General features: G+C 41.0%; 2 protein-coding genes across 13 annotated transcripts; both read right to left on the bottom strand.

The window, feature by feature from the left end:
* Nucleotides 1-7,179: 7,179 nt before the first annotated feature.
* LOC121944201 lies at nt 7,180-11,094 on the bottom strand. Its single transcript, XM_042487926.1, has 2 exons — nt 10,308-11,094; nt 7,180-7,313 (listed from the first exon to the last, which is right to left on the bottom strand). Exons 1-2 carry the CDS (start codon nt 11,092-11,094, stop codon nt 7,180-7,182), a joined length of 921 nt encoding a protein of 306 aa, XP_042343860.1.
* A 59,341-nt stretch (nt 11,095-70,435) lies between these two features.
* On the bottom strand, nt 70,436-222,363 carry celf6 (CUGBP Elav-like family member 6). Of its 12 annotated transcripts, none has more exons than XM_042486098.1 (13): nt 222,114-222,363; nt 210,910-210,992; nt 120,257-120,305; nt 107,449-107,577; nt 103,463-103,542; nt 93,715-93,888; nt 92,644-92,791; nt 91,166-91,315; nt 89,201-89,263; nt 88,540-88,620; nt 84,014-84,157; nt 78,199-78,348; nt 70,436-70,501 (listed from the first exon to the last, which is right to left on the bottom strand). In XM_042486098.1, exons 1-12 carry the CDS (start codon nt 222,361-222,363, stop codon nt 78,221-78,223), a joined length of 1,479 nt encoding a protein of 492 aa, XP_042342032.1. In that variant the 3' UTR covers nt 70,436-70,501; nt 78,199-78,220. The 12 variants fall into 12 exon arrangements, with proteins under 12 accessions (XP_042342032.1, XP_042342025.1, XP_042342038.1 ...); XM_042486091.1 differs by lacking the exon at nt 70,436-70,501 and adding an exon at nt 73,851-73,919; XM_042486104.1 differs by lacking the exon at nt 70,436-70,501 and adding an exon at nt 73,851-73,919 and having other exon boundaries at nt 93,745-93,888.
* Between the last annotated feature and the right edge of the window lie 40,420 nt (nt 222,364-262,783).

Below are 262,783 nucleotides of genomic sequence, written 5' to 3'. Positions count from 1 at the left end.
TTTTTTAAGCGATTTATTTATATGCGTTGCCTTTCTGGGAGTCAGGAAGTTACGAGGAGCACCTGAAAGCACCATAGAGAGCCGTGGATTTGGTGCTGCCATCTGCTGGACGAATGAACGTACAGCACGGAGGCCTGCAGGCCCAAACCTGGCTCCAACAGCTGCGTGCATCACTGCGTTCACGCCAGCTACAAGTGATCCTCGCAACCAGCGACTTTCTGTCTAACACGTGTGCGCATTCGAGTCATTGAGCCACCATGTTTATGTTTTGTAAGCTTATTTAGTAAAACAAAACACTGACGGCACTTCAGCTTTCAATCCCACTCTTCAAATTCGCTGTCCAGATATTTTGACCACTTGCGCCCAAAAAATGGCAGACGGCAGTCCTTGCACGGCCTTGGAAAGAGTCAAAAGTAAGTCGGAAGATAATTCTGATCACGTATATGAAAATGCAACTGGGACACCGCTAGTTTGAGCCCCGGCCTTGTTTGGCTTACGCTAGCACGTTTGGTAACAAGTTTATTGTCTTCAACTTTTTTTTCTGAATATTTATGTTACAGTTGAAGTTAAGAAGTTTCGAGCTAGCGGGAAGTCCTAAAACCAAGGGTAAGTGTTGTTTGTTTGCGTCATATACAGTCAGTGATTTGCCTTGCAGTTAAAAACAAACAAACAAACAAACAAACAAACAAACAAACCCCACCTTTTGTTAGTTACGTTAATTGTGGATGCTTAACCTGTAAATTTTTTACGTAAAATCAAATTCCTCTGCTTAAATTTGGCTGTCATGTACCACTGCCTTCTCAAAAACAGGTGAAATTGACATTACCAGTGGTTCCATAAAGTGTGCCAGTAATCTGTTCTAGTTAGCCAGCATGCAAAATTCAAACTGCCAGACCCTCGCTTAAATGGAATGCAGTTATCACTGGTGTTATTAAATTCATCTGTGCTTTTCCAACTATGATGTCTGAAAAGGTCATTTGTGAGATCCTCCAGCCCAAAGTTGATGTGCTAGCCCAATAGTGATGTTTCTTGGTGTGTGTGATAAAAAAGGCAATAAAGCTGAGAAATATCCAAAAATGAAGGCATTCCTACACAGCAAAAAGATGCAAAGCAATTTAATTAATGATATGTTTTTTTCATATAAACTTTTCCAGAAAGTAATACAATTGGATTTAACCCTTGCATCTACTTTTCCTGCTTTGACATAAGAAGCACCACCAGGTGCAGCCTGTGATGGGCACTTGTCTAAAGAGTGTTGCATTTAGTTACCAAAAGAGAAAAAGTACCCCTTTTTCTGTAGAGAAGTCATGTGCTGAGTTGTAGTGTATGAGTGGTTAGATAAAAATAAACTCAGTTTTCAGTTACTGTCATTTTGAAGAGAATGCAGACAATGCTGTGTATTTCCTTTATGATCATTTTGCTTAGGAGGCCATTCAACTTACAGATTGTGTGTCACCCTGGTAGCCAGACTGCAGTATTCATAACAGAGGCAGAGGATATACAGTAGCAGTGAATTCTGTTGCATCTCTAAAGCATTAGGGCGTTTATTGGTCTTCAGTTTGCTTGAATTGTTTGGAATTAACTGCACAGTCTTAGGACTATCATCAGACGGCCATGACAATATTTTGATTCTTACTGATGTGTCCTCAGTTGCACTTGCAGATGCAGTACCTACCTGTGGGCAGTAACAGTTTCTAAAGCCGTGGTAAAATATTGCATTTAGCCATACTCCCTCCTGCATGGTCACACTCTAACAAGGGTAAATGTTTTATGGCTGATGGTACTAAAATGCCTTAAGGAACATCAGAGGACTGTTGACTTGTCATAATGAAGGGTCCAATTTGTTAAAGTGTTTGAGTAAGCTGCGGCATAAGCAAGCCACCACAATAGGACCCTTACACTGAAACAGCTAAACTGAATTCAAACCTCCACTGATTTTTATTGTTAACACCTGTGCTTTTCCTACTGTAACATGTCAAAGCACTTTCTGAAAAAATGCTCAAATCTCACATGTAAAAATGATGATTAGCTATAGAACAAAGCTGACAGCCTAAAGAACAAAGTCAGATTTTGATAATTGGATATCCAAACAACATAATTCTTCAACCCATAAAGTCTTATTTTTTTTCCATTTCTCTTAAATCCTTAGACCTTAAGGTCTGTTTCAACCCAGTTTCTGCTTTCATACGTATGGTCCACTGAAGCATTAGCTTTAAGTAGTCAAGGTCAAGAAAGCTGCGATTACTTGTGTAAAATGAGCATAAGCTCAGCCTACTAACTTAACTATTTAAAACCAGGCAAAATGGCTTTTTGTCTTTCAAAAATATGGCAAGAAGCTAATGAGCCAATTAAGATGAAAGGCCCCTGAAATTAGCAAAAAATTAGTAAAATGTACGAGAAAATTACCTGGAAAAAAACCCAACAACAACAACAACAACAACAACAGGGAAATACCTGAAAAAAACTCCATAAAAAATTGATTTTTTAAAATATGAAATTCTGTAAAATAATTCAAAAATTTATAACTGCTTTAAGCTTTAAAGAAAATAATTTTATAAATCTAATTTCTTTTTGCAATTTGTAGGACTTTCTTGCCAAGTCAACCATTCCCTTTCCCCCCGTGTTTTTGGTATTAAAGGTTTAAATACTTGTAAAAGGCATCTGAATACTGCACAAGAAAAGTGATGTTTATCCATGTATCAAAGGGTTAAAGTATGCAGTAAAGTAACTAAGAATTGTGCTTCTAGGTAGCTGGCGGCCTGTACCTGTTCAGAAACCAAGGAGTGGTGGCGTGTATCTACCTCATGCAAAGTCTGGCATTTGAAGCACACAACCAAACAAGATCTCAAGGTAAGATTGCATTTATCTTTATCTCATGTTGATTCTTTTGACATCCCGAGCATGATGTCTGTAGTTTGAGCTGTTAATATGAATTGCCCAATTAACAACAGCCACAGATCTACAAATACCAACACATTTGCATCATGGCACAGAATTTCCATGATTCTGGTTCTTTATTTTCAGCGGCAGAGGAGGTCTTAATAGTTTCTAAGGGTAGTGGTGGGAATAGTGAATGCATTAGCTGTTAATCTGTTTGTGATAATTGGTTTTTTTTTTTTTTTTGCTTGAGAAGTACTTTGTTTTGGAGAGAGGAAAGCTTTTGCCTGTGGCGTGTAAATGGTGCATGTTCTGTGAGTTTAAAGTGTTTGTGGACTTTTGAGACTGCATGTGGAGTAAAACAAGGATGGCAGCCATTTGGCATGTGGCATTAGTTTCTCATGCAAGAATAAAGGCATGCTAGTCATCACATCTGGTGCTGTAGTATTCTTAGCATGCAGTATTAACTGTCTGCATACATTAATTCCTACCATGGTTACCCATCCCTGGTCTGTGGGGGAGTCAGGAGGCTAACTTTGGCCACATAATGCATCCTTTCTGATGTAAATGTAGTTTGATAGGGTTGCAGTCTATGTGCAGGACATGCTAGTTTGACTGATTTCTTTACCATCTGATATCCACAAAAGCATTAGTCCAAATACATGAAGAGTATATGGTATGAATCTTTGAAATGTGGTAGTCCTTTAGTGTCTGCGCAAGAGTAAACACATTCAGGCCCCACTCCACTGGAGCAATACATGTACCTGGTCAGATTACTTTGCCTTGCCTTAACAAGAATCATTGCCCGGAAAGATGCATCCGACACAGTGAACTGCAGCTTACCACCTGGCCTGAATGCCAAAGTCCAGACCACAGAGCACAACCTCTGCTTTTAAACTTCCAATGTGCTTGTGCTTAATGAATCCAGGGTGGATTGTACAGACGTGAATGAGTCTCGTGTTGATGGGGAGCATCAGGGTACCACAAATGAATTTCAGTTAATTTCAGTGGGAAGATGCAAAGCCCGATTCTGTGGTCCACCCACTGAGATCTGGCCTTGTAGTCTGTAATGAGGAGAGTGATTCGGCTCTGACTGGAGCACCCTACCGCTTCAATGGAGTAATCACAACTGTGTTGATATTACTCTACCAACCCTCCCACTGCGCGGAGTGGACCCCCAGCTGACACTGTTTGAATTCAGATTACCCAAATCATTTAGTCATATTGTCGACCTTGATGTGGAATGTGACTGGCGATCCAAGAGATAAAAATCCCTCACGTTTAACTGAGTTTTCACAGTTTGATAAGGGCTTAAGCAAAGTTCTTGCCATGAGTGTAGCTGGCTGGTGTATATGTTTTGAATAATGTGGTGGGAAGTGTGGGTACAGGGGCTAGATCATTATCAGGTAAACCACTACAGAAAATAGATTTTTGAAAAAATGATGTTTTTCTTTTAAAACCAATGAAACAGCGCAGAAATAGAATCACAGGGAAGCACTCTGGGCAGAAAAAGGATGACATTTTTACTAGTAATATAAACCATGGAGCTGTAATTGTGCTGTTTTTTAATTGTAGTTTCCAAAAAGGGCATTTTGATTACTGCACAAAAACTAATAAAAAACAACCTGAATACCAGTCCCTTCTTGGTTGCTATACAGTTTATGGTAACTATATGTAGGTACAAATACTGTGTTGAAAAAAAAAACATCAGTCAGTCACCTTTAACAACAAAAAAGTACAATAGTTGTAGTTGTAGAGAAGACAGTAGAGAGATCTTTAGTCTTTTGCTGTTCTAAAGGTAAGATGCTTAAGAAAACCACTGTGCCTTCTTTTCAGTGATTATATTGATCGCACAGGAAAGGCGGAATCCAATTACACCGATAACACAGAAAGGCAGCAGCTGTTCATCACTCTATCAGTACTGAGCAGAAAACCAAAGAATGTTGATATGCAACCCAAGAGGCCTGCACCCTTTACTTGATTGGCTTTCACCTCTCAACACAGCCTGTATATTAGTGCAGATCAGTCATCATATTAATCACAGCAGAGGTGCATTTTCCCCACACTGCACATGTGCACATTTTTACTTTACAGATCAGTGGGCAAAAGCTCGACAAGCCAGATGGCTCCTCTTTTCGGGCTCATCATTACTGTGTGTACAAAGGCTGGGCAATACATCAATATATATTGATGTCATGATATGAGAGTAGATAACGTCTTCAGTTTTGGATATTGTATTGGTGTTGTCTCTTTTTGGTTTTGAAGACTGCATTACAGTAAAGTAATGGCATTTGAACTTATATTGCTCTATTATTTGCCTTTACTATCAATTAGTTGTCAACTATTAAATTAATCCCCAACTAATTTGACAGTTTGTCAATTAGTTTGAGTGATTTTTTTTAAAGAATTAAAGGAAAAATCTCTGATACCAGCTTCTTAAATTTGTATATTTTCTGTTTTTTTTTTACTCCTCATCTAAGTCAGTGAAATAAATCTCTTTGGGTTGTGGACAAAAGAAAACATTTGAGGATGTCATCTTGCACTTTGGACATTTTGTTACCAAACAGCTAATTGATTTATCGATAAAATAATCATCAGATTAATGGACAGAGAATTCTCATTTTGAAAAAATATTTGTGAAAACGTTCATCATTGTGGCAATATCGATACTGAGATATTTGGCAAAAATTTCTGATAATTGATTTTCTCCATGTCGCCCAGCCCAAGTGTGTAACTTGCTTTTTTCCTCAAGTCTGAACAGTCCAGCTGTTTCAGCAGTGTGTGTTTGTGTATGGGTGTCTTTTCAGTCCATAAATATCTGTCCATAAGCATACCCTTTAGAAGAAACTCTACAGTGTCTATTATTATGAGTGCTTTTCATAACATGAGACCTCCTTTATACTTTGAGTTTTAAGTTAATTGCATCTGAACTGAGTTCTCTCCCTCTTTCAGGAGAGAGCAAATGATGATGAAAGGGTAGAATGTGGACATAACACCTGCAGAATTTAAAGTGGGAGAAAAAACATTTCAATGGGCTAGCACTGAGACTGCCATTAGGGATTTAAAAAAATAACACTGCTCAAAGCTTTTATTTGCTTTTTGTAGATGCTGTGTCACATGTTGACTTATGATTACAGATAATAATATACTTGGCAACTATTTAGCTTTGTTTTTTTAAAAACAAGGCCACAGGTGGCTGTCAAATATACCAAAAATATTGTTGCATCCTTAAGCAAAGAGGTGCTTCTTTTCTGCATTTGACTTTGAGCCTATATTTCTCCACCAGAGGGCAGCAACAGTCAGAACAAGCCCTTGCTGGTTTACTGCACTTCTGAAAGCCCATCCCTCATGTTAAGAAAATTACCTATATAATACATAGAACTGGCTGATGAATGTGTGTTACTAAATACATAAAAATATTTAAAATAAAGTTATAAAAAATAATTGTAAGTGGCTTAAGAAAAACCTTAAAGTGGATGTAGTTTTACCTTAGTTTCCGTCTAAATTTTGACAGCACAGTGAAGCTGTCACAAGCTTTTCAAATTCCATGTGAGTAACCATCAAGTCATAGGTGAAAGATTTTTTCGGGGTGGGGGGTTGTTCTTTATTGTGTGTAAATACATTTTGCATCAGGGCTTTTGAGAGAATACTGAAGACATGTTGGTCTCTGAACTTCTCATTGCTCCTGCCCTGGATTCTGGCAGCCCTGTAGTCAGTGTTCATTATCTGCTCTTACAGCTTTGACTTCGGCACAGCAATTACATCCTCAGCTGCGCTGATTAATCCAACATGGAGGCATTTCACAAAATGGTTTTGAAAAGACATTTCCAGACACTTACTAGGGAGTAGCTGTGGCACGGCTTGTTTATGCAGATAGACTGAAGCCAGTCATATTGCAATAAGATGTTTTCAGTGGCTGCTTAAGTGTTCTCTTAACCTCTAGAGTATACCATGCTGGAAACAATAGGCTATTGGTAAAGTGATTAATTCCATCTGTTTTACCCCTGACATAAAATGGAGGTCTGCCTGATGTCATGTTTGGGTAATGTACGTTTCTCTATTGTTGAACATATTCCCTCTATGGCCATCCGTTAATACGTCTCCACTGCTCTCTGCTTAACTGCTTAACCTTCCATTCTCTCCTGACAATCACATAATCAATCACTGTCCCATTACTTGACAAGGCAGACAAAGAGAGTGTATGAGTGAGAAAAACCTTTTGGCCTGTCTCGACAAGCAAGAGGAATGTCGACTTCAGAGGGCTAACACAGGCAGAAAACAGAGGCCCAGTAAATATTCAATTTAAAGGATCCCCAGATAAGGCGAGTTGAAAAATTGAGGCAGCACCCATTCTTCTAGATAAGAGAAGACGGAGCCATCTGGAGGCTGGGAGATAGCGAACTCCCACACCATCCCAGAGACCTCACTCTCATCTGCTGCAGCGGCAGAGAAGGGAAAAATAGAGTGCCGACACTTTCATTATGTTAACTTCAAAATGAATTTATTCACATTCAGTGCATGTAGTTACTGGCTTTGGTAAACAGAACGCAACTGTTGTGCCCGCCATTATAGATAACTGTGGTCAGTCTAAACATAATGCTTTTCTTTATTAATGATTTAACACCTTAATAACTATTTAAGATATTATAAAGTAAAGACAGTTTTCTCCGTGTTACCACTGTAAAGTAAACATTTTAAAAAATCATGTTGTTCTTAAAGAGTGTCGTCATTCTACATTGGATGTATCTCTTAATAACCGGCTTTCATCAATGGTTACCGCAAGATAAACACTTGTATTCTTTTACAAAAATTGTTCAACATATATACTCAGTAGGGGAAAAGAGCCATCAATAGTCTCGACAGTTGCACCCACTTTTGAAAAATCCATTTCTGACTCAGATAATCTTTACCTTTATGATTGAGGGTATTAGTCATTTGATTAAGATTCAACCAGGTTTCCTTCAGCTAGTCTGTTTTATATAAAAAGCAGGTGTTGGAAACATTTTGCACACTCAGTGTGAAGATACTGAATATATATATAGTACAAAGTATACCAAACACAAGTGATGCATTTTAGGCCCACGCCTGTATCTCCTCTAAACCCACCTTGACTACATCTTTGAAAACAAACAATAGTGGCAAAAATGGACTCTCCGCTCGTGGATAACCTTGTCCACATTCTTCTAATGTACTTTGTTGACTCCTTCACCATGCTATTTCGTGCCAGCCACATTGGATTTAGCTCCGGGATAATGCTTTTGTCAGTATGTTTTATCTGGTCTCTCACTCAGGTACGCTGTTCCGTTATCCCTAATTACCCCCACTGCATTTTACACTTGGCCCAGAATTCTTAATGCTTGATAACAGATGCAGGTCGATTTGAAATTTACTTATAGCCGCATTATCTTTTTGACCCGCATCGCAGACTGACTGTCCCACAGGCTCTTGGGTGAAAGCTGTTAACTCTGTGATAACAACGACCTGAAGTGATAACCTTCCAGCAGTCTCGAGGACACACAGTTTGCTACATATGTGCTGTATTGCAGTCGCAGCATTTCTTATTCAACCTTGGGTGCTCTGCTGTGCTCTGATTCATTTAATGGGATCGAGAGGGAGGTTAATCACTATGTCCGACCATAGACTGTTAAAATGCTGGCTGATCATTCTATGAAATATTACGATTTGTATTCCTTTGAAAGACGTATTTGAACTCTAATTCCGTACAAGTGAACTCTCCTTTTTTTCTCCTTTTTAAGCTGTAGCAGAATTGCCTCCCCAGTTAGGAGTCACTTTGATTAATTTACTTCAGGAGGACGACATCTGTGTTTGCAGATTTTCATTAAGATCAACAGTAAAAGCCTCAGACAAGGTTCCACTTGTCTAAGTTATTATCCCCAGAAGACATGGTTGATTAAGTGGAAAAAGCTCTTTAAGTATTCAGATAAAATAATTCTCAGGAAGGTTTATTTTGTTTGCCTCGTTTAGGACAACTTTTTAAGAAATATATGTAGAAATCTTTAATCCATAAAATTCAACGCATATGCTGCCAGCTGTTTTTTTTTTTTTCTACCACTGTGCATTCTGCTCGGGAGTTGAATTTTGATCCAATTGCCATAGATGTCTGCAGCATCCAGTTAAGCTTCAGCAATCACTCAGCAGTACCTTTTCTTGAAACTAAAATGGTATCTAAATGGTGTGAAAATGCAGAGAGGCAATGCATAAAAATTGTCAACTGGAGAAAGTCAGCAGCCATTTTATTTATAGTGTCAGTCAACCACAAGTGCATAATGTTACCGTATAAACTTGGCTCCTTTTTTTTTTTTTAGACCACATTGTTCAGCATATGATTTTGCTTAAGAAAAGGTAGAATAAGAAAAAGGTAGACGTTCTATACAATAGATGTGGTGGGTGGGTAGGCCTATTGACGAAAAGAGGAAGGAGTATAGCGTGTTGCCTTGGTTTCATATTTTACAGGAACAGTGTAGTGTGAAGCTCAGTCAAGCCCAGTTTTAATCCTTTTCTCCACTGTGTTGTGTGATGTTATGTTGTTATCTTAATGATAATCTGTGCCTGTATTTCCGCCCTAGGCATTTCTGTCAGGCTGGGTTGGTTTAGGAGCTGCGCCTTATCAACAGCTTTGTCATTAAATCAGCTTTTTCTACAGACAAATTTCACTGCCGTTATTCTTATCAAAAGATCAGCACACTGTGATTTTCTGTTCAATCAGAGCTTTGCAAATTCAATGATGTGTGAGTAAGAAAGATGAAATACCAAACAAAAATTCCACTGGGGAAAAAAACCCCCAATTTATTAAATTTTGTTTTCATGAGAGTTAATAATCAGACAAATAAAATTGGCATAGTTTGCATTGGTCATACCGTCAATGACTTATAACTTTTTTTTTATATTCTTGGGTCTACCTTGTGTATTTTTAAACACTTAAAGAGTATGGAGGAATAGAGATGATTGTAATATGAGGCTCATAAATGATTTTATCCACAGGCTGTAGATAGTTTACTGCAAGCAGGAATCTGGAACCTGTGCAATTCATGGCTTTTTCTTTTGTGCTGTGAAATGGGATGTGAATCTGTTAAAGATTTTATAGCACGGTAGCACACATCACAATTATGTGGATGTGAGAGACCATGTTGGACGTGCCGAGAAACACATCCCTTAAATGCTGTATGTACAGAGGCAAGCTTTCAGGTCCCAGCCAAACTGACCTCTGGAGGCTGGAATTGGTACTCAGTTCTTCTGAGAAAGCACTGTTCTGTCTGAGTGAGTGTTCTGATTGTCTCAGCATTGTGCTTGAGTGGAGGGCAGCGCCAAATGAACTCCTCTGATTCAATCCTCTCCACTGTTTGACACCGGTTCAGCCAGTCAGTGAGGAGGGTGCACTGAGACTCCTTCCCCCAAACATACTCTCTTACAGTGGGGGAAACTGCTGTATGGCAAAGGTCCAAGAGGTCTCTTGCATGCTGTCTGCGAGGCAGATTCGACACCCTCTTTCTCTTCCCACAATGCACTAAGAGTCTCTGGAGGCTGATAGCCCGGTTCCTGGGAATCCAGTTGGTCTTTGGAAAGAAGGATGCTGATGGAGGGCACCGTCCTGTGCACCGTCATCTCGGATGCCCCCCCTTCGCTACTCTCCCACACCTCTTTCACCACCTTGTACCGCAGTTTGGTCAGCTGGTGCAGAGAGCCCACTTTTCGTTTCATGATCTCAGCACAAGTAATGGTCTTTGTGACCGCACGGCCTGACCCGGTGAAGACCACCTGCCTGAGCCCACCGTCACTCACACCTCCCCCACTTACACCCTTCTCTCCCTGCATCCGTGCCATGGCAAATCCCATTAAGTTGCGGATCTTACTTCCCTCCTTCACGCGCATTTCCAGCACTCCAGAGGCCAGTCCTGGAAAGGGACAGGGGCTGTCCTCCTCAGTTCTGCAGACTTTCTTAAACCCTTCCTGCCCTAGTTTGAGTGCAGGGGGAGGGACAGGTAGTGGTGCTGGCTTCAGCGGGCTGGAAACACTATTGACCACTGCTGGCTGGCCAGCATTGCTGTAAGTTTGATCCTGATAAAACGAGCAGGTCCCTGGCGTAACCCCATTCTCCATTTGGATCACTCTGGTCACCTCCAGTCCGGGATGGGGCCTGATAGCGTCTCTGATCAGGTACTGGTTCTGGCCACTGACCACTCCACACCCTGTGAACATTTCTTCTGTCTTCAAAGCTCCGCCGCAGTATTAGTCCAGACACACACTTTCCCCACATGGAAAACAGCTCAACATCATTTTCTTATGTATATGGCACTTTTCTCTCCCTCCAGTCAACAGCTGTAAAGTTTCAAGACTTCACATAAGAAATATTACCCGCTCCCCAAGAGCACTATCAATGAAGTCTTTAATGCTCGCTCTCAGAAAGAGCTGGAGAAATAAGATAAACGCCAGGCTGTTAAATAAGAGCACTGTCGGGACCATTCAAGATGTTCTTTAAAGAACATCTCAATTTCATACCACAAATGACTGTTTGGGAAGTGCTCTGGAGATGGATTTAAAAAAAAAACAAACGACAAATTATCCTCTTTCCGTCATTTGTATATATTTTAAATGTTTCTTTTATCCTTAATAGCTGCAAAAGATATCGTGTACTTTGTTGATTTGCCTTTAACTAAACTTTTCTAAAGAGAAACTAAAAGCTCAAATTTAGACTCCACCTTTTTCTCAGCGATGCAGTCCAGCGCTGTTGATTTTCATCTGCTGATCATGCTGCCTTCAACTCAAAATTGACCTCTTGGGTTGTCCAGATGTTAAGTTCCAGCTCCTGTTTTGGACCTCTGGATGTTTTACTCCAGCTTGAGTAGGTATGCGTCTCCTCTCCCAGTGCTCATCTTGGCATCCACAGTAGTTAAGGCCAGGGTTGCATGGAGGTCTGCACCTGGGGTGTCCTCCCTTGAGCTTTGTCTTGTCTCCAGTGATGCTCTGGGAAGTCTGTTCTGTTCCCCACAAAGAGACATAAGGGACAGGAGCTGCCTCACAAATGCTCACAGGAGGAGTGTCTGTGTGGTTGAGGGGGAGCATGAGGGAAAGGGGAGACAGCCCTCTTAAAGGCGCAGGTCTTTTCATCTTTTAGATGAACACCCTCCCCTCCACAACTGAAGCCTGCCATCTGAGGAGAAAGAGAAGGGCAGGGCTACTGTGTCGCTTTAAAACCTACAACGCAGATCCCCGGCAACTTTGTCAATCTCTTTAGAGGACGTTCCAGTGTTCAATGTACATGACTGATTAAACCTGAGTTCTGAAATAGAGACTCAGTCAACCTTTAAAAATGCATTTTCAGCTACGAAACAATGAATTAAATTAGCTCTGTTATAATTGAAAACATCCTTCAAAGAGCCACTGAAAGTCAGCAGCATTAAATTGCACTGTACTTAGCCTTTATCCTATTAGATGTTTGTGACCATTACAATTTACATAATGCAGCATTAATAGCTTCATTGTTGAGGCAATCAAGTGGCGCGGTAAGAATGCCTGTCTCTTAACGCTTGAATTGTTATATTGTTACAAGGCTGGAGAGCCCTTGTGATCAAGGACACAAGGACCACAAAAAGCATAGAGGCATGACTTCCATGTTCGAGGTGCTGTATTAATAGTGACTGTCTTCATTAGCCTGCCGTATCTGGGCAGGTGAGGAGATGGGGCTGACAGGTGGGGTAATAAGCATCTTAATGGGCTTTCCATCACCAGTGGAGGGCGCTGGCTCGCTCCCTTCTGCAGGCCCAGACAGCTGTAGCGTCGCCCCGTTCAGCCCAGTCTCCCGGTCGACAGGTGGATTTGTTTTTGTGTGTGACTGACAGATGGGAGAATAGGTAAAGACAGCCCACTGAGGCTGAACCTATGAGGCCAGGAGAGAGAGGCAGACAGTCCTAACTACTCTCTGCTCAGTATATCCCATGGTGCACAGTAGTACATGGACAGTATAAACTCACTATGGTTCAGCCCGGTCCGTGCCGTGAGGCTAATTCACAGTGGCATGTGTATTATATTGGATCCCTATGGTAATCAAGGAAAAAATAAGGAAAAAACCCCACACCTCCAGCTCCGACCGGCAAGGTAGAAACCGGATTTCAGAGTCTTATTAGCAGTTTGAATCATCCTTGAAGAGTGGATGGATTGATTGGATCCATAGAATGATTAACTTTTTTCTTTTAATCCCTATGTATGGGTTGGGAGAGCTATTTATCTCCGGAGCCATTCCAGACACTGCAGGAGACGTAGTGACAAATATCTGTCTTTTTCTTGCCTTTTTTTGTGAGCTAAAAAGAAAAGGGGAGAGAAAGAAGACAGGGGGGAGGAGGGAAGGTCTGTAGCGCTCACCACCAAAGTGATCATTCTGTTGTTTGGGAGAAATTACCCTCATCAGTCATACAGAGATGCACAGCTGCCTAAGGGGATCTGGTAATGTTACTGCATAATAAACTGTGTTTGTGTGTGCGCATGGGTGTGTGTGTGTGTGTATGTGTTCGGCATTAGAGTGAGGGGAAGGCGAGAAAGAAATGCAAAAGGGCAGGGGGTTAAAGGAGTCTGATTTAACCACAGAGAGGTTAAAATTGATGATTAAAGCAGCTTTGTAATCATCCCTCCTTACATCATGGCATTGGGACATCATTTATCGCTTCTTTGTTTAACTTTAGGAACCTGTTGGCTTGCGAGAACGTGATTCAGCTTCTGAGTTAAAATTCAGGGTTCTGAGCGAAGTGTCTTCAGACAACTTTTTTGTCTCCATCAAAGACAAAACCATTCTCCAGATGGCTAAATAAAACCATCAGTGCTTTGCAGAAGTGCAGTGTATTGACCTTTTTGAGCAGAGCTTTTTTCCTTTAAGTGGCTTCATTTAATGATGGGTGGAGGCGGCGGCGCTCACGCTTGGTCACTCACTCCTTCACACCTCCTCCACAGAGCTGGCCTCTGCTCCTGTAGCTCTCTAAGCACTTACTCCTCACTTTATCTGACCTTGGCTGGCATCCGTGACAGTCTTGGCATTCTCTCCCTCGCGCTCACTTTCACTGTCTTCGCTCAACAACCACCTTCGGCGTTCACTTCTGCCCACCTGAATTCAAGTAAAGAAAAACCATTTATTCCCAAAGACTGTGACAAATAGTAGAGGTTGTGTCTTGCTCCTCTCCCTCTTTGCTATGTACTTCAGATGTCTGGAGTGGTTGTTGTTATGAATTGTAGGGCTGTACCTTTGTTGTTTGTTGCAGCACTGCAGAGTCTAGTCATGGAGGGGCTTGTTGTGCTGTTGTCAGGGCTGCACATAAGCGCGGTGCCTCACTGTGACAGCCGGTCGCTCACTTTACGTTAACCGCAAGTGTTTTCACGGTCATCAACCAATGGTGGCCTGGAGGCTGTCATTTCGCTCCGTGTGGAGCTCGCCCGCGGCTTGGTTCTGCCCCACAAACTCACAGCCGGCACTGGTGGGGGGACAGAGCAACACACACACATGCATATGCACACACTTAGAGACACGCGCACACGCCCACTGGATGGGCACACACACATACAGAAAAACTATATGCTCAGCATAAGGCAGGCTGTTGGAGCAATTACAGAAACATGGCAGAACACGATGAAGCAGGCCCCACTATCAGAAGGGAAATAGAGTGAGCAGAGGAAAAATGATGACGCCATTAATAACAGGGAGGCTCAGAGGCTCGGAGGGAGGTGGGGGTGGATGACCCTTTCTGTGATTTCCCTGTGACAGCACTCTGAGGTGCAAATGGTTGTGTTTGTATTAGATTTTTGGACATTTAAATGGGCATGCTTTTTTCTGTCAAAGGCAAAAAAATAAGTATAAAACAACGGTGCTGTAATATACCAAATGATGCATGAAGTGATGTTTCCCTGTCACTCATGCATCCATTATGTTGGTAAATGACAGGTCAGACTTCCTCATTCTCTCTTTTTGCATCTCTGTCTGAGGCTATTCACACACATTTCCTCTCCTCCAGCCACTGCTTTCCCCTCGGCACTGCAATGCAGATGTGTCTCACACAGTGGCAAGGAAACTTTCACTGAAGATGCTTGTGAAAAAGGAACATGAGAGAGAGGAGTGAAGGGCATGAAAGAGGAGTGGTGGGGATATAGGCAATACCACCAGAACTGATAAGAAGAGGAAAAAAAAGTTTCTCGCGCTTAGAAACCCAGCGCATACCATTTGAAAAAGTGAAAGCATATGGTAGGCAAAAATTCAGACATGGCAGCTCTTGATTTATGAGGCCTGTCAATGAAAGTGATGTCTTTAGCTTCATTGCCTAAACAGCTTTACAAAGGTATGCCACCACCTAACAAATGTTGATGTTTTCGAAGTCCCCCCATGATACAAAACACTGGCATTTTTTGGTTCCAAATATAATTGAACTGGGCGGAGCTGAACCCTGTTGATTCATGCTTTTAGATGTATTATTGCACACAGTTTGATTAACGGCAGTGTCTCTAATTTAAATTGGCAGCAGCAGTTGATAATCACATTTGTGTATAGTGCTTCTGTTTTGTAAGGCCTCCGGCTGAAAGTTAATGGACTTTATAGAACATTTTTGATCAATTATATCACGACTTAATTTGCCATGTTGAAGCGAATGCAAAAAATAAATGAATGCCTCTGAGCAAGTGTTTACTAATTTTGTACCTTTCAGTTTTGGAAGTTAATGCTACTTATATTCATAGACAAACTGACATTCGTGTATCACAGCAAGAACAGCATATCTAAAGAGTAAGCCTTACTATCCAAGATTACAAATAGACAGTACTACCGTTGATGTGGTGACATGTGATTGATGCTTTAAGGCAATATCGTTTGACTCCACTTTGAGTGAAATTCATGAAATCTAATGAAGAACTACAATTTCGATTTTAAGCCTATTCACTATAAACTACTTAATTTTTAAAAATATATTTGGCCAGTCTTCCACGCAGCTTTTGGCGTTGTGTTTGTCTTTCTTCTCCGTCTTGGAACTTTCTTCAAATATGTTGTCTTTTACATCATGCAGTATTTAGTGTTTTTTAATTAATTTATTTTTTTTTTGTTGTTAGAAACACTGAATTTGAGGTTTTGTGCTATTGTAAAAATTAGGCTGCATTCGTATGTTTTAGGCCTTAAAGAAGTATTTTGGAAAGATGGTCTTTTCAGCTCTTATTTTCACAATACCAGAAACAGTATGTCGCCCACCTATTCTTGAATTACAGGCAAACAATACACTAAAATATTTTGCTGAAGACATTTTAGGTGAGAATTAAGTAATACAGTGACAGAATCTTGATTCATATTTGGTCAGCACTTCCAAGTTTTACTGTTTGATCCAAGTTTGGTCTGAGTTTGAGAGAGAAAGTTGGTTGTGTCTCTCTCGAACCACTTCTATTTTCTTTGTGTTCATGGTGGCGGACATACGAAAATGCTGAAGTACAATTCGTAGTTTGAGCAACAGCCTAAAAACCAGTAAAAACCTGCTATATGATGCAGTTTTGAGCTGAGAGATGAGCAAGGAGATCTGGGCGCTGGTAAGGTGGAGGGAAGTTTACCACAGTTCGTTTCCATGTCACATTGTGATAATACAAAGCAGGTAGAAAATTGGCAAAATATCCCTTTAAGATTTTCGTCAAACAGCATTTGGTACTATTTGCAGTTAGGATTTTTTTTCAGCAGTAGTCATTCAGTGTGCATCTAGTAATCATCTTTTCATATACTGTAGTAGTTCATTCTGGCAGAGTCAGCTTTTCCTCTGTTATATTCAAATTGCCTACACACCCTCAAGGGATTCAAAGTAAACAATGCATGCATGCATGTACTCCAATATTACTGCTTACAATTTTATCTCACCACCAATGTTTTTAAATATCACAAAGAAGGAATGGTGCAAGAGAAAATGACATATTGTCAGGTTAAACAGTGCCTTTTACTATTCTGTCCTGTGCATGTAAAACCATCCCCACTGTGCACACAAGATGAGATCTGATCAGGTGCTCATGGCACAGCTCTGCATTGATATCCTAGATATATGACTCCCATCTGTATTGAAACTATGTGATACGGTGGATCTACTCAGTCTGTGGTTTGTTTGGCTTTGTTATTTGGTTGTTTATCATGATATAATAACCACATATCGTGGCATCCACGCCACCGAATTGAAATGGAGACTTAAGTTGATTCTGTCTGATATCAGGCAAGCTCTGCTTGTGTAAAAAAATGCCTAATAAATTTGTTAGCTTGCTATCAAATTGCTACAAATAGAAAAGATTAAAAAACAACTTTGACCCCCATGATGGCCAAATGAAGGACTGGATTGAGTAGTGCATACAGGTTGAGAAATAAATGACCTGGCTGAATTGGAGCTGCTGTATCCATTAATTGAATGTATGTTTATGAAACTACGGTCCTCTCTCCTACCAGCAAAGTAGTCTACAACTGGCGAGGTTCAGGTGATGGATTGTGGGGTGATAAATACAATAAGTTGATATGTTGCAAAGTAACTGCCATTCAATAGGGATGCACATTATTGGATTTTTTGCCAATATTCGATATTCTGATATATAACAACTCATATGGCTCATAACTAATACTGATAACAATTTATCCACTTTTTTCCCCCACTTAATATTAAGCGATCATCAGTCTCTTCTGTAGTGATATTAACATCATATTTTGCATGCTCTTGTTGTGATGGCAGACCAACACATTGAGACATAAAATACAATGCTTTCAGTGTATGTAATATTCGATTGTGCAAAAAAAAAAAACTTCAACTAAGGGTTGATGTTTTTTAAATGTTCACTTTGAAGATTAAAAAAAAAAAGTTTTGTGATACTAGCAGAAATAGCATGTTTGCTGATTTCGATATTTCATTTTAAAGCCAATATTTTCCAGAACTGATGACGTGTAGATGTTATCCTGCATCCCTACATTCACTATGTTCATTTTCTATAACCTAATCCAACAAAACATCCCATTATTTTAACTATTCACCTGCTTATCTTTATCATTTTTCTACAGGCTTCCCGTTTTAGCTTTGACATAATACCATTTACAGCTTTTGATATTCTCTTCGAACCACTTTATTGACCAATTTATATCTTCCTCCTTTGGGTCCCAAACCAGGCTTTTAACAACACTGCACTGGATCAGTGGCTTCTGTACAACAAAATGAGACAAAGTAGGTTGTGGCTCTTTGTTCCCCCCAGTCTCTCATAAACACCTTCCTGTCACTGAGTTTCCAGATGGCCACGCTCCTCTGTATCCCACAGTTCATAGCTCTAAACTTCCTAGCGCACACATTTGCATCGGGTCACTGCTCGCTCCGACACGCTAGAGGAAGAGGAGCACAAATCCTACCCAGCATGCCTCCCTGGAAATGCTCTCTATGCAAATGGTTGTTTTCTATTTTTTCGGGATCCACAGAGAGAGCGGTTTGGTTGCAAGCATGCACATCCAGTGGGGGTGCTGTGACAGACGCGGGACTATGGCTCAGTAGGTGTGGCTCCTTTGGCAACTGACCCCCCTTAACAGACCTGGTTCAGATTTCCTGGCTGGTTGTTAGAAAACACAGCAGTGAACTTTAAAAGATCCGTTCACAGGTCCACACCAGATTTATCCTGTATTTAATTGCATCGGAGAGCAATCACTCTCTGCCCTACAAATCCTTGGTAAAGCTGTGCTTTACAATAGAGCCATAATTGCAGGAGTTTAATTGCCTGCCAATGCTCTGCTCCCACTGCCTGCTTGCATTGAAGAGCCCAATAATTAGAAACAGGGAGAAATTAGGTGGCAATTTTGTCTTGGCAATTATCATAATGCAAAAGAAGTGCCATTAGTATTGTTAGCCCCACAGTACATAATCCTTTGACACTGTCAAGTCCCTCTCTTAGCTGCTGGGTACAACAACTCTTGATTTCCCTGTAGCCTTTGCACTCCCTCAGTCACTACTTTAGTCATCATCTATCCAGGCCAGCCAGCAAAATCGGAGTCAAACTAGCAGACTGAACACATCCATGCCCCGAGTGCTGGGGGGATTAGAAGCTACAGCATTAGCAGTCTGTGTTTCCTTTAAAGGTATATAAATGGGGTGTTAATCCTCTTCCACCATGTCAACCATGAAATTGTGTTTGATATAACAGAAAAATTAATACAGTTGACACATATTGTATTTCTACGCACTGACATTTCATTTTGTTTAACTTGATTCTCGACTCACAAGTTGAAAATGTTCCTGTTTTTGAAAGAATACTCGGTAGTTTTAGCATATGGGAAATGACAAGGAAATATTGCAGACAGTTCTCATCTCCTGACAAGTCATTGTAACTATGAAATTAGATAATAAGATACCTGCAATACTGTATGTTTGGTGTTGTCAGAAACATAAAACAAGGTTTTTACTATTCATCACGCCTCCAAACTTCGTGCCTAATCATTTCTCAACATTAGTTACTGGTTGTAACTCTGGTATTATTAGTACGATAACTGCAAGGAGAGGAAGATGGAGTGACATGGTGCCTGGATGTGGTGTGAGGTGTGACCCATGACCAGATGATCATAGTTGATAAAAATGCAGCGCAGTGGCACTACAGACATTTCATACACTAGACCTGCTGATGTGTGATTAACGTGCGTTTGACAACTTCATATGAGTCTGTTGCCCCGTTATTACTATTGCTATGTTATTTCCTTACTTTGTTACTAAAAATAGTTGAAAGGATTAACTTTTATCAGTATTGTGACAGCCATATTTTTAGATGTATTGTAATGACCTAATTCAATGATGTGCAGATGTCTGTTTGAAATGTTGTGATTGATAAAATGGGAAAAAAAATTAAATGCAAAAATAAAAAACTTACTTTATGTCGTCAAGTTAAACTCAGGTATACAGATGCACAACTGCATTCACCATACAGGATGATGATCAGGTACCTGGGGGCGCATAGAGTGTTTTTCAAGAATGCTGACTGCCATATGCAATGGCATTTATAAACATCAAATGGCAAGAAAAAGGAGACGAATAATGCCCTCTCTGGCTTCATACTTGTCATACTTTTTCATACTGTCATACAAAGTTTTGTTTGATGAAGTGCTTTATTTTGCTGTGGTGGTAAAAACTTTACCAGTGAAAACACTGTTGTGGTTATTCAATTTGAAAGAGTAATGGCCAGTTTGGAAACACTAACACTCTACCTGCCAATTAAGGCTGCACGATTCTTCCTAAAATGTGAATCGCAACCTTTCTCCTAAAGAGGTGAGATCACAATTCTCTCATCAGCAAAAATATGTATTGCACTATTGCGCTCAAGTGATAAAAACACATCTAAGATGCTTGATGTCTAGACAGGGCTTTATACAGATGACATCAGACATCAGAAATATCAAACAGCTTGACTTAAAAATATAACATAAACCAAAGTGCTAGACTTAAACTAAAGAGTCTCTAACAAAAAACAAAACATCAAGTCTCCCTGTTTCTTATTTTAGAACATAACAGTACGTCATAGTAAGAACGTAATAACCTTAAACCTAACTTAAATGATGCTAAATTTAAAAATTAGGATATACAGTTTTAGAATAAGATGTAATTGTCTTGAGTTTAAGGGGATTTATAGATGTGCATAAGCTCTGAAGTGCTGCAAAGTTTGACTTATTCAGAAGACCCCCGAAATACACATTAAACTTGGCTCATTAGCAACAATTTCAAACACAAGTACACAGTGGGCTTCATTATAACTCATAAGATTCCCAGGCAAAACACTTGTCCTTTGCTGGACATGGTTTTCCCGCAAATACAACATGCCAGTGTCATTAGCACAAACCTATGACGTTTTTATTGTATAAATTAGCCTAGCAGCTAGCTTAGGTATCATCTACTCATATAAGGCCAGACACAAAATCTGGCTCAGTTACAACTCACAAGGTGCACCAAAAAAATTGTCTTACACACTTTTTCCTCATTAAATTCAATTTGTATGCTAATGTTTTAAGCATAGGCCTATGGCATTGTATAAATTAGCCTAGTGGCTAGCAGAGATTAAAGTGGCTGTAAAACAGTTGATGTTTCATTTCCTGTACATTCTTCACAATTAAAGTCATGCATTGCTTTGTTATTTAATAGCTTTTATTGTGAAACATCCAACAAGGAATAATTTGTTTTTAATCTGCAGCGACCTAGCATGAATCTGTAGGAAAACAGGAGCGAGTGAAACCCAGCCAGTAACATGGGAAACGTTTTCACCTGGCCATTTTTTTTTTTTTTAAACGTGTTTTGATTTTAATTCACTGACTTGGTTGCACTGACTTTTACAACCAAGTGCAGCAAGGTTTCAGATGTTAAGCATTATACGGCAGATTGCCTCAAACAATAATGAGGGAGGGAAAAGGACTGGTCATTCTGCATAATCATTTTCACAGTTTTCTCTTATTATCTGGTAATGTCATTGCTGTCTAGAGAGTTTCCCACATTCCTTCAAACAAGGTTAGTTGCTCTAGGTTTTTTGGGGGGTTGGTTTTTTACAATTTTTTGTCATATTTTTTCATACCCGAGTACTCTATGCATAGATAGAACTGCAAAACGTGAAAGAAAACCAACAAATTACTTGAAAAAGTCAGGTTCTGTCCAGTACTTTTTGGGCATAAAAATGTAACCACAAACGGAATTATCTGTGTCTGATATCCACACCAGTCCTTTTTAATAGTGCAAAACTACAAACTCGGTAATGGTTATTTCTATTGTCTGAAGTCACTAACTTTAGTTTTTGGTATAATGATAAAATACAGCCCAGCATGAACATTTTGGCACAGAAATTGTGAAGTGTTTTTGCAAAGAGGAAGATTCTGATGCCTCTGTTCTGTGGAATTCTGGCCAGAAGTCTGTTTCTGAACACATAAACAAAGCCAGAAGGCATACACTGTTGCTACGAGGTACACCCAGCCAAAACTAATGGAGTCCAACACAACAGTGTCCACCCCATAATTACAACGAGGGTAGGCTAAATATCAGAAACCTCTTTCTGTATAATACTGTACTCTACAAGAGCAACACAGACTTCCTTTAAAATGATTACAGTTTCAAAAAAACTGAACATTAGAACCCTCACAAAGGTAGAATTTATTGCAGGACTGCTGTGTTAGACTGCATTATTTTTAGCGAGGTGCACTTAATAAACTGTCACCTGAGTGTAGCTGCTTGTCCATTGCTAATACAGGATTTGTCTGCCTAATCAAAATCACTAGGACTTCAAAGAATACTCTGGTTGTCTGTGGCACAATTTTCTAAAAAACATTATTTCATTTTATTATGTTTCATTCAGAAAACTCTGCTGGGTTAGTTCATGTTACACAGCCCATCAGAGAGCATCACTTCACACTGCTTCTCTTCTCTTTAGCCTTCAGCAGTTTGTAAAAAAAAAAACCAACTTCTGCCTCAATTCATACACAATCTGTTTGTGCAGTCCATTGCAAAATGGATTTTTACCATTTTAGCAATTTCCTTCATGTGAATGCATGATAGCAGACGCTGACTACTGTGTTTGCCACCCACAAGGGAAGAGACCCTGTAACTACTTGTACAGTGACAACATGTGCCTACCTTCTATTGCATAGCTTGCATTCTTTTTCTTTTTTTTTGTACTTTCAGCATATTGTATCTTTACACAGTTATGAAGGCAGACAGCTGTTGTGGCTATTGTTGATATATGCTGACATGTCACCACATCTCTTCACATCACGTGGCTAACACAACACTTCAAAGTGTTATGATAATATGTGTTGGATTTTAACTTTTATTTTAGCTTATATCTGACAGGATTTTTGGCTCTTAGAAAACTAGACTCTTACAGTAGTTGTGATAAAAAGCCGCAGAATACGAGGAATCTATAAATTAACAAAACATTTGATAATGATATTAGAAAGGCGTGACATAGTGAGGTAGTGACATAATGACTTAGGCATGGACATTTCCAGTTGACTCTCTTGTCAGCACTAAATTTGTGCTAAATTTAGGCTGAATTTAAGCTCTAATATTTTTTCTTACAAGTCTTGGTAGTGCAGCAGTGGCTGCAGAGTGGAGATGTGTTTGGGCGTAGCAACCATATGTCCATTTAAGTCCTGATATGTGGACAGTTAAATCATTCCACAACCAAAAACCACTGATACACAGAACCATCCGGAAACATGAACAATAATAATGCAGCAGCTAACAATGTAAGAGGAAGCAGAAAAGGACTCAATTACAGAGCTCAAGTTAAGGGAACTGATAGGATAACGTTTCACTGGAGTTGTAACGTTGGTAATTCCATGTGACAAATCATTGATTGTCGATTGATTAATAGCAAAGAAGTCAAATTTAATTAAATCCAAATGCATAAAGTGCCCATCTCAGATTTGAACCCAACACTGGGGACACAGTGATGCAGATACAAGGATGCACATGACCTGTCTCCTGAGCTAACTGTTGTACGAGGCAGTTTAGTCGGAGGGTGTTATCTCTGTGTGCAAAACAAGAGGTGCTAATACACGCCTGAATAATGAAGAGAAAATGACTTTGGGAATCAGGAAGTCCTTCACCATTAATGTTGAACAACTCTCAGTGGCTCTCAAGCAATCAAGCAATGGGATTTACAAAAGATTTTAATTTGGATGCATTATCCAAACTCCTCACAGACCAAAAGGCAGGCAATTGCTCTGACAAAAGATATGCACTGATAAGTTTGAAGGTCAACAAGCTGCTGCTGCGCAGATATCAGCAGCTGGTCCGTACCACATGCAGTCAGACGTAGTAAAACACAGGCTCACTTAATGTATACGTACAGATTGGAGGTTGACCAGGTGGCATAAACACTATCAAACACTGAAACTGTAGCGTACAATTAGTCTTTTTCTCTCTCCCATCGAAGTTTACGACCAGTGGAACGCTTCTGTTTCATCACACATTTGAAAGTCGCATGGAGCACAGCTTACAGTTTCCAAATGCCACAAAGGAGAACAGCTAATGAGGCCCTGTGTAGAGAATAAAAGGGGGATTAATGAACAACATGGTTTGAAGAGGCTCGGCAGCCCTCGCCCCAAACCCTTTACAGTGCATGCATATACTAGGTGAGAATATTCAGCCTTTCACATGTTGCCACAGTATTGAATGGTCTGTGCCGCGCTTGGAGGAGCATTCTGCTGATGGAATCAAAACCCCTTTCACAGATTCAAATGAGGTGCACTCAGCTGTGATTGGTATTGGAAAAGCATTTGTCGGAACAGAGGCTCACAGAAGGCTTCTTAAATACAAGGCAATCACAGTGTCTAACGCAGAGACGAGGCGAGAGGTGTGCCCGGACTGCAGAGTGGAAAACAGGACAAAGGATTATGATGGTAATAAGCAGTAAACCAAAACAAAGTCATCCCCTGATCCCTCATTCTCTCTCTCCCTCTGTCTCCTTCTCTTCCTATCTCTCTCGCCCCTAAATCCTCTAACACGCTCTCTCACTCCTTCCCCCCCTCGCTCTGCATCACACGCACCACATATTGACAGGGCCCATTTTTTCACAGTGCCTGAGCTACAATTTAAAACTCATTTCTCATTATTTGCGGTGAATCCTTACACACACAATTTCTAATCTGTCGAGGCCATGATGGCTGCTGGCAGAAGCGGAGGCTCTTTATGCAGATGCCCGGCTGTACACCTATATGCAATGTCAACTCTTGCACACCCGGCTGGCCTTATTTTATTACAGGCGTCAGCAAATCTGCATGCCGTCAACTGTGAACCTTTTGTGCTAATGTCTTTTTTTTCCCCCTTTAGCTGAGCTTGTGGTGTATAGACTGTAGGCATTTTTACACCCCAGTGATAATGTGCAAGTGCAGATCAGAAACTGTTTCTACCTCACAAGCTTCAAGAGATACCCTTCTCTGACAGACCTGAGATACAGAGTCTGCAGGCTAGGGCCATAAAGGATGAGGTGGATGTGGATGAGCTCGGGGTGTTGTTGTGGGAGGGGGTTTACAAACCTCTAATTTGGCCTGTTTAATGAAAGGTTGTCAGGACTTCACTGTATCCAAAAGTGGCTCCCCTCCTACCTTTCCCCACATCTTTGAAAGACACTAGAAGGTTTAGTGTGTATATGTGTGTGTGAGAGGACAGAAACAGCCATTATTATGCCTGCAAGAACAGGGGGTTGGCAGCAGAGTAAAAAGAAGAAAAGAGGGGAGAAGATTGTGTCTGGAATTGTCCAAGTGTGGCAGTAGTGGTCCTCAGTCACTTTATCAGTGCCACAGCAACGCTTTTTCCTTCCATCTATCTGCCCAGCGACTATTCTTTCCCTCTCTCAGAGCAGGAAAAACACTCGCTCTCTCACCATGGATGGCTCAACACAATCGCCAGGCCCCCACCACCACCACCACCACCACCACCACTACCACCCACCACCACCCACCACCACCTATCCTGCTCACGCTATCTCTTCACTCAGCATTGGTCTTTGTCTAAATGCTTTTCTTTGTTTGTTTTTTTTTTCTTTCCATGGCTCAATCCCATCATATTTGTAGAAGTGCAGCGCACTGAAAAATTGCCACACTTCACCTCCTCTGCACATGCTATTTCTATCTGTTCACTTAACATCAGGGTTGGGTGTAAATACCACACCATGTCTGGTTACCTACATGATTGCCTAGATGGGTTTTTGAGTGTGTACACACCAGACAAGGCAAAAGAAACTGAACAATTTGACACAGGACTTTCTTTCTATGAATTGGAGTCTCTTCCCACATAAGTTTCACATGATATTCAGTGAGATACAGATACACAGCATTTTCAGGGTGTATGACTATTCCCTCTGCCCTAAAATTTGTGTTATAGTTTGATTTGGCATGCGCACTGAGTAGCAGACAATGCTCAGTAAGTTTCATACAACACAGTCTTTTTCTGTTTTCATGTTCTTGCAACAGACTAGGCAATTTCAAGCCACCCACCTACTACAAGCTACTTTTTCTCAAATAGTACTAATTGATTAATCATTTTACTCTTTAATTAATGAGCACTTAAGTCCGCATTGGCAAGCTCCAACAGCAAGCTTCTCAACAACAACTCTGTAGAGCGAGACAGTTAATTCAGTTAAGAATGAATCACAAGGTACTGCAGTCTGAAAAAATGGCTTCACAAATAGGAAAGAAACTTAATGTTTATGAATGCACACCAGATTGTTAGGGGAAATGGCTTACTTTTAATCTCTGTGGTTAGTCTTGTGCCTCTCCTTTCGGTTCATCCTCTCTATCATCCTCACTTCGTCTCAATACTCTACTGCTAGATTAAGTGGAAATTGTTGAACACCATGACGGCTTTCTTCAGTATCTTTGATATATTCAGGCAAACACCTCTGTCACTTCAGTCTTTTATGCCAGACTGTAGCCTATATCTTTGTGGATTTGGGAAGCATTATAGAAAGCACTATATGGAATACTGTAGGGAATTCCCTCCTTCACAAAAACTCAAATAAAACACTCCAGAAATATGTTTCCTGTCACTTAATCTAAAAATGTCACTGACAGAAATATATACAATGCAGCATATACATTTGAGGGAAATACTGCAACATAGGAAATAATATATCAGAAAAATGTGTTTACATTGGTGCCCTCCCTTTCTTGCACTTTCCACAGCATGCATTCACCTCTCATCAACATGGAGTCGATCAATTGCTCAGTGAGTATCATTCAGTATAGACTGCCAACCCATTAAGACATCCAGTAATCAATATAAATAGGTTGAATTAACATCCCTGTTTATGGTCTGTAATTATGATGATGAGGCTGTTCAGTTGAATCTAATGTTGCACTTCACATTCTATAGATGCAATATGGATTTTGTATGTAAGGCCTATTACACATTACACACGGAAAATTATGTAAAATACCCCAGATGATATCATCAAATACTGTTTGTAGAGTTAATACTATTTCACCATGGTTCTCATCTACCTCTGTATGAATAGGTGTCTTTCTTTTCTCTTAATATCTTGAATATCTTTTCCACATCATATATAGGCTAGCTGCCCAGCTGGCACCAGAGGTCAATCTGATGTCAGAGAGACGTTGGACTTGTGCGTTGGACAGACGTTACATTTTTTGTTTGAGTGAAAATTGGTTGACAATGTTTTAAACATCTAACAACAAAATAATTTAGCATTGTGCGGACATTGATGTTATGACATTTTGCAGAAATTTGATTTTTTTCTCCATATTTCAGGATTAAATGTCATTGTTCCATTTCAAGATGATGTTGGCATGAGATGTTTGGAAGACTTTGATTTTGGTTACTTAACAACACAAATTATAATCATCAAAATACTGACGTCATTTGTCGTCAGTATTCAGAGTCAAATAGATGTTGGCATTTGACATCTTGATATTGAATTTTGTTTGTTTGATGCTGCAGCCTAAATTCAACCAAAAATCATCATCTAATAATGTTGGTGGCCAGCTGGGTGAGAGCTTCCTGCTATTTTGTAAAATTTTAAGTCTGAGGAGGACCTCTGGCAGAGATATTGTTTTACAAACACTGACCACCAAAAAATATACTTAGACACATTTTCAGAATTTAGAGACATTCTCATCATTCTTTACATAACTTTTTTATGATTAGCTTACAATTAATTTTGGCAAAATGATCATGGAAGCTTCTCCTGACTAATCAGAGAGCTATTTTGGTGAGGTATGAAAGAAACCTCCCAGTGGAAACAGAGCAGACATAGCTGCAGTGTTTTTTTTCAGATTTTTTTTGGGACTTATATTGCCTTTAATGGACAGTTTTAAGCGTGAAAGGGGGAGAGAGAGGGGGCGACATGCAGCAAAGGGTTGAGGCCGGAATCGAACTGCGGCTACTGCGGTGAGGATGCATCCTCTGTATATGGGGCGCTGCTCTATCCACTGAGCCACCAGGCGCCCCCATAGTTGCAGCGTTATCAGTACATTTATACCATCATGCTGTGCAGATGCTTGGTCAGACATAGATGAAATAAGCCAGTAATCTGTGGATCACAGATGAGGGGATGGGTGCCCTTTGTGTCTTGTGAAGACTGAAATAGCTGAGCTCCAAGAAAGTTCAGAGTCTGAAGAATGAATTTGTGGCTGTCATCATAAGAGCGAAGAGCTCAAAGTAAAAGATTGGTCAGCATACAGAGAGAGCAGGCAGACGTGCTCACTCAATGTGAGAGATTGCTGGACTGTGAACAAACAATGTTAAAGGATTTGTGTGTTTAGCATCGTAGTAGGCTTGGGCAGTACCTGCTTTTTCACTCCCTGATAACTTTCGGACATTTCAGTGGGGTTTATGATGGAATTTGTGTACAAATACAAAACAGAATGTAAAAGCTGAGCTACTGGTGATAGAAGTTATTGTAGCATGTATGACTTTGTTGAAATTAGGCTAATAATCTTCATTTGTAACTTGATTTCAAAATAATGTCATATGTGGCAAGACCCTCAAACAGGGGCTGAGGCATTTTTCTTTTTTATGAGTCTTATAATTTTATCCCCACCACTCGCAGTGGCCACCTTCCTCAGCTCAGCTGCCTTTTCTATAGAGGTTGACTGATATTGTTTTTTCAGGGCCAGTACCGATACAGGTTGTTAATATTTAATGGGACCCATAACCGATATTTGGAACCAATATGCATTTACAATGAAAATAAAAATCTTTGTCAATATTTAGAATCTGGAATATAACAAACTCCAACACAAAACTTTGTTTGAATGCCTTTAGCAAATGTTTGGCCCCAATAATCGGCCAGGCAGATAACCTTTTGACCCCTACTTTTCTACAGGTCGAGTGACTTCTGGTGGGGCATGTTGTGCACTACATTGCTTTAATTAAGCATCTCCATATTAGTTTAATAGAAAGAGAAGCAACATTCCTGGCCTATTCAGTTTTGCAGCCACATACATACAATCCTCAGTTTGAGCTCACACATCTAACACTGTTTCTAGTATTATAGTTATATTCTGAGGTACGTAACAGTTTTTAGAATGCATGTTGAACTGTAGACGGGTTTCCAGTACAGATTGCAAATTGACTGCATTTCCATTGAGTGATGTTATGCGTCTTCTCTCGTGATGTTATGCGACTTCTCTCGTGATGTTATGCGACTTCTCCTCTCGTGATAACATTCCAAGAAGCACAGTAATAGATGTTCAGAACACTAGCCATCATTATTTCCAATCGAAGGAAACATAGGTGTGTTATGTGAGCGGTAATGTAAAGGCAAGTGCCCCACATATGAGGGATTTCTGGGAGGTGATAGTCCACAATTTTACAGAGGAATTGTGGATTCAAAACTTCTGGATGATCCGCTCAACTTTTGAAGAGATTTGTGATGCAATAACACCTTGTAGCGCCTGCTGCATCATGCCCGAGGGAGCTGGTTCCTACCGACAAGCACATAGCTATAGCATCATGTGACCAATAAAAGTGAAAAAAGTGTTTCTATGCAGTTTTGTGAAATTTTTCAAATCGCCTGAAATACTATCTCACGTGAGTGTAAAAACTTTTTTTTTTTGCAATAAATGGGAGATTTTTTAAAAATGTATGTGTTTCCATTAGATATATTTTATATTTGCAATTTCACTTTGCATAGTTTGAGGGTTAATGGAAACCCGCCTTGTGACACCATCTCAATGTATCAAACAGAACTGTGATTTTTGTTCATCATTAATTGTCAGCCTAAGTACTTACAGTTTTAATGGAAGGGCAGGAAAGACTGGAGGTCCACAAAATTAGTTGTTAAATTTTCTGATTCATATTTTGTGCAAAATTAGATAAGTAGACCAATTTAGTGTGTGTGAAATGGCTTAATGGATCATTATCAGCCAAAAAAATATTTTCAGTAGTCTGTTAGAGGCTTTTGTCCACACAATTTCAATATTGGTTGCGGCAGGTAAAGTACTGCATAAATGTTTAAAAGTGAACTCTATTTCTTAACATGAAACCGAATCCTTTGTAAGTTGCAGTTTTAAACAACATACTGTAATACCACAGACTTTTAAAAGTGCATTGTAGTTTCACTATAAATCTACTCACCTACAGTAACTAGTTTGTCATTGTTACACACAGCAGCACATCAAAACAAGCTAAACAGAGAACCTGATGAGCTTGAGTGGATAATTGATCAGGCTGAAATTACCAATGGATTTCTGCAGAGCTTACGGCTGAAAATCCATTGTGCTTCAGGTCATCTATTGGGAATCATAGAGGTATGTAATACAGTGAAATGGGCACAGAACACAGTGTTAATAATCTGTTTACACTTCAACCCCTTTTCCATTGATTTCCATTCTCGCCTTGCACCACCTGACAGCCACCACCTCCCCCGAAGGACTTAAGCTAGTTTTAGGAGCACAGACATTTCAAATGAAACAATGAAAAATAACTTATCACACACTATATCATAAATATTTTTACATACTGTATATGTGTTTGTGGCAAGCTTTTATCAATATTTATTCAAATGCTTATTGATAAGTCATTGACTGTCAATATTTCACAGGGCATATCAATAAAATGTATTGAATTTTGTTTGCACATTTGTGAATATACATTAAACCAACACATTCTCACTCCCAACTCATCAAATACAGCAGCCTAGTCAGTGGCCATACACTTTGAACAATGACACTCTAGGTACTCAGTAGTGTCAGTTATATGTGTCAATTTCCAGTCGTTACATGCACGGTGTCTTTTCAGGAAAAAAAAATCCTGTTAGGTTTGGTTAGGTTCAGGAAAAAATCATGAGTTGGGTTAAAAAAAGTAACTTAACTTATGACAGTAATCAATGATGTAATTTAACTATGTCACATCATGTGACGTGACTTTTCTTTTTTCTTTAATGTGTCTTTAATATTCTTGCGGACAGATTTACATTGGTAGGCCTGTCACAGTAACAAATTTTGTTGGACAATATATTTTCCCAGAAAATATTGCAATAAACGATATTATTGTCGACATCATATAAAGACCATTTATGCTACTGATACAATGATAATATAGCATAATAATGCAAGTGCATCCTTTCAAAGAGAACCTCTAATTCTTAAGAATATTCAACATTGGAACTGAAATTTGAAAAAATACTAAAATATCCTAAATAAGTAAAACATAAATAAAATAACACACAACCAAAACATTAAATAAAGTAAAGACTCTCAGGTTCTGTTAGCCAAAAATTGCACTTAAATAGATATTAACATTTGGCACAGCGGTTAGTTGTATTGCCAGTTTTCGTTGCCACTTTTTTTAAACAAAGTTGACCTACTGGCTTGTTCACGTTACTAGCTTAAATCCAAAATATTCCTACACCAGAGCTGTGGAATTCGGTTTTGGAACCAATTACATTTATTCTTCCAAACTTTCTGGATGAAAATGTGCAGTTGACGGGAAAAACACCTATTAGCCTTGAGTAACACATTATCTCAACGTTTCAGCTGGCTGGTTCACTCCCTTGGTGGTCAGGGAATAGGGACTGTCCGTCACTTGTGAGGGGCGAAGGGGTGCTGCAAAATGGGTCAGGCATTAAAAAAGATGTAAGCACTGAAGAGGGACTTGTGTTTTTAATTTTGGCTTAGGTTAGGGACATATATCTGGAAAAGGTAGTATTTTATATTTATTTTGAATGAAAAAGTCACACCCCAGCCCCCTCCTCTGATAAATAAAGTACAGTCCCAGAACACTAGCACAGAAACGAAGAGATGTGCTGCTGTGGACTTGGCTTCAGAAAAACATACTTTAGCCACCTAAAAAGTCAAAACCAGCTCAAGTTTATACTGTGTTTGAATATTTGCTCCTCTTTACCTTACACAGAAGGCCTATCTGATCGAGTCAGCGGTAGACCAGAAAATCCGTCCAGTGGAGTAAAATGACTGTCTGGTGATAAAACGGCTTCAAATCCCCATTGATAGGGGCTGTCTTATGGCAAGGTAAAATGGTGCAAATATTCTAAATACAGGCTACACTTAAACTGATATATAGCATTTTAGGTAGCTCTAATCTAATCAATCAAGCAGAATTTGCTCAGCATTGTGTAATTACGCATGTTAATGCGGTGGTTTTCTACGCCCAGTTATTGTAAATAATTTGTAATTGCGATTGTGATTTGGTTGATATCAGAGACTGTATAAATAATATAGACATATTTTCTCCCCCAGTGCTTGTATAGGCTATTGGTACAAGGACAGTAGTCGAATTAAATGGCCTAATCAAGTTATAACCGTAGCTCTATTATTATATATGGTATGATAAGTCACTATAGTAATTATTGTGACAGGCTCATACATTGGAATTAATCGAATGCCCAGTGCATCTCATACAGACACTAAAGGGTGCCATGTGCGTCTGTATAAGACGCAGAGGGGCGTGACAAAGCTTCAACATTTGTGACCTTGAAACGAGAACAGGTTGCATTATGTTTGTGTCTGAATGTGTGCCAGTGTGTGTGTGTGGCTTTAATAAAAAAAGGTCAAAATTATAATGCCAGTATGAAAATAATCAGCAAATAGAAGTTCACTGTGTACACTGTGCATTTGTATGAATGTGTCTCATTTGTTTTTCTTTGCTTTATGCTGCCTCTTGGCCAGGTTGTCATTGTAAATGAGAATTGGTTCTCAATTGACTCACCTGGTAAAATAAAGGAAAAATAAATAAATAAATATGGTTATGTGATAATTTACTTTATCTGAAAAGCTGAATGATTTTAGGAAAATCACTGATTGGGGTTTTTATCTACTATATTGTAATTGGGATTTATTTCTGTTAAGTAAACCACAGGTCTGTATTTGTGGCTTACAATGTTATGAGAAAGATATATTTGTATGCCACTAAGCTTTGTCAAAAAAGTACCCTGTTTAAAAGTGAAAGAAATATGATAAAACAATGCTGTTGCTTGTTCTTAAATAGGGTTCTCTAAATCTTCATATATATATATATATATATATATCTATATATATATATATATATTTTAGTATTGTATAGTACAACAGCATAATTACAGCTGACATTTGATGTTGCGACAGCTCTGCAGTTCTTGAGCTAATGTCAGCTTTACAGACTGACAGGACAAATCATTTCTCAGCTTGAGCTACAAAAGTTACAATTTATAGCTATTAATGTGAAGAGTTGAAAACAATAATATGGTGTACTGTAAAAGCTCTGTTAATGAGTAGTCTGTCAATTTTGTCTGTCAATTTTGTTAATACCTGATACCTCCTGTCTGGAATTCACTCAAGGCAATTAGGTCAATAAGGTATAAGCAGTGTTTGGGACCTTTATGGGCTGCAAACTTTAGACAGTGGTGTGTAACCCCCAGCCAATAACAGGGTGCAGGTGAGGTTGGGACTTCATAAGAAAGGCAGCATGCATCCAAGAGGAAACTATGAGAATCACTGACAAAGCACAGAAAAAAGGAAAATATAGCAAGTTAAAATGCTTGAACGTGCTTTCTTCAAAATGAGAGTGAATATGGGGTTTGCTTTCACTTACGGTTGCAAATTCTGAAGGAAAGGAAAAACTATAAAGAGGTAGGTGCCAGCGGTTAGCTTAGTTAGCTTGTTAAAGTATCAGCCTTTCCATTACAACTAATGTAATGCTCCTACACTAGTATCTTGCAATGTACCTACAAGTGCAGTTTATGAATGAGGGGCCAAGTTTGAATGTTGTTTTTACCAACATTTTGCCGAACCTTAAACATGCAGCCCAGCCCCCCAGGAAGTGCAGGGATTTTAAACCCTTTTTTCATAGTGGCCATACAGTGTAATTATACCTGTATACCTGTACCTGTACTCTGTAGCCCCAAATTACTTTTTCCCATATACTTACAAGGGGATATAAAGTTAGTGGATACTAAGTCTAGAAGAGCTGTGGGATTGAATCATTTCAACCTGAAGTAATTGGATGTCTCTAGTGTGCTTGTTCTGTAGGCAACACAGGGCGGGAGCAGTGCCGATCATCAGGGTCATTTTAAATGGCAGTTGAATGTTTTTATGGACCACTGTATACCTCCGTGGTGCAGGTAATGTTATTAACCAGATAACAGCAAAGAGTTTATTTTCTGCTGTTAAGCCAACTCTCAAGATAGATATTAATAACTACAGCAAAATAAATCTAGTTATGATTTGATCACAGCTCATGTGATTTTAAAATTGCACTCCAAATTTTGATATGAAAATTATTAATTGTATTACTATTAATCATTAGGCCCTACTTTATTCATGTTATACATTGCTGCTAATATTTAATGCATTACTTTTGCATACATAGATATTCTCAAATCATCTAGTATCCACTCCATTCACGGCTGCTGCGGTATGTATGTGTATTTAACTTCCTCCATTCACCTGCACCTTCTTTCATCCATGCGCATTATCATGTTGGTGCTGGTGTGCGTGTGTGTTTGTGTGTGTGTCTCACTGCAGCTCTGTCTGTCTGCCTTTAAAGAGGCTGTGAATGATCTTATTTAGTGTGCGCTGATTGCTGCTTTAACCTGGCGGCCACGCTGGCTGCTGCTGCATTAATAATCGCAGGGAGGCAGGAGAGCTGGCGAGGCCCGCACCTTGTTCACCGCTCGCTTGCTTGCTATCTCCACGGCACCAAGGAAAGAGCCAGCAAACAGCAGGGGAAGTGTGGCGGAAAATTACAGTCTTCACATGCCAGCCAGGAAGGCTGCTGCTGCTGCTCGGTGGGGGCCAGTGCTGTGTGAAGAAGACAGAGGAATTGGGAGGACGTTTTAGTGTATTATGTCTGTGTGGAGGCAGAGGGGCGGTGTGTGTGTGTGCGTGTGTGTGTGTGCGCGTGCGTGTGTGTGTGTGTGTGTGTCTTCTTTTACTTGTGTCCATGTTTGAACCAGTATGTGCTGAAGATCCTACACTTTTGGCCTCTCCTCTTGAAGGGGCTAGTTACAGATCAGGCTTTGGTTTGAATCAGGATTCAGTTTAGTTAGCTAGTTTATGTTCAAGGTTACTTTAACAATTAAGACATGGACTGATTGAATGTAGCCAGTGTATGTGAGTGTGTTAATGTTGTGCCTTTCCTTACTTGTGCAAATTGATTTTGTATGATCCCGTTTCCTCCCACAGTCCAGAGACATGTTGGTAGGTAAATAGGAAACTCTAAATTGGCTGTAGGTGTGAATGTGAGTACGAAAGTGGTTGTCTACCAGTGCATATTGACCCTGCCATAGATAACCCTTCCGATGTGTGCTCTGCCTTTCGCCTTGCACCTGCTGGATTATACTCCAGCCCCCACGTCCCTGCACGGTGTAAGTGGGGTATAGGAAATCTATGTATGAATTATTTTTTATGTAAGTGAGTGGGTGTGCACATATTCATGTGTGGCATGAGAGGGAAAGAAACATGAAAAAGCAGAACATGGCGACAAAGCGGTCCACCAACAGACCTCCTTTGTGTCAATATTAACTAGACGGGTGGAAACCACTGCCCTTTTTAAGCATGGCCAACAATTCCCTCTTTCAGTCCAGTCCAGACGACATTTTGATTGGTTGTGTGAAGATTAAAGCTTTGCACTCTCTGCCAGGGAGAACAGTATAATTGATATTTCAGCTCTGGGCAAACTTGCTCTCGCAGGCCAGTGGCTGTTTCAGCAGAAAATTAATGTTAGCACAGCTTGGCGGCAGAACGGTCGGCATGTTTCAGGAAATATACTTTGAGTTGGGTTTCTTTGGTCCACTGGCTTCTGCTGCAACTCTCTGTGTGTGAAATGAACATCTTGTGTCAGGAAAATGCATGTACTTTTGTACCTTAGTCACACGCACACATGCACGCACGCATGCACACACACACACACACACACACACACACAAGTATTTTAACGCAAATTTAAAGACCTGCGTTAATGGCAACAAAGCTTAGGGAGATGTACTGCTATAATGAAACTGCAGAAATGCTCCTCTTATGGCTCTCACTTTGGCCCCCTGGTCTTATGATTGCAAAATGTTGCAATGAGATGTCAAGAACTCTTCAAAAAGGAACACAACAAGATTCTGAATATGGTTTGATCAGTCCCGGTGCTCCTCACTAATATCAAGTTGCTCAACAGTGAGAAGCATCTCTTGTCTACTTCATTAACACATGTATCATGCAGCCAGTCTGAAGAACATAAAAATCGACCTAGCATGAAACAACGTTGGAGTCCTTGTTCCGATAGTACCCTCATGGTGCACTTGTCCTGAATGGGCCATTTAAGTGGACACAGGGGATTAGGCAGCTGATGGCAGCCGAGGTCCTCGTATTGGTGCAGTGTGACTCGGACCACATTAACAGGACATTAGTCTCATTTCCATTCCGACCGCGTGCGCTTCCACACAACACTGGAGAGCGCGACCAAAATCATTGTGACCCTCACGCTCCAGCCTTTCATTTCCTGTCGCCATTCAAACCTTCCTTATCTCTCTCTCTCCGTGTTCTCCCGTTTTCCTTCTTGCCCTTTCTCTGCCGTCTGCCTTTTCTTTTTTTCTTTTCTTCCGTCCTTGCCCCTGCACACCCTATTCTCTCCCCTCCGTCTCCTCTTTTTCTTTCTTTCCTTCTTGTTCCACATCAGCGGCCGGGTGAAGCCTCTCCCCGTCACGCTTGGCCGCACTCCCCTTAATTACCATGTATTCTTCTTTAGCTAATAAAAAACGCTGATGAAACCGATTACATGGCAGCGGGGCTTTGTATGGAGTTGGATTTAGGCACGGATGGAGAGTGAGAGAAGAATAGAGAAAGAGAGGGACATTGAAAAAAGACTGATAAAAGGAGAAGGAGACAGTAGAGGAGTAGTGGCAGAAAAGCTGTAGACAAAGGGGTTGTGAGAGATGGAAAGAGGAGGAAAAGAGGAAGGGGAAGGAGAGGGAAACAAAGGCAGAAAGGAATAGAAACGATGGATGGAAAAGGGAAAAAAATCAGAGTGGTTTGGGCAGTAACCCGTTTGTTGTCTTTGTTGTTGTTTGGGTCAGAGATGCTTTAGGCCCTGAGGGAACTTCCTCATCTTATCACAGTGAGCAGACGGCTGGCACATCTTTCTCATTACTAGCCTCTCAGTTATAGATTACTCCTGCCTTACTCCTCTCCCCAGCCACAGGCAGTCTCTGTTACAGTCTACAGAGCTACGCTTGCACCAAACGCAGTTTGAACTCCTGAATATAGACTTTGCCTTTTTTCTTTCCCTTTCATGAGCATTAAGTCACTCTGTCTGTTGTGTTTTCAACTGCAACCAACTGTGGCTTGGAGGAGAAAATGAATTAGGGCGTCTTGCTCAATTGAAAAGACTGAGAGGAGCTGGTAGCTGCTTCATGATACACTCTTTCTCTTTGCATTATGTTGTGTCCCTGCTCAGCTGGATGAAGTAGTGCTTGTTCAGTTTCAAACTTGATGCAGTAGCGCTTGCGTGTCTTTTAGTTTCTCTCACTCTTTGCAGCAATTTGTCTGTTCTAGCAGTTGAGATAGAACTTAGTAAATGTGATTTAACATGAGCGTGAAGAGTCTTCCTCATTTTGCACTCTTGAAGGATTGCGTTCGAGCAATGAAAGATTGGCTGCTGCAACAAAGTGACCCCTAATGTTAGAAAGTGGTTACTGCTGAAATACAGATAGAAGATACACACTCTGAGAAGACAATTTTTGATAACAATTTGTACAATATGCATAATATATATATATAATTTGTGGGGGAGGAATCCCTATTGCTAATCAACCAGTTAAAACACAAACTAAAACCTTTGTACCCACTGTGGGTGCAATTTTCAGTATGCATATCTGGACCCATTAGCAGCAGAAAAGTGCTACACAACAACCGCTGATGCACACAAATGTTCGGAACAAACTGTGCCATTACTGGGTTGTTGTCCTATTTCATGACCCCTTTTCAGTGAATACGGAAGCCCTGTGAGGCATCCTCCACATTTACATTTTAATGTTTGCAATTTGTAAACATAAATTGAAAATGTCAGAAGCTCAATAGCTAAATGGAGATAAGTAAACACATTATTGAAACGCTGTGGCCACTTAAAGTCGGACACCCATTCCATACAAAAGCCGAAAATTATTAGGAGGAGAAGGATGAGGAGGAGGTAGAGGAGGAGGAAGAAGACAAAGAAGAATAAGAAAGAGAAAAAAGAGGGCAGGGGCGCTTTAATTCGCACAGCACGTACTTGCCGAGGGGGTGAGACGATTAGGTTTGTGATGAGAGGCAGCAGTGTGACGGAGAGGGCATGGGGGGTGTCAGGATGAGCGAGGATGAGGGAGATGAGAAAGAGAGAAGTATTATCTTGCTGTGCTTTCAGAATCCTACACATGCACGTGCAAAAGCACCCATTTATATCAGACATACATATGCACTTACATCACCTTGTGCATAGTTATCCATACATGCACTTAAAATCTACACATATGCACATGATGTTCACACTTTCTATCACTTTCTCTCTTCACACACACACACACACACACACACACACACACACACACACACAGGCATGCACACAGTCAGTGAAGAAGAGGAGTCAATGCAGTTGGCACCCGGTTCCCCTCTCTGCACACACATTCATCACTCAGTCGTGGGACTGACAGAACCCTCTGCCCCACAGGCCATGGGTCCACACATACACACAAACATACACACACCTTTACACACATGCACACGAGAGAGGTAGAATGAGGAGACATCAGCAGTACCATCAAGCAATAAAGCTGCCCACAGGCCAGAGAGCTGCACATAAACACACTTAGGCTGTTGCCTACTGTCAATAAAACATTTTCCAAGATGCTGTAGCATTTTTAGATCAATCATCTCATTGTAAGTATGAAATACTATTAAAACTATTAAAATAAAGCGTTTTCCAAGATGCTGTAGCATTTTTAGATTAGTCACCTCATTGTAAGCATGAAGTACTATTGAAACCACGGAATAGGGAGAACTGACTATTTTGAATACATGCTTATTCAATTTTTGCCAAGGGTTAGATTAGAAGATTGGTACCACTCTTTTTGTTATATTTGTGGTTACAGCCTGCAGACAGCTAGCTCAGTGTAGCTCAAAGACAGGAAACTAGACTGTCTTTGTCCAAAGGGAAAATCTGGCTACGAGCATCTCTCATACTCACTCGTGAAAGCATTTTATTTAGTTTGGCTTAGCCTCACATTTAGCATACGGACATGAGAAATGTGTTGGTGCATTTTGAATTGAGTAACTTAATAATTAGCTTTGCAAGACAAAGTCCTTTTTAGATAATCCCCCAGAGTTAAATGTAAATGAAGCAGTGTGGGAGGAAGTCAAGGGGGCTATGGAAAGGAATAGGGATTTTGTTGAGCAGTCTATAGAGCACTGTGAGGAACTCCTGAACCCAATAAGCTTGTCCCCTTTCAAAAAGGCAGAGTTTGAAAACTCAGGTTTCTGAGTTAGATAAAAAAAATCCACAGCAGGAAGGCAACAGCTATGTAAGAGATTTGCCCTGAGATGCTGATGCCGGACTTCGTTATATTAACAACGGGTGTTTTCCCTTGTCGATGATTCTGTTGGTGATCTTTATGGATAGAATCTCAAGGCGCAGTTGAAGGGAGGAGAGATTGGGTATGAGGGTTTGGGGACCATATAATTCTTTGCTTTTTGCAGATGATGTGATTCTGTTTGCTTCATCAGACTGTGACCTGAGGTGGTTTTTAGTTCAGTGTGAAGTGGGATAAAAGGCAGCACCTCTAAGTCTAAGGCCAGTGTTCTCTGCTGGAAAACGAAAGACTGCTTGCTCCGGGTCGAGAGTGAGTCACTGTCCGAAGGGAAGGAATTTAAGTATCATCAGGGTCTTGTTCAAGAGTCAGGGTAAAATCGAGACCCAGATCAATAGGTTGATTGGTGCGGCATTCGTATTAATGCAGGTGTTACAACTGATGATTGTGGTGAACAAGGAGCTAAGCTTAAAGGAAAGGCTTTCAATTTTCCTGTTGGTCTATGTTCGTATGGTAATGAGCTTTAGTTTGTGTCCAAAAAAACGAGATGGTGGACACAAGTGGCCGAAATGAGTTTCCTCTTTAGGGTGGCTGGGTTCATTTCTACAGCTGAATGTCAGGAGCTCAGAGTAGAGCAAATTTTCCTTTGCCTCAGCCAGTTTAGGTAGTTTGGGCATTTGATCAAGATGCCCCTTAGGCACTTTCCTTGGAAAGTTTTCCGGAAAGGTCCAAGTGGTAGCAGACCCAGACACACTGTAGAGATTATATATATCATATCAGTCTTGAAAATGCCTCAGGACAGCCAAGGAGGAGCTGAAATAAGTAGCTGTAGAAAAGAACATTTGGACTACCTTGCATAGTCTATTGCCGCTAAGACCGGCCTGAGATAAGTGCCAGAAAGGGATGGATGGTTAAATAATAATAAAAAAAAAACAACCTTTCAGACAAATATACAGACCTTAGGACATTTGCTGTTCATCTGAATGGGCCAACATTTGTTGTCCAATCCAAAATGTAATCTAAACTACGAGATGACTATACAGTTACTATGGATATTTACTCAGCAGGGTATGGTAAAATAATAATAATAATAATAATACAGGGTTGCTGGTTGATACACATTGCTTAGTCACCTACCCCCTTTGGAAGCTAGGTGATCAGATTTACTTGATTTTGCAGCCTTAATCCCTATTCCAACAGGACTAGAATTACCTGAGGACCTGTTGTTATTTAGAATGTACACCCCCCCCCCCCCCCCCCGGGAACCTGGATACCTGACTATTGTTTTAAGACACACACACACACCCACCCACACACACACACACACACACACTCACTCATCTGTGTTTTGTGCGGTGCATTCAGATATGATGTGCACAGTCATTTGCAGCTCCACTCTCCACACGACAGAAACGCTACACACAGCACTGCTAGTGGTTAGTTTAAATGTGGGTTAAACAAACAGAACCAATTCTGCCATACATTGTCATGCTATCCATCACAAACGACCTCAAAATCGTTACAAATTTCACTAGTTAACATTTGTTTCTTTGCAGATAGGGCTACAGCATTCAGAATGCAGTATATGGTATGATATACTGTTACATCCTTGTTCTCAAACATTCTCGCCTTCTCAGTCTAGATCCATTATTGAAGAGAGAGATTTTATCATGATTATTAACATGAAAATTACAAACCCATAAAATTCTGTCACTTTGCCTGCACCTCCATGTTTACCAGCCCTTAAAAAAATATATATCTATATGGTCGTCGTGTGTTGAACCACAGCAGCAAACCCAAGGTCACATGTGAATGCCAGTGACCACGGATTAACGACAGCAGGTTGAATGTGTCCATTACTCTGCACCAAACACATGGTTTATGTGTGAAAGTGGTTGCAAACGCTTGGCAGTCATCATGGGAGGCAAATGTCATCTCACAACAGAGGAAAGACAAGCTGTTATTTCTGTGAGGAATGAAAGAATGGAGGAAACTAAATATTGTCTTACAGAGAAATACTGTCAAAAACTTCCTGAGCTTTGAGCTGTGTGACTTACGCCTTCAAAAGAGAGAAAATGCCAAGAACTATACTTGAGAAAAATCAGGAGCTGTATGTTAAACATGTACACTGCTAGCATTAACAAAATACACAGTATGTTATAAATTAGCTTTAGATTAATTACACATTAAAGACAACCATTTCCAAGATTTATCAGTTTCTCATTCCATTAAGTAATTTCGTAAATTTACAATAAGTGCATTGCCCAAAGTTGAGGCTGAAAAGCTTTGATTTCACCAAACGTATTTGATGGTGTAAGCTAAACCTTAGGCAGTAAATAGGTACACTGACTCAGCCTCTCAGTCTCTTATACACACACAGGCACCCAATCGCAATTTGCTCAACACACAGCACATGTTTACTCCTGTCCTTCCATCTTACAGGGAGTTGAATTTAGCTAATAACACAAGCACACATCAATGAGTAATGGGCTGTCCTGTGTGAGCTATGGTTGTGTTACCTTTATAACTTGTTCCTTGCTGCTGTCTGCTTGAGAAAAAATGGCAAACAACAACAGGTACTGTGGTCTCTAGCACACACGCTAGTAAGTAACTCCATTTACAGTAACAAAGTGGATTTAGAGGGAATCATTTCTCACAACCTCCCACGTCCCTTCATAACCAGTTTTTTTTGGTTTTGTTTGCAAGCAGAAACAACTGGATTACAGGGCAGGGAACGAGTTCTAACTATTTTTTTCATCCTCGTTTACAAATTGAAACTGCTGAATTTGCAAATCGCTTCAGATTCATGTGAAGCACAGCCAAACCTCATTTTGTCTGGAATTTCCAAATTCAACACTTGATCACAGCAATACTTTCCACCTTCATTTTTCCATCTTCTGTTTTGGCTGGCCCTTCTTTTGTATAAATGATGGGTAAGGTACAGTTGCCGTATCAACTGAGCAAATTCAGCAGCTATTTCATGAGCTCTTTGCTGCTTGGACCACCAGAGATAAAAATAATAATAATGATAATAAAGCCACAGATGCACTAATGTTAGTCAACAGAATACACTGTGTTTTGATTTGCCTTAATGAATTCATGTAACCCACAAAATGATTATGATAAATATGGCAACAATAAAGACAATCAGAGGTCTTCAGGTAAATATAAATACAGTAATGCATTAAGTATTTGAACTACCCTTTTATAATTTTGCACCAGAAATACTGGAAAAAAATACTAAAGGTCCAGTGTTTCAGATTAAGTGGCATCTATTGGTGAGGTTGCAGAACTGAAACAGAAATTTCTCCTGTATGCAAAGAGTGCAGATGAATTAAGTTGGCAAATGTAAAATGAGAATAGCCCTATCTAGAGCTAATGTTATGTTTGTCAAATTTTGGCTACTGAAGAAGCAACATGGTGGACTCTGTTAAAGAGGACCTGCTTTGTATGCAGATTTAAACAACTCATTCTTAAGTAATGAAAACACAAGAATTATTATTTTCATGTGATTTTAAATGAAAACATTGTTATTAATATCATATGCAATTTCTGCTATTAGATGCCTCTAAATTCAACATACTGGACCTTGAAATGGTTAAGTCTGAAAGTATACAGTATTAAATGCTCTTAAAATGTCATTGGTGCTACCAGGCATTTCATTGTTAGTGTATTAACCTCTTTTGCAATAAGTGGAGCTGCACACCATATTTTTGACATTTCACTGCATTCAATCTCATCAGCTGACCTTTTACTCTTCTCACAGCATGTGAATCCAGTCAGTGTTACAGATATACATATTTTTTCTTAATAGCTGGCTAGATCATGATGTAAAATAACGCTATTTATATAAACAGTCATTAATAATAATGTGCAATTCTAATACTTCTAAGTAATTTGGAAATAAACCATTTATGAACAGTGATATGGAAATCAATATTTTAAAGTATATGCAAATTCCAATTCAAAGAAAACGATTAAACTACAGATATGTATTACATTACCCTGTATGTCAGCATTTTTTTATCAGCACTGACTAAAAAAATTGTTAAATTATAACTGGAAAACACATTAAAATTGTGTCTCACCCTCATGATGCAGTATAAGCACAAGGAAAATTTGACTGTTCTCCATGATACATTAGAGCCTTAATCAAAGTGCAACTTGAGAAAATTGCAAAAGTGCATGCATGCGAAGCTTTGCCCAAAGAAGTGCATTTGTGTGTCTCTGAATGTGCCCATTTGAATGTGAGCACTTGTGTGTGGATTGCAGTATTAATGGACGTTCCAGTACATTTGGTCGGACGCCAATGGACCCAATTGCTTAGCATGCCTGCAGGACATTAATTGATGGCCAGGTTACGCTTCCTAATAAGTGTCATAAATAACAGTTTAGCAGGACGAGGGGAAAAATCTCAAATACATTAAACACTGCGTTGACATCTTAATGGAGATTCAACTGAGATGTGATCAAGTGGAATCCGTCAAGTAGGAATCCATTAATGTGGGGCTGAACCCTCCGCAGCGGCAAACTGGTGACAGCAATGACGGCGATGGGACAGACCAGCTTTACTGCTGCTCATGTGTCACTCGCAGCTTTAATGGACAGCCTTGTCAACATCCTCATCCCCACTCACACATGGCCCTCCACCAACACAGCTGTTGAAGATCTGTCAAACCTGCGTGTCAGAGCCACACACACCCACCCAAAAGTCACTGATGGAGACAGTAAAAACCATGGGCCGTTCACTGGCAGCATCATTGATTTTATCCCCGAATTATTGTTGAGGACACACCATGCCTTGCATACCAATGGCGGCCCTTTCACAGGCAGACAGACAGGAGGGTCAAATTAGCCCCAGGTTGCCACAGTTTTTGTTGTGGGAATGGAAGTTGGAGAATCAAGCCCTGGCAGCTTTGTTCGGCGATTTGTCGTCAAGCGCAGGCACACGCACTCGCACACGAGAACACGCACAGGCACATGTACACACAGTGAATTCATAAAAACACACCCACACACAGTTTGCCAGATTCACCTCCATATCGGGTATGCAGCCAGGAAGCTCATCAGTGGAATTGCAGGTTTAGCCAACTGAGGATTTTTCTGTGTAACCAAGCCTCAAATGAATGGTATGAAAAACCTCTGAGCTACCACGATATACTGTAAACGGTGTGCGACTCAGCAGAGGTATGAGCATTAGTCCGTTGCTACGGCTATGTTACAAAGAGGCGTGTGTAATCAAGTGCACGTGTGGGAGAGAGCCAGAGTCTGCATAAATGTCATTTGTGGGTGTCTCTATGTGTGTATTGTGAATGGATTCTGGATGTGTGAAAGTGCAGATTATGAATGTGTGTGTAATATGTATGCCTCTGAATAACGATACATTTTTTTTGTAACTGTAGAATTAAAAAAAAAAAAATGTTTTTACTTGTGTTTTTTAAGGGTATATTTTAAGTTAACCCATATCAGAATAAGGGGGAAAAGGTGCCAGTTCTGTAGTCCACTGATGCTTGCACAGGAATTTTGACATTCCTAGAAGCAGCACTTTTTTTGGATACTTTTACAAGGAGTTGCCAAGCACAGAAATGTTAAAATTATACACACAGACGTTGGACATGAGCCACTTTCTACAGTTGAGTATTTTTTATCTCAGCCAGGCATAAGCCTGGAGAAGATCATGCATTTGGTTGCACGTGTGTGTGCGTGTGTTTGTTTGTGTGCGTGCCTGCGTACGTGTGTGTGTGTGTGCGCGTGCGTGCATGTGTGCGTGTGTGTGTCAGGGCTGTAATCAACCACAGAAAATCTTGGTGGACTAAAATTTTACCTACTCTTCGATAGGGGAAAAAATCTGGATATAATCTAAAGGTTGACTAAATCACCACAGCACATTGGGTGCACTTGTACCTGGTGGTGTTGTGTCCACCATTTTTTTTTTCTTTTTTCCTGTTACAGGGTTTGACATTACCACTTGCCCAGGGCAAGTAAACTCTGTGTTCAGGAAAGTGAAGTGCCTTGAATGAAAAATAAATGTGATCTCCATTTTCATATCTGAATATTAACAGTGTACTAGAAAGCTTTTTCCACCTGAGCTGCATGTGCAAGTTTGTCTCACCTCTAAGCATTGAATAGGACTGATGAGAAAAGTCTAATATAACACAATGAAACTTAACTTTGAGGTTGATGACGTTGAACATTACTGACGCTGCATGCAAGACATAGACTTACTATTTTTAGCAACTACTAGTAACTAATGTTAGCCATCCTGCTGCTCCAATAAGGGTTCTGGTGTGATTGTATCCCTGTCAGAAGCTTTTTAATCCAGCCTTGAACTGCATTGTCTTTTTGGACACTTAGAGAAATCAGTAACGATAATCTGACACTGAATGCCCTCTGTGATTATTGTTTTACTGTTTTATGATTAAAAATGGGAGTTGAAAACATATTTAACAAGTTGGCACCGCTACACTCTTAACTGCCACCAGCCGTCCAATCACAGCGCAGACGGTGTGGGACAAACACTGCATAGACCAACCATCACGGAGGACAAATACAAGTGCTGAACAACAACAACTGATGTTTTCTGCTGGGAAAAGAGGTGCTGTGATGGAGACACGGCCTTATTAAAGGCTGTCTTTTTACTGTCCAGCCAATGAGAAATTGGTCAGACAAGAGCATATTGGCCAAACAGAAAGTCACAGCCAGCCTTAGTGTGTATGTTAGTGTGTTTGTGTTAGTGTTTATGTGTATGTGTGCAACTAATTTTGCAAACTACTAGACCAATCAACTTAATATTTTGCATAAACATGTATGACTGAAGTACCTCTTGTGGTTTCAGTAATTCACAATTGTTGAAAAACCTGTTTTACTGACCGTTGAGTACTGTCATGAACTGCTGACTCCTCACTTCTCCTAACTGATCGGTAGGGGCAGCAAGTTTTTCCAGTAATCGGTTTGGCTAAAAACAGTAAGCCTTACTGTCGGTTACAGGACATATTTTGGCCTTCGTTGTGACTCAAAACACTGACATCCATAGAAATGTTTGGTTTTGTCTTGAACTGGAGCATCTGCAGTTTCATTCCATACCCAGTAAGATGAAATAGTCCCAGTTTTGGTTATCTTCACTGCTGTTGATACTGTAAGGGTGCTGGGAGGGACAATTTAACTGGGCATAGCTGTGACCAGGTTTTTTTCTGTCCATTGCACAGGGTCATTCACCAGAAACATTCCAGAAGTGGAGTTTTTTTGTGTGTTTATGTCTCTCAAAGAGTGTTTTGCCTGCCCAATTTTGTAGACTTGTAGATCCTATTGATTTGGTCATTTTTCCTAGATATTTGAGCTTCTACCATAAGTAAAAAGCAAGTAGGCTATGTAGTTAAATGTTTTTTGTCTTTTTTGGTTGTGGTTAATGTTGTTATTTGCTACTTTGTTGTGCTGTAACCTCAAAAATAGTTATTATTATCGTTTATTATATTGTTCATAGTCAAGTTACGAATTGCATAGATCAAAGATTTGTGGCTGTTTTAGTCATTAAAAATATATTTGTCCTCAGAAGTAATAAAATAAAATGAATGAGAAATAAAAGCTATTTTTAGTTTTCTGGGTCAGAAATGGAATATACAGAATAGAAATGATGCTTAATTTTCCTTTGTCCTTGGAAAAACCCCAAACTGGAAGTTGTCCTTGGTAAAAATTGTTCACTTCTCTTGTTAACTATACTAATTTGATATTGGTGCCAAAGCATTGAACTGGGTTTATTATTATTATTATTATTATTATTATTATTATTATTATTATTATTATTATTATTATTGTTTCTGGTTTCAGAAGATGAAAAAAACAACTCTTTTTTTCTCTTTATTTTCTTAGCATTTTATTTTTTTAATAGAACAAAACAAGTGGCATTTCTAATCTGTATATCATATTTCTGACCACAAAAACTAAGATTAGCTTTCTTCGTTTTTCATTTTTGAATTTTGAAATGGAAATCAAGTAATTTTTTAATTTTTTATTTCTGTCTCTGAAAGAAAATTTCAAAGACCAAAACGTCCACAGACCCTGAAATGTGCGGCGGTGCATCTGCCGAAATTACAAGAATTGCCTGGAGTGGCAGTGATTAGATCATGCAGCCACCTGGCACTCTATCTGCACTCTACTAAGTGCTTTTTTCTAGTTTTACATCATGAAATTACTGTTAACATCAATAAGATTCCTCAAAGTAACAGCACTTTTACTTCAACGAACTCTTTTATCACCCTTGTTGTCAATCTGTTTTAATAAAAGCTTAAGAAGTGCCATGCCCAGCTCTTCCTGCAGAGTGCTGGATGTAGTCTATCATTAGCCTACATACTGTCTTGACAGGAGCTTTTGTTAAAGGAATTCCCTTAAGTTTATCAAGTAGGTCCTCTGAAGTTTCTATTGTAAATGTGCCAGTGTTTAGGAGGTGAGTAGAACTGCTGTGGTTGACAGCCACCATACGTGTGTGCGTGTGCTAGTGAGCGTGCATGCTGGTGTGCGTGTCTGTATTTGTGCTTGTATGTGCATGGAAATGTCTATTGGGGCCTGTAGGGTGACAGTTCTGCTCTCGGCAAGTAGGTAATTAGCATGCATTATTCAAATGAAAGACGGAGGGAATGAGGGTGGGGACCTGTCCACCTGGTTGTCAGCACTGGAGCCTGTCTCGTTCAGCGCCACTTACTCCGCACATTTGGAACATCAGAGCGTGTCTCTTGTCAATGTATTACCCTCCTCCCAAGCGTGGGGATAATGCACTTTTGCAGGGCCCCATTATGTGGCAAGATATGATCGAAGTAAGCCAAAGTCAAAGGCGTTTAATCTTAAAATTGGAACAGGACTGCCTGTTATCCACATTTACATTAAAGTCTGATCAAGTCAATTTTATTTGTACAGCACTTTCAGCTAAAAGGTCTGACAAAGTTCTTCACACAGCAGCAAAGGGCATAAGTAGACAGGCATTCACATTAAAACTGAGAACACTCAACTCATCCTGACACAGAGCTTACAGTATGACATTGAGGTCCAATCCAAAGGTGGTGGCGTAATTATAAAGAGGCCAGACTTGCATGTAATCAAGCTCTGAACTGCATACAAATAAGACACAATACACAACACCTGTATGATCTTATCCAACATAATAGCCCTGCAATAAATCGTACCTTTGTGAGGCTAATAATTTTTTTTCTGTGTCAGCTGTATGGTAATATATGAGGCTTGTGGTCTTGCCGGATTACCGTATATTGTTAGGTGCTTCTGTTGTTGTGACTACTCACCGGCACTTGCTCACTGAGGCTTTGCATTGTTGGTGTACTTAAAACTCCATGGCAGCAGAGATGCAGGGAGCAGAATTGGAAACACTTTCCCACAAGGCAGCAGAAACAAATTGTGATATTTTAGACCAATTACGGACTTTCATGCACTGGGATCTGGTGTGTGAAGAACTCCCCTCGCGCAGCCAGCAAGCTTTTGCAAAGGGCTGGAGTGTGTGTATCTCCACAAACATGTCCCTTTGTTAGTGTGAATGAGCGACATTATGTTTCTGCAGAAAGTGCGCTAAAGCTAAAGTAGCAGAAAAACTACATTGTGCTAAAAGATATGAAAACTGCACTATAAAATCACAATTGTAAAGCTTCCTAAATCTACACTCTTGTTTTTTGTGTCAAACTGAGTGCACACATAGTATTCTGAGACATACACATGCATGCAGATAAGTATCTCATGAGGTTTTTCAAAAATATTACACTGACCACCAGCTGCTTTTGTCTCACCACAGCCGCTGCTGGATTATCATCTCCAGACTCATATTATAGCCACCGATGAGTCATTAACATCTTGCCTTATCTCCCACCCATTCTCCAGTCCCGCCATGCTACCCCTCCAGGAGTGGCCTCTGTTTACTTAATTGATCAATTAGCTGCCTGAGAAGGCTCCCTCTCCTCCACACGTCCCATTTAGCCAACATTTACATGTGTCAGTTTAATTGTGTCCCTATCTCCTCTCCCAAATTATTTACCTGCTCACTCACCCACGCCGCAAAGCTCCCATTGTCCCCAGGTGACTGATCGTCTGACTGGAATGGCAATGTGTTCCCTTGCATCATAATTTGACATTTTTACCAGAAAAGGTTGTTGGAGCCAGGGCCAACATCTAACCAGTAATCACTACACGCTCTCTTAGAGTCTCTTTACTAACTACAACTTTTACCTGTCAACTTGTTTGTTGTGTAATATTTAAGCATCACTCACTGTTTCGTTTCAGCATAGTGCTGGGCATGGACAGACATGGAACCAAAGCCAAAAAATATCCCCAAATGAAAACTGTAAAAACAAAACATTGCAGGGGAAAGTGATTTTTGCGTCGGTGGCTGACTTTATACAATACCCTTTTCCCCTTAACTATTCAGCCATGGGTCTGCTGGCCTGAGGTCCTTTTCCAATGGGTTGACTGGGCATGAAATCAGACTGGCATAACCCTCCTCTCCCATAGTGGATTTACACGATTTACATACAACAGTCTTTTGATTGCGCTGGACCACCAACTAATCCTTTGTTCCCAGGAGGGCTCCGGCTGTACTGTGTCCATTCTGTATCTGTTGCAGACTCTTACTGCCCTCGAGTGGTGGAAGGCCATATTACATCCTGGAAATAGATGCTCAGTATAATGTATTTGTTGGTGCTGATTCACACTTAAATTAGAAAACAGTCCAGTTTTTATCTGCTTGAAACAAATACATTTAATAACAAAGGGATATTAAAGCAGTCAAATTATTGCCTAAAAGCAAAAAAAGTATTTCTGGAAATTGTGTCCAGAATTTTACAATTAATGCATACTAAATAACACTACACTACATGACGTTTTATAGAGTGCATTGACTATCATGTGGTGTAGTAGTTTCTGATATAAAGTCAGCACATTAGATATCATGCTAATAATGAGCTCAGAGATACTTTAACTTGTCCTGTAATTTCCTACTTTAATCTTAAAAGAAAGAAAAAAAAAGAAGTGCATATGTTTAATGGGCAAATCATATCACTTGTTTGTTTTATACACACAAATGGTACTATTCGTGTTTTATTTTATTTTTTTCAAAAACAGTAGATGTTATGTCACCTTGTACTGTTAAGCAACCACAAGGTGGTGGTAACTCACTGAGACTGAATTTTCTTCTGTGAAATCAGACCTGTGGCTTCTGAAACGCAGGGGCCAAAAATGTGTCTTCTGTTCTTGTTTTTTCCCCATTGAAAACAACAACAAATACTGTTTCTATTTATTTTTTGTTAATCATTTTCTTACACTTTTTTCATCCCAATTTAAATATTGTCACAGTTTAAACTCTGTGCTATCTTCTGTAACAGTTTAACAGATCGGAGAGTGAACATTCTCTTTGTTTCAGAAATGAAAAAAAAAAAAAACACTTTAAATAATGTTTGTTTCTGGACAGACGTTTTAGAAAAGTCTTCTACCAACCAGGCTTGGAATTATTTTGATTAAAAAAAAACCAAAAAAGCAATTAGGTTTTGTTTGGTTATTTCAAGGTTAGAAAAAGAGACAAACTTATCCTCAGTCCTTGAAGAATAGTTTGCTTTTGTATGAAATTACAATTAAATTTACAAGTGACAAACGATTATATATTTAAACTCCAAAAAAGAAAAGAAAACCCCCTTCATCCAGAATCCGAAACAGTAAGGTTGTTCCTTGTAAACCACAAACTGTAACTCAGTGGAGGTACAGCAGGAGCAGAGGAGTTTGTCCTGTTAGTCTGGGGTCACGTCTCCACTCCTGTCCATGTGTCCTTGAGAAAGACACTGCACTCCGACTTGCTCATGGTTTCTCTGATTGATATTCCCCTTCAATCTCCCATAGACAGATGATACTCAGTTATGATGTTTGTGGAGACGTTGACGTGGAGACGACAAATATAGAATCATATATTTGTTGAATAAAATATCATAGTATATAGTGTAGGAACACATATTTTACAGTTGTTTATTAAGGGCTGGGTGGTAATAGTGAGACTGATATCTTTTGTGCTTCACGTACAATAATGGGTAAATTAACTTTTGCTAAAATTTGACACCCTTTATTTCCAAATAGCAAATCAAACAAATCTTTTTTCTTTTTTTTTTTAACTATACGATTGTGTTCCAGTAAGATATGTACTATAACATACTATAACATCTACGGTAACTATAAAAACTTAGACAAAGCATTGATATTGTCATGCTATTAAAACAGTGTTTGTTCTTTTTTTTGTACCGTTCACCCCTTTTGTAAAGAACAGTATGGTACAGTAGTATTGACCAGTAAAATATGATATAATTTGGTACAATGTTGTAACAATTATACAAAAACTAATAGAAGTATTGCCTGAGTAAAACTGCTTCAACATGATAAGACAAAGAATAAAGAGTAAAACACATTTAAATAGATTTAAAAAACACTTAAAAATCAATATGTTGATGGAAGTGATACTGGGAAAAACTAATTTAACAGCATACATTTGGAAAGGTATGATGGAAAGATTATTTTAGTTATTTACTTTGAGCAATGTATAACATTATAAATATAGTATAATGTAGCCTAATACACTATATACAGCAAAGCATAATTAATACCATGAAATAATTTAGTGTTTATAATCGGACAGGGCAACATCTGTGCGACGTGTTGTAGAATTCTCTGTTTGAATTTACTGTGTGTGTGTGTGTGTGTGTGTGTGTGTGTGTGTGTGTGTGTGTGTGTGTGCGCGTGTGTGTGTGCGTGTAGGCAGATGTGTATATTAGTGCAGTGTATGTTTGCAGCCATAGTTCATTGCATTTACTGTTGTTGGTACCTGAGGTGTTTCAGTAATGACTCCAGCTAGCAAACGACCACTGAACTTTACCTGTTTAGCATGGATTCGAGGCAGCAGTGTAGGCATGTCTGTGTGTGTGTGTGTGTGTGTGTGTGTGTGTGTGTGTGTGTGTTTATACATGTGTGCATCAGTACTATCAGTTGAACACTGGCGTGCTAATGGTAGGGACCTCTGTCAGATTCAGGCACCCATCACAAGCATCCAGCCATCAGGGTTCAAGCTAGATCTGCCCATTAACACGGAGGCCGAAGGATGCGGGTTATCCACACCGGGAGAGAGAGAGCGAGCCCGACACAGAGCAGGTCGTTCTGCCACAGCGTGCGCACCAGCCTGCACTTTCCAAGGACATTACGGCTCCATTCCACCCGGCTCTCCGGTGGCAGGCTATCATTAGTGCGCTTGCGAGAGCCCAGAGAGGTGATAGCAGGGGAATTGTGGGCTTTCATATCCACAAGCTGGTCCACAGGATGCCAGGCAGAGTGTGGTAATTTAGCTCAGAGGTGATGGAAAATAGTGGGTTAGTTTAATGACAAGTTTGTGTGGCCATGTAAAAGCACTCATCAGAGAGTGGGCGATAGAGAGAATGGGTGAGAAGCACTAAAATGAAGAGAGAGAAGAGACTGTGACAGTGTGTTTTTGAGTGTGCATGTGTGTCCCCTTTTCTTATTAGGGCTCTGTTTTCTTTTTCTAGTAGTGTGATGGCTTATATACCAATTTCCAGTGGGTTACTGTTTATTTAAAAGAAAATAAATCACTGAGATGTCATGGATAAATCTGAACTGTCCTCCTACATTTTTTCTTTTAATTATATTAATTTACAAACTACAAATATGGGATATCTAGAGGGAAATGCAAAATAAAGGCAAAAATCAGAGAGTTGATACTCTTCTAAATAATGCAGTATTGTTCAATTAATCTAAAAACAAAGTGGTCTTTTATGTCAACAATAAAGTACTCTGATGTTAATGCATTCGTAAGAGTCACATTATTTTAGGAGCAAAATGCATATATAGTTTCCTTTTAATACAATTTGTCAAAGCAAATGAGTCGTGATTTTAAGATTTAATGGATTTATGGCCAGCAAAGCTAATTTTGATTGCATTTTTATATTGCAATAAAATTAATGAATATCAAATGAATAATCTTAATGGGTAGTACAGTCCATGACTGCTTACCCTTTATCCCACAGTAAGCACTTCAAATCCTAAAAACAGTTCTCTGTGCTAATTCGTCATCTAATCTTGACTAATCTATATCAAGATAAAGTATTAAGCTTACAGATGAAATTGTAAATGAATAAAGTCACCGTTTATAAATGTTAGTGTGCCCTGTCTTTATGCATTGTTTAGTCATGCATCTAATTCACTTTGAATTTCATCCCTTAAAAAAAAAAAAAAAATCAATCCTCCATCTCTGTCTCCCTTGGCAACAGGTTATAATCCATAGTTACGAGGAGTGGTTGCTAGGTGCGTTGCCGAGATACAGACCCTTCTCTCCACTGGCGCTACGTAGGAGGCCACCGGGTCCTTGATGATGGCAGAGAGATGAGGGACGGGTGAAAGGATGACAAGGGACAGGACAATGAGGATAGGAAATAGACACACACACACATACCTGACAGAGGCAGAGGCACAAAGACGGTGCAGAAGAAAGGCTGAAAATGAGAGCAGGGAATGAAAAGTAAACACAAAAAGGATAATGTAACAGTCTAAGTGGGCAATCTGTACACCTCCATTTGCCACAGCTACATTTTTGTGTCGTTTTTGTGTGTTTGTACCCTTCTGTTTCTCTGTGTGTGTGTGTGTGTGTGTGTGTGTGTGTGTGTGTGTGTGTGTGTATTTGTGGTTTATGTGAAAGCTGGAGTGACAGTGGGAAAGAGAGGGAGATGGGGAATCTCCTTTGACTCCTTGAAAAGCCTGCTATTATGTAAAAAAAAAAAGATAAAAAAGGTGTACTGATGACTTCAATCACCGAACCCTTTGTGTGCAGGCTTTTTTCCTGGGGAGTGGAGAAAAAGTGAACAAAAAACATAACAAGGAGGAAACTTTGAGTGTGGGCAGCATTTTTAAGAAAGGTGTCTTCTGTTGGACATAAATGAGAAAATGGCATTATCTTTCGTATCACTCAAAAAAAAAAAAACAACAGCTAATGTTTTCCATTTTAAAACCTTAATGATAATGCAGAGAGTCTTAAAAGGACGCAGCTTTTGGACATCTTCACATATTCCCACAGATGTTCCTCACAGAGACAGTAACAGCTCAGAGCTGTTTATTCCAGCTCATGGCCATATAACCACCTGAGTTACACAAGCTGTCATTTTTTTTTTCAAAGGCTGATCCGATTAGTATGGTGATGATAGAAACCCATGGGAGTGCTTACTCCTCACGAGTTTTCTTGTTGGTAGATAGAAAGAGTGTTCTTTGGTGCTGAAGCTGCAGGAGCCATCTGCCGCTCCCAGCGCAGATTATCCCGGCCATCTCCCCCAGGGGGCAGTAGCAGCGTGCACACGGCCTCTCGGCACGCTTAACTCTGCCCTGAGATCAAAGGCACGGAGCTTCTGCAAGCCAAAACAGCCACCATCGCCCTCTTGTCTGTCTACCTCTGGACAAGTTTTCAGCACTTTTATATAAAAAAAGGATATCAACATGATGTCATAGAATGAGACCTCATAAGCAAAGCTTTGAGCCCGCTTTGAGTAGGTAGAGTGGCTCTGCCATGCCCATTGCTTCTGACAATGTTATTAGGAAGATAATTCTCACAAGCAAATAAACAGTGTGTAACACTCCGGTGAATTTTCCTTTTAGGTTGGGTTATTGTGTGTGTATTTCACTGATATTGTGTCATCTGGTGAGGAAGCGAATATCAGGGTTAGTTAGAGGTTAGGCTTTTGATCTTCTTTGAGAGTGAGAGGGTTTATAGATGCAACTCTTTACATTCAGTTGAACAAAACACCTACATCTATCACACACTGGCAGCGTTGGAAACATAAAAATGTTGTATCACATTTGCAGTGCATAAACACCAAATTTTGTCTGGGATGAAATAACTTATCTGCACCCTCATGTCTCTGTTTCACTTAATTTCTCTCCAGACTTAGGTAATTCGAGAATCATAAGGCTTTTAAGAAGTACTTAAATGTTGTACAATTTGTTGTTATCAATGAAAGTTAATGAATTTGAAATCTCAATTGCTGGCTGCCTAGTGTGATTGCTTTGGTGTTATAATGTTCCCAAACTAAATCCAAACAAAAGGAAAGAATTTAAAAAAAAAAGAAAAGAAATATTAATTAAGTGCTTATTAGTTTCTGATTTGCACTTTCCTCCATGAAAAAAGAAATCAAATTAAGAAAATATGTAAAAGCACAAACGTGGCAAGAGACTGCTTCGCAGGTAAACTGCTAATTAGTTTTATGACTGTAAAAATGCATTGTTAGAAGTGATGCAAATAGTTCTGGATTAAAGATGGACCTTCGTATCTGTCCTTCAGCTCTGCAGCCTCTTCATACTGTAGACTTTGCTTTGAGCAGAGACCCCTGTTGGTTGATTGGAATGACTTTCCTAATTGGATTCAATTCCTAATTGAAACGTAATAAAAATGCATCAGTAGACGTGGCGCCAACAATTACCTCATGCAAATCTCTTGATGAATTGACGTGAGGGGCGTAATTGCAGCTGTTAAAAAAAATGCATTGATTTCTCCTGGAATAACATCAATTCAAATCAGTTCACACTTGCGCTTCAACCTGCGCGCGGAAAGCATTTGTCACCGCTCAGTGTCCCTGTTTGGAGGTATACAGAAAAAAAAGGGAAACATCTGCAGCCTGTCACGTGGGTACGTCAGGATGATTGTGCTCGTGCGAGACTTTGTATCAAATATGCTACATCTATGCATATGCAATAAAGTGTTCTCGGTGCTTGGAGGAGGGAAACAAAAGGAGAAATGTCTTTGTTCTTTGTTTCTGTTTTCACTCAGATGGTGCACGGGTTATGACTTTCTTTGGTTTGTAGAGCAAACATATTCTGCTGGGGATGTACCATAGAGACACACACACACCATAGAGACACACACACCCACACACACACACGGTTGAATACAGTTGGAGAAAAAAGAAATGAAATCAGATACACACAGAAACTGAATGCTTTGATTCTTCCCTCCGCCAAATGTTCTGAACATTATCCGTCTGTCTGCTGATTGGGGGTGGCAGTCTAGAGAGAAAGGGTTAAAGCATCTTCTGAGTTATTGCCTGCCGCCGTAGTCATAGCAACAGGTTAATAAGTAGCTTCTCTGATCTTCCTCTGTTGCTGCACAGGTTGCTAAGATACAAACAGCATTGTGGACCCAATGGAGTGAACTGCAAACATCTTTTGATAAGAATGAACTTTAAACATTTAGAAGTAATGTGGAAGGCAAAGAGCCCTATATGCACTAAGGGATGCAAAGGGAAAAAGTCCAGCATTACACCTACAACTGTAGTGATTGCATCTACCACATTTGACCTACCCAGGCCGAAAAAGGAACACAGAAAAACAAAATTGAACACTTGCTAAATCCAGCTACCTCATACCTCGGAGGCTAGTGGTTGGCCCATGTCTGAAGGTAAACGGGCCAATCAGCTTTGGAACAGAGTGGCTGTTCCTAGACGCGTGTGCAAAACCAAGGGCAAATTAAAGCATTGCCTCTGAGTTGCATCATTCTCCCCTCACAGCTCTATTAGTAGGCTAGCCACAATGTCTCTTTACGAGAGCTACTCTCAGAGCAGAATTAGGCACACTTCCCTGCAGTGATATGTCTTTTTATGAACCACGCTGGCATCATGTGTGCCAGTTCCTAAAGGAGCAGTCGAGTTACTGGAAGAAACACATGTCTGGATACCTCTATTCCTCGTAAGGCGACGTTAATAGCAAAGCAGCAGTTAGATGTTGAACTTGTTAATGTGATTCTGGCTTGATGAATTTCCCAGACATAAAGATGAATGAAGATGTGAATCAGGATCGACGATCTGAATACTGATTTGAAGAGATGAAAAATGGATGATGTTCTCACCTTTTCTGTTATCATCCCAACTTTTTTTTGTTCTCTGCTCGTGCTTCCTTCACCCCATCAAGTAACAGAGGCTGCAAAGTGCATTGATTCAAAAAGACGGACCATCCATACTGACACAACAAACGAACAAACAAACAAACGGACAGCTTGACTGGAGGAAGCTGTGAGGCCGCAGTAGGGAACACTGGAGTCGTTTTTGATGATAATGCCTGATCCCTCTGTTCTCTCTGTCACCGGGCCTCATGCTTTCACTTCAGCTCAGCTCAGCTGTCAAGCCGGCAACGGCTACTCGCTCAAGTGCCCGTGCACATGTGTGAGCTCATGCACAATATTCGAGGTGGCAGGATTGTGTGCATGCTTGTATGTAATTATTATAAACTGTGATGGAACATATGATATGATAGTCCAGTGACAGAGTGTGTGTGTGTGTGTGTGTGTGTGTGTGTGTGTATCGTGTTTCAGAAATTAGTAACTATCCACGTGTGGTAATTTGGACGCTTATGAGCAGCAATAATTGTGTATTTGTGTGATTAGGACAGTAATCAGAAAGTAATGACACTTCAGTGTGATTTATGAGAATGGATGAAATTTCACAGCTGAAAGGTGGCAGGTTAAACAACATTGACCCGCCAAATACCAGGAGAGATTTAAACAAAGGCCAGAGCTAATACATCAGCTAAACAAGGAGAGCTGGGGAGGAGAGTGGGATGTGTGTGTTGCAGAGCTTTGGACAGCATGAGGTGTCTGGAGGTCACATAAACCTTTTTAGACAAGAGGGGATGATGAGGTTACTGTACCTACTTCTTATGTGTAAAAAAAGTAAAAGAAGTGTTCCATGAAGAAAATCCTCTTGAAGCTCTTGTGTTATTGAAATAAGAAATTTTGGCACCAGAAGGGTTATGAAACTCAATCGTCAAATTTTCAGTTGTGTGGCTTTAACTACAACAGTATTATTCCGCGTACATCTACAGACGAAAGCAACACTCTCCCCAATACCGATTAAAGCCTCTCCGCTCCCACCGGGCTCCACGCTGGTTTGGGTTCATTCAATCTCAGCCTTGATTACTCGATTGGACTCATTGATTGAAGGGGAACTTTAATGACCTATTATCTCAAGTGTTAATCAGGTGTCGACAGACAGCTCTCTGTGGGACCGGGCAGGGCTGAGGGCCAGAATGGACAGAACTTGCTGGACTCCTGCCGCTCGGATGAGTCAAGGGGTTGAACAGCACACAGCACAGACACCTCGCTCGACAAGTTTCCCTCTGGAGCACAGTCTGTGCACCGCGGTGACATCATCTTCAGTTTGCCCAGGTCGGCTCTGACTCATGTTTTGGAGTCCTTTTTTTAACACGATCATTCTCACTTACTTCATCTTCCCTTGTTACAGTTTTGCGGCCCCGTGATTTACATCAGGATGTGAGAGAGAAAGGAACTGAGATATAAAAACTAGGGGCTGTGCATGCTCTTGATGTTCTCATTTATCTACCAAATATGAACATTAAGTACCGTTATGTATGTTTAGAGAAACTGCGTTTACCTTGAGGGACATTACTAATTTGAAAGGCCAGTGGATTTATAACATATTATAGCAATATAGCAATATTCTGAATTTCTCTAAATTGTCTTCAGAAAGAATTGAAATATTCGAATAATTGGGCATTTCGAGGCAGAATCAGTAAGGAACCTTTCTTTGCTTTGTTGAGGCTTTATGTTATAGCCCTTTCAGCCAATATTAGCGCATGGATTAGAGTTGTTGATTCGCAGGGAAACACGCTAAAAATAGGTGATGGGCTCCTTTCCTGTTGCCATTAGACCAGAGCTGTGCATGCCTCTCTGTTTTTTTTTTGTTTTTGTTTTTTTTTTTCTCACTGGTGTGTCATGTTTGGCACCAGAAATGTGCCACAAAACAGGTTAATAATGAGTAAACAAACAGCTTGGATCACAGTAAATGCTGTGGTTACTTTCTTTTTATGTCACTTATTTATTCAGTCTTTCTTCAAAACTCAGTGCCGACTCATTTTGAATGTTGTTCGGATGGAGACAGATGGTATTTTGTGGTGGTCTTTCATTGCATTGTGCCAGAAAGGGGCGAAAATTAACTTCTCCACCCGAGTGCCAATCACATCTAATCAGAGCTGGAACCGATAAATACCAGTGAATACTATAGTCAATTTGACCCGTAGGATTGAGTGCTGATCATGCCCTTTCCCATTGAATAAAAAAGACAGATGTTAATGTTTTGTTTTTTGTCCAGTGGGAAAGGGGCTTTATTTGAGAAAATGACATAATTTTTGCTGGTTTTACCTGCAAATGCAGTTGTTGCTATATGTAGTTTTCTTTGTCAGGTTGTTCTTGAAAAACAAATTGAATTGGGGTCACAGTTACAGTATTAAAGTAAAGAGAGAAATCCTAGTGATTTCAAACTCTTGACAGTAATATGCAACTTCACTTTCACATGCAACTTAAAATGTGTCCTGTAAGATGTTGTTTCTTCTGTAATAGTTTGTCTGATGATCTTAGCAAATGCACTTCCTGCTTAAAACAGAAAACAGAGAGATGGCCTAGTTGCACCTGTCTGCATCACCTCCTGTATCTCCTGCCGAAATCTCTTTTGTCTCTCCCTCCCCCACATAGCGCCCACTGCATCCCTCTCTTTAATTATCTCCCTTTTCAATCCCAGCATCAAGTCTCATCAATGCTTCTTAATTTCCATCAATACCACTGCAGCCTAAGCTCTCCACACCTGTCCAGTCACCATGGCAACCTCACCTCTGACAGCAACGAGCTCTGTAAGACATGGCATGCTGTATTCCCCTTGATTAGATATTGATTAAGCTTTTGTAATACATAATAGGATCAAAGGGATTGTGTAGCTTTGCTTACCCAGGTCGTCTTCACACTTTCATTTAGTTATAATCCTTCGTTATTTCAGAATCTACATGTTAAGAGGGATGGGATTGAAATTTGCTACCCTTTGTCACAGCCATCCACAGCCTCCTTTAGGGACCTTTCTATTGTATAATAATTTTTAAAAAAAGAAGAGGAGAAGAGGAGGCATAAAGACTTTAATGCAAATGTACAATTGAAAGACAGTGTTGACAGCACATTTAGATCTCTGAGAGGCGTAGCTTATGTTTAGTGTTTGCAACATGTTTGCCATTAAAGGACATGCTAATAGGCCCGTTGGAGTGTGCAGAGGCTCCCAAATGCTTGAGTGTCCCTAATGGATGCATTGATAGATTAATGGGCGATAAAAGTCAAATGCTAAATGCATGGTAAGTGACAAGTGATAAGTCAATATGGTAAATATTTGTGTAGGACATGGTTAAGAAGTTGAAAGGCTGTTATTCACGATTGCCTACAAACAAGCCATTCCTTGGTATAATGAGGGACATGGCATGAATTGAAAAGCATATGAAAGTAATGGTCTTGAGTGCTATTATATAATAATACTGTTAGCTGAAAAAAAATAAGGAAGATATGGTAAAATTAGTTTACTTTATCATAAACCTATTGAATTGGTATTTATAATAAAATGTTCCATGTGGGAAAAAAAGAGAACAATTGTTAAATTTTTATTAATGATAATGCATTTTTTGCAATAATCATGTTTTTATATTCAGCTGCCAGATTTAACTGAAGGCACTGTTGGGAAAGACGTTTTAACATGTGACATGGACATTAGCGATAAAAAACTGCAGATTTGTTGTCACTAATGAGTGGTACTTTGGTTTCCTCTGCAAAGTAGACTTTAAAACATCCAAAACCTTGTAAGCTTTTAATGTACCTTAGTCATACACTGCCCTTCACACATTTGTTGATGTGAATCATGTAATTCTAAAATCCTGAAGACACTTGCTTGAGGACACTAGAAGGATCGAGACAGATCTTTTTAACACCTTTTTATCTCATGTGTGTTTATGTTATCAGCTGCGATATTTGAGCTTCATAAGACCAGCCCATCCCAATCACCATCACCAATAAAGTAAATACACAAAAGAAACACTCCAGCCAGACAGGAGCTTGTGTATTTGTCAAATTTACACTGAAGATTTAGAGGGATACACGGCTGAGAGAAGTGAGAAAAACGATTTTTCCTTTCCCACACTGAGAGCAGGGGAGTTAGAATTGAGGATAAATCCAGGAACTGCAAAGAACCCTGTTTGGAACAATCTGACCTTTTTTTCTTACAACTCAAACAAGGATAAAGACAACAAAATGTAATAACTTTCCCCCTATCCAATCCATACTTCATGATTATCCCTCACTCCAAAACATTGGAAAAAATGGAACTGTCAAAAGAGTCTTGTTGTTCCATTTTCTTTCCCTTGGCCCCCCTCCTGGAGACAAACAAACAAACCCCTGTTAGCACATTTCATTAGCTTTAGGGGTTACAGAACAGATTGAGTATCGACAACGGTGGCTGTCGAGGCTTATGGCTCAAAGGCAACAGTAGAGGAAAATCTCAGGGGTAGGAGATGCAATCGAAAGGACCAAAATAATTCAGCAGGACTCACTCGAGGAACAATCCAGTTTGTCATGTGGAATCATGGAGTGTCTGCCGCACAATGAGAAAGGGTCCCCCGAGAGTAGGCACGAGAGTCAACATGTGAATAGCCAAGAGTTAGTGCCCCAACTGGCCACTCTTTTTTATCACCTGCAAATTTAGCAACTATAAATCTGTTTCCACACCAATGCTGCTACACCGACGCACCAGAGAGGCCCATAAACAAGAAATGATGTTTGGTGTCTTGGGATGGTTTGGTCATTGATGTTCCCTCGGGTGTCATACTCTGCTCTGGGAACAATTACTGTCAGGCACTTTTGATGTTTTCCCTCTGTTGTGATGGACAGTTACAGCTGCTGGAAATTGTTGAACCATGTTGATTTGCAAAGAAACAAGTTAAATTATCTCACCCACTGTGCACAGGAGTGCTTAGACGTGAGACACAATATTGTAACAACTTTTCCTTTCACTGTAATAGATTTTTAGGCATTCGGTGAGTGCTGACTGACTCTGAGGGTTAATGAGGGAGGAGGAGACTCGAGGCCGTAAAAAGGACACAGACCATAGGCTTCAATGTGACCTGACCCTCCTTATAGTAACATCTCTGTCGATAAAACGCAGCATGAGGAAAACCTCTGATTAATCGATTGACCTCCTGCTTCTTATTCACAGACGATAACCAGCAGCACCTATTGCACCTGATTTTGTTTCCACTGTAACACCTCCATGAGACAAGAGCTGAATATCCATTTCCCTTTAATCAATTCACAATTTATTCCCCTCCCTCTTCCAATCTCCCTTCCATTTATTATGCATTATTCGCCCTTTTTAAACGATTTTCTACTAACCGTCTCATCTAATTTGGTATTCGGATATGGTTAGCGCTGTTAGCTCAATTAATACAATGACATGTCCTAAATGCATTCTCCCCACAATCCAAGTGACAAGAGGACACCGACCACTTCACATCTTTGCAAACGGGGTCATGTATGTGCGCCATGATAGATCCAAACCTTCAGGAATTATTTAATCAAGCCATGCGTACAGATAGAAAAAAAAAAGGAAGAACAAAGAAGGCTCAATCTTCTACAGGACTGTGCTTTATTTTAGTCTAAGCAGAATATAATGAACTAGAGAACTACAGAGTTCAGGAGCACTATGGGAGATATCACCCCGATTCAGGGAAATGGACCCGAGCCGCCAACGCTATTTCAAATTACATCTCCTTTTCAAAACAAAAAGATAACAGTTTGTTCAAGTCAAATGATAAAAGAAATTTCATTCATTGTGAATATAAATACCCAAATATATTATGATTAATTAATTTTGCATGAGAACAAACAGAAGATGGAATCAGTGAAGCTGGGAATGTAATGATGCATGATACAAAGATCCATGGTGCAAAATCACCTATGACTAAATGTGTATTCTTTAAAGGCTCTCATTGGATGCTTGATTGGAGCAAACTGCTCAGTTAGCTGAGTTTGTTTACATTTTGGTCCTTGTAACCAATGGAAATGGAGGTGGATGACCACGTCCTTATTTGTGTCAGAATGGGCTTGAGGCAAAACTGACTGTGGCAAAGTGTTTGTCTTTACCTTTGATTATAGAACATTTGGCATCCCTTCCTCGCAGAAGAGATATCTCAGTGGGACCTTTCTGGTTAAATAAAGGACCCCCAGAATACAGTGTGTCTGACCACTGCTCACAGGTAGTACTGTCAGAGAGAACAGGCTGGGTTTAAGGCAGAATTCCCTCCTCACGTTAACAAATCAACCTGACTGGAGTAAAGCAACGTGGCGCTATCTACTGTTGGTACATGTCTTCAGTGGATGGAGTCACATCAGATAACAAACTGTGGAAAAAGAACTTCCCATATGTAAGAACAGAGAAGATGCAAATCAAAGATATGTCAATGATTACCACCAACCCTTCAAAAAAACATAATTAAATTGTGACAGAAATAGACAAGAAGAAGAACACTACAGGAAAGCATCCATGGCTTAAAGACAAGATATGACAGCATCGGTCTCAAAACCAATCTGACTGCAAAGTTTGATATTTTTTTGTCTTTTTTTGGTCTTTTTTTTCTCAAAACAACAAAAGGCCTCAAATGAGATTCTTTTTTAACATGCAATGCTGATTCATTTGAACTCAGTTGTGCAATGGACTCATTTTTCTGGAATCCACATGAACCGGTACCATCAATCATCCCTTTACAGTGCAGTTTGTTAATTCTTGTATTGATTTAAGAGCTTTCAGTGAGCAAAAAAATCTCTTTGAGCTTGCCCATCCACGAGGGATTTCATACAGGGATTGTGCGGCCAAAAAAAAAATACAGGAAAAAGAAAAATGATCAAAGTATATCCGAATAAACCTCATGACAATGGGTCTATCCCAGCTTCAGCAGATAATAACAAAACAAAAGAGAAAATAAGAGCCATTTACCAACATGAGTATAAAATCCCATTTTTGAACATACTTCAATATACAAGAAATAACATCATTTCAACTTCTGTTTTTGATAAATTATTTCATAGGTTCCTTCTCTTAGTTTCACTGAAATATATTAACTATTCTTTTATTTTTTATTTTTTTTAAATGTTTGAACATGATCTATTGTACGGCCTATAAAGAAGGTTCAACAGAATTGAAAAATAAGCTATATTGTATGTACAGAAGTAACGCAGCTGTGTGCTCAGGAGAGCTGTGGGAGATTGGGTCGAGCTGGCAGGGGGTTCTGCTGGGTTCTACAATAATTGCTGTCTTGTTTCTCCTCTTCCTGCAATCTAGAGCCTAATGATGTGTACATGTATGTGGGTTCCACCATGTGCGTTAAATGTTTGATTCCAAAATGATTTATGTACATGTTGAACAAACTGTTGTTTTATCTTGTAAAACTAACATCCTTAAATGTTGTAAAGCCGAAACTTCCAGAGAATTTGAAAAAGTGTTGCGGTGGCTGATGATTTTTTTTTCTTTTTTTTTCCTGTCGCACTGTCAAGCGGTAAGCATGCAGATGGATGAACTCTACTGTCACTGTCATATCTGTTCATCAGCCCCAATTGGACTAATCCAATTACCGCACAGGCGATCTTTCTTCTGTCAGAAAAATCATGACATGTCGGTGTACACAGAATCTTAATTAACGGATCACTTCGGGGCTGTGGCTTAGGTTTGACACTAAGTCAAATACTCTCTCAGCCTTGGTCCGATGCTTAGGGTTGTAGGATGCATGTTCAAAACCCAAACTTAAGGGGCTTAAAAGAAGTAAAACTCTCCTAGATCCCTGCACTGCTGTGGATACATTTTATAGTGACATCATTGTCCCACAGAGTTGGGCTTCGCCACACTCGCTGCTATACAACCTTGCTCTGTTTTTTTTGTATTTTATAGGCTATTTACATTAAGGAATAAAAAAAGTCTTTGTCTTCATTTCTGTTAGCCATGTTGTTAATCGCACACCTCCAGCGATTCACTGTGCGTTGTTGGGTGGAAGATGGTCTTTTTTTTTGTTTGTTTATTTGTTTGTTACTTGTTGTAATTGGATGATGATACTATGAATACCAAAGCACATTCTAGGTGGTTCGTCAGCCCTTCTGCTGGTTCAGCACTCCATGCGATTTGGACGCGATCTCACAGTACTGACCTTATACTTGCGATTCTGCTCAACCTCCCTCAGGATCAGGGGGTAAGGCAAGGCTCTGAACCTCTCCACTAATCATGACATCATAGTGCCTGATGCCCTGAGTATCGGGAGTGATTTTGTGGAGTTTCAGTTTAGCACACAGCACCCCCACCACCCAGTGCCTATTTCCACCTCCACCGTTTTCCATACAAAATCCCATTTCCACAGCGAAACCCTCTCTGCTCAAAGTGAGATGACGGAAAAGCTCTCTCCCAAAGCAGCTATTAAATGAGAGGCATTAATTTCTTCCCTCCTGTCCAACAGGTTCCTTTAATTATCTCTCCACTTTCAGTCAATTACATTTCACTTCCTTTCCTTGACAATCACTGCTATTTTAGGGTGAGTGTTATGCACCCAGGGGGTTGGAGACTTGTAGACATGCTCTAGCAGTTCTCTGCTTGGCCTGCCATCGGCTGGGGCCCTCTAAGGATACATGCTCCTCTAGAGGATTGACCTTATGAGCAGTTGTGTAGCGGCGACTGAGTATATTACGTATATATGCCCCCATTTCCCATTTAATGCTACAGGGTCGAAGTGGGTACATGCATCAGTGGTGGAGAAGCAAGTGGTCTTAATGCTAACAGTGGCTATACTTGCACACTAAAACCACTGATTGTGAGATGCTTAATAAAGGCAGTATGGCCCCAGAGAAGAGAAGCTGTATGCTTTTTGGCGGTTTGGACATACTATTTGACTTTGCCTCATACATTTTGCCTGGCATGCTTAATGTTACAATTAATTAAATTCATAGTAATTCCTTTAGGCTAAAATGCTGAGTTACATTTTCTCTTTGTAAATTAGAGGACAAAAATCAAATAGCATTTTGGCAGCAGCTTGGAAGTGCCTGCTGGGTTGACATTTGTCATTGCTCTTAGAGGTGAAACATGGCCTGGACTGAAAACCAGATCAGACGAACTCTTGTCAGTAAATAGGGGAACGGAAAGATCTAAAAACAATCTTTTCTGGTAGTTCCGGAACATGTTTCATAGCTATTTCTGTTTTTAAAGCACGTCACCTCAGTAACAACCTCCCCCGGGGTGTAAAAGTAATAACAGCACCCTTGTTAAAAGTGTTGAAGTGCTGATTTCACATTGCCTAATTTAGCCCTGGCATAGCAGAGATGCTACATGAACACTGCACTGTTAGCCAAGCAGACAGCAGGATACTAGGCTAGGCTGGGTTTTTGGCTCACTGGGGACTCAACCTGCCATTAGCAGTGAGAAGTAGTACAGCAGCTGATAGAAGACAAGCTTCGTGTTCAGCCTGACAGAGCCTCACTTGCAGAACGTATTCGAAAGATGGCCGAGACAAGCACAGGAAATTTCATTGCTCATGGAACATTAGATTTCCCATCGATTAGTTCAGCTTCACATGAATAATGACCACAAACGGTTTGCAGAACATGGCTTTGTTTTGACCTACTTCACTATGTAGCTTCCTGCATTTCCACCTAATGTTCAATCAAGAGCTGAGAAAGGAAGGCTACCCTACTTTTATATGAAAGCAATTTTTTTTTTAGAAAAAGCTGTCATTTGGATGGCCGTCATTTTGAATCTGAAGAACTACTGTGCTTCACGAATATTCTTTCAGCGTTGAACAATACTGTGCTTTGCAGGTGTCCCAGCAGGGATACAAGCAGGAAAAAGAAAGTGTGGAGCAAGTTATTTTGTAAAAAAAATTGCAGTGTCTGTAGAGATAGTTGGGACACAATTACATGCTGAAAGAAGAAGCACAATAATGGAGGCCTCAGTGCAGCTGCTTCTGCAGAATTGAGGATTTCCAGCAAAATTGCCGCATTTGACCCAATTTTAAGCAACTTGTGTTGCAACGTTTGTGCTGAAGCAAAAGAAAAATTGTTTAATTCCTTTTATCATCCACCTTTCTCTTTAAATTTTTCGTAATGTCAATCTACTTTGCAATATTAATACCACGCTAAGATATGGTAGGTTTTATCCCACATCCTCTATCGCCTCTTCGGGTAAATTCAACGGTATTATTGGTGCCAGGTCAGCTGTCAGCCGCCTTGCCAGGGAGTAGGCACAAACATAATTCTCTCTAATCTTCCTTCTGTCATCCATGTGCATGCAGGGGACCATCTCTCCCGTCATTTGGTCCAAGTGATTATCCCGGTGATTTTTCACTTGGTTGCTGCTAATGTATAGAGGCTGGTGATTACAGTGTGATTAGAGGGAAAGGTGAAATAGCATGTCTAATACGGTGCAGGAGATAATTGAAGGGTAGTGAGCGCAGACATTAGCCAGGTTTGGAAATGCTGTTCCAAGGGGAGAGCTGCTGAACAGTTGGGCTGAGGTTTGGAAGGGCATGGCTGCTCTTAAGGCAGGGGGGAAAGAGGGGTGTTGGGGGGGTGGGGGGCACATGGCAAACAGATATCAAATCAAGACCTTCTGCTTATTTAAATGACAAAGTAAGACATTGAAGACTCTGGAATGTGCTGGCACATTTTATCAGTCTCTCCTTCAGTGATTTGGAATAGGTCTGGTCTGTTTTTCTCTCTAAAAGGCCTGAGAAAGAGGGAGGGAACGGCAAGGAGGAGAGTCTCCGCAGTAAACAGGAACTAGTTGGACTGGAGCCTGAGGTGCCAGACTCCGGTCCTATTTGAACCCTTTAATCCTGTTCTTTGAAAGCGTGTAGCACCGATACAGTGTTTGTCACCAGGAGCTTGATTACAGCTTCTAATTTTCTGGATTAAGTCATTGGGCATCCGTTTAAAGGATCTCGATGTCATGTTTGGTTGTTGACTTCCTCTCTTCACCTCCCTCTTTCCTCCTCGCCGAGCCATGCCTCTTACCACCAGCTGCCAGTGCTCAAAGGGCTGGTGTACGGATGGGAGCTGGTGTTTGACTGAGAAAATTGGGAAAGTGTTCAGAGTGACTGAAACAGCATCGCTCCTCCCTCTAGACTCATTCCAAACATATTGATCTGCTTTTAGAGAAGAGCCCGCACCCAGAGCTCTAAAACAGTCAAAATAAAGGCTAAAGGGCTCTAAATCAAGACCTGACAGTACTGGAGTGCTTTGCTCTGTCCTGCCTGGCGTCAGTGTCAGAGAGGCGACAAACGAGCTGAGCGATGGTAAAGAGTGACTGTTGGATCTAATTTAGATACAGTATAGTCTGTTTAAGCAGTAGCTTTTTCTTCCCATAGGCTCTATGTATAATATATGAAGAAAGCAGGTCAGGGAACATGTTGATAGTGGAATTTACATTATATTTGACAGAGCTAAACGATCTCTGAAAGCCTGCACTCCTTTGCCATCAATACAGTAAATCGAGTTTGTCTTCAGAGAAATGTTTCTTTGTATCTGCCAAGAGGCAATTTTTCTCAATCTTTTGCAGCAGCTCCAGTGGACACACAAATCCTTGGCATGTCACTCTTATAAGTCCTGTTTGTTTACAGCGGGCATACTTTGTGTTTTTGACAGAATTCCACAATGCCATAAGGGCCATTTCGTTTGTATGAGTTCATTCTGCTGGCAGTTTCAGTAGCTGTCACCTTATTCCTCCCTCTCTGTCGCCCTTACGACCATCCATTTGTCCATCTTTCTTAGAGTAGAACCATTACACTTAAACAATTTCTGGCTTCATAATTCACACTCCATGTTGCAATACAAAAGGTCAAGGGAAAAAAAAGAAAAGAAAAAAACAAAACAAACAAAAGACACCCCCATGTCCATTTTGCTTGGTCTTTACAGTGGATTGTCGCTTGAACACAAAGGCCAGTGAGAAGCCTTAAATGTCTGCACCCTGTCCAGCACAGACATGATAAGTTCTGTCTTTTTTTCTCTCTTGTCATTCTTTTTTTTTCTTCCAGAACAGTCTGTTCATAGCTGTCAGAGAGTGCGGTGACTTATACATCATGAGCGATGAGCGAGATATCCAGTGGCTGATACCTTAACATCCAAGTAAAACAGAATCGTTGCGTACAGGGGCAGATGAATGTTTCCCTCCCCCCCGCCTTTTGCCCCCTTTACTTTACGACTTCAAGTATTTTTTTAAACAACAGCAAAAGTTAGCAAATCTACATTTTTTCTATTCTACTTTACTATTCTACAACCTGGTGCTAAATCAGCATCCAGAGCAAAAGATCAGCCCCTATACTACGATTCCATGTCTTTTTTTTATACATTATTTCCATTTTCTTTTATTTGTACTTACAGTAGGCCACTGGATATTGTTTTAATGATTTTTTTTTTTGACTACGAGTAAATTGTAATACTTGCAGCTACAAGGTATGAGTTTTTAAATATATATTTATATATTTATATATTTATATTCTTTTAAAAAGCGTTTAGTCCTTTGGTCCCTATTTCCTAAGGAATGATGCATGTAAATTATCCTGGATTCTCCTCTTCCCGCCTCATCCTCTTCTTCCTCTTCTTCCTGTTTTCTTCTTTGATCCAGAGCTTGCCCTGTCACAGAGCACAACACCTGTGTAGGCACAAAAACCAAAATGGCAGCAGGCTGGTGTGTGTGTTTGTGTCTATGTGTGTGTGTGTGCGCGCACACGCGTGTGTTTGCGTCAGTACTTGAGTTGGCATTTGCACGTATTTATACATGTACAAAGTATTTTTTTCTGTTTTTTTTTTTTTTTTTTACTTTTTTTTAAGTGTAGTATCTTTAAATGTGTATGTTTGGTTTGTTATGTGTTTTTATGTGTGTTTATCCATATCCTGTGTCAGTATGCATGCTTTGAGCATAATGAGTCTATAAAGGTTTTTTTTTCCCCATCATGTCTAAAAAACAGCAGCAAAAAGTTGGTCTCTGCAAAAAATTTTCTCCCACAGATGCCAAAGCAAAACAGGGAAAAAAGAGGCATTTGCGAAGAAGGAAAACAAACAAACGAAAAAAGAAAACAACTCTGGGATTCCGCTCTCAGGCACCCAATCTTTTCAGCAGGTTTCCAGCAGGATCAAGGGACCACCCTCCTTCATGATATGTAGCAGAGCAAGAAGTCTTTGTACTTTTACTGCACTTGTGGAAATAAGGTGTTGTGGCCCTTCATCCTGTGACAGAGAGAGAGAGAGAGAGAGGGAGAGAAAGAGAGAGGAGAATAAGGAGAGTGGATTCAGTGAGGCTGCGGCAAACATGCTCAGGGTTGCTGGCTCCTGGTTATCACACAGACTGACAGGCACAGCCAACAGCATGAGAAACAGACGGGGAGGAGAGAAAAAAAAAGAGGAGTGTGTCAATCAAAACCAGAAATAAGTGGGCTAGAGGTGGGGTGGGAGATTTGTGTTTTAACCATATGGAACAGACATCTACACTGTGACAGCGCTAATCCAAGGAAGGCCTAATTTAAACTGACTACATCGCTCTGCATGAAAAGAAAATACAGCTGAATGTTGCCTGAGATGTTGCTGTCATTCATCTTTAATGTTAATTCATTACAAACAAACTACCAAAAGAACAAGAAGGAAACATAAAGAAAACAAGACAGTGATGAAGTAGTGTAATGAATATGACAGAAAAAAAATGGATGGCTGTCCAAGGTGGAAATTTTATATATATACATGTATATATATATATATATATATATATATATATATATATATATATATATATATATATATATATATGTATATATATGTGTATATGAAGAAATAGCCTCTAATTAGGATCCCATGGAAAACCAGCCCAACGTCTCCTCTTCTTTTGTGTTGACTTAAGATGCTGCACTGTCACTAAATGTGTCCGCGCTGCCGAGCTTTGGATATAAAAGATCTAGTTTAGAGCCTATCATCCCTAATATGTTGTGAGCTGTGATGTGGGTGAAGAAAGGCTACGAAATCACAGCAAATCACTCTCCGGGAGCGAACATGAAAGGGACTGACTTTGTGACGGGAACATGCGTGCCCAGACGCTCTTTGTTCTACCTTTCCATTCCTGTAAATGAGCTTGTTACCATTTCATAATAGATCTGCTTTTTTAGATGTGAGAGCGGAGATTCTAGCTGATTTCTTATGTGTGCCAAAGTGAGCCCAGCCATTAGAGGCATAAAGCACTAACAGTCCCGATTACAGATGCCCTCTTTCATAAGCCATTGGCGCAATATTCATTCACCACGGAGCAGTAGAAACACACGTTGATTTTAAAATATCTCTCTCTTTCCCCCCCAAAGTAAACAGCTTCTTTGAAAACATCACAAGTATTTCACCTTCCAACTTTGTCGGATAATAAAGAATTCATTTTCTTTTTTGTCCCAGCATTATGCCCTCCCCCCTGCACACTGCCACCTACTTAGATGGCTCCATAAAAGACACCTGGCAGTTAAGAGGCGTAGTTGATGCAAGAAAGACCTTATTCCTCCCGGCTTGCCTGGCTAGACACCCCCCTGAGTTCATTGGATAGACTACAGGAGGGAGAGCCGCCTGCAGGGCTTCTGAAAGAATAGGGCGGTACGAGTTCGATGAAAACGACTAACTCTTATCAGTGTTTGGCCTGGAGGGATCGAAACAAACTCACTTGCAAAGAAAGGACCTTTTTCACTGTGAATCTGTTTGCTACCTTTTCTTTTCACAGATCAAGTAACAATTATCTCAGATACAAGCCACAAAAACTGTAAAGTCTGGGCAAAGCACAATCAGTGATTTCTTTCTAAACACATAATAAATGTTAGAAAATACGTATTGAAAATGTGAAAAGACTGGGAACTGTGTAGTACTGAATTTTAGAGTTAGACTGTGAACTGTTTATCACCATTTATGTGTACAGGATTTTTGGGGCGGGCTTAAAAGGACGCTTGATGACACACTAGAGCAATCCTTAACATATTCTCTCCTGTATTCTGAAAATACTAAGAACAAGCTGCAGACTTTTGGTAGCACCAAGCACAAACGTCCCCCGAGCCAAAGAATAAGCCACCGTGTTGCTGTAGACTCCCGTTAGCAGCTTAACCTGTATCACAATAACATGAAGAACCAGAAAGCCACTCCATAGCGAAAGACTCTTGTTCAGCAATATAACAGAACCATAGCAAGCTCTAAAAATAACTCTATAGGAGTTTTGTGTTCTTGGCGATCTACCAAAAAGCGTCCCATGTTAGCTGACTTTATCCTGTGTTTTAATGATTGAGGCATTTAACAGACTTGTTTATTAATGTATTTATTAGAAGGAAAGTGCTAGGAGGGCTTGTAGAAGATAGCGAACTCACCGCTTGCACAGGGGGGTTAATGGAATGACACTAATATATAATGTAATTATACAAGCTCTAATGTTAGTAGTAAGCATAACATAGTTTCAGCTCATTCAGCAGAGACACTCCCAGCATCTCAAAGCAGATAAAACTGCTCAGTTTTTTGTGATTTTTAAACCTAATTTTATATCCTTGGCAATTTTTTAATAATTCATATTTTACTGGGTGGTTAATAACACTTGTCTGTGGTGTTACAGGCTCATTCCACATTTTCTTTGCTTTACCCATGACTTAATTGAACAGGTGGCATTATTCTACCAAAAAAACAACAGGCAGCAGTAAATACTCATCTCAGGTATTTGTAGTTTGTTCTATTTTTGCACCCTGCTTTTACATCTCTGTACAATATGGCTCTATGGTGGACAGATTTTGGCCATGTGGGTCTGCAGTGCTGCCTGCAGCTCTGCCATCACGGCGTAATTGGTTTGCACCCTCATAAATAAATAAATGGGAAGTGATTCTCATGTTAGGCAAACAAAACAATCTTGCAGAAGTACTCCCTGTGCAGATGGAATCCACGGAGAAGTGGAGTGTCAACATTTGCCTGTGCTCTCCGCGTGAACGGTGGAGATTTAATTGGCTACACAAACATAGGGTCATCTTGGCCATCTCTCAACTAAACAGCTGTCGATCGGCGAGAGAAAAAGGTCTTTTTTGCAAAGATGTAGATTCATTTTAAGAAATAAAAATAAATAAAAAAAATACTTTGCTTGGTCATAAATAAATAAATGGGAAGTGATTCTGGGGGGGGGGGGGGGGGGGGGGCACTGTTGATGTGAATGTGAAGAAATAGAGAAATAGAAAAAAACAGTACATCCATACACATGAACCCCACAAGAGAAAGTAAAACATCACAAGGGCACACGGTACAATAGCACAAAGGGTCAAAGGCCACTTCCAGTTATAATCAACCAACCAGTCAGCACGTCAGTTACATTATGTACAACAGGTACCAGCCAAGAAAGGCATCATTTTACTGCACTCCACAAACTGCCAATATACAATATACAGTATATATATAAATATATATAAAAGGAGGGCAGAATATAAAGAGATAGAGTTTAGAGATATCAACCAACGCCACGTCATGCAACGCAGTCACAGTCCCACCACATGACGTCATCCAAAAGAAAATGACACCATGGGTTCAACTTACAGCTGTGGGAACTTGGCCCCATGACAGGTGTAGGGGGGGGTGTGTGGCTATAGCGGAGAAAGGCCACCTCACACTGTGATTGGCCATGTCAGGTTGCCAGGTTGGTGGGGGTGCAAAAGAAGGAAAGAAACAGTGGGATTTTCTTTTCCTTAAGTCAGAATTCAAAGCACCCTTTCCAATATTTATTCCACACTCGCACTTATTCTGCCTGACAAATCAAATGAGGTTATTATGGTTATTACCATAAAAACTGGAAGAAAAAAAAACAGAATTGACAAGTAAAACAGAAATAACAGAACAAATAATCTTCAACACAGCACAAAAAAGGGGGCCTTTTTCTTGTGCCTCAATGTGGTGGTGAAATATTCTCAGGCTGACAACATTTGCAGGTTAAAAGGTTGAATTGATGTTTTTATATTCACAAAGATAACCCTTAAGGCAGAAATGCATATTTCAGAAACTTGTCCTGTCTACAGTAATTGGATTTGCCTTGCATTGTTTGCTATGAGGGTGGCCGTACAGTGAGTGCTTCAGCTTTTTTGCATTAAGTTTATCTTTAAGACACAGAACGCAATTTCAGAGTAGCAGGGCTCCTGAGACCAGTGGAAGAGAATGCTGTCTGATCGTGTTTTTAATTCAACTTCAAAGCGAAATCGTCAGTATTAGAAGGAAAAAAAATGGGGGGTTTCTGAAGTTATCTACATATTGAAGTTTTTACCTAAGGAACACACAAGAATTCATCATTCAAGTTTCATCAAAGTTTTTCATCGTTATAATGTAATTGGATTCAGAAAATTAAACAGTTACATTTGAACTTTATTTATTTCAGACTTTTGCCCAAGAACTTAGTGTGGTGTCTTCCACAATAAAAGGCAATAAATGAAAAGAAAAATAAAAGTTCTTAAAAGTAGATTTTTTCAAATCCAACTTCTTTATATAAGACCCTTCATGGTTTTTAAGAATCTATACACCAGGAGCTGGCTTCAGGAGCCCCACTAGAGTATTTTTTCTTTAATGTTTTCATGGGATTGCTCTCGGTTTTGGTCTATTGGTTTTCCTTAACTCAACAACAGAAGTGGTGTAATAACTGAAGAAAAACACAGAGATGGATTGAACCAGACCAGAGACGAAGGAGGACATGAAAACACATGCACGCACACAAACACACACACACACACACACACACACACACACACACACACACACACACACACACACACACACTTACACCAACATGCGCACGCACACTTCCCGATAAAGCGACAGAATGTTATTGTGGTAAAACGTCTGTACTTGGAGGCATTCGGAGTACATCTCAATGACTGCCCTGTCATTCAATGCTGTTGCCGGATATTTTCCATCCCTCATTGATGCTCTAAATCAACCCGCCCCCCCTCTTTTTCTCAGGGTGTCTGCTTTGAAAGCCTCTCTTCAATTAGCAGGACATGGCTCTATTCAAATGCTATCAGGCGAGAGATAAGGAGAGCATCTATCATTTGTATTGCATACCACCTTCCATTAATGCCATCTTGTGGCTTTTAAAGAGTCAAATCTAAAACAAACAAATGGTATCATGATGCTTTTATTTATGGAGGAATATAATCTGGGCTTATGTTATTGTAATGAAAAGTTGTCTAGCCAATTGGGCGACGAGAGCATGCATCTATATTATTTTTGCGCTGGCAGCTGCACTTTGTAACAGATGGGTGATGATTCTTTGAATCAAGCCTGACACTGTGAAATTAGTCTTTATTGAGGGATGGTGCCATTTTAAATACACCATCTTTTTATTATTTTTTTTTTATGAAAGCTCCGACTTTAAAGGGCCCAAACAAGAAACTATTAAGTATTGAAGATATCTGGTAGCAAATATATTAGCAGCACAAGTAGATAGTTTTGCAAGACCTTTGGTTGGCTTTACTTTGTTATTGCATGAAAATCAGCATAATTAAAAAGTTGCAAACTGCAGATAGCCTAAATGTTGAGTCCACAATTATTCCGCAATGGATAATCTTGTATTATAGTTTAATTTAAAGGTCTAGTGTGTAGGATTTAGTGGCACCTATATGAGGCTACAGAACCTAAACTTCTATTGTTCACCAAATGTGTAAGGAAATTATGGTGGCCAATGCGAAAACACGAATGGCTCTATTCTGAGCCGGTGTTTGATTTGTCCATTCCGGGATACTGTGAAAAGCAACATGGTGGACTTGCTTTCTATATAGATATAGATCTGTATATAGATTATTATAGGCCCTATGGAGTTGTGGTGGACCACTTGAATGTGCACAGGTGCAAGTCACCTTGTGTACGGATAAATGTCAACTCCTTTATGTTTCTGTGCATTTTTGTTTGTGCTTTATGTGTTTTTATTACATTTTTAACACTTGCTGCAACACAAATTGCCCTCTTGGACAAATAATAAAATTGAATTGAATCAATGGCTAATTCTACAGCGACAGAAACACAAAGATTCCTATTTTTAGGTGATTGTAAATTAATGAAAATATAGTTATCATTATTATGTTATTATGCCAATACATGCCTAGAAATTGCACTGGACCTTTACATTTGTTCCATATTAAATTAACTGTGAATGTATAACACTAGCATAGTTTTAAATCCTTTTATATAGTTTTGAGAGCCTCACAACATATTTTCAACATGAATGTTTGGCATTTTATTATGTGTTTTAAAATCCAATTTGTTGTCATTGAAAATGCTACTTTATGTATTTTAATGCCTAACAGCATAAGCAGTCAAAACATTCAGTTCTGCTTTGCTACAAGGTTGCAGTTAAATTTAATTTAATTAATTAATTTTTTTCCCCTGGTGTTTGATTAATTAAAATCAAACACCAGGGAATGCATTCAATGGATAGCCAAGTTAAAATGTTATTACTACGACATTCATTAATGTTTTTACTATTTGGGAAAAACTGCCAACAATAAATGAGAGAATATGAAAATGGACCATGACTCTTTCAGTTGAGAAGAGATTTGTGAAGCATCACTTGAGTTAACTAAACAGTGCTTACTGGGATTGGAGCTTGTTCTCCACCATTATACGAGTCACTGCAGTTTGTATGGTGAGTGAGTGCTTTTCCATTGAGCATCTTTTTGTTGATTTTGTAAAGGCAAACGTTTTTTTTTCACCAAACATCCTGCATTTACTTATCATGCTCATTAAAACTTTTGTAAAAAAAAGTCGTTATACTATAAATCTATTCCGTATTGTTGTACATCTTCTCAAAGACTTTTCCCATAAGTAAAAGTTCCACCAAGAGGGCCATTGGATTTTGCTAAGCAGCTGACAGAAATATAATGCTGAGCCATTGTAGGAGAGCAATTACTGCTATCAAGTTTTATGAATTTGTAGCTCAGCAACTTGCATCGATTCTCGACGCCATTCTCAGTAGACGGCTAATAATGCACAGCTGGGTATTGATGATGTCATCAATTTGCACGGGAGTGTCCTGCAGGTACAAATTAGATTTCAAACCCCAGAAGAAACAAAACAATTCAGCGGAGCAGGGCAACCTGACAGAAATCTCAAGAGGTGGATTCTGTGAAGAGGGTCGTTGCAATTTAGAAACTAGTGCCCTGATGCTTCACAGCTAATATGTAGAAAACAAAAAAGAAACTCTTTGGCTTGAAAAAACACAAATTTCATGACACATCAGGGCTCGTGGGGATAAAGTCAGATAATGACTACAGAATGAGAATTTTAACCATTTCCCTAGTTGACCACATTTAGTATTAGACTAGGTAATTCATGCATTTTGCAGGTCTGTCATTTTGATATGTGTAAATTTCAGTGACTTTTTAATGCAAATTATGGGTGAATGGGTCTCTACATGCTTGGAGGACTGGATAGGTGGTCTAGTTTATTTTTCTCTCTGCCCATCTTGCCCTTCACTCATCATGTCCCTGGACTTAGCAGTCCACACTCCACAAAAAAAAAGAAAAAAAAGCTAATTGTTTTAGCTGGGGTTAAAAAATTCAAATGTCAGTGAAATTAAAATGGTATTTTTTTTTTATCTTGTTAAGTTTGGCTGGTTGAATGAAACTCTTGTTCATATAATTAATTTATGAATTGCAATGCTTTAATAAAAGACAAAAAGAGTTGTGGAAAGTAAAAAAGGAATACTACATTGGTTTGAAGTGAAGTAATGTTGTTGGGTTTGTTTTTTTTTTTTGTATAATTGTTATATTAAGATTTGAAGCAATGCACTCCCAGACATTCACATCTACGGCAGCAATAAAAACTTTACTATCCAAGTGATGTGGACACTTTGGCTTGAGAACATGCATGGCATAGCACAGTTTATTATGGCATGGGTGTTACTCTACCTGGGTATGGACAGCAGACGAGTCAGTAAGGTCGGTTGGCATCCTTTGGCCGCTTTAGCTGCACCTTCAGCCTCTTCATGCCTATCTGAAAGCCGTTCATGGCCTGGATAGCGGCTTGAGCACTGGATGGGTTATCAAAACTCACAAAGCCTGAGACAAGAACACAGAAAGAGAGAGATGGGAGGCAGAGTAGGATGAGAAAATGGAGGGGAAAAAAGAAACAACATATGAGCGGAGAAGAATGGGGGGGCAGGAAGAAGAGAAAGGGAGAGGGAAAGAGACCAGGAGAAAAGACAGGCGAGATGAAAGAAAAGAAAGGGGTGGGGGGAGAAGACCCTTTTTAACTCTCAACAATGACACAACAATAGCTCTTTGTTTTCTCTTTTCAGCAGATTAATTGAAAATCTTTGAATTAAAAAGATTACATAAAATACCACAAAGGCTAATAACACAGATATTGAAAATCAAACGATGAAGAGCCATTAGAAACTTTGAGTTTAACTTGAACAGAGAACAAAAAACATGAAAAGGTGTTCAAAGATTAGAGAGAAGAAAAGGTGTCTCATGTGGTGTGAGGATTTTTAGAGCAAAGTCTGTAAATGTTACCTGACTGAGCTGTAAAAGAGTGGCAGGGCTGTGTGTAAGTGTGTGTTTCATCCGTGCACGTGTGTGACTGAGCATGTATCTGAGTAAAGAGTAAAGGGCATGGGGGTCGTGACGAGATGCTAGGAGCAAGGTGTGTAGGACGGAGGTGCCTGCTGCTCTGAGTTATCACCTGGGTGTCGAGGCGGAATGAGCCCACAGCTTTCCACACCGGGACTCCTTGCCTGCTCTTATCAGACACCTCTGTGATTGACGGCCCGAATTTTCCGCCTGCCAGCTGATTTGATCACACCGCTATGGGTCCAATTTAATTTGGGGGGAGAGGGCAGGCTTTTGTCAGTGCGGGTGAGATAAGGCTGCTGCTTTTACAAACCCTTTAAACAAACTGAGCAGGGAAGGGCCTGTCAGTTGGCAGTGATCCCCCTCCCAATCCGACAAACACACTCTATCCCCGACTTTAACGAATCTCCATACCTCACATTTACATCCACATGACAACAAGGTGATAGAAAGTTAGGGGTCAAGGTACGGGAGGAGAGGACAAAGACGGCACTGCAAACTTAAACTGCTTGAATCCGTGTATATTAAAATCATCTAAAAGCAGAATATGATATTTGAACATGTTTCCAGTTTTAGCTGTTTTTCTCGAGACAAAGTAAGTGGCTGATGTTTCATATCTTTGATGCAGCACTGAGTGTGCAGTGCTGTGCAGCTCAATACCCTGAACGCTACTAGTGTTTGAGGTATGGCTCTCACAGCAGCCATCCATGTTACCAGAATGTCGGTGTACGCGTTGTTATGTCATGCATTTTTTATAAAAACACACACAAAGCTGCAAACATTATTGGGTGACAATGGGGAAAATACAAGTCGAGGACTAGGTTGAGCTGCTGAGAGTGCTGCAGTATATAACTCTCACATTGCTCTAGAAAAAGAGCTTCTATGTAGTGATGCTGTGCACTAATGCTGTTTTGTACTGTGAAAAAACCTTTCTTCACTATTGCAGGGGTGACTGTAGTAGGGGTTGACCAATATTGGTTTTTCAGGGCAGTTACCGATACTGATTACTAGTAGTTAAAAAGACTGATAACCAATATTTGGAAACAATTTGAATTTACAATAAAAATGAAAGTCTTTCTGTCAAAATATAGAATTTTGAATAGAATAGAAGGCCTATAGGTAAATAAGATGACATTCACTGATGGCAGTGGCTGATGTTTTTTGGTTTTGTCACATTAATCTTGGGCTAAAAAGCAAGGCTGGGAACTAATGGCATCACTGTCAGGACAAAAAGACTGTAGTCATCATTTGTTGTTAGCAGGCAGTGGCCAGAACTAATTGCTGACTGAGGTTACATTGAGTTACATTAAGATACTTTCAAGCTCAACTCAGTAAAAATGAGTATTGGGTGAAGGGAAATTATAGTAAATCATGATGTGTTTAAATCCAGTCTCGTAAAATTGAATAAATGCAACTGTTTGAAAGACAAATTTTTTGACCTCTTCACTGCAAAATGAAATAAATATGAGAGAGGGAATTGTGATATATCATTTTGGTGAAAAGGCTTTTGAAGCAGTTACTAAAAATGTTTTTCATGTGGAAGAAGTGTTTTTTAAAGGTTTTATAATTGTGTATGATTGAATTTGTGCTCATTCAGATTGTGAAATGACTTGATGTACTTTGAAACAGGTCAGCCTTTTTTTTGTTTCCATGGCATAAAAGTGTGCATAAATGAAAACAAAAACATAATAAACAGCAACAAAAAACCCAAGCATTGGTACTGGCAATTGGCCAAATTATGATTTTAAACACCTGTATCAGTACTGACACATATTGACAATTGGTGCAATCCTGATATTTTGCTGGCTTTCAGTTGTGTTGTTAAAAAACCAAAAGCCAACATCTTTCAAACCTCTCATGACAATGTCATCTTGACGTAGAATAACGACATTAAGTTAGAAGATATGGAGAGCAAAACCCAACGTCTGGAAAATATCATAATGCTAACCTCCAGACAACCTGAAATTCTAATGTCGTTAGACATTTGAAATCGCATCAACCCATTTTTCATTCCAACTAAATTTAGCGTATGCCCGATGTCATATTGATATCCAGTGGGGTTATTGTTCTTTTATAGAAAATATATGGCTTTAGGGTGGCTGTTCAAGATCATTTAAAAGTGTTATATTAACTGCAGCTAGTGAATCTGTGCACCGTAAGTACATGAATGTACAGATGAAATGAGCATGCATAGGCAACTTTCCAAGACTTAAAAGTGGGAAACAACAAAAAAGCAAAACAAATAAATAAATGAAAGCCTCATCTTGTTTCAGAAGCCCTTTAGATAAATTGCATCTCCTAGTGTAGATTTTACTCTATCATATCTAAAAAGCAGATTGCTTCCCATTTAAAACGTGTGTGTGTGTGTGTGTTATTCCATTCTCAGAAGACCTTTTGAAATTCATTTTGAAGCTAAATCCAGCTAATTCCACTTAACAAGGTAAGCTTTGATCACTTTTAAAAGTCAATATTGAGTGACTAAACACAGAGGATTAAGACTAATGTTATATCCATAGAGTCCCAGGTTAAATTAAACACCACCATATAGCTCCTACACAGTGAATGTCTGTGGGGTGTACAAATTTGCTTCATGGATGTTCAATACGTTTCGGTGACTCAATAAAGAATCACTCCGTTATAACACCGTCAGTGTTTTCACGCACCTCACTTGGGCTTCCTTGTCATCTTAATTTTTTAAATTGTGTTGAGGTGAAATGTTTTATAAATCCCCAAGACTTTTCTTCATCTCACCTGCCGAAGTGTTTAATATCACACCATGTCAGACATTCATATCCATTTTATCGCAAAGCAAATAAAAATACTAAAGCAAACAGACATCTGTCTGAAATGACAGTGATGCATCCCTTAAGAGTATACTCCAAATCCTACTCCAGAAATACATCATAAATACATGCTTCGAGTGCTTCTCCAGTGACCTTTTCATCATATTCAAATTTCCAAGCTTCTCTGTAAACACTCAATCTCAACGGAGTGATGTCTGGTTATCTCCTCTCAAAATCCCAAAGTGTAGTTCACCTGTGCGGCAGAGAAATCAGGCCATGTAGGCATAGATGTTTCTGTTGAAACTCACAAGAATCATTCTGCAGTGGCAAGCAGTTTTTCTGGAGTATTTCATTTAAATGTATTGATAATATTAACTAAATATTTAACATAGTGTACCCACTAGGACACTGTGATATGCTGCCTTTTAAAATACTGTGGGTAAGTTCACTGTTACCCAAACAAAACGGACATTTTTGCAGGATGTAAGCTGTATTTAGATGATAAATTTGAGCTTATGCTTTTTAGACTTTAATTAGAAAAAGAAGGAAAAAAGTGGATAATTTAAATTGGAATAGGGTGTTGTGCTGTTCAAAGGAAAGTGGAGGGAAATAAATCTTGGTTTCACTTAATGCTGACATACAGAATTGTTTGTATGTTTGTGTTAGTTTGTATAAAATGCTGTCCATTTGGCATCCATTGTATCCATGTTTTCCTTACACCAGTGTGCATAAGGCTGAATCTGTTTTACATCGGGCAATTCACCTGTCCATCCATCTATCTATTTTCCTACATCAGCATACAATAAGTGGATATGCATACAGTATACCTACACATGTACAGGAGTCTACAGTTCCCATTAACCACATCATCAAGGCTAAACTCTCGAGTTTTTAAGATGAAGTGTTCCAAGTTCTTAGAGGCCTAATAACTTATCCCCCTTAATGCACAGCATCTTCTGCCTAATTTGTTAATGTCTTACAAAGGAGCCCTGGGGCTTCTTCTATAAAAAGGAGGGAAAAATGAGTGAACAAAAAAATCCCCACGAAAGAATCATGGGTTAAACTGCTGTTTTTCAGCCAAGATCTTAATTACTAGCCGTGGAAAATAAGCCGGTGAGACTGATGAGGTCACCGCCCCTTTGTCCTTCCCCCTTGTTGACTGACAGGTAGTGATAGCGAGGGGCATATGTTTAGAGGAGAACACACAAAGGGAGAGGGAGGGAGTCCTGAGATGGACGGAACGAGACAGACAAGGAGAGAGAGGGAGAGAGAGAGAGGAAGAGGAACCCTCATAGACATACGATGTTGAAGAGGAACTGAAAGAAAGCCAATGCTGGGAGTCTCTCTCTCTCTCTCTCTCTCTCTCTCTCTCTCTCTCTCTCTCTCTCATGCGCACTCTCTCTCTGCCTGTCTCCTGGGTGCTGCTGTCCAACTGAATCAACAGTAAGGCCCACACCAGTCTATTATTATCTCTTTAAGCCCATGGATTCCACCTGCACCGCCTCCACCCTGATGAACTGGTTTGCTGTGTGGGAGGCGAGAGAAGAGGAGGGGAGGTGTGGCGGGATGCTGCTAGGTTGCCCGGCTGGAGGACTGGAGGGGTGTCTGGGAAAATGTTTTTCGCTTGGGTAAAGGAATCAGGGAATGGCAGAAAAGGAGAGATGGATCCTGATTGTATTAGGAATCGTGTGATAGAGGGAGTGATAAATACATAGATGTGTGAAGAAAATTGCAATTGTGGAAAGATGTTTTGGGTAAGTAGCTACATGAGGGGCTCATGGTGGGTTCAGCCTGTGTTATTTTAGGTGATTAGTAGGGCAGCCCCTTGAAAGTCGGAGAGTTGAATCATCAGTCAACTGAGATTGCTTCAGGTCAAGTAGTCCTTTTTTTTCTTTGCAGTGTACCTCTTGGGACATTTTGGTCCCCAGATTTCAGAGGGAGTGCTATTGACTTTCACACTACTCTTTGGTATAGGGAGCTGCGGAGATGCAAACAATAGCACAGAGGAGAGAGCTTCTGCTTAGAAGTGGTGAATTTACAGCTCACAGAAACTTATGATACAGTTTCTGGTTTTTGTTGGATATCTAGTGTCAGCCAAAAAATGTTGCACATTTACGACCTGTCGTAAAGCCCCATTCAAACTTCAAAACCTTTTGTGGAAAACTAAACAAATCATTGTATGTTTGTATTGAAAAGCCAAATCTGATTCGAATTTCATAATTCTGAGTTGGTTACAGCCCAAGTGATGAGAGCTTCCATCCCCTCACACGTAGCTCTTCACCTTCCATTGCCGAGACCCACCACCTTGCCTGTGCTTTCCTCTGGTCATTTCTCCCTCATCCTCCCTTTCACATCGATTTTTGACTCACCAAAACATTTGCTCTGATTGGTCGCTCGGTCCACAAAGACTTTGGCAGAGATGACGTTGCCAAAAGGCAGGAACATTTGCATGAGCTCCGCATCTCCGAACTCCTGGGGCAGGTGATAAATAAACAGGTTGCAACCTTCTGGCCCTGGTGATGAGAGAAAGACAACAGGAGGGTTACATGTGGAGCATAAACAGTGAGGGAGAGGCTGACTATAATAACACGGGTGGAAAAATGACTCAATAAAAGTATCTAGACAATAATCCAAGGGACACAGGAGCCATGCAAACACCAGATTCTATTTATGTTACCTGTGGGGCACAAATATTAGTTGTGTTAAACCTAATTACACACACCTTAATATCATTTTTAAAATGTTATAAGGTCACACACGTTGTTTGGGCAGCTCTTTCTGTGGTTTCCATTTGAATCCCATTTAGCATAATAACTGTATCAGAGAGGTGGCACTTCAATAAATAACATTATAGAGTTAGGTTTGACTATTTTCTCAGGAAATGTGCAGGCAATTCCAGCGCACATGTAAACAGATGCAGAAAAGCAGAGATAGAAGTGAAAGAGAAAAACAGCCAGAGATGAAAATAAGAGACAACAGGAGGAAGAAAAAATGCAGAGAGGTTGATTGGAAGAGAAAGATTAAGACGATTTTATAGAGAAACACTGAGACACAGAGGAAAAGAGAAACAGGGGAGGAGAAGGAAGAGGCAGAGCATAAGCCAAGTTTTTGTCCCAATTACTGTGTGACAGTAGGACTGTCTTCCAATCTCTCTCCATCCCTCCACACTCATCCACCCAGCTGCCACATATTGTACAGGCCAATCTGGATAAAGGGAGGAATGAACTGGAGAGAGACAGACAGAGAGAGAGAGAGTGAACCATGGATGGAGAGAGAGAGAGATGTGATGGACTCGGGGACAGTACGCTTGCAGCTGGCTGCCTGGCTAGCTTTCTCTCCTGTCTCATTGCTCTGGGTGATAGCATGACGAGATGAGACTGGGGCTGGTGAGAAGGCTGATAAGAGGGCTGCAGTGGTGGCTGGCTGTACTGCTGCTATGCCTCGGTGAGATAGAGGACACACACAAACATAAACACGCACACACGCACACACGCACACACGCACACATGCACACACACACACACACACACACACACACACACACACCTAGACAGACTTGGAATTTTTAAGGCTGAGTCTCAGTTCTGTCTGTTTAGGTTTATGTGTCTTAGAGAATTCAGGCTTTGAAAGGAAGTGGTTTGTTTGAAGGAAAGAGATGTCTGAAGCTGGTGTGTAAGGAGGGATGCTGGTTTGTTTAAATACTCATACTTTTTCCCCATTGGTTGTGCATAAATCCCTTGTTTCTGCCTCTTTGTTTTTGTACATCTGCAGGTCTATCTTTCAAGCTGCATGGAAAAAGGGTACTAATCTACTGAATATCAGTTACTCTGACTGGATACAAGCATGAGAATAAAGTTACACAGTTGAACTGTATATCTTGTTGTGTTGTCATGATACTGGAATTTCTAAATTCAACACAATACCTTGAAATTATTAATATTCAATACCATTTTTTTATACCATGAGAAAAAAATGACATTCAGACTATAAAATTTATAGCATGTTAAGACCATCCTGATGACGTGAGCTCGACATTCTGTTTCACACTTTCTGCTTCATCAGTTTGGACTCACTGCCATCTCAAACAATTTTCAGAAATTAAAATCCAATCACGACTACCAGTGGATCCGCACTGTAGTTGAAATGTAAGCAGCCAATAGTTGACAATGTAAAATGCCGACTTGCAGAACAATAAGCTAATGGCTGCTCCTGAAGCAACAAGCGCTTACTGTAATGTCTGTAAACACAGCGATAAGTGAAGTTATTGCAGCAATGGAGTCAATAGCAACATTTGAACAAAAACAAGAGCATGCACTTGCAGAGTTTCTCTGAGGAAGTTTTTTGCTGTTCTTCTTATTAGATGTGGCAAAGCTTGATGTTTCGGTCATAAATGGTCACAAATAGTAATATATAAATGATAATATGTTTATATTAATGGCATTTTATACTTTTTAGGCTAATGTTAACATCACGACTGACTGAAGAAGTTTTTAAGGCAAGGTGAGTACTCCTGTCCACTGAAAGTGTTTTGGGTGGCAGAGAGTCCAGACTGATACAGAGAGTGAAACATAATGTTAAGCTCAAATTATCAAGATTGTCTTACCAGTCTATAAAATGTACTCTTTTTTTTTAAAAAAAATTAAAAGATAAATATAATCGGGCTATAACTTGACAACAACTTAGCAGGTGACAGCAGAATGACTGAAGTAACAATAACAATAAGAGAGAGCAATAAAGTGCAGTACCAGTGAATTGATGCTATCGAAAATATTGAAAAATATTCAGCATTCATATGTATCAATAAACTGCTATTTTTGACAACACTAACATCTTGTAGATAGCTTTAAGTTTTACCCAGCTGTTGACTCAAAAACTAAGTACACCAACCATGATCTTATAAAGTTCAAATATATGTTTTTTTAATTATGTGTTGTTCATAGTAAATTACAGTTACCAGGTACCTAGAAAAAGAAAATTGTATAACTGGTAATTAAAAAAACAAAAAATGACTTTATAGCATGCAAGTGCTAAGATGCAAAGTGCAAAATGATCCGGAAATGCTGGTTGGAAAGTTGATCTATCTGCATTTTTATATATGACTTATACTCACAAGTTAGAATGAGAAGTAATTTAGTTATAAATCATACAACATGCAGAGTGTATTATTATTTGTTATTGAGGGGGGAACCCTTTTGTGGCATCCCAGAAGGAGCTGCGCAAAGTTTAGTTCATACTGCCCAAAATGCTATGTGGAGTTAAAAAAAAATTAGCTTCCGTACTCCTTATTACTGTCTGATGCTAGCTTTGCTGAAAATTCCATTAACTGCTACTACAACAATACACCTGAATTATTCTGTTCATGCAATTACAGTTGGTGGTGATGTATTTAACACAATGCTCTTGAAATGGGTTTGAATATTGCCTACATAGACAGATATGATTAAGTTGGCATGGAACTTGCGCAAATTCAAAAGTATCTGCAGGAAAAACCTTGATACTCACCTTTTTTTAAATTTTTTTTTGTACAATCAATTTGTTTGCTTAACTGACTAAAAATATTTTTAGTTTATTCCCAAGTATTTGACACCACTGCATAACTTTGGGCATGACACATATTAATATTTGCCATGTCAGTAAGTGTTGCTGTACAGTGTTGACATGTAACAGAGAGCTGTGCTGCCTTGGATCCTTCCCTGAAGTGAAAAGGACACATATTTTCAAAGAGTACAGTGAAGATTTGTCTGGTTAAAATAATATTTTAGGATTTGGAGGGATTTTCTTTGTTGACACACACACACACACACACAGACACAGACGCAGACTGATAGATTGTATTGTTACAATTGTTAGCTTTCAGAGGGAGGTTGAAGCAGAGGCTTGACTGTGCCTGTGTATTCAGGTTTAGGTGTCTCTTGTTAAATGGCAGAGCTGCAGACTGTGGCAGTGGACTGAGACAGGCTGGGAGTGCAGCCAAAACCCAGAGGAGGCCAGAACTCAGACAGGCCACTGGCTCAACCAAGAATAGCTCTGTGTGTGTGTGTGTGTGTGTGTGTGTGTGTGTGTGTGTGTGTGTGTGTGTGTGTGTGTGTGTGTGTTTAAAAGAGAAAGAGAGAGAGACAGCATGTATAGCTGTGTCTGTGTGCATTACCATCACTTGTTTAATTCTCTCTATTGATGAAAATGTTCCAAGGTAGCAGTGAGGAATGAGATGTCCTTAACTGTGTGTTTTTCCTATGGTGTGGAATTATGCCTGCATGTAAGGCGAACAAGCTGCTGGCATATGAGGATAAGTTTTTGTCTATCTATACTTTATTCACATTTCTGCACAGTGACCCCAGCATGCACTCACCCGCTGCTGAAAAAAAATACAAACACATACCAACTTTTCCTCCTGGCAATGTTGGAGACACTCAATTCTAGAGTTCCTATATTGAATATTCATGCCACTCTATGCTGTCTCATACAATCATATAGATGAATAATTGAGAGTGACGAATGGCGTCAGAAAGAGTGATTTACCATCACAGTATATCCTATGCTTTATTACATCTGATGCTGTGGCATAAGAACGAACACTACACTAGGAATGGTAATAAATGATTATGCATGCAGCTAATTAATCTGATGAATATTTATAACCACTTAAACACATTGTAATGGACTGATTAAGCAGTCCAACGCTGCGAGTTTGAATTAGTGCAGTTTTTGAATAATGACAGAGTAACTTTCCATCTCACTGCTAATGTTCTTCTCTTTAAATGGGGAGCCTTTTTCTCACATTTTCCCCAGCCAGCTTTTTCCCTCCCTCGCTAATTCAAAGCAGCGCAGCTACATTAGAATGGAACATGGCAATTATCACCTTTTATCTTGGGTGGGCGCGCTTGCTCGCTCTTACCTTCCCTCTGTTGCTGGGGAATGATGGTTGGTTGCTGGGGGAACGCTTGGCTGATTGGCGCATAGGCGGCAGGGTAGGCTGCTGTTGCAAAGGGAGAACCAGAGTGGAATTTTTCACATCTCCATTTTCATATTTGACACAACAAAACTCAAATCATTATTCCATTGTTCATTTGCGTCCTCTAGACATTGCATAAATAAATTGCATTATGACTAGGAGCCGGGGCTCACTCGGCTAGTGGATCACTGCACAAAGAGTATGGCAAAAGGGAGTAGAGTGCAGTTCAACTAAGCAGACACACAAAGGAAGAGAGGGAGACTTACACTGTGTTAATGAGAGCTGATGTCAGGCAGAAAGCAGTGGTTATGAGAGGTCTATGTCATCTCTCATGTAGGAGGCTATGGCAGGTTCAGATCATCAGCCTGCGGTGTGCTTTTGGAATTAAGAATTTTTTTTGTGTGTGGGCATATAATCAAGTCAACTGAAAATCCTTTTGCAATCCTAATGTAAAGTAGCCTAATCCGGGAGGAAATTGGCTGGTCGTCCAACTATCTCTACCTGTCATAGTGTCTGCGATGTGGCAAACAGAAAGGGAGAGGGGAGAGGGAAATGGACAGATGGAGGAAGTGAGAGAGTAGAGGAGGCATGAGAGACGGATCACCTGCGTAGTGTTGGACGCCAGCATAAGCCTGTTGGAGAGGGTCGGTCACCGTTGGACTCTGTGCTGCAGAGAGACGAAAAGAGAGACAGAGAAAGGGAGGAGTGACAAAGAGGAAAATGAAAGCAGAAGAGACAAAGGGAGGACGGTGAGTGGTCAAGACAGAAACAGAGACAAAGAGGGATATAGAGAGAATGTTAAAGAGCGCGAAAGAAATTGGCTTAGCTGCTGAAAACCATCAGGGGGTAAGATCACACAGGGAGTGGGAGAAATTTGGGTTGTCATATCTCAGTTCTTCAAAATGCCTGTTCGCCCCAGATGTTTGCATCAAATATTAACAACATGCCAAACAAACCACTTTGTAGTTCATTACAATTGCAGCTGCCTTTGCATAATGCAGAACCGGGGGAGTGTGTGTCTGTCAATTCTTCAGGAATCGGTCCCAGACAACATTAAGAAGCCGAGGACGGGCTGAGACACATCAAATTAACCATAATGGACTGATGGATGAACTGATGGATTCATCATGATACTATGGCTGGCTGTTCAGAGATCTGTCAAAGGCACTGTTGATTGACCCTCAAGTCTTAAACGCATCAGTTCGAATCAGAAAAAGATGTAATGAGAGTGTGACGTCAAAAAGGACTCTTGTCAACTTTTAAACAGTACCATGCAATGTAATTGAATTTGTCACCATGATATGTTGAACTTGAATTGCAGCATTTAAGTGATGTTCTTCTTCAGATCAAGTGCATCACTAGAATAATTCACAACACATTCTCAACGCTTGGTCAGTGGCCCCAACATGTCAAATTTTAATGCATTGCTACCCCTCCAGTGTCAGTTTTAGGCAGAGAGGGCATGTAAATTAATGTTTGTTACATTGTGTCTTTATAGGAAAAGCAGTTTCCACTTCAAAAAGTACACAGCCACTTTTCAAAACTTAAAACCTAGATTGAAAAAACGTCTTTTATAGGTTTACTTCTTTAGGTTTAGAAAACAAAATTATGTGGTGAGGCATAAAAAAATATGGTTTGGCTTAACTGCTAGCAAAATGTAATGTCATGTGACATACATGACATACGTCACTAGCCTAGTATGCCACACATACTAATGCATTACATTGTAATCAAAATAACTTGAATGACTTTTTGTTTGACACAGGAAATCCACCCATCCACCCCGACTCTCTTTATGGCAGCTTTCTTTCTCTTTACACTACGGCATTTATGCAGCTGCCCCATGTGTCTCACCGGCTGCCTCTGTAAGTTGGTACCTGACTCAGAGGGCCACTGATTAAGTATTGCTATTTTATGAGTTGTGTGACTTGGTTGTTACATTGTATCTTTTCAAAAGAAACGTTCGTTTCACAGGAAATTACAGTTTACAGTACACAGTCTCTTTTTGAAATAAACTAAGAATGCAGGTTAAAAATGTTGTTTTATGTGTGCTAAAATAGGTTTTAGGCAACAAAAGTAAGTGGTTAGATTTAGAAAAAGACCTAATGGTTTGGCATAAAAAAAGTAAGCTGCTTATGGAATGTAATGTTAGGTAACATACATCAAAAGGGTTGTATGCTCCACATATTGGCACACTGCCCCGATTGACTTTTAGTTTCATACAGGAAATGAACCGTGATCTCCCTGGTGAAAGTCTGGCGTTTGTTTGACCCATTTACCTCATTTACCTCCTGCATGTCTCATGAAAACTTGATCTCTTTTTATACTATGGCATTTGCTCAGAGTGGCGAAAAGCGCAGCCATCCTGTGTGTCTCATAGATTAGTATCTGACTTTGCAGTGGCCGATGAGGCGTTGTTATTTAATGAGTTAGGAGTGAAACCAGGCTGCAATTCACATATCGCCGTCAGTACAAGCAGCTAAGTGTCAGGGTCAGAGCATCAGTCTCATGACAGTCAGATGTTACAAATATATTTCATGTTTCTTTTATGTATACCCTGATGGCTCACCTGGGTAAGGGTGAATACCATTGGTGTAGATGGGCTCAGAGGTGGGCTGCCCGTTGCTTTGAGGTGGGAGGGCACTGAATCCGTTGACCCCGATAGGGGTGGCTATGCTGGGCACGGCTGTGGCAGAGATGCCTGGGGGTGTGCTGGTGCCTGCAAATAGATGTGGGTTCATTATGGAAATGGCAGGGTGCAAACTTAAGAGGCTACACACTCAGAGATATAGGTAGAAGAAAAGTATATTTTTGTACATCTTTTCGCAAATGCATGAGTGTATAACAAGCACATAATGGGCCATCATGAGCACAAATGTGTACCTTTTGACCCATGAAGGTACTGCGTAGTTTGGTAAAATTGCTACCAACTACTGCTAAAATCAGTCAAGGTAGCAGACTAATTAAGGTGTGAGGGAGGCACAGTAATAAAGCACTCATCCACCACTGTGATAGAGCATAATTAAGGTAGCACTCTGATTTCTGCATATTTACTCATTATTGCAGCCTTGTTTAAAGGTATGTTTATTTCATGTACATGGGGTACATACCGGCACTTTTTATGGTAAAAATGTAGTGGTACAACACTGACTCACAAGAAGAGGTACCGTAATGTACAGTACATTGGATTTAGAGACCTTCTTCTAACAGCCTTTCCTCCTTGTGGTGATATCCTAAGTCTGTCACCTTGTCAGTGCCCTTTTGTGCTGATGGATTTTTATTATTTTTCTAATCCAGGTGAAGGGCATTTAAGTCATGTAGGATTATGTTTGATAGGCATTACCTGGTATATGTAGGCCTTGTGGATTACAAATGCCAGGTACAGCGTCAAACCACTTTATTTAATACATTTGCAATGACCCTGCCTTCAGGCGGCCTGCCTACTTAGTGTCGAGCCATCAAAGCTCTCCTCATGACAAGGGCCAAAAAGATAGTTCAGACTGGGGTCCAGGATTATCTCACACAAATCTTTGCTCTTATATTGTATAAGCCAAGGACTCTGCATCCAAAGTCATCGGATTGGCTGTGTTCCCAGAAAACACACACTGTCACAGAGACACAGAGGGAGAGAGCGACAGACAGACAGAAAGCGAGAGGGAGATAATGAGAGAGAGTAGGAGAGAGAGAGCAAGAGAGACACTATAATGTGGCTGCCAATGAGTGTCAAGGAATGCTGTACATCTTCTCCCATCACGCCTCCTTCAATATAAGGCTCGGCTTCCTTTAATTCAACACTGGCAATGCCTGCTTCAGCCCAGAAAAAGGAGCCTACATCTTAAAAAATGTAACAAGGGCAAATGCAGAAAGGCCTTGAATGAATATATTACTACTGCTTCTATAATTATTGCTAATGATGAAAATGTTCCAGGGCAGCAGTGAGAAATGAAGAGAGACGCCCTGTGTGTTTGTGTGTTTGCACGTGCCTCTGCTCTTGCACCTGAGTCAGTTAGTGTGTGCAAGTGCATGCGAGTGCCGATTAGTGTATACCTGAGGATGGTGTCATGGGAGTAGCCACCAGGCTGTTGACATTGAAAGCTGCCATTTGCTGCATTTGCGCGGCAGCGATGGCTGCCATGGGGTTCAGGTAGGACCCTTGTGTTGCTGCCATCAGGGCTGCTTGCTGTTGCATCATCTGCTGTAGGATTAAAGAGCAGTGGGGAGAGAGGCGAATGGCGGGAGGGATGGAGGAAAGGACAGAAAAGGAAAGGAGGGTGAAATAGCCCCAGGACCAGAGCATGTTTACTCTCACATCTCTGTTTGCTTGGCCCATGCCTTGTTCTTGAACAGAGTGGTCTGTGTTGCCCTGCAGCGCTGCTTCCCAGCTATACTGTAACACAGCTCTGGCCTTGTGCTCATTATACCGACACAAGATAAAGGCTATGTGCTGAGATGAGTTTAGCAAGCAGGAGGCTATGTATATCTATATGTACTGTATATGTATAACTCTGCGGCGGTGGCAGAGTTAGTGGAGAGATTGTGCGTGAGTGGGCGATTCTCACCTGTCAGGATGAGTTGTTAGCTACTGCGTGAGTGCAAAATCTCACAGACTCCTAACTCAGGCTGTGACTTTCATGTGTGAATATGTAATGGGGAATGGGGTGTGCTGGCAGGGGAAGGGGTAGGGGGTGAGTAGGGTTTTGGTTCTCGGTAATGAAGCACACCTCTGTCTGAGCGTAAAGGCATATGTGTAAGTAGATGAAATGTTAAAGAGGCAAGCTTGGGTAGGCAGTTTAAATTCACAGACCAAGTCAAGGAAAAGTGGGAATGGAAAGTGAATATGAAATGGATGCTCACAACTGTATGAAAGTAAAACAGTGTAATGCTGAGCATACATGATAAGCAGCTTTCCTGGACAAATGAAGGGATAAAAAAAAGACACAATAGAAAAAGCAGTGCAGCATTTTCTGTAAAGCTTCTGTAAATGTGGACTCTAACAGCCGTTTAATAGTGTGAATCACTTAAGGAGTTGTTTGCCGGGAGTGTCGCATGCCTGGTGGGAGAAATAGTGAGTTCAAACCTCAAATCACAACAGTTTTCATTTTCTTTTTTAAAGCTCACCGTCTCCTCCCCCGCCGGGCTGAGACTTACAGCATGAGAGTAGGCGCCATAGGCCCCAAACTGGATGGTCATGGGACTGAAGATGCCGAGCTGGCCGGCCATCTGGTGCATCCTGCGCAGGGTCCTCTCCTTATCAGTGTCTGCAAATTTGACCACCAGACTGGATGAGGCACCCTAAAGAGGCATGTATATTTATAAGGTTAGTGAAACATGCAACTAAACATCCAGAGAATTTTGTAGACAGTTTAGTTTTGAAATTTCTATTTTTGATGTGTCTCTTCATAGCAAATGTTTGACACATTACAGTGAATTATCAAGCTTTTCGATGGCTGTAAGGAGATTAGCAAAAGCAAATAAACACAAAACAAACAATCTGGATATAGATATAATCAGTCGCCTGGGCTTTCAAAGTTTCAACAAAGTAGATCAACTAACAATACAAACTTTTGCAACAACCATGGTTACTTTCAATCAGCAGCATTTTGCAGATTGCACCTGCCACTTCAGCTGGCCAACCAGCTAATGAGCTGGTGTTTGTTAGCCAAAACTGTCTCTGAACATCCTCAGACTGAACAAATAGTTATTCATAGCGAAAAAACTGAGAGAGGACGACAAGACAATAAAACATTCTGTAAATAGAGTACTTTAGAAAGCTCAAATTAATTTCCTAAAGCTAAAGGCAAACGTTTGTCCTAGTAAAAATACTGATCTCATCAATACTAGTCTCACTCGCTGACATTGCTACATATGCCTGACAGTTATTGCTCTAAGTCACGTGTGATGCTTTAACTGAAGTTGTACAGATATGTGAACACATTGAATACAGTGTGACCAGAGCCTAAATATAGGCCATTTAGGAACATTGCATGCATTACATTTGCATCTTTTATCGTGTGGTTGAAAATAGCTTTCTCACAATGTGTGGGTTTTCCCTTGGGGAATGACCTACAACAAAATGTTGTCTCCATAAGAAAAAGATGTAGAGCCTATCTGTATCCATGCATCAACCCCCGCAGTGTTTCCAAATGGTATTATTATTGGTGAATGTGATGCAAAGACAGCGGTATCACTTTTTGATTTCTTCAGAGCCTAGCATTGGGGCTTTTTTTTTTGCCATGTAGTTTCCACTTCATTTGTTCCACTGTTTACCATTTCTACTACTGAGGATAGTTACAACAAAGAATTTATGTTTGGACTTTTTGGTAGCTGGGGATAATGACCATTAGCCACTGAGGAAAACAAATGTGCTATTGTCTTTCTGTTGTGGTTGTGCAATGACTGACGCGCTTCCTTTGGGGTAGGGTTCATGTTTGAGGTTAGGGTTTAGAGTTAAAGGGTAAATCGAGCTTTCATTTACCTGGTTGCAGACAGAACTGCATAGTGAAATTGAGGCTTATATGGAACCAGTCTAAACTCAGACGATGTCAGTTTCTATCACCATGATATTGTGCAATCAACATTTACTTCATAATGATAAGTTAAGACCAAAAACGTGTGTGAGTTGTTTACATAAACACAAAAGCAAAACAGCGGTGAGCATGACATGACATTAATATCTGTCATCTGATGTCCAATGTCCAACTTTTCAGCCTTGATAACTTAATATCTCTAAGCTCAGACAGTCAGTGGAAGTGAATGTACACCTCTCATGACTGCAGTCATTCAGCTGTCAGTGTCAGATGGGAGAGAATAGTGAGTGATATTTGCTTTTGTGAACTTTCCAGATCCACTGTATACACTAAGAGTGAACTGTGATCCTAACCAGATCCCACAGGAGTCCCAGTCCCCCAGTGGTGAAGCTCCACTGAATACACTACTGGGTAATTAGGTCTGACAAAAGCCTTCGGCATGTGGAGGGCAAAGTATTGACTAATGGCTCTGCCTTATGGCAGATATAGTTCCCTATTGATGTCCGTGCTCCTGAGTTTGCATCCAATTAAATCATTTGAGAGACAGAGACCAGAGTCAGTTCCTCATGTGACATCCAGGCAAGGAGAGAGGCGGGGACAGTGTCTGTGCGTGAGTGAGAGACAGAGAGACAGACATAGAAAGAGAGAAAGGATGAGGTGGCTGCCAGGCAGAGAAAGCAGCCACAGACACTGTCAAGAGGACCAGGCTCCTATTTAATTACAGGCAATGCATGCTGGGAAAGAGCACGGAGCACCACCAGGACAGAAGGACACAGGCAGCCAGGGGGCAGTCAGGATATGATTAGTAAGATCATAAAAGCAAAGACATGGGGAGAAAAGGACTCCATAATCACAACTCGGATTCATCTTTCACAAAATGTCTCATCCTGACAGGGTCAGTACAAATTCAGGCTTTGATTTAGATTTTCATATTGTCTCTGGGTGGAGGAATTGAAAATGTGAGTGCAGGGGACACAGTGACAGAGAAAGATGAGGCTGGCCATTTTAAGTGATGTTGCATACACCTGTTTTGATGCATATAAGAAACTGAAATTGACAAAGCTAGACTGAGTTGCTCTACAGGTCCAAGTTTAAGCTCAAGTGCTACTTACAGGAGGCACATTACTAAAGCAAAGCTATCCAAACAGAAAATCATAGAAACAAACAAATGCATGCCCTGTGAAGCTGAACTCTGCAACCACGTAGTGAGAGTGTGTGCGTATTCAGCCACTGAACAAACACAGTCTCACTGTTGTGCAGCCTTACTTCATGCCATTTCATAGTAATTCATACAAAAAGTGTGTCCTATTTTCGTAAGCGCTTCATGAAATTTTAAACAGCAACAGCTAAGCGATAGTGCCATTGAGAGGGCAGTTTGCCAGGGTGGTCTCATGCTTTGTGGTTTGGTTAGTCATGGCTGCTGCAACAAACCTTACATAATATCTAGAGATGTATTTATTCTGCTGAAACCTGACATTTAAAAAAAAAAAATTCCAACCTCACCCTAACATCAGCCTTATCTTTCCTCCAGCTTCTGTTTTATGTTCTATTCTATTTATTTCTTTATGAGAAAGATAAATATGCATTCTCGTAATGCAAGAAAACAAACAAGTTCCTGTTCAGAGGCTTTGCAAGTGAGCTATTCGAGGAACCCATGTGGAAAGTGTCCTACAAACATTCCATTAACACAGCCAAGAGAATGTGTTGGCCGTAGATAACTGCAAGAAAGAGGCTGGGGAATGAAGGAAAGCATCAGCATGGACCCCAGGGACAGTGCGTCTCAGATGGGATCCTATCAGAGCCAACCAGCACCCCACCTCAGGCCAGAGGAGACCCATCTGGTGTTTCTCCCTCGATGCCATTTCAATTAGCTAAATCAATACTCCGACGTGGCGGCGTTAACGGCACAGTTTTTCCCTTTCTAATTTCATTTCATCCCACCTCCTGACCTTTTTCAGTTCTTTCTCAACTTTGTGGGCCAGTTGAAGGGACTGGGCTGTTGGATTTAATGAGGCTGGCACTGAGCAAACATCTTCCTCCAGTGTTGTTGCTCAAGCCTACCCACAGCATGGGGGCCTGGCATTTAGATCACATTCATTTTCCGCATTGTGTATCTGTGTATTCTTACATTCATTTAATACCTCATGAAGAATGCATTGTGAGCATCGTGGCTGCGAAAGCCCGAGGCTGCCTGTACCCACTGCACCGTGACTCAAGATGAGGCGAGTTTGGCCTGGTCTGGTTTCTCCCAGCAGAGGACTCGGCTGTAGACGACAGCACTGGGAGGAGACCCAGTCTGCAATGTCTACACTGAACAGACTTGGCAGCAGCATTAAAGCACTACAACAGCCTCTGCAGGTGTTGTCAGCGGTACCACTCATGTCAGAGTCTAGCATTTCTGACTTTCATAGCATGAAAGCCAAAATATCCCCTCGAAAATAAAAAAAAAAAATTTTCTCTCATCCTCACGCCTGAACAGGGGGATTTCATATCCTCACATCTCAAGCGGATGTATTCTGACTAGATCTAAGGTCTAATCAGAAAAGGCATATTTCAGAGTGCGACCCCCCAAACACCCCCCCTCACGGACCAAGAGTAAAAAAAGAAAGAGTAATATGTGGCCAGGTAATGAAGGAACAGGTGGCAGCAGACAACAGGCGCTGGATGCAAAGCAGCTACTCCTCACTGGTAGCAGAAAATCACAAGCTGACAAACAAACAGAATAATAACCTCCACCGGCATGACTCCTATACCTGGAGAGAAAATGAATTCCCTGAATTTGATAAGGGCCAACAGGGAGCCTTCACTTTTGACAGGTACAACTAAGGAATTTGTCACGGGTTCAAAAACTAATCTAATTTCTTGAACAGCACACTTGACTTGTGAAAATCTCCCGTATTGGATTTTGTATAGGCCGCGAAATGTGTAGATGGAGAAATACACAACGGTAATTGAGGGATTAGAACTCAACTACACCGGTGAAATGGCATTATGCTTTTATCTCTGCATTACTGTGATACAAAGACACTGGTGTTAAGTGTGCACTAACAGGTAAACAAACACTCATCTTCCATCCTCTGCAGGGGCTTACAGTAATATGATATACACAGGCACGCTCATTGAAGGGAAAACTGTCATTTCGAAAAAGCATATTAATAATTAACTAAGGATGTTCTGACAACCCTCTATCTCCTCCATTCAGCAAACATGTAACAGCTACTTTTAAATGACAAGTGAAACTTCCAGAATTGTTTCAGGTTTCTGCAGACTTATAGACTCTAAAAAGTGTTAATCGGGTATCTGTTAAAAATTAATTGAATACACCATAACGAGTTTGTTTGGTAATTGGATGAGCCCCTGTGGGCTTCGCATTCAACTCTCTGAACCTTGCTACATCTCTGCTAGCCTCATGGGAGGACTGTCTCTCATTAGCACCGGATGATGCTGTCTTGGTCTGGCCTTGCTGTCCACCACATACTGCTGCTGCTGCCGCCGAGCACACTGCATCCAGCCAAAAGACACAGAAGAACAATACTGCCATTCATAATGGTATTTTTACTTGTTTTTTTGACTGCATTTTGTAAACATCAGTTTACGACACAAAAATGCAAAAACACAAAACTCCATGTCATGTGTCAGCTACAAGCCTGCTTAGATTCCGCAGTAGTTTCATGTGACATTGGATGAATTTTGTGCCACAATGACAATGCTTTCTGGCTTGGTCTTATCTCTCATTAATCCGGAACTATAGTATCACACACACGCACGCTCTTGTTGCTGCCAACACCGGCGAGCTTCACAGCCCCTGTCAGCCACGCTGTGACACTGAACATGACAATGTCTGCAATTTGCTGGGTGCTGTCGGCCTGCCCCCGGCTCTGCCATTTGAAGTTTTGCCACCTGTGCCTCTGCAGCCTTACTGTAATTCAACAGATGAACCAGTGAGAGTGCCTGTTCTCTGCCCAATCACCTTTTAAGTTAATTTTGGAAGCACCTGCAATCTGCAATAAACATCAATTAAAGCTATGACCCGATCTATCAGCACATGCCCTTCGGTGGCATCCCTTGCCCTTAAGCTTCATTAAAGTCTTTAATTTTGGGCCAGCGTATTTTGGTGCAGGTATTATTTATGGCATGTGTACGTGTGCCAGGTAACACAGATGCTGTAGAGAGAACATTAAGAGGGAGAGAGAGACAGAGAGGGAGTGAGAGACAACTCTTTGTTCAAGGTTCATCCAGACCTCACAGCTGGCAGCAGGCAGTGAGCAGAGCAGCCCACTCTCTGAATCCTGCCTCCTGTTAGTGTGTTGTTGACGACATGTGGCAGTGATATTATCCAAATTAACTGCATCCCCCATCGGTACCAAAGCCTTAGTTGGGTACTAATGGCCACCTTGCCTATTAATCTGAGAGGAAGTTGGATTTGGGGAGAGGAGGATAACAGGTGCAGGGATAGACGGAGAGAGATATGGATAATATAGATTATTAATGAACTTTTGGATGGCTCTTGATCCGCCCCAGGTCTGTTTGGGGCTCCATATGTCCCCTTGAACCGTTCATCTGAAGCAGACCTACAGTGGCTTGGTGGCCCAACCTAATGCAACTGTGTCCAAGCTACAGCAACCCAAGAAAGTGTGCAAAGCAGTCCCCATGAGCCAAGTTTTGATCTGTTCAAAAAGCAAAAAAACAGAAGAGGAGTCCAATTATGTAAATCTTCCGAATGTAAACATATTCTGTTGATTGAGTCAACAAGATATTTTGAGTACAAGGTAAATATCTTGATTACAATTAAATTTCAGTAAGAGCCCTGTCATAATTGTGCATGATCAGTGTGCAACATGATTATTCTTTGGCTCGTGGCCACTGCTTATTAAATTTTGACCCTTGCAGTTTATAAGCCCAAAAGTTTGGTCTTTACTGAGCACAACAACCACATGCAAAGTTAAACCCACTCTACCACTTATTTCCCTCCCTCACTACTTCAATGTAATGCAAAATGAGGCGGCATCAAAAAGATGTGTAAATTACATCTGGCTTCCAGGACACTATCTGGCTGCCAGGAAGTGCCCGTAAATATTTATTGCGGAACATCAGTGAAGTGTGTGAAGGTGCGGATGTCTGCCAGAAAGAGTGTGTGCTCATGTGTGTGTCCAGCTGTGCAGTACTCAGCACACACCAAGCACTGGCGGGGAGATGCTTCGTAATTCATCATTTCTTTTCCTTAAGCCCTTTTGGTGGCCTTGTTCAAGCCCGACAGAAGTATATCCAATTCGTAATTAACTGCAGCTTGACAAGAGTTACAGGTTTGGTGGCCTCATTCTTCAACTAAACAAATCAACACCTGCTAATGCTATTTCATGCATCTCATAAGTACCGTATATCAAACACCATCACTTATTCCACAATTCATTTAATACTTAGAGCTAAACTATATTCCACACCACTGAAAAGCACATCTAAATCTACATCTGTTGTGTGGTGCAATAGAATCCACTGATCCTCCATTGTGATTCTTCACTGCGCTATTATCTTTGCATTGCATGTGAAGTCCTCGCCCCTATGTTGTGTAATTATGTGCAGTTGGTCGATGTGCAATAGTGTGTTGTCACAAACACCTGTATTTGTTTCCTGTGTCTGTAAAAGGAGTGATTTTTATGCAGTTGAATTTACAATTGGGCTGATCAGCTATATAACCAGTATTTGCAGCTTATTCCACAACGTAGATAAATACCCTGGTCTTGGGTAGATGAAACCCAGGCTATGAAGAATAAATGTAGAATAGCTAAAAATTAATGGGAGGCATGATAAACTGAAAGTGTCCCACAATATTATGAAGGACTTAATGCTGAAATGTCAGGAAGCAGTTAAGGAAGCAAAAGCGGCTTATTAATCTGACCTCATTTTGAAGATCCATCCTAACTCTAGGGTGCTTTTCAATATTATTGACTTACTTGTTAACCTCCCTTCTAGTCACTGTAATGAAGCCTCCCTTGATAAGTGGTTTCAAGTGTTCTAAGTGTTTAATATTCTTTAACAAAAAGTAGACCCCTGACAGGGGCCAAACTGTCACTGTTAATGTAATGTGATGAGCTGTTTTTAAGACATTTCTCCAATGTTGTTGGAGGAGGCACTGACTTGTACGAGACCCTCCACCTGCCCCCATGCATATTATAAGATATTTTTCAGCCTGTATGTTATGTATTATCTATAGTTCTCTTGACAATTATTTTATTTATTCTTTAAACATGGTGTTGGTTTCAGAGAAAGTTTTTACCCAGTTGTGCTCCTCCTTAGAAAATATTTACAGCGATATCCACTCTTCATCCTTTTCCTTAGTAGAATTGAGATTCTGGATTTTCACTCCATTTTTATTTCAGTATTTACTATATTGCTACATGCAAGGTTCTACTTCGATATATCAAAAGCAAACAAAAACGTTTTACTATTATGCTGATGACACACATTTATATGTAGGTGTATGGATTTCTAACGCTAACTGTCTAGCCGCTGATATAATTTGCCAAAGCCGAATACAAAGTGTCAAAAGTTAATAACACCAATTCTGAAAGAATCCTTTTTTGGCCTACTACCTTATTAAATTGCTTCACCGTGAAGATACACTGTCTATCGATGTAAAGCCACTAATTTCACACTAATTTTAATTTTCAGGAACAGGTTAAGAGAGCTGTCTAAACTATTAACTTTTGACAGAGTACTATGACCTCATGCAAAGAGAAACATTTTAATCCATAAGTAATCAGAAAATAGCCATTTGTGCTTTAGTTTGTTTTTCTTTAGCTTACTAAAAGTTCTGCCTCATACTTGTCTCCTTCTTGCACAACAGTAACCTGTTGTGCACGTTTACAGTGATTGACTGTTATTTTCAGAGGTCAGTTTTCCTCAGCTGTGTCACTTGTATCAATTTATTTTTTTCCCATATTGCCAAAGTTGCATGCAGAGATCTTGTGGCAGCTTCCTATCAGCTTTATTCCTGGTCTACTTAAAGTCAATCGAGAGATTTTTACTTTTAATCATATAACTTATTTTACTTTTATTTCTGTTTCTGATATTTCACTTTATTCTTCCAGACCTTGGTGGACCAATCCAGGAATAAACTGCCAGTGAATACTGAGCCTACAATCAGCTTGCCAAAAAAGGCTCTTCAATCGGATGCCCTCATTTTCCAACATGTAAGTAGGCTTATTGTTATTATTACATTAACTTTAAGAGCCTGATAAATAATAAGGCTCCCTGTGAGTCTTTTCTCATCCTTAACTATCACTAAATTAAACAAGTGAGAATTCAAGGTGGAATGCAACCATAACCCCAGTATGGTAATGACATACTGTATTAAACTGCTGTTGCAACTTTGTATAGCAAGTGACAATAGAAATGACTCAAAAAGCAGACTCTGAGTTACAGTAAAAGTTTTTTTTACTATGCTTGAAGTACACATTATATGCATACTTCTTTCATTTCTTAGTCCATCATTCCGTGACTTCAGTTTAAACTTTATACATAACTAACATCACATTTATATATGCAGTACAATGTCTCCTGAGGACACATTCAAGGATTCATGTGCAGTGCACAGTAATCATATCTTTATAAGAGTGAGAATGTAAACACTCTCTATCGGTCTGCTGAAAAGGTAGTCTGAATAGCAGGAGAGGGAAATGGATATTGAGTGAAAAGACAGATACAGAGTATGCAGCTGTGCGCTGTAAGGTGGCGGAAGCTGACTGTGGGAATCTTGTGTGTGATAACACACAGCGAGAATGTATGTGAGACTGTGGACTATTGATGTGCTTTGCAAATATTCACAGTGCTGACTGTATATAGATGTATATATAGACATACTACATGGTAGTGGACAGGAGATAAAGAAATAGATACATAGATAATAGATACTCTGGTATCTTTTGTTTGCATGCTTTATCTTAAAAGTATGAGATATTTTCCATAAAAAGATATAAGACATAAAAAGATATTCTGTACTGAATTTTTTAAAGGGGCATGCACCCTCCAGTGGGCGTATGCATATGCAATAGAAAACTTTAAAGGAAGGCTTGGTCAGTGTCTGTCTCTCGGAAGGGCAGAAAACAGAATCCAAAAAGTACACTGCTCTTTGTTGTAAACTTTATCCCAGTCTGTCTGAAACATTTCATAAAAGTGGAACCACAGGCAACACAGCTGGCATAAATACACATTCATATGACATCATATCACTTGCCAAACTTTCTTTTGGCATAAAGTGTAAAAGCAATTGTTTGCAACTGCACTGCAATGAACTTGAAACTAAATTCTCCTGTAGCATTAGTTATGAGTGTGTTACTTACAGGCATAGTCTGTCCACCATGCAAGCTGTTGATGGCAGCTTGCGCTTCAGCGTGGCTGGAGAACTTGACAAAGGCACAGCCTGTATGCACAGAAAACAAGAGAAATAGAAGGGAGGGGCACAACATCAGGGAGATGGCCTTGAATACAGGGAAAAACACCATTCATTACCATTGTTTTCATGTTATCTGGTTTGTAAATATATTCTGCCATTTGTGTGTTCAGCGCATAACTCTGAATAAATCAGTCTAATTGTAGTGAAGGCATTAGCTGCGTGGAACATCCTGTCCCTCACCCATTTCTAATTCCACCCCCTCCACTTCGGAGCGTGGAGCCAAGGCATTTACTATCCTGACTTGTTTGTGATTATTAATCTGTTTAATATTTACACATTGTGATTTGTGTGCAGTCACTCATAAAAGAGATTATGATGACAAAGGCATAGTATTATAATCTGCCTATCTAACCGAATCTTAGCTCGCATGTAATTTCAGATGAAGGAGGGGGGCTTTGCTCAAGGGGCATTCAAATCATTTTAAATCTGTTGTGTGGTTAATGCACAAAAGGAAAAGTCAACATAAAAAGTTGGCCGGAACGGGTGTTGGCAGCGGCGTTCTGGAGCCTCCTGGCATTAACATTTCTAATGATGTTAAAAATGATTCAAGTAGATGATAATAATAATGCACAATGTGTTTTTTGGAAGGTTATATATCCTTACCACTTGATTAAATAATGTATCAGTGTGTAGGTAAGGACAGGCACTGAACTACTACAACATAAAGAGAAGCAAAATACGGTGGAACTGAAATGTGGTAATTTTCCGAAAGCCATTAAATTAAACAGGAGCTATTTCTCTAAGCTTTATGGTCGTCATAGACTGCACAAGGTATTCTGTTATGTCCTATTCTTATCCTTGCCTTCAGGTAGCTCATGTGTTAAGTCAAGAGATACCTAATTAGCAAACTCATGGATTAATTCTGCCCCCTTTTCATTAATCGAGTAGCACCAGTGTCTTAGTACCAGACAGGCTTTTTTAAGAGTTCTATCCCTGGGTTCTTGAGAGCTGCTGATACCTATTTAAAACAGAAACATATGTTCCATATACCTTTATCCACTCTACTTTCCCAAAGGAGTCGCGATGATTCATTTAAATTACAAACACTGATAGGTAGGCTCAGGGGATGTTTTATGTCTGGCAGTGACCCATTCACTTCTACTTCTCAGGAGTCAGCTTTGCTTCCCAGGCAAACAAATTAATAATTTCCTGACAAAATCAAGAAGATTGAACCGAGGGACATGCAGTATGTGCACAATCAATGGAAGACAATTTCCACCTTTACCTGAGGCTTTCCGTCCGCATTCCAGACACACAATAAATGGCAAGCAGCTGAAACTGTTGTGTGCAGAAATGTGGTGAATAGTAAAGGCCATGTGTTTCCTGCACTGTCAGATGTCCTCAAAGCTGTATAGATCCACAGAGGCGCACAGATAAGTCAAAGAAGCCTTTGATTTTGTCACAGCACTCTAGCACCCTTTTGCTTCACTTGAACACCCCTCCGGGTAGAGGCAGGAAAGGTCTTCATTTGTCCAACTGAAATGCGTGGGCCTACTGTGTGCCATTTGACTGCAAGTCTGTCTTTGAAGGAACAAACACATTTAACCTTTGTAGCAGAAATAATAAGGGGCAGTTTGCTCTTGCAAAAGCCTTTTGGTTTTGTAAGGCAAGACAACTTGCTGTTGGTTCTCTAACAAGGCTATCAGATATTGTGCCAGAATCCCAGTGACCCCAGCAGTTCAGTCCGACCAGAAAGACGCTAAAAAACTGCAGGGCTTGGCATACGCCATCAATGGCAAAGTCATGTCAAACACACGATGCCCTCAGATTTCTCCACCAAAAAAACCAATGCTGTAGCCATGCCTTTCCTGACCTACAAAAAAAAAAGTTCAGGGACACAGAGCACAACATCTCAAAAGAATTGGAAGTGCTACAGCCTCATAAATTATAGTGCACATTTGAGTTTTTGAATTTGATGGCTCAGAATGAGTTGGGGGAAAAGGAAAAAGAGAGATTGTATTGCTTTCAAGCGAGAGGATCTGCACTGCCTTTTGAATTCCCGGGGTAATAATATGTATGCATGAATTCCATCCCGCTGGATGGGTGACATTTATAACACAACTTAATTATAGACCTAAAAGCCATCTCTCTATTTTTCCTGACAATTCAGGGCTCTATTCAACTCTGGCAGCAAGTGTTGCACTTTGAAAGTACTTTGAGGAGCAGAGCCATAGAGAGATGGATGTTAAACTTCTCGGCCTTTTTATTGGGTGAAGAGGGGCGCTGAAAAGCTTCTGAGTAGCATAAATTTACATCAACAGGGGACAAAGCCTCCATCATGGAACAGATAGCACTGTCAATTTCAAGGTCTGTCTCATTCAAATTACGGGAACCTCATCCCAAGCGAGGCGGCTGGCAAAATAATTTGCCGTAACATCCCGTAATGATTGCGTGGGACTGTTGCAAAGTGAGTGATAGGACCAGGTACCTATATATGAGACCTTTGGTGGTTTGGTGGTTGCATTCATAGTTAGCGTTGCTCTACAGTTTTCCATTTCATAGCAGTGAGAACTTGAAGAAAATGTAATGATGAAGCCGGTGATAATAGAGACAAATACCAACAAAGGGAATGTATGGCATGTTAAGAGAGGGAAAGAGATGAGGTGGGGGGTGTGGGAGGGTGAAAAGGGAAGAAAGTGCGAATGAGGGAGAAAACTAGCTCCTGTCTGACACGGCAGCAGCGGCTTTATTTCATTTTATGTGCTGTCAATCAGCTTGAGGCATCTGAGCAGACAGGAAGAGAGGGAGCTGGAGAGGGAGGCAGAGACAGCCAAAGAGGAAACAAACCAGGGAGAAAGAAAGGTAGTGGGCCGGTGGGGCGACGCAGAGCAATAGACCCGGGATTAACAGTGAGAGGAACAGATGTAGACACAGATAGGTGTGTGGTTCAGTATAGCCAGCCTTTCTCTTTGATATACTCCGAAGGCTTGCGCATTATCAATCCCTCTCCCTTTCCTTCCCACACATCCTTTTCACACATCCAGACGCCTCATATAGGAGAATAAATCACAGTCAACAAAAAGAAAGGAAGGCAGAGGTTCCGAGCAATATCACCGGCGTGATCGCTCCAAATACGGCTGTGACACAGAGACCCATCAAAGGATGATGAGGGAGCCTCTCGTTCTCTCAGAACAATCCCACCTGCATTGCACATTTCACAGCCATCTTTAATTTGACCACGCTCTACTAACTAAATAGCACATAAGCCACAGACATGAATGCATAAGCTGTTCCTGAATGCAGGCAAATCTGCCGCACAGTGAGTGACAGCAGCAAAAACCCTGAGCCTGGCTGCTTTATTTACAGTAGGACATTATCGTCCAATGGGGGAAACAAAATGTGGGAAACAAACATGATTACACCCCTCCGTTTTTCAGATAACAGGAAGAGGAGGGAGGAGGGGGGGCTGAAAGACGAGGTGTTGTGTGATGGATTTGTTGAGTACAAGCCCAGGGTGAGAGGAGCTGCCGGCATGAAGAGACGACATGAGACGAAGTTCAGGGAGGGAAAGTAAAAAGGAGAGAGGAAGTAGAGGTAGAGTGAGAACAAAAAAGGGACGGGATATACAGAGAGTAGTGAGAAAAGAAAAGTGGGAAGGGAGGAGGTGTCGGAGCATGGTGACAATGAGGTATGAAAGAAACGCGAGCGAGACACATAAGAGGTGGTGAAAAAACAGAATAGCTGAAGGGGAGGATGAGTTATTCAGAAGTGCAGAGTGGATCGCAGACGATGTCAATGAGTGCACAGCAGGTGAAGCATGGTTCTAAAAATGTGAGGAGCAGAAAGAGAGACAGAGCATGTACAGACAGACAGATAGAGGGATTTAAAGGGACAGACTGGGAAAAAAAGAGCGGGAGGTGTGTGGGCTCTGACCCTTACTGGCCCCATCAGGCCCTCGCAGGACGGTGCACTCCTCGATCTGGCCGAAGGTCTCGAACAGCCGCCGGACGTCGTCCTCACTCTGCTGCTTGCCGAGCATTCCCACAAACAGCTTCCTGTCTTCTGGATAGGAAGAGAGGAAGGGGGAGGGAAAGGAGGGAGGGTGGAAGAGAGGAGAGAACAGACAAATGCTACAGCTGATGGCACCGTTCTGCTGAGCTGAGAGGAACTTGTGCAACTCAAACCCCCCTTTTTATCAGCAGTCTGCTGTGTTGAGCCTACGCTGCTGCTGCTGCTGCTGCTGCTGGTGTTGTTATTGTTGTTGATCTTAATGTTGTGTGGTGTGCCACCCCACCCTGGTATGAGGGAGATATATTCCTGTTTCCAGTGAGCTATTCAAGTCTGCTGGATGACGTTTGATATAGATGATGTTTGGAGCACTGTGGGTTTCAGGTAAAGTTAGAAAGAGAGCATGAATATTTTGCACAGGTAGACAAGTTGTTAGATCGTCTGGATGCTTAAGTCACCAAGTTGAAAGAGAACATGGAACAAGAACATAGTATTACACTTTCTCATCACTAGAGGAGTAAGAATTATAATAAGATAGAGTAAACCCTGCAGCATAATCTATGCTGTGATAAACTCGGAAAAGTAACAAAACTCAACAGTGTGTACTGGTTTCCCATTCAAGACTACACCAATCAGCCAGAACATTAAGACCAGCGACTGGTGAAGTGAATAACATGGGTCATTTCGTTACAGTTCAACATGCTGCTGGAAAACAGAAAAACTGGAAAACCAAATACACCCTCTCATGGCAATGGCACTCCCCAGTGGCATATCCAATCTGATCAAGCATCTGTGGGACATGCTGCTACCCCACCTCACAGCCCAACGGACTTAGATAATCCACAGCCAATGCCCCAGTGCCAGACACCACTGGACACCCCCACAGCAGTGTGTATCGATGTCTCAACAGGTCAGAGCCAAGTCAGATACAAGGAGGCCCCACTGTGGATCTGGGGTACTTCTGCAGCACCGACATGTCCCACAAATATTCAGTGAGTTTGGGATCTCGAGAATTTGGAGGCCAGGTTGATGCCTTGAGTTGTATTTCATGTTCCTCTGGCCAATTCTGTCTACAACAGTGTTTGGGTGGGTGAAGTGCGTTAAGGGGCAGGACCCAAGGTTTTCCAGCAGAACACCACTTTGTAAATAAATGATAAATGTTATTCACTTCAACAGGCAGTTTTGGCTGATCAGTGTTTACTTTCTTATCCACTCCACTTTTGCTGACTATAATATAAAAAAGGGAGGCAAATTCACTGCACTCATATTTCTTCAATTTGAATGCTTATGAAACTTGAATTCATGTAACAAACACTTTGGAAAATGAGTCAAAAAGCATAAAAAAAGATTCTGCACATTGCCCAATGTTGTCTGCCTAGAAATAACAGATGAAGCTTTTCAGTGTAAAGTTGTTTGTGGATAATTATCAGCCAAAGGTTCGCAGATTTGTCATTTTTCAACTCAACAAATACAAACTTAAATCAAGCTAGATTCCCATTGTGCAATTCAGAGAAAGAATTTGTCTTCCTACTATTTTATGCACACACTGCATAATTTTATATGACTATATACAAGTTAAAGGGTAAATTATATATATATATTTTTCTGTAACCACAATAACCATGACAGCGACATATTGCTTTTACAGCTCAGTGATGGAGAATAATGTTTGCAGAAAGCTGTGCAAAACATTTTTACCATGAAAGCCGTAAGGTCTAGCTCTCATGCCTTGAAAACAAAGAATGGCAAAGCATTGCATTAAGTAGTTTGTATTATGATATATAATGCCTGTCTAAATAATCCTGCTGAATCTGTGGTTTAATTAGCTGGCTTGATTTCCAATATTTGAGCAGATCTATTCATAATGGCCATTTATTGGTGACTAATCTTTACAATAAGATGACTGAACTGAAAAGCAATGAGGTATGATTCATGAAAATACCAGGACTGCATTCTGACTATGAAACTGACATCTTTTGTAAACTTTATCAGTAAGAAAAGGTCATGGGTAGGTGGTCAGATGTGTTTAAGTTAGCAGTCCCCTTTGTACAGTCTAAATGTTAGCCAAATCTAGTGTGACTGAATATGGACTTTTCCAAATTATCAAAGCAGTGTGTTCAACTAAAGTGAAATTTGCAGTGTTTCTCCTCATCAAGTTTGAAGGGCAGCTCCACATACACCAATATCTTCCCTGCCACTGCATGTCAGAGTCGCTTCCTGAGCTCCAGGCGGGGGCACTCTGGCTCAGACGTATGGGCTCTATACCACGACATTTTGGCCAGCCAGAAAGCTGGATTTTTCTAATTAATCTTCCCAGTGCCCTGGCATCAGACAGTGCATTCATCTTCTTTACATCTTTTACATTATGCATCCCCTATTCCGCTGTGTTGTGGAATGAAATGGCTACTAGCAAGAACCCATCGCCAGAACTGATGGAAAGTGGCAGGAAGAGGAAGAAGAGTTTATTGGAAATGACACTGTTGATCTTCAGTGTGAGTCATTTGACTGGTAGGGAGCGGGAGAGGAGTGGAGGGCGAGAGCATCACCTGGGCCTCGACAGATGTGACGCCTCCTGTACCTGCCAGGCCCCATTAGACGCAGCTGTTCTAAAAATAAAGCACCAGGGCTTCCTTTTTGCAGCGGGGAAATCGGATCCTGTTCCATTCCTGTAAAGTTCAAATGAGACACGTGCCTGCTACCCGCTTGGCCACACAAATGAGCACCTGCATAATCAATAAGGCCATGCTGCCTGGTCTCTACTGCGGGTGTTGTAGCCGTGGTGTCAGTCCATGTTTCTGTAGTCACGCCTCACACAGCAGGGATTCTAAATCCCGCCAGCTGAGCCTGATACCACCGCTCATTACTGTCCCTCCTCCCTTGGAGCTCCAGGGTTGGAAGTGAGCGAGAACCCTGAGAAGATCACCACAGAGGCAGACACTTATACTGTTGACTTGGATTTAGCAAAGACCGACTGACAGGCGGATAGACATCTAGCTGGATATTGGGCATCAGCGGAGGAGCTGCGTAGCTGTAAAGTCAGCCCTGAACAGGTGTTGGAGAAAAATGAGCCTGACCCCTGTCCATGGCAGCAAAGGTGAAACATGAAACGAGGCAACAGTCTGTCCAGAGCACACATGACTTTGCCGCGGTCATCCCTCCATCTTTCAGATTTTCATCGCGATGTCACTGTTACAACTTAAACGGGCAGAGTGCAGTTTTACAGGCCTCCTGCAGTGTGTTAATGTTTTGGGACAAAAGTCTCATCTCGGTCCTGGCCCGAGGAGATCTAATGGCGGCTTTACAAGGCTAATTAACAAGCCATGAGCGAAGTAATGAACTTTCCAAATGTGCTGGCAAACGCAAAAATAAATTACACCCCAGTGAAGGCATTAAAGGAAGTGCGAGTGTACTTGGGAGCCTTCCTTTGGGAGAGCCACGGTGAGAAAATGAATTTGGAGCTGCTATCTTTTCATTGCCTGACCTAAGAGTGTCTCAGTCGGCCCACTGCATGCCCTGGCCAGAGTATAGATTGCTATTAATTAGTCCACTTTGCACCTGTCTCCAAAGCAGCCCTTATTGGATTTTGCATGTTCTCGCTCATCTCCTATGGCCACTCGCAAGCTTTAAATTGGCATTTTATGAATATGAATAAATATAACGCGCCCTCTGCACAAGGAGATGACTCCATGACTCCAAAGAGTTATCCATTAAAAGTGGGGAGAGAAGAGGGAAAAAAAGAGAATACTTTTCTCAAGTACAGTCGTGTATTTGCATTAAGAGGGGTGAGGACCTTCCTATGGAACTGTCTGAGGATACAGAAGTATGACAGAACTCATTGAGCTGACTGTTTGACCTCTTGGTACTTATCTCTTATTGAGAGGGGCTCATCTTATCCCTCCAACAGAGCAGAGCCACACAGCTGGAGAACATTTGAGCTCTACAGCACTCTGCTTTACTCTGAAGAGACCTTTGTAATCTGCACTTTCAAACGTTGATGCTACTTTAAAATAATAATGTGTGTGCATGCATGTGTGTGTGTGTGTGTGTGTGTGTGTGTGGTGGTTATAAAGCCTGGCTACATCATTTTGATGTTTTCTGTATAATGTTATCCTCAAACACTGCTAATTAATCCTGGAACATTTCAACTGTATACATTAAAATATAATTAGCAGATACAAGGATAGATAGGCTCAAATGGATTTGTGTGTATGCATGAAGATATTTTTATTATGTATACAGTCAAGTCTTAAATCAAGACAGACAAGCACCAAGTCAAATACCAAATTCTAATGATGATGATTCTCATGATGCTCATTTCACCAAACATAATGACATTTTAACAGCAGTGTAATGATGTTAGCTTAGCATTAGCTCACTATGTTAATAATAGCCTCTACTTATTGTTCTTTGTGCAGCTTCTTATGTAGAACAAAGTTGGAAATTATAATTTTCACCCCATTTTGCATACAACAATTTGTTTTTTTGTTTACCACATAGTTTGTGTATGCAATTGAAATTATCTAGATGGAATTTTTTTGAACTGGTGCTCAGTAACTTAATGTTAATTCTCCATGATTTTTGTCTGCAACTTGACTGGATGCTATCAGATTGACGCTTTGCTAAGTCCCGCCCCTCAATCGCAGACTGGCCAATTACATCATCCTGACAAGGGTCTTATAGCTACACATCTGTATTCCATTAACTCTAATTTCAGACTTGCTTTTTTTAATCATTATTATTTTTTGAATGATAATGATTATTTAGAGAGTTCCGCTAATTACAGTGTGGGCTCCAAGCTGGCTCCTACAGCTTGACGAACCATCACAAATGGATGAAGGGTCACTTGGTTCAAACAAAGTGTATCTAGGAAATGAAGGATCAACTTGCTAGGAATGGATAACATTAACATTAGTTGATTTAGTAAATGACGGGAAATGAAGCGATATTGGGCACACTTTAGAAAAAGCTTTGGGAAAGGTATTCAGTAGTTACGCGTCAAAAAGCTCAAGTCCACTTGACGTCATGTTTTTTTTTTAAGTCAGGTCTGATGTCAACAAATTTGTGACTCGAGTCCAAGTAATGTGACTCGAGTCCACACCCCTGGCATACAGTATATTATTGTGAATAGACATATATAACATTATTTTCAGGCCTCAGCCAGTGCTCCCTCACTTCTTCTCACACACAAAGTAATCCACTCGTCCTTTTTGTTTCCTGTCTCCTGACTGAATGTGGGAGCAGTTGTGTGGAAAATGGTTCCATGTCAGACTCCAGCCATGTCCAAACTTAGTTGACATGTGGACAGCCCCATTTTATGAATGCAAATAAAAAAGGAGATCAAAAAAGTTATCAAAACACTACTGACATCTGACAATTGCTTGTCTCAGGAAGCCTTTTCATTTCAGCGCCCGGTATATTAAAAATTAATGGATTTTGCACAGACGCCATATGCTGTCAAGATTGATGCTTCTCTCCCTGGAATAAAGTGCTACTTGTGTTGTAGGCTGCAGTATATGCATATAGATTGTGCTTTTCCTTTCCTCTATTCTCCCTTTGTCTCTCCATTGCCCTCTCTGTATCTCTCCCTTTACCCTTTAATGTCATCCTTCACCCTCTTTCTCTCTAGGCAAAGAATCAGTTGCTGTGAAGTCTACTTTTAAAAAGTTTCTGCTTTTGTTTGCCAATAATGGGAATATTCTCTCTTTTAAGAATTACTCTTCTGCTCCTGTGTCGTGGCAAATATTTCTTTTTTCCCTCTTTTTTTCATGATTCTATCACTTATTGCCCGCTGGCAGCAGTCAGGGAAGCTTGGTAGTAGTAAGTGTTCAGAAAGCATGGACAGCTGCATCCAACGATAAAAGATGCCTGCTAGGCCGCTGGGTGCATTTCAAATGCAGAGTAATGTTCCAGGCAGCACAACAGAGAAGTTGTGCTTCTTATGGTCTCATTAGAAAAGCCTGATGCTGGTACGCTGTTGCCTGGGAGGCCCGCCACCAGACACGCTTGCAAATGTAGGCGTATAGACCGTGTGTACAAAATGTTGGGAACGACTTCTTAATATTGAGTTAGACTTTATTTTTCATCATATACTGTATGTCCCAGTTGTGTAATGGCAGGAGTCTGTTCGGAATCAAAAGGTGCCATTTGCTTTCAGAATAGGCTTTTTAGATAATGAGCATTATACAGTTGCACAGCAGGAGAGAGAAAAAATCCTAGAATAGCCACTTTTGGGATACAGTTTGATGTTGTAAAGACTCTACTGTTATATAGCATTGTTCTAACTGTTGAAATCTGGAGTGTACAGTCCTCTGGCCATGAGACTTTTCTTAGTAGATAGAATTTCTCTCACCCAAATAACTTCAGGCCATAATTCACCTCTTACAAGCCTTATTCACCCACAAAAACATAACCTTCATGCCACTTTTTGGAGATAAATTAATAGATTATCATTATATTGCTTGTGAAAGAAATAATGCCAATAACAGTTAATAAATTGACTGAACAAAGGTAAATGGAGTGAACAATACTGTAACAAGTAAAAGTATAGAGAAAACAGAAGGCCTGCTACACATCCACAAATTGAATGTCTCCCTAGGGATCAATATATTGTTATATTTTCTATCTAAAATTATAACTAGATCAGACTTATCAAGGAACAAAAGTCACAGAATTGTTATGATTAAAAGACCTGCCAGATAACTTTAGTTCTTGCCTTCTTTACAGTTACAGTCTTTACAGTTTACATCTTTACAGTTTATTTTTATTGTATTTTATTTTATTTTTTTGCATAATAAAGAAGCAAAGAGTTTTTTGTGTGTAGAGAAAAAGGACGACCGAAAAGCAAAAACACTAGCGATAAATGGCTTTTGAAATGGACCAGAGATGCAAAACAAAGACAAATGATGGAAGCATGCGAACAAAATGAAAAGAAAAAAAGAAAAGTGTTTGATATAACATAGAGGTGTAATGTGGCCTTTGTCACATTGTGCAAGAAAGTTTTGTATACATATATTAACAGAGTCTGTATGGATAGTGGGAGGAAGGTTCGAGATACTTAGCATTGTATTCAGAAAAGCATCTCCTGTTGTACACTGTAATGTAAGCAGATGCGCTTGCCAGGCGTGGGTTCAAGTAGGTTTGCCAACATTCTTACATTTATTCAGTGTTGTTAACTTACAGGTATTAGCTTTTTGTTAACATTTATGGCAGTATGCCAACATATGAGTAGAGACCAGCAGGCAGCATAAGCAAAAAACTGCAGAGTGGGATATTAATTTTCACTATCAGCAGTAAAAGCAACTCTTTTAAATGACAGGGAATCACTTGATTTGTCATTACTATTATTTATAATAAAACAAATTGCTTGATGGAGATTGATGTACAACATTTATGTAGGATACTGAATAATTTCATAGCTTTGCACCCACATTTCTTTTCATACAGTAGTTTTCCTGTAGCAACAGTGCAGTGTTTTATTCCAAGTTGATGTAATGTAAGAATTTAAAAAAATATGTTCAGAGTTGGTGTATAATTCAGTGTCAATATGCGCAGTTCAAGAGCACTGCTGAATGTAAATGTAGAAATTGTAAAGTAATGTGGTGAGGTAATTATGAAACAACCTGCATGATATATGTATCTATTCAGCTGCATTTTTAAACCGCCACAAGCATTCTCCCTTCCCGTTTTCCCATCATCTCCACCTCCTTAATAAGCCCCATTCTACTTCTAAGTCATGTTTAGTTCCTACCCAGCTAACAGAAGTAATTAGACCCCATCCCAGTGAAAACGATGTGCAACCACACACTAAACCTTTCTGCTACTGGTCCCAATCTGATGTATGCAAGTGGATTATCCAGTATAGTGAGGTGGTAAATGGAATAATCAGTGGAGAACAAACATTCAAATTGTCAGTGTATCAGGCACGATGAGAGGATACAGGCTTCGTGTTTGTAAATGCATTACTTATACCACTAGAGCTGTCGCATCCGTTTACCCGGGGGAGTGGGAGGGGAGCTTTAAACCTTCTGGTATGCATGATCAAAAACTAGCACAGAACAATCGAGGAAACTTCTGAGCCTGTTGCAGCTTCAGTCCAAATATTTCAAATCCTTCTTTTTTATTTTGCATTGGAAACAAATTCTCTAATGGTAAGACCCAATCATGGAGCCCTGCGAAAAATAGCAGTTTAAATCAGTGCATTAAAAGCTGAAATGATTACCCTGCAATGGTCACTGTTGGAAACCTGTGAATTCTTTCGTCTGTCCAGGTGTCCCCATGCCTGTGTGTGCTTCTCGACACACACATATCAACCGCTGCCAGGGTTTTTCTTGACTTTTCAGAGTTTTGCACGATCGTGTCCAGAGGCACAGAGGGATCTTTTGGCTTCATTTGCATGTAAAGTGGAGCGCGCTCTTTCTGTGGGCGTGAGGTGCCTCCAGACAGCCCCTCCCCTGTGGCCTGCCAGACTGAGCCAGCCAGCAGCCCTCACTCTTCCCTACCTGCTGGGGTGGGGCATGACAGCACAGTGCGCAACATCTTAAGGTCCTGTCAATCTCTTCACTGCCCCGACTGGGGTCAACCTTCTGAAGAGCAGCAGGTTGGCAAGGACAAACACGACCCGTTCACAAAGACTCCCCTCAGCCAGACAGACAAAAGGCATGGATAAGATATTAAAAAGGCTCACACAGAGCTACAGAGTATCACGTGCAGGGATTGCAATGCTCTCGGCACTGTATAAGTATCCAATAAAAGGAAAAAAGTACGAGGAGCTAATAAACAAGTAGGATAAAGAGACTGTGTGTAGACAAATGATCTGAGAGTGGCACTTTGTGAAAAAGTCGATGTTGATGGAGGTTGCCGGGCATTTCGGGAGAGTGTTGAAACCATCTTATCAGAGTTAATAAAAGGAGAGGGTGTTGCTGGCTGACCCATCATCTCTCTTCTCATCAGTGTGGTCTCCAGTCTCACAGCAGTGGCTAGAGGAGTGGGACCTGGCTCCAAGATTGTGTTTAGATAATGGCCATCTCCAATCATAGATAATCTGGCCCCATCTTTTCTTCACAGACACAGCGGCAGACAAGGTCAGGGGGAAAAAGATTCCTGGCGAGGCGAGGAGGAGATAGGGATGGGGCGGCTCTGAGATGATTTACTGCTGAGATTCACTCAGCTGCCTCCATCACCCTCCGTTAACTTTCTCATCCTGTCGTCTCTTCCCCTCTCGCTCTTTTTATCTTCCATCTCTCGCTCCCTCGCATTCCTCCATGGGCCTTGTACTGAATCCCCACCTCTCTAACTATCACTTGCTCCATCTCTCCCTTTGCACTGCAGTACCAATGAGACAGAGAGAGGAAGAACGAAAAAGGAAAAAAAAACAATATATAGAGAGAGCAAGAGATGTCTGCTTTTCCTCATGTTTGTCCCTTTTGGATTGAAGCAATTTTTTTGGTTTCAAGCTGGTGGCGTGTCTGTTCCTGCACTGACCACAGAGTGAGTGAGCCCATGCCTTCCACTGTATCGCAGTATATCTGAATTGAAATCACGGTTTGATAGAATTGGGCGGGAAAAAAAGTGGTGTTAAGCAGATCAGATAAATGTGGACTTTGTGGGGAAGAGGTCGGCTGACTCAAGGAACAGAAATAGATTTAAGGGCTGTGAAGCGCCCCTCCCATGCTCCATTCTTTCTTGATAATACAAGGAAAAAATAAAATAAGACATGAGTCATTGTAATAGACAGCCAGAGAATCAGCTCTGTGATACACAATGGCAGGCGAGCGGCAGGATTGTGCAGTGCTGCATCCCCCCTTGTCATTTTCTGAGCTCTGGTTTTACTTCCCCTCCTGACACTCCTATATCCCCAGAGAGAGGATGTCTCTCAGGGACACCGTGAACAAAAGAGGGGCTACTGGAGTCTCCAAATGGAGTAATGGGCCCTAATGCCTGCACAGGCACGTAATCGAGACCCTGCACAAGCTCCCATGACAGATAATTGCTGATGTCTTGGTTGTGATAAATGTGACTCCATTCTAGAGGTACAAATGTCCCGGTGCAGCCCTGGGTTTGACAATCTGGAGGCCCCACTGGGAGTGGTGCACCTGACTGCTCCTCAGCCTTACACAGATGAATCCCTCACTACTTTCTCTCCTTTAGTCAGCCCTAGCTGGGCTGTCTATTTTCCTTTAACCACAGGCCTTCATAGTAAATCTCATTTCATTGTCAGCCGCGACTGTGGTTTACTTCCCTGGCCTGTCTGCTGACTTCCTGTTGCCATTAACGCTCAATATCTCTGTTGGGGCCTGTCTGCTTGGTCTTATTTCATTCTGTGCTGTGTCCTATCCTGTCCTCCCATATAGAAAGTTCATCTGACAGACTAGCAGGGGCTGTGCCAGCCGAAGAGCCCTCTGTATTTCATTCACACTGCCTGTTCATCTCCCTTTTCTTTCAGCTGAAAAAAAGGGTAGTAATTGATATTGGGGCCCATCCATCCTCCCCTCTTAAGTCCAGAGATCCAATTTATCTTGGTGAGAATGCCGATTGGCTCGCGCCCAGACCTTGTCGGTCAGACTTTGCCTGTTTTTAGATGGCCGTTAATTAAAGTGCCGCCATGACAAAAATAAGATCTACACGGGGGTGTGTGTGGCAATAGAAATGGGCCATCTGATTCACACTTGACCACATAAATCAGCGAAGTGGCTCAGTCTAATCTGACCTAGGCAGTCTAAATCACCACTCTGAAATGCAAGCACAGGGCAGACACAGAACGGTCCAATTAGATCCAATTCCAACCATGTAAATCTTTAACAGGCTTAATCTGCATTAACCTCAGCGATGTTAGTCACAAATGGCTTCAGAATGATCTAGTCAATCACCATGTCAGTCACACTAAAGATGGAGTGAGGAGGCTGTGCAACGGAGTTAGTGCAATGTCAAAGCACAATTGCACATTTAAACGTCATGATGCATGCTTTAAACATGTAGCTTTACTTTTAAAGAAAAATATTGCTTAAAAACAAATGATCTAATTTAACTAGCATATACAGATTGACAATGCAGTTGAGCTGGAATTCTTATATAACTTATTGACTATGTTTACATGCACATTTAATATTCCACTGTTACTCCAAACATGAAACTATTCTGAACTTGATATGGGTCATGTAAACAGCATATTCCTTTTGAATACTCTGAATTAGGCCTTTTTTCCAAATGTAGCATTTTCCGATTAAAAGGTGTCGAAACTCCAGCAACACTTGTAATTGCAATGAAACAGTTCTAAATAGTGTTTAACCTGTTTCTGCATTTTCCATTAACAATGCTGGTATTATTCGGGTTTAAGGAGCATTCCCATTCACAGCACATTTGGAATAGGCATCTTAGTTTGAGTTTTTACCGCAGTTTGCGACAAACAGCTTCTTGCCTGTTTATGGTCAGTGTTGTTTGTTGTCATGGATGAATTGTACCAGCTTTTTCTCATTTATTTTTAAAAGACACTGCATTTTTATAGGCACAAATTGACATGCCATCCTGGAGCATTAACAACAGATACAGGAGGATACCTAGTGCATCATATGTAGACATTAAAGCCCACCAAGCAAGCAGGGGTATTTGATGAGCAAGTGGTACAAACTGCTCAACAAATTGTATGGACGGGAATTGTACGGACATTGTGAAAGACTTGAATATTAACAGGTTTTTGCATATGCGCAAATATCGCAGGTGACCATTTCAAGACAGTATTTGAAGGAAATAAAGCACAAAGCTGTGTTAGCACAGTGGAACAAGTCCACAGTTAAGTAAACTTCAAAACAATCCTATTTTGATACAAAGAAGGAAAACGGTAAAAATGACTTCAGCCGTTCCACTAATCCATATTTTGACATGATAAATGACACTTTAGAGCATCGGAGTCTGCACAGCTGCATGAAATGTAGTCACTGAATCACACTAAATTTGACTTGAATAACTTTTCGATGGATCAGCATCTATACTATACTATTTAATCCTAGTCTAATTATGTGACAGTACTGTTAATGAAGCAGATGCATAAGTAGGCAATACGTGTAAATGTATAGTAGGCATATTTATAGCGAATACTGAATATATGTGTGTTGATTTTAGTGACGTAAAACAGGGACTGTGTATAATAGTCAGTTAGTTGTGCTCTTCCTTCTGGACAAAAACAGACACTGCTCATCATAAAAAAGGTTCCAAACTCCTTAAATAATGATACTGTACGTCCCAGTTTGAGAGACTGTCTCTTTCCTCAGTGACTAAGAAATTAATACATTCAGTCAAATTGATACTGTCTGTCTCCAAGTAGTGACTCTGGAGGGTTACTATAACGCTGTGTGTTTGTTTTATCTGTGTCTGTGCATGTTTGGGCTGCACTCCACTGCCTCTTAACTGTAAGCAGACTTTACTATCACTCTATGGAGATGAGGGGATGGAGATCCTCCACTCCCCATTCTCTTCTATTCTTTCTCCCCATGTCTCTCTGTCTTGTCTTTGAACCGCTACCAGTGACTGTGAACCTGAGACAGCCCCTCTGCTGGCACAGATGGGAAGTCAATAGAAGCAAGTGACCTATATTACGGGCTACTCTACTAACTCCCAGTCTGTCTCAAGTGAGAGCAGAATATTAAGGATTGCACGTGTGCTGTTCCAGTGTATTTGTGCGTTTGCGTGTGTGTGTTTTTTAAGGGGGGTGTGCATCGGAGACCAGGAGAAGGTTAATTACCTCCTCGTCCTTCGCTGTCGGCTGGCTTCACCTGGATGGGCCGGTTCATCTGGAGAGAGAGAGAGAGAGAAAGAGAGAGAAGGAAAATAAGGGAAATCCCAGGTTAGCATGAAACGATATGAGCACAGGCTACAATATGTGAAGTGGGTGAGAACAAGTGAAACATGGCAGTGTTCCTGGCATTAATGTCCTGAGTTTGTCCTGCTCTTTGAGCTAAATGCAAAAATCAAACAGTGGCGATGCCGTAAAAGAGATAAATCTGTGCAGTGCTCCATGCCAACGTGTTTAATTAATCCAGGGCACTGCCTCTAGAGATGCCTGAATTCCCCTCACAGTTCAGCAGAATTAGCACTTTTCAATGACGGAGCCACACTGGGTGTCAGATGGCACTTGGAGATTAATGCCATTACATCAGCCACTCCCAGCCCCACAGGGAGAGGTCCTCTCAGGCTGGCCCTTGCTCTTCCTGTCCCCTCCTGGCTCCAGACACCCAGTCACCAGCTATATCCTGCTCATCCCTGACCCTCAACAATCCCTCTTTTCTCTGCCTCCATCCCTTCCTGCTCTCTTTCCTCTCTACCCAGAAGCCCTTTCTGTGACTCACAACCAATATGCCACTGGACTGGACAGCCAACCCCACCCTGTCCCAGCCTGCTTCTCGTGGAAGCCATTGAGAGCTACTGAACAGTATAGCCATGAAACAGCTTGTGAAAGGTTAACAGTAGGGAATCGATAAACAACCTTTGAAGATCCATTTTATAGTGAGGTGAAAGCAAAACGTCGCCAAGCTAACGTAAAAAAAACCCTTTTAAAAACTGCACGCCGTGAATATAAACTCCCCAAGCTCTTTTTGCTCCCCTGTCTGTGGTTTCATTTTTTCTCACTCCCTGGAGTTTGAATATAAAAACAGAAAAACACTCGATCTTGTGCCTTCTCTGAAACAGGAATAATATCCCCTCCTTCCTATGTGAGAAGGGTGGGTGTTAAGAGCCACCCTCGAAGACCCTTTCTTATTGAGGCTACCCACGCATGTCATATTTGGCATTGTGTTTTATATTTGGCATGGTGTTTTTCTGGCTCCAGTCAGCAGTGGGCCTATCTTTCTAACTAGGCCATGCAGACAGGTCCAACATGTGAGTGCCAGTGAATGGCACACGGTACTGCCCCCTCAGATCAGTCAGCTAGGGCAACACAGTGGGTGTTGGGCCCTCAGGCAACGCAGCACTTGACAGCAGTTGACCACGGCCAAATATAGACCTAAGACTCTGGACCTGTATAGACAAGCGTATACATGGTGACACCCTGGGGACGTAATGTACTTGCCTAGCAATATGCTGTGACACTGGAACAAAGCTTCGAGAGATGACGGACGCATCGCAAAGACAAGCAAATGAAGCTGCACACACACACACCCACACACACACTCCAGCAGGCGCAGTCACATCCATACAAATGAAGCTTCACATACACAGATGTGAATGCTAACTGTCACTTCTTTTGCTGATATGTGAAAAAACAAGGAGGTTAATATACATAATCTACTATGATGTATATCTATGTTGATAGCGTTTGACTTTACAGATACTAAGAAGGAAAAGCAGTACTGTAAAGGCTCAGACAAACTTCCTGCACTGAGGGTTCATGGTTCTATTCATTGTACGATTGACAATTGGTGTCTGGAGCAAGCGCAGGGAGGTGGGCTTACTGCCAACATTGGATGAATGTGAAACTAAAAGACGTTGCTGGGTCTGAAGTGAACGCCTGTCGAATATTCAACTTACACTAACTTTTCCATGGTGTGATGGCTGCAGCTGGCTTGACGGCAGTATTTAGGACTGGATTGTTTTCAATGAAGATACATGTCTGGCACATTTTAAAGGCAGAGTGATGCAGCCTTGGCGCGCAAGAGTTCCAAAGCGCCTATTTTTTAGGGTGCGACAGGAACTGGAACGCAGCACCGTGCACTGCATATCATGTGAAAGAAACAACCCATCACAGCTGGCAGATATCTTTGCCTTATTCCATAAATATCAGTATATGATAAATATGAAGAAGAAATTAGAGCTAATCAGAGCTTTATATCTGTCTCAAGGACAATACTGTAGATGTAATACACACTTAAAAAACAGCCCCTTTGAAGAACATCAGCTTTGCTTTCAGGATTTCTGGTATGTAGGCTATGATACGTTGCTGGTTATAGTAGCTTTACAACCTCAGATGCAGCCTACCTCTGCGTTTTTTAAAGGAGGCACAGAGTAAGCACAAGTGCCCAGCTTCGAGTTTTCCAGGCGGTTAAAGATGCAGCACATGTCTGGGCCTTTACTGAGGCTCTGGGAAAGTGGAGCACACACAGTTGGTTTGTGTTTAGGACTGAAGAGTCCCTTACCATCATTATTATCATCCTTGTATGGCCTTAAAAAGCCAGATAGGGACATTATCATTATTTCTGGCTGGGTAACAGCCATCAATATTCCTCTTAATGGGTTTATAGGTGAGTCTGAGGTAAAGTTCGGGGAGGGTGAAGCATTGATATGTGTGAGTATGCAGTGGAGAGAATTAAGGTCAGCTGGACCAGTTAGTTTAAGGTGTGTTCTGAGTACATAGTGTAAGTGCGTGTGTGTGTGTGTGTGTGTGTGTGTGTGTGTGTGTGTGTGTGTGTGAGTGTGAGAGAGAGAGAGAGAGAGAGAGAGAGAGAGAGAGAGAGAGTGAGAGAGTGTGACAGCAGCAAAGGTTGGAGGCAGAATTTGTCTCACATAAGAGGTTTAGTGTAGCCTGAAGTCCCAAGATCCCTGTCCAGTGATCAGTCAGCTTCCAGGTCTTAAACGGCAGCGATTGGTCAGGAGGCTTCATTAGTAGCCCCTGAGCCACTGCTGCAACAAGAGTCATTAGACAACGCAAAAGTACACTTGGGGTTGCTAGGCAACGGAGCGGAGGTGGCCGGCAGGCAGGCAAAGCAGGCTGGCCGTTGGCCTGTGGGCTGTTAGCCAACCAATTGGCACTCCTTTCTTTCTTCTTTTTTTCTTCCTCTTTTTTTTCTTAACTTGGTCCAAGGAGGTCATAGTGAGAGGGGAGGGAAAAAAAGATTTCTCAACTCCCACCTTCCAGCATGTCCCACTTTCATGTCCCTTTTTAGTGACTGTGACAATGAGTTTTCAGAGCGAGTCTGCTGCAACGTCTGCTCCAGCTTCCTGCCAAATTATGGAGTTCAGCTAGATGCCAAACTATGGAGTTGTGAGTAGCGCTCACATGCATATGGCAGCAGTTAAGATGTCTGCCTCTTTGAGCTACTTTCAGTGTCCTCTACATACATTTTTTTTTGTGCAAACAGAGGGAATGTTTCTAGCGCACGCGCTCACTGCACAGAAATCTTGAAGTTCACTTTACTTTTATCCTCTCTCTCTCTCTCTCTCTCTCTCTCTCTCTCTCTCTCTGTCACACACACGCAGAGGCACAAAAAGTCTAGGGGCTCAATAACAGCAGGTGGCTTAGGTGACATTTTAATCCCTTATTACTGAGTGCAGGATTAGCCAACAGATCAAGGCAGAGTTAATTATATGAATTCATCAGAGGCTGGGCGAAGAGGCAGCCTGCTTTCCCCTAGGGCCAGGACCCACCCCCACACCCACCACCCACCCTTTGCCTACACACATACACACATGCGCACATACACACCAAGAAAGAGGACAAGTGACGTTCTGTCTGTCTGAGAAGCTAGCTGCTTCCTTATTAGCATTGCAGCGGCAGAAAGCAAAGATAACACATACAGTGGAGCCTCCAGAGATGCTGTAAGACAAATGACATCTACTACCTTCCCGTTGGGCCCTGCAAAATGAACTGCATAGACATTGGAGAGGAGGACTACAGGGTTTTTCATCCTATAGACATGTGACTGCCGAGGCTGAAAGGAGTTCAACACCCCCCCGTCTTGCTTTATCTTTGTCTCTCTCTGCCCCTTTGGCCTCCAAAACCAATATGCTTCCCACCACAGCCCCTTAATGGGTTGATCAATGCTGACAAATAGGCAGCTCATGCTGTCTTGCCTGGGAACTCACAGCTCTGTGCCTGTGTGCTACTGCACTTAGAGAGGCCATCTCTCTTTCTCCTCATCTCTCCCTTTTTCTGTCTTTCTCTTTCTTTTCACTCACTTTTTCCCCTCTACATATTTCTACCTCCTTCATGCTCTATTTCCTTTATGTCTATACATTCATTTTTTTCTTATGCTCTAATCTCCAGAGGCAAATCTATATTTTTCATTCTGTTATGATGAATAAAAGTCAGCTGAAGTCACGGAGGGGTGGGAAACCAACAGTGTGAAAGAGAGGAACTTGCTTAAATTTTCCACTAAGGGAGTTTATGTAAGTTTCAGAGTGTATGTCTGTGTGTGGATGCATCGCAATCTATCTATCTTTGGCTAGTCGGTCTGATTGATAACAGTGCAGTGGAGAGAAAGGGAGACAAGGACACCACTGGCCTTTGACCGTGTTTGACCATGCTTTGTGAATATCACTGCTCACAAGGCAAGCAAGGAGAAATGCTTTAGCAGACACCCCAAATACAGAAAAATGTTCTTTCAAAACCATGAGAAAAGTGAGAATTTCTTTGTCCACTGCTAAGTCTCTTAGATGACTAGCAATATCCAGTGTAAACATTGACTTTTTAGTTACTTAAATTTCAATCAATGGACCAGAATAATATCCACTGGTGGGACACTCCTGATTTATTCCTCTAACTTTGTCACCTTGAATCTCATTTACTAAACAACTTTGAAACAGTTTGTACTTCTCAATTTCAGGAACATGCTAATCAACTATGTGATAACTTTGTAAATTAGATTAGATTTAGAACTTTGTGAATTAGATTAGTGAATTTGTGAATTAGACAAGACTTGCTGTGGGACACACACAGATAATTATGATGTCTTCTGAGTTAGCACTGAGCTAAACCCACAAAAACTCCTTGAAGTGCTGCCTGTGCAATAAGAGTCAAGTCATTTAGAAAAAGACAGCAAACTAAACGCACACAATATGAAATGAATTATATTTCCAAACAATGGTTTAACAAGGCCGTAATGAAAATTAGCTTTGCCATATTCTGCCCTATTTTAACTACAGGTTTGTAAAACAGTCTGCAAAGTTCCTGCGCACATGACGCTCAATGAAGGCAAAACCAGGCGCACCTGCTATTTTTGTTCCTCAGTGAGCATCCATGCTCGAGAGACATGTTGGGTGAAGCGGGATATTAATGAGAGGGTATGGTGATGAATCATTACCTTCTCAGCCAGTAACATTACTCATCTCATAACTTTTAAACAGTTGTGACAATCACAGGGGCACCTGAGGAATAAGGTTCACCAAATGAAGGGGGGAGTGTAGACTCATTTGTCTGAACGGACAAACATTCGTGTTCAGGGGTGGAAAGTGACAAAGGAACATAGACACAAATTGGGTGCCAGAAGTTGATGATGAACTTATCTCAGTTGAACTTCCATTTGTGGAGACGGTCACCAATTTTTCTATTTTCTCATTATGAGAGAGACACTGATTCATTTTATAACCATATGTGAAGTGTAACTGTGCAGCACAGTAAAAATAGTGCAATAAAAGTATAAAAAGAAAGTGTCTCACTGTCATTCTGGTTGCCTTTACTTTAGTTTGTGCTGAGAAAATTAATAAAGTTAGGCATGTTTAGTTTTTGGCTGCATCTACATGCAAAAACAAAGTCACCACTGCCAAAACTGTGATTGAGCATTACTCTGTTTGAGCCCTGCATAAACTCACAGTTCCCCCAAATAATCCTGTTTACATGACTTCCCCGAGAGAATTGTGGAAATGTTTTTTTTCTTCCAAAACAAATAACTTGTTTTCTGACTTGCCACTGTCAAATTGAGCTAAAACAGTTACACCCATGTTTGTGCCACATCATGTTGTTCACCACAGCTACAGATTAAACTCAAGTGCAACTTGAAATGCATTGAAATATAGAATAAAGTACTATGTTTGCAAGACCTGCTGAAAGTGAGGCACTGCAACATGCTGCTATTGCTGAACTGTTACAACTCATGACATAAAGGACTTTTCTGATGTAGTGAGAGAAAAGTTAACTTGCGACAGTCTTCAGATTTTTCATGAAAGTAGAGCTAACTGGACACTTGTAGTTTCAAGCTATGACCTTTTTTGTTTTATTTTTTTTACAGTGAAATGTTACAAATAACTGAAAAAAAAAATCTCTTTGATCATATTTTATTTCAGCTTATTTTATTTAATCTCACACATCAGATAGCATTTAGTTTTCAAGTCATCAGGTACCATTCTCTTGATAAACCCTCCATTGTTTGATGCCTCTCATTATCATTCTGCAGTTTCGCCGTCAGTGAATTCATTGGAGCTGTTGATGCCATTTACTGCCTTTTAAGCTCAATTAAAGATGTTTAATGCAGACTGGCTTTTCTTAAAGAGCCAACAAAGAACCAGTAGTGGTGGTTTAGACAGAAAAGTCTCATTCCAAAAGCTTCTATAAGAATGCTAAGGTCCCCAACCTTTGACCAAAATAAATGCACTATTAGTGCCCTGACCTCTGTCATTATTACTAATGCCTTGGAGGATTAGGGAATTTTGAGTATTCTACTGTTTCAATGTGTGGATTGGCATTCCTGCCAATTCTCACTTCAAAGTGTCATTCTAAGGTTGTAATTAGTTTAACTGTTTTATTATTTATTTTGAGTAAAGATTTTTTTTCTCACAACAGCCCAAATGAAAAGAAAATGGTAAATGCAAACAAAGAGCAACATTCCTCAAACAAATGACCTTGTCCAGATTGAATCGTTTACACACTGAGGATCTATTCAGGTAATACAGCACAAAAAAATACAATTATCTCACTGTAGTAGGCCCATCTCACCGGCAAGCAAGCGCCCATATCCTGCACAGCCTGTACTGTACCAGCCCAAATTACTCCTTCTATCACCCATCGCTCACATGTCAGGACATCCTTCCCCTCATTTCTGTGTGGAAAAGAAACAGGGCCAGCGCAGCGGGAATGAGTCTTTCTCTCAAATTGGTGTGCGAGTTCACAGCAGCCTTCCTGTGAGGCCAGCGAGTCAGGAGAGGTTGGGCCTACCCCACGTGTTGGAGGAGATGGGTTAGAGCTGGAGTGATCAGACGCTGCCTGTCTCCCTCGAAAACACATGAAGGAGGGCTGTGTCTGCCTCACTGTGAGGAAGAGGGAGAAGGGGCGCTCACAGCTCAGCAGAGGGTGGCTGGCGGTGAAATGCGGCCTATTTTTAGCTCTGAGCCCGGGCTCCTATTTAAAGACTAGGTAGTGGGGGTCGGTTAGGGAAGGGGGAGGTAGGCGACAACAGCAAAAAAAAAGAAAGAAAGAAAAGAAAATCTTGCTTGTAACCAGCTAACACAGTTTTCCCTGGTGTGATGCTGCAGCGTCATAAGGGAACGTCTCTGTGTTTGTGTTTTGTCTCTGTAATCTCCATCCCGTTCTCCATAATTACCTGGCAATTGATTCCCCCTGGAGCAGGATTTTGGCTTTTAATTTATCTCTATCAATCCGGTATTGGCTCTTTGGTCCTCAGAGAGGCCCAGCTGAACATCTGAACCAATCTATACCACCCCACCCTGCTTGGCCCAGTCCAACCCAATCAAGTCTTGGGGACAGTAGCCCAGCCTGCATTCATAATAGCCCTATTTTCCTTTCCTATTTTTATTTCTACACCTCCGGTACCCAGCAGTCCACCTCTTGAGGTGGGACAGAGGCGGACAGAGACAGAAAGTAGGTGAGAAATCGAGCCATCATGTTATCCTCTGCTCCATAAAGCCTCTGTTCTCCCTCTGACTGTAGATGGATTGCTGTGTAGATCACTGCAACCAATGGCCAGTGCACTATATTACATTTATTGCCCCCTTTTTTCTTCCCTATGTCCCTCCCTCCTCTTCCCGTGGATATGAGTAGGGGGGTGGAAAGAAGGACAGGGGGAGTTGGGGTAGAGGTGCATCAGGGGGAAGAGGGGGGTGACGATTCGACACAGTGAGACAAGACTAACAAATTAGTCAAAGTGACAGGGAGTTTTACGAGGTCTGCTCTTGTGAGGCAACTGCTGCTCTCTCCTCTCTCTCTCTCTCTCTTTCTCTGGGCCACAGGGACACCATGTCGGGGCCGTGTGTGTGTGTGTGTGTGTGTGTGTGTGTGTGTGTGTGTGTGTGTGTGTGTGTGTGTGTGTGTGTGTGTGTGTGTGTGTGTGTAGGGTACATTGTGTGTGTGTGTGGGGTACATATTTGTGCATTTGAAAAGAAGAAGAGCGGAGTAAGTGGCGGAATAAGGAAGGAGAAAGGAGCAGCGAGCAAGTGTAAGGTAGAGAGAGAGAGAGAGAGAAGGGGAAGTAATGGATATAAGAGGCTCAGGGATTAGGGAAGAGGAAGGCAGAGGTTTAGCATTGCTCTGACGTCTGCTTTTCATTTTGCATGTCATGATGTAACAGCCACTCTTACACATTGGGTTGTCTCCAGTCATATTAAAAGGGGAGGAGAAGTATTTATGAAGTGATTTTTTTCACTTTTCATACTAAAAGGCAGAAGTTGTAACCTACAAGTACCTGGATGTCTCATGTGTGTCTGTATATTAGTTGCTCTAAATTGCAAGAATTTAACCTGTCCAGACCTCCAGGAGGTAGTTTAGGGTCAGGGTATGACATGTTTGCGTGTATCAATGGAGAGACTTTGTGGATTTTTTTATGAGAAAGGGAACATGTATGAATGTATATCAGATCTGTGGAAAAACAAAGCAATCCAAGTTTATAATAGTGTACACACACTGCTGAAAATGTATACACCCAACCCAAAAGGTTAAATGCCAAGACTCAAGCCCTGCACACAAGCAAACAAACAAACAAAAAAAGCCAGAGCAGGAATCGCAACAATAACCCAGTGCCTCCCCAGAAAGCATCTATCACTCTGCAAGGCCACAGTACAAATGTTTCTGAGCCGGGCTGGGAACACAGCTAAAGTGGCTCACGGTATAAAGAGGAGTGGGAGAATAATAATAAGTGGAAGGTAATGACACACCATGCATCTGTCAGATTTATGAGTGTATATCCTGCTCTGCTCCTCTCATATACCTGCCGGTGCCGGGGCCTGCGCTCCAGCCCCGTACACACCACAATGCTGATGAGAGGAGTCAGCGGTGAGCAATCACAGAGCACAGAGCGAAGGGGGAGAATGGAGCTGGACTCGCTCTGCTATGGGCAATGACAACATCCAACAATTGAGCACTAAAGGCCCACAGGACACACACAAACACGGTAACACACATGTCAAAACGACCTCAAAAAATGCACAGAATCACAGGGAGGCATATAACAAACAGGCAGCCAGGATGGGGCTCGGAGGAAACAGCCTGTGATCCATATACTGTATTTGAATATATAGATATACAAAGACATATATTTATTTAATTATCGTTATGCCTCAAAACAGATGGCTGCACTGTGCAGTGTTAGCTAAACTGCTAATTCTGTTCTTGGAAGATGCAACAGTATTACAACTGAGCACTTCTTTTTTTCATCAGACTGCATGCTCAGCCTCACTTCTAGGTTCACTTCTGTTCTAACAGTGTGCTGTAAAGGGGAGCATTGCATCAGGGAGGGGAACCAAAGCACTGCAATGTAAACAATGCAAATTTTATAATGTTTTATGAAGCAGGAAATGCATTTTCTAAGTGTTTGTTTGGCCTTTAGGATACACATAATCAACCCAATTTTGGTGTGAAGTGTTAATTGTAAACAAAAGTGAATTTGTTTACAATGGAAATTCCACACAGTTTGTATTATGTAGCCAAAGGCTGATGACTGTTTCTTGCACATTGTTTTGTAAAAAAAACCAAAAAGATATTGGGTCAGATTTAAACATTTGTAGCTGTTTTTATTATACACATTGATAATAGATTTATTTGTCAGTTGATGGTGGTTTTCACATTTGGTGACCATACATCATTACCAGGGGTTGGATAAGTTTGTTTAATCATTACTAAAGCAATGTTTGAAATTGCTTATGCAGTATTTTAAATGAAAATGCATTTGTCTAACAAAAAAAGATCCTAATGACAAATTAAAAAAACTCAACATTTTAATTTTAAAGAGTGGCATTACATTGTAAGAATTTACAAAATGACTTGATTAACTAGCTAGCACTAATCATCTAACACAGAACCAAAAACACACTTACACATAAACAGAAAGACACTTAAAGCTGGCTCACAGTAGTGGACAGCAGGGGTCATGCAGTCTTACATACATTTTGGACTTAATGGTGCAAACAAACTCAAAAACAGCACGCCAGACAGTATGATCACAATTGCTTTTACCATCACAATGATACAAAACATTTACACACAAATTAACACATACCTAACCATTTGAAGCTGTCTGGTATTATATCAGTCAACCTGAGCATCAGATCAGATTGACCCTGCATGATCTTAACAAAATTCCCAGCAAGATGTGATTTACAATACCTGCACAACATGTCAGACACACATTGCATAGGTAGTGTTGGGTTAATAATTTAGACATGCTCCTGTGTTTACCTGAGAGAGGATGTCACCACATGGACAGCTCTCTGTTATAGCAGGTGCATGTGCGAATTGCCTTAATATAGCAGAACCAGGGGGTATTCCATGTAAAAATTGTCAAACAGGTGCCATTATTACAGGATATTGAAAATAAAGCTCAAACAATTCCAATCTCAACAGCAGAAAGATGTCTCCAATGCACATGTATGCCTTTTTTTCCCAAAGACTGAGGCACTTCTTGCCAGGGCCAGTAGTAATAGTGGGATACACTATGCTTTAAAATTGAATGGTTTTCTTTTCCCCGTTTTTTTATTTTTTATTTTTTGTATTTTGGTCATAGCACAATTAACATGTACGTTTTCAAAGATAATAGCAAAGTTTTGTTTTGTTTTTTGTTTTTTTGGGCTGTGCTGCCTTTTAAGCCTGACACTAACTTGAGGTCTCATATGATGAGGTTTTTATGGACAGGATTTTGTTTTTTGCCATTCATCAGATTTTATTATGATATTCATTTATTTTATGCATTTGGCTATTGGTTCTACTAGGTTTAAGATAAAATCTCACACCATTCTCACACACAGAGGCTGCGCATTACACACACATCATGCACGTGACAGCACACACTAAGCACCGATGGATTCATAAACACACTCACTGGATAGTAATGGAAGGCACAAGAATGAAGATGCTCATCAAACAAACACCATCACAGTTAAATGGTCTCATAAATACACACAGCCGAACAAACAGAGGAATAAAATAATAATAATGGAAGAGAAGATGCATTGTTGTAATGAGCAATAGAATACTGTTATTACACAAAACAAAAATGTGGGTAACTAAGCACATGGAGACATACACACTAATGCACACTTGCTCAGTTGCAAGCAAACGCACATACACACACTCACACATGCCAGCAAACTTGTGCAGAGATGCCTTTACACACAAGCACACACAGCACACAGCCCTGGAAGTGTGTTCCAAGACGCCGTTAGCACAGAAGGCTGTTTGTGAAAATGATCACATCAATCGAAGTGATAGATAAAAGACTGGGAGCAATTGATAAAGTGCCACAATTATTTGGAAGATGAATGGCTGAATTTGCTTTTGAAATTGGACTGGATCTCACTGCAATGGAACAGAACTCATCATCATCAATGAGCCTGCCATTAGATTGCTTTCTGTCACAGCCCAATATCAGCCCGGACAATTGGATCCATCTGCCGAATGGGATCAAATAGACCTACTCACACAACGTCAGAGGTGATGTATAGTGACCATGTGTAAAACATATTACATTGCAAATGCACAATACATCATTGTGTAGGTTCCTGTGCGTGCTTGGGTATAACATTTGCCGTCACGGTGTATGAGTATGCTCAATAGAAATGATTTGAGATACATTAAGGGAACACAAGTACGACATGGAGGGAAATGATAGCACTAGTGCAAGCAGGGGGAAAAAAAACATGATGCTTAAATGCCACAAATGAACCCATCAATTCATATAATGTGTGTGAGATGATTGTAAGGAAAGGTACAGTGTGGATAGCTTGAGGAAGATGTGCAGTTAAAGACGGGCTTTAACAGTACGGAAAGGGGAATCGTTTTCTCACATCCTCCAACAACACCAGGATATTTTTCTTTTATTATTATTATTTAAAAGAATATTTGCAAAGTTGCAACTCATAAAACTTGCACTATCATATCCCATAATTTATTTAAGCCTATAAATCCTTTGGCTTTCGCAGTTATACGCCTCATAATGATGCATTGGTTAACACGGTCTGAATATTTGAGCCACATAAAAATGGTAATAGATTAAACCAGGGGAGTGTATGGAGCTGCAGTGTGTATGTGTGTGATTTTTGTGAGTGTGTGAGCGAAGCTATCAGTAAAGAAGTATTACTGCAGCTTACACAGGCCTTAGCAAACAGAAGGGAGCATCAGAATGCACTGTATCTTCCCCTGCATACACATGCACAAAGCAGCAGAAGAGGGACAAACGCAGCAGGCGGTTGGAGGGAAACACACTAAGTAATGTATTGTGCTGGCAGAGAGGTGACAGGGGTCTGAGGATTCAGAGGAAGCGTGGAAATGGGCTTCTATTAAGGGAGAGGAAGGCTGAATGATTGTTTATGGCCACAGATCTGCCCAGAGAAAACATCTTTGCACCGAAAATTAGTTATTTACCTTTTCTGCCTTTAGTGTCTGGGGGTGTCTGTGGCATCTACTACATCTTATTCCCATGCACTATAAATCACACACACATCTGCTTCAGCCTGTAAATCTGTCAGTGAGGATGACACTATAGTTTTGTCTTTGCTGTATTTTTTTCCAATATGTTTCTTACGCGTTCTGACAGACTTGTATTGAGAATGTCTACAGGTAGCAGACACTTAATAAATGCTTTTTAAGACCTTTTCATGATCATTTTGAACCAAATTGAAGACTTTTTTTGCATGTATATATGTTTTTTTTATATAAGCAAACACGTCAAGCCTTTTTTGGCAAAAAAAATCCCAACGAGGGGCAGTGAGTGCAAACAATAGGAGACACACCACAAAAGTAAACACTCACCAACAGTCTGACATCGACCAATAGCCGACCGTCAGCTTGGTGTTTCAGGACCTTAATGTACTCTGAGGTGGGTTTTATGTAGAAGTGTTGTTATTAGAGTGAGTCAGGGTAATCTACATTTTGCCAACAGATAAGTGCAAGTATAATGTAAAAAAACAGCATGAGGTTCAGTGGCAGATTACCAGATTTGTAACATTTGACTTTCACTCAGACTCAGTGTTACAAAAATAACTGAAAGATGGATAAATGAAATCAGGCAAAATGTCTCTGGAAATTAAGACCCCACAAATTAATGACTTTTACTGACTTTATAATTATAAAACTGAATTTAAGACTTTTAATTTTTTTTAAAGACTTGCAGACACCCTGCTTGCATTATCTTGAGTGCTCTGTTCATATACTGTATGTCCTTTATTTTTTCTCCATAATGACCTAATTACAAAGCAACTCTATTCTATTCCGTTGTGTTCTTTTGTATTTTATTCTATTGTGTTCTAATCCAGTGTCTTGGGTAGCCAAAGCAAATGCTGACTATCTCTGTCTAAAACAGTGACAGGCAAAACTTACTGAAACGTAATTAAACTTTTCTTCCAAACGCCGACACATTCATACAGATGCCCACACTGTACCTTTTTCTACCCACATTTGCAATAAAATGAGCTTCTCTCTGCTCGTCTGTGAGGGAGTATGTGTACACTGCATCCTGATATATCCTTCATCATCATGTCTTTTTTTTTTTTTTTTTTTAGAACTCTCATTGTCTTTGTCAAGCACACAAAAATCCCCCCACGCACGCACACACACACACACACACACACACACACACACACACACACACACACGTGAAGACATCTATGCATGAATGTGCACGTGCACTCAGAGCCCTCCCCACACACACATACACACGTTGTTCCTGTGCGGTCAGTGTCTGGGGAAGCTCTGCGGGGACCTGTGCTGTCAGAGAGCAGACCAAAGTGTCCCTGGTCCCTGCTCCACCTGCTGTGACAGCTAATTAGGCATGGCCACAAAGGCTGGCCTGTCTGGGTGCTGGAGTGGGTGTTGTGGCATGGCATGGCGGGGCATGGCATTGGATGGCATGGGGGACAACGTGGTCAGCCGATGAGGTGCCCTGCCATGTTGTCCGGGGACACGCTTAACCCAGGAACACCCACGACCACAGCGGTGTGTTCTCATCTTCGTTAGGCTCCCCTTCAGTCATTAATTACGCTCACGCACTTCTATTAGTCCTCCATTTAGGCTAATCAACAAGCAGGGCCCTCCGCTGACATCATTAGCTCTCATAACAAGCAGCAGCATTTGGGGAGGGGCCCTTCAGAGCCGCTTGTGAACATTAACCCTTCCTCAGCAGTAATGAGCCACCGTTATCTGGTGGTGCACCTCGGGGTCTTTTGTCCTTCTCCTGTTGTCCGAGCCCCCCCCCGCCCTCCCTCTGCACATTCTTGTTGCAGCGCTGTTATTAGGAGACAGCAGCAGCTAACGCCAAAGCTGCGGTCGCTCCAGGCAGACAAGGAAGCTTAAATAGCATGGCAGGAAGTTAACACTGCAAGGGGGGGCAATGTATTTTTGGGAGGGTTGGGGATCAAAGGCGCTGAGGAAATGGGATGAGACAGGGCAGTCTAAGCCCTTTGGGTGTGTGTATTTCTTTGAGTGTGTGTGACTCATATTGGATATGAGGAAAGGAAAGAAACACAGGTTGGAGATGGTGGCAGGGGGCTCAGCCGCTTGGCTGGACCAGCAGGGAGCATGGGAAGGGAGAGCAGCCCCCTGAGCGACTGCGCAACCTCCTGGGGTTTGAGCTGCTGTTTGGACGCAAAATTAAACACACACACACACACACACACACATTGACTGAGCTCAGATTTGCCAGTTGTCCTCAAGGAATAAACATGCCTAACTTAAAAGTGTACGTTATCACTTTTTGATTGCCACACTCGCACCAACACATACCTAGTCCTAACTTACATGCTGCTGCACACATATGTGACCCATGCATCATAAACACAAATATGTGTGTGCACGTATGTACGTGTCTGTGAGTCAGAGTACCTGTTACAGATGCATGCACACACATGCTTCTACACAACTATTCAGTAGCTGTTACTGGTCACCTTCCACATAGTGCCACCTGTGTCATCTAGATTCACAACTGAACACACGTCTAACGTCTAATGTTAATACACAAACGTGTATGTGTTTAGTACCAAGTCCCATACGGATGCATGTTTACTTTCATGTAACTCATGTCTCTTCAGGCAAGAGTCACACATTTGTGCATGTGTGTGTCTATGTGGAGTTGAAAGAAATCACCATCTATTATGTGTTTTTAAGGATGACTTTTATGAGGCTGAAGTGTCGTAGGCACAATTTGGCTTCCATACTCATACACAGTTCACATTAGAGGTCCTGTGTGCAGAATGTAGGGGGATATAATGGCAGAAATGGTTTACAGTATAATAAGTATGTTTGCTTTAGTGTATGATCACCTAAAAATAAGAATTGTGTTTTCGTTACCTTAGAAAATTAAATGATTAAATCCATTTGTTTTGGAGAGGTAGAGACCTCTGCAGATCATTCAGCCCTGAACGCCAAACACCATCGCAGAAACACTCATTTGTAACATGAAAGCCATTTTTTTAGTGTTTTTAATCACCTGCTCCATTTGTTAAAACCTCCTGAACAATGAACACTAAAGGAATTCCAGCTGGTAGAAGTTTCAGCTTGTTGCAGTCTCTGATCATAACTGCTGTATGCCACTAAATCCCCCTCAATCTGACACATTCAACCTTTAATTTACCTTTAAACTCATGTCTTATGTGTCCTTTTTGCTTGCTGGAACTGCATCAGATTGTCTAATACATTGTTCGCTGTAACTAGCTTGTAAAAAAGCCAGGGACAGTGCTGCTCTGTGCGGCAATTGGGATGTTGTGGTTAAAGTTCTAACTTTCCAGATCATCACACACATTCAAAACCACAGGCAGCTATATCAAGATATTTCCATGCAAGTCGTGTGGGCGAGTTGTTGGCCAGGCAGAGCCAAATAAAGACACCAGTGCATATGCATTATGGTCACAGATGCGAGAAGCAAGACAGACTGTTCTGTACTGTATTTGCTTGGCAAGCAGCTATCATTAGAATGAATGGGGCACCATGCTTGCATACCTCATCAATTGTTAAATACATCCATGGTAACTAATCACCTGTGGAGTATAGCTGGAAGCAAAGAACTTAGCAATCATAGCAAGCTTTAAGGACCAAAGACCACGTTCAATAATGTACCAGATGAGAGCCGTGGACCACACTAAAAGTAAGCAGAATGGGCGAGAAAAGTACAACAAAGTCAGAGAAACCTTCATTAGGCTCATGTGCGCCGCTTCTAGTTGACTCTGAAGGCACAATCCTAGCCAATTACTGTATCCCCAAACTTGTGCTCAGGGCAATGTGTAGCCCTCTTGGTTCTTTACTTATTAATCCCTGCCAGGCCTGCTGTATGGTGTCCTGATTGGCTGTTCATGGTGAAAAATTCATGTCAGCTCATTGTCTTCCACTGTCTCGCTCACCTCCCTTGTAACCATTGCTGACCAGTAACTGAATTTTTCTGTCTTCTAAGCTGTAATTTAGAAGGGTGTGCATGCGCCGCTGCTCTCTGTGGGCTATTGAGGCAGAACCGTGAAAAACAAGGCTTTAAAGTTGTCTGTGAATAATGTAGCCGTGTTGGTGAATGCTATGTGACACATAAGCTGCAGTGCAACTTTGAAGTGTGAGACATTTTAAAGATGTTGGTAATGGCAAAAGCAGAACCTTTCCTCTTACAACCCTCAGAGTAAACACACAAACTGCAGAACAATTTTCAAAAAAAAAACTGTGGTGCACTGTGTACGATACTGAAATATGTTACCGTACCTTTGTTTGTTTGTTTGCTTTTTTCATTCATTTGTTGGTTCATTTTGCTCATTTGCAAACCCACAACAAACAAGCATATGCACACATTCAATCATGCATGCACACATGTAATTTGTGTCAAGAGAGGTTTGGTATGAAAAGGGTTAACACCCTATTTTCTAGCTCTTATCGGCACTTGTAAAAGGATAAGGAGAGGAAAAGTGAGAGATAGAGGGAGGGGGGAGCGAGAAAATGCCATTTGGGGGGAGAGCCAAGTGGGTCTGCTAAACGAGTGGATTCTTATGCAAATACATGCTAATTTATGCGCACAAGGCAGTGGCAGCGCCCGAGGCTGCTTTGATTGGCAGTTGCAGGTCTGTGTGTGCTGAGGAGGGACGCTTGGCTCCGGGTGTTTCTGTAAAGTTGGGCACGGCTGCCTCTCCATGTTCTACATGCTCTGGATCCACCGACTGCACACGTCTGTAGCCTAGCCTCTCCACCGGACTAGTCCCAGCAACCAGCAGGGCTGCCATCCAAAAAACTCTCCACACACCAAGAGCTCAGCTCAGCCAGCTTCAATTCCTCCATGGCTGGAAGCAGCCAGGGCATCATTATAAAATCAATGCCCCAGCTTCATCTTTGCCTGGCTGTGTGTGTGTGTGGAGCAGGAGGGGTAGCGTTCTGGGCTTGTTTGTGTTGATTCTAGGGGGTGTTTGTGAGTGGCAGAACAGCAGAGGCGCCGATGCAATGCTCTCCACGCTCACTAATGGGCTGACAGAGAGGCTCTAGGTCAGGGCCTCCCATTACTTCAGGAGGCAAACTGGCTAAATGAATAGGAACCTACACCTAGCTACCACCCAGAGGAAATGTAAATGCCATTTGTTTCTGTGGCAAGGTGTTGTCATGCAGAGCAGTGGTACATCTTGATAATGTAAACATAAATTCCTGAATACGGTGATGCCAGAGTAATTGGGTGGCTGTTATTTATCATTTTTTGGCAGTTTTTTTTTTTTTTTTTTTTGTATTTGCAAGGCAGGAGGAAGAAAAACAAATTTAGCCGGGCGAGGATGAAGCCATTACTCTGTCTATTACTCATTCACACAGGCCCCCAGGCCAATAGAAAAACACTTGGAAATCACCAACATAAAATAGAATATGTTCCCTAAAATATAGTGCATTTTACGCTACCTCATAAATATACTCTGCCATGATGAGGCTTCTTGGAATGAAACAATGGAGGCATTTTTCCCCCCAGTATTCCTCTACAATAATATATATATGTATATATATATATATGTATGGTAGTACTCATGCATATGTGTTATAAACAGCTCATTCTAATGTGCAACCATGCTCGTCCCATACACACACACACGCCACATGTTCGTGTACTTGCATGACCAACAACCCCCCCCATCCCCCCAAAGCTTTTCACACGTGCCAAAGCAGAATGGGTATTTTTAAGGTCTGCAATTATACTCTCCGCAGTGGGTAGGCAGGGAAATTACTTGGTTGGCACCCCCAGCACCCCAATCCCACACTCCCCGCGCACCATATCTCAGTGGGAAATAAAGCAAAACCATTTAGAAAGATATGGAACAAACACATCCAAACCTTTTGTTTGTCACACCTGGGGACCACAAATGGATTCTCATCATACAGTAGATTGAAAATTTATGCTTATTTACACCAGCATCCCTCCCTTTCCAAATATTACAGTGATTCTGCCAGCCATGAAGTGGCCCTGTATCTGCCCATGTTGTCCTCACTCAACTAATCTCCCCTCTCCAGCTTTTGATGACACCAGAGACACAATGCGATGCTCCCTCATCACCCGTCACACGTCGCCCAGCATTGGCTTTTCGAAATAGCACACGCACCATATGCATATTTCACCCCCCCACCCTTGCTGCCACTGTAGAAGCAATGAATAATACATCTTTTATTATATTATTGCAAGAGATTTGTAACACTTGAAACAGAATGCAATATGCAGTTTATCTCCATGCATGGCGAACACAAGGTGCTTCCGTTGCGTCTGTCTGTGTCACCAGGCGAGAGGGGAAGAAAAGAGGAGAACAGAGGAAACAAACGCATGTTACTCCTGACAGTCCATCAGGCTCCCAGGGCAATTATTCTCCCGGCTGAGGGGTTGGATGCTGAGGCTGGTGACGGCCCTTCGTGTGTGTCTACACACTTAAACAAACAATGTGTCATTTTGAACATGTCTATGTGCTTTGTGCTGCTTTTCAGCCCAGCATATGTTAATAGCAGCTCATGTCGGCATATATTTGGTATTAGTGTCCAAATTCCTTGTAAGCTGTTGTGACAGTTTGCCTGTAATAGCCTAGCAGCCATATCACTCTTGTCTGTACATAACAACAAAACATGAGGCGATATTAGAACGTGGCAGTGGCTCCAATAACTCCATTAAAAACGCAAGATATCATCATTGAAAAAGTTTGCGTGGCATACTTTTTCGGGCTTTTTGTTCAATCCACTAACCTTTCAGGACCTGGAAATTATTACATTCATTTCCCATATTCTGCAGACCCGTGTCGAAAATCTGGCATTATTAAAATCCCCCCTTAATCATCAAGCGCCTTTGTTTTGCTGCCGTTACTGTGGTCCATTTTGAAATTTAATTTCCTGAAGTAGAGGGTCGAGAGCTGATGCCATTTTAAATGGAATAATTGAAGTGTGTGTTTTTTTCTCGCCTGCATGTGTGAGTGGCGATGTTTGTCGTTGGCTCTGCCTTGTCCTCTTAGAGATGGAAGGGTGAAAGCACGCTGAAGGCCCGCAGAAATCCCTCCAGCCTCTATCGTTTAATTTGACGAGGAGGCGTGAGGTGAGCTGGAGGAGGAAATACGTCTCGCTGTAGCTGTATACCACTTGAGAGCTCATTCACTGCCGGGGGCTATTGACCACACCATGTCAGGCTCTATGCTAGAAACGCGTCCCCACACAACACTTAAATTGCATTTGGACCTTGGCTGGGGTGAGCAAATGCCTGGCCAGAAATCAATGGGAGGATACAAGCCTCGGTGGACACGGGAAGGCGTTAGCTTTCATTCCAGCTATTGATAAATGCCAGGTACATTTCATCAAACTACTGTAGCTCACTGAGTTTTTGTTGACTGTACTCATGCAGAATTTGAGATAGGATAGTTGCTTAGAGAGGAATTTATTGTCAAAAAGTTGGGATAGGACTTCAGTGTTTTTCTTTCCATCGCCAGGAGCTGATAAGCCTACAAACGTCTTAAGGGAGATGGGTTAAATGTTTAAAAAAGAATAAGTAGATGGATAAATAAACATTGTATCCCAGCTTTGCTTCGCTGATCTGTGACTAACTGGATAGCCATTAAGGTTTAAAAATCCCAGAGTGTGAAACAGACTGGAACACATTGAGCTTCAGCTCAGCATAATAGATTTTCATTTCCTTAATCAACTTCCTTATTCATCCCTTTTTTTTCCAAGGAATTAATATAGATCAGTGTAAATGGGAGCCAAATACGTGAGTGGCAGCATGCGGGGAGCAGGCTCAGTGGAGGAAAGCAGGCTTTTCTCCTTCACCAGGAGCAGCATCTGTTGCTCCCCTGCTCCAACGCTATTTACAGATAGCTGCCATTATTTACGCCTGATGAGATTCTATCCAATTTGCCAATCCTCACTGTTCACAGAGACATGGACAACACAAGCGCTTAACAAGGAAGTATCACAGTGAAGCTTGTCAGTCCAGCGCATGCGGTTTCCGATTCAGCGCTGGCCAAAGCAAAATCATTTGTTGCTATGTAACACAAAAGAATGCTTAATATTTGTTCTTGTGAAGAGAAATGATGGTGCAAACACACACCTGTGTGCTTACACGCATACTTGCCAGTTATATTAAGTTAAATAACTGTTTCTTTCTCTATTAGTGATGGCTATACTAAAAACATACACCCTGAATTACCCACTGGTTAGTCACTGTTAGCATTCAGGAGAGGCCGGCAAACTGAAGCGCCCCAGTAAAGAGACAATATGTATACTGCGATAAGGATTACACAAAGCTCTTAGGATAAAATTCTCTCCTCACCATGTAGCAGCCCCCCTTCACAGAGCCACCGGAGCCACATATTATGTACACCTCTGCCTAAATACTGTGCCTAAACCTCAGATGAATCCTTAGAAAGTTTGATGTGCCAGCTTTCAGCTCTAGGCTAGGTGGGCGAGTGTTATTTTTCAAGTGAAATAATGCACTGTGAATATTATGTGCTAGTGACTTTTTTGTGGATTTTGGAAATCATATTCTCTCTCCGACTTTAGGGACTTCACAGAAAGAGGATTTATTTATGTCTGTGTGTGTGTGTGTGTGTGTGTGTGTGTGTGTGTGTGTGTGTGTGTGTGTGTGTGTGTGTGTGTGTGTGTCTGTGTGTGTGTGTGTGTGTGTGTGTGTGTGTGTGTGTGTGCGTGTGTGCACGCAAAAAAGACGAGAACCAAAAAAAAAAAAAACACTGCAGAAAGTGACAACGAAACAAAAGAACAAGAGAAGACCAAGACAGAGAAGGAGAAAGTGACAAAGGCAACAATAATAAAATGAGGCGACAGAGAAAAAGAGGAATAAAAAAAAAGAAGCATGTTGAAAGTAAAATAATAGAGGAAAGGACAGAAAAAGGGAGAGAAGGGAGGACACACAGAGCCAGACAGAGTCAAACTTTAAAGGGGATTGGCTGTGGCAATAAAAACGATTTCTCTATGATTGCAGTTCTCTTTGCAAATAACATATAGTGTCAGTTTTAGTCTGCTCCAAGCGCCAGATGGATGTTTTTCTCCACATAAGGACAATTCAGACGCCAAAAGAAGAAGAAAAAAATATACTAAATTGTCAACTGTAAAGAAATAAGTTGACTTTTCAAACACTCTAAACTGTCATGTGTCAACCCATCAAACTGCAAGGAGATTAAAACAAAACAAATATTTGGCTTTTAGAGGTAGAGATTCGGGTGCGTTTCACAGCACTGTCACCCATCAGTATCGCCCGAAGAGATGTCAACAAAATCTTCCTCTAAGATTACACCTACAGTGCTCCCAAAACTTTTTTGGTCGCTAATAAAGTTGCGCTTTCAAGCATATAGACTTGCTGTGAGTAGAAAACACAAGTCAGTTACTTGTAGATGCTCTGATGGTAGATGTGCACACAACTAATTTCTCCAGAACACACAAATAAGTGAAAAAAAGCTCTGTCTACAAAAGAAAAAAGGAGAATTTAAATGAAGTTGTGACATATTTCTTTTCTATTTTTTCTCTCTTTCCCGGTGCCTGTCAGCCGCTGTCTGCTGCTAATGTCACTGCAATAGGAACAAAACACACACACTACACATCCCTCCCCTTTTGCCAGAGGATAACCCTGTGATGTTATACCCTTGCAGGGTGCAGCATCTATAAGCTCCTTTTTTGTCTATTGAAGAAAAGCGTTCCACTCTGGTAGATTACGGTCAGGGGCGATTAAGATCTTTGCCTCACTGAAGCAGGGAAAAGCGAAAAAGGGGGACGTGCTCTGTGTAACCTGAAAAAAGAAGACAGAGGAGATAAAACAGATGAAATCCTTCCTTCACTCCAGAGCCCCAGGCTGCTCAGTGGGCGTGGCAATCCCGACGCATGAGCAGCATCATTGGCTTCTTTCTCTTTGAATGACTCTGTCTTTCTCCTTGTCGCTTTTTTTTTTTATGTAACTCTTTCCCAACTGAATCTCCTTGTCTCTTTTCTCACCTTACTGTTTGAAAAAAAGGTCCCTTGTGTGTCTGTCCTTCACTCTGATCACTCTACAGTCGAAATATTATCAGTGAACAGTGGCATCAGATGTTGCATTTCATGATGCTGGATGCTTGACTTTTTTGGAGATCTAACATGAGTTCAGTCTGTTGCTGCATTTGTTGCAAGTCAATCCGAGTAAATGGATCAGACATATGCCTGAAATGTCTATTTGAAAGTGTACCTTGGCTTTCTCTCAACCACAAATTTTTATATTAAAGTAGACATATAGATTCTTTTCATATCATTTTTGAATACATCTGTTATATGCATATTGGACATACATGTACAGTAAACAAAAAAAAAAGAAAAAAGATTTGAGTGTGATTGTTCATGACTGTTTATGATAAAGTCTGCCTCCAAGTACGCCAGGCCAACATTGGCTTTAGAGGAAATCAGACATACATGTTTGAGCTTCAGTCAAACTCTAATAAGAAGTATGTTGTGCATCAAACACTAGTAGACATATCAGAATAGTACTTAAGTGCATATTTTATTTGTTTAATGGCTGTTAAATATACAATAATATCTCCTATGAGGATTTCAGTTGATAGGAAGGAAGTTCCAGTGTGTGGTCCACGCACAAAAAATGCACACTCAACCATGTTTGTCAAAGCTTTCACTATGCTCATCCAAACTCTCACTCTCTGTTCTGTACTGACAGTGATGTGTTGAAGTCTGGTCTCCCGTTCATATATGGTTCTTGTAGTAAACAGCTATAGAGAACCCCAGGGGTGAGTCCAAAAACCAGGAAATCATTAGCATTTCAAAACCTCGGTTCCCTTGTCTCAAAGTCACCAGTTTTTTGAATGGCTTTTTGGTTAGAAGCATTAAATAAGGTCTGTGTTTAACACAAGAGACTTTCATGTTTCTTTGTATGGCATAAAATACATCAGTAAATATCCCACTGGTGAACTATGAAGCTTTTTTGCGTCTCTTAAAAGATGGTTGCTAACAAGTGGCTAAATGAGACTACAGATCATCATCACATCAAGCTGCGCTGAACACGGATTTACAGCTTCGTAGTGGCAGAGAGGGGATTGTAGTGATGTTCGTTTTAGCCTAGTAATAGTTTTTTACCTTTGGTAACTGCATTGAGGCTTCAAAATTCCTGAAAGTGGTGTTCATTTGGGAAGATTATCTCCCTGAACAAAACCTGTAAGTATCATAAATGTTTGTTTACCATAGAGCTTATTTTTGTTGCAGTTATCCAAAATCCCATTGGCTTTTTGACGAGGGACCCAGGGTAGCGTTAGCTTCCAGGTTGGCCTACAGAAAAACGTGATCCCTGAGACACTCTGTTGGCTTTCATATTAGCAGCATGTCTGATCTAGATTGCCTGGTGCACATTTGAATCTCAGGGACATTGGAAGTCTTGTGAGTAGCCTCTTGCTCGCCTTGTAGAGTGTGCGCCTCATATAGGCTGAGACCTTTTCAGCAGCCAAGGTTTGATTCCTGTGGCTCTTTGCTATGTGCCATTCCCCCTCTATCAGCTGTCCCACAATGAAGGCAGAAATGCTCAAAAATGAATCCTTACAAGAACAAAAAATGGAACTCTTGGTTTAAGCCTATGTCTGCTGTTTTTTTTTATAATTTATCCTGTACATAAGAAAATTATTTATTATTTTATATGAAGTGAAATAAGTGATACCGTATAAGAACACATTCTTTGTATTGGACTATGTTGTCCATTTCAAAGAACAAAAGCCATGTAACACAATTTTTTAAAATTACAAAATAGGTTACATGTTGACAAGCTCATAATAAAAAATGTTGAATATATTTGGATTTTATGAGGATATCAGATGTCAGCAAAATATGCAGACATTGATCGAAATGAAGCCTTATGAGTGAGAAGCAACTGCTAGTTTTTGGGGGGTTCTTTTCAGTGTTAAAGCAAACATTAAGATAAATAGTGCACCTCTCCCTGTGCATGAAAGTGTCTCTGTGCTGATTTCATTGATCCAGGGCTGTGCAGACCCCGCTGCAGCTGCAATGACTGATTTAAGTTATCTGATGACTGAATGTCAATTATTTAAAGTCGTGAGCCTCATCAAGTGATGGAATCAGCTGCCTTGCTGTCACAGCAAATTCCCCAGCAACATCAACAGAAAACGAGCCCCTTTAACAACCTCATCATCTCGCTAAGGAAGCTGAAATTTTCAAATCAAGAGGCAGTTGATTTTCAGCCCCTCCTCAAAGCCCATCATCACTGTTTTAAAATGAGTTCTTCAAGTCCCACGATACTTTTTATCCCTGCCCTGAAATTTCTTATTCAGTCTATTCAAATGATGAAAGATGTCACTCCAAAAAAATGAACTCTGACCATAAATACTGCTCACTATAGAGGGTAACAAAAACAACTGCTTTGGTGCCTTTGGGGGTCAACAATTATGATGGGAAGCCAAAACCATTTTAGACTCAACTGCCTAATATCATAATGGGTAAAGAAATTATTCTGCTCTGCTGACATGTGACTGGCAAAGGAGTCCATGCTGTGAACTGCAAGTACCACTGAATGGAGTTTTTAATGTGCCATAGCAGAGTTCATCGACTTTTGAACTCACCATACCCGCTATTGTAGGAGCACTGTCTGTTACTATTATTTGGATTCATTCCAAGGACAGTCCTTTCCCCTTGAAAATTTAAACAATCCCCAGGAAAATGATTTTACCAGTTGTGTGTCCCTACTGAGGAATATACTGTAAACCAAGAGAGTACTCCTGAAACCCTTGTTACATTGGAAGTTTTTTCTTTCATCACAGACCTTTACTGGGCTGCCAGTCCAGTTTCTACATTATTTCCCTGTCATTGTTTATTTCTATCCTCTCTGCTTCTCTCTGTTTCTCCTTCACTTTGGTCACAAACATTAGCTGTTGAAAGTCTGGTGTGTAGGTGCCCTCTGTCATTAAGGTTGCAAATTGCAACCAACGGAAACTTCTCCTGTGTGCCAAGAACCTATCTAACCTGAACCTAACCTAACCTGTGTTTGGTTTGTCTGTTCTGGGCTGCTGTAGAAACAACATGGCAGAGTTCATGGAAGAGGAACCTGCTCTGTATGTCGATATCACTCTAAGGCAGAGGTGTGAATTCCAGTCACGTGCTTTATGACTTTAGGCTAGATTTGAGAGAATCAAACAAAGACTTGGTCAAAATTTACAGACAATCCACAACTTTCAATTTCATTTGGCATGTGAAGTTGCACAAAGAACAGTAAGTTGAAGCTTATATTAAGATCCAGCAGAGAGCTAATGTTTAGCTCACTTTAGCCTAAAAGCTATGTGACTTTTTAGCAAACTGGTTTTAACACATGAATGTAAATTTCCTAAAAGCCTTTGTGATTTTTGTTAATATAAAATCTATTTTATATATATAATATAAAAAAAATCCTCTTATTGAAGAATGCATTATGACTTGTTTAGGACTCAAAACTCTTGGGACTTGGAGACTTGGCATTGACCTCAAACTTGTCGGTCTTGACTTGAGTCGGGACCTGTCTCTTGGGACTTGGGTGCAAAGACTTAAAACCTGCTTGTGACTTGCAAAACATTTACTTGGTCACACCTCTTTTGTAAAGTAACAAAAACACAATGATTCTTAGTTTCGGGGGATTATACACTAATGAAAACATGGTTGCAAATATTAGATTCTCTTTCTGCAAATATAGTCTCCTAAATCCAACATATTGGACCTTTGAACTTTATGGGGTTAGAGAAAGATGAATGGCATTTCAGGACATTTAGCACAAAGTCCACCAAAGTTTCTTTGGCAAGAAAGGAAAGTTACCAGCCACCAAGCAAGTGATTGTAAATTTCAACGGTGAGTTTGTTTTGTCAGTCAGCTACTTCAGCAGGTCATCATCCAACATTTGTAGGTTCTCCATTGTGAAAAAAACAAGCTGCCTGGTAAACTATCTGGTGAACTGGTCAGTCACTGTGTGCTGGTTGTATTCCTGTCCACTATCACCAAAGGAACATCCATATCTTTAAAAAGTAAAAAGTCTTCTAAGTCCCCTTCTCAAAGCTCCAGTGCCTTACTGTTTGGCCCACATAGAGAAGCAGGGTTTTGGTAGACATTACATCTTCTAGGCACGTTCCTGAAGAGAGGGAGAGATGGCAAGATAAAGGGTCTTTTTGTGGCTCCCACCCTCTGCTTGCCTCTCGTGCCCACACTGCAAAAAGTAATCATGTTAACAATTCAATTTAACTGGGTTACCATCTTAACAAAAATGCTTGCTGGTTATTTACTCATTGATTGTCTTTCAATTGTGTACCAATTAGTTTAATTTCATTGCAAGAACTTGCAGGAGCTCATATTGTTACATATTGAAATGTGGCAGGATAATTTCAGCGTATTCAGAGAGAAGATGTCAGATTGCATTGGAATCAAGTCAGATCATCTTGCAACAATGGCAGATTTCCCTCGAATTTAAGGAAAATAGAATCAATGGCAGATTAAATGACTTGGAAAAAACAGACGTTTTTCACAGTGCTTTCTCTGCTTGTCTCTAGAGCTTCTGCTCTCTGTGCTCCTCTCTCTCAACCCGAGCAGGGAATCGGCCATATGGCAAAGCATCCCCTTACTCCCGCGTGCTCTCCATCCCACCTCCCATCTCCGCTCCTCTCAAAGAACAAATACACATACACACTCATGCATACAGGAAAAGAGAAGAGTAAACCACAGGGATGTTATGGGTCCTGGTACAATAGGGCATAGCAGGGTGGGTGACCAGAGCAGATGTCTCTCCCTTTCCCTCTGTCTTCTGCTTACCCAACCCTCGTGGCGGGGTTTGGTGTCAACCCATTCCAGGGCACTAGTCCGGGCACCGTGGCGCTCCACATTGACTAAAATGTATTCATACAGAGGTTGTCTGTGGAGATTAAGCGTCTCTGCAGTGTCTGCAGGATGGGGTCAGAGTTGGCTGGTAACGAGGAGCGGCAGCACAAGCACAGGGCAGACAATAAATCTTTCCTGTGTGCCAGCAGACCCGTGGACCTACAACTCACTGAATGCTTTGTTTTTTAAATGAGCCGAGTTGACCTTAGCGGTGCATTAATGCACATTTCAGATGCAAAGACATTCTCGCCCAGAAAAAAAAAAAACACTGCTCCTGGCTATATAAAAGGGAAAAACACAGAGAGAGAGAGGAGCGAGAGAGGGTTTACTGTTATGACTGTTCACCTTTTTACCCTGGCTGCAGAATTAATTTCAGCATTTGAATGGTAACGCTGGTGTTTGGCTGAAAGATACTGCCAGTGCAATGATCCTCAATAAAGAGCTATGAGTGCTTTACATGGGAAGAGACATTTGCCATTTGCAGTGGGAGGCCCATTGGATCACTTGCTGAGGGCTTAGAGGGAAAAAAAACAGTGGGGCTTTCATAGGAAGCTGATAGCCTCAGCACATAAAAGCTCTGTCATACTAGGGCAGAAAAAAAACACTATTCTCTGTACTCAGATTATGGGTTGTTTATGCTCCATTTGGAATTCAAATGGTATTTCACACTGACAAAGAAACAAAGCTGCAGAGATAAAGGCAGCTGGTGTTAGAGTTGTCATTGTGGCAGTGATGTTGCTAATGTCTATGGCAGGTCCAGCCGTCATGGGCAGATGGCTGCTGTACAGAAAACCCAGCATGAGCGCCCAGCACAGCGCCACCCTCAGGTTAAGTCCTTTATGCAGTTCCTCTAGAGAAGTAGAGACGGAGTGGGAAAATTGTTTGCCAGGCTGAGCCAAGCTGTCGTTTTCTCATGAACAGCTTATGATTGACAGTGATATAATTTTCTAATGCCTCCCACCGCAACACCGCCCACCGCCCATCTTGGCCACCTCTGAGATGTATGTCCATCCTCCAATCAGCCGTGCTGACACAGCCCCATCAGGGCTCCCTGAAAAGGCTGCATAGCTCATATAGCCTTGTGAAACAGGATGCCAAGATGAAACGAGGGATGAAGGGGACTCCAAAGGAGCACTAGCTGGGGCCAGATTAGCCATTATTTGCCACACAAACCCTCATGATGCGAGGCCAAGGTCAGACAAGCAGGCAGACACAGCTGGGCGCAAAGACTGAGGCATCCCAGCGGCAAATGGCCAGCCTTTGATCAGGCGTGTCATTTCTGTCACGAAGGTGACCTGCACGATCAGACCATGTCGACTAGCCAAAGCCTGCGGCCGTGGCATCGAGTGATGGCTAACATTCATTCTCTCGCAAGTAAACCTATAGGATAGCTTTATTTTGTGGCCATGTCAGCCTCACAACATGAGGTCACACTGTGAGAGGGATCTGCGGGTTTTGTGTCCCACCAAAGCCTGTTTTATTACATCTTCTCCCTCTTTCATACCCTAACCTCTGCTTTATTAGGGCTCATCACACAGACAGACAGAAACAAACTGAGAGGCAGAGTGAGATGAAGGGGGGAGAAACCCAGCTGACAGAAGCAGTGCCAGCCACACTAACGGTGCCCCCTACAGTAGACTGCATCCCATGATCCCATGTATCACAGTTCCCTCTCCCCCTTAGTCTCCCCTTCTTTGCCTTTTCAACTATAGGAATGCAGACTGACACTCAAGTTAATTAAGATTTTAATCCAGGGTGAGAGTGTCAGTGGAATACCACACAACAAAGGCAAACTCAGGCCTATCAAGACGGGACTGAAAAGCAAAAGGAGATTTGGAAGTGCGCTTTACAACATTACAATATCCACCCTTCCTCCCAGAGGTCAGGCGGATTCAGTCACTTTGTAGCGTGATCAGAAGTGCTCGACATCTACGTCCCTTTCTCCAGGCTAAGGGCTCTATGTCATCTAAGTTCTATGCCATCTACAGCTGAAATGATGAGTTCATTTCCAACCACAGAATGCATAATCAAAAGCCATGTCTGATGTTGTAAACATGAGGAAACAAATTACCCACGATGGTAGGGGAGCGACAATCCATGACTGACTAGAGGAGAAGGAGGATGAAATTGACTTGGAGACAGTTGAATGCCTCGACTTCTTAAGAATTCTCTTGCAACTCGACTTCAAAACAGGACAGCTTGCGACAGTTGACGTATTTGGAGATGAAATATGAGCTCGCACAAAGGCTGATTCATTCCTCATGTTTTTCCACTTAGTTCCGAATCAGATTTGGGGCCCTTTTCTCTATCAGCGTGCCCCCGGGTTCAGTATAGCCAAGAGTAAGACCTTCTGGGAAATGTAGTTGGAGTGAAAATGCGAGCAAACCTTCCCACTGGCCTGATATCAGATCAGGAAGCGGGCTGCAGGAGAGGCTGGGGCCTATGCCATATTAGGAGGGTTCACCTACGTGGCACGGTGTGTATGGTAGAATAAGTGGGACAACTCCCGGCAGGCTGTGAGAGCACTGGCCAATAAATGATAAAAGAGCAGGACTAGTCCCTACGTTGCCTTATTGAAGTTTACCTTTGTACATTTACACTGAATCCCAATTTGCCCTCCCTGCATTTTTTAACTCATACAATCTCCACTCTGGAGATCTGGGGACTGTCAGACACATCCCAAACTGTTCTACCTGACTGGCCTTTGTCACAGTGAAGATAAAGGAGATTAAACTGAGCTGCAAGATAACTGCAACTACCCAGAAGCTGTTGTTGGTTGAAAAACTGTACTGCATTTCCCTGAAGACACAGGGGTATTTGTTTTCAGGCACAAGATTAAGTTCTTTACATGTGTAGTTCTTGCAGTTTTCTGAATCTCTTTAGACACAGAACAACCAATTAAATGTTTAGTAAAAAAAAACCAAACAAACTGTGTTTGAGTCAGGCACACGTTTAAAAGAGAGAGGTGAGAAATTGATACTGTAGTTTTCCCTTTGGATAACAGTTTGAGCTGCTAAGTGCTACCACAAAGTCCCTTAACCCAAGATTAAAGGAACTGATCCTCTTTAACTACTGTAGATCGCCCAAATGAGTGACATCACAAGTTTTTCATTTTGCACTGATGAGCAAAATGTTTAATTATAGTGTATTAAGCTGTTTATTCCCCCTTGACTTATGGATGGTTGTGAGGAGCCATGTGATGGGCTGACATTTATATATATATTTGTAAACTTGTGTAGACGAAATATTACAGTACAAGATTTGAAACAAAATGAATGTCAGTGACAGAATATGAAGCAAAATAAATTTACTTTTCATCAGAGGGTGGCTCCGTATCACTATTCACCCCAATAAAATAAGCATGTCTGGTTTATTTTTTTATGATAAAAACAACACCTGGAAATAATTGCGATCACATATTAAAGGTCCAGTGTGTGGGATTCAGGGGGATATACTGGCAGAATTGGAATATAATACAATAAGTAGCCTTTGAGTAGCCTGCCTGAAAATTAAAATTGTCGTGTTTTCATTACTTTAGAATGAGCTTAGAAAGAGCAGGTCCTCATCCATGGAGTCCGCCATGTTGCACTGCCATGTTTCTACAGAAGCCCAGAGAGGACAATCAAACAGATCAGAGGGCCATTCACATTTTTGCATCAGCCACTGTAGTTACTTAACTAGGACACATTAGTAGGTGCTAAGTCTTGCAGGCCCATCTTCGACAAGCCCAACAGTGCCAGAGTAACATCGATTTGCTTTATAAACTGCTTTTAAACTGATTTATACCGTGTTTCTACCCATTTTAATTGCCTGGTCTATTTTTTTTTTTTGGGAGAGGAAGAGACCTCTGTGGATAATTCAGCTCCCGGCAAAAACCTCCTGAACACTGAAGAAATCCTAACCTGGAGTTTCACTTAGCACATGGGGGATGTTTCAACTGGTTGCAATCTGCAGTCCTCATCGCTAGATGCCACTAAATGCCACGCAATGTTCCTTTAAAAAGCCAACTGATTAATTTAAATCAATGGGATGGATTTGTACTTGCAGCTAGTAATGATAGTTGTAACCTCAGTCTATAAAAAAAATGTGTGTAAGCCTATATACCCTGTATTTCATTTTAGTTTTTAGTTTAATTTGTTTAGTTTTTTTACCTTCAAAAATAAAAAATGCAAGTTTCAGCATTTACAAAAAAGACAAAAAGTTGAAATATGCTGCTGAACATGTGAAATGGGTAAACTCTGCAAATGTGAGTGCACATTGCCTCTGCTTCATTAGACCTGAACAGACATAAGCCTGATAATACTCTGACCCACTCTGCTGACCCCAAAAACTCTAATCATATTTGCACTGATTCCCAAACATAAGCACTTTAACTTTACTCGGATATGCAAATACGACTTCATACCAGCGCCTACAAGACACACTCGTGGTGATGTGTTTTTTGCTGTTCCAGCCGGCTCAATACCTTTCCACTTAATATGCTGCCAAGTTAATCAACGTTGGTTGAAATCCGAAAGATCACAGGCACTTTAGCTGCTGACGCGCCTGACGTTCCTCAAAGGCAATGGCTGATGGATCTCCTGTGTTCATTATGGAGCGAAAGAGTTCTCTTTAATCAGCCCGGGAGTCACTTATCATAAGGACGCCTTGCCACATGCATACGCTCGTACATGGAGACACACACTCGCGCACAAAACACACACACAGACAAACCTTCATGTAGAAAAGCACACATGGAAATACGCATACAGCAGGATGCCTCACCACACACATACAGTAGGTTATCAAGACATTTCCATCCAGGCATAGAGAGGAGGCAAAGTAGTCCAGTATGATCACAGAGCATTAATGTACAGATACAGAATATGTATCACTTACTGTCAAGCATACACACTAACATCTTTGAGATCTGCCCAACCAGCAACACAGAGCAGTCAGTAAGATATATGTGGACAGATCTCACAGAGTCCAACATGGACATGCTTAATTACAGCACAGTATACACACATACATGCATGTGCACAGACACACGCACACACACACGGCTGCAAGTACAGCAAGTTAGCTGCCATCCTCGGTCTCAACGTGACAGGCTGAGAGAATGTGATCTCACGGCAGACCATGTTTAAGACCGAATAAATATTTGAGATTTTGTGTTCAAATGCTTGTCAGCGGGATGTAGGTAAATATATATTTGGGTCTGTACTGTGTCACTGTGTGTAACTGCATGTCTGTTTAGGTGACTGCGCGGATGTTTGTGGTGTGTGTGTGTGTGTGTGTGTGTGTGTGTGTGTGTGTGTGTGCGCCAATCTCTTTGGATTGTGGACAGGCGTACACTGATTTAATCACTCCCCAGGCAGAGTGTGGGGGAGGCAGAGGAGGCTGTGAGGCAGATAGGAACAGACAAACGCGACAAGGCGAAAGAAGGAGAGAGCATGCTCGCCCCGCGGGCCGGCTCTGCTGTACAGTAAATACAAACTTGTACATTACTACACTAAAGGCACACCTATATTAACACATAATTACATACATGCATGTATGCACTTCAGCCATATATTAAAGCACAAGTGAAAGGGTGTGTATACATGGGTTCAGCCTTGGTGCCTGGTTATGCATGTCTTTGTGTGTACATGTATGTGGTTTATTACATGTAACCTTGCCTTTGTGAGTATGCATGCATGTCTTTATGCAGTCCGGATGCACGTACTGTATACATTTAGTCCCAGGCAGAGGTCACTAATGGAGAACAGGGTGGTAATGGGCCTGGCAGTTCAGGTTGTTCTGTAATCACATCACGGTTAACTCAATAAGGTAAAGGTCAGTCTGCCCCCCGGTAGACGCCCTGTCCCTGCTCTGACCTGATGAGAGACAGAAGGCATGGCACTGCAACCTCAGGGCCTTTGATGGGGGGCTGCAACAAGACTTATTCAGTTACAAACTAGCTCCAAAGCCCCGTCTCTTTCTCCTGGCTTTAAAGTGGCAAAAGGCTATTTAAATGCAGGTAAATTAAATTTGATATCACTTCATTAATTATTAACCAATTCATAAAACATGGTGTGAGCATACTGCATATGGTACAGCACACTGATGATGTCTTATAGAAAATAATTATATTCAAAGTAGTGGTAAGAGATATGGAGAGTTAAAAAAAAAATGACATCACTTCACTGTAATGCAGCCTTTAAAACTATTATGATATCAAAAAGATATCATAATATCCAAGATATCTAGTCTCATATCACAATATCTATATTATATTGATATATTGCCTAGCCCCAATTACAAAAAACAGAAAAGGGACAAAAGCGTATGCTGACTGTTGGTGATTTCAGTGTTGTCTCGTGCTGCTTTTTAGGAGTCAGTTTTCTATTCAGCTATTGTGCAAAAAAAAATTTCATTTAGGCATTTACACTCATTGCAATACAAATGCTTTTATCTGTTTCAGCCCCACTTGTGAATTTAGACTAATAAATCAAGATTATTATAACATTAAAATAACTTGATCTACTGCAGCTTTAAGATTAAACTGCACTGTGGAAATTAAAATTCATATTGGTTTGCAATATATATTGCTAAAACTAGGCAAACCTTTTATGGGAATTTGTTTCTTTTTCATGCTTGAATAATCTGTTGGGTAAAGGAGATCTTGCAAAGGTCCCTTTGGTTACCCTTTTTGTACAAGTAGCTGCTAACTCGCCTGTTTGTGTGTACTCAGTTGAAAGATGTCGACAATATGGAACAACTTGTTCTGAGAACTTTTCAATCAGAAATGCCAAGAGACTGTTTGTGTGCCTCTCTTGTTCTGTTCCCCTCCCTCCCTCGTCTCTCACCCAGAGCTCATCCCTGTTTCTCACACACATCATATCAACACTATTTTCCCGTTGTGCTTTCTCTCTATAGATTTAATTTACCCTGTGAAACATAAAGTAGACTTCCAAAACAGCTTTGAAAAATAGGAAATTCTACCAGAAGTAAGCACATTTGATCCATACAACACAGATTTGATGATAACTGTAAAATTACAAAAACATTGTTACATCAATGGAAATGGATTATGTTTCCTCGCTCTCTTGCCAACTTCCTTTCTCTCTCACAGCAGTGAGTGGGCTGGTACCGGTGTTGACAGAATCAGACCATGTGATCAATCAGAGCACAGCGGTGACAATGAGGACCGACGGATGAAAGATTACACACACACACACACACACACACACACACAGTGGAAACCTGAGACTGATGGCAGTAATTAATTCTGAACTGTCTGTAACACACATACACACACATACACTACGAAAAGGCTAAAAACAGGAGTCACTGGAAGGTAACAACAGTAAAAAAAAAAATCTGTCATTTTCTTCAAGAGTCATCTCCCTGAGTCTTGGGTGTCTGACATGGCAGGCTTGCAGGAGGTGGAAGGAGCTTAAAGAGTGACCTGGGAGTCTCCCAGTGAAATGCCTCTAATCAGCCCCGGGGGATAACATCCTCTCTGGGCTCTGGCTGAGCTGGGAGCCGGGGGCAGGCACACGGCAAGTCTGACAGACTCTCTTCCAAGAGATCAATACCCAGACTCCTTTTTAAAGTGTGACATGTTGAGAGGCAGACAAGGAATTCTACCTCTGAATTCCCATGGAGGAGAAGTTTTTATTTGTTTATTTCATTTCATTTTCTGGTGAAATTGCCTGACATATTGTAGGTGTGTGAACATCTCTGTGTGGTTATGGGTGTTGTGTTGCTTTGGGTTACATCAGCCTTATCTTCATTAGAGTGTGAATTGGAGGGACTGTGCATGTTTGATATATGGGCAAATAATGCAACTTGTGTGTCATTTGTTTGAGTCAAATATTCAAGCAACAAGTGTAAATCTTTAAAACACACTCTACAATAATTAATGTTCATGTCTTTCAGAGCAGTGTTGATTACCAAGAATTATTTTCCTGTACAGACTTTATGTAATTTCAAACACTTTATAGCTCTTTATAACAGCACATATCTTACTTTTCAACTGTAAAATGTCAACAACTGTATTTTTAAAAATCTGACATCATTAATTTGCGGTAGCTTATATGACAGAAGTACTGCAGCTGCACTGTTCTTTTCTGAACAACCTCACCCTGCCACACCTTATGATGATTGGTCTGTGCTTCGTTGTTGTGGACTTCACTTTCCCATTATCACATTAAAATAGTGTTGGCAGTACTTTGACGTCACAGGACTGACAGCAGTTCCTAAAACCCTGAACAAACAAGAACAGGCTGTCCTACGAAGACAAGTGAAAAAAATACTAAGGACAAGAACAGCAGAATTTCAGACAGCACCTCAAAGCGAGTCTGTGTCTGCAGAGACGGTATTATCTGCATTACATGCATGTATTAAAAAAAACAGCCTAAAGACAGTTGAGGTACAGTATAACTGCCAATATATGATAGCCAGGAATAATGACAGCGTCTGTGTTGACAGCAGCTCCTGCACTCCACTAGTACATAATGGCCCAACCAAACACTTCAAAAGCAACAGAGCAACACTGGCAACTCCTCTGCACTTTCGTCTAAACTTTGAATGGGCCTAGTGTTTATCTTTTAAGCATAATTCTGTTGTTTATCCTGGATTTTGCTGAGATATGTCTGCATTAACTGTATCATGCTTTCTTATTTTGAATTATTCTGCTTTGATTTATATTTCCTATTTGAAGTTTGGATTCACATTTTTAATTGTCTGTTTGGGTATGGTGATCCTTGCTGTTCATACAGTACAACCCATATAGTCCATCTTCTGTTGTTTATATAAGGCACTCTTTCTGCTGCTACAGCTTTGAACCACATTGGTTACGGTGTAGCGGAGAGTTTCTCTGTCAAAGTGTTAACTGGGACTGGGTGCTTTGAAGACCGAATGTCAAGCCCTCACAAACTCATTATACAGTATGTTTTATTGCCAGTGTGTGTTTTAATTGCAGTAAAAAGTAGCGGGCAATAACGTCTCTTCAATTTTAATTGAAGTTGCAAAAAAGTGGACCTCAGGTCCAATATTGGAAATATCACAAAAAGAGATCAATGCTATGGTATTAAAAAGGACATCAGGAGAACATGGTGTTTAATCGTTTTTGGAGGAAACACTCAGATAGTTTACTCAAGTCATATAAAGTATTATTAAATGATAAAAAGCGATAGTGATGAAACCAGCATCTTTCTAAAAATGGAGTGGCCGCACAAAAAATAGTTGAAGGGCTCTGGGTGCAGCACCTCTTCTCTGTGCAGCTGGATATGCCTTCTTCCCATATGGGACATTTACAAAGGATGCTGGCGCTCAGAAACACACACTGTGTGAACACTCAAGTCATCTTGTCACAAGATAAAAAAGTTAAAATATTAATCTGTAAAGTAACCAGTAACTACTTGTAGCTACCTGATAAATATGGTGAATTGAAATGTGTACCCAGTTGCATTTCAGGTGCTGATTAATCATCAAAATTCTTTTTTTTTTTTTTTTTTTTAACATTCTGACACTCACATTTGTTGCAAACAAGCAACACCCGTCTGGCTCCCTAGTAGGCACACTGTAAAAAAAAAGTATTTGCCAATACTACCCGATCCAGACTCGCTTGTTCCTCTGCATAACTATCTCTGCCATCCATCCCATCTGACATCTGGCACCGGCTGACTGGGCACAGCTCAGCCCACCTCGGCTCCATAGCTTTAGGGGAGGTCAGTGACTGGGGGCTGAGCACTGGGGCCGTCAGGGAGGTTGTTCTGCATACTGAGCAGCCTGATTAGGCAGAGGAGCACAGAGGGGCTCCAGCCCGAGAGGGTCAGTGGGGAGACAGGCGTGACGGCACACAGCCCTACAGCCTCCTGCCACCACTGACCAGGTAACTGATGACACCTCACAGACCATCTTCTCTTGCACAGAAGATGAATCAGTCAAAACTTTCCTGGGTTTTCGGTTACCACAAGTACAGCCAACATTCTGAGAAAAAAATCATGTTGATTGGAATTACTTTTATGAAAGACAACTTTGTCTGCACCAGATTGGTCACTATGATATTGGACAAATGCATGTGTAGTTGTTTTATCTGCGCATGAGGCAGAATTACAGAAGACAAGACAATATGAAAGAGCTGATGTATATATTTGCATGCTAATAGAGGGGCCAGCGTATTTTGCTTGTGAGTGATTTGTCTTCTTAAACACTGTCTACTCACCACTGTCCCTATGGTAAGAGCAAATTGATAAAGATAATGAGCCCATGACAAGCTGGCTCACATCGAGCCCAGCACAGCTGACTGCCCACAGCAATGCTTCCCCTGCTCTGCCCCCATGGACACGTTGCCAGTGTGACGGATAATTTGCGTAATACCTCTCCATTTCACCTCACCCTAGCACTCCATCTAATCACACCACCCCGCACCAAATATCATCAGCATCTGCATGGAACATGCCCAGGTGCATTATGGTAACTGATGAGTGTTATCACGGTAAAAAATAAAATCCGAGAGACGTAAATCAGCCAATGATTGTGGAAAACATCGCTGCAAAACAGGCACAGGTTTTATGAAGCGTCCCTGACGTACACCGATTACTTTTGATTCTCTCAGCTGTGTCTTCTTTTCCCAATGAGGTGAACAATGGGGGAGGGGGGCTTGTATATAATGGCCGCTATAAAGAATAGGTGTGCAGAGGGCAACCTGGTGGTTTTCGCACATCACTCCCCATGGCTCATCAATGTTTGCACTTTGTCAGAGGCACTAGTCATGCACAAGCATGAACACAAACATGGCAACCTCAGCAAAGACCTGCGTATGTTTAACCATACCTGAGCATCTTCACATAAAGGAAAAGAGGGACTACACTGCCAAGAGCAAGAGAAGGAGAGCAACAGAGTGAGAGCAAGAGAGGGAGAGGGGTCAGCCATCCGCTGAGATGATAATGAAAGAATAATAATAGAGTACAGGATGAAATTACTGAGCTTTACCCACAATATCTTCTCTCATTAGCTCAAGCACTAATGTTGCCGTTTATGCTTGTGTTCTACACCAGCTCCCCCTAATTAGGCGTGGGCTTCTAAAAATAAACAGCAAACTAAATAGTGGCGTGAAAGTACATGCAAATCTGTTGATGTACAGGAATAATGGTGGCGGGGTAGAGGAGGGGTGGGGTGGGGATTAGTGGTGCGCTGCAGACTAAAGTAATTGAGTTGGGTAGTGTTGACACCCAGGCGCAGTCAGAGTGCCCATGTTGTGGAACGTGCTGCGTGCGTGTGTGCTACAAGGCTGAGCCAGCGTTTGTTTTGTGTGGCTGGTGTCATGCTAAAGGTGTTAGCTCTGGATAAAAGGCTGGAGGGGATGCACAGATACTAATCCCTGCATTACCGAAAGAGAAGAGCAGGGTGGAGTCTTCCTCCTGTGAAACAGCGAGGACAATCTGTTGCAACACCTGAGCGGGGCAGAGCTAGAGCACAGGGCTTGGCATAGTGAGGACGAGTCACTGTCCGCCATCACTCAGATCTAGGAAACAGTGTTGAGAACATGCTAAAAAAAGACACTAAAAGTAATTCTGCTTTTTCAATTCAGGGTCACAGTAGAATAAATCATATCCAAAATGCAGGAAAACACACAGCCAGATTTCCATGTTTTTGGCCTGTTGGAAGCAAGACCACCCCGACGTGCCATTGCAATCACAGCATACAAGTGGCACACAGAAAGGAACAGGGCACCTTCTTTTACCGTGAGGTGATAGTGCTACCCACTGAGCCACTGTGCTCCCCTCCTGTGTAATTTTACTGAGATGAATTTACCATAACAAAGACTTGGAGCCCTTACAGAACAAAATTCTAATTCAGAAGCTCTCAAATAAAATCCAATATAAATGAAAATGGGTAGAATGTTGACAGTTTTATGATATGTGGGAGATAAGGTAGAAAATACAGTGGCTTAGAGCAATTTTCACAGCAAAGTGCCTGTTTAAGCACGACAGGGGCGAAGTAGGGCCAGGCTCATCTTGATAATTCCTTTCTTAGCCTTGTCACTTCAGCTTTACGACTTAAAGGAATTCCTTGATCTCTCGACATTGACTTGGTTATTTTTTTTTCTTTCCGTGGCATTTATCATATGTATTTCACCTTCACTGAAACTGATTTTTTACCATAGAATATTTTCAGTTTGCTGACTAATGCAGGGTATGCATGCTACAGTAGTACATACCATTTCACACTGCAGTTTACTATGGTATCACAGGATAAAGAACTTTCACCATGTGTATTTTCTCTATGTAGATAGCCAATATTATTACTATTTAAAAGCAGCGTTGCGTTCGAATAATGTACCAATATATGAAACATAATGGAAACAACATTCATCTAAATTTTGCAATAATCAAATATAGAGCAGGATGTAGAGGGGCAAAAAAGGGAAAATAAGTGATTACAGAGGAGGACAGAGAAATGTTGGTTTCTTTACATTACTTGTATTTATAAGAACTAAAATCTGTGTATGTAAAAAAGTTTTTTCTTCACCAAGGAGGTTATGTTTTTGCATTGTTTTAGTTCATTTGCTAGAAGGATTATGCACAAGCTACTGGCCAAATTTTCACGAAACTTGGTTGAAAGGTGTTTCAATGGAAGAACCAATTAAATTTTGGAGTGATCCTAATCCCGCATGAATACACAAACTAATTTTCATTGCAACATTGCAAGATAGGTAATTTGGCCTTGGCAGAATAAATGTCATACACATAAAAATCTGTAAGTTGGTAGTAAAGCTTCATAGTGACAAAACAGCCAACTGTAGAAATACAACGATCTCAATCCACATTCACAGGTGATGGTATTTTTCTGGGGTAGACTACATGTAGTAACTCAAACTTCATACAGAAAGCAGTTGTTACGCAGCCCTTTGTGGTTTCATGGGACAACTGGTACAATTGTAACACCATGTGTGTGGATATAAAGTAACTAAATCATAGGCCTACTAGTGTGTGTAATAAGGTTGCTTCTATGTACAAATTTAAATTTGACAAATAAAATGTCCTCCCTATGAACATACAGTTTTGCATAACAACGTGTTTCGTAACAAATGTGTTAAGGATGTGAAATATTTCCAATTTATAAGCACATACAACAATATGATGGTGCTTCAGCTATAGGTATAACCATTTCTTGGCATAATTATTGTTCTTCTATTGAGGGGATGTCCACTGAAGTTCTACAACACTAACAAGCAACTTTGAATAACCTATGAAACAGATAACATTTGCACTCACTGTCACAGATTTCGTCTGAGGAAGAGTAAGCAACCAAAGCTCAAAGTCTCAACACTTTCCTTTAAAGAGAGAGACGAGGCTAACTGGAATTACAGGGTGAAGATGAGTCTGTCACTTCTCTGCCTCTCTGGTGCTTTAAGAAGCACTTTGCTATGAAAATAGCTCTAATCCAGTGTATTTCCTACCTTATCTGCTGCATATCATAAAGCCGTCAACATTCCAGACAATTCTCATTTATATTAGATGTTATTTGAGAGCTATTGAGTTTGATTTTGTTCTCTGAGCAATGTCACCGGAGGACACCAAATCTTTGTTATGGTAATTACAGCTCAGTGACATTATGTAGATGAAACAAATGAATGGGCCAAAGTTTCAGCAAGCAATGCACTTGGGAAAAATGCTGTATTTTCTAGTTAGTAATCTTAGAGGAGTGAATACAGCCTGGTCTGAATTCAAATCAAAGCAAAGCGTCACGACAAAGAAAAATCAAATCGACTAAAAATTGTTGTGAGCTTCCTTCCAGGGAAATCTCTGACATCCCAGGTGGGCAAAGATGGAGGAAATAACACTCAGCAGTGTGTGATGATAGGTGAAAAGTCCTCTCACCTATCAGGAACAGCCTTTATATTTCTACTGCTTCCTCCAGTATCCAAACAAACATCTTTTTTACAAATCCTGCCTGGGTCAATAGGTAGTTGAAACCTCAAAAGGATAAACTGTACTTTGTAGATTTACCACCAGCATTACTCATTTTTCTCTGCAAAAGTAGTAGCACCATTGTGCTGTGTTCAAAGCAAGAGATGTGTGGTGACTAATTTCTGCCTTGAATGCAGTCCATTTGGCCTTGCTTCGAGCCCAGCTCAGTCCATTACTGCAGCTCTGAGTCACAAACCTCCACCCTGAGGCTGTCAGCGAGAGTCACCCTGGCAGGTGGGGTGTTTGAACACACAGACAAACGGGCATACATGTGCTTGCATGCACACACAAACACTTTTTGTCAACTCTTCACGCCATCACACACAATCTCTCCCGTTCTTTCTTTCCTTCTATCTGCCTCTCTCTCCCTCACACACGCACACACACACACACACACACACACACACACACACACACACACACACACACACACACACACACACACACACAGACTTACTTCCCCAGGAATCCGATCTTTTTATAGAGTGGCTGTGTGTTGGCGTGGGCGGTGAACGGCCGTGCTGTTTCACCCAGCTCAGACTGGATCTCAGATCAATATCCTGTCCCCCGCCAGCCAGCTAGTTCAGGCCGGACAGACTGTTTCGGAAAACCTGTCCTTGTGGTTTCACGTCTGCTGTCTCTCATACAGAAGTCTGGTGGTTATTTACCCAGCTCTAATGCATGCCTATTGAAGGGACACAGTTTGTCACATCTATTGTTTTTGCATTATTATTGCAGTGATAATCAACCAATCAGAATAGGCATAGTGGTGACTGTCAATAGTATCTTTCACACATATGAAAACATACTAGTAACAAAGACAAGTGCTTGATCCAGAACACAGTGTGCAGTGTGCTTCCTCAGCTGGTGATGTTTGCTAATCTGGTTCTTGTTGGTTTTTGTGAGTTTTGCTGTGGTGGTGTTCTCACCAATTTGGATGTGATTCGTTACCTTGTCTGTCTAGTGATACATCTTCTTAGATATGACATTGCTGATTAGCTGTGGATCTTTGGCAAACGTTTTTCACAGAATTTATACATGTTTAAATCCAAATCTATTCTGGTTTATAATTCTTTGCAAAGATAACATCATTAGGAGAGCTAAGTTATCCCACTGAGAAAACCAAGAGCAGAAACAAGACTAATTCAGTGTCAAACAAAGCAAAAGCAAATGCCACGGTCACCGTGATAGCCATTACTTGCAGAGGAAATCGTTCATCAGCTGTCCATAAAGATTAATTTTCTTTAACTTAGTCCATAATGTTTTCACTTTAGCCTGCAGGTGGACACTTCACTGTGTCCAGGGGCCAAAATAAAACTCGTGGCATCATCCACCCTGTGTATGAAGAGCAATTTTAGTGGAATTTTTCAAAACTCTTTTATTCCTTTTTTGCACAATTCACATGGCAAGTTCTTTGTAGATAAATAGTAAATTAAAGACATTTAAAATACAAATAGAAAAGAAGTCATTGTTTTTTTATGTATTTTTTGTGATTACTTAAACCTATCAGCAGCTCATGTACCATAAACTTTGATGAAATGCACAAAAGCATTTGGGTAGTTTAGGACAAAAAAGAAACTGGGCTGCTTTATAAGATGAGCCCACAAACCTCCTTTACAACACCTATTTTTGCATAACTTTTTAAGATTGATAAAATATTTGAATAAGGCAATAATGCAACTAAATGCTGTATTCAAATAAAATTGTATAATTGTACTTAAAAAAAAACATTGAGATCAAAAACAAGGGTAATAGTTACACAATATATAGACTAAATCAGCAATAAAATATTATGTAAATTTCAACAAGATTTTCAATAAAGAAAGATTGGACTATATCCAAGACAACCAGGAAATGTTTCCCATTAAAACCAACACACCCAACAGCCCGACAAACAATACACTCAGGTTAAAAGACTTAGCTTGATCACCTTGGAAAACACAGAAACACACCCAAACCCAACAACTTTACCAAAACCACATCCCAGCTTGCATGAAGTATATTTCTGTCTATGAGACCTTTAAGGTTGCCAACATGGCCTCTAAGGCTACAAAATCTCAACCCCTAGGGTTGAGTAGATTGTGCAGCTAAGCTGAGCTGAGCTGCAGAGATCTTTGAGGCCAGTTGGGCCTTTTCACTACCCTGTCAGCCCCTGACGGCCCGTCATGATCAAGGTGACTTATGGGGGAGCGTCTGGTGCTGTGACGTTGCGGTCGGGATCTCATTCCCTGACAGATTACAGTGTTGGACAAGCTGCCACTCGGAGCAGTGTGGCTGTGATGGCTCTGATAATTGAAGTGCTCAAAGGTGGATGGGTTGGACAGATGAAGCACAGCAAGTCAATGGATCAATAGTGTAATCGTGAGCTCCAGGTGCTGGAGCTAAATGGGCCAGTTGGACTGGGCCCGAGCAGAAGCAAACTCGAAAAGGTCACAGGGGCCTTTTGTGGCCACATTCTGTCCCTTTTGTTTTAAATCTATTTGTCACCCACCAAAGTTTGCCATTATGGGAGTGAACAGCTAAGCGCTAATAAATCCCATCAAGCCACATGTGCCTCAGGCAATCTAAAGGATGTACAGAAACTGACAGCAGAAAAAATATACCTTTACAAATGATATCTTCTAGCCAGTATGTGGCATTTCATAGAGGACTATTGGTTGGGGTTTAGCCTTTAGATTCTGCTATTATTGTTTTATCTCCCCAGTCCCATTTCACTGACATAACCATCTATTTGCCTATCTGCTTCCTGGCAAATAGACAAACAGACTGCTCAACATTCATTGTGTGGCGGCAAACAGATTTCATAATCGTCACTTGCGTTGCTCACAAGTCAATAGCTATGACTTTATCAGCAGGAAAACACACAGAGGTTTGTTCATGGACTTAATTGAATAGGAATAGCTGAGCCCAGGCGTCATGCACGCAGAGTCATTTTCATATCGCTCAAATGTCAACAGCCGATGGGGTGACAGGCTGGTCTGGCCACCTGTCAAGCCTCCCTGTGACAAGTACCACCAAAGAAAAACACTCTGAGCCCAGCATTAAAAACAGACTTCTGCACAGAAATGAGCATCGGGGTCTCTGTATTCACTTGCCACAAAAGTGTTTTCTTTATGGCACTGAGGAAGTGTTATCAACTCGCACAGTTACAAATGCATTTGTCAGATGTTGTACAGGAACGACGGCACTGAACAGTCAGTGCAAATGGACAGTGCAGGACAAACAATACATTGCACACTATAAATATCACTTTACAAACATGTCATTCAATCAGTGGGTGTATTCAGGCAGCACAGCATACAGAGAAAAATGAGAAATACTAGCTGTGCGGTTTGCCAAATGGAGGTGTGCGTAGGGAGAGCAGCCGCAAGGATCCGCGGGGATGAGGACAGAGAGATGGCTGGATGTGAGAGAGACAGAGATGATGATTTCTAATCTATGGGGGTCTCTGGAGAATGAGAGGATCAGTCACCAGTAGGAGATGGGCCTAACCAACTGACCGTAGCCCTAATACACACCCCCACTGGTAATTTACACTCATCCACGCCATGACTGAGCCTGAATGAAGGTGAAATGCACAACAGTGTGTATGAGAGGACGATTTATCCCTGTCTTTAGATGTTAAGAGGATGCTTGGGTGGAAGGACAAAGGATTACATTTAACCTTTTACATTTACCTGATGCTCTTAGCCAGGGCCACATATCAGAATAGGCTTAAATTGTTATATTGCCAACTTGACAAGCAATGGATAATAAGGACAGTACACATACGTGCAAGGGTCAGAACCATAGTGGCAGGGCCCGCGGATGACAATATAAAAGAGTTGCACAAGAAAAATGAAATAAAGAGGTAGAGGAAGAAGGAAGTGACAGGGTCAGATGAAGATAAATGCCAGATGCTGGAGGCCAGACTTGTAGTCGGGCTCTACAGGAAGAAGGAGCCCAGAGTGTATATAAAAGAGAGAGCCAGAAGGAGTTAAAGAAAGGAGGCAATAGAGAGTGAGAGTGAGAATGAGAAACTACAGTGGATGGTGAGCAATACAGAGGTAAAGAAAGGGAGACAAACCAGGGAGGGGGTAAAAAGTTAAAGCAGAAACAGGGAAGTAGTGCGAAAGAGAAATAGCCAATTAGCAGGAAGCCAGCAGGTGTGCTTTCTCTCTGGAGCCCCCCCCCCCCCCTCTTTACCCCCCATCCTTGGTATGGGGTAGGGGGGTGGGCTAATGCTGTGCGGGCCTTAAAGAGCAGGGAGTTGCTATGGCAACCGCCTGGCACGCTCTGTCTCCAGGGAAACGGAAATGTCACAGCTTAAGAGGTCTCACAGAAAGCAAGTGAGGAAGAGAGAGGCAGAGAGAAAGGCAGGGGAAAAAAGGTACAGGTATATGTGAGGAAACACAGTGACCGGATCGATGCATCGCTCCTTATCTTTGTAGCATGGCTGTCACATTATCTACGGAGTTTCTGTGCAATCAAATTATTCATCTGGCATCGCCCTCAAATCCTCCCACTCACTCTTTAACTTAGTTTACAACCTCAACGGATGACAATGTAGACGTTGGGTAGTTTAGAGACGGTCCCCTAGTAGGAAACCAAAGTCAGCTGCACCTGAGCACAAAGCAGTCTATTGCTGGGCCTTGGAGAGCCAATCAACCTTCATTTATTTAATCAAATATTTACTGTCATAAGCAGCTGAGGAGCCTGAGGGTGTGGTAGGAAAGCTACAGCCTGCACTGGCAGCGTGTGGCGAGGCCGCGAGGGTGAATGTGACTAGTGTTTGCTGCTGAGCTATGGGCTGACCCTCCAAATCACACATTAGCCAGGACCGACCAGCTGAAAGCCCATTAACCTGAATGGCCGCTGATTGCTCCACTATTAACACAGTCTGACTCCTCTCCTCCAGGGCTGTACCCACTTATACAGGTGCTTCAGCACCCCTCAAGGTCTCAGATTAATCAGGGTAAACAAATGTTGTTTCTTTGTCATGGCAGTGCCACTTTGTTTGATGTATGCCACACATTACAGGGAGAGTCACTCCCACTTTTCTCCTCAAATCTTTTTGAAAATTAATTCACTAATTGTGCCCATCTGGCATAATTGACCTTTTGTGTGTTGCCTGTCGTGATTGGAAAAGGTTGTTTCAGTTGTACTGGAAAGTCAGAGAAGAAATGAAAGGTGTGTGTGTGTGTGTGTGTGTGTGTGTGTGTGTGTTCCTGTTAGCATGAGGACAGTGGGTTCTCGGGAAAGGAGATGGCCAGCTAAATGGAGCATTTCTCCAGCATGCTGCTGCGTGCCTGAGAGTGTGGCCTGGCCATGCCTAATTTATTTCCTCTTTTGTCGTTGTTGTCTCCATTCCTCGGTTGATTAAACCAACCTCATGCAGCTATGCTCAACAAATAGCCTAATTGAGTACGACCTTGGCAAATGATATATCAGCCCTATCCTCCAAAAACACCACCTGCACCAGACGCCCATCTCCCCAGCCCATCGCTCTGCGGGCCGCCGCACCGAGCACAACAAACATAAACAGGGGATTCGCCTCCTCAGCCAAAGTCATTTCTTGCACGACCTTTCCCACAAATCACTGAGATGACACAGGGCTGGATGGATCACTGAAATGGGACACATTTGTATCACTTAGACCTTTCATCAGATGCAAGCAGATACTCATCTATTATTCCCCCTTCCATTTGCAACTTTCACCCCAAAGCCTGCACACGGAGGGCAAAATAAGTGAACAAAACATTCCTATCTGTGCTCCATGCAGCAGCTGCAGCAGGCTTAAGCAGCACAGAATTCTCATTAAATTTCCATCCTGTCTCTGTGTTTAGATGGAGCTGGAATGAGGGAAGGAAGGGGGGGCTGGTAGTTTGTGTTCAAAGGGGCCTGCTGTAGAAGATCTGATGGCTCTCTCAGTGCAGTCTCTGGTGGGATCTCTCACAGGATACAGATGCCTGCTCCGAGATGGCTTCATACCTAATGAGTCTGAGCTCCAGCAGGGCTGCACACAAAGCAGCGCTGCCCTCGATTCTCTGTTTGTTTGCCACCGCCAGCCCCACCCTCGCTGCCTCGCTCACTCGCTCACTCAGCACTGAGCGATGTGCCTGCCCACAGCTAGTGTGTGACACTGATGTGTTTCTCAGGAGGGATGCGTATCCTGCAGGTAAACACCTGGAGGCTGAAAAATCACCCTCCAAAAGCAGGCGACAGGGGCTGTGCTGTAGCCAGGGACTGTTAACAAAGTGAGACTCATCCCTCTGCCTGTCTCTATGGCGGCTTCGGTCTCGGCACTGAAGCACTGGACCACAGGACCAGGTTCTGTGTGTTGGGAGAGGATCCGGAAAATAATGGCTTAGAAAAAAAAAAAAATTCTTTGAATTTCTTGTGTATTGAACAGTTAGACTTACAAATCTTTTACAAAATGGGAAATCAGTAACCACAATTTAACAAGATGTGCTGGGAATAGATAAATAAGTTAAGCATGAAGAGAGGGTAATCACTTGACTCGCCTGAATATCGGATAGGAGGGAGTTCACAAAATGAGTTGTTTCCTCACTCAGAGATTAGTCGTGGCCCTAGAATTTATTCATAGGGGTGGCCAGATGGGGGCCACTGAAAATCAAGTGGCACACCTAAAGCAAAAGCTGTTGTGGTTTATGGGTCAGTTTTTATGACAGTATAGAGAGTTAAGGAAACGCACCCGGATTTACTTTGGTGTCTTACTTTTTACAGTTAGCATTATGATGTGCATGAACTAATAACAGCACAGTTGACACTGTGAGTTCCACAACAATCCTGTTTTAAAGTGTTATGTTACATGCATGTTAGGGGATTTGTTGTTTATCAAATAGGCTGGTTGTCCTTTTCCTTAAAAAGACAAATTTACAGCTTTAATTTGAAGGAGTACATTTATTGTAAGGAACAAAACATTTACTGGAAAAAAAAGCCCCCTTCGCTGAAAAATAATACCAACATGGTTGGTACCAATGGATGGTTTAGATGTAGGTTGTATAGTTTTACAGTTCAGACTCACTTTCTGCAAGCTTAAAAAAAAATCTGCCCCCAATTATTCTTTTCATGGGGACAGCAGCCATGTATTATGGGGGCCATGGCCTCTGCTACCCATTGTGTGGGTGCCATTGTCAAAGATCCTAGTATTACTTTAACAAAGTTGCTTATTTTGGAACCGGAGTGCATACAAAACAGAGATGTAAAGAAAGTCTCCTTGACAGTTAACTCCCAAGCGTTACCTGTCGAAAGCCACCAAAATTGTGACTGCAATTGAAAGAGCTCAATAACAGTAAGAAATACATCACTTACAATATGTGGGGAAAAAATGGGTGCTTGTTAAGAGATTCATGTTAAAGATGTTAAAAAGCTAATAGTAAATTGCAGATCTGCATTTGCATACATGTAGTGGAGCTGTGCTTGTCAGTACTCCAGCATATGTAAGAATAAATGTGTCCTTGTGTGTGTTTATGGGCTGGAAAGACAGAGCTCATGCTGTGGTGACCTCTACTAAAGACATGGAGGGGACGGAGGCTTGGTAAACAGCAGATCTTCCTTCCACGTCCCTCAGAGCCATGCCGCATCTGGCCTGGAGGTGGGATGGGGACGTGTTGATAAAAATAGGTCACACTGCCAATATACAGCCTGAGAGGACAGCAGGGAGGTTACCACAGTGAGGAGAGGAAACGGACGGACGTGTCTGTCTGTCCATCATCCTTGTCCTGCTGGGAGATTAGAGGAGAGTCGTAGGGAAGAATGGGAAAAACAAAAGAATTCTGGTCCACTCTTGCCGTTACACAGAGGTCAGGCGCTGTTTTGAACACACTGCTGATAATTTCAATGACATCCACGGGCGTCCACTTTTAAAATCAAATGGAAAAATCACACTAGGGGGTAATGCATACTGTAGCTCATTAAAATTTCACTTTAGAGCTCTTTGAGGAGCTTTGAGCTCCAAGACAGCATGTCATCGAGGGTGTAAGAGAATAAGTCCCTCAAGGCCACTCGCACAAGACAAACTGCAGGGGGTGTCTATGTTCTCTGCTATCGGGGCGATTAATGCATACTGCACTGAGGTTCCCATACAGTCCGCAGGCCTCGCTGCCTAGAATGCCATCATCATATAGGCACTGGCTGTCCCAAGGCAGAATGGCTTTAATCAAAACCTGTGAGGAGCCAACAGTCACTGGGGACAAGTTTCACTGGGACTTAAGTCATAAGAATGGAGGAGCCATGCAATCTCGGCTCCTCCCAGATGGGATGGAGGGATTAAACTGTGAAGAAGTGGCGAAGATGGATGCAGAGAAAAGGACGTTTCTACATGCTTCCCCCTGTCTTTACCTCAGAGAGCTGTCATGATAGCTGGCATGGCCTGCTTATTTATTGAGAGCTTTCATTCATGAGCTGACTGACTGGGAGCATTTAAACAGACCTGGGTTTCTGCCCCTCGGCTTCCTTTTTAAGCCTTCATAACTATCAATCAGTTGATAATTTCATCAAGCACCCCACGTCACTGTCAGTCCCCACAAGACAACACAAGACCCAAATAACGTATCCCTTTCACTACTTCCTTGCAAAATGTGCCAGGGGATTTATTAAAAACGCTTCCCGTGGTTAACAATTTACATATGGCCAATATCACAAGACTTCATTAAATAAATAATCTGGGATCACATCTCTCCTCAGATGTTTGTAAATCCAATTATTGCTTTATCAAATTGGATTTCGCTGTTATTATTTTTATTTTTTCAGGGTGTGGTGCCAGGCAGTAGGATGATGAAATTGGTGCAGTTTAATATCAGCGCTCCTGATAAATGTGTTTGGTTTCATCACTGCAGCTGTAGACAGTCCAAAGGGCAGGCACAGTGCTCCAGAGCATGGGCCACTGCTGGGACAACTTCTGCGTTAATCATATTACAGCGCAGCTCCAAGGTGTGCAGAGGACATTTGCACACAAGGAAATGTGTGTAGGACAAAACTGATAGGCAAGACAGTACCCCGAGCCACTGCAGGGAGGCTAGCTTACAGTGCTGCACAGACAGGATAGTTGTGTTTACTGTTTAAAGACGTGGAGAGACTATAACTTTCTACGGGGAGTGTAATTAGCTGTGAAGCGTCAAATAGACAACAAAGAATGCAACATGAAACTGCCTCTGATGCATATCCTTGAACTCTCTACGAGGAGATGATATCTTTACAGAACAAAAAGATCCCACAACGCTGTCTCTAATGTCCTCTGATCTCTTCTCTTTACACTACCATCTACATGTTTTCAAAATAAAAACAAAGGAAATAGAAAAGGACTGATTCTCCATGGGGCCGGTCTGATAAAATAGCTCTTCTCAAGTTTTCCCTGGAAGTAAGGGGATAGAGTCCCCAGAGTTCCTGTGTCCACTCTGAATGACACTCCAGCAGCCCCGCTCTCTGGGGAGGCACTATTCACGAGGCACAGGAAAAAGAAAAGACGAGGAAAAAAAGCAGAAAAAAGTAAAAAACAACCCCCTGCTTTCTTTTCTTCTCTCATCTTTGATGCTCCTCTGGTACAAACCTGGGTTTTCTCTTTCTCTTTGTAGCACCACGCAAATGAAAACATGTGAGGAGAAGCAGAGAAAAATGAGGCACCCTAAGGTGGAAAGAGAGGGTAGAGAGTGAACGAGGGAGTGCTGGGGCTGTTTTCATACAAACAGCTAAGCCAGGGAGAGGGAAGAAGAACATCTTGTTAATGTACTGCCTACACTACAACCTTGCCCTTATACCTAATATTCCCCACAGTGTGAATGTGTGCAAGTCTTGCATATATATGAGTGCATGAGAGGGACCTATCTAGTGACCCATGCTGACCTCTGAATGAACAAGCTTTATCTCAAATGGATGGGAGTGGTGGAAGCTAAAAAAGCCTGTCATTTCAAAGTCCCTGAGAGTGAAGGCATTGGGCTAGTGGGCACATTAAATAGACATGGTGCATTGTGGGTTCTTGCCGGCGAATTAGCCAGACATGCTAACAAGCTGTTGATTCCTACTACAGGATGATATGTCCCCTGACTGTAGAAAAGTCTATGAAACATCATTATCCAAAGACAAGACAGAAATTAGATAATTTAAGGGAGAATAAGGCTGTAACCCTCTAATGTCTTTTCTTTTTCAATTTATCTATACCCCACCTCTCTGCATGTGTCTGTCATTAATGATTGTACTCTTTACTCCTCTAAACACAAAAAACAGGGTTCTGCTAATGCAGATAGCGGCTTAACGACTCCAAATCAGGGGAGATGCAGTGCATTGGCCTGGGAGGTCGATAGTCTAGTCAGACCAAGCCATAGCAGCATCAACATCAATTGGATAGACCACTAAAACAGTGTCGTAAAGGATCCAGGCTGGGAATTAAATGAGGGCAACAAGGCAGTGGGTATGAGAGAAAAGATACTCTCTCACACTTCCAGACTATATATATATATATATATATATATATCTACATATATACTTGGATTTGGATCGCCAAATTTAAAGATCAAAATTGTTGACAGTTGAGACAGCAAAACTAAATTTATCTGATGTTACTAAGACAGACATCATGTTGGGAACCAGGAAATAACTCACCATTAGCATGAGATTAGATGTTATGGAACAAATGCAGTCATGAGGTGGCTGTGCGCTGTTATGTTTGGTCAAAACACTCATACTAAAAGTAACTTAGCAAGTGCATTGAAATTTGTTGTAACTTTGTAATGTTACTGTACATATTTATGGCCAGTTTTGTACTCATCTATTACGTCTACTATAGTTTCCCTTCTTCCTCTGGTTAATAGTGGGTGGCAATTTGGGTTTAGCCTGTGAAACCTGGATCAGCATCATTTTTCTTGTGTTGCGTTTTGAAAGCATGGGAAAAAAGGCAATGGGCAACCTTGACAAGATCCCACAAAATTGAAAGAAATTGTCAATTTTATTTTATTTTTTAAAAGCTAGGGAATAATTTACAGAAAACTGTATTTATGATGATCAGAATTACACATTTAATATTATGATACAAAATTATTATAACTTTTTATTTTTATTTTATTTATTTATTTTCATTTGACCTTTTTTGGTGCTAATTTTCTTGTTTTTACCAATTTCTTGAAAATGTTTAGGTCATTGTTGTTTGTTGCCATCATCCCATGTTTTTAAAAGAAATCAAGGCAATTCTTGATTTAATTCTTGACAATTACCAACCCCCTTCACGGACATGAATATTTTTGTTATATTGAGGAATTATCCAACATTTTTTATATCTCTATTTAGGAAAATTATATTGAGATAATTGTCATTATTGTTTTATCGCCCAGTGCTAATAACATGCAAAACATACACAAAAGGACGAGAATGAATTATGCTGTGAAGCTGTCAGGCATAAATATAGACTTGTTAAAGTGCTATCACATAGCCAGTACCCTAACAGGCAGCCCCTTTATTCCAGCCCATGCCATCTCCTGAGACCTGAGGGTGTTTATGATATAGGCACTCCAGTCTATATGTGTCCTCTCCTGGAAGCTTTGAGAGGAGGCTTTGAAAATGTGGTTGAGGGTGTATGACTGGTGGTGGCAAACTACAGAGGTCTGCACTGCATGGCCCACAGATGCCTCTGCTCCCAGGCCCTCCTCCATGTCCTCCTCTTGTCTGCCTGCAGACACCCATACACACATACTCAAGGGCCTTATCCAAAGAGAGGCACACAATGTTATCTGTGTCTTTTGCCTTGCCTGTGCCCGGTCCACCATTGTCTATTTATTTATCCCGATCCTGAATATAAAGAGGAAAATGAAAACACACCTTTTTCATTATTTTTTTTCTTCATTCAAGTGCTTTCCACCTGACTAAAATTCATATTTATGCTAATATATTTTTCCGCCTCTACCTCACATGGGAGATGGGAGCCTGGCTAGAATTAATGACATTGCATCGGTGGTAATGTTTGCCGCGTTTCATTAGCTGGTATATCTTTAATTTCCAATAAACACAGTAATTAGGGGAGGTATCCGAGGAGACAGGCCCTGGCAGGCTGCTGCCGTGGTAACAGCTGTAACCGAATCTGCACCGAGGTAACAGCAGTCAAGGAGGACTTTCAGCTTAACCAAATCCTGCCTCGCAGTGGGAAGGGCCTCGATTCAATTATATGAAAATGAAGCCCACCGCAGATATCAGCCCGGCAGTTCATAGAAAAGTGAGAGCAGAGAAAAAGACATATGCAAGAGCATTTGCAGAAAAGACGGACCCATCCATATGTATATACGTATATGGCATTCAAATAATAAAAAAAACATCCGCATTTCAAAACTATTTTTTTTTTCACGTTTTTAAAAATCAAATAGCCACATAGGTGTAGACTTTCATTCCACTTTTTTTCTTTCAAACCCCTTTCAAAGCAGTATCTCCCTTTGCTTTAGCTTTCAAAAGCCCACTCTTTAAAAAAAAAGCACTTAAGAGGGAGGGGAAAACATTCACAGGATGTTCCAAAAATCAGCCTCTCACATATTACACTGTCTCTTGCTCACTGTGAGCACAAAGGGCAATAGAATGGATTAATCCTACACATTATAGTCAAAGGACTAGTGAGACTCATGTACAGAGAGGCAATTTACCATCCTGACCTTTCAATCTTTAAAACGTTCCACACCCCCCCACCCTCTCCCTACACGTGTACTTTTGAATGCTCTCCTCCAACGCAATTGCCGCAATCATCTGAGGATTTCTTCATCTTAACATGACTTGATGAACAGAGTGAGATAAAAGTGGAGGAAGAAAGGACGTCAGAAGGAGTAAAGCGAGGGACTAGATAGGAGAGAGATATAATGATAGAGACAAAGAAGTGAGAATTTCTCAGTGAGAGAGGATACGGGCCAGGTAACCGAGTGGCTGCGCTGCAGAGGAGAGGAGAGCTGTAATGGGAGCTGACACCGCCTGCATTCCCAGTTCTGACCTCCCAGTCAGAGTGTCCTGTTTATTTAGAGACAAACAAATAGTGAACCACAAAGAGCTAATAGGCTGTGCTAGGTACTCAAACTCAGTCACCCTGGTGTAAAACGAGGAACACAAGCTGAATGGCACCGATCTCACAAGGGCTGAAATTTGTTGACGGACAAAAGCAGACTACATTTCAGCTATAAAGGACAGATTTTAGCGTAGATTATTTAAAACATGTTTAGATTTGAAGGTAGAAATTCTACATAGTCAGTGGCATGGTCAGGCTTTTTTTTCCTGGGGTGGCTCAAGTGGGGCACTGACTTAGATGGGGTGGCATGAAAAACAAGCACTGCTGCTTTAGAAAATTAGTAGGCTCTTTTTTCTTATGAAGTGGTGACCTTTTTTTTTTTTTAGGGTTGCATCATTAAGGATGAATGGTGTCCAGGCTGAGAGCCACAGACAGGGTAGGAAAGTCAGAGCCTTCAGTTCGGCATTTTTGGCCACTACCATCTTGGTTTTTTAGAGCCAGAAGTGACCATATTTGGATGAGAGGTTGGAGGTTGTAGAGGAGTGAGGGGTTGATCTGACTCATACAGTGCAGACTCACAAATAGCCCATCACTCAAGCACTCCTGCCCTCACATATGTGTAAATCTAGGTCCTTATGAGATGTGAACAGGTTATTTGTGTAAATACCCCGCCATACAAATGTCATGAGTATTGAAACAAGCTATAGAGACTGAAATCGTCTTTTGTACCAGGCTGTAAAAATGTTTATTTCTGTTTTAAAGTTGGGCATTTTAACATGGGATTCTGAGGGGATTTACTCTGTTTTGGAGCAAGCCTTAAGTAGCCATTCGATGAACTGCAGCTTTTGGCACTGAGGCAGTGGCTTCACTTGTTGTTGTTGCTTTGTCAGAATAGACTTACACTTTGTTGGTTTTTGACTTTTCTTATGGTTTAGCTGGCAATAAAAAACAACTAGGAAACAACTAGAACAAGGTCAGCCTCTCCCTTTAAATCTTACATAACAAAAATTTCCAGGAACAAAAGACGTCTCTGAAAACTTTTTTTCTTTCCTTTTCACTAAAACTAGTTTGCCCAGTTGTTTTTATTTGCCAGGTTTGACATCCTCCTGTCAGTTCCTGTCCCATCTCTCTATGTACCTGCGTTCCTCCCCTCCTGTGTTCCTTCTCCAAGGGCTGTACACCCCACCAGTGCACCAGATCAAACAGAGGCTATGGAAAGGTCATAGCTCAACGGTGGGTCCCTGGCAACCTCTCCCGCTGCACTCCGTAGGATCAGGCTCGGCATTCCGGTTATGGGGGCCCCAGGGCAACCTTGCCTCCCAATAGGCTCCCTGAAGCCCCAAGCCCAGTCTGGTCTCCCAGCATGTGAGATCCATAATGTCAGACATCTCCATATCCCCGGTAATCACCAATCATCTTGGGAACATGTGCTTTGCTGTGATTAGCGACAGTGGCTTAGCAGTCCTGTTCAGACTTCGCACAGGAGAACAATAAGAGTTGACGGCTCCATCTGCTGCCATGAATTACTGCCGTCGCCTTCCTTCACTCCCCTCACTGAGAAAGATTCACAAGGAAGGGAAGAAGCGCTCATTCACTTTGGAAATAGCTTGCACCCTAAGTCAGAAAGCAGCGGGCTCAAGCTGTGCCTCTTCACCCTCCCAACTCAGTTGATCTTTGGGTGAGCATATGGCCTGAGAGTCGAGAAAGTGCAGCATCTCGGCAGGCTGGATTAGGGATGGAGTAACAGGCTGCGAGGGAGTGGTGGTGGGCACTTTGGCTGGAGCACGCCGTAATCTACCCAGCAAGGCAGTGCACAGATGCTGGGCCAGGCAGGGAGGCTTACTCCTCGTTAAGGGTCCATTACAGAAAAGTCCTCGTTAAAGAAACACCACTGTGAGGATAGACTGTCCGATAGATGAGCAGCAACGGAGAGAAGATTTGATTAAATAATTAATTAAATCGCCCCAACATTTTTAGCACGATCATGTCTCTATTTCCCTCTATTAAATATACAGCAACCTGGGTGGGTGATCTGTTTGATTTTTTTTTTTTTTCTGTTGCAAACTCTCCTACATCCATAGTCTCTTTCCACCTTTTGTTTAACTAAATTTCGCCTACATTTTCCACTGTGCTTCCTGACAAGCCTATTTGAGGAAAATGCTTTTGGTTAGTGACGCAAGGAGATGTGGCGAGGGAGGGAGAGAGAGGCCCGAGGAATTCTGCTCGATTGAGCACTGGGGAGGATGTTAACATGGGGCCCTGGCACCTCTGCCAAAATGAGTTAGCCTTACTTGATGTTTCAGTGTTGATTAAGAGACAGAGATGGGAATAGGTTTCAGCTCTGTTTAGTGAGGAAGGAGCAGGTGCAGGTTGGGACAAGCCAAAATGATGACGGTGTTGACTATCGTCAGTTTGTACACTGCAAAAAAAAGTCTCTCCTAACAAGTGATTCATCACAGCACAGTCACTGCAGCATTAGCAAAAAGCAGAAGAATTCTTCAAACTGCTTTTTTATACACTGGTTGATGTTTTGTATTGAACATTAGCTACTATAACTAATAAATGTTGAAAGTGTTCTACTATGACATTTTCAGCTTAAAGGTTCATTGTGTAAGATTTAGGTGGATATATTTGCATTAAATAATAATTAATAATAATAAAAAATTAATAATATAGGCCTAAGAAGTATGTTTTCACGTTGGCAGCTGTAGTTAGCAGCCCCTCTGCAATGAGAGTGTAAGAAAAACACAGATATTTTAATGCAAAACTGCTTTATTCAGTTTGTTTACCAATTTAAATCACCAGGTCTATTTATTTTGCAGAGGAAGAGACCTCTGCGAATAATTCAGCTCCTGGTTAAAATGTCCTGAATGTCTAGGTCATAACTCATTAAAATAAATAAATAGATAAATAAAAGGTGAGCATGCATAAGCAGGTGCTGTGCTAGTGGCCCATCAAGGACATGCCAAACAGCACCAGAGAAACACTAATTTGTAATGTGAAACTGCTTTTTTCAGTGTTTTTTACCTGTTTAAATCACCTCGTTCATTTGTTTCGGAGGGGAAGACAACTCTGCTAATAATTTAGTTGCCAATAAAACTCTTCTAAATGAAACTGTTTGGCCTCTCGAAGAGATGAATGAGGTTACAATGAGCGAAACAGTACTTCCAAACTCATTATTAAGTTATGTCCACAAGTAAATGAAAAAAAACTTTACAGAACTTTTAAAAACTTTCTGAAAGAAAAGTACTTTGTTGGGGTAGAACAAAGAAAGTTTGACTTAATTCCAATCAGTCTGATAACGATCAGTCTGTCAGTTTTTAACAGAGTAAAATCTTGAACCTTTTAAAGTGAGGTGATTGCATCAGAAGTGAAAAGTTATGTCACCCTACAATCCAAATGGTTCATTCATTTTAACAACAATGAGATTTAATAATCAAATGCAATTCAATAACATTTCATATAGACATTTTCTGCAGTGTAGACACTGAAAGAGATTCTCCAGAGAAGCACGTAGGCTGAACTGATGTAAGGAAGATTTTTCCTCTCCCTCTTTCTCACTGTAACAACCTCCCTGAGCATTTCATAGCTGCATATGCTGCTGCTTAAAGCACCGCTGAGATTTATGCCGTTGTCAGCTCACAAGGGTGCAATCAGGAATAAAGATCCCATAAACCCCTCTGATGTGTCCACAGGTACAGCACTACTAGGTTATTGCTGATGGCGGATAAAAACCATGTAACTGTGTGTTTGGTATTCTTTTCCTTCTCTTATTCGAAGTGAAAGCTTACACACTTGCATTGCAGTTACAAGTTTGGAGTGAGTTTCATGACCTCGTAGACTTTTGAATCCTGATTAAACCTCATGGCACTATTTCACAGATACATTGACGTCAACAACAAAACAAGTTTAGCTCTTCCCTCCTTCAACCAAACAACAGCACACAGCTAGTTGAGAAGGAGGCAGGGGCGGGGGGAGAGAAAGAAGCCATAAAGATTGCAGACTGCCAAAGAAAGAGAAAGAGATTAGGATGGACGAGAAAACATGCACGTCACGTCAAAGCTTTAGGCCCCTTTGTTTTAATCCTAAGTAATGCTGATTTCCTCTGGGTTGCTGAGGTTGCCAAGAGTGCTAGTGTGTGTGTGTGTGTGAGTGTGTGTGTGTGTGTGTGTGTGTGTGTGAGAGAGGGAGAGAGAGAGAGAGAGAGAGAGAGAGAGAGAGTATATATGTGTATACAGTATCTGTGTATGTGTTTGGATTGTTTGTCCACTCGTGAAGTCAAGCCAGGTTGGCATCTGCTGCATTGTGTATGCTACTATTGTGAGTAACGCTTAGACCCCACAGATTATCCACTGTATCCTGTGTGTTCGTGTGTGTGTGTGTGTGTGTGTGTGTGTGTGTTTGTATATGTGTGTGTGCCCACCTGGCTATCTCTCAACGGGTTACATAAGTATGTGCGAACCCTTCAGGGGACTCCCTAGCTCTGGGTCCAGCTGGCACACTGCTCCAGCTCCTAGCGCCTTTCCTTTTATCTCTATCAAACTACTGACTTTATATTATTTCTAACATCACCTGTACACATTTTTTTTGTTTTCTTACTTTTAATTGATTTATCTGCTTCCCAGATAGTTTTAACTGGGGTGACTAACAGGGTTTAGCTGACAAGCTCACATCGCTGCTGAGACAATTGACTTTCTCATTCCGTATCTTCATGGTGAGGTTGTCTGTTGTTACAGCTGGATAGATAGCATCGTTTCAATCCAGGGTGGCTCAAATGGTCAACACTGTACAAAAGAAAAAATAAGAAAATATCTGTAACTGTCCGTACAACTGTGCAGTTTGACGACTGATGGGAAAAGTATTTGTGTGAATGCCGAGGTATGAGAGGTGTCTCGGTACTGTCTGTGTGAGATTGCAGAGTAGTAATCAAATAGGTGGCACGTCTTGGGCTGAGCTGAGGTTGCACTGCAAACACCCCCCTCAAATCCCCCTCCAGGCCTCTCAAGGGCCGTCTATCCCACTCCATCGCATCACTGTAGCGACAGCTCCCCCTCGCCTCCCCATCAATCCCCTGGCCAGTCGCAGCTTCCCGATCTCACTGCCAGCTCCTCAGCCAGTCAGCAGCTGCCCAACAACGCCAGGCCTGACAATCGCTTACCCTGCCGGCTTCAAGTCTGTCAACCCCCGGCCTGTCAAATTACTGTCAGCGTAAACAGTGGGGGAGGGAGGGAAGAAGGGGGGAGAGGAAGGGGTGAAAGTGGATGGGAAAGGAATGGAGAGGGCAGGGTGGGGCTTGTTGGGTGGGATGAGATGGGGAGAGTGTCACACACAGTCACCCATATGCACACACACACACACACATGCACACAACTCTGACATATATATCACTCTCGCCCCATCTTCTTCAGATGCTGGCACCCGCTCACTCCCATCAACGTCCCCCTCCCTTCTCTTTTCCCCCATCTTTCTTTCAGGTAATTCCCTCGGTCACATCAGTCCTACTCATCTCTCCGCGCCTTTTCCTCCCTCCCCGTTCCTCCCTCTAACCCCTCTGCCACACATGTTCTATCTCTATCCCCCCAGTCTCAAAGCACCAGCTCAACATCTCTTTGATTCAAAAAAAAAAAGAAGAAAAAAAGACGAAGAAGGGAAAAAGTAATGGGCAGAAAAATGAAATGACTTTCTGGGCCCTCACGTAAAAGCGTGGCTCGCTCTTCAAGACAGGCAATATTCCCTCAATTATTGCCACTCACAGAACCCTCTTCGCCAGTGGATGAAGTTTTAATTCCAGGCCTCCAATAAAATGGATGCCCTAGATATAATGTGGAAATAACTCTGCAGTGTTTCAGGATTTGCATGACAGTGCACTGCACATGTGAGTGCTACACACATGCACCGCACATATGAGCGGATGTGTTCTCACGTGCTATGAGTGACTAGGAGATGATGAGGAAGCTTCATATTGATCTGACAAGTCGCCATGGGCTCTCAGCTGTGAACCTCAACCTGCTCTTTTCCTCACAACTGGAGTCTATCAACTCTCAGGCCTATTTATCCAGCACCATCTCAGGTCTGAACATACATGAGCCAGTATATCGATTAAACCTCACTCAATCATGTGACTTCTTTCTAGACATGCCCATGACCCAACTATTTTAATCCTTTGAAACCTGAGCAAATTGACTTGATTTCTTTCAAAAACATGGGAAGATGGCAATGAACAACAAAAGAAGAAATTACCAAAAATTAGCAGTAAGTAAAAAGTACAAGACAATCATCTGGAATAAATAAATAAATAAATATATATATTTTTATTTTAAAAAGGAAAATGACCTGGAATAAGTGCTTAAACTCTAATAATTCTGCAACATAATTTCAAAGATGTAATTATGATGATTAGCTATAAAAATGACTTTTCCCAAAAGCTTTTTCTTTTTTCCCCAGACATTTCCCCTAGCCTTTTAAAAAATATTTTCTTAATCTATTAATTTATTTCAATTTGTGGAGCTTTTATTGCCAAGTTGCTAATTACCCCTTTTTTCTATGTGTTTAAAAGAAATTGCACCAATTTTCTCAGGGTTCAAAGGTTAAAATACTTGTGAAAGGTGTTTGAAAGCAGCACTAGGTTTCAAAGGGTTAACAGTACACACAGCTGGTTTCTACTGTGTTCTCTGTGTTTTTAGTTCGGGTGAGCTTGTAAGCATAAAGGAAAAAGGGTGGGTGAGACACTTTGACACTTGCTCTATGTGATGTGAACATATTCATATTTTTAGTGGTCTAGATTCCCTCTAGATTCTAACATTTAATTAAACAAAAAGGCAACCTTTCAGAATAATTTGGCTTCTAAAATATAGTTATATTACTATTTTAGTTCTCATTGAACTTATATTTCAGGTTCCCATTTGAGTTAATATTCCAGTTCAGGTTCAGTACTAGTTATATTTAGTAGTCTATTGATGTTAGTAATGCGAAGAGGGAGAGAGAGGTTATACTTATCAGTCACGACAGCTGGTATTGTTTTAACCTGCTGATTCTCTATGTGTGTGTGTCATGAAGGCAAAATGTGGCTGAGGTGACACCAATTGTAGCAGGAACTACTACAGAAGCTTTGTTGAGTATTTTGCTAGGTGTTTATGTGTCTCTTACAGATTTTGTCAATTCAGTGACATCACAGCCTTGCAAGATGCAGTCACAAACTTCACAGATGTGTAGTTGAGATCAAAATTAAGTTTTGCGTTCCAAGACGGATGTGGTCCAAGCAAGAGGGCTGGAAGTAGGGGGTAGAAAGTATAAGGGGGCAAATGTTCACCCACTTTACAACCCACGTTCATGATAAGTTGCAGATTACAGTGTTGCAGTTGGAGTGATCCCATCGCAAGACGGTCTCTAGTTATATTTCCTTTATAGTTTGAGTTCCCAGTCAGAGTCTAATTCAAGTCCTAGCTCTAGTTGTAATTTTTTTTTTCACTCTCACTTGTAATTTTATCTCTAGTACTATATCCTGCTCTACTTTTTATTCTAGTTCCAGCTCTAGTTCTAATTTTTGAGCTATTTTTTTTAGCTATTGTTGTCTTTATATTTCAGTTTTGTTCTGGCTCCAAATGTGGTCCAAGTTGTAGTTTTAATTTGACATCTACTTGTAGTAATGTTTTTATGGCTCTATTAGCCATAACTTTATTTCCAGTTCAAGTTTAGTTCAAGTTCCAGATTATGGCTTAGTTTTAGTTGTAGTTCAAATGTCATTTCCAGTTCCACCTTTCTACTCCTTAACTTCTTCTACTAGTTGTAGTAGTACTATATCTGTTAATATTCATTATGTTTAAATTTCTAGTTATATTACTTGTTTTTATTCAAGTTAATTTTAATTTCAAGTGTGAGTTCCACTACTAGTTCAGAAATTCAGGTCTGAGCTTTACTTGTGTATACCTCATCCTTAGATGTCTTTCCAGTTATTGTTTGAGTAACAACAAAGTTCAACCTCTTAACTCGACCAGACTGCCTTTGACTTTGTGTCGAGACGCTGGTCTAATTTGCTACAGTGACTAACCTCAGGCACTCGGGTTTCTGATTGGTCAAGGGAGGGGAGTGGCTCCCGCTGTGCATAGATGAGTGCTCAGATAATTGGTTGAGAGAATTGGGAGTCGTCAGTGGCCACTCTAACAGAAATGGGTCTAGCCAGCTGAGCTCCCTGCTCCTTAAGTGCCATTTTAACACAGTCATTCCCCCCGCCTTTTAATTGCAACCCGACTTTGAGGGCACAGACGTGGCCCTGGCCTTCCATCATGAAATGACGCACACGTTTCATACTTACGTAAGCAGACATACACACTCAGGAAGACATTGTGCCAAACCTATAGTGATGATACACACACACACACACACACACACACACACACACACACACTCACATGCTGACAACAGAACAGAAATCTTTAAGATCCACACTGCTGACACACCAGAGGGAATAAACATGGGAGAAAATTCAGCTTTGTCTCTGATTCAGGGAGAGAGAGCAGGGAGGAGAAAGGCTTTGTCTTGGGTGTAGCTGTGTGGCTGTGGGGATCGATAGATTTAACCAGCAGGGGCTTGGGTCTGTGGAGCAGGAAGAGACACAGGCAGGAGGTTAGCGCTGGGCAGAACAGCCTGGAAATGCTTTATCACCACTACCAGCAAGGCATTGTCTCCCATCAGGGGCGCAAGAAGCTTAGGGGCTTGAGAGGCCGCGTGTATGTGTGTGTGTTCATGTGCCATGCAGGGATGTGTCAGTGTGAATGCATGAACTGTGCGTGAAAAATATTACATTATTGTCTGGGGTCTTCCACTTGCATGCTGATATTGTTTGATTCAACCTGGCATCTGTGAAAGACCTCAGGAAAGCCCTCTGCTATTGTCTCTGTTTTGCCCTCCCTTACTCAATCAGGTTCAGATGGAGCTATCAGGGAGAAATGAATCTAAACTGTCTGGTGGGGGAGAGGAGAGGAGAGGAGACGAGAGGAGAGGGATGAGAGGAAAGGAGAAACCAGGTGAAAACTGTAATATCAGAGAAGGCGTGCTGCTGCTCCATGCTGACATTAGCCCAAAGACCAAAAAGTCATATTATTCTCCTGTCTATCTTACCCCACTGTCTGGATCAAAGAGGGAAGTTACTTGGGAAGAGGAGATGAGCGAATAGTGGAACAAAATGAATTTGAGGCAAGCTGACGTGCTGAGAAAGGTGGATTAGATGTCTACACAGGAGAGGAGAAGAGCAGCAAAGACAGTGAAGTTGTGGAAGGAAGAAAAGGTTGATAAACATGCCGACTAGTCACACTTTAATGCACAGGGCCCATTGGTGACAATGATATCTTCCAGCCATGGGCCAAAAGGTGCATCTCGGTGCAAATGCACTATTACGACTGCAGTCTGGCCACATTGTTGCACCAGAACAGTTCAGGGTATTAAAACAGATATACAGGAGAATCACAGATTGCTTTCGGAAGTCTCATCTCTGCATTTTGCATTTCTTTAGGCCTCCATTACACCAGCTGTTGTTGTCTCATGTTTTAGGGTTGTCTGTCTGTCCCATTCTTGTGAACGTAATATCTTAGGAACGCCTTGAGGGAATTTACCCAAATTTGGCAAAAACGTCATCTGAAGTCAATGATGAAGTGATTAGATTTTGGTGGTCAAAAGTCACTGTGACCTCACGCCCTTTCCATGCCTTCAGGATTTTTTTTTTAATTTGGCACAAACACCCACTTGCACTCAAGGAGGAAGTGATTAGATTTTAGTGGCCAACGGTCGAGGTTACATGTTTTTTGCCATAACTTAAGAATTGATATGCAAATTATGACAAAGTTTTACACAAATGTCTTGTAGGATAAAATTATTTAATAGTGACATTTTTTTCTACAAAAGGTCAACCTCCCTATGACCTCATAATGTTCTGTGAAAACTGGCCATTACTAAATAGCGTAAGTCAGAAACAGAAGGGGAGACATTTGGTTAGATGTTGAATCGGTGACACTAATCTCAGGTGCCCACCTTAAAACTGTACTGATTATATAGATCTTCTGTGCTGCTGGGTTGAAAATGTGTATGAAGCATCCATATTTTAGAATATGAAGCTTTTTGCAGCAACACCCATATGGGAAACAATGCTGTCTGTCATGGCTACATATGAGTCTTGACAGACATGGATTTAAACTGTAACTGCACATCGGCTGGCGGAGGCATTCATCCGCTAGGCGGTAATTCTAGTTTTATATTTGAAATAAAAAGTCCTCATAAATATAATTCTGCATGCAGAGTTTTCGTTAGACAAGAAGATCAGTGCATGTTAAAGAAACTCAAAATGACAAATTAATCCCATGTGAGTTATTTCTCTCAAATACCGACAGTTTTGGTCTCTGACAATTTCATTCATTAAGTTAGACAAGTCATACAGTAATTGAGCTGAATAAGTTGGCCTAATGTCTTAGTCTTCCAAAACAAACAGTGCTGTCATAATTTGTTTTTAATCGGATTGCATTGTTTTGGCTGATAAAATATGCTATCTGGCATTATTATGAGTAATGAGAGGAGCAGAACTTACTGAGTGGCGTTCCTCTCTCCCCAAACAGCAAAAGAGGCCGATCGTGTTTGTACAGTAGATGCAAATCAGCTTGTCTTGCTGTTTATTGATTTAGAGGACAGCGTCTGATGTGGATGTTGCCGTCTTTCAGTGTGATTTTTACCTTTCACCTGAATCAGACTGTGATCCCAGTGTTTTAATTAAAATGCGCTCCTCAGCTCAATATTTGGATTAGCAGAGGTTTAAAGCGCAGACTGTGAAATTTAATTTGATGATATTTTCAGCTATAACAAATGAACAGGTAAACAAGTACAAACCTTTCATATAATCCTCTCCATTTCCAAGTGGCATTTGGGTTGTTAAAATACCTTCAAAAATATTCATTGTATATGTGCAATGTTGTGTATTCTCTGAGTTCGTGGTATACATCAGTGGACTGTACTCTGAAACTATGTTTGTTGTCATTCACTGACTTTCTGTATGTACTTTGGAAATAAGCCCAGTGATAGCCAGGGATTAAAATTAGTCTAACATGTAAAGTTTTTAAATTAATCACATTCCAATAACTTCAACACATTGTATTTTAAAATATTCTTCTGAATCTGCTGTATTTATTTATTTAATTTCTCATCAAACATATGTACTTAATGCTTATTCTAATTATGCAGAATTATGCAGATAAAGGTTAGCTTCATCCTGTAATATCTACGTACATAATAACAACAGGCATAGTTTAATTTTTTAATGCTTAAAATAGAGGTGGCATATGGCATCAGTAGCTGAGAAGCTGGGTCAAGTGATCACTTTTGATGATTTGCCATCAGTGTTGCATTCTGTGTCATTTTTATTTACATGGTAATTGTCTGTCAAATTATGTTTGCAGAGGTATTTAAAATAGAGATATGAAGCTCCTTAAAAACAGCGTATCCTGAATTATGTGGGAAAGTGGGAAATTAGCTTAACTTAATTTTAACACTGCCAAAAAAACAAAAAAAAAAAACCCAAACAAACATAAATTAAATGTACATTATGAGACTCAAGCTCTTGTTTCACTTTTTCATATCAGCCCATGCTGCGCTGGAAACAACTAAACAGTTGACTAAATGAGTGCAAATCAACAAGTGTCGGAGCTGTCAAACCTGCCTTAAAACACCAGGAACCTACTCACACACTGACATGAATGACTTAAACAGTTTGCACTCCGCTCTAATTTTCCTATTTAACTCTGTGGGTAAAATGAGAGAACGGGATCGGCTGTCTATTTTAAAAATGGCAGAGGTACAAAACCAGATTCACAGATGTGTTTCTTTTTTTAATTTGCATGTGCATGATGATATGAAAATAGTTTAAAGATTTGGTACCATCCAAATAATTTTGGCAGGCATAGTAAAGACGCGCTGCACATTTAGGGGGTGTTATTGCACAGCTGTTTCAATTCAGGACTAATCCAAAAAGTGTTAGCATCACAAAACTGCACAATGAACGTGAACATACACTAAAGACTCCCGCTCACACACACACACGCTCTTAAAGTATTACATAGAATGTATGGGGATTACAATCATTTAACCATAAATATGCCGATCTTTGATTTTTTTTTTCTGTTTAAGAACTACATCAGTTGAAAAATGTAACACCTGCAGTCTTGCAAAAAGCCAAATTAAAATACTGTACTGAAAGATGCAAACGATAGTAACAGAGACACTACTAAAATCAGGATGACCTGTTTTTTGGGCAAAAATACAATTCTACTCCAAAAGCACTAAGATAACAGTCTGTGCAGTCTGTGCAGTCTGTACAATCCATGAAATTTAGATGAAAAAATCTTGAATAAGACACCTTTTATTGTTTTTGACTGGACGTGTTTTACTCTCATACCACTTAACTATTAGTATATGCTCTGAGACATATACCAAGGCACTGAGCTTCCACATTACATACATTTGCCTTCTTAAAAGAAAATGAAACTATCAGCTAATTAATCAGCGGCAATAAGAAATGAGATGATAATAAGACCTTTACCATGTCTGAATATTTAAAGCCAGAGTGAATCTAAATAACTCAAAGGTAAGGCAGAGATTGGACCTGGCCAGCTCAGAACACTGATAAAGGTTTTACCTCCATTACAGGGGCTAAGACGAGGCTCGGGCCACTGCGGCTCTGGATTCCAAGCACGCCTCCGATTTGTCAGCTCTGGGAGAATGCTGTAATAGTGGACGTAATGGCAAAAGGTGGGTTGTTGTTTGAGTGTGTGTGTTTGTGTGTGTGCGTATGTGTGTGTGCGTGCATGTGTGTGTTTGCGTGTGCGTGCATCAGGAGGTGGGATGAGGTGTGTTGTGGGGAGACAGAAGGAGTGAATGACGGTAGAAAAATGTCTGCAGATGGATGTTGAAACAGCCATACATCCTTGTTAGACCCCCTGTCTCCCAGCGGCCAGAACAGTCCCCTCATCTCCCACACACGCAAACACACACACACACACACACACACACAAACAGAAACATACACAACACAGACATTCTGCCTCTCTCGTTCTTTCTTTCACTTACTATACATACTGGATTTTTTTTCAAAATTCCCACCTCTATAATGAAGTAATGCTCAAACAGGGAGATACACATTATGTTTATATGGCTGGATGTGAAACTTCAATGCTTTTTTGTGAACCAACCAAAAAGTGCCACAAACCAAGTTGGCAGATTGTTCTTCTTCAGATTGTTAGTCTTAGGTTTTTTTTGATTGATGATTACATATTTCCTGATTTCAATAATAATTTTGTTAGCTCTCGACTTTATTTTAATAAGGCAAAATGACTGTGCGCACTGTGCACTCTGAGGCCTTTTCAGTAGTCCAGGTTTTGATTGTGACTTGCAGACCTTTGCTGCATGTCATTTCCCTTGTCTGTCTCCAGCTGCACTGCTATAAAGGCAAAAGTCCTAAATATAATAGTAAAAAAAAGTTAAGGTTCTGATACAATACACTCGCTCTACTAGCTGCTCTGTAACGCTGCGCATAGCTAAATGCTAATGTCAGCATGCTGCATGACAGTGTTAACCTGCTGATTTTTAGTAGGTATGTTTACTATATTCACCAATTTAGTTTAGTGTTCAGTCTGCTAAAGCCAATTTGCTTATTAGCTTTAAACACAGTACAGCTGAGGCTGATGTGCATGTAATTAGTTTCACATGTATCTGGTCATGAACCAAAGTTTCAGACGAATTAAAATGTTATGTTGACAATGTTTCTTGAAAATAAGTAAAGTGATCACTTAAGTACGGGGCAATCCATTTGAAACTTGTTAAAATACTTTACAAATATTTACAAAATGCCAGAAAATAACGCAGCCACGGAAAGTTGCAACAGAAACCTTTGGAGAGACGCTTAATCACTTAACTGGTGATCAGACTAGTAGACGCTTGCAGTCCACAGGAACAGTAAATACAGTCCCTTTCTGTTGTTAAATACTGTAATGACTAAGTTAAATAAATATAAACAATGTATGAATTAACAGGCTTTCTATAGTTGGTCTACACCAGTGATACCCCACCTACAGCCCATGGGCCAAATCTGGCCCCTGAAAGGGTGCCGGGTGGCCCCAAACATTTTCTAATACACAACAAAAATTAACTGATTCACACTGGGAATAGAAATTTCCTAAAATCCTAGAAACTTCCTTAAATCCTAGAGCTATTTATGGGGCTGCTGTGACTGGCCCCTGGCCTTCTGTCATTTTGTAAAAGTGGTCCCCAAACAAAGGAAGTTGAGAATCCCTGGTCTGCACCCTCCAATCCTCCATAAATGGCCCATAAGTGACACTTGCATACTGCTGCCCAACAAATGAACTTATCACCACAACAACATGATTTGGTGTGAATGCAGCCTTAGATGCACGCTGCTAGTGTGTTTAGTGTGTATTACAACTCAAATATTGACCTGGCACTATTATCAATAAAATATCAAATAACACCCATCATTCCTTCATATGTAGTAAATATACATATACATATGGATCACACAATACACATTAATGTGAATGCGTGCAAATCTGATTGTCTTTTCAGACTCCCATCAATGCCATCACAACTGCATTTAAATTATCTCTTTTTATCCTCACACATCCTCAAGTCTATCTTATCCTCAAGAATATCAATCTGTCTGCTCTGAAACAAAGACAAGAAAAAAAGTGGCTTTGACACCAACTGCCACCCTCTCTGTTGCCCAAGAGACACAACCCTCCCACCACCCCACAGTATCCACTGGCTAATTCCCCCCAAGCATCCCTAGCAGCCTACCGAGTCATGTCCTTTCCCATGTTGTCACCCCCTCCTCCGTCCACCCACAGCGCAAGTCACTTGCCCTAAAGACAGCTGACAGAACTACAGTGAGGCAAACAAAGATACAAATGGCCGCTCCAGACAGCTCGTGCTGGCATCTGCATTCATTACCTCTCATTTTTGCGACACAAAAATGTCTCACGGAGCTGCCGTTGCGCGCTTATAACGGGCTTCACGGTGCCATCACACCGGCCTTCAGGGCTCACGGCTTCCACGGCTGAGACAGTCAGAGGTCAGTAATGAATATACATGTGTGGTCTGCAGCCAGGACGATACTGGGAGAAATAGAGCGAGGGAGGAAGATGAATATTGAGTTAACGTGCTGAGCAGAGTAGGGCTACATTCCCAGTTCCCCAGTCACAATGTCCTCTGCTGTTAGTCTCAGTCTGGCTTGTGAACATAAATATTTACACGGCTGTCACAATCAGGATTTATAGGACATTCTCTGCTCTTCCCGTAAGAGAAATATAAAGTATGCTTTATTCTCTCTTTTCTTTTGCAGAGGTAAGTTTCCTTTTGCACAATGGCAATGAAATTCTTGTTTGCTCTGGGGTGTCTATGCAGCCCTGTTTTCTCTGTATTGTATAGCGAGTGCACAGGGTATGAATATTGTCTCATTATATTGACAGTTCTCGTCCTTGCCAGTTTCAATAACCAACATTCAGCAAAAGAAGTGCGGTAATATAAACAGTTTGGATATTTCCAACTGATGGGATGCTGAAGTGAGGGAGAGGCAACAGAGGCAATAAAAGACAGACAATATACTTATTGTCTTTCTTTGTAATACTGGATGCAATAACAATACTGCAGGCTAACCTGCCTGATGTTTATTTGTGTGTGGATGTGCTTGTGTGTGTGTCCAGGCAAACTCTAAATGTTTGTGACCGTAACTGGAATATTCTCAATTGAAGCAGCACCAATGCAAACACCTCTCTCTCTCTCTCTTTCTATTTTCCTCTCGCCTCCTCTTCTTCCTCCTGATTCCATCCTAATCTGCCAATGCCAAATCTATTTTGTCATGTAACTCCTCTGATAGGTTGGCATGTAATTAACTCCTTGGCATGCACTGTGGGTTGTCATTTGCATGGTAATAAATCTCTGCTCCTTACTGTAGGTGGGGGAAGCATACAGAACTGTGTGCTTAGCTTCGGCAAACATCCCTGTCTAACCCTTATCAACTCCCCCGACTCCAACATGTTTGGTCCGAGAGGAGTAATCGTCATTTCCAGGTGGCGGACCATATTGATTAAACAGTGCGGTTAGTTTTTATGAATGTATTTAAGGGAGAGCTCTGGCAAATTAAGCTTTTGGACAACTGACTGCTATTAATCCGATGTTGCATTCGGTGCCTTGTATTTATTTGTTCCTACAAGCCTTCTGCCATCTATTACAGACTCATTTCCTTTTGTCCACTTTATCAATTCTGAGGCTCATCTTTCCTTGAGATCTCTGGCTCTCACCCAACTATTGCTTAAATACAGTGTATCTGCCAAAGCCACAAAGAGGAGGCCCAGCCAAAATGTGTGATGTGTAAGAATGTGTATATATGTGTCCCTGAGTGCTTATGCACACGCACAAATATCGGGCAAAGAGATGAGGCATTTGGGGCAAGGGAGGAGGAGGAGGAGGAGGAGGAGGAGGAGGGTGTGTGAGGGGGTGTAAGGTGATTATATGTGTGTGTTTTGAGAGATGGATGAACGGAGTAAAGATTGCACTCATCTGTTGTGGTACAGTGCTCCCATCAGGTCTAATGAGTGTGCCGGGGTGACCTCAGTCTCGTAGGTTCACAGGCCTGATTAAACATCGTCTCCGAGTTGGCTCAGGGGATGCCTGGCAAACCAGCACTGGCTCGTCTGTCCCCCCTTTTTGCTCCCCTCCATCGTCCTAATGGCTCCTTCTGATCTAACCCCATTTATCTCTACCACCCCCCCCCCCAACACACACACACACACCTACTCACCCCTTGCTACCCCCTGCTTCACTAGTGATACTTTCTTTGTTTGACTGTCATCTGTCTTTATTTAATTTTTGTTCTCCTGGCTTGTGTAGCTTATATGCTTTCCAGCCTATATGCTTGACAGTTACAAGTTATCTTCTGAATGTCATCAGTAAATGTGTGTGCCGACTCTCACTTTTTCCTAGACTACCATCCCTCTGTGTTTATTCAGGGCTAGTAAGCCATAATGAGGCTGAGGCTGAGGGATGATGATTAACTACAACAGGATCCAGGAACTGGCATAACTCACAATAAGACAGCTTTCTGTGGAGACTTTGATTTATTCGACTGTAAGGTGCAGAATATCGGCCTTCCTCCGAGCCGGAGGCCACGTGGGGTCACAAGTCGGAGACATGCAGTTAAGACGCAGCCAGCCAGTGCGTTTTTAATCTTTCTCTCTTCACTTTGATCTCGGTAACTTCAGTCGAAGCTTGCTCAAATCATCACCAAGACATTTTAAAGGGTTGCAATTAGGGCCAAATAGCTTGCCATTTATCAAGCTCCTTTCATGTCCACCATTTTATTTTATGAAAGCAATCGATTGTCTCTGTGGCATGGAGGTGCAGCCCGACCTGTGCTTGTGCTCCTAGGTGAAAGAGATGAGCGCAGTCAGGCCGTCGCTCCAGCAGTGAGTGAGAGAGATACAGGGGGATTTGGCTGGCTGGAACACCATGACCGACACTTTTTTTCACATTTGCTCCGGAGTAATCAGACAGCGCGGTCTGGTAAAAAATATAGCAGCTAGTCAAAATGCCAAAGGCTCCAGGCATCTGTGTTTGCTTTTGGGGTGGGGCTCAGTAGTTTGAAGGGAGACTGAAGAAGAGAGGGAGAAGAACGGACAGAGGTCAAAAGAAAGGAGAGAAAAGAAACAGCAGTAAGGCAGCAGACAAAAGCTAGCGAGCGCTACAGTTGTTTGTTATTTACAGTTTTGTGTTATTTACATCACTGCTCCAGAGGAGTGCTCTGGTTCTTTGCAGACAGACATCGGCAGAAAGACATGTGGCCGCCACATACTTAGACAAAGAGGGAGGGAGGTTACACACTCACACACACACACACACCAGCACAAAGGCAATTGGGATTTGTTCATCAAAATCCTATTCAGAATATGATGTACAAAATGAGCACCCCTCATCAGTATTAAAACCCTCAAATTATGAAATAAAAGGTATTAAATACTTAAAAGATTCATGCATTCTTTTAAGATTTGGTCTGCGGGAGATGTGTGTTTTTTTCATGGCAGGTAATACAACAGGCTTTACACGCATATTTATTAGCAGCCTATATTAATGGATTCATGAGTTAGACCCACATTAATGCACAAAATGTTCACACACATACAAAAACAAGCAAATTATCTTATATCCACATAGTGTGCATTTCATTTCCACACACACACAGTGAGACACACAGAAGCAGAGCAGAGCTCCAGCAGTGCGGGGCAGGAGAGGAGGCTGCAGGGCCCTGACCACATAATCATCTCCTAGAGAGTGATCATCAAGGCCTCCAACATCACTGCACAAATACACCAACCTTGGACCCCCTGGCATGAGGGGAGGGAGGAGGGGTGAAGACAAGAGTGTTTACAGGAAAAAAGGAAGGGAGAGAGAAAATAAAAAAAAGACGGAGGAAAGGAGGGGGGAGAAAAAGGAAATTAAAAAATGGAAAGCTGGAGGAGAGAGGGGAGATGGGGTCTGTGTTTACAGGGGTGGGAGTCAGAAAATGAAGGAGACAGGAGGAGAGCGTATAAGGCATAAGAAAGAGCAAAAGATAGGAAAATTGATAGATGTTATGCTGACAGGAAAAGAGGATGGGAGAAAGAAAAGGAGAGAGAGATACATGAGTCTATTTTGACACGTTAGGTGGAGGGGAGGAGGAAAAATTGGGAATGGTGAAAGGCGGGAAGAGGCAAGAAGAGGGCCTGTGTTTACAGGAGAAAGGAAAAAGACAAAAAAGGTGAGAATGATGGGGGAAGGAAAGAATTAGAGGTGAAAATGAGGCTGTGTTGACAGGAAATGGCCAGGGAGGAAAAGAAAGAGTAAAGAGGAAAGAGAAAGAGGTGGGAAACAAACAGAAAGAGAGAGAGTGTATCTGTTTGCCACGCATGAATGTACAGCGGCGTTGCCTTGGAAACGGCAGCCGCTTGGATTATGAGCTGATTAGTTGGCCTCCTCCTTGAACCCCCCACCCTCTACTCAACAGGGTGTGTGTGTGCTACCTGGGACACGGTCTGATGAACAATCACACGCACAGTCTTCATTCAGACACATAGATACAATAAACTCAGCCTTTTCTCCTGGTTGCCCATTGTATTCACTGTAGCCAATACCTTTCCGTGTCAACATCTCAATCTGCCTAGGCTGGACTCTGCTGCTCTGTCTCTCTGTGTGTGACGTGGCAGGGTGCTAATCTTGGCCCTTATCTTTGCCCGCAGCTCTGCTCACATTCCCTTTTCCACAAGCACCTTATCTGCCATCACTGTCAATCAGGGCAGATCGGGCTACCTACAGTACAGCTGAGTCCGCTCGACCACCCTCCTCCCCTCCCCCCTACATGTCCATTATCAACACCCCCCAACACCAAACACACACCCCCACCTACAGCATCTTTCACACATCTCACCCATGCACGCAAGTACACATTTAAACCTTACCAGAACCATCAACACTGGCATCTGTTGTGCAAGTTTGCCTTAATCTGACTTCCTTTTTCAGAACCCGATTAGCATGTTTGACCACTAAACTCTGCATCTTTACTGGCTAATTACCAGATCGGTTCTTGTTGCAGCTCATAGCGAAAACAAGGGTGAAATTTGATTGTGATTAGAATTTCCCTCACGGGAATAGAGCCAAACTACTGCAGTAATTCAGGAGTGAGCGTTGCAACAAACAGAAGCTCTTTTGCAATCACCATTTACTGTACACGTTTTGCAGGGTTACTAGCGGAAACAAGTTTGCTTTAATTGTATAATTTTAAATAAATAAAGACGGACATGCATGCACATACACAAACACACACACACACACACATATACATATATATTCCTACTATGATCATGTTTCACACTAATGCTCCTGTGTTTTAGAAGGAAATTAGATGGATTAATTATATGTTTTATTTAGGGCTGTAAGTGTTAATCGCGATTTGATTAAGGTGCATACGTTTTTTTTTTTTTTTTTTTAAATCACGTTAATCATCGACCAACATTCCTGTCTTTAGGAGACTGTCCAAGACTGAATCTGAAAAAGCTACAGTGCTGATACCGGTATCAAATTAAACTGGAAAACCTAAGGAATCCAGTGGTTTGGGGTCCCTTGACCTCTGACCTCAAGATATCTGAATGAAAATGGGTTCTATGGACACCCATGAGTCTCCTCTGTACACACATGCCCACCTTATGTTAGTACCATGCAGTTTTTACTCTGATTTGATTCATAATCAAGACAGTAATAAGAATTGCTTTACTTTGTCAATATGGACTTCAAAACTGTTTGTAAGGCAAAATAATTGAAATGAAAACGTGATTTAAAATGTCATTAAATGTGAGTAACAGTTGAAATTCTGCTAACTGCAATCAAAATATTTAACATTTGGCAGCCCTGGTTTTATTACTTTATTAAAATATTTTGAAGAGGAATGATTTAGTCCAAAAAATGTGTGAAGGCTGTTCTTTGTGCAGTCATTTTAGTTTAGATTAGTTTCTATGCATTTGATTTTTTTCATTCATTTAACTTGCATCATAAAAATGTTGAACCTGTTACATTAAAATTTTCCTTACCAGTGTTCATTTTGCACAAAACATGTTTAGCAAGGCTCAATTATTTCACTACAGGAAAAACACAGTATACATGTTGGATAAATAGGAATGGGTGAGGTTGATACTCTACAATGTAGAGTTCCTCAGAAAGAAATCCCTGAAGTAACATTACGTAATGTTTTGTTATAACTGCTTAGTCATGTGAGTGCAGTGACAGACATGCAAATGCACATACACACTCCAGCCCATCGGCGTCCTCCTCCAATCAGGCAGCAGCAGTGACCTCCCACCTGTGATCACACTGGGAAACCCACCCATCTAAATACTGAGCACACAGCCCACATTCACACTCCCACTCACTCAACAGGAGCACTAATCCAGACTGCCGGCATTTTTGGTTCACAAGCCTCACCATGAGGGCAGCCGCACCACAGGTACAACAAAAGGAGAGAAAAATAAAATAGCACAAATCCCTTTTGGGCAGGTTTAATATTTTTAGGCGAGGGCACTTTTATGTGGGGGCAGGTGTGCTCTGGCTCCCTAATGCTGAAGTAATTGTAGATAATGGAGTTTTAAGGACAGCTGCTGATGCGGGTTTAAGTAGGATTTGGGTAGAGATTTATGGCGGAGGGAAAATGGGCGAACGGGTGGAAAAGTTGGAGAGGTGTGAGCGCCAGGGAGTGAAAGAGGAAGGAGATGTAGAGGTTTGGGGAGAGGAGGGTCTGCCTTGGTTTATTCCAGCAAAGGTGAGAAGCAGGAGGAAAGGGAGGGAGGAGAGTAAAAAAGAAAAAGAAATAGCTCTATCTTTTTGCAGAAAAAGCTCTGGGAGTGAGAGAAAAAAAAGGAAAAAATTAACTCATCCATAGTTTAGTGTGAAACGAGAGCCCGTCTGGCCCGGTGCTTCTCGAGAAAAGGGGGTTATCGAGGGCACAAGCTGGATGACTAATTGGGGAGGATACGAAATGAGGCTTGACTCAATCTACACCCTTGAATCAACTCTGCCCTACAGTATGCATCAAATGGGCTCCCTAAGTGGTGCTTTTCCATTGATTATACCCTTTCAATGTTACGCTCCAACTCCTTGTTGGAAAAATTTGACAGAAAAAAAAGAGGGATCTAAAGGGGGCAGTTGAAATACCGGTCAATACTTAGCAGGGGCAAAGCGGAAAAGTAGGAAAGCAGAGAGTGAGTAATATCATAAACAGATAGCCATGAAAGCGATTTGAGAGAAAGAGAGAGAGAGGACAAGGTGTGTAAAAAAAAAAAAAAAAAACTGCGTTTGGCTTGCCGTAAACGCAGCGGTGCGTGGCACTTCGCCTGGCATGGCACTCACACTTTATGAGGTGTGGAGGGGCCGTCTCCCACGCCTGTCTGCCTGTTTTAATGATACAGTTTAAATGGAAAAGCTGGAGGTTCAGTCGGCACCAAGGACTCCACTCCTGGGCCGCACACACACACACACACACATACACATACACACACACACAAACCTGGATTGGCATACATAAATATATACTCACACACGCATTCAAGTTTACCTGTGCACTGACATAGGCATAATCTCTGAAGATTTTTACTGATTGCTGAATGAAGAAATCTTATAATGGCTGTTTCAACATGCCAAAGTGTCTAAGGCCACTTAGTGTCTCAAAACCGAGACACCTTGCCGACTAAGTGCAGTTCCTTTTTGTAAAATCCAAGTACTCCCGTGAGGCAGGGACAAACTTGAACAAGGTTTATTTTAGAATACAAAAAATACAGCAGGCAAAGTTCTTCCAAAATTACATCTCGTCTGGTCCACTACCAACTTTATGTCCTACTCCTAATGTCACATATCACCTGTTATCACATGGAATAGAATTTAGGACAATCCATACGTACGCAGACTTCTCGTCTTCAAGCACAACATCATCCCAGTCTCTGTAGTCATGCACAATAAACTGCCTTAAGGCACCATACATGTTGCAATTAACCTTTACCTGTATTGTAACAGAAATAATATAACAAGTAATGTACACATAAAAAAACTGTAGCATATCTACTTCTATACACTATTCAAAATATTGCAAAACTGTTATGTAAACCTAAATAATACCATAACTTACATTATATGTCATATACCAACACAAACATTTTTATCAGATATAAAATATGTAATAAAGTGGCTCTTACAATTTTTTTTAAAAATGACACTTTGTGGTAGTTTTTACTTAAGAATAAGCAAAACCGTGACCTAAACTTAACCCTAAACCTAATTTATCCAAACCTTAACTGAAATCAGCCTTATCCTAAATCCAGAAAAAAAAGAAATAGAAGTAGATTTGGTGGTAAATCTGTAAATACTAGGGGAAAAAATAACAAAATCATAGTTATCATACAAAAGGAGCTTTCTGTCTCCATGGTAGATTATTTGGATATCTGTTTTCACAGGACAAGTTGGAAAAAAAGTTAATAGCCCAAAAAAAAAGAGAATATTTCTCACAGTCCAGCACAGAAGCACACACACACACACACACACACACACACACACACACACACACACACACACACACACACTATACACACGCTGTATAGATGATCATAGGCCCGAGGCAGAGCCTTGGATGAGAGCGCGGAGCGACAGCGATGAAGCCAGGAGGTGAAACTGGCTGTCAGAGCTGTGAAGTCTCCTCAGATCTGCCCCGTGTGCCTGGCCACTGTACAGACAGAAGAGAAGGTTTTTACCCACACCCCTCACCTATCACTGTAACCTCTCAGAGGAGAACATACCGCAGTAATGCAATATTGATCTGACAATGTAGAGTGTGTGTGTATGTCCCCGCACAGGTGTGTCTGTGTTTACGTGAGATGTGTGCTCACCAGCCTTGTGTACAAGTGATTGAGCTGTGAATTGTTTGTGTGACGGTGTGTGTGTGTACGTGTGTGTGATTGGAGGCGGCTAAGAGAGCAATACATTAATAAGCAAAAGGTGAAGTGTTAGCCTTGGTTCTATTTCTGACACCTCACTGCCCGACTACATAAAGGAGGCCTGCGCACCCCTGTTTCTCCTTTCACTCCTATTATTCAGTTACAATTGCATGAAAAGCTTTACAAGAGAGTCATGAATATGGTTGCAGTATATTTAAATATCTAAGACATGAATGCCATTTGTGCATATAATACTGACTCAAGGCATAATTGCAGACAGGTTTCCTGTTTATTATGTTTTTCGTTTTCATCATTTAGAATGATAAAAAATAATTTACCACACAAATTAATTACTGAAACCACCGAGTTATAGTAAAATAATAAAAATAATGACAGTAATTTGCTGTTTCATTGCCATGGGTGATTATTTTTCTTGAATGACTGTCAATATTCCCCAAAATATTCAGACTCTGGATGGCCAAAAAAGAAATTTCATGCCCACAAAATGTGCACAGACTGCATATTAATTCAAAATAAAACAGTTAATCAGCAATTGTGTTTTATTTTCAAATATCTTTGTTTCGTTGATGTTGTCAATAGAGAACCCAGGCATAAAATGGTAAAAAAAAAATGGTTGATGCAATACTTGTTCCTTTCAGGCAAACGGTCCATCCCTATTGCTGTAATTCAAATAGTCCCCAGTAGGTGTCCAGTAAGCCTTTTAGAAATGTAGGACACACACAGAGCAAGAAAGAAAAGGATAAAAACTACTGGATTCAAATTCTGTATGTTCATAATGTTACTTCACAGTTTATTTTTCTCCTCACCCAGATAACTTTCTTTCCCTGTCTGGGTGAGTCAGAGTCTGTGTGACTCACAGTCTGTGGAGGATAAAGGACCAATATTGTAGTGACACGAGGAAAGGAGACATGACAGCAAAAGGACTAAGCAATGAGGGGGGGGGGGGGAAAGAATATTCAGATTTTCTTACTATGCTTGTGAGAACATTAAAGAATGTGTTCACATTTTTTAAAAGTAATACTCACATGCCCATATTTACATTTAAACAGTATTTGCTTGCTGTAACAATTTCTTCAATTCATACCAGCCATAAATCCCAAAGTCTTTCCAGAAGAAGAGACGGGAGAGAAAATCTACAGTCCTCATTCAGTGCATTTCAAAGTTCAGCTGAAGCTAATGTGAGACTTCAGAAGTCTAAGTTAGAAGCATACATCTTCCAAAGTTACCACATATTTTTAGCACAAAATTCCCTTTTTGCAGCGTTACTTTGCTGAGCTGTGGTGGAGAAATGGTAACACGAAGAGGGGAATTCTCCCAAAAATACTTAAACTTGAGGCGATACCCACTTGTACTCAGGAAAGGATCACTTCAATGCCAGTTTAAAAACATGATTTTAGCAAGCCAAACCTGTTTTAATGTTTACATTTGGGCACCTGACTATTGACATAAATTATGAATGTATCCATTACATTTATTACTATTTATTGTACATTAACCATGACCCTTCACCCATTTTGAATGTTATCACTCAATTAAATGAGTGTTAGTGGTTCAGAGTCATAGATATGAATTGCAAGGGTCCTGCTACACTGACTTGTAGAATACCATTATCAGTGCATTAAATGCCCATTGGCATCAGGAGCCGTGTCTCTATAGGTTTCACTTTCCTTAGGTCCTTAGGTGGTTAGGTTTGGAAAAAGCATCATTGTTCGGGTTAAAATAAGAACATTATGTGTCAACAGTGTGTCATGTGTCACATACATCACATGGCATGACCTAACTCACATACTTAAAATGACTCATGTTTGCTTATGGTTCCACACAGGACACAAACCCTGGTCTCCAGATGAGAGTCCTGTGTTTGACCTATTTGCTGGACTATATTGCTCGTCATTCTAACACTACGTCAGTTTACTTCCTCCATTGCCACAAAACAATAAACAGACCAGTTAAATGCACTGATGGCATTCTGAACATAGTGGTCAGTGTAGCAGGACCCTTCTCACCAATATCTACGACACTGATAACAACTGATTACACCCATGACATCTGAACCGAGTGGACCGTTTCAACTGGTAGATAAAAAGTATTTTTAATCTAAATTATTAACTGAGGTCCTAACCCTTACACAAACTTTAATCCCACTAAATTCTCCTTTTAATGTGGCTGCATGCTGTTTTTAACCCTTTTGAAACCCGGATAGACATTATGTTTTTGTGCTATGCTAAACTTTTAAACCCTCAGAAGATTTTTTTATTTCTTTTTTTTTTAACTGGGAAAATATGTCCAGAAAACTGTAATTATCATAATTTGTTACTTCTCTCTCCTTTTTTTGTTTTGCAGGTTTTTTGTCATTTCTTCTTAAGTTGCTCATTGCCTTCTCCCATGTTTTTGACAGAAATTAAAACCATTTGATATTAACCATTTCACAAGGTTAATATCAGTCGATGATTGATCATTGCCAAAAATACTGACACCCTCTATACTCCTTTGCTGCTTTTCACATCGAGTCTCACCCACTGAGATTTTGTGAGTGCTCTGATTGTACTGTTTTACTGCACAAAGTGTTTGATGGCACAAAGAGGTGCAGCTTGATAAAACAAAGTTATCTCATGCAGTAAAGCAGAAGAGTCAGCTCTCAAGGGGGAAGGTAAAAAACAAAAAGCAGGATGGGTAAATGTGGCCTTCATGTTGATTAATGCTAACTATAGCAATACCACTGGCATAAAAAAATAGAAATTTGTGTGTCTCAATCATAGTTTTAGCACTAAATGGTGATTTTGCCAACAAGAGATACATGTAGAAATGCCAAACATAGATCCCTTAATCCTGAACCAAAGAAGATCCCTAAACTGCCTGCTTGTAGAAACCACAATGACTCTGCACAACTATTTAAAATTCAAACTGAGCTACAAGAAATATATACAAGAGCACACACATGCACATCACACACATACAGGGCACACACACACACAGACGCACAGATAGTATAGTATATAGACTGACTCATAGGAGCCCAGAAACAGCAGTTATTCCCAGTGCAATAAAACAGGCAGGCTAACTAATGGAACCACCCACACACCAAACATACTTTTTATCACACACCACCTTCACAACCAAACACACGCGTGCACACTCTTTTTGTCCCAGCCCACTCATTGCTCGTTAGCTGCTACATCGGCTGGTTGTTTGTGCGCTGCTGCTGTGACACAGTCTGGCTGCGGCTCGCTCTTTCTGCTGAGAACGCACCACCAAAAATACTTCACTTAACAAACTCTTCTGATTGCAGTTTGACTTTCTCACTGTCTCTTTCTCTCCCTCCTGTCTTTAATCAGCATGTAAACAAGCGCAAGGTCATTTTCTTTCTTAAACGAAATGGGGGAGATAAGAGGAGCGTGGCGTAGTTAATCCTTTGGACACGCTGATGGAGGAGTTTGTCCTGGTGATGCTCGGGTGTTAATTATGCAAGAATGCATCTCTCTCTTGCTCTCCCTTTCTCTCTCTCTCTCTCTCTCTCTCTCTCTCTCTCTCTCTCTCTCTCATGATGACTAATCAGTTCATCGCTTTTCTCTTTTGCTATATTTTTCCCGCTTTTCTTTCCTCTCCCTTCACCCCTCTCTCTGTCCCCTTCTAGATATGTCGGATGTCCAATCACATAATTCTAAAAGACCTAAGAGTTGCCTCCAATGTCCTCAGTGTGTGTCACAGTGTGTGGAGATCATTTTCAAATCAGCACAAGGTTTACACTAGTCCACGTGATTAACTACAGTGTTTGATAAGCGGAGCTGCCAGAGTGATTTGCTGAGCTCAGCAGCATCATGTTGTCTTTACCCCTTGTTTTGTCTTTGAACAAATACGTGCAGATTGCCTGGATGTCTTCAGTGATTGCCAGAATGAGTTGTGAATTGCAATGAAAGGCTACTGACTTACTTGACAGGGAGGAGAGGAAAGAGAAAGAAAGGAAAGGAGGGGGAGAAAAACTAGCAGGGGGATAGGAAAAAAAGTAAGGACTCCAGAAAATGTTCAATTTTCAACGCAGCTGTCTTCGTAAAAGACAACACCTTTTCTCATTACCAACTCAATGCGGGGTGCCAACACCTGTTTCTATTGAGACATCACATTGTCTGAAACTAGATGGGAGACATCCTTTGAATATCACACAACTTTAAAGGTAGATTTACACCTTGATCTTCTCAAATTGATCTCCTCAAATTGAATGGGATGGGAAGTTAATTAGCCAAATCCACAGCGTTTTTGATGATTTTCAGGTAAAGATCCAGCCTCAAGTCTTCATTTTTGGTTTGTTTTTGATTTTTTTTCCCTCTCCAATTGTTATTGCCAGACAGCCTGATCTTGATGCAACAGAAAGTTTGATGTTTAATTGGTTTAGGAAATGTCATATTCCAGCGTGCAGCCTAACTAAGAGACAGTGATCCAGCCTGGAGTAAAAAAAGACTAAAAGCATCATTCTTGGAGGTATGACAGCACCCGGGCCTCATTTCCATCCTTCTCCACTATTTGTCAGCCTTCTCCTCTTCCCCAGTGAAGCAGCAATGTTAACAATGCTGTCCCCACATTTACCAGTTCTGCCTCATTACAGCTAAAGAAGTGGATAAATTAGCACAGGAGAGCATGCATGGCAGAGTCTGACTCCACCTGTCAGTGAGGAGAAAGATAGTGAATGTGTCGACGTGGCGGAAGGGTGTGAAGGAACCGCTCTGCTTACAAGCTTTCAACACATATTAAAACAAGACCCATCCAGTGAGACTGGCACTTATCTTTCCTAAATCATTACCTTTGGTACACCTTTCAGTATTTTAGTGTAATGGCAATCATACTCTGTTATGATTATCTCATTTTGTCAATCAAGGATTGGATTTTTTTTAAAGTTACACCTCAAACATAATCACTTTTTATTCAATAGGGTAATTTGTTTTTCTTGTGCATTGCCTTTCTGTAAATTCTGTATGTTAAGTACAAACTTGCAATATTTGCTTATTCCCAGAACACTTCCTTCCTAAAATAATCCCTTACCTTCTGTCATTTACATAAACCCTTCAAGTTTGGATTTGTATGTGACCATGATGCTGAATACTTGACCCCTTCCATCACTGACTAAGGTACAGATCATCATTAATGGGGTTTTGTTTGTGTCAAGAAGGACTTAATTTGTCACAAATAAAACAGAATGACTAAAATTTGAGGTTATGTTTGGTAAAACATCCAAGTTTATCCAAGAAGTCTTTATCTCATAGGTATTTAAGTACTACAGGAGCTGCTTTGATGGCCTTGGCCACTAGATTTCACTGTCAATTAGGTATAAGGGAAATGGGAGCGTAATTGTCTCCACTTAAATTATATAGTGTATTACAGGATAACTGTCTAAACTTCCATGCTTAAAAACGTATTGTTGAGATTGAAAAGAGACGTGAAAGAAGAGAAGCAGGAAAAAAAGATGTTTTTATTCTTGTTTAGTAGATTGCCCATTGCAAGACCAAAAACAGGAAAGCACACAGTCTTTTTTAAAACAAAATTTGAACATTTCATATTCCAGATTAAATGAACAAATAATGTGCACACACATGGATTCATTGTTTCCACTATGTTTTGCAAATGGAGAATGCACTTTAATAAATCTTGGATCTCAATTTGAAGAAAAAGCAGCAGCCGCTGGAAGAATATCTTGGCATTGTACATTTGTGCAAACCATGGGTATGTTACATTTTTACATAAAAAAAAAAAAATTCAAATTGATGTTTCTAAAGTGTCATAATATATGATGAGCTGACTTTCTCATCTGGAGATGGAGGGGATGGCGAATGGTGTGTCAGCTAGGTGAGATGGCTGCCAAGCTGCAGACCACTGTTGGAGACCAACAAAAGTGGTTATTTTTTACCAAGCCATTGCTGTGTGTTCTGCTGGGATTTTGCCTTTTTTTTTTTTTTTATAAAGACGATGCTGCGCGTCTTGCTTGGATAGTGCCACATTTTTTTTGTTTTTTTACTGAGACAATGCTGCATCTTCAGCCAGGATTGTGCCGACAAAGGTATTTTAAGCCAAAACATGATCTTTTTTCCAACCATAACCAACTGGTTCTTGTGCCTAAAATAACGACAGCTTAACCACAATGTTGTTGAAACAGAAATAAACGTAAAGTTTGAAGTATCGGCTGCATCATTACATACAAATGTTACATATCTGTGGTTTGCAGAAGCATACAATGCCAACATGTAATCTTGCGATTGGAATGGGAAAAAGTCCCACAAAAGTATCTGGTGTTTTTGTGGCTGGAACTTTGTTCGCAAATCTGTCTTTCAGTAAACTGAGAAGCTGGATTTTTCCACCTGAACAACCTGAGCAGCAGCTTGTTATACTGTATTGCAGTATATGTTCAAGATCAAGAGGACAAATGGGCCCGGTTGTTGCCATCCTCTGAACACCAAAACTCTCCTGCCCTGCGGCCTTTAAAAAGCACTATCTCTCCTGCTCATTTGTCCGGCGCCTCTGGCCTGCCATCTTTATGGGCTGGTTAAGGGCTCTCTCACAATCAACTATGTTTTCGCCCCGTCCACATTCCTCAGTAAAAAAGCCAGGCGTTCTACGATGTCCACCCGCCTGCCTGCCAGGATTAACATTTCGCACTCTCCAAGGTTGAAAATCCCATCAGATGGAACGAAATTAATTTTTGCACAATATTCAGGGCCACCAGCCACATAATAGGAGACAATGCCGAGTGCATCCCTCGATTGTGATTCCATTCACTCCCTAATCGGCAGGATGGCCGTGCACAGTGCAGCAGCGTAGTAAATGCTTTCATCCCAGGGGGATTAGAAAAACAATGGCCCTTTTTAATTTCTTTTCTAAAGCGGGCAGCAGAAAGAAAATGATATAGACGTAATTGATGATGAGGAGAGCAGGGGGAGCCTTAGCAGAGGTCTCACGTCCAGTGCCCAGGCCTTTTTTTTTTGCTTCATAATGGCAACTGCTCAGGGGCACTGGAGGTTGACAAATCTGGCACGGAGGACAAATTGATCGGCAACAGAACGCAATTTGTCCCTTAAAAGAATGGGTAAAGGCCCTGTGTGGCCTGAGTAATTAGTTTAAACTGCAGCATGTCTGTCCAGGAGTGGACCCGCTGGAGAGGGGCTCAGTGTGTCCTCTGATAAGACGCCCTGCTGCTGCCACACACACACACACACACACACACACACACACACACACACACACCTCTCACCTGGTGTGGAATGCTCCACCCAAAGCCCTTACTACTGAATATATCAATTAACACATTTTTTTGATAAATTGGAATAAAGGGAGCAGGTGAGACATGTTAGTGTTTTTAAAGGTGTTAGTGTTATTTTGCTTATTAATATGCACTAAATCACAAGTTCCCCTGAGATGTCACTGTAGAGAAGTAACTTTTCCATGAACATTCTGCTTAGATAAAGACCCAAATTAAGCAACAAACTTTTTAGAATATTTACACAAATTAAACTTTTTTTGTTATGCATTCACACTCACTGCCTATCTGAGGCGTTTTTGGAGTTTTGGAGTAAAAATGTCAAGGGGAAAAATGCTGGTTGCTTATTCCCGGCGTGCACTGAGACGCAGACAAAGACATATGGCGGGTCTTCGGTGGACGCATCTGTGGTGTGATGTGGGGAGAGTGTCAAGAACATGAATGCACTGGTCCATGGCAGTGTGCTTAGTGACACATAATACTGGTATTGCACAATCTTCCCCTGACCCATTTTTGTGTGACACACACAGAAGTCAATTTTCTGCACTTTTCATGCACTGAAGACGAAGGAAAAAAAGTGAGAAACCCAAACATTTTGCTACTCACTTTGGTGGAAGCTGATACCTTCAAGCTTACCCTTTCAGATTTGAAGAGAAACACCTCAGAAAGTAGGACTTGGTAACTTTTTTCTCTCTCCTATCTTCTCTGCTGTTGCGCTTGGCTGCCTCATCATCAATACAGGGGTCAGGTGCTGCTGGTACTAACACTCAGAAACCCAAAAATGTGGATCCCTCCACAGAAACCTAAATGACAAGTATAAGGTTGGGGCACCACCCCACACTCAGCACATTCCACAGAGAAAGTGTTGAAAAAGATAGTGAGGGGGGGATGAAAAGTGGTAGGAATATGACTAGGCAGGAGTAAGCATTGGGGTGAAGGGAGGAAGAGAGCACAAGTGAATAAGAGACAAAGAGAAGCTGGATCTTTTTTTTCCTAGAAAATTTTAATTGGCTTTTGGGCTTCAGTAGCACCCAATTAGCATGCTTGTTACATGCGAACACCAGGAGCTAATTGGCCTGAGAGGAAAAAGCGGCGTGGCCCTGAAAGGACAGAGCAAGATTCATTTGAAGGTTCGTCGCTCCAGTAGCAGCATGTTGGGAGGCTATTTGGCAAACATTTGTAAAAAAAAAAAAAAAAAAAAAACATCTTGCTGCTGCAACTGCAAATATTAGTTATACTTTCTTGCTGTTTTTTATTGCCAGATGGTGTTGCAAAAAAGAAAGTATCATGATTGCATTAAAGTTTATATATCAGCAATGTACCTTTATCTACACAGATTGTCTTGATGTAGAAAGGAAATGTCAGTGCATTGGTCATAATGTACTACTTTGCTCAAGTCAGTGTGTCAGCATCCAATGAATTAGTCAGATCCAGGAGAAATCATTCACAGATATGACCTGACCTGTCCACACAAAGTGCCATGCTACCCCACATCGGGGTTATATGCTGAATGTGCACGTAAACACAACAGCTCTACGAGCTCCCCAAGGGCAAGAGGCTGAATCTCTGATTACATTTACTGTACAAACTGTAACAGCAGGAATCGGATGCACAGGACATCAAGAGCTCATTATGCTCTTTACATGCAATTAATCAAACAATGTAAACACAGCTCGCCTCAGCCGCAACAGACAGAGCCGGATTTCTCTGGTGGTAATTCAAAGGCAGCGTGCATGGTACAAGACTAAGTAAATAAAGGAATGTGATGGAAAATTTAAGATTCACAGCCAATCTGGAGATGATGTAAGAGCCGTAAGCTTCCTGCTGAGACCACACACACAAATATATCTGCCTCCTCTCTGTCGCTGTTAAGCCTTTAGTCTCCTCCTTTTGTGAAATGCACACAATGTGTTAATATGAAAATATCCACACTGTGCAGGGAAAGTGGCGCTTTGTAACAATGAAAGAATTACATGAAGAATGCACAAGTAGAAATATAGAACTCCTACTGAGACACTTTTGAGGCTGGGCATGTACATGTTTGTTCAATTGTGGTGATCTGGGCTTGCATCAGGAATTTACAATGTTTAGAGGAGGAATTTGTTGTTTGAAAATGTAAAACTAAGCTTTTTAAGGCTTAATCGGTGATAGCGATGCAAACATTTTCAGTCTGTAGTCATGTTCCTTTAGCTGATGTTAATTCACAGCTTAATACAGGGTGACACACTAGAAAGTTAAGTTAATTGATTAGAATTGATTAGTGATTTATTATTATTATTATTATCATCATCATCATTTTGATTACAGGTCTACATTAAATTTAAGGTAAATATACTAAATCACTAAATCTGCCTTTTAGCAACCACAAAAAATTGTTTTATTCCAATTATTCTATTACTGGTCATGGAAAAATTGCACAGTGCAAGGCCATAGCCATGGAGCAAACATTGGAGGGGGACAGGGCTCTGGGAGTACCCTCTAAAAATTTCAAATTTGAAACTCATTTTCTTAAAAATAAGCAAGTAAATCCTGCAGTATCCTCTGCAGTACACACATGCAGGGCAACATAAATGACTGATACCTTATTTTCTCAGACTTTACAAGGCTGATCTGACAAATTTAACACAACAAAAATCTAAGATAATGTATTTCTCATATGCTAAGAAAAAGCCTTTGAACAATCCATCATTGTGCGTTGAAAGGAGTTGGAAGTTCTCTCTTGTTTCAGATATCTTGGTCAAGTGTCTTTGGCTTGTTGACTCCCTTTCTTTTAAACCTAAGGTTGACAATCTTGGTAAAAAACTGTTCTGGGATATGGTGATCTGTTGTACATGAATGCGTCTGCACATTGCATGCATATAAAAATTATGATGCTCTCATCACCTCTGTACTTTGCCCAGTAGAAACTTGTGACAGTTGTCAGAAGAAGAATGAAGTGAGTCATTCTTACAATGCTTGAGCTGTGTCTGTCTCTGACTAAAGCAGAGTGGCCATCGAGACGTTCACAGCTTCTTTCCCCATCCTCTTGATTTTCTCGTTGGTATGTTTTCAAGCACCAGCCACATCTGCAGGCTCTGTTTGAAGAAACCTTTGCAAAGTGTTATAGTCTGGATCAAACGTGGGAGTTAAATGAGTGAAATCCAGCATTCTCTTTGCTCCAGAGCTTTGTGGAAAAGTACATTGACTTTTAGGTCTAAGTGAGGAAGCCATACAGGGACTTCATACTGGATAAACATGATGAAATGGGCTGAGGCTGTCAGAGCTCTTTTAAAGCTAACACATACTCCAATTTGCATTTAACCTCATGTGACATAACTGTGCCGCCGCTATTGCAAATATGATTTACCTGCCGTCAAATACATTTTTCAGGCAGTGTTATTTTGTTCGCCCAGCATTTTATTTTAATTTTGTTTCATGTATCAGCTTGTGAAAGAAAGAACTGATTTTTCTTTTTTTTTTTTTAAATGCCAAATGTCTCATTGGAACAAAATTTGCATTTAGGTTGCCTGACAGTCACACCGCCACAATCGGACTTCACAATCATGCCTGCAACGCTATGTGGAGAAGCTACTGAAAGGGCAGCATTATACGACAGAGCACCTCAAAGCATCAGGCCATGACAATGAGGCTTGTCCAGAAGTGTCACCTTTCTCGTTCTTGTCTGTCTCTGTCTCCCTCAAACTCTCCTTGTTTTTTTTTTTCTATCTCTCACTATCTCACTCTCTCTCCTCCTGTCTCATACACGCATCAACACACACACACACACATACACACACACACACAGTAAGACAGAACATCTTTATTAGCCCTCTGTATACAGTCTGTGCTCAGCTCGAGATTGCAGGACTGACCCCTCGCTGTGAGCTGTACAGGGGAAATGTTTACCGAAACCCCACAGAACATGCCATTAACCTCTTTCTAGATAGAAGACAAACACGAACCTCCCTCCATGAGGGCAATAAAGATGGGAACACCTATCCAGGACCATCACGACAATCATCTCATTATGAAGCTGCAGGAGGCGGTAACGAGCTAGGGAGCCTGGCCTCCCAGGGGCTCTTTCGCCGCAGTGTACCTGTGTGCCTAACATTCAGTGAAGTACCTGAAATGAAATGCAGTGAAGTGCAAACAGCTGATTAACCCAACAGTGAGGAACAATATAAAGCCCCCCAAGTCCATCAAACACCTCTGCCCCCCTTTTTCAGACCAATCTCTACTTTATGCTATTTCCTGTCTCTTCCCTCCTATCTTCCTCTGTCTCTGTGCCTCTCTCCCTCCCTGGAGATTTAGATGGATATCCTGAGGCTCTGATTAAAGCCCCGACCTGGGAGGGTGTCTTGGTTCGTGGTGGTGAAAGGAAATGGGGGGGCGGAAGGGGCAGCACAGAGCCTGGGCACTATGAGCAGCTTCTCGTTCTTAGGGACCCGCGGGCGTAATTCAATCACACCTCGATAATTCCCCTGATGTGAGAGTCGAATCCCCCTCACTCACATCAAGTACAGATAGACACCACAAGCTCATGCTGATCCCAGATTGAGGGTCTCCTCCTGGGTGGGCTTAAGAGCCCACTACTGGGTACGCTTTACCTGTGTCGTTTGAAGAGGCCATTATTTTAATTGAAAAAGTTACCCGCCCGCCAAAGGCAAATGATAGAAGATGGGGGAAAAAAAAGAGAAAAAAAACCGGGAGAGAATTAAAACAAAAACACCAGATGGTGATATACATGGTAAAAATGATTGTTTATACTTACTGTTTGATTATATGTGATAATGAGAGCGGGATTCCTCAAGGCAATTAGTGTCTGCGGCAGCCATATTGTGAGAGGACAGGGGAAGGACGGTGCAGGCTGTTATGAAGGAGCGCTTATCAAATATCTCCGCCGGGGTGATTAGTGTAATAAGACACTGCAAGGTGAGATAGGCCACTCACACTCTTTTAGTATGTCGGTGTGTGTGTCCATGTGTGTGTAGGTTAGTGAGCGGGAAAGAATGTGTGTGAGAGCGAGCAAGAAAGAAGGCTGAGAGGGAGTCTGAGAAAGTATGAGTGACTCTTTCCATCTGTTTCCATATTTGTGTGTGTGCTTGAATGTGTGTCTTAATGTATACTGTGTCCCCATGTGCCTCAGCATGTGCACGTATGTGTGTGCGTGTGTGCAAGTGTGATATAATCCCAATGTTAATGTAGGTTCCCATGCCAGGCTGGCTGCCCCAGGGGCTTTAGCCTATGACAGAGGGCAGATCGGGGGCACTTACCCCTGGCAGAGTCTTCTGTTCATGGAGGGCGCTCTGGGCCTTCAGTGCTGACTCTCTGGCACAGTATGTTAGAAAGGCACATCCTGGAAAATCAGGGAGACAGCAGAGAGAGATAGGCTTATTCCACAATGAACCACCATTTGTAATAAAAAAGAAGAAAATTTTTTACACTGACCAGTGCTAGACATAGCGTGTTCAGTGCCCTAGGCCAGCTTCCCTTGCCACCACTACACAATAATAATAATAATAATAATAATAGTAATAATAACAACAATAATGACAATAATTTATTATTATATGTAAATTATATATATTTATTACTAACAAAAACTAGATCTGATGTAAAATAAACAAATATAACCAACTTAGCTAACAAACAATAATAAAAATAGCAACCAAATAAGACAGAATTGCTTGTTTCTTCTTCATCCTGTTTTTGCACTGCACTCTGGACAGCTTTTTACCCTAGATGGTATATGTCCCCTATAGCCTGGGTTTTCAACAGGGGGTCCGCAGCCCCGAGGGGGTCCACAAAGTCACTGCAGGAGGGCTATCAAATTAATGCTTGATAACTGAGATTTCTAATTTTTTCTAAGTTTTCTAATTTTGATTTTTTATTAAATTATTACAGACATTTTTTTGTGAGCCACAGTGAATTGTTCTGTGACTTTTCAAGACTCTGACATATCGCCCACCTGTGAAACCACCAGCAGTAGTGGAGAAGGTGAAGCTAGCGCACTTAGCCATGATACAACTGCTGCTGAAAGCTACAGGCAAGCACAATAAGAGAAGACCTTAAATATTCAGAGAATATCAAAAAGGCAAGTCCGTTTTCTGCAATATTTGTAGTAGGAGGTCCCTGCCTTCAGCTTAGACCTGAAAAAAATTAAAGACCATTACCCTAAAGGAAGCTCCACCACTTACAGTGACAGATAATTTATGGGTATAGAAAGAGCAGAGTTATGGTATGTTGAGCATTTTAGGATGCTGAATAGTAGTAAGGACTTATTAGTTGACCACAAAATAAATAATCCAAAACATAGGCCACTAAGTCATATGTATGTCATTATGATGATCTAGGAATTTAAGCATTTAGCATCCATGAGATACAATGTCTAAATTGTAAAAATACTGAATGTAGGAGCACAGATTTAAAAACATCTTAAGCTTCCCCCATCATTTTTATGTAAATTTAGGCTAAACTCTCAAACACAGATCTAGATTTTCATTGGATATCTCAACCATGGAAGTCCATTTTAAGTGCACCATGTAAAGCCAGTGTAACACCTCTCCATTGATGTTTGTTCAGAGATTAAGCATTCCCACAGTCCACCTAAAACACACACAAACACACACGCACACACGCACACACACACACACACACAAGGAAACCTTCAGAATAGACCCATAGATTTTTGATTTCACTGGAGTAATTCCAATCCACACAAGCCATAATATAAGACTTACTGGAGTTTTACAACCTATTGCCAAAAACATGTATTATATTAAAATGGAATTCATATACTGTGCTGACAATTGGAATGTGGCTCTCTGAAGTTAATAGCTCCATACCCTCAGAGAAAATAGCATGCTGGTAGAGAAATAAGATTACAATTTTTACACATTTCTGAATATGACAACCCCTTCAGATTAGATTTACTGAACTCATGCATACATTGAATGTTTGTGAGAATATATGCGTATTGTTTGTATTTTTGTTGCTTTTTTCCCCATTAAGTTTAATATGGACTGAGCAAAATGAAAATGCAAAAATGTTCAACATACAGGTGTAAAAACAGGTGTGTTCCTGGAGGTTAAGTTTAAATCAGGAGTGGTGTTGGAAAATGCTTAGTCATCCCAGATAGGGTGTTATCATTTTCTTTTCATTACTAAAATATATGCATACCCTGCTTTCTGATGAATGATCACTTTCATAGTTATTGAACCGGGCACAGGAGGAAAAAGTCAAACAGTATGCATATTTCTTTTTAGCTGCCAAGTAATTAAAATCCTCTGGTGATGAGCTGAAACTGTACCCTCCACACATCTCTAGAGACTTTTCTTTAAGTTGGAAAATTCAGGCAAACAGAATGAATATGCATCGATAAATACGTCCCTAACAAAAATGTGACAGCTTTCATTAAAGGGTGAGTGGTTGCTCTGTTACGTGCTTGGCAGAGCTGACAGTGGGTGACCCCGTTCAGAAGAGGTTTTGCACTGTGCAGCATAATTTCCCATTACTACATGTCACACCTGCTGCCAAGGATTCCCACGGGAGAAACGAAACACACATACTCTCGCACACACACTCACACATACAGATGATACCCGGCATGCAGCACATAGCGCCCATCAGCCCCCCAAACCCAGCTACACACTCTGGCGCCCAGCCAAGAGAGCTCCCTTTCACGACAACCTTCACCCACCTCCACAACTAGGCAGTTACTCAAGAGGAAAAATCACCTAAACGACACTGATGAAACAGCATGCCACACAGCAAAGCAGAAAAGTTTGGGTGCCTGGGGAAACACTCTTCAGCCTTTGTGACATTACAAAACTGTGGGACACGAGCTGGGGCATCCCCGGGGGGGCATGTTCTATAGCAAAGGGTTATGTGGATAGTAGGCTGGTACTGATACCTTCTGCCCCCACCCAAAACCTGTTTTTTAATGTTTTTAACTAAGCTGTTTTGCTGCATATTGCAGAGAACTTGAAAACATCTTGACAAGATTTAATCACATGGTTTACTGTGGTTTAAAATGTCCACACCACAAAAGGGTGTATAAACTCATGCAGCAGTGATGGAGTTTTTCTCAACAAAGTTTTATTTGACCATTGTCCTTCCAGGAAAGAAGCTTTTGTCCTTCAATGAAATATATAACTGCAAAAAGGGTTCCCTTTTAACATCAAAACAATCACACTGTAGAGTGAAACAATTCTAAAACTGAAAAACAAAAACATAATTTGTCTTTTTTTTCTTTTTTAAATGTCACTTCAAAATGGGTTTAGTAACACTGATAGAAAGAAATACAGTACATTGACACAAGCAAATGTATATTTACTTAAGTACAAGCTTGATGCACTTGCATTTTTTTAATCATTTTAAAGGGACAGTTCACCTCCAAATCAAAAATACATATTTTTCCTCTTACCTGTAGTACTATTTATCAATCTAGATTGTTCTGCTGTGCGTTGCTGAGTGTCAGAGATATCTCAATTATAATGGAACTAAATGGCACTCAACTTGGTGCCACAAGTGCCAAAACATACATATGAAAAGCTCAACAGCAATTTCTCGTTCCAGAAATCATGACCTGAGCTCACAACAGGGTCTACAGATTATCTTAAGTATCCAGTACATTTAATTATTACATTCAAGAGAAGACATTTCTCTGGCTGATATCTCCAACACTCTGCAACTCACAGCAAAACAAACAATCGAGATTGATAGACAGATCTACAGGTAGGAGGAAAGATATGTATTTTTGATTTTGGGGTGAGCTGCTACTTTAAACTTTTACTTTACTGCATTTATTTTATAGCCGTAGTTTCAAGATATTTCAGATAAATATTTGACATATAGATACAATGCGTAAACTACCCAACAATTTATAAATTAATTAAAGTCATCTCCAACTCAACCAACTGTGGCATCAGTGGATACATGTTATGCCTCAATAATCATAGTTTATTACTGCAACTAACACAACTACGCCTTTACAAATATTTTAATTCAAATACTGTACTTTTACTTTAGGGACATGTTTTACTGCAGAATTCCATACTCCATTATAATGGAGTGTTTTTATAATGTAGTGCTTGATTAAATGATGTGAATACTTAAGATCTGAAAACTGGACCACTGTTCAGTTTTTCCCGCAGCATGCTTAAAGCAAGTGAAACTGCATCAGACACAAGTGAAGCGATCTTTCCCCCGCTGCAGATTTGCTTCAAGAAAAATAGCATGTGATACTATTAATTCAAACAGTTTGTTAAACTGGTTTTCTTGTGCAGCGTAGCCTTTAATATTCAGGCCATCTGCGTGGCTACCTCGGCTCCCTCGCGGTGGTGGGAAACTAGCGGGACTTTAGGAAAGCTTCACATCCAGCAATGGCTTGCTCAGGGGACGGCTTAAGCCCAAAGGACTCTGTGACTGGGAAAGCCAGTTGTGAAACAGATGAGCATTCAGCTCGGAGAACATGAGGAAAGGCACAATGATACCGTTTGAGGGGAGGTAACAAGGATGTAGCAGCTGGTGGCAGGTTAGGGCTGTCAGCTTAAAATTTTAAATTGACTAATTGGCATGGGATTACATTCAAATTTGCAAGTTATCCCACATCGTTGTCCCCTTGGTGTTATGTGAAATCCTACAAACAGTGCTCTTAAAAAAATATAGCATTTTATTTTTAGGCTGTCTGCACAACATTACCAAATGAAAACTTTAACAGCAAAAGCAGACATGATGTTCATTGTGATGTATTAAGTAACTTGGGGATTAAAGCAAGTCTTCTCAGGTTTTTTTAAAGTCATGAAAGTATTTAGCAGTAATGTAAAGTGCAGATTATTTGAAGGAAAAAGGATAAAACATGAAAAATGAAACAGTAGTTTGGTCCTTTAATGCTTCAATGCTTCTTATTGCTGTTATGGCACCAGTGCTTAAAATGTATGGTATTAAATTTTGGCAAATAACTCAGATAACATTTAAACCTTCCTTTGTGAATTAAAGTTTGAATGAACTAAACATTAGCCAAAGACTGGATGAATTAAGTTGCATGCATTAAATGAGTAGAAGAAGAGTAAAGAGAACGTGGCTCTGATGGTGGTTCAACAGAAGGACTGGTGGCTTCCTGTGATGAGCAGGTTAAGTGGGGTGAAAATAATACTTTGGTAATCAAAGACAATTTAGCACACTATAATTTCAGCGTGGGACAAAAGTTCAACAAATTACATTTAAGGCAAATGAAAAAGTAAACCCTGCAAACTAGTTCAAAGGGAAAGCAGGAAATGTGAAATGTCTTTGCGCTTGCAGGACACGTTTTGCGTAATTACTTAAAGAACCCACCAGCACCACCGCCACCCCCTGTAACGCTTCTTCCAACAGTTTGTTTTAGCATGGAAATTAGTATGTGCTCACAATTGCATGCATCCAGGCATTAAGAGTAAATTGTGCTTTTTTAAGGCATCAGGTACCTGTAATTGAAATAACTCCAGAACAAATTTGTATAAAATTTCAATTCATTAGCAGTGAATTCATGAATAATGAGCAATTTTCTCTCCTCCAGTCTCCTCATACATGTCTGATCCAAGAATGTTCATTAAAGTGGGAAAAGAATGCAAATTAATTTCCAAAAAAGATCCAGGCACAAAAAAGGGAAAGAAATCACGTAAAACAACTGGATGCTGCTGAATGTGACAGCCTGACCCTCTCATGGGTACTGAGACAAATAGGATGTGAGGATTCATCAAGCGCTTCATGTTTCCGTGTTAACCACAGCTATTACCTGCTGAGCATCTTTCCATCTTTCACTCCATCTACATTCAGAGCGGGCTGTTCAGAGCGAGTTAGCTGTCTGGTTCACGCACAGCCCCCTTTCTAATGATCAGAGAGGTCACCTGTAGACTTCAGCTACACCTGTCACTCAGCTTACACAAACTGTCAATCACCGTCTAACACTTCCCCTACAACACACACCATAGATAAAAACCCAATACAAGCATGGATTTGTAACTCCTTGTGGCTGTTAACAAAAGTCCCCAAACTATTTTTCCAAAGAAACAGAATTGAATTTCACAGAAAACCACAAAACTGTCTCCAAATCGAAAAGACACTTTCACTGATTTGTTGTTACATTCTATGACTCATTTGCAATCAGATATTAGTGCCCTACTGTGGTTTACTTTTGACATTTCACTGCCTAAGAGGGTTTTTTATGTCAATTTGGCAGGCTATTTATAGCCAATTACACTGCATGGACCTACCGAGGAGAGGAGAATGGATGAGGATATTTAACAACTCTTTGTATCTCTTCCTCCTGGCTGCGTGGTGCAGCTCCGAGTCCCTCCTCTCAGCATCAGAGACGGATTGATAGATAACGCTACTCAAGCAAAAGATTTGCCCCCCACTAACATTCAGCATGTCTGAACAATGCATGCGTTCTGGCACTGACACTAAGTATTATGATAATGTAGTGCTCAGCGAAATGATGGATGTTAAACAGCACGACCTGGCTGCACCGCACACCGACGAGCCCCGTGCCCGCCAATAGTGTCAAGTCATCCCACGCACTGCATAAGGCTCCCCGACGACACAGAAACTATCAAACCGACATTAAAGGCAACAGTGTCTAACAACTACGAGGCTGGATATAATCATTTGTTAAAAGAAACATGAAAAAACAGCTTCTCAATAAACATCAACATACAGCTAATCCACTGGAGTGTACTGGAAACTAAAAAATACAAAACTCCCCAGATATTCTGACGAGTCCCTGGAGATACCCGAAATGCCCAAAGTAAGAATTCACAAAGCACAAAACATCTGTTCAAACTGATGCAGTACAATCCACATGAATTAGTCATGAGCAAACATGACATATTTTGATCTGCCCTTAAATCCATAATTATGTTGTAATTCTGTGTCACAGGACTCGGGCTGCGAAAAAAGGTAGTGCTGCAAATCATCCATTAGGTACGGTTTACTAACTGATGCCAACAGCCATGTACATCATCTATCCGAAACAAATCAAATCTCTCTCAACCACAAACTAAGCTCAAAGAGGGATTTCAAAGTAGTAGTCAAACTCAATTTATGGCACTGCACTAAATCTTTATGAACTTTATGTTTTGGGGATCGTGGAGCCAAGCTGATTATATCCTCCCCCACTCATCTGTCGTTCTGCTGTGAAAAATGTTTGTGTTACTGTTTAAGATAAAAAAAAAAATTGGCCTGAATTTGTGGCAGTGTTACAACACTGGTAACCTCCCAGGACTTTGACTTAATAGCTAGCCAATATCCATCGGAAAATTATGTATTTTTGTGCACTAAACAGAACTACTTTTTAAGCCACTGTGCAATAAATATACTTTGGGCAAAAGATTAGTGCAAAACCTTACACTATATAGAGGCGGAGTAATCAACTCAAGCTCTGTACTGCTCTATTCTTTATTATAGTTGCACAGCTACAACACCTGTCTGTGTAGATTAATCCCATTCATTCAGGCAGTACAAAAATGAAACTATCCATTGGTCTGTTAGAGTGTTTGAAGTTACAAAGATTTTTCAAGCACACTCATCCCATGGCCCTCACATCTAGCCCCCATATGACATCATGACATCATTAACCCAGAGAGGTCAAGTTGTCGAGGCCTCACCGACCACCAGTAGAAAATATAAATCCCCTTTCATGAGTAGCATAAGGTCTTTAACTGTAAAACTACAGTCCTGTGGATAATGGAATTTTTGTCCTAAGACTTTTTTCCCATTTGTTTTATGGACAAACGTGATGCATTACTGTATTGGAAGGATCTAAAAACATTTCATTGTTAAGAGATGTTCTTTAAATCTGCAGTTTGACCCTTTGCAGCAACAGTCAGTGACAATCTGTGAACACAATACATTATCACCTTTTAAGTTGATTTTATAAACTTGTTAGCAAGTTTATTTACACACTTAGCACATTAGCATTAGTTAATTTAGAGACATGTGTCTGGCCAACTGAAAAATGTAAAATCAATATTCACTCTCCCTTTATCTCTGTTTTAGTTTCCTCTATCTGTCTTAAGGAAAATGTATGGAAGCTCCAATATATTCTAGTCACGTAGTCTGTCTTTACTTTGCCTCCTGCTGGGCAGGTACATGAGTGTAGTTTTCTTCAGCTGAAAATAGCTGCCAGCAAAAGCTAAAAACATGGCTATGAGCATCATTAGAATGAAGCTTAATGGTTACGTTACAGACTAGAAAAACAAAACAATGAGCTGCAAAATGCTAACAGATTCTGTAAAACTAACGGGGACCGCAAAGTCAGGTGATAAATCTCTGTGGGTTCATCATCAAGTGTTATTCCTTGTGTTGTGTTGTGTTGTGTTGTGTTGTGTTGTGTTGTGTTGTGTTGTGTTGTGTTGTGTTGTGTTGTGTTACAAAAAAAGTAGCCTTGTGATCCATTGTTAAGGCATACAAAGTAGGATTCAAAAAAAAAAAATCAATCACCACTTTTGATCCACTAGAAGAGCTCTTTCTGAGTGAATCTGGGGTTTTTCTTCATTTTCACTTTTACTGGTGATGTTTACAAAAAGCAACCAACGATTCCAGCATAGTAAACCTTTGATATAAAAATAATTTATTTGCTTAAAAATAATATTTTATTGACATCTAGGAATGCTGAAGCAGTTAAGTGCCTTTGATTTCTGTTGCATCTCTATATTTATATGCTGAACAAACTCAATAGAATCCAAGTGGACCTGATGATGTTGAGCCTCTTATGCTCTGTGCCCTTATATATAAAACTTTTACACAAATATAAACATCACTGTTAAGTCCCAGTTTTATGTCCCATTTGATTTCAGCTGGTAAATGAGAAGTAAAATGTTTAAAAGAATAGCATCTCACAGTTTCCTTTTATTCCTTTTCTTATCATTATTATTATTATTATTGAGTTTCTTCTCTTCCATGTTTAAAAAGAACTTGCGTACAACTTTAATATACATAAATTACATTTCACATCGATGAAGTCTGTGTGATACAGGCAATAAGTGGGCCCTGAGATGGGATTGCTGGTCAAATTAAATTACAATTAATTTAAAAGTTGTAAGTGTACTGCTACAGAAGACTGCTGTGCTGACCTTGGTGTGTTGTTTACAACAGAATTCAGTTAGAAGAAAGAGAGGAACTTTCACAGTTAAGCGAGTAATTCATTTTACCTTCAATTCCCCTACAAAAGCTTTTCTCTGTTTCAGAATGGCCCTTCATTCAGTGTTTTAAACCGTTCTCCTTGAGTGACACAGCACATGATACACTATACCTACTTCTGTTTTGTTAACGACACTAATCCCATTTTCTTACTCTGGTGCTTTCTTTCTTCGGTCTACAGGTATCACACATCGACGCAGCAGGAGGCATGAACATGGTTTAGGTGAGTGGCCAATAAGAAAAACTCATCCATATAATGCATTGGTGAAATCTTATTAAAAGTGCACGCTTGTGCTCCCAAAGTGACTTTGAATGTCATGTGGGATGAAGTGGGCATAATGCATACATCAGAGTGGCCTTGGTGGAGGATGATTTGAACGGGCATACAGTCTGGCTTTGGAACAGGATTATCCGTCCCGAGGCAACCATCCTCCAGAGTGTTGACATTCAGGGATGGTCGAGGACAGGCGTAAACAACACGAACATCAGAAATATTGTTTTAATCGATCATCGGGCTCCAAAGAGGAACACCGGAAAGAGGAGGAGCGGGTAGAGCACCAGCGACGGATGGCTGGAGGAACAGGTGGTGCATGGAGACCTTCAGGGCTGCACACACAAGAAAGCAGTGCTGAGCCCACACACTCATTTCTCCCACAAGAGCGCTTGACTTGCGCTGATCAATAGGATCATGAACTGTAGCCACTGACTAACATATCATACATAATTTGCCTGCCTTGTGCGTGTATTATTTTTACTGAGAGTGAACTGATTGTGAATTCAGTGCTACATGTGTGTACGTGTGAATTAAGATAATTATCTAAAATTATGACATTATTAACAACTATGTACAAAAAAACATCAAATACAAACAGCAGTTGCAGCGCCATAACAATACTGTCCTTTAGCTGGTAATATACTGCAGGACAGTGTGCAGATGATGACACGGATAGTACTGGGAGTGTGACCTTATTTTGGATATCCATTGTAAAAAAAATAATGTTTAAAACACAACCAAATAAAGGCTTAAACATTCAGAAGTTATAATAATAATAGTAAATATAATAACTTTAAAGTATTATATTTTAATGACTGTTATATTTAGCACAATAATATAAGATTTAACAATATTGGAAACACTTGTGCAATTCAAGTGTTTTAATCTAAAAAAAAAAGTAGACATCTAAATGCAAATAGTAATAAAGCCACTTCCTTTAGAAATAATTATTAGAATATTATTAAATCGCTAATTCCTTTATAATTCTTTCTATATTAAATGAAATATAATAGGGAGAGTGCCTATAGGCATAAGTTGTGTTTAAATCAGAGTTGGACTTTAAATTTTGGACTTGGACAAGATTTTTTTTTTTCTACAACCCAACCCTCACTCATGGCCTTCACCATTATAACTATCATTAAAACTGATCGATCCCAGACTAATTACTGAGTGAATACTGATCCCGCTCGTTTGGAAAGGGTACAGCGGGGGTTGAGAGCAGAACAGGCGAGAAGACGATGCATGCTGGATCTCAGCGTCTACTATTATCCTGCTTTGTACTTCCTGACTGCAATCCGCCCACGGAGCAGCATTACAATACAGCTGCCATGTAAATAGTATTTTCCACCGCTATCGACGTCCGAAAAGTAGGCTGCACATCAGCCCGCTGAAAGGTCAAAGCAGCATGCCAGCACCACCTTAATCACGGATGCTGATTGCTTGATAATGGTTTGCACTTTCCGCCTCCCCCTGAAAGCATTTATTTCTCTCTGACAATATGCTGCAAATGGACTCTGTGATGCAGAACAGAAGGATTTTTTCCCCCTCTTCTCTTTTTGGGGGGGTTGTTGAGAAATGTTGTGCAGCTGCAGAAATAACACAGCATCGAGCGCTTGCCTGTCCCGCCCCCTTAAACTGGGATGCTCAGCACATGAGATTCAATGTAAACACACAAAGGCGTTTTCAGCTGTAGTATTCACGTGGATTGGCTGGACGCGGTAACAATTAACCCTGCACTTGCGAGCCGTTCACTTCCACGTGTTATCCCTCTCACCCCATCATATATATGTGCGTGTGTGTGTGTGTGTGTGTGTGTGTGTGTGTGTGTGTGTGTGCGTGCGTGCGTGCGTGTGCGTGTGTGTGTAGGCTCCACGGGACTCCCACTCTGTCCCAAAACATCTGCAAATTAACACACTTTTCATGCTCTCTGCCCCCCGAAAACTGATGTGGGACGCTCTTTGATGTCTCCCCCACTCTCCCTTTAATTTGTAGGATCAAAAAAGTAAAGATACCAAAATAACCAACCTTTATGCATTCCCGTAAACCTGTCTTTCAGTACAGTGAGTTCGTATATCTTTCCGAATTCCTCAAACAGGGGTTTCAGGTCTTTTTCCTCCAGGTTTCTGGGAATCTGCCCGATGAAAAGCTTGATGGCGTCGTGGTCCTTCATTGGAATGGTGTTCTGGCCGATGGTAAGCCCGTTCATCCTGCCGGCGCTGTTCGTGGTGCTGAATCCATTCTCTTGCTGCACTCCGTTTGCAGTGACTGTAGCCATCTTTCCTCAATGGGCCGGCGAGCTGCTCTCTCTCTCTCTCTCTCTCTCTTTCTCTCGCTCTCCCTTTTCTCTCTCTCTCTCTCTCTCTCCTCTACTCTCCGTACTCAACTGCACAGTGCATACCCCCCCCCCCGTTATATCTCCCTCTTTCCCCACTCCCCCTCCGCTTTTCCCTCCCTACTCTCTCTTCTTCCTTTACAGCCCCCTTGTTTGGAATCAGCCTTATTTATTTTTCCTTATGCTTTATGTTTTTCATTTTTTAAGCCCCCCTCCCTCCCGTGCCTCACCCCCCCCCCCCCCCCATGCGATCACCCCACACCACCCCCTGCCGCCACTCTGCACGTGACGTCAACTCGTACTCTTATGAACAGGCCCCGCCCCCCGCCTTATTTGCATAATGAGCGCACGGCCCGGGCCAATGGGAGAGCGGGATGACTGAGGGCCCCACAGGGCAGAGTAAGAATGCAAACATTTGTGTAGAGTGGAAAGCTTGGAACATTTAAACAGTGCAAAGGCAGCATTTGTGCTACTTCTCCTGCTTGTGTCAGGTCATTTAGTTTGGTTTTAGCAACGAGGCAAAATTAGGGGTTGGTTTCGGGGGGATTGTGGCTTTGCAATGGCAGCCCATGTAATTCTCACTGTGGGGGAGTACATCAGTAGTTTTACATTTTTAAATAAATCAGAATTTAAAACTTAAGCTCTAATTAATCATTTATTTCTAGTATTTTATCATTTTAATTTTAGTTCTGATATACTGCACAAGGGAGGATTTACAATATGCAGTCCATGGTACCAAGAGCCCTGTCCTCTTAACACTTCTGCTCTGCCGGGACCCAGGTGTGCTGCTAAATAATTGCATTCATGTGGCATACTGGACACAAAAAAAGTCCTTGTCAGATGTTTAGAAGGAAAAACAGCAGGGCTATAAGTCCCGAGGACTATTTACAAAAGACACTGCTGTGAAGCCGTGTAGTTATAAAAGTCAGATATCACATGCTTTTAAATAAACACTTGTTTTGAGCTATTATTGATCGAAATAGCTTTATCATTTTGTAGTGCCTTAGGACACTTCAGCATGTTAAACTGTCTCCAACATATAGCGTTTTTATACATAGATCCCCTTGTTGAAGCAGGATGTTAGCTTGATAAGAATTCCATATCAAAACTTATTAAGATAAAAATTTGTATCAGTAAACTATGGAAGAATCAAAGAGTTGTTTTAAAGTGTTACCCCTGTCGTCAATAACTATAATCTTTTTCACATATGATCTAAAAGAGCGTCCCAGATCCAATGATATGTGTTATGAGCCTTCTTTATGTTTTTTGCCAGCAGTGGGAATTTTGTTAGCTATTTTCAGACATGGAGAATATTCGTCAATGGTTTCAAACCTCAGCTGCTTTCATTTAGAAGGATGGCTTGGAAAGAAAATAGGAGCTTGGTCAGGTGCTTGGATCAAAGGCATATTTGGGTGAATAATTAAAAAGATAGCAGCATGCTGGAATGCAATGCGCAGCAGCCTTTGGAGTGAAGCACGATTTAAAAACAAACGTGCTACTCTCCCTCCACTTCAAGACAATGTGAGCAGATGGAGAGAAAAAAGAAGGGGAGAATAAAAACACTGTAGTTTAAAATGATGTCACTTCAGACCTCAGGATTCAGAGCTGCCTTATGTCACTGTCCGTGGTGCTGAATCAACGCTGCCATTCAGGGACCGTGAAAAAGATTGTTGGAGCTACAATTTTAACAAAACATGTCTGCACTACAAAATTTTCCATGTGCCTTTGCATCTCTCTGCTGTGCACAATTTCCAAACTGCTCTGTCCTTTACTTCATGCTGGGAATGATGCATTCAATGCCACTCTTCAGAATAGTTTTGTTATTCATGCAAGTGAGCATGTGCACTCGCAGTGTTGCATTGCTCTCACACAGGATGGTCTAATTAGTGCAGATGGGAATAAAACGTCAATACAACGGCAGTCCAGCTCACTCTTATATGAGTGATTAGTCTTGATATGACGGCACTTATGTGGTTAGTATCACGTATCAATAATCGATTATATCTGCCAGATTTATTATAAGAATTGCTAATAAGGGCTAGGATATAGAGTCATACGATCTGCCTTGTTTAAGGGTCTTTGAGTAAGACATGGAGTGTCTGACACCTCCAGAGGTGTTGTAATGTAACTGAGCATGACCTCTGATCCCCTTGTGGATTTGGGCAAGAAAAGGTCGGATCATAAGAGGATCACAAAAAAAAAGGTGTCCAGTGTGAAATGCATTCAACCGACATGCTTAACCTCTGTTAGGTCAGAATTAATTGGCTAGTTAAAAAGATGTAATTAAATAGTGGTGATTATTTTCTTTTGTCGCTTCTGCTAATTAGTAGAATACAGCTGCCTCAAAATAATATTCAACGTTTGGCGCCACGAGTGCCATAAGCATCTATCTGTCTATACATCTATACATCTATGCATCTTTACATCTCTGTGTATAGAATTGTCAGAAATGGGACCAAGTCATTGTTTTGCAAGTCACAAGTAAATTTTAAATCTTTGCACTCAAGTTCCAAGCAGACTGACAAGTCAAAGTAAACTAAACTTTGAGCTACAAGTCCTAAACAAGTTATAGTGCACTTTTCACCAAATGTAATGCCATTTTAACAACAGATAAACGTGATGAATGCTTTTTAAATTGTGTACTTATTTGTTAAAACAAGTTTGGTAAAAAGTTATTGACGTGTTAAGCTAATGTAACTAAACATTACCTTGCTAACTATGGTAATATTAGCCTCAGCATACAGTTCTTTCTGCAACTTCAGATGTTGAATGAAGTTAGAAGTTGTTGCATCTTCGTATGTAATTTTTCAGGCCACACATTCGTCTTTGGTTTACTACCATATAGTTTTTGTATGCAAATTATCTTTGGTATATTTTTTTTCCAGATCAGTAAAATGAAGTTAATTCTTCATGGTTCTCTCTTGCAATTTGATTGGATGCTGTCAGATATATTTAAACAAAGGTGATCATCAGGGGAATTACTATGAGGCAGCTTGTTGGAAATAATTCAGGAAGTAAAGGCAAATAAATTAATCTGTGGCACACTTTTTAAATAACATAAATCACTGATTCATTTTGGTGCTTAGAGGGAACTATCAAGTGTTTTGGAGTCAAAAGTCCAAGTGAAGTCAGAAGTCATTGGTCCAAGTCGAGTTGCAAGTCTGTTTTGATTTTGTCAAGTCGAGTCTGAAGTCATCAAATTTGACTCAAGTCCACATCTCTGACATCAGTCTACACATCTATTTATAACTATATATCCATACATCTATCTATACATATCCTCTGTATATGCTTCCCCATGATCTAAGAGTATTCTATCATACATTTAATGGACTGTATTCAACTGACTGAAAACATCTTTGTCATGAAAAATTCAGCAAAGACAGCACCTCCCATATGTCTGTGATTGAGCGGACAAGTTTCTTTCCTCCTGATATTGATGTGAATTTTACATTTAGTCAAAGTTACTTAGTGTTTGTGTTATCACAGGGATCTTATCTACCATAAACAGACAACAGGGAGGACCCCTTTTTTCAAAAAAATATCTTAAAGTAAGATAAACACATTTGTAGGGGGTGTCAAAATACACCCAATTACCTTTTTTGGTCACTAGGTAGTTGAGAAGTCAGCTATGATGGATTATGTCTCCCTCTCTCTCCCTCTCTCTCTCTCTGCGTGTATGTGTGTGTGTGTGTGTGTGTGTGTGTGTGTTTTCACCCCTGATGCCTGTCAGACTGAATGATCTTTGGGGATAGTGGTATTCTGAGAGCAGCTAACAGTAACATCTGGCACTGCATTGGCTTTGTTATGAATATTTATTTATTTTCTATTTAATCATGTCTTTGTAGACCATCTCCAAAAAATCCTGCAGAGTTTTCTGTTCTGAATGGGGATCAAAAACACAACGGGTCTCCCTTGTCAATACCATCAGGGCCATTCTTTCCCACAAAGACGAAGCTAATTTAGCTTCAGTGCTGCTTATTGGCTTTATGTTTTTTGTTTCCTTGTTTTTGTCATTTCTCTGCGGGATAGTTTGCCTGCACAGCTGTGAAGACTTGGAAAGTGCCTGGCAGGAGGATATGCAGGTACTGCATGATCTCTTCAATTATGCCTGTCTGTAAGCATCCTCTTTGTTCGAACACAGGCAAGCGTATCAGAAAGGTTGACAGGGTTCTTCTTCTTGTCTGTGCCAAGCTCAGCACCTGGATGGTTGAACAGGGCACCTCTGCCGATTGCTCTCCTTTCAGACAAAAGAGCAGTCAGAATAGTTCCAGCTGTGTTTTGTGAAGTGGCTATGAACTTGCAAGAAGAACAAAACAGAGAGAAAGAAGTCCCTCAAGGATCACGCACACCTAGAGACACATTTCCCTCACATTATTTCTTTATTATTTCTGGATGGAAACTGTATTTGCCCATTAGCAATGAGCAAGGATTTTCCCCTCAGTAGGCCAACTAAAATTGGAAATGGGAGGGAGTGTGAACATGGCAAATGTGTCAGCAAAATCATTTCCAGACTAATGCAAAAAATATTTACCCTGAGTATTTCACACGGTACAACTGCTGTATTCCGGTCCTGAGTGAGTGCCATTTCTGTTTTTATTACCAAAATTATTCACACCACTGTCAAGGTGACTTGTTGGAATGTCACAGACACACCACTTGAAACAGCTACCAAAAATATAGTCCCTTGAAGGAGCAAAATCAGTGACATAAGTCATGCATTGTGCATAACAGCTTGGTGTCATGCACAATTCCTTTATACTGTGTGTTCATTATCCCATTAAACTGGATATATGGAGTGGGCCAGGTGGAACGTAGTCATGCATGAACATTTTTCACTGTCTGTTTTGTAGAGTGAGTCCAAAAGGAGAGCAACCATTGATATTCATGGCACAGCCAGTATGAGGTGTGACAGTATTTTTTGTGAATCTGTGAGTGTATATGGTAATACCAGAGCAGCCTCAAACCTCAACTGCAGTCTCTGCCTGAGGGAGGGGTGCACTGTTCCCCCCCTCACACAGGCTCTGCAAGATAAAGAACCACTCACTCAGAAGCCATAATTTTCTCTTAAAAACACAATTTCTTGCCAGTTCATTTGCTTCTGTGCTGCAGGGAAAATGCAGGAGTGATTGTTGTTCTAGCCCCAAACATTTTTTTTAATAAATTAAGTTTTTTGCTTGTTATTATTTTTGAAAAGGTGGATTACATCTCTATTTTCCCTTTATGAGTGATGTTTGGTGTGTGCCGCTGTTGATGTTCTGTTGAATGATAAGCAGGCAACTCTCTGCATGTTTAAGTTCACTAGTGATGCAAGGTAGTGGATAAATGAGAGAAAAACAAAGAAGAGGTCAGAGAGACCACAATGAGTCATCCGCTTTCTGGCAGCTAATGAATCCCAGAATACTCTGTGCAGACCTCCCCTGAGTACAGTCACATAGGCATTACTTCCACTGCTGTTGCATGTTTATGCAGTATTTTCCTTTTTGTTAGGTATTAACTACGGATCACTGTGTATGATTCTGCAGCTTTGTAGTCAGTTGGTTGAAATGATCTCATTGGTTATCCCTCAGCATCAGCTATAACTGTGCAATTTTTTAAAGGGTTATCCAGGGGTAGACTAACAGGAAAACTATACCCATTTTCAAGATTCATACATGTTATTCCTACAGTCTAAGATCACCCAAAAACATTAGTATTCATGAATAACTCTTTCTCATATCCAAATCTAGAGAGCTAAAATTCAGATTTGTAAATAAGTAAGGTCTAGTGCTGTACCATAGACGAGTGGGGAAAGATGAGATTGAGCGCTCCCAGAGAAATCTTTTTCAGTATATGGGTACATTTTTTGTTTCAGAACCGAGAACACTACAATTGCAGTCATGTAACTTATTACTTTTCCCACAACTTGACTGATTTACTTGGTGTTGACATGATCATTATTAAAAATAACTGTTACCTCATCCTCCAGACCCCCTAATGTTACTAAGGTTACACAATGAGCCAACGAAAGTGTATGAGTTTAGTGGACTGTAACTATTTTGTGTGCTGTTGTTACCACGACTCAAACGACTGCAGCCTCGCTGTTGGCTATGTGAGTAAATATGTCTGAATAATGTTATAACTTTATATTTTAAATCAGTACATGGATGGCAATATTGCTAGCTAATGTCAGCTATTTTTTTTTACAAAGTAGGTCAACCATCTACAGAAGTCTGTTAAAACACAGTTAAAAATCTCAATCATGGATAAAAACTGAGAAATTGTCACAAGAAGTTGTAATGCATTTAATGCGAGGCTTTGTTTAACTCTTTTATACGTGAGCAAATTGGATTGATTTCTTTCAAAAACAATGAACAACAGCAAAGAATGACCCAAAAATTAGCAAGACATTTGCAAAAATGACCTGAAATAAGCAAAAGAAGGAAATAAAAGTAACAGAACAGAAATGACCTGAAAAAAGTGCTAAAATAAAAATAATTAATATTAAAGATAATTGTAATATTTTCTATAATCTTTTTCTAACTAATATACACACCTTTTTATTATTATTATGATTATTATTATTATTATTGTTATTATTATTAATCCTCATGTTTTTTGTCATTTGCGGGATATTTCATATCAAGTTTCTGGGTAACTTTTTCTATGTGTTTGAAAGAAATCCCATTTCAGTTTAAACACTTTCAAAAAAACTGATGTCCATCCAGGTTTTAAAGGGTTAACATAATATTAACATTTAACATTATTTAACTCCGCTTCTCCACACTGAAGATGGAAGTTTTCAGTCCACATCTGCCACTGTTTCTCAGTGAGTTCTTTTGGAACTTAAAGTGGCCATTGTTTTTTTTTCTCAAATATGATTGACTTAAAAGCTATAAAAGGCACAGATTATAGGCAATTGTGCAGTGTTGGTAATCTCTGCCTGCAGTTGCCTGCCCTCCATCTGGACAGCAGACCGATGAATAATGTGATTTGCAAAGAGGCTATAGTTCATTTGGTCATGAGAAAAGAAAAAAAAACATTCTGTGGATCCATAAAATCAGACCCCCGTATATTCTGTCTGTGAAGCAACTCCAGACTATACACCCTATGAACTCACAAGTTTGAAACTTACTTCTCTGGTTTCTAACTTTGACAGAGAGTAGCTCATGTGCACAAAATGACTGAACTTTCATAGGCCATGAAAATAACATATTGAAATTCTTAAGTTAGGTGGTGTTCTCTTTAAGGTCACTTAGGTCATCTTATTTTCTTGCAAAAAGAAGTATTAAATATATAAACATGTTGCATCCAGAGAGTGGTTGTAAGTTCTTGCTAAAATTGAAGGTACTGCTGATGTGCGCATTTAAATTGCACTTGAGTCCGATGAAAAACTGCAATATTACCGTGCAGCTTGGTGTTGTTAGTGTGTGACTCTGTGTTGCACATCCATGCACACACACCATCCTACTTCCCTTACCTTAGGCTGTTGTTGCAGAACTGATGTCACTTTTCTGTCAACCTAGATTCCTCTGATAAGGATTTAAAAAGTACCTGCGGCTGTTTGAGCACACCATATCCAACAGTATTTCATACAACTTTTTAAAACTTTAAAAACCTACTGTGTAATAGCATTTAAACCAAACAAAACAAAAGTTAAAGATAGAACTTCAGTGGAACTTGCAATACTGTGCCAGGGGTTTATTATCATCATTGTAGTGTATTCTTTTGATGTAAAATGAATCAAAGTTGTTTTCTAAGCCACTCAGACCAAGTATTGTTTCATGGCTTTACTTTTATGAGTTGACCTAGTTATTTTATCTTGCAAATGTTTTAAAAAGTTCAATACGCAGAAGAAAAAAAACAACCCCCCAGAACACATATATCCACACACCAAAAAGTGCTTACATTCACAAAAAGTTGAAACACACGCTTCAGTACAAGAGAGACAGTTGCAGGACTATTACATTGCAGTGAACTAACAAAGACCGTGCCTCAGCAGAATGCAGCAAAAAGCTTTATTGCAATATGAATGGTGAGAGAAGCTGACTTCTGAGAGGAGGTGATGAGGTTGGGGTATGATGGAATCTGGTGGGGGGTGAGACTCAGGGTGCTGGCAACATCTTGGCTTCAAGTCTTCAGGCTACCACTGAGTTACCTCAGGAAAGAAGACATTGGAAAGACAGTCAAGAGAAGAGGGAGGGAGAGTGGGTTAGATTTGTAAGAACTTGAAAAATCAGAGAAGCCTGGTCTCTGTTCCTTGACTTGCATTAAAGAAATAGTTCAGCATTTTGGGAAACACTCTTTAGTCACTTTTTTGTTGAGAGTTTGATGAGAAAACCATTTCCACTCCCAAGTCTGTACAGTAAATAGGAAGCTGGAGCCAGCAGCCAATTAGCTTAGCTTAGCACAAAGACTAGAAACGTGGAAACAGCTAGCCTGGCTCTGTCTAAAGGTAACAAAATCTGCCTACCAGCACCTCTAAAGCTTGCTAATTAGCCTAACATCTGTGTTTTAATGGGCATGAAAACCAAAGTGTTGAAAACAAGTTGCGGGGTTTTCTTTGAACCGGAACTGTTTTTCCTGGAGTGTTGTCATTTTGGTGAAGTTGCACATAACCCTCCTTAGAGCCAGAACTTTTAATTTCTACACTTTGTTTTTTGTGTGGGATTAAACTAGCAAGATACTTAAAAGCATATTGATTAGTTTGAGGTGCTGGTAAGCAGATTTTGCTACCTTTGGGCAGAGCCAGGCTAGCTGTTTCTAGTCTTTGTACTAAGCTAACTGACTGCTGGCATCAGCTTCACATTCACCGTACAGGCATGAGAGTGGTCTTACTCTTCTACTCTAACTTTCAACAAAAAAAACAAAACTTATTTTCAAAAAGGTCAAATTTTCTTAAGAGTAGGGCTGTCAAACAATTGATTTAATCATGATTAATCGCAGTATTTCAATAGTCAATTTTGATTAATCACATTTTTTAATCACATCTTTTCAAGTCCATTATTTTGCATTACAAAACAGTTATGAAGTTCATATCAACAAGGCAAAGCAATTCTTATCAGATTATCTTGATTAGGAATCAATTGACGGCAAAAAAAAAAAAAAAAATGCCCGTCACTATCACAAAGTATGCATGACTGGAAAGCGGAGACTCATGGGTACCCATAGAACCCATTCTCAATCAGATATCTTGAGGTCAGAGGTCATGGTTTTTCCATTGCCAAACTTTAGCCTAACTTTGGAGCATTATTTAGCTCCCTTCCTGAGAAGCTAGGATGACATGGTTTTTAACATCTTCTAGTTTCATATGATATCAGTATCATCTCTCTAGCTTTAAAACTCAGCCCGGTAGACCCTTTTAAAGACAGGGATGTTGGTCAGCAATTACTGCGATTTTAAAAAAACAACACGTTATGTATGGACCTTAATCGCATCACGATTAATGCATAAACTCTGGCAGTCCTACTTAAGAGCAATATAATTTCAACACTGTGCAGCTGGTAATGAACCTCGTGAGCAATATCCTGCACAAATTTGGCATGCCATACTTGAAGATTTTAAAAAGATGCCAGAATGTTCTTGATTTCAGAAACCTGATAAGCCCTCTTACAGAAAAAATGCATCAATGTGGATCAGTCGTGGATCACTGTGGATTATTTTTGGAGGTTTCCCAAAACTAAAGACATGTCTTCAACAATTCAGAGCACAGAATAAACCCCATTCTTTTAAAAATAAAATTTCTTTATTAACTGTCAGTAAATGGACTACTCTGACATTTGTGCAGATATAAATCATTCAAATATGATAAAGTGACTACAATGACTGGGCTGAAGGGAGTGCCAAAAGAAAGACTGTATGGCTATTGTATGTATGTGCATGCCTGTTGACAGGATAACTGTTCTGTAACTATGGTATGAATGACCTTTATTTGACTAGATAGACACTTGAGGGTTAAACGCGTCTTTCTTTTATAGACCAGGCAAAGACAGCATAATGACTACAGCCTATAAAAGTTATTGGTATTTCAACAGCTTGCAAAGAGAAGACTTTTCAAAGCTGTAGTCATAAGTGCCTTTAAAATAAACACCCCTCTGAGCTTGTCATTACCAACAATAACATCAGCGCAATGTCATCAGCGTCTGAAAACATCAGAATGAAATTGCTGTTTCAATTTGCAGTAGCATGGTTTGACAGATGTTTTTCTGTATATATAAAATTAGAGCAGACTGAAATGTAGATGGACCGCGGTGTCCTTGGATTTCAAATCAACATTTTTTAATACCGAGCTAAAGAAGGGCCCCTGAAAGCATGGAAACCATTAACATTATGGAAATTAGTATCCGTTATCTGTTCATAATCATCATGACACAATAAAAAATCTAATTGTGAGAAAGCATGATTGAAAGATTAGCTTAGTAAAATGCCAATAAAGAGTCTGCCCTCATGCTTTGATGGTTAAAAAAGAAAAAAAAAAGTAATGTTGTCACCCGTGGCAGTATTTATTTATTTATTTATTTATTTTAGAATTGCAGTAGATGTAAACTGTGAATATATGGAAAGGGATTTGTCTTGGTGACATTGGTGCAGAGACATTGACAACTTACAGTGTTCCACAGTGCATACAGAGGCAACAATGGTACAAGGACAGCAGAACTTTATACACTGGGCAATGCAAAAGACAATGAAGTTTAGAGTAACATGAAACTTCTTTGGCAAAATGGCCTGTAAAAAAATTAGCCAGAAAACCAAACAAAATACAGTACAGGAATGGGAGGTTTATTGCTAGGTAAAAATGAATTCCAATTCCAATTTACAGTTGCATCAATGAAATACTGCCCTCTCTGAGGTTGCCTATATTCGCTAAGTAGTTTCAGTAGCAGTGATGATGACACCAGTTTGTAGTTAGTGAGTTGAGCTATGCTTAGTCAGTGATTGTGGAAATGATCAAATTAAAGGGACTCAGAGTATTTGAGTTGTCTGGACATGGTTCTCAACATGGAGGTGGCTGAGCTGTTTGCTAGCAGCTAACACTCCCAAAACAGCTCTAACAACAGCAACAGTGCTGACACTTCCATGACAACACTGTCCAGATATCAGCTGCAACTGCCTTATGAGTGCAGTGCAAATCAGCCAATAGTATGCCATAGACCATATACAAACATGGATGATGCATCTCCACTTACTCCTGCTGTGCAAAAATGAAGCCAAAGTACCTCTGATGTGGCTGCTGCTATCTTGCACTGGGGATGTCATTGAGAGCCAGACCCTGCACAGCTGTGATCTCTGCTGTGGTGGAACTCCCACCAATACACTCATCTAACCAATTGCAAGCAGTGCCGTTGATTACGAGCACAACGATTGGCATACATAGCTGTCAATCATTACGTCAATCCCCCTCCCTTTTTTACAGAATCAAATTACTAATTAAAACCAAACATCGGAAAAACAAACACTTGAACATACATAGCAGTGATAAGAACTACCTTAAATGAGAAAAAAGATATTTGGAAAAAATGAAGGGGTGGGGTTTATGACTTATACTACAGCTAGCCACCAGGGGGCAATCAAGATGTTTTGGCTTTACTTTTGGGGAACTGTCATGTAGTCCATCAATGGTGAACACACCAAGCACTAACATGCACGCATGGCCAGACCAGTTTACCACAACAATCCAGCTTGGATTGCAACACACACAGAGGTAGCACAAATTCATTCTCTGCTTAGAACACCAACACTCTACAATGTCTTAGGAAATTGTGGTTTGCTGCTATATTAGCTCCAAATGTCACATACAGAACCTCTGACACAAAATGACTACAAAATAAAAACTCTGGCATAGACACAAATGTATACACAGGAAGGGGGGGGGGGGGGGGGCATCTAACCCATGTACCTCCTATTCCACCACTCCCTGACATGATGCCCCTTAATTACCACAAGGAGGTGCCCACAGGCAAAAAAAAGTACATGCACAGTGGAAGTTTTCCCTATATAGGCTGTGGGCTGTGCTAGAAAAGGCCAAAATCACAGCACTCATCAAAGTGAATTATTAAATGAAATGAAAATTTTAACATTTTTTTCTGATGGTATTTACCAAAATAATGAAGGGCATGCATAGTAGAGAGTAATGGCAGCCGAACGCGGCCGAGCGCTGCCGAGTGTGCCCGAGCGGGTACTTCCGCCGGCGGAGCGAACGACTTCCGGATTAGCGCCTCTCTAGCTTGAATGGCGGTCTGAAAAAATGCTATCCTGCGGCTCTTTTAGACTTTTCATATGTTGTCGAACCGGATGGTTTATATTTAGACAGGGATAGAAGATGTCTCGCGGGGGTTTTGACGCTCACAAAAAAAGGATTTACTGATTAACAGACGTCTCTTTTCCGATGTTTGTCAATGGGGAAAAGTTTTTGGGCCAGTGTCATCTCGCGACCGACTCAAACGGTGTACTTCCACTTTTGACCACTATGGAAATTTTGCATCAACGCCTGACGCAACTTCCTGATGGCTTGCGCGGTACACTCACGCACCTTTCCCAGAGGAATGTGCAAACAGACATTTCGAACAGTTTGGGCATTAATGCACTCACCAGTGACTTTATCTCATCAACCCCTGAGCGCCAAGCCACTTTTGGAGTAACACAAATGAAGCACAAACCCAGCCAAGGTACAGTGTCTGTTTTATTATGAGCTGCCGCCGTGCAGTTTAACGCCATTATTTTGTTATTTTACGCTGATAATGGTGCTACAAAAATGTATTTGGCTATGTTGTTTTGTGCTGTGCAAGTAGGCTTTTTGGATTGCTTGAAACTGCGCATTTGGATATGTTCTGGTCTGCTGTGCGCAATGTGTTGATGGCCCCGTTTTTGTTTTTTTTTATTAAGCAGGCACATAATAATTTAAACTCTGGCACACTCTTTTTCTGGCTTCAGTGAATATGCCCATGATGATGCGTGTGTTTGTTTGTTTATATGTGTGTGCGTGTGTGAATGTTGGTGTGTGTGTGTGTGTGTGTGTGTTTGTGTGCGTGCGTGTATGTGCGCGCGCGGCCAAAGTTTTAAATGCTGTCATGTATTTTTGAGGTTAAAATACTGTGTTTTGGATATGTGTGCAGTGCTCTGATTGACTTTACCTGTAAAACTATGAGTAATCTTTTCTCCTTCACTGTGTGCAAGGGAGTGTGGTGACATATGTTTGATCCATATTGCAGTAACACACGTTATAATAGAATATTGCAATATAAAGAGATTTTTCACAATATATGCCTTTAAAATAAAACTCATTAAAATCGATTCATACTTAAGAGGATCATGATGTTGATTGCATTGACACACAAAATGCAGCTCTTACAACAGCACCCCCAACTAGAAACGTCTTCCCACGGCCCTGAGTCAGAGGAGGACATGGCGGACCCTTGCGCTGTGCATTTCGACAGAAAAGAGCACAGCGGAGCTTACACAGCACTCAGCTATTGTCAGGCTCGATGCCATGCCTTGCACCAACAGCTTGCACTCTGTTTCCATCAGATGTAACACGCAGTCTGGCACTGCAGCCAGTCAAACCTTGTTAGTTGCTTTAGCCTCTGTTTACAAAGACTGGGCATTTTGTCATGTTGGATTTTGTTTATCTTATATGCGGTAGGGATTGTTTGATCAAGGAGGGTGGTTGGTTTTTTTAAAAAAAATTTCGCTGTAGGCTGCTTCAACAGCTTGAGGTGAGCTGATCTGGATCTCCCCTCGGCAGCACCAGAAACACACATTGTTAATGGCCGTCTTTATGGCACCACAGAGTTGTCATCACAGTCTGTTTTTTCTTTGGTGGAGGCCCGGCAGGATCAGCAGTGTGGCATTTGAAGCTCACGCCGTTGACTCACAAACAGCGCTGCTTCACAGAGCCTACACAACTAGTTCACAAGCTGTTCTGTCGCACATGTTGCCTTCCATCACACCACTTTGGAGAGACTGAAATAAAGTAACATGTTCCCCACTAAATCTATTTTTCATTAGCTTTTAGCACTGTGTTGTGCAAGCTGTTTGATTTCAGCAGTGCTGCCTTTAGAGCTTTGGCTCAACACATCAAAAACTCCTACATCTCCTTGCAACTCCTAAAACCTTTGGAGGATCCTTTCTTGTGTTTGAGTCCAGAAATAGGAAACACTGAGTAGACACAGGCAGACACATATGCCAAAGAGGCACTTTGCTAAACCCTGTGCATGATTTAGTTCACAGCTTCAACAAAAATAAATTCTGTTTTTATAATATGTGAATATACACAGCAGTTTCATTAACATAAAAAGAAGAATGGCAATAACACATTCTCTTCACCTTTTTTGCACCTGTAACTGTCCTTGCTCTTTTTCTTGCGCTGAATCCTTTTCAATTTCCCCACTGGGCTACATATGTTGAAGGCATAGTGTACAACTGAGTGTATGTGCATGTGCATGTGTATGTGTGTGTGTTTGTATGTGTCTATATGATTCACACACCAGCCTGAGTGTGTGGCGGAATCGAAGCCTAGCTCTCTTAAGATGTCTGAGGACCTCAGGGGCTCAATATAATATTGTTGTTTTCTACTTATTTTCTAAGAATGTTCCATTCCCAATAGTGTGCTTCCATCCAGTATAATGCTGTTTATCGCGCTGGAAGGACAGGATATATTTGTTTTGTGGTCTAAAGGATGTATTTTGTGTCTCCAAGCACTCAAGGTTGTACATTGAACACTGTATAACTGCACTGACACAGAGTACAAATAAAGGTCCAACTGCTAGATGTTTCAGTTCATAAATTTTTAATATATTTTTCTCCTTATGAAACGTTTTCTTTTTTATATTCTGTAACCCTGATTAAGACTGTGGGAATGAGGAACATACTGGTTTATTCTTGAGCTCTATTTGTCACCCAAGTGTTGCTGAATTACTTATTGCTGTTATACTTCTCATATCCAAGCACTAATCTCCAAGACAATTTGTTCCATTGAGTGTCTCATAAACCAATCAGCTAATGTTGACCTTGGGCTAAAGGTACATTGGAAATAACATTTAGTTATAATTATGCATCTTGATTGGGTTCAGTTAACAGTTGTTATGTTGAGCGAGCTATCTGTAAACAGCAAGCTGCAGTGTATTCTTTCAGACAATCTGTAGGTGCCTTGAACTTTTGCAGTGCAATTAATTTAACATGTATTTTATCTGTTTATCCTCTCAAAGAGGTGTTTTTCTTTATTTATTTACCCATATGTCTAAGCATATTAAACAACAGTATGTTGTAGCTGAGAGTGCATAATTAAAAACAAAACAAAGGAATGGGCAGACATGAAGGTTTTAGATAATTCACCCTTACTTTAATTTTTACCGGATGTTATTAAAGTCAGGAGAATTGGTATATTGTCAAAAAAAGTGATAATGTTACAACACTATATATAATGCTGAAGGAGGGAGTAGAGAGTGTGTTAGATGACTAATATGTCTAGTGCGTAGGATTTAGTGGCATCGAGCAGTTGTTTGCAGAATTCAAACAACTAAAAACCTCTCCCATGTGCCAAGCGTGTTGAAAAACTATAGTGGCAAACATGAATGGCCCTATCTAGAGCCAGTGTTTGGTGTGTCTGTTCTGAGATACTATGAAACATGTTGGACTGCATGGAGGGAAGAGGGCCTGCTCAGTACATAGATATAAACGGCTCATCCTAAAGTAATGAAAACATCTATTTTTTTAGATGACTATAAACTAATAAAACATACTTAAAAATAATATATTCAGTTTCTACCAATATATCCTCCTAAATCCTACAAACTGGACCTTTACGAAGTATTTTAAATGCTGGGAAGATAATGGCACACTGGTCACAAATGACTTGCAGTTCAACAGGACGTTAAAAGTTGTGTCTGAGTTCATTTGAGGTGAAAAAAAGGCAATGCAGTAACAGAATCTTGATTTATATTGATCAGCACTGCTTGGTTTTACCCTTTGATCTCAGTGTTTTCACCCTCCAATTTTACAACGCAGGAAACAGTATGGCATCCACTTCCTGTTGACAAATTCTCATATTATGGCTAAACAGTACACTAAATATGTTTCTGAAGGCAATTTAGGCAAGAAATAGACAACAGAATGTTTTTGTCCAACACTGCCTAGTTTTACAGTTTGATGGGGGTGGATTTCTCACTCTATGGTGTCTATGGTTTCAGGCACAGAAGTACAATGTGTGGTTTAAGCAACAGCTTAAAGGCGCATGTATACTGCCCTCATGAACGAAAATAGCTGGGCGCATTTCAAATGTTGTCTATGTCACTGGCCTCATACTTCCATTGGTCCTTCATGATGACATAGATACAGTTAATAGATTGCACTGTAGGGTGGAGTCAAAAGTTTCACAAGAACAAATGAGTTGACAGAGGACGATGTAAAATTACATACATCCTGACATGTGGACAGAGAATTATTTTAACTAATTTCACTGTATTTTGTTATTTATTAACATTGAAATGTCTTTGTTGTCTCCTATGGTTGTATTGTGCTTGAACTATGCTACACTGCTATGCTACACTTTTGACCGTATCTGTAAGCTCTCAGAATATGTGCACATATTGAAATGACATGGACACAGAGTATGGACAGAAGGCTCCTTCCGTCTCCATCTCCGTATCTAATTTTGAGCATAAATGAGCCCTTTTAGGGTCAGCAAAATTTTGCCGAATGATTTGAATTTGCCAGATTTAAGCTCAGAGATGTGCAGGGAGATCTTGGCACTGGTAACATGGAGGAAAGTTTACCACAGTTCATTTACACATACTACCCACATTGTTATAATGCAAAGCTGGGTAAAAATCTGAAAAGTATCCTCTTCAACTAACTTTCAAAAAATATCTTGCATAAAATTCTTCTTTTGTTATCTAGTGGCGTACTTACAGAGCTACTTCAAAGGCATTAGGTGAAACTGTCAACCAGTGAGCTGGATTGCATCCATTGTTCTCCTCTGATGGATCATTTGCAACAATCCAGAGATAAATCTGCTTTCTATTTTTGGGCTCTGACAGCCTCTACCTGTATGCGGCCGCCTGCTAGCCCCCACCCAGACAGTGACTGGCCTAATGTCTGGTCGCAGTGGCTTCCTTGAAGTGCTCCTGCAAGTTAATAAATTCTGGGCCATCTGTTTCCATACAGCCCCTTTCCATTACCAGGTGCCCCCCCTCTCCTTGGACCTCTATCTAATTAACTTTCCTCTCTCTGCCTCTCTTTGTGCCCACATTCAGACTGGGAAAAGAGAAGCAGGGAGAGAGAAAGAGAGAGGACAGAGAGAGTGAAAGAGGGGAAAGGAAAATTTGTTTAACCTGATGTTTTGAGGCAAAGTAAACAGTGCGGTAACCTAGTTAACCGCAGTGCTTTTTTGTGTGATTTAGCAATGATGTTATTAATAACCATGTGAGTCTGAAGGGTACTTAACCATGCAATAAAGAGATGGGGCATTGAGTGCCACTGTTCTGCCTTCGCTTTGGAGAGGAACACTAATTGCTAGTCGGGGAATCTAATGAAAACCCTCCAAACAAATAACAAAGCAGACAGTGAAGAGTGTATGAAGTAGAACAAAGGGAGGAGAGCAATGCAAGGAGAGCATCTATGAAATAATGATAATAATAAATGCTGTTGGTATAGCTGTTAAAGGCAGTTAATGCTTCACAGACAGTGAACTAGCAGTAATTCAAAGTCACAAGGAGAAACAATAAAAACGCCAGCCGCGAATCGAAAAAGGTATTAGAGATCAATAAAACAAGTATTTATAGTAAGGATAAGGTAGGTAAAAACAAATAATATAAAAAGCCTTACTGTGGAACATGTTTTTGGAAGAGATTTAAAAGCTGACCCAAAGGGACAAGAAATGATCTTATTTCATCATCGGATGGCTTTTTATCAAATAAACATGAGCAACAAGTTGTGCTCCTGCAGATTTTGTGTCCTTTCTTTGGATGAATGCTGTTGTTGAGAACAGAAATGGCAGTGGTAAGAAAACCAGCTCTCCGACACTGAAAAGACTAGCAATGCCCACAGCATATAACGTTTTTAACTACTTTTTGCTGTCACAATCTAACTGAAAGCATCAACCATCAAACCCATTAGGGTGCCAGAGTGCCCCTGTGGTTTTGCCATTAGCCCATAATATATTGGCAACAACATGCCAAGGCAGCACTACAGTATCAACATACATATGCAGAGGAAAAAGGTGGCACATAAATAGCATAGCCAAAAGAGCACAAGACTCCACACAAGGTTAGGATTCCCCATTGTGGAGGGAATGTAAGTTATGTGTCTACATTAAGCTGTAATGTTCTTGGAGAAGATGATGCCACTTTTTATGGTAAGGCTGTTGACTATTCATGAAAATCATGAAGGTGGCTGTAGGAGATTAGATTCCTGCTGTTGCGGGAAAACCCTCGTAAGTCCAACTAGTAATTTCCATGTTTCTACCTGAGCTGAAGGTTTATGTGGTTCTTTATAGGAAGTGCCAGCTGTGTGACCCCAAGGCCCACAAAATCTATTCATAAACTACAATAAGGATGCATGGTTGTCAGTGCGAAAATAAGGCTGCTTTTCAAAGATACAAGGTTTCTACCCAGTGGCAGCGATATTTCTGACACATGTTTGAGGCATTCCCATTTGCATGAATCCTATGCATATTACATCGCTCCGACCTGTTGGCTACCACGGGAATTGTCATCATCGGTTGCAGGCAATAACAGTAAGTTACTGCTGCTTGTCATATGCCATCCTGCTTCTGCCATAATTTATGTGCATAGGACCATTGTCTTGTGGCCCAGGGGGCATTTTGTGTGCCTCCGATTTCAGCTTTATGACGCAAACAGCGGATAGCCTCCACCAATGCCAAGTGAACCAAAACCTGGCAAATGCCGAGAAGCTCCTCTCCAAATTAATGTTTCATTCCCTTCCCTGAATTGAATCTGCGAGAGGCAGGGGGGAAACGCATGGCCTTCCTGTTGACAGAGTCGGGGAAGTGCTACATATGAACAAAACGGACGGAGAGCGATTGGGATGTTTTACATCTCTGAGGAGCTCATCCGGAAGGGCATGTCCCTCATTACAGCTGTTTGGAGAGGGGTCTGGTTTTGCCAGCACACTCCTCGGTGTCCTCCACCTGCAGCGGGTCAGGGAGGGAGGGAGAAGTCTCTGACATGACCTCCAGTGAAGTGAGCATGTCGGGAACCGCTGGAGATTGGAGGCGGAACCAATGCTGAAGAGGGAGAAACACGTGCCTCGCAATCAGCCATGAAATGCAACCTGGCACCAATTGGACTGGGCCTGCAGGGAGCCTCAATAGACCTCAGCCTGCAGAACAACAGGGAGGGAGGAATGGGTAGAGGGTGAGGGATGCGGAGGGTATGGAGAGGGTTGTGGGGTGTGAGGTCATTCCACCTCACAGGGTGTTTTATTAATGTAATTAAACACGGGCGAGCTCTCTGGCTCTGCATCATACCTGACCTCCACAGCAGAGGGAGGGGAGGGAGGGAGGGAGACGAGGGAGAGACAGACAGCGAGAGGGAGGGCGAGAGGGGAAGAGGGAGAGGAGGGAGGGAGTGTGCAGGGGATAGAGGTAGGGATAACAAGGACATGAGATTGGCAGGATAAGGCAAGATGAAACAAGGGAGGACAGGGCTAAGCAAGAGGGATAAAAAGAGATAGATGCAGCATGATGCATGAGTGGGAGGGGAAGATGTGAATTTAGTCGGAGAATTAGTGCATGGGACAAAGCAACTGAGCCATGGAGGAGTCAAGGCCAGGGCATTTGAGGAAAGAGGTCAACGTGAGGGCAAACAAAGGCCTCTGGGCCTGGTGTGAAATGTGAGGAATGTCATGTAATAATATTAGACACAGCTCACCGCTCGGTCTAAACACAGGGCTGTGCTCTCTCTGAGCATAATTATATTGTTGTATACTTTTTTTCCTTTTTAATCACACTAATGCATATTTTCACTTTCAGAAACAGTATCCATGTTTTTCTTATCCCACATATATTTATTCCTATTAAGTACGCTATACAGGGGTAGATAGAATCATTAAAACGCAATTTTTGTAGGGACTTTAAAGCCTCTTAAAACATGGAGCCAAATATTAAGTTTTTATTTCCAACACTGAATATTCATGAAAAAATAAGCAACAATCACGCTCTGGGTAAAAATGATAATTGAAAAACAAAACAAAAACCAACTAAATTGTTTGATATTGTTAATTACGAGTTAGATAAATCAGTTTCAACCGTTTGAAACCTGGAACAACATCATTTTTCTTGTGCCGTGTTCAGAGACCTGTCACTCAAACATTTAAACCTTTGACATGTTGAGCAAATTGGTTGCAAATATAGTCAAAAGGCAATCAACGATTTGGTGTGGAATGTTCTGCAATTTGTAAAAAATGTGTAAAAGGTGACAAGAAAATGACCTAAAATATTTGCTGAGAGAGAGAGAGAGCGTGTCATTAAAAAAATGTTCAAATCACAAAGGAAAATTATCATGACAAAAAAAAAAAAAAATATATATATATATATATATATTTTTTTTTTGTTATTATTGAGAACAATTTTTTTCAGGTCATTTCTGTTTTTGTATTTTTCCTTTTTTCTGTTTGGCTAAATTCAGGTAATTTTCAGCAGCACGACTGTCATTGCATTTTGATTCAAACGTGTGTAAAACAAATCTCCATTATTATGTTGTTAGTATGTTACATCAACCTTTTCTGCCTCCACACAAAAAGGGCAAAGACATAGACACAGACATCTCTGATATGAATAACCCAAACTGTCACCAAATATTTTTGCTTATAGTAAGAAGCAAATTGAAAGAATGTTTTTTTCTCATTTTTAAAGCTGAACAAAGTAACTTCATCCTCTATCAAAAAAGCTGATTAACTGGCTGACTACTATTTAGACATTTAGTGGTGGTGGAAATCATGGCTTTGTATTTTTGCAGAAAAGATGAAACTGAACAAACTGAAAACTGAAACAAGTCTGGTAAAGAATATTACAGTTTAGGAATCAAAGAATGAACACCCTAGCTGCTGTACAAGTTTTTGTTTTTCTTCTCGGGGCCTGATTTGTCCTTCCTGCCGAACATGTTAACTACCTCACATCAAAAAGGTAGTAATCTAAAAAGTAGAGCTAATCTGTTATCTCATTTAAGGTACAACGCTGACTGCTGTTCAGGGCTAAGAAATAGCTTATTGCTAAATCACAAACCTGTTTCTAAAGTCTTGTGACTGTTATCAATGAAAAAAAGGTTCAAAAGGCTTTTTTCTTATCCAGAGTTGGCACAGAAATATAAAGGCTACAAGCCTTCAAACTGCATGTTGCTGCTTTATTGTTTTTTTATGTTTGGCTGTTTCTCGAATATTTGTTTCTCTTTTTTCGCATTGCAGTTGCCATGTACTGCAGCTTTAACGACACTGACACTGCAAAATGATGATACAGTGTTACCTTGTTTTTCAGGAAATATCATATAAGATACTTCAGGAAATTGTGGATTCCAGTAACATTACAGTTAAAAAATAAGCCCTGTTAATCTTCATAAAAGTCCTCTGTTACGCCATAGTTGATAAACAGTATATAGGCAGATAATGGGACACTTGCCTTTAAAATACAGAAAAGACGCATGGAGCTCTGTAATAGGTCAGGATTTTTGCAGAGCGGTGCTATAAGGAAGGGTCGGCGAGAATTCACCACTGATGGTGACAGCTTGAAGCACACCCCGTCACTATACATTTCTCATCTCCACCGCCCCGCATTAGACGCCTTGTCACAATAATTACATTTCTCTATATTAATTGATGACTTATAATGGAAATAAGAGCTGTCGGGGAATGTATCAAACTACAGCAACAATAACAGCAAAGGCAATAACCAAACAAATATCAAATGGACAAATGAGGGAGACTGTTGGACGTGATTGATGAGGGGAGCAGGCTCAACCACACACTGTGCATGTGGCAAGAAACTTCTGTTGCTCTACATTTGACAGGCTTGTTTGTGTGCATGTGTGTGCATGCGTGTGTATGCGTGTGTGACCATGCATCTAGAATTCACTTTTAGTATGGGCTAGAGACTCTGCTTGCAGGGAAATTATAACAACTAATAGAGCAGGAATGAGGAATTTGTAATCCGTGTCAGAATTGAATTACTATCCAATAATGCTTATTTCAATACACAGAAAGCCATAATCCCATTCATCTGTAAGCCTTCCTATTGTCATCAGTGTTCACACAGCAGAATATCAATGAAGAAACATGCAATCATTACATTATTGATATGAAAGCTCATTCGTCCTTTGCCCTCTGAGTTCACCACGGCTTAATGAGGTATATCTGTTTTTTCAGGTATAAATATTTACAACTGCTGCATAATGGTTGTGCGCAGAATGCCATTAGAATGTATGCTTCCCTCAAGTGTAATGGACTGAGGAGCACAGTCCATTACACAGCACAAAGTGTGTCCTCGTATACAATTAGTAATGCTACGATGTACTGTAATCGTCTGTTGTGACTTCTGCCATTTATCTTATTTTGTCTTTCTGAGAAATGTTGTGAACATGAAACATGGAATGAAGGAGGAGAGGCGGTCCAGTGGCCAAAAGACGGAGAATGAAAGTGAAACCTTGATTTTTTGTTACATAAGACCCATGACACTCCTGTGTACTTTGCTTTATTTCTTTTTGAAAGCTTGTGGCATGGCTTGCTGATCTGTTGCTGCATCTCTTCGGCGGTCAGTCAGATGTCTTTCCGGTTGACTCGAGCAAACGCAGCAACAGCAAACATCCAACACCAAGGTATTAAATGGTCCCAACCAATTTTTTTTTGCTGACATCTCCATAGCCGATGTCCTCTGGGCATACAGTAATGTCAAAGTTTGCCTGGTTAGCATAGACTAACAAAGCAGCAGCAGCTAACATCCAACACCAAGCTGTTGAAAGGTCTCAACAAACTCACACAGACACTGAAACGGTGTCGTCAAACCCATTTGATAACCATTAGGTACGCTTAGCAGTGTGATGCTTAAGGTTAGCCCTGTCACTATGTGTGTATGTGTGTATGTGTGTGTGTGTGTGTGTGTGTGTGTGTGTGTGTGTGTGTGTGTGTGTGTGTGTGTGTGTGTGCGTGCGTGTGCAGGTGGACTCTCAGTCTCTGGCGCAGAGCTCACACTCCCACAGCAGCAGCTAATGTTACAATCGGCATGTTCTCATCCCAGCTCATCACATGTTGCAGCTTTGTTAGAGGACTTCTACGTCTACTTATTATGTTTTAGGTATCCTTCTGTGTCTGTTGTTTACGCTCCGGGATGATGTGGCACATGGTTGTGTTGAGGCAACAACAGCATGGATGATTAGGTTTAGCTGACAAAGTCACGAATGACTAGATTTAGGGCAAGGAGGTACATGGTAAGGTGTAAGAAGAAAACATCACATCAAGGCCCTGGTTTGTGGATGCGGCAGGTGCTGCCCAGCTGTCCGGGGTCGTATATTAACAGCACTACCAGTTCTCTCTGGCCGCTTTCTCACCTGATGCTGTCCAGCAGCATTTCATGCGCACGTGAAAGGTGCCTTTTGGCATCATATATTTATGCCAAAAGCACAGACAGTACGGAGCTATTTGATGAGTTCAGAAAGAACAGGCTATATGGTGAAGTTTAGCCGGTGCATTTGACTGAGTAGGCAGCTCAGTGAGCCAAAATACCACTAAAACGTTTTAAAGTATTGCTGTACTATACACCATTCTATTCAAATTATGGGAATTGAAAGAAGTAAGCTTACTCAATTGGTATCAGTGTCAATTTAAGGATACTGCTATTTGTACATTTTAAAACAATGCCCAGCCCTAATTCTAAGTTCTGTAACTTGATCGGATGGCTGCCTTTATAATTTTACATTTTCTATAATCGTGCTGATGATCATTCATGAAAGTATATTTACAATCAAATCAAAAAGTCCCCTGATTTTAACCTTGGTTCAGGAACGCCCATAAGGATTGTGTTTCCCATTTTGGTATCAAGCAGAGACGGTTTTAGTCTCTGAAAGACTTGTCCACTGGTGCCTGGTGAAAGGAGTAAAACATCCAGGATGCAAGAATAGTCATTTAGATATGCAGGTAGTTATAGTGATCACGCTTACATGCTGCAGGTTGACTGCACTTGTCCTCCAGTGAATTATAAAACTGAGCGATTTTCAAATAATGAGGACGACACTGACCATCAGGGAGCATATTGTTTGTTTTTTATCTCTGATCAATCAACTACTGGAACCTATTTAAGACCTACTCTTGTGATCCACCCATACTGATAGAGAGAGGTAAACTGTAAGTAACCCCTGTAGCTGATATAAACATTGATAAATAAATAGATAGATAAAATAAAAACCAGCAGTTGAGACAAAAAAGAAGTAATTCATTTGAAGGCAGTCCCAGAAGAACCCAGCCACCATCTTAATGTGTTGATTAGACGGGCGTGATCAACAGCGTTAGAGGTTGTGATAAGTCATACAGTATAAGACCAATATGGTTCACTATCCTGAATCAACAACTACCAATAAAACATTGCTAACTACCAGAACAACATGTGGGTACAAAAAAAGACTGCAACATCTCCAAAGAATTCTGCTCCTCTAAAAGTTGCTGAAAAACAAGTTTTGTCCAGAACTGGAGCAAAATAAGGTCATTTCAAAATTGCTCTAATTTTTCACTTTACTTTCAGTAAGTACCAAGGCCACCACCCTGTCCTAAAATATCTGGAACACATCCAGATGAAAGAGAGCTGTTTTGAATAGAAAGCAAACCGGGGCCTACAGCCCTCATAACCTCTCTGAATAAATTTGCGGGAATAGTATCAAGGGGGACTAGAGGAGGGCCTCGTATGTGACACAATCTCAGTGAGAATATGCAAAGAAATCGACCCAAAGCGATTCAGCACATTAGGGAATGGGCAAGGGAGGTCCGCAGCAGAAATTAGAGGAGTTGTTGGAGGAGTGATATTAGACCTTCCTCAAATTGAGTACACCTAGGGAAAATATTTCAAGACTCTTTTCATGTCCATCAGATAATGCAAACATTTGGAAGCCATTTCAGGGTCCCAGTGATATCACCAATATTCTGCACTTTCCCTTCCAGGAAATTAAGCTCCATGTGTCATGTTAGCAGGGACAGCTTCCTCTTGGTGTGAGTTTCTACCTCCTGTCAAACTTACAGAGATAGTTTTCTGGCAGAAGATGGTGGTATGAGTTGCTTGCTGGCAGGGATATTAATGCATGGATATTAGCTTATGGTGTGATATTATATTAAGTATTCTGCAGAGAGATATTTATCTCAGCAAGCCAACAGCTTGTCAGACACAAATGAACTTCTTCAAAAGGACAAGTTTAACATTTCAAAGTCCCCTTCCAGACACATTTTTTTAAAGTAGCCTATATGAAAAATATGTAGGCTACAGGCTACCAATACTAATTGCCCATATTTTGTTTAACCTTTGAAACTTGAACAAATTAGCTTAATTTCGTTCAAAAACATGGGAAGAAGGAAATGAGCAACAAAATTACGTGAAAATTTGCCAAAAAAAAAAGAGGAAAAAAAGAGCGGAAGGAAGGTAGAAAACAAAAACAAACAAAGAAATGACTTTAAAAAAGTGAAAGTGCTAAAACATAATTATAAGAATTGTGTGACAATAATAATAGTAATAATAATAATTATTATAATTATAATTATTATTATAATTATACAGATATTTTCTGGATTTTTTTCCCTAATTAATTTTTATAATTTTCTAAATCTGCAAATCCCTGGACATTTCTTGCCAAATTCCTTATTGCCTTTTATGCCATGTTTTTGAAAGAAATAACACCAATTTGCTCAGGGTTCAAGGGTTTAAATACTTGTGAAAGGCGTCTGAGCTCAACATAAGAAAAGCTATGTCGATCCGGGTTTCGACTGGCTAACATGGCTCTCCCATAAAAAAAAAAACCAATAAAAGGGGATGGAAGAAGTTCTACTCTTTCTCCCTCATTCAGAAATGTGTTTGGGGTAAGTTGTGCTTTCACACTCTGCATTCTCCCTCCTTACTCTCATTAGGTTGACCAGTGAAAGTGCAAGATAGCTAAAGTTTGTGTTAAAGGAAACATCTGAGAGATTCAGCTATTTGAGCCTCAGTCAGACTCAGATGATGACTAGCAGACATATCAGAATGGTAACTATCGACTTTTATTTATGTCGTTTGTTTGCTTGTGAGCTTGTAGACTAAATGGCAGTGGTTGACACCAAGTTAGTTTTCATGACACATACAGTGATATCTGCTATGTTATAGTTCACACTGGTCCAGTTATATCCAAAATCTGCCCACTGTAGTAACAGGTATGCTCTGCGCCGAAGGTTTCAGCTTTCTTTGACAATATTGTTTCGAACTCTGTTCTCTTGTAGACATGTGCTTATAGCCAGTGATTGGCTTTCACATTAGAGATGTACCTAATTGTAATACGTTTGAATCTAAGATTTTAGGGAAGTGCACAGCCTTCACCTACTTCCACAGAGGAATGTGAAAACAACTCTGTATTGACATACCTTGCACAAATTGAAGTCTGTATAGTCGAGGTCAGACGTTCTATGGGTTGTAAATAGAAAAAAAACCCAACATTTTTGAGGGGAGTGGGACTTAAGACTTCAACACAGAACCAAAAGAGTAAAAAATCATAGCAGATATGCAACAATACCGATGATTCAGCGAGCAAAAACGTTGTTGTTTTTGACGATAGTAATTGTTTCTTGCAGTGTTTTGTTTGAAGACAAATTCAAAGCCTTGTCATCATCACACACAAGACCCTCTTTATTTGTGTCTGCAAAACAGATGACGATTTAATGTACGTTGTCTGTGGTGCACGATTTACACCCAATGCCAGTGTTCAGTGCCATTGTATACAAAACCACCTACATCGAACGGATAAAACAAGATATGTCTTCACTCGTTTCTCAAGCATGAGTCAGCACATCCTCAGCAGAGACACAGAGACACTATTATGGTCACCAACAAGAGTAGGCTACAAATAGCATTATTATGAGGATTTGCAGAGATGATTATAGCTCAGTGATGTGGGAAGGTTTTACAGGTTTTCATTTGATAAATCCAACTTTTCTTGTCCATGAAACATTTTTAATGTGAGGGAATTTTTACTTCATACATTGAAAAATGAGAGTCATGATGAGAGAAAAAGTGAAAGTATTGTGGAGTGAGGGGGTGAAGTACACAGTGCAGGGCATGGACCACCTACATAGGTCAAGTTTTAGTTTTCCTTACAGCACTCTGGGTGTGTGTAGAGCATCAAGTATGCTCAGTGAATGCCAAACACAGTTTTGACATCTTGGGAAGCACAAACCTATCACAATGCTCTTAACATATTTAAACTTGATAATGGATCATTTGTCAGTGCTAATTTGATATACAGTATTTCTCTCATTAAGCTTAGTAACAACATTAGCTTGATGGAAGCCAAGCGCAGTGTAAACCACTATGACAAGTCCCTTTTTTCCCCCCCAGCAGAGACTGACATATCATTGGGCTCATGTAAACACAGAGTTGGGACACTCCTTAATAGTAAATATGCTTTTCTTTACTTATTATTTTAATTAAGTGTTGATACTACAGTTTGGGAAACATAAGTCAAAGCTTCAAGGGTGCCCAACTGGCAATGCATGAAACCCAGACTCACCTCCCTGCAGGTGGTGAGCCTCATAATAATAAAACCTGCATTGCATAATGTATATTGCTCCATTATTTAATCATCTTTCCTACCTTCTCCACCCCATGTTGTTTCCTAAAATTGTTACTGCCGACAGTGCTGCTAAGCAATAAGGCTGTTTCACTGCATAAATATAGATGTTGTTACTAAGATGTTGAATGCTTGGATTACCATATATGTGATGGCCTTTAATGGCTGATGACTTATTGTACACACAGCTAACCAACATCTCTAAAATTTTCCTGTTATAGATGTTAGTAATGGAATGATAAATTGTGTTTGCTTTTTTTCCACACACACAAAAATAAGCCAGTAAGCATCCAGTTCCAAGTTTAGTGAGTCATTGTTTAGTAGTTTTTGCCCCCCCCCCCCCCCCCCTAATTTTCCAGAAGGTGAAGTCCATGGGAGAGTCCTTCGTGATTAATTAAAAAGCGACCAAAAGAAACAGGGCAAACTATGCTGGCAGAGAATCTAAATCCTCTTTTAAATCTGGGCTTAGAACTTGGCAACCCAAGTTTTTCTTTTATTTATTCTATTAAAAATCCTTGACACTAAAGCATAAAAAAAGATTTAACTATCAGCTGCTAAATTTCTAAACCCTGTCTTACTACATCTTTATTGTAGTGTTGAATAAACTAGATGTATTATTACACAATCCTCAATGTACAGTGTATTCAAAGAAATGTGATGATCAAATGTTCCATTTTGCCACAGTTTCAGATACCTAAGATTGCAGGTCTTCAGGTTACCGACATTAAATTTTAACTAGCACAAAATCCCACTGTACAATTGGGAGACTGTAAGAATCGATATTTACATCATGAAAATCAATTTTAAACAAAAAACAAGACATTGGCAGTGGATACAAAACCCTTGAGTTGTAGTTCTCTAAAATTACAGTACACCACAGTACAAAAAGATGTTTTATTACAAGACACTTATTTATATTTCTTTTCTAAATATGAAACCATAAGGACTGTATGTTTGCCTCTGGTGTTAAATCTGGCCTTGTTTTCTGTCTTTCCAGTTGTGTCTGCTATAATTGCTTGAATATGAGTTCAAAATAACACATTTGCATTGGGTGCATGAATATTCTCTCTTGTGACCAGTGGGCCAGTACGCCACATAAAAATGGGAGATGACAAGTTGAACATCTGGAAGGAGAAAGGTGACAAGTAGACAAGATAGGAGTTATAGGGGCATCTGTTTGGCAGTTCTTCCTTCCCCAGCCTCTCTTGGAGCAGAATCTCTCCTTCTTCCTTGTTTCTGGCATCTTTATCCGAGAAAGACAGATGGATTTGCTTCTCCCTGGATACACATACACACACACACACGCGCACGCACACTAATGGCGATGCATTCATGTACTATATATACACACACATATAGTGATACACAACCGAAGGCACAAATAACTTACAGAGCGCAGGCATAGTGACTCTGACAAACAAATAGACTCCAGCGGGCACACGCTCATATGTACACTCAGGGCTTGGGAGACGGACAGCTGCGCAAATATGCCCGGCCCTCATTCTTGGGATCTGAGTGGCGCTCCAACCACAACAGCAAATATTTCCCCTGCTGTCATCTTCTCTATTTTCTCTCCCTCATTTGTCGGAAGTGTGCCCGGGAAGTGGCAGGAGAGGTTTCAGGAGCTTCTTGGTACAGCCAGGAACCCACCACATCCCTCTCTTTCCCATTTCCCTCTGCTTCCTCCAGGAGCCAGATGCTGATTGGGGGGAAAAGTGGTGGTGAGGTGGGACCCTACCTGTCCCCTGGGGAAGATGAAATGTAAATTTTGCGACGTGGGCTCATTTGCTGCAGTCTGGAGCTGTCTGATAGGACCTGACTGGAGGCTTATTTGATTAGCTTAATTCCATCCTCGTGTGGACCACCACAGCAATATTCCTGGAACATTTGTTAGAGCATTAGGCCCATAGTTAATGAACAATTTGTTCCGTTGAGCAACGAACCACACGAGCCATCGCGAGCCGTCCGCACGCTCCGTGAAAAGATTTTCATAGTTGGGACACCTGCCCAAGAAATTAGATTGGAGAACTTGGGACTGTAAAAAGTACAGCCCTATTAATTTTTCTGTGTTCAAATGATGGAAAAAAAATTGCGTTGTTGATTTCTCTGCGCTTGGATGATGGCTTAATTTAATGGCTAGCACAGGTTTTGTGTTGTCAGTGAGCCCTGCTGTGAATATTGTTAACTTGTGAATGCATTACATGTTGCCCACTGCTGTGCATACAAGCTAAATTTCCTCCTGGGAGAATATATGGTACTTAATCTCTTTGTATATGCTGCATATAAAGAGGTTCGTTGAAAGGTGCAAAGCTTCTCAGCATGTGCTCAGACATTACTTGTGGTGAAGTCATAACACACTCACCTTACATGGTGCATGTTTTACACCCTCACACCCATATGTTACATTTTTGTATACATCTCCATGTGAGAAATAATGCGAATCATAACATTATATAAACAGGCGCACATGGCTGGGGGAACAGATCACGTCAAAATCCCAGAAAGATTATAGTGCTGAAGCATTAGAGGAAAACAGAGTGATTCAGCTCAAATATTGAGTTTTGTGCAGACTTTAAAATCTTTTATGTTTTCCAAACATTATTGCAATTATAGACAAGCAGCAGAATTCTTTTCGCAAAAGAAAATGGCAAGCTTTAAAGGGACAGCTCATCCGAAAATCAAATATACATCTTTTTTTCCCACTTTGTCAAATCTTAATCTTAGATAACACTTTACTGTGGTTGTAAAATAAATGTAGTGAAGTAGAAATGTAAAGTAGCTTAAAGGGACAGTAGCCCCCACCATTTTCCTCTTACCTGTAGAGCTATATCTGACACATTTGCCTTCTCTCAAATATAATAAAACTAGATGGTTCTCAAAGCACCAAAAAATTTTTTTTAACTCAACAGTAATGTGTCTTTTCAGAAATCATGACCCTACTCCTCAAGGTAATCCACAGACTTTGTTGTGAGCAGTTTCATGCAGAAACTACTTTCTTTCTACCAAACTATACCAGCCTATACCAGCCAACTGTATCACATTGCAGAAGGAGTGCGTCTCCTGCTAGCTCACCAAGCATCACTGAGCTAGCTAATGTCAAGCTCAGCTGAGGAGGACACCATTAATGTTTAAAACTCACACAAGCACGAGCCCCTTATCCATGAGTAGATGTATGCTTTCCTCTGTGTGGATGTAGTTTGGTAACCAGGTCATGAGTTTTGGAAAGAGACATTGCTGTTGAGTTTTCCAAAGATATTTTTGGGTGTTTCGAGAACCACAAGCCGAGTGCCATTTATTGCCATTAAATTGAAGAGAAGGCTCTACGGCTGATATCTCCATCACTCGGCAACTCACAACAAAACAATTTAGACTGATAAACAACACTACAGGTAAGAGGAAAAACATGTATTTTTGATTCTGGGGTGAACTGTCCCTTTAATTTAAATGTAGCGTTACTATTAAGAGCAATTTACACCAGTGTTAATCTGACCATTTTTATGCTTACAGCAATTGTAAGTGTTATAGTGGCATCTTTTTGTGGGTGGATATATATATATATATATAAGATAAAAAAAGCTGTGTTGTGAACAAAAGGCCTATATTCACACATTTGTGGTGTTGCACCATGTGACACTGATGCCAAATTCATCATGTTACCACATAACATATCTACATTCCCAATTAACAGATGGAAGTTTCATTGTAGACCAACAACAATGGGCTGGAACAGCTTCACACAATGACACTTTGCTAATGTTTGAGAATGTGGACGATTATAGTTTGTAGCGAGAAGAAAGCTCACATCCTGTGGCATCAGCATTCACTGCTGAGATAAAAATGGTGTGATTTATGTCACAGAACAAAACATGAAACTCCTGCAGATGTGTTAACAGGTGTGTCGACTACAGACCTTGTTTTCTGCATAAATCAAAAATGCACTGAAGCATCTGCTGAGTGGGGCAATAGATCAAATAGTTATACTCTATTACTGAAATTCAAAGGTCCTGCAGGATTTAGGGGGGTCTGTTGGCAGAGATACAATATAGTATTCATGATTAAGTTTCCATGTAGAATCGACTGAAACTATGAATCATCATGTTTTCGTTTGCTTAAAATGAGCAAATTAGCTTTTTTGCCACCGCATTTACATTGGCACCCCCTCTGCCCTATTATGTTACAAATCATGTCAGATCATAATCATTATCTTTTCCGTATATCGGTCTTTTACTGGCAGTTCTGTTTTGCACATTGTGTTGAACTACACAATTCATTGAACACAAGCAAGTGAAAGTAAGCTTTAAATGCAAATATCATATGCTAGATGTTTACCATCAAACCCAGACCTAAAGTTTTTTGATTGTAGCTTTATCTTTAGAGTACAGATATGTGAGCAGTATTAATCTTCTCATCTCACTCTCTACAAAAAAAGTAAATGTTTAATTTTGGCATCTAATGACCTACAACTTAAAAGTAATCATTTGAGTATAAAAATGCATTGGTAACAATGTGGAATTTAACCTACATCTGTTTCATTTCAAATGCTTACAAAGTCAGAAGTAAAAAAGTGTTTCTAACTATGATACCTTGTCTGCTTGATCACACAAGCTTTTACACATATCTGTCAACCTTGCCATACCATATCACTATAGGATCTGGCACTTACTAAAAATAAACCTTTCTTTCTCCCTCCTTTGCCTGTCTTTCTCTTCCTGTCTCTACCATCACTGCCACTCCTGCGTTCTTCCGATTCATGTGTGTGCTGCTCTCTCTTTCTCTCGCTCTCCTCTTTCTCTCCTCTTTCTCTCCTCTTTCTCTCCTCTTTCTCTCTCTGCCCTTCCTCCTCCGGCCTGCCACGCTCTCATTTGTCACATTTACAATGGAAACATCCAAATTTACAGATGCTATCAATTAATCACCTCCGCTCTAATTACAATCCAATTAACCTCTGTTTCCATGCGCCATGCTGCAGGACGGCCAGCACCCTCCCTACTCAATCACACTGCTCAGAGAGACAGACATAGAGACGGAGCGGGAGGGAAAGTAGAGTGAGATTTAATGGAAGAAAAAACTAAGTGAGAAGGGGAGAGAGATACTGTAGATAGACAGATAGATATGCTATGTGGCCAAAAGTATGCAGACACCCAGGTCTACATATTGTTGGCCTTAAGCTGTTTTGATTTGAGGTAGCTTCCTTTAAAAAAAAAAAAAAAAAAAAAAAGATTTAGCTTTTTAATTCAGGGAAGTCTTAAAGGTCAAATGGGTAGGATTAAGGGTTTTAGGCTATTTGGCAGAAACTCAATACAATAAGTATGTTTTCTCTAGTAGTAATCACCCGAAAACAAAAATGTTTGTGTTTTTGTTCATTTAGAATGAGCCGATTATATCTACATAGCGAGGGGGTCTTCCTTTGAAAGAGTCCACTATGCTGCGCCGTCTTGTTCCTACAGTAGCCCAGAGCGGACAAACCAAACACTTGCTCTAGATAGGGCCATTTGCCTTTTCGAATTGTTCACATTTTTATGTCAGTCGCTGTAGTTAGCAGCTCCTCCGCAACGAGCCAAATCACATCAGAAAAGTTCTAATTTTTTATGTGAAACTGCATTATTCAGTGTCCATGCTTGTTTTAACCACCTGGTCTATTTGTTTTGGAGAGAAGGAGACCTCTGCGGCTCCTGATAAAAACCTCTTGAACACTGAATGCTGACAGAATCCTAACTGGGAGTTCATGCTTAGCACGCAGAAGAAATTTCAGCTGGTTTCACTCCGCAATCCTCACCGCTAGATGCCACAAAATCCTACACACTGCTCCTTTAACACCACAGCATCAGTGGCAGCAATGAAGGACAGCATATTCTCTGTTTACATGACAGTGCCCCGACTGCACACAGCGAGATCCAAGAGTAGATGGTGTTTCAAGTTGGTTGTGGGAGAGATTGACTGGCCTGCACAGACCCCTGACCCCAACTTCATCACACACCTTTTGCATGAACTGGAACACCAACTGTGAGCCCTAGATATACACATACGTACATGTGCGAGGACCGAAAATGAGAAAAAAGGAGATGAGAGGAGACAGACAGTCATGGAAAAAAATGAGAAATGATGGGAGGGGAAGGGAAAAAATGAAACTCAGCTCAAGAGCTGATGTCTCAGCGGAGGATCACAGGTGTGACTTGTGCAGAGACAAAGGAAGAAGCGAAAGCTAGAGAGACGGAGGGAGAAGGAGGGAGGGAGGGATGAAGAGCTGTTGCTGCTGTTGTCGGGAGGATTGAAGAAAGACGAAGGATGTGTCCATTACAGGCGAGACTGTTCTTATGGTGCCACGGGAGACCAGACTGTCACCATGAACCACCTGTGTATGAGTGTGTGTAAGTGGTGTCTATATGCAACGAAAACACAAATAATATTCCAATATATCCACTTAAACATGCACACACATTTCTGTGCATGTGGTTACAGGTACAGTATATCCATGCAAAAACAGCACATGCCTGTAGAAACACACACTTCAACTGTGTGCAAACGCATACACACATTAAGATGCGCTCACACGTACCATACATGCATCAACATCATGTTCGTATACACACATACAATAGAACAGACACACACACACATTAGAAACACACACTCTCTCATCCAGCTCTAACACAGATGGATATACACCACCACTATTAGCAGCTCTGGATTTACAGTGGCCCGTCAGCCTTCAGCTTTTAATGCCACGTGGGGCCTGTTTTACAGCTCTGCCCCAGGGCCCCAATCGGCTTTCAATTAGCAGGTGAGCTGCAGCCCTGTTCCCAATCAATAGCCCAGTACAGGCAGGCTGCAGGCACCCTGGGGCCCCCAGCTTGGAGGGAGGAGAGAGAGGATGGGGGAGGAGGAGGAGGAGGGGGAGAGAGGGGAGCTGGCAAGTCAGGCTGAGGTGGAATCATGCCATGCTACTGGGCCAGAGGGCTGTTTGAAGGGGTTGGACCTGTCACTTTTTCTGCACACACACAAACACACAGGAAGAAGTGTGTCAAGGCACAATTTCAGTCGTCAAATGTTACTTTTCTTAAACAAGGAAAATCAGGCTAATAAAATCGACACACTAAGTTAAGAGTGTTAACGCACTGTTGGCAACCTTGGAGGAAGAGGCTGCCCTCCAGTTCCAACTTAGCATATAAAAGCTGTTTCTGTGTAACTGAGGGACTTAAATTCCATAGCTTAGATTGTGTTAGTTGTACAAATAGACATTCTGAATTTGTTCTTTTCACAGAAACATTTTCAAAAGTTCATTTTGACAAATGTGTAGAATTTAAATACTAGTTTTGCTGGCAATAATCTCTTCACACAGAGACGTTCCTTATGCAGTTTTCTCCGGTTGAAGAGTTTTCCTCAAACAAGTGACAGTATCTTCAAAGATGGCGATTACTCTGCGCTTTTCAAGAAAATGTCAGTTCATTTAAGAAGGCACTTGAAAGTGACTGGGTTGTATTAGACAGAAGTGAATTTGCCTTACAGAAGCTAGACTGTTTCACTGTGTGAGATTTAAAGACAGATAATGAGATGAAACAATACAAGATGGACATTTTTGGCAGTATATCGTTCATCAAGGGGTCTGGGAAATCAGTCTCATCCGTCTTTCCAGGAACATCAATAAAACCAACATGAGTCGAGTCAAACTCAGCTGATATACAGCCTGACAAGAGCGCCACAATTTCTACACTTTGTGCTCAGGACATTTTAATGCTCCTGTGTTGGAAGTTACATTATTTATGACTATGGGACTGAATACAAATTAAGTGACTTATTAAAATTTTCGCAGCACACACAAATACACATCCACATGCATGCACAGCTGTCAAATCCGCACTCTCATCAGCTCAGCTCAGTCCAACTCCGCAGAGAGGAGGAACCGGGCGAAACAAAATTAAGTGTTTCAATTCTCATCCACCTCTCAGAGACACCATCGCATGGCAAAATAGCCAAGTCATTTTAATTAGACTCACAGAGCACCACATGCTTTGGTCCCTACCTCCAACACATGAAAAAGAAAAATCCCATTCCCCTTAGTGACAGCAGAGAGAGAGAGAGGGAGAGAGGGAATCTGCCAAAGCAGGCAGCTTGGCACAGAACCGGCATTCACTGAATAACTGAACAGAGCGCCATTTTTACATCATGCTGTACTGATTGTCAGAAGAGCAACCCCCATCAAGCAATTTTCTGTCTCTATTTCTTTTTTATTTATTTATTTTTTTCTCCTCTGTGTTTTGTAACCTTGTGAGAAGCTCGCAACAAAGGGAGCGTGGTGCATGGAGGAGAGGTTAGAGAAGATTGCAATGCATTGAGGAAGAAGAAGAAGAGGAGGAGGAGGAGGAGAGCTACAGGGTTACTGGTGTGACATGGGTGTCTTTGAAGGCCTCGCAGCAGGGGGGGCTGGAGAGGTGGAGGGGGCTGGGTAGACAGGGGAGAGGTGGGAGATATAACCGGGTCCCCTCCAACACTCTGCTCCTATCCCTGTGCCAGTTTTTTCGGGAGGGGGGGCAATGAGGGTCTTTGAAGGCGTCCCAGCAGGAGGCGTATGATTGTGTGTGGGTTTTTTCTACATTAATGTGCATAGATTCATATGTACAGATGTATGCGTGTGAGAATATAGATGTGTGCAGTTAATGAGGGTAGGTACATAAGTTCGGGTGTGAAGGCTATACAAGCCTATTCATTTGCTTGTGTTTGTGCGCCTGCAATGTGTGATGAGAGAGCAGCCCCGCTACAGTGCATCTCACTCTCAGCGGTGGAGAGGCAGAGCTAGAGCTGCTGGAAGGCGGAGAGACAGGCAGCTCTTCCCTCCACACATCTCTGTTCAAAGGCGCCATCAAAGTCTGGCAGAAATGTCAGTGCTGCAGGCAGGGGACCGGCCTCTGAATGTCAGTCCTTCTCAGGTCAACACCGAGAGAGCCAGCCTGCCTCGTACAGACAGAAAGAGAGAGAGGGGAGGGGGGCGGCAGAGAGACACGGGGAGTAGATGAAGATAAAAAGGAGAAAACACGGGGACAGTGATTAGGGGAACATGATAAAAATGATGGAGAGAGAGAGATGGTGAGGGAGAGGCGAAGTTATAGAGGGGAGAGAGCGATAAGGAACAAGAGATAGATTACAGGACAAAATAATAACAGAGAGCATAAGAGAGCAAAGTGTTGGCTTTGGCTGTTTGTGGCAAGACTTAGTTTCTTTCATTCTGTCAGTGTGTGTTTCTGCGGGTGCAGCAGGATGTCAAGTGACTTCAGGGCACAGATCTAGGGGAGACTTTGAGTGAGAGAAGTAATAAGGAAAGAAACAGAAAGGGAGAGCAAAGCAGACAATGCAAAAATGTCCTTGCTTCTGTGTGGATCTGAAATACACTCGCAGAGACAGATAATAGCAGACAGACACACAGAAATAGAGAGAGAGAGCATACAACAGAGACATGCACAAACACACACACACACACACACACACACACACACACACACACACACACACACACACACACACACACACACACACACACACACACACACACACACACACACACTAGTGATTGTCCCAGTGCAGGCCATGAGGAGCCTGTCAGATTACAGGAGGGTAATTGAATGGTAAGGGAGCAGACAACACATCTAGCACAGCCGGACTCCAGAGGCAGCCGCCACCATACCAGAGCTCAGGGGAAATTCAGGGCCCACTTAATAGTGAATTGGAGATGGGACATTGTATTTGTGTGTGTGTGTGTGTGTGTGTGTGTGTGTGTGTGTGTGTGTGTATGAATTTGTGCGTGGTAGGTGTGGGACAAAGGAGAGCGCCCATGGCAGCAGCGAAAATGGTCACTAAAAATCTGAAGAAGGCTGATTTTAGAAACTACTTGACACGAGCAGGGGGGAAAAATACCCTGAAAAAAATGAAGAGGCATGGCAAAGGAGAGAAAAAGAGATGCAGAAAGGAAGAAGGATAGGCAGAAAAACAAAGAGAGACAGAAAGAGAGGCGATGCAGATGAATAGAAAAGCATAGTAGGAGATGCAGAGGGGAAAAGATAAGGCATAAAGGGAAGAGGTTGAGTGAAATGCAGAGCAGAGAAACATGAAGGGGAGAGAGAATGATGGGGGAGAAGACAGCATGGGAGAGAAAAAGAAAGAAAAGCAAGAAATGAAGGTTGAAGGAGAGCTGCTATATGATGAGCCTGAGTGTCCATCTGCCAATGAACATCTCTAATAGCAGAGGAAATTGACAAGTGAGGGAGTCAAAGAAAAGCACTGTGGCGCGCTACATGAGGAGAGGAAGACAAGTGACAAATGAATGTGGACTTTTTTTTCCAGTGGCACTTTAATGGCAATGAACACTCATTTTATTCCCATATGAATAGGGAGAGACGAGCAGACGTGGTATGCACAGCACACACACACACACACACACACATATTATGATATTGATTGAAGGAGGTGGGAAGGCGTGTGTGTGTGAGACAGACAGACAGCCGACTTCTGTTGGGTAGACGGGAGCCCAGCGGCTGGGTAGAAACTAACAAGTAACTTCACTCTGGTGAAAAAGAGAGAATGGGGAGGATGTGGAGAGATGGATAGAAAGAGAGGAGGAGGATGAGTGGGAGAGAGACATAGGAGAGAGAGGGAGGGAAGACAGAGAGAGACTGAGGGAAAGAGAGGAGAAAACAAGAAGGTCTGCTGGGTGTAAAGTTTCCCCTGGATATGATATGTGGATATGGGGATGTCATCAAGCCTGTGAAGTGGAAATAATAAAGAATTAGGATTGTCTCTGAAGACAGGGGAATTAATCCAAAATGAATTACGAAGAGGGAGAGGAGAGGAGGGGGGAGAAAAAAAAATCAACATCAGCTATTTCCTTTTCCTCTGCTTCGAGGCAGATAGGGGGCGGTTTGTGCGAGTACTGTGAATCCCATAAAAATTAAATTAATAACAAAGGGAAAACACACACACACACACAAATAGAAGCGGAAAAAAATGTAGTACGGGGGTGGAGAGAGATAGTCGTACAGAGAGCAAGGGTACAGATGGAAAAAAAAAAGGAAGACAAGAGAGAGATTTGAGAGAACTGAGGGTGGGCACTGTTGCTGCCAGATTGCACTGCTCTTTTGTTCCCCCCTCGTCTTTCTGGAAAGGGCTGCCGGTGTTAAAGAGGAGATGCCGCGGAGGCCATTGTAATAAATGCCACTTGTAAATTGCGGAGTGGAATTATACAGCGTGCAGATGGATCCATACGCCTGAGCAAAACGTGGCCAAAAAACCGGGAGCGATAATTAAGACTTAGGGGGTGAATGACAGAGCCATTTGTGACGACGGAATATGGCGTCTCCTAGCTCTCTGGGAAACAGAAGGGCTCGGAGAGGCTCGGTGTCACAAAACATTACCCACACAGCTGTTGGCTTTATGAGCAGCAATGGTGTACTCCCTTCCTCCCTCCCGCTCCCTCTCATCCTACTCTCTATCTCTTTCTACCCTCTTCTCCAACCCACCAACACACACACACACACACACACACACACACACACACACACACACACACACACACACACACACACACACGTCTCACCTTGGTCACCACACAGTGGTGCTGTTCTTTTCCAGTTTGTGCCATTTTGAAACAACCCCCCCCCCCCCCCAAACACTGCCACCAACAGCTCTTCCATCCATCGCCACCCCCTTTTTTTCTTGCCTCACACCACCATCCTTGCCATCTCTGAGGGACTAGACAAGGACTTGTACTCCATCATTCATACCCAGGGAGGAGAAGTAGGAGGAGGCACTCGGCATGCACACAAATATAGAGTAACACCCGGGCTGAAAATTCAATAAAAGGCACCGACACTGACAGTGCTTGGTACTGTTTTGAATGGGAGTTGGGCTTACTGGGGCTCTGGGCTGACTGTAAAGTAGGAAAATCGAATTCTGTTGTTTTTCTTCTTCTTCTCTCTCTCTCTCTCTCTCTCTCTTTGTTAAAAAAACATTTTTGTATGCCATCCCTGCGCTCACAATGTCCACACACGTCCGCACACGTCCTTGCATGCCAGGCATTACTGCTTTTAGGGTTCAGGAATCATGCAGTGTTCTTACTGTAGTTTATTGCAAGTATTTCTGTCAGAAAAAATAACATTAGACAGTGATTCCATTGCACTCCTGGGAATTCGCCACACCTCCTGCTGAACAAGTGCAACTGCCATGCACCTGAATACCTCTTTTGCTTTGTCACTGCATAAATTGTCGCCGTATCTCAAACACCAAGAAAAACTGCTGCACATTTATCCTGCTTGGTGAATAAAGTGATTCTGATTCTGATGTGCCCCACCGAAAAACTCTGCCCTCTAGTCTCTCTGTTAAGTCCATCTATCTCTCTGCCTGGCTGACCAGCCTGTCTACTGGTCTCGTCTACCTCTTTGTCTCTGTCCCGGGGGCCTCCGCAGCGTGCAGAGTAGCCTGCAAAGTCTTAACTCAAACGAGACCCCTTCGCGCCCCGTTAAACCACCGACCTTCTCTGTCACTCCTGTCGCCCGCTGCTGCAGACGACGGCGACGGGGGCCTGAGCTGCAAGCTAAGAGACCCCGAGC

Source organism: Plectropomus leopardus, chromosome 1, assembly GCF_008729295.1.
Source record: "Plectropomus leopardus isolate mb chromosome 1, YSFRI_Pleo_2.0, whole genome shotgun sequence".
NCBI lineage: Eukaryota > Metazoa > Chordata > Actinopteri > Perciformes > Serranidae > Plectropomus > Plectropomus leopardus.
The sequence above is the reverse complement of the archived record's forward strand: the minus strand, read 5'-3'. Positions and strand labels throughout refer to the sequence as shown.

Bases quoted from the DNA above. Each gene is read 5' to 3' on its own strand.
- LOC121944201 (XM_042487926.1), bottom strand. From the start codon at position 11,094: ATGTTCACAGGGTGTGGAGTGGTCAGTGGCCAGAACCAGTACCTGATC. The intron at 7,314-10,307 runs GTAAGAGAGTAT...CTGCCGCTGCAG, and splicing joins ATACAGCAGTTTCCCCCACT to CAGATGAGAGTGAGGTCTCT.
- celf6 (XM_042486098.1), bottom strand. From the start codon at position 222,363: ATGGCTACAGTCACTGCAAACGGAGTGCAGCAAGAGAATGGATTCAGC. The intron at 89,264-91,165 runs GTGAGCCATCAG...GTCTCTCTGCAG, and splicing joins TGGTATTCACCCTTACCCAG to CACAGAGTCCAACGGTGACC. The intron at 78,349-84,013 runs GTGAGTCAAAAA...TTCTTGTCTCAG, and splicing joins CAATCAGAGCAAATGTTTTG to GCTTTGTGAGTTTTGATAAC.